Raw genomic sequence first — 252,572 nt, 5'->3', positions numbered from 1 at the left:
GCTGCTTTGGAGCCTCATTCAGCAGCTCCTACACTGCTGGGATGATGATACCGTGACATTTACAATGACACTTGCTCCTATGGGTGTATTTTCCAGAGCCCAGAAGCCAGCACACATGTCCCAGAGACACAGACAGGCTCCTGTGTCACTTGAGCCACGTCTTGACTGCCAGACCTGGTGCAGCCTGGCCCTGTTGAGCCTGGGCATCATTTTGGAGGAGCATCAGCATCATGTCTACGTGCTTGGCTCAGCCCCCACCGTGGCACAACCCCAAACCTGCCAACCCTTTCCCAAATGGCTGGCTTGGCACTGCAGCAGCCTCCCCAGTGTCTCAGCACAGTTTTAGCAGCCCCATCACTCCAAGGCCACAAGTGGGGCTGCTGCTGCCCCTGAGACAGACTCCAGCTCCATGGCTGTTGCTCTCAGCTACAGCCAGAACCATCTTCACCCCCCGTCATGAAAATGACATTTGGAATTAGCCTGGAAATGAAGGCTGGTGTGTACCTGCCCAGGGCTCTGTGGAAGGTACGAGGCTGATGGGAAAGCAAGTACTGAAAAATTACCTTCCTGGCTGGGAAAGCTGAGCAAATTAATTTTAATTGAACATTTTGGCTCACTGGGACTACTTGGTGATGTAGCACGATGAACTGGCCAAATGCTCCCCAGGGACGTGGCAAAGGCCCCCTGGCCTCCTGAAAGGGGCAGAGCAGGTTTGGCCAGACTGAGGTGTGGGGGAAGCATCCCCTCATCCCTCCTGCGTGCACCAGGCACCTTCCAAAACACAGGCTGGCAGTGGTTGGCTCTGACCTTTCCCTGCACCCCAGGTAGTACTGATTTTATTGCCTGAGCCACAGCTGCCCCAGCTCACCCAGCTGCTCCCCTGGGAGTTCCCAGCGATAATGGGAACAAGGAGGGCTGAGGACCCAGCCCCTCGCCCAAAGCCAGAGCTGGGGCTGCTGGCCAGGAGCTCCTGGCAGCCCTGCAAACCATCCACACACCCGTCCCACGCTGTCAGAAGGAAGATCAAGAGCAAACTCTGCAGGGTTAACCAAACTGCCATGTGAGGCTGTGTAAAAGAGGTGGTAAAAGCCATCTTAGCAGCCCATCCGGAATCCACTTATCCCAGATCCTGAGGACTTTGAATTATTCCTTTAGAGATTGCATTAGCAGGACAAGGTCACAATGACCAGTGGCTCCTGCCAGACACTTGCCAGAGGTGGAGTCTGGCAGCCCATCAGGCAGTTAGATAATCAGCCTCCTTAAAAATAATTAAATAACGTCTAGCTTGCCTAAAACCATCATTCTTTAAACACTGTTAAAAAAAATAAAACATATCTATTTATATATATATATATATATATAAAAGGAGCTGCACAGAGTTTGGAGATAGGCAGGGTGAGTTACAGAGCAGTAGTTATTGTTATTGCTGCTGTTATGATTATGCTGTTTGTTATTATCATGCCATCATGGTCATGTTCATGCCACACACAGGGCAGCTCAGGGTCCCCTCCTTCCCCTGCACTTGCACCCTGCCTCCACCCTATGCTGAGACCTCCTGAGGAGCTTCTTCTTCTCCCTCAACCCCTCCTCTGCCCCCCAAAACTGGGGACATGAGCTCACACCACCTGTGGCAGCTGCTGCCACCTCCCCACTGAGCAGTGGCCATACAGGGTGATGAGTTAGTCCCTGATTTTGGAGGCCTTCTCTCTTTGTCCCTGGGAAAAACATCAGTTATTAGAGGTGAAAACCTTTAGCCTCCTGACACAGCGACAGGATGAAGGGAAGCAGGAGGTCTGGCAGTGGTTTCCCCTTGAGCATCACTGCAGAGCTGGAGATGGGGCACTGCTTGCAACAGGCTGACTCCACTTCTCTGCTTTTTTTTTTTTGCCTTTTTTTTTTTTTTTTTGGCCTTTCTTTCCCCCAGCTTTTTTTAAACATGTTTTTGTGGTCACACACTCAGTGTCTGCAGGGCAGTTTCTGCAAGCCCAGCACAGCATACAGAATACTAAATAAAGCAGCATGCAAATCCCATCCCCACATTCGCAGCCCGCAGACATGTAGTGTTTAAAAGGTGCAAGACCCACATCTCTATTTGTTCTTTCACCAGCAGATAGATGGCTGCTCCACATTTGTCTCCAAGCTGTGGGATGCAGCTACTCCACACAGCTCAGCTCATTTCCCTGCCTGCTCTTTCTGCCTGAGCATCACGGAACTGAAGGCAATCCCTGTTATGCTGCTGAAGTATTTCCCTCCTGAAGCAGCCCTGCATTATGGACCCCTGGTCTGGTCTAGCCCCCTAGCAGCATTGCTGTGGGCTGGAGCCATGGCTTTCTTCTCCCTGTGCCTTTCAAAGAGGTGTTACCTCTGCCATGGCTTAAAAAGCAGGGGGTCACCATTTCCTAGCCCAGGCCTTGGTCTACTTTGCTCTCTGCAAGAGCATCTTGAGGTGGTGAGAGGGCAAGGACAGTCCTGTACCCCTCCTCAGTACCCCCAGGGTGTATGGGAGCTGGTGGTTCCTCCGCATGTGAATGACCCTCCATACATTCCCACACCAACCCCACCTGGGCCAGGCAGGAGCACCTTACAACTTACAGAGCTGCCAGCTACCAAAAAGCAACAGCTTTTGGTTAGCTGGGAGCCAGCTGGTGCTGCAGGCAGGAGAGCAGCACCGTGATGAGGACCCTCACCCCTGCCTGCAAGGGTTTTTCCCACATCTCTAACCAAAAAGGTTCCAGTGTGGTTCTTACCTCCAGCTGCAAGGTGTGACCCAGCCTCCTGGCAGAGGGTTTCCATTGCACGGGGCTGGAGCAGCACTGTTATCCCAAGCCCCAGGGAGGTGGGCAGGCAGGCAGGGCAGCAGAGCCTCCAGGATGGCACCAAAATCCTCCCACTGCTGCGATGGTGATACCACCAAAGGCACTTGTCACCCATCCAGAAGGCACGTGGCTCTGTGTTTTTTTGACAGGAAAATACACGAAGATTGAAAAAGGAAAATGTCTGTATTTCTAGATCTATGAGAGATTTCTATTTCTCCAGGCTCCAGCCTGCGTAACTGCCTGGCAGCCCCCACACACCCACAGCTGCCCTGGCTGCCAGGCTCCCTGTGCCTGGCTGGGTGCTGAGGGCAGGCAACCATGGCCCCCTGCCCCACAACTCCCTGGAGTCAAATTGTGTCCCCAGCAATAACCTCAGGGACCAGGACTTTGCACCCTGAGCCCACAGGGCAGACACTGCCCCTCACCTGGGTGCCATGGGGAAGTGAGGCAGGGCTCACCACATATCCCAGCCCTCAGCCCCCAGATGCACCAGGCTTGGAGTGAAGCACCCACGCTGCTGGGCAGCACCAGCCCCTGGCCCTGCCCTTGCTGCAGGCTGGTAAGAGGCAGCAGTTCAGGACAGAGCTCCTGGCCACAGGCACAGAGCAGCTCCCTCACTCATTGCCAGATCAGCATCCACCCACAGACTCAGTCTGACCCTGCCTGCAGTTACCCAGGCCAATCAGCACCCTGGCTCCCCAGCCAGGTAGCATCTCCCTGCTCCTCAGTGCTTGGCCTGGCCTCCCAAGCCATCAGAGTCTACTGGAAGTGCCTTTGACAAGGGCTTCCATGGAGCACTTGGGTTGCAGTGCTGAGCCTGGACTTGCTCAGGTGTGCAGCGAGGTGATGCCCCAGCCCTTTGCTGGGGATTTCATGCCACTGAGGCTGGGGTTGCTGGTGTGGAAGCTTTTCCTCCCTTGCTCTCCGGCTTGACCCTCCTCGCCAGGAGCAGAACAGCAAAGAACTTGCTGGTTGCACGTTTGGCACAGTAAATACCAACCTGCAGCAAGGCAAGACTGCAAGGAAGCAAGAAACACTGTACCTTGGTGGGGTCCTCTGGCGTGGTCGTGGCAGGCTGGGCACAGCCAGGCTGTGACACAGCTGTGACACTGCCATGCTGAAGTGTCCACCCTGGCCATCGTGCTCAGGAGGTGTTTATCACACATGTTGACAGGCAATGGAGGTGATTTGCACCACAGAGCTCTCAACCTGGGCCAAATCCTGGGTTCTTCTGCAGGATTCAGCTCAATGTTAGGATTTACTGATGCCACCATTCTCCTTTCCTCTGTTTTTTGTTGTGTTTTTTTTTCCCTTCAAATGTGAATCCTTCAAATGATTTTCCTTCAAATATGGACAAATACACCAAACACCAGGAATTTTACTGGACAGAGTCCAGATGACAAGTTCCCAGAAAACACTCTCAGCTGCTGAGATTCAACTTCAAGAGACAACATCCAACATTAACCATAAACAACGGGGGCAACCAAGCGTCTGGCAGATCTTGCAGTGACACAAGACGCCTGCGCTCCACAACAAACCCCTGTCACACCACGGGAAAGGTCACCACTTTAACCCACTTCTGGGTGGAATGTACACAAACATCATTCTTCTTAACATCTGTAATTAAACAGCCTCTTGCTTTGCTATCCACCTCGTGTTTATTTTCCCATTTGCTAACATGGTGGATGGCAATATAATACGACACTGAAGGGACACAGGCTGCTGCAGGCAGGCTTGCTACTTCTTGGGTAGTGATCTGCCTGCAGAGAGGTGGGTGGGAAGGGTGGTTGTGCTGCTTGGATCTAGCAGTGATTTTCTTTCTGGATGGGCAGCATCTTGGTGAGCTGAAAGAATAACAAGAAAGAGGACAGCGAAAGCAAAGAGAAACTGCTGGCAGAGATCCCCAAACGTGCTGGCTCTTTGCAAGCAGTTGTTGAGGTCTCTGCTGGGCACCTAGGAAGGAGGAGACAGCCACTAAACCAGGGGCTGGAGGTTAGGTCTGTACTTCTGTTCTGCAAAAGGCTGGTCTTCAGTGTTGGGAATGTGCTGGAGCAACCAGAAGTCTTCTATGTCTCAGTGGCCTCCTAGGAGCATCCAAAATAACCCTGGGTAGTCCCTAACAGGGCCCTACTTCACCAGAGGGTGCTCTCAGGTACCAGCACCAGCTCCCATCCCACCACCTGGTGCCCAGGAGGAAAAACTCCACAGTGGCAAGTTGTTTCTTTTCACCTCTCCAATCTTTTTGGGCTGCAGGGCTGGCACATGCACGGGGAGCCTCACCAGGAGCTGGGCATGATGGCTTTTGTGGGAATGGCATCAGCCCTCAGGAAGGGTTGTGGGACATGGTGCTTCATAGCCCAGAGGCAGGGGCGTGTACTTCAGCTCCTAGCATGTTCTCAGGAAAACAACACCAAGATGTTTATTTTCAAAAGGATACGTTTGACAAAATAAACTATATTTGATTAATACTGACTGCTTTTCTTGGGGTTTTTTTGAAGGCAGTAAATTTGCTGACTGTATAAACATGCCAGAGCTGTTTCATCTGCCTATATCAAAATTCCAGTTACCTCATCTTCAGGGAATGTCCTTCAGCAACATTTTGACAAGCTTATTTAGGAGGTTGTTTGTGGGTTTGGGTTCCAACCCTCCCAACTTAACTTCTTAGTGAGGTCTCCCATGGCCAAGCCACTGGCTGGAGCTGGACAAAACTCACCACTTGTCTTCACACAGAGAGTTTCACCATGTCCCTAGTAGAAAACCCAACTTCCCACACTGAGGACCAGCGAGCATTCTCCAGTGTGATGGTTTCACCTCATTCCCCTGCAGCTGTGGATTTAATGCCCCCGACACCAACATACCTGGGTCCTTGCTAAAGCAAGAAAATCATACAAGAAGGATCTGTGAATCTGCTGACATCCAGCTGAGCCGCCCCCAGCTGTGGAGCTCACACTGGAAAATCCCCAGATGTATTTGAAATGGACACCTGGCTCTGGGGTGTGTGGCACATGATCTGGTAAAGCTTTAGCAGCCTTTGCCAATCATTAAGCTGAGGTGCTGCTGGAAAGGTCAGGGACATTCCCACCGAGATACCCAAGTGTTTGGGAACAAATGATAACTTCTGAGATGCTTTAGCTTAGGTGAGCTAGGCAGCCTGCAGGGCAAGATGTGGCCATGGCTGGCCCCACCACTGAGCTATGTGCTTCCAAGGTTGGAAGGAGGCATCTCAGCAGCACACGTGCCTCCATTTCAAGCCTTTTAAGGTCTTTGTGTGGTTTCCTGTATTTTACTTTGGAGATTTATTCAACATCCCACACCTGGTCCCCGCCAGCAGCCTACACCCCATGCCATTTCTGCCCTAGCACTGCTCCCCCTGCCCCTGCTGCCTCCTCCTGGCTGTGAAGGTCTCACCATGGCCCAGCAGCTGCTGAGAAAACAGGGCAGGAGGCAGCAGGAGGCAGTTGCCCCTTCCCCTCCTGACACAGCAGTCCCCAGCTTGCCATCTCACCAGGACCCTGGCCCCAGCCAAGCACCTTCTGAGGCTGGGGAGCAGCTGGGAGCTGCCCTCTTGGTTGGTGGCACCTCCCTTGTCACACACATAGCTCAGCAGGCACCGCTTGTGGCTCCAAAGCAAATCAAAACACCTGGCAGCAGGGGGTCACACACATCCCCCCCCTGCAAACCTGCAGGGTCACCCTGGTGTCCAGCTGCCACCTTTGCAGACAGGGCTGGTGCTCCCTGCGTCCTCCATACAAACGGGGTTTGGTTTTGGTTGGAAGCCCCGGTGAGTTCAGTCCCACATCCCTGCAGGGCCCCTGCTCCAGAGCACTCGAGGTCTTTGCTCATGGAGATGAGGGAGCAATTCTGAAAAGCTCCCTGAAAACCAAAACTGAGACACTCTAGATTTCACTTCCCAAAACAGCACGAGCCACAAGCACCAGCTGTTTTGAGCAGCTGTGAAGTGCGTTAGATTGTACCATTCCAGCACTAAGCTATTAGTCAATTGATTAATGAACTGGGACTTCCCATCCAACAAAAATATTTTGGTTTTAAATTATAACTTGATGCATGGTTAGTCCAGAAACACATTACACATGCTAAGCACATGTTTGCATCTCATCACCACCCTCAGACACGGGATAAGGTGCTGGCTTTGCCACCTTTTCCAAGCTGCTTGCACACCCACCTGGAGAGGTGGTGGCTTTGTGTGCAGTTTGATGCTGTCACAGGATGTCCATGGTGGTGTCAGGTTCCTGGCCACCCTGCTGCTGCCACCAGAGAGCTGCAAAACCAGCCAGGAAGCGATAAGGTTAAGGCAGGGGGTAAGGGCTCCAACACCTGAGACTGGGAACTTTCCCCAAGGTCACTGGGTCTTTAGCTGCCACCAGCACCAAGCACCGAGCTGGCAAGGCCCTGCTGGGACACGGTGCTGGCAGATGGAGGGTGCCCTGAGGATCCCATGGCTCTGCATGGGGACACTCAGGGATCAGAGTCAGCGTCATCTCGGGACCAACTCCAGGTATCGCCACAGGGCTGGAAATCATCTAGAAAATATTTTTTCCCCTTTCCCGCCTCCCCCCCCCCCCAGAAGCACCTAGATTACACAAATCCCCCCTCTGTTCAGCTGCTTTTCCTGCTGGCAGAACACCAGACTGATATTTACCCTGGCCACATGCCTGGCTGGCTGGACACAGCCACCGGTGGTGCCGGAGCCACATTGCGGCGTTATCACGGTGCTGTGAGAGCAGCCCAGACACTGCCCTGGCACCCACCACCAGCTCAAGCCCCACACCTCCTTGACCCACATAGCTACATTTTCCTGTCTATGTTACATGTACTAGTTAATAATACACAAACTAGTATATAGGATAATAATAAAGAAAACTAGAAAAAATCTCGCCCGAGTGTTGGCGGCTAAACCTGCAAGCCCTGGGACAGGGTGTGGAGCTCCAGGTGCACATGCCCAGGGGAGAGGACAGTGCCCATCTCCTGACAGAGGTGTCCCATCCCATTGCAACACAGGTCACAGTAAGCAGAAGTGGTGCAAAGAGACAAAGAGGGAACAATTATTCCTTATTTCTCATGAAAAGTTGTCCAAATCTGAACACCAGCTTGACTTCACCTTGGTGACCAAGGCATCTCTTGCAAAACCCCTCTCAAAATGTGCACACAAACCCACTGCAGGATAAAATTCAACAGCTTGTTTTCAAGTTACAACGCATGGTTTTATAAACTTGGCAGGTAGCAGGCTCAAAGGCTGTGTTGTTTTTTTTTTGTGATCTCTTATCACAACATAAAGTCTCCAACCCCACAGCTTTGCTAAACATGTGAGTGCAATGAGAAACCAGAGGGGTCTTCTGCTGACCATCATCAGCATCGTGTGCAGTGACATAGGATGGGAAAACCCAGGGAGCTTTGTGAGACACCCAGGAAGGCACAGCCTGCCCCGTGAGAGAAACAAAGCATGCTGGACCCACACTGAAGAGCTGGTGCCAGCATCCCATCCTGCTGCTTATCTAAGGAGTATTTCTGACAGTATTAGAGAACATCCCCATGCTGGTGTCAGCTCTACTTGGCGAGGCAGAGGCAGCTCATCATCTCCAAACAAACCCTGGGTCCTGCTCCCACCCGCAGCGCTCCAGGGGGATGAAAGGAAAATGATCAGAAGGGAAGAAGTGATGGGAATTCAAGTGGCAGTAATCAAATATTCCCTTTGGTGGAAGAGACGCCTGGGCACAGCCAGCTGCGGTGTGGAGAGCAGGGATGATGGGGGGAGCAGGGATGATGGGGGGAGCAGGGACAATGGGGGGAGCAGGGATGATAGGGAGAGCAGGGATGATGGGGGGAGCAGGGACGATGGGGGGAGCAGGGATGATGGGGGGAGCAGGGACGATAGGGGGAGCAGGGACGATGGGGGGAGCAGGGATGATGGGGGGAGCAGGGACAATGGGGGGAGCAAAAAGCAGACGAGTGAAGCAATGCCTCTGCCAGCAACACCAATGGCTCTGCCCCATGTCAGCCTCTGCTCCAGCACCCCTTCCACCTGAGGGCTTCCCAGCAAATGGCAATCCTGAGAGACTGAGCAGAATGCACTCTGGGTTTGTGAACATCTAAAATCCAACTACACATCACACTGGTTCGGGCGCAAACAACCAGCACTTACAGCAATACCACAAGGCACCAGCGCTGCCCAAACACCCCTGGTGCTCACCTCCACGCAGGCAGGACATGAGGGGTCTGAAACACAGAAGAAAGCTCTCCAATCAGGAGCCAGCAGGTCACACCGGGGCTTATCCCAGCTCTGCTCCTCTCCATCAGGTGCAGTGCCTTGGCAGTTGAGCAGTCCCAACTCTCCCTCTGCCACAGCTGCTCGCAAGGCTCCAAATCAGGATCAGCCAAATCATCCCCACTACTTCAAAGTAAGAACAGGCAAAGTTTCCACCCTTCACACCATCTGATTGCACGGTTCAGATTTATCTAATTTCTCCCAAACATAAAGGTGCTTTTAAAAAGGTCTGAGGCACACAAATATTTAAAGCATGTACACGTGAGTGCACACACACACGTACAAGCACACTCTGCAGCTTCGGATACTGCGGATAGTATCGCTCTAATAAAGGCAGCATCTTAAACAGAAACATGTAACCATTCTGGCCAGGAACCAAACCAAACCAAACCCTCCCTGGCCCCTGGCTATCCATTTAATCAGACTAAGCCAAGTCCTTCTGTGGTGCTCCCAAGCTGGGCACTCTTGGCCTTTCCAGGCTGCCCACTCCAGGAATAAGGTAGCGCATCACTTCACACACCCGGGAGGCTGCTTCCAGCACAGCATTTACAGAGCATCTGACCTTTATTTTGGAGATAACTTAAGTAAAGTAACATGCAAAGAAACACTTAAGAGTCTCATCTGCCTCGGGCTCCTGCAAATCCTTTTCTTTTCCTCCCTGGTAGCACAGAGCACTGGACGCCTGTTACTCATCCTGGTAAAGCACGGCGTGTACATCCACGCTGTCTGTCCTTTGGCTGGAGCTGTGTTTGCACATTTCCTGTGGGAAAGGAGGTGCTTTGCTCCTGAAGAATAAAACCATGGCACTGCGTGGGCCACGGGGGTGCTGGAGGGGACCAGCTGCCTGCACTGAAGGGGTCTGCAGGACCTGATGGGGAGATGAGCTGCAAAATCAGCTGCAACTTGCCACGATACAAGTGTGCTTCATGCCCACAGGATCAGCTCTCCATGACCATCCTGGTGCACGACAGTTCCTCTTCCACAGCATCTTTCCTCCTGCCATGTCTGACCTTCTCCGCATCATGTGCTTGGCCAGATTCCTAGGGGTGAGCCTTGAATCTGGAGTAAGTACAAAAACTGTTTGAACTACAGATAAAATCTGTATTAAGTCAACTAGGATCAGGGTCTGATATTTGCTGAAAGTATTTCATAAATTGTAGGTGTTCTGTACCCATGCACATTCAAACAACTCAAGATGAAGTGTGGTCTTCAACTTAACATCAAGGGAGACCTCAGTCTTCAAAAACTGCAGGGAACACAATTTAATAGGAACCTTCTTATATTAAACAGGATTATCTTTAAAAAGCACTGTCATGTATTTACTGGTTTACTATGAACAAATGCTTTTTTAGAGGTTCATTTCTGTGTGAAGATAACCATGTTCTTTTATAAAACTGACTCAAGTCATTTGCCCTGTCTTTGGAAATGTGCATATATTTCAGAAGAGGCTCCAAGTGTCTTCCTCACTACAAAAAACAGTCATGGAGAGACACCAGTGGCACCGCTCATGGCCAGTGGCCCAGCATCAGGAGCAGGAGCGGGGTGAGAGCAGGAGCAGGGCTGGGGTGGGGGGCTGTGCTCCTGGGGTCACTGCTGGGGACCCTGGTGCTGTCTTTGCTTTGCTGATTCAGCAGCTGCTTGTTTGCAGAGACATCGTCCATGTCCAGGTCATATGCCAGCTCTGAAAGCAGAAGGAGAGAGGTGGTTAGTACTGGGTGATGTGTGCCAGCATCCTGACCCATGGCACATCCAGCACTGCAGGCCAGCTTCTGGCAGCTGGGGACAGCTGGGTCCAAGTATGGGTGAAGGCATCATGACAGAAATGGGTGGGCCAGAAGAGCTGAGCAAACATCGTGTCAGTCCTGTAGCCAGCACTGCTCCCAGAGTACTTCCCAGTACATTACACCAAACCTGATGCTTGGAAACACTGAAAAATCAGATCTATAAGGTGCCCCAGTAAGAAAACAAACGAGGTAAGGGGAGCTGGTTTACTGGAGAGCTCCTCCCAAAGACAATCAGCTGAGCTTCAGAGTGGGTGTTTAGCAATGCAAATCATGTCTGCTCCCCAGACACCACAAGGATGCAGGCAGGAGTGAGGAAATCCAGTTACCCTGAACCAGGACAAGGCCTTGCTCACCAAATACCCCCTGGCTGGAGGACCTGAGGAGCTCAGCATTTCTGCAGTTTCATATACGTGTGTGCAAAATATGCTCCCTTCCAGCACTTACAACACATCCATCCCATCCCCTGTCCACCTCATCAAAGCGCCGGAGAGAGAGGAATGTGAGTGGCTCACACACCCCAGGAATGCTGGTGGTGCAACATGGGGACTTAGAGCTGAAGCACATGGGAGCTCCAACCCAAGAAAACATCCACAATACAAGTTTTGATGGTCCTGGCAGAGAAGCATGGTATTATTGGGAGAAAAGCTTGTGGCAACCCATCACTGGCTGCAAAGGACCTGCTGAGAAGTAAGTCACAGTTGCCCTTGTCTCCCTGGAACAGGGCAGAATAAAAATGTCCAAGTAGACAATGTGGAAAGGCAGCAAACCAGCAATTCTCACGGCCAAGAACAAAAAGCAAGAGGTGTCTTGAGATGCCATTAGCCAGATCCAGCTGTTTGTACCTGCCAAGCATCTGGACCAAGTGGGTGCACACAACTGTGGCACGAGGCAATGGGTCCCTTGATCCCCTTCTGCTGCTGCTGCTTCCATCACCTTCTTGGGTCCAGGGTTCTCATCCAGTTGGGAATCAGTTAAGGCTGCTCATCTCACCCCCAGAACCTGGCCCTTGGAAGTGGAGGAAGCTGGTGGTTTCCATCAGAAGAGACCCTGGCTCAAGCCTTTCACAAGCCCTCGTGGATCACCAGCATTCTGACATGTTTGGATCATCCCACCCCACCCCTGAGAGAGAATCCAAGAGGCTGAATAAACACTCTAGCTAAAAAACACCACATCAGTCCAATAAGCACCAGTGCCAAGGCAAACAGGCAGTGTTTCTTCATCAAAACTACCCAAACACTGCCAAACAAAAACATAAGGATGTCAACATGACAAGTGAGTAAGGCCAGGCCATCAAAGAGGGCCAGAATGTCTGAAAGGGAGCAGATACCCCCACACACAAAGGGCCAGGTGCAAGCAAAACCCACCTGGGAAGCTCTGACTTCTCCAGGAGATTCCCACAGATATTGTGATTCCTCTTCTCCACAACTTTCCTGCTTTTCTTCTTAAGAGTACAGATAAGCTGCTGTCCTCCAGAGCAGGAAAAGGTGCCACTCAGAAAGGGATGTGCCAGGAGGCCACCTCTGCCCATCCTGTCCTGCATTCCAAGCACGGAAAGAAAAAGTCCCTCTGGCACAGGGGGGCTCAGGCTCTGGGGCAGTTGGGGAGCAGCCTGGCTGCAGCATCTGATTTCCCCAAGCTCATTTCTGGACAATAAGTGAAGGGATTTGGGGTTAATAAAATCACAGCGGATCATTTCACAGTTGGTTCTTTCACACAAGGCTGGTACCACATCCCAGCAGGGCAATGACAGCCTGTCTCACCGTGTTTGGGAAGGTGTTTCCACACACTCCAAAGACTCCTAAAACCTTTAAGAGGCCCCATGGGCACACAGTGCCATCAGGAACCCATGTGGTTCCAGGCCAGCCATCCACATCAGATCAGCATAGCTTTTGGAGCAGAATATGCTCTTATTGGACATCCTAGCAAAACTAAAAAAAATCCCTAGGAACTGAGTCACTACTCTTGCCTTCAGTCTAGCAATTTGAAAACCAAGGGTGTTTCAGCAAGGTCCTTAACAGCCCAAAGGGCTTTGATGTTCCCAATTAGTCTCATTCTGCAAAGCTGTGATTCCTGAGATCAGAGGTCCTGCAGTCTGCAGTGCAGCAGCTGAATCATGTAGGGAACTTTCAGCCAAGGTGGACCAAAATGATCATTTCAGTCATATCCTTTGGGAATGAAAAGGACATGTTCAAATTCTGGGATTTCACCTGAACTTGACTAATGGTGATTTTTAAACCCAAATGGGAATGGTGATTCTCTCATTCATCCTCCTAAGCCAACTGAAAGAGAAGGGAACAGAAACCCTCTTATCATCAGAGACTTGAGAGCCATTTTCCTAGCCTTGTTAAACTGCTTCAGAAGTTTAGGGCTTGGGTGTGCCATTTGTTTGCACTGTCCCTTCCATCCTTTCCTCCTCTGGGCTTATTTGGGCCAAGCTGTGTTTTTAGGCTTGATGGATTCAGCCATATGTCTTTTATTTTGTATTAATAATGGATCTGTAACTCTTGCAAATCCCTTTCACATAACTTCTGCTAACTTTTGGTACAGAGCAGGAAAGGAAAACAAAAAGTATTAGCCCCTAACAGACCAGAGGCAGCTGATAAGCAGGTTCAGGCAATAACAATGTTAAAAATAAATAGCTGCAATGATAATAATAATATTACAAATCCAGAAATCCAAATTAGCAAGTGTTCTTAAGCAGGTACTTCTTGAGAGGGCTCCATTATGGTTTCCAGCCTTTGTTAGGATCCTTGGCTAGTCCTGGTCACCCCTGCATCCCTGCACCTCCTGCTCCCATGGTCACCAGGAGAGAAGAAACCCCAGCACCAGGGATGGAGCTGCAGGACAGACAGTGAGGAAACAGAAACTAACCTCCCACATCCACCATTTCAGTCAGTTCACCAAAAACTCTGCCTTTGTGTTGCAAAATAACAGAAGAGAAGCTGCTCCTTTGCCTCCCTGCTCCCCAGCCACCTTCTGCATTAAAGGTGTCCACTGTGATCACCCACTTAGTTTGCAGTTTCTGCTACAAAGGGGGGAAACTAGAAAAATCTGTTTCTGTTTATAATCTGGTTGGAGTCCAGAGGGTATTACCAACAATCCACACTAATTATGTATTCAATCTCCACTAATTTTGCCCCATCTTGTCCTCTGGGCTGTGGATTAGATAATCCCCTTAAAATAATAGTCAATCACTAGCTCTGCTTCCCCCCCTGCCTGCAAGCCGAGCGTGCTGGGCTGTTTCCTGGAGTCCTTGTGCAGCTGGTGAAAGGTCTCCAGCCAAACACGAGCTGGTCCTTCTGGAAGCATCTTTTGTAACAAAAGCCCCTCTAACGCAAAGCTGCTGTGCTTTGAATCACAGAACCATTCAGGTTGGAAAAGCCCCTTGGGATCACTGAGTCCAACCATCATCCCTACTCTACAAAGTTCTCCCCTAAACCACATCCACCAACACCACATCCAAACGACCCTTCAACACCTCCAGGGATGGTGACTCCACCACCTCCCTGGGCAGCCTGTTCCAGTGTCTGACCACGCTCTCTGAAGAAATTTTTCCTAATGTCCAGTCTAACCCTGCCCTGGTGCAGCTTGAAGCCATTCCCTCCTGTTCTGTCACTGATCACCTGTGAGAAGAGACCAGGACCAACCTCTCTACAATGACCTTTCAGGTAGTTATAGAGACTGATGAGGTCTCCCCTCAGCCTCCTCTTCCTCAAACTAAACATTCCCAGCTTTCCCATTGCTCCCAGGATGGCAAAAGCTTGAATGGTCTCACAGTATGGGTGACAAACCCTCCCACCAGCTCCACAACACCCACTTCCCGCACCCACAAAATCAAGCAGTGGCTTTTTTCCATGGATTAGAACTAGAATTAGGTGTCTTTGCACAAGCCTGTTGGGCAGGAATAATTAAAAAGCTCTTGCTGAATCACACCAGCTCTGGAGATGGCTACAAAAGACAGCTGAAGTGGGAGGAGATGGTTTGGAGTTGGTATCACAGAACTGTCACAGCTGGAAAAGACCTCTAAGATCACTGTGTCCAACTGCCAACTCCCCTGCCCCAAAATAAAAATAAGTAAAAATAAATCAAAAATTTTAAAATGCCCACTAGAGCATTATAGTAGGTATAATAAGTGTCACAGCAGCTGGCACAGAAGCAGCCAGTAGGACCAGCAGCAGCGCACGCATTCCCACGCCAGATCCACTTCAGCCAACTGCAACACCCCTTTTCACCCCTAAAAGGGCAACATGGTCTTAAGCAAAGAAAGACCTTGTAGCAAATGCCACTCTGGTTAATGACCTCCAAGAGGACAGAGCCTGGCTCCTGTGGGCTGGCTCAGCTGCTGCCCAGAGCCCAAAGCCAGGGAATGTCATCTCAGGCAGGCATCTGGGCTGCCTGCCTGCCCAGCCTGGCAGATGGCTCCAGCCATGGACCTAATATAGTAACGGAGTGGTAAGGGGTGACCATACATGAAAACTGCTTCATGGTGTCATTTGATATCTCTGCTGGTGCCCTGCACAATGGCAGTGGGTGCAAAGGGGATCCCCTCACAGGCAAAATCATCCTCCCCATGCAGCGTGTTCACCAAAGGAGGCTGCTGAGGGGGCTGAAGCACTGGTGGGGACACGGTGATGGGCCTTGTTTCCAAATGATGGAAACTCTGTGCTGTGAAGGGACTAGGGAATGATCATGACCATGTGTGTCCCCTAAGTGCAAAACACATCAGGTAGAAGTGTCAGAGACAAGCAGGGCAGTTTGGCAACCTCCTGCAGATCTCGTGGTCAGTTGTGAACATCTGTCTGTGCATGTCCTTCAGGACTGCTCTAGGAAAGCACACGCTACCATCGCTGACAGGAATTACAGTCCCTGGGGTGCATTGCTGTATTTGATTTGCTTAAGCAGCAAGTTTCATCACTGTGGGGAACAAATCGCCAGGAGATGCAGCAGACTCCAAGGCAAGACTAGATTTCTTAAAGAGAGAGATCTTTGAGTCAAGCCCAAGCCCTTGACTCATTGCAAGGTGAAGTGTAAGAGCCTGTGATCCCACAGACCAGACTGCCTGACCCTGGGTCCCACCTTTCTCCATCTCTACAACAGCAACAACTCCACTCTCTCAGGTGTTTGCACCTGTAGGCTAGAAGAACAGTCCAATTTCATCCCAAACTCTTCCTCCTGGAACACCAAATGCTCCGCTCGCCTCAGCTTCCCCCTGGCTTTAACCAGCTCACACTACAAACACATCTCTCCCTCCACAGAGACAACATCTGAACCCATCCATGGAGTTACGTGGCCCAGCCAGCCACGACTGCACGGATACAGCTGGGATCCCCAACCCTCTGCTTCTCCAGAACACCTCAAAGCTCCACCAAACACCTAGCCGAGCGTGGTTTCATCTCACCAGGGGAGGTTTTGCCCTCTGTCTTATTACCACTAAAATCCTGGAGCACCAACAGGTTTGCCAGTTGCCTTCTTGTGCGAGGAGGGGCAGCAGCCCAGCCGTGGGTGCGGCCGCGCCAGGCTGGAATTAGGGCGCAGCGCCGGGCTGGCCCCGGAGCCTGTGTTGGCACAGCTGAGAGATCACCAAGATGGATGCACAGCATGTGCATGGTCTTGTGCCTCTGCTTTTCCACCTCCTCCGCAGCAATTTAGGAGGTGTGGCTCTTGGCAATACGAGTTTGGGGGGAAAGAAAAAAAAAAAAAAAGAAGAAAAATGCAGCTCAGCATCATCCCGCTGCCGCCGGCGACGTGGCTGAGGGAGCCTGGCATGGCTCAGCAGCCAGGGCTAAAACCAACTGCTGGGCAGAAACCCAAAGGAATTGGGTCTGGGATTGCTGACTTGCAAGCCAAGGCTTCTCCCCTGCTTGCCTCCCTGACACATCCTGGCTGCCCGTGGGCCACCGATGGCCGCAGCCACCTGCAGACCACAGGCACCACCACAAAACCAGCACCGCTTCACAGGAAGCTCCCCCAGGACTGAAGCAATCGGGAGAACAGCAGGCAGGTTGATTTGAGGGTACCAAGTCATCCATCATGGAGAAGTGAGGAAGCTCCAGCTCAGCCCCACGCCAGGGGAGAAACAAGGTGCTGCTCAGGGAGCACGAGGCAGTTGGCTGTGAGCCCTGCAAGCCGGGACACACACCCTGGATCAAGCTCCAGCACTACCACAGAAGTCTCATCCACGGATATCCTCAAGCTTTCAAAGGGGCAAAGGGACAAAATGTGCCCCAAATCCCCCCACATCACATGGAACAGGTAGAGGGGCTGCACTATGACCCCATTGCAATTGACTCCTTCTCCATCACACCTTGGCCACAGGCTGGTGCCAAGGCAGGGCTGTCATTTATGACATGGGTCTATGTTTACTTTGAAAACCTACCCATTAAATTCCTCCTTGCTCCTTGGTGTGCTCTAGATTTACCCCGAAGAGAATCTGGCGTCTGCAATTGCACGAAGCATTTTCCCTTTGGCAGCAAGTGGAAGAGTTTCTGCATCGCACTCGCAGAGCGGAGCCACAAAAACGTGTTGAGCCAAACACACTCATGTAATCTATTAAAAATTAGCACATCTCATTAGCATTATTAATTGGAAGTCCTTGTACTTCGATGGTGAAGCAGCCTGCCCTGATATCCAGCTGTACTGTCCAGAAGAAGAGCTACTACCTAAAGGAACTTAGGAGAAAAGAACTGAGAACTCAAGAGAGCTAAACATGGCCAGACAAAAGCAGCTACAGAGGCAGGAGTCAAGAAAGAAAAAGAAGAAAAGCTGGAAACAGAAGAATATGAATGGAAGTGAAGTGGTTCATGAGGCAGCAATATAGGACTGAGTCAAGCAAAGTTCCTGCAGCTCCCCCACGTTCCCCAGCCCACCCAGATCTGGAGTCACCCTCTCCCTCTTTGGAGACTTTCAAGATCTAAACCCACTAAGCGATCCCTTCTGATCACTCTGTTCCAGTCTGAGACATCTCAGGACAGTCTTGATTTTGGGAGGTAACGTTCAGTGATAGCAGAGCAAAATGAAATGCTTCAGCTCTCCAAGTTCAGGACATTTAGTGACACTCATGTACTAGCAAGACCTGCCAAGACAGTCCTAAGGGGAACAGGATTGGTCCCTGCCTTCCAGCTGCTAAAAGCAGCCCTCAAGGCAGAAGGATATTTCTCAGTGCTTGATCAGAAGACTCACGGTGGTGTTACAGCATCCACAACATCTGACATCTTCCTTTGTGACTCACCACGTGCAGACACCAGACTTGAAGAGGGTCCAGGCCATGGAGAACAGGATTTGTGGCATTCATGCTCCAATTAGGCAACGAGGAACGTGCCTCTTCAATCAGAAGGGACCAGGACTTTGTGCAATGTCTACACTCAGTCAGAAATCCCAGGACATCCATCCTTGCTGTATGCTTTTAAGGAAAAGAAAAACCAAAGGCAGCTGGTGTTTTGCTGCTTGAGCACACAGATAAAGGGCCTAAGCAGCACTGCCAGCCCAGGGGTCAAACTGACAGAAACCCCACCAAGGATACAACTCATCACACCAAGAAAAATGTCTGGAGTGAGATTTTGGGTCATAATCCAAACAATTTGGGTTGGGCACAGATGGACATACTTGCTCAGCCCACAGGTAGAGCAGGCAGGTAGAATCAGGCATGGTGGTGCACAGGCATCTGCTGAGCCTGCCTCTGCTCTTGGAGAAACTCCTGGGGTTTTATGCTCTTACAATGCCTGGGACCACTGGTGTGGATGCAGAGCAAGTTCCTCCTGCCTGTAGCTGGGACAATGTTTGCACGGAGCCCATGTTGATGCCAGAGAGCTGCCAAGGGCAGGGAGCAGAGAGGCTACACCACCCCCCCAGCTTTTTAAATTGCATTAAGCTGCTAAGATAAATAAATCAGCTTGAACATGCAGCCACAAAAGTACCCAGGATGGAGACACAGCTCATGTGAGAGCACCCAGATTGCTCTGGGGACACATCCATTTCATTGCAGTGAAACAAAGAGGTCACAATGCAAGAGACTTCCAAGAGCCAAGTCCATGGATGCCTCCCCCTCCACCCTATCTGTAGCACTCACAGCTCACTCTCAGGAATGTCACAATCACAGTGGAAAATCAAAATAAAAAGGCTACATAATCCAGTTTGTAAATCTCTTGAAAAATACCAAATCCTCTCTAAAACGGATTACGGAGATTAGAGATAAGAGTTTCCTGGAAATCAAGAATTGCATTTCAGCCTCCCTCCTCTCCCACCCTCCCAGAGAAGAGAAAAGAAACAGGCTCATGCCCTGCACCACCTCACCACACTCCTCCCCAGCCATCACCCCAGCCTTGGGGAGCAGCAGCAGCTCCCACCAGCCTCTGAGAACAGCCCAGCTGCTCCTACCTGATTTTGCCCCAAACACTATTTTGGGACGTTCCCTGCTGCCCAGACCTGAGCCTGGGGGGCAACATGCACTGGTGGCAGGAAATCTGCCTGCATCAGGGAGAGGAGGAGATGCCTGCCAGGCTCCTGCACACTTTTTGGTCCCATCCCTGGGACCCTGCAATGTGCTGCTGCTGGTTTGTGAGCTGCAGGAGCTGCACCGGGCCCTGCGGGTGCCCAACAGAGAAATATCCTCTTAAATCAGGCTGGTCTTCTAAAAAGCAAGATTTTTTCACTTGGCTGTGCCAGTGGTGACAACATTATCAGTAGGAGAAAGGCCAAACACGTGCTGGTGATTTAGCAACCCTGTCATTATTATAAACTGTAGTAGTACCTAGAAAGGTTGGACCCAATGATCCTTGAGGTCCCTTCCAACCTGGACTTCTAGGATTCTATGATTATTCTGATAGATTAAAATCAGCATTTTGTTCAATATTTTGACCCAAGTATCCACAGCCAATGGCAGTAGAAGGATTTTCTGTTGGGAATTTTTATTTCAGGAGAGTTTTTGTGTTTCAATTCTTATTTGGAACACCACCAACAAAAAGAGGAGATTGCAATATTAGCATTCCCAGCAGAGCACACATTCAAGTTCCTGACCTGCTGTTGCTCAAGGACTTCTGCAGCTGCAGATGCCTGTTTGGAGCTACAGTTAGGTCACTTGGAGTGATGCTCACAGAATAAGGATCAAAACACTTACAGCTTGATCAAAAGGACATTTTATGAACATTGCAGCCCAAGTTAAGTGCTGATGTGAATACTGGATTTGCCCTTATATTAGCTCAGCTCAGTTCTAAGAAAATTAACACCCTTTTAAATCATGCACTCAGTTCTTATTTGTTTCATGGTTTTGTGCCTTATGGCTTTGAAAACACATCCTCAAACCCTTTCCATCACTCTGGCTGTGTTAGGATCTGGAAATCACCTTCTCCAGAGGAATAAGGGGGGGTTGCTGCTTTGTATTGTTGCTCCACCTGCTCTAACCTGAATTTATCCACCATATATAATTTAATTTTTCCCCCACAAAAGGGGTTAACACAGACACTTTCTTTTCCTAGTAGAAATTACTACCTGTAAACAAACAACTAAAAACTGAAGGACAAGCACCATCAGTGCTCCTTTGAAAAGACATAACAGAAAAAAAAACAAAGCAGGGAAAAATCCAGTCTCTTTTCTGCATTTCACTTGCACATTAGAGGGAAAATGAACTTACCAGTCCAGGACAGGGGATGTCTTATTGGTGCAATACAGCCAGTTAGCTGTTCTTTAGAGATATTCATCTCAAAAGCCAGAACATAAAAAGCATTTCCCCTCACACCCCCCCCACCCCCTTTTTTTTTATTTATTTATCTTTTTAAATTTTTTTTTTGTGCCAGCTCACCTTAGCTGAAAAGCACATTGAGATTGTAATTATGGGAAGGTCTCATCTGGTAGATTTGTAAACTCTGCTATTGGCTTGAATTACTGGAATTAGCAAGGCTAATTTAATGTCACTGTTCAAAATAGCTCTGATTTGGAATTTCTTAATGGCCTTAGGAGAAGGAGTCTTTATGCATACTGCAATCTAGGCTTCATTCTTAGACTAAATTCCTTCTCATAGATTTTGTGAATGCCCTGTTTTGTAGCCAACACAAACTCTGTCCAGTAAAATAATGTAAGGACTCAGAATGAAAAGAGATTAGCTGTTCCCTGCTCCTGTTATTTTAAAGCAGAAATAACTTTGGCTTCTACTGATTCATAGACAAAGCTTGAAATGCAAAGCATGCTCAACTCCAGATTCAGCATGAAAAGGACCTTAAAATATTCCCGAGTGCAAGTAATGGACTTATTAGCAGGATGAAAAGAGGCACTTTTCACAGAATCCCAAGCTCTTTAGTCCTGTCATATCAATAATCTTGCTTAAGAATTTCGTTCTATTTACATTTCTTTCCCTTACAAATGTCCTGCCTGACTCCTATGAAATACAACATTTACACTTTTAAAGTGTTAATTTCTTTCTGTTAAAGCTTGGTGGCAAGTGGTGTAAAAATGTCTGTGGATCACCCAGAGCCTGAGCAGCAGCCTCAGGACAGCGTGTGACCTGGGGCTGTGCTGCACAACCTGCACTTGTACACCTGACAACTGATAAATGAGGAGGTAAATTTAAAAACTTGGTGAAAAGCATCTTCCTTAAATCACGACAGTTACTTTTGCTGGAACTCAACGTACCTGCAAACTGTTCTCTCCTTTAACACCCACAAAAACAAAGTTGACTGTAAGAAAAAAATAAAAAAGCTTTATAGGTATCAGGAAGGAAATCTGCCTTAAGTTACCAAAATTAATTTATTTTCTTTCTTTCTTTCTTTCTTTCTTTCTTTCTTTCTTTCTTTCTTTCTTTCTTTCTTTCTTTCTTTCTTTCTTTCTTTCTTTCTTTCTTTCTTTCTTTCTTTCTTTCTTTCTTTCTTTCTTTCTTTCTTTCTTCTTTCTTTCTTTCTTTCTCTTTCTTCTCTTTCTTTCTTTTCTTTCTTTCTCTTTCTTTCTTCTTTTCTTTCTTTCCTTTCTTTCTCTTCTTTCTTTCTCTTTCTTTCTTTCTTTCTTTCTTTCTTTCTTTCTTTTCTTTCTTTCTTTCTCTTCTTTCTTTTCTTTCTCTCTCTTCTTTCTTTCTTTCTCTTTCTTTCTTTCTCTTTCTTTCTTTCTTTCTCTTCTTTCTTTCTCTTTCTTTCTTTCTCTTCTCTTTCTTTCTTTTCTTTCTTTCTTCTCTTCTTTCTTTTCTTTTCTCTTCTCTTCTTTCTCTTTCTCTTTCTCTTTCTTTCTTTCTCTTTCTTTCTCTCTCTTTCTTTCTTTCTCTTTCTTTCTCTCTCTCTTTCTTTCTTTCTCTCTCTCTTTCTTTCTCTTTCTTTCTTTCTTTCTCTCTCTTTCTTTCTCTTTCTTTCTTTCTTTCTTTCTTTCTTTCTTTCTTTCTTTCTTTCTTTCTTTCTTTCTTTCTTTCTTTCTTTCTTTCTTTCTTTCTTTCTTTCCCCAGTTTGCTTAGTCTTCGCAAGATGGTTTAATTTAAAACCAGCACCAAGCAACTCTTGGTGATTTTCTCCCTTTGTTTGAAGAAAGGGCTGAAAACCAAAGGCATTTCAGGAACAAATAACAAAACTGTGTAGAAATACCAGGAAAGCAGATGGAGATGTCCCCTCTTTATGGAAGGAAGGGATTTTTTTCTTCCCTCAACTCCACATCCCTGTGACAATTTGCACTGGTTAGGGAGCATTAGAGCATGGAGGGGATAGAAGATGTGCTGGGCTACATCTGTCCATGGACCTCCTTGAGACAGCACCAGGAGAGACCCAAAGCCCTCAGAAGGTGGTGACACAATGAGTGGCCATCCTGGGATGGTCACACATGACATGTAGAACCAGCCAGGGATGATTCTCACAGACCCAGCCATGCTGTTTTGCTCTGGAAAGGCAAAGCACAGCCACCGCATGCTGCCTTTCACCCAAGGGTTTCAAAGCACAAGACAGGCATTAATTAGTGCCTCTGCTATGCAGAGATTAATGAAGCACTGAAGCCTCATGATCCTTGAGAGCTGAGTAGAAGCCTGCACTCACTGGTGGCTAAAAGTGAGCTGAGGCTGCAAAGAGGCTTCATGAGCAGTGACGGGCAAACTGGGAAAAAAGCCTCTGAGCACCCTGAGTCCCTCTGCAGCAGTGGCCTCTTCCTCCTGGGATGCTTTTAATTCCTCTGAACACGTCCCAGCAAGTCCCCCTGTGAAAGTAGCCATTTGAGGGTTTTGCTCCAAAAACATTCTTTATGGCAAGTCACTAATCTAGACACACCAGGGAGCAGGGGGGTGAGGAGCAGTCCTGTCCCCCAGCATCTGCTCAGCCTCTAAGGACATCTCAAGAGGTCTCTGACACTAGTGGTCATTTTTCCTAACGATGAACTAGACAGCCCTGATGAGATATCCTGCATTCATGTGCCAAGAAGCAAAAGAAGCTCCTCAAACCATCATTGTTGCTTTCTCATGTGCTGCTGGGCTGCTGTGTCACCCCTCCCCGGGGGGGACAGGCTGCACAAAATGAGCAGGCTGCCTTTTTCTGACCATCTTCCCAGTTCTTCCAGCCTTCAGAGGCACCTCCAGTAGCTCTGCCATGGGAAAGCACCCCAACATGCTCAGGTCCTTCAAGATGCCCCAGAAACAATCCTTGCTGCAGCAGTTGCAACCTTCGCTGGGTCAAACCCACACACCTTGGTCACTCTGGAGGCCTCTGCTGTGATGCTCTAGCAAAGCAGCCAAACCTTCTCAGCCTCCTGATCGCCCCATTTTGCTCACTTCAGGCTTGCTGGGTGCCCCTCCATATTTCCATCTGTCTGGATGACTTGATGTTCTCTTAAAAGCTGGTCAAGGCATTTGTCCAGGACGTGGGAGCCAAGCAGCAGTGAGTTTAGATGAGCAGCCTGCAGCTCCACTAACATCCCCTGCCACTGCTTCTTTAGTAACAAATGCCTGGATGAAATAGGTGAAAAATACATTAAAAAAAAAATGATAGCTGTGCAGCAGAGAGCTGGAAGGCAAGGGGGCATTGCCAGCCCCTGCAGCTAACGAAAAGTCATGGCTGTGCTGCAGCTGCAGCCTGGGAAACCCATTAAGACCACATGGAGCATCAAATGGTATGTGAGGTGGGTGCTGGGCTTGCAGGCACAACGGAGCCCAGCAGAAAGTAGGTCCAAAGAGACCAGAGAAACAAGGGTTTCTCAGCACATGGCTGCTTTTACCTCCCAAAAACTGGGAGGAGCAGGTGGACAAGCACAGCCCTGCACAGCTCCCTGGGGAAGTGCAGAGACACCAGGGGGTTGCACAGCCCTGAACTGCAGGTCAAAGCAGAGGCAGAGAAAGTATCCCCCTGTGCATCCACCCCATCCTGCTGCAGGATGCAGAAGGGGAGATGCCCAGGGAGGGACCCCTTGGAGCAGGGCTTACTATAGGGGCTGCACCTGTTTGCTTTGCTTTAGGGTTAGTGCAATCCCACCAGTCCCCCAGTGCAGGTTTCAACAGGATGGAAGTGACTTAGGAACCCCTGGGCATTCCCCCACAGTGGTCCCAGTTACCCTATATTCCACATTACAGGAGCTGGTTAAGTACTTTTACAGACAGGTTTCTGCTCCTTAATGTATGCAACTGGTCAGGGTTAGTCTTTGCTACGTTAGCAACTGAAACCCCTCTCAAGCCTCGTGCTCCCCAACCCAAGCACAGCAGCTCTTGTCGTTCAACGTTTAGAAGTACCTCCTTGCTCTGTCCTTATTTTTGGATTTAATTTTATCTCTTTGTTGGTACACAGGACCATTTCTCTTTTTTCCACATTTTTTTCTAATGAGTTCTGGCAGTGGGAAGATGTTTGTAAATCACACAAGTATTTGTTTTACTGGAAACATCTGCTTCAACACATTCGTCTCAAAAAAACTTCTCTTTTTTTTTTTTAAATTTATTTTTTTTTAAACAAAGGTATTAAGCTGCAATGTAAATTGGGCACATCTGTTTATGAGTCACTGCAAGAGCACTGCCTCCAATGCACCAGAGCACACAGATCTCCAGGGGCCTGATCCAGCAGAAATTGGAAACTTACAGCTCGCTCTGCTCCCCCTTCCGGCACCGCTTTTCCAAGAGTACTGCTGCCTGATTTAATAAATTAAGGCCACTAAATATGAAAGAGCTATTCAGCATCTGCTAACAGCATTAAGTGTCTGGCCCAGTGGACACTTAAGTATCAGAAAGATACTTAAGCTGGTGCCCAAGTCCACGAGCACCTGAGGACTGAGCTCAGGGGAATTACTTGTGGCTGAGGCCTCCAGACTGCACCTACCTCTGCCGTGGTGTGCTACCATCTCTGCTGCCTTCAGCTGCTCAGTGCTGCTGTTGAAAACATTCAGAGAAGCAAAGTAGAAGGAAAGGCATCAGCTGAACCTCCAAGACCAAAACCTGGCCTGGACCACGTTGCTCCAAGCCCCATCCAACCTGGCCTTGAGCACTTCCAGGGATGGGGCTTCCACAATCTCCCCAGGCAACCTGTGCCTGTGCCTCACCACCCTGACACTGGATAACTAACCTAAATGTCCCCTCTTCCAGTTTAAAACCATCAACCTTGTCCTATCACTACAAGCCCTTGTAAAAAGCCCCACCCCAGCTCTCCTGTGTGCCATTCAGATACTGGAAAGTCACTACGAGGTCTCCTTGGAGCCTTTTCTTCTCCAGGCTAAACAATCTAAACTCTCTCAGCCTGCCTTGGTAGCAGAGCTGCTCCAGCCCTCTGAGTGTCTTCATGGCCTCCTCTGGACCTTGAGCCTCATTTAGTCTTTGCCAAGGAAATAAAGCTACAAGTGCCAGGAAGGGAAATGGAAGATGACAGCACATCAGATGCTTCCTGCCAAGAGACTCAGGAGCACCAGTGGGGAAGCTGCCCCTACAGGGAAGGAAGAGGAGAGTGTTTGGGGTATAAATACATTCTTCCACATTCTCTGTGCTTCCCTTAGCAGCTGATTTAAGTGGACAAGAGAAGAGACATTGCAGGCTCTGGTCTGCCATGACTTTGGGGAGCACACAACTTTTGTTTATTTACCTTTTACTGGAACGACCTGCACGGAACCAGAAGAGGATGAATGAAGGTACCAAAGCTGCAGAACAGCCAGCAGAGAGTTACCAGAGGATATTACTCAGACTCTGATAATAACCACCAGCTCCCACCTGCCAACTGCAGTCTGCCTAACACAAAGAAGTCCGAAAACAGGCTGCAGCAGATGTCTGCCTCACCATGCAGGAAGCTTCTCCAGTATCCATGGGACACAAGCAATTCCAAAATAGCTTTGATTCCAACAATTTTACAGAGACTCAAGATACTGAATTAAAACAGGAAGGGGGGGTGGAAAGGAAGAAGGAGGATGTGTATCACGTTGCAGTTGTAATTTACATTTTAGAAATCCTGCCGGGATTCCTGCGCTGGACTGAGATGGTGATGGATGCCTTGGAAGTCTGTCCAGCTGCTAAACCCAACACAGTCCACAGCAAGCAGGACCACAGCAGCTGGCACAGGAGCCAGCAGTACCTGCCACCCTTGTACACACGTCCCTGCACGTCATGGCATGTAACCATGCAAGGGAGCAGCCGGGCAAGGGATGCAGCTGCACCCTGGGCAGGCAGCAGTGCATGGGGTCCTTCAGCATCCAGCAACTGGTCAGCCCCAAGGCAGCACTTTGGGTGCTGGTTTCCAGCTGCTCAGAGATGGGATCTGCAGAAAGTGCCCTCAGAGGAAGGATGGTGTGGGAAAGGAAGGGCACTGCTGGGTTTGCATTCAAGATGTGCTCTGGGCGCAGACCCAGCCTCCCATGGGAGGAAAGGGTACAGCACCATCCCAGGTCCCATGGGAAGCAAAGAGCAAAAGAAAAGCAGGAACAGACAGGAAGATGCTGTTGAGAGCCCCAAATACCATCGAAGACGTTTTCTGAAACAACAGAAGCTGGTCAAAAAGCCAGATTTCCATTCCCACAGAAAATGGGGAATGCGCTACCGCTCCAAAGCAGAACAAAGGCAAAACACGTCCAAGTTTTCTATGTTTAAAAAAAAAAAAGGGACAAGTTGACTTGGGGAGGCCAAAACATACCACTCCAACAAAGTCCAATCACTGCATTTGGATTTCATTTTTTCCTGTGGTATAATTAAAAATGTAATCTTGAGCAGACTTTTAGACAAGAAGCTGCTCTGGAGTGAAAGCTGACAGCACTGCCTGGCAGCACGGGCAAGCAGGCTGCTGCTGCTGCTGCATTTCCCTGCTGCAGGAGCAGAGAAAGATGATTCAATTTATTCCCCAAACAAAAAAAAACAAACCCAAACTTATCCAAAACCCCAGCATGCTTCATCACATCCCAGCTCCACCAGAGAGGCATTTTCCAACACCACATCTGAAAGCTTCCGGCCTGCCCTAAAAGCGACATGAGGGGAAGTTAAATTTTAGGGGTTGAGATGCTTTTGCCCCAAGTGAGATGCACCACAGACCCAGAAAAGCTGTCCAGGGCAGCAAACTCTAGAAGCACTCGGCTGCTGGAAATGTGTTGATGTGGAAGAAAATCATCTGGGCTCCCCTTAGGGCCAGGGATGGGTGGTGGGGGCAGAGCACAGCCCGCCCGGCAGCGGCCGCGTGGGAGGGAGGACACCTCCCGTGCACAGCTCATCCCTTCCCACCACGCGAGGGGCCAGGGATCTGCTGGAGCTCCACCTGGGAATTGGGGGAGCCAGTGCTTGGCTGGACACACCTGGTTCAGTTCATGTTACTCCTGGTGTCAGCCCTGGCAGATGTGCACGCACAGGTCAGGGCTAATGCACACCAGTCCGAGAGAGCTCCTGCCTGATGGATGAGGAACCCCCCGTTCCTGGAGCATTTCAACCAGCAGGGTTGACTCACTAACCACTCGTGTCTTGGTAATACACCAACTGATGAGTGATTTGCAGCCCAGACTGAAGCACAGACTATTTTCACTTGCAAAGCAAGGGGTGGGAGAAGAGGGAAAGCAAGGAGGATTAAAAGCAATGAGTCCAGAGAGATTTCTCTGGAGAAGCATCCCTTACCTTGCTTCCAGTATGTTTCTGGCAAGGACTAAAAAGACAGGCTGCTTTCTGGGCAGGTTTTCCTTCTGCTGGAGACCATCAGCCACCAGCACAAGGCTCATGCAGGAGGCCAGCACAGTCTCTCCATTGATTTAATTTTGAGACCCTCATCTCAGACAATGCCTTTTGTTCTACCCAGGCTACACCCCATGACTTTCCAAGGAGCATCACTGTTTGGAAAGATTCAGACATCTTCCAGATGCTTAAGTCACAGCTTCATTTAATCAGGGGGCATTGGTTCATAAATACACATGCTCTTATTTATGGGAAGATGTAAAAAAATAATTTTTAAGACTGCAATGCTCCCATCTGCAGCAAGTAGGAACCTGTTGGGTCCCAAGTAAGGAGATCACTGCCACGTAGGCTCTCACTCAACCACATCTAAGTAAACACCAGCTCCTCAGAGCCAGCAGCTGCTGCCACAATGCAATGCTGCAACTTGCACTGCTAGGTCATTACTACAATATCCTTTATCAAAACAAACACATTTGTTCAGATTTGAGGAGGGGAACTGAGAGGTCAGGATTTTTAAGGCAGTCTGGAGAATTTTGGCATTTCCCATCGTCTTCCCTTTAGGGCTCAAAAGTGCTCTGAAAGTTGCACCCAAAAGTTTTCCAGTAAGTGGTGGCTTCCATGGCCCACCTGAAACATCATCTGCCTTCCTGGACATTTCTCAGGGCAAAAGGATTGACACCAATGCAGCAGCCACAGCTGAGAGCCCAGGACCCTCTCCTAGACCCTTTCAATGAGACAGGACCACCTGGCCCAACGTTAATTGTGTTGCAGGTTTTCACACCGTTGTATTTCCCCGAGGTGCCTTCTGGGCAGACAAATGTCAAGCTCACGTCGAGCCAAGTGTGCTTCATAGTCCCTGATGGACCTCAGTCCCATGAACCTTCCTCCTGTTCAGTCCTTGCCACTGCCCATGGCCAAATCCCCAGCATCACAGCAGCCTGTGCTGAAGGATCCCAGGCTGGCTGAGCCCAGCCCTGTGTTGGCTGGTGGCTCTGGTTTCTGAGTGCCACCATGCTGAAGGACTGTAGCACTAGCTCAGCTATCGGGCTGCTCCCCTTTGGTGGTGCCCAGGTGGTTAGAGATGTCTGAAGAATAAGCAGATATGACAAATTGCAGCGCAATCCCAAGGACTGAGAGCTAGTAACAGGCATTCAGCCCCCACCTGTCTTCACTCTGCATCAGGGCTAAAGACAAGGCAGTGAGGTACACTGACCCAGCAGATCACAAGGAAGGGACGGCTGGGCCAGCCTGTCCTAGATGGCAGAGGAGACAAGGCAGCCCTTCTCTGTGTGGGACACATCCCCATTTCTGAGACCAGGAGCCACAGCAGCCACGGGGCAAGAGAGGAATGGCCCAGCCCTGGGGCCACAGAACATCCCCAGGATATTTGACAGCCAAGTGCCAGCACACCAGCCAGGACACACACATGGGCCAGCAGGGCTGGGACACCCTCCGGGGCTGCAGCCCTCTCCCCAGCACAGGGCTGTGTCCTACAGCCTCATTGATTACATCCCCGTAATCACTCTTATCAGCTTACCTGTAATAAGGCATCAGCAAAAGCCAAGCCACTCATGAAAGGGGCACCCTCTCCCATGTGAAAAATCAATCAACACCTTATATTGTTATCAGGCTCACAGACAAACCTCTCTTTGTACAACAAACTGCCCAGATATGATGCCCTGACTATCAGATTAAGGTTATCTTGTAGGTCCATTAGCAAGTGGCACCTGGTCTGCTTCTGTCTGAAATACTCCTTGATTGTCATCCCTTAAAAGGAAATCCAGTTAAACTATTTTGTCTCTCCACCACAACAAAAACAAACAAACAAAAAAAAGGGGGGCACAAAAAGAAAAGCAACTTTGTATCTGAGTCAGGAATTGTTTTTCCCAGCTTTGGAAGAATTCACACGCTTTTAGCTACAGAAAAACAGATTAATCATCCTTTAAAGATAAATATGACTATCACTATTGCAACTGGGCAGATTTTTGCATACTTGAAATTGTTTTGATCCGTTCAGTCATGTAAAATGCTGCACTTGGTAACAATTTAAAGATACATTAGCTCCCAAATTACACTGTTGAAAAGTATCTCCTTAGATATTCTGTCATAATACAAACTGTTTTTCAGACGTGCAACCCAAACAGAGGGTAAGGCTTTTGCCAGCAGACTGGCATGGAAAACAGCTGGGATTGATGGATATGCAGTCAGGGATCCACAAAGACTTCTGGGCATTTGTACAGTGTAGGAGTCGAAGCATCATCTCATCTGACCTTCACTGTGTCTCCAGCCCTTGAACATCATCCAGCCACCAAACACTGAGCCCAAGAACCAGCCTCATCTGCTCTAACCTGGGCTTCCCAAAGAAGGATTTAGGCCAATGTCTGCTCACATGAAGAATGTGATGCATGTGATTTATGGATATGAGGATGCCAGGGACTGACATGCCCTTCACTGGTTCTGCTTAAAAAAACCCTGGTACATCACTCTTTGCTTTGGGTCGGAATGGACCAAGGCAGTGAAAGTCAGCTCCTAAAAATACCAGATACAAATTGCTCAGGCAGACTTAGATCTGCAGCCTGTGAGCACAACACTAAAAAAGTAAAAAAAAAAAAAAAAAAGAAGAAAAATTGAAACCAGAGAACAGAAGCAAGGGATTAATCTATCCAGTAGATTTACTTGCTGATTTTGTAAATGCTTTTGCATACATGTAGCTTTTCTCAAAGTGCAAACTTAGCCTGATGGATGAATTTCTAGTTCTTCAGTTGTGGAATTACTGTTTCTTTGGAGGAACTCTCAGCACAAAAGTTACAAGAACCCTTCCAAATGTATACATGGTGTACAACGTGAGGGCTGGAAGAGTCACAGCAGCACAGCCAGACCAAGGCTATAAACAAACCCAGCTCTGAAAGTCACCAATCATTTTCCCAGACTGTCAATTAACAAAATCATTTTTGCTGACGTCAAAAGTGAATTAATGAACTTGCCACTCAATTAGAGTCTCAGCCAACTACTACATGTGACTCCCTTTCCATCTTCTAGCTTGTATTTGAACACTGACATAGAATTCTTGACTTGCAACCAAATCTTTAAAAGGAGAAATTTCAACAAACACAAACACTTGAACAGAAAAGCAATAATCAAGCCATAGAGCTGCTTTAGTTGGTATGATTCCAGCTCTTCCATCCGGATAATCTAGCTGACATTTGGCTTCGTCATTTCTTTTTGCCCTGGGACAGGATGAATGTCTTGTAAAGCAGTATGCTTCTGCTGCCCGTGCTGCAGTCAAGCATCCAAGAGCACCCTCTTTGGGAAGGAAGGAAGGAAGGAAGGAAGGAAGGAAGGAAGGAAGGAAGGAAGGAAGGAAGGAAGGAAGGAAGGAAGGAAGGAAGGAAGGAAGGAAGGAAGGAAGGAAGGAAGGAAGGAAGGAAGGAAGGAAGGAAGGAAGGAAGGAAGGAAGGAAGGAAGGAAGGAAGGAAGGAAGGAAGGAAGGAAGGAAGGAAGGAAGGAAGGAAGGAAGGAAGGAAGGAAGGAAGGAAGGAAGGAAGGAAGGAAGGAAGGAAGGAAGGAAGGAAGGAAGGAAGGAAGGAAGGAAGGAAGGAAGGAAGGAAGGAAGGAAGGAAGGAAGGAAGGAAGGAAGGAAGGAAGGAAGGAAGGAAGGAAGGAAGGAAGGAAGGAAGGAAGGAAGGAAGGAAGGAAGGAAGGAAGGAAGGAAGGAAGGAAGGAAGGAAGGAAGGAAGGAAGGAAGGAAGGAAGGAAGGAAGGAAGGAAGGAAGTTGCCGCTGCAAAAATGACAATTAAAAGTCTTAAAGCTTTTAGCAGAACAGAAAACAGGGTCAGGATTCTGTGTCCAACTGCCACGGCTCAGCCTGCTGTGTGAGCCAAGGACAGGGCACCTCTGCTGAGGGCTGGGCTGAGCCAGGCACAACAAATATTGATATGGCACACATGGTCTTTTCAGCAGGGCCATCCAAGCCCGCAGGCTGGGGAGCAGGAGGGGACAGCAGCCAGGTGGCCCTGCGCTGCCAGCAGCACCCAGGCCGATGGGGACAGTGACACCTGCAGTAACTCAACCAGGTGTTTGAAAGCGTCTCTCTCAGCAGACAGATGAGCATCCCAAGACCCAGCACTACCTGGAGCAGAGCCTACCAGCAGATGCTACCTCAGGTATGGGCTCCCTGAAGGCATTTTCAGAGATGCAACCACTGTGATAAAGGATGAGACATGATCTTGTAAATGTTTTGACCATTGCTGCTCTGCCTCCCAGCACAAGCACAGAGTGAGCCCCAGCGTGAGCCCTGGCAGATGTCACACTCCCAGGTTGGGAACATCCCCTTTTCCAACAAGAATATCCACTTCTGAGGAAACTTTCCCACAGGAATAGGCTGCAGGAGCCAGGAGGGGTGCACCCAAAGCGACCCTGCCTGGCTTCCAGCACTGCCACCCTCGGCCCAGCCGGAGCAGCAGAGGGGCAGGGTGCAGGGAAGCTCAGGGCTTCCCTGGGGGCTGGAACTACTAACTCTCTCTCCCTTAGAAACGTCCAAGGGAGAGCAAAAAGGCAGAACTGCAGGCAATGCAGCAGGAGCCACCAGGCAAGGGAGCTGTTTTACCCATGCAAACTTGCAGAGCCATCTTTATATATCTTTATTGCACACATCTATTCTTACATATCTCATGGGATGAGGCCAACTTCCCTTCCCAGAACAAACTATTTCTACTTAATTCTGCCAAATCCATCTGTTCCCAAGACAACTTTTGTTACTGCCTAACACAGATATTTTGGAAGGGTAAATCTTCCCCTTGTCCTCTTACCTCCCCCCCCTCCGGTTCCTGGATCACTGAGAACATCCCCTGGGTGGTGCTCCAGTCACTAAAAGGGATTTTTTTCCTCCCAGCAAAGCCTGTGAGTTGCCCGCATCATCCCTGCATAGCTGAGCTGGACCACAACACCTTTGCAAAGCCCCACAACAGCTTGCCCCTCTCCCAGCACCTACTAAAGCCATCCCCCTAGCACAGGAGCCTCTCCAGCACCCATATTTTATTTTCAGGCTTCCTGGCAACAAGCTCCTTGGTGGTTATAAGAGGCATCTCCAGTGAGAAGGCTGGAGGTGAGCTAATTAGTGGGTGACTGGAAGGACAGCAAAGCACCAGCCACTCTGGGCTCTGTTTGCTTTGGGTGTCTGATGCAGGACGACAGATCCCAGCAGGGTGTGAGCACACATTTGCTTTGTAGAGCCTGGAAAACATTTGTCCTGACTCGTCATTTGGGGGGAAAAAAAAAAGACTATAATTTATTCAGAAGCCTGATTTGCCATTGGTGTGGCATAAATGTGTGTGTGTGTGTGTGTGTGTACACAGCTCTATTTTTAGAGCAGCACGGCCAGGGTGCTGGCTCCACAGTTACTCCATTGACAAACAGGATGAGCTCTTCTCTGAGCTGGGAGGTTTTCAGTCCTCCCCCTTATTGTAAACATTATCTGCCTTCAAACTCCTTAATGTGTTGCAGATGTGACAAACAATAAAAGACCTATCATTAAAAAAAGCCTGCCATCTCAGTGTTTCCCACTGGGGCAACATAATAATGAATTTATTAGCATATAGTGCTCACCAGCATATGTTTATAGTCACTCACAAACTTTTGACTTGACAGTTTACAAGTATGTTTAAATCATTAAAGTTTAAGTTGACTGTCCAGTTATTACAGGCTCATTATAAATAGGAAACAAAGGTTACATTTTATACAACAGGCAATAAATCAAAACTACTCTGTATTTGAGACTGGCTTTTTTTTTTTTTTTCTTCCCCTTTTTAGTCCTTTGGTTTTGTCTCTATGTTTTCAAGACCTTCTGAGGGGACATGTCAGTGAGGCCAGCACTGAGCAGCTGCTTGCAGTTAGCCAGCAGGACCAGCAGCACCCACAACAGCAAGCAGGAGAAACTCCAACCTCATCCAAGAGATGCAAAGACCTTGGAGCTGGCAAACTCTGCCAACTTTTTCACTCAAGCAACAGCCAAACCCAGCACCAGGTCCAGGCACTCAGCTCTCCTCCTCCTCAAGTCCTTCTGCAGGGCTTGGGAAACCCTCCTGTAGGGTTGGAGTTCTGCCACCTCAGGGCAAAAGAAATTTGCTCCTGAGCTGAACAAAGGCTCTAAGAAAAGGAAAGTAAAGCACCCAAGCTTTGTGTTCCCTGACTGCCAACCTCTGAGGATTGACAGAGACACTTAGACACCCCGAGAAGGGGTTTTGGGTTTGAACCCACTGCCATGACACTTCCCCCCAGCCATCCAGCTGCGTTCCTGCCTTAACACTGCAGAGCACCCAGCACGGGATAAAACCAGAGTCAGCAACTCAACCCCAGTCCTTTCTGCCCCTATTACAGGGCAACCACCTTGGGAAGGAGAGAGATAAAGCCATGCTAAACGTAAAAGTTCATTTTGCAAAGTATTTCCAGATTTCAAAGCCTGGCTTCTTTTCAAATCGGCACGCTAACCTAACATTTAGGATTGGTGGGGAGGGGGGGATGCGGAATGTGGAATGGTTTCTGGGCCCTTTTATTTCAGGCTATGTACATGTGATATGATGGGGGAAAAAATAATTGAAAAATACCCTTTCAAAGTAAAAAGAAATATCATTCTCAAAAATGTTGAAAGTGAGTATTTCCACACCATCAGCAACTTTTCCTGGGCTTGTTTCCAGCATAAGACTCGAACGCAGTCACAGTTTATATCCAATACCAACCAAATAGGATTCTCTCACTGTCAGATCAGCTTTGCCTTTCCATTCTAAAGCAGCACACACACACACACACACACACAGAGGAGGTGGGGGGAAAAAGAGCATTATGGCATGGGCAAGTGAGGAAGAACCAGAAACTTGGCCACCAAGAAAGCACAGCTGGTGTCCTCCAAGGTCAGGCCGTGCCCAAAAGCTGTGTTGGACAAACCTCACACACTCAGCAACCTGAAAGACTTAACATGCCAGGAACACCATGCCCCAAAGCCACTGCTGCTTGGAAGTTAATATTTACCCATGCTGTGGCAAAGGGAGCAGCCAACACCCTCCAGCAGAGCAGCACAGGGAGGACAATCCTCTTTCCTGCTCCGTGTTCACACACCGCAGTGACAAGAGAGGACTAAATTGCTAGACAGGCAGGTTGTTGGGGAGATCAATACAGTGATTAAACTAGCCTAGAGAGACAGAAAAAGGCAGTAAGGATTATATACCTGGCTTCAGAGATCCCTGATGATATTATAGGGAAGGCTATAAGAGGAAATTAGAAACACTTAAAAAAAAGCATGAGGGTGTGACACAAAGATCACAGAAAATGAAACACGTATCTCTGCTCAGGACCATGAGGATCACCTGTATTTCCTTAATGTACATTTTGATATTTAGTTCTTGGATGAAAGAAAGGACATTTTATCCCTCTCTGAATTCTCTATTTCTCTTTCAGACCTTAAGGGACTTTAAAAAGCCTTTAGCCAATATCTGAATATATGTATTTTATAAATTTTACATAATGTGTCAATAATCTTTGATATGAAACTGGTGTTTAATATTTCACTCTCACTTCATTAAGGATATTTTAATTATCCCAGACCAATGGAAGGGAATTTATAAACATCTGTGCTTTGTTTAAGGGCCCAAATTTGCCTCTTAAACTTCAAAGCTGTAAAGCTGATTTTATCCAGGTTCAGTTGTCTGGTCTCTCAAAGAGCAGCTCATAGCACTGGAACCAGCATTAATTGGGCCAAGGCTCCAGCCTGCAAACCCCTGCCCAGCTCCTCCACGGTGGACACCACCTTCAACAGCCTGGTCTCACTCATGCAGCAAAACAGATGATGCTGCTGAGCTTCACGGAGCCGGGAGTGGGAAGACCAGAGGGTCACAGGGGGAAGGCACACATTGATGGCATTTGCAGCTGCCCAAGTCACAACCAGTCCTTTGCTTTCCCCTTCTGATGGGTGACCAGGGACTAATACCAGAGCTTGGGAACACTAGGAGTGTCCCAGGGCTGTTTTCAAGGCAACCAAAGACATGACTTGTACCAGCAAGGAGTGCAGTTTTAGGCTCCTGAGTACCTACATCACTGCTGAAAAATGAGCCTACGTTATTTGTAAAAAACTACCATGGGTCTCTAAACCCTAGACCAGGAAGAACCAGTATTTGCTGCAGCCAAACCATCCTTACTGACTTTCTGATGTCCTCGAGAAAGCAGAAAAGCTCACCTCTTAGCGCGTGCGTGTGGGCAGTGGTGGGAAGGAGAGAAGAGAGGGATTCTGTGACCTACGGCAGGTTTGCAACCTGTCTCAAATCCCCTCCCACGAGTTGTCCTCCACACATCCCTGCAAAACTGACCTGGAAAAGCAGCAGCATTACTGCTCCAGCTGCTGCCCCTGCTGGCACCAAGGCCAGCTGGCACGGTGCTGAGCATCAGCAGCCTCTGAACACTGGTGGTGCCACCACCAAGACCTACGACCTCCACAGAGGGACAGTCACATCATCCTCATCACCTGCTAAGAAGCGCAGCTGGTTCCTCACGCGCAGCTCTCCATCCCCAGAGCCTCTGCCACAATCATCTTCATCGTCACAGTCTCCGCTCTCCTCCCCTTCCTCCGGGGTTTTGCCTGGAGCTTTTCGGTGGGGCAAAGCCATCCCTTTGAGCAGCTGAAAGACATGAGGTGCCACAGTCATTCAACAGCATCCCTCCACCCTCCCTACTCCATCCATGCTCACGGGGAGATCGGGTGGCAAGAGGGGGACAGGGCTCAGCGGAGCCAGGACAGCGGGACAAGACCCCATCGTGATCCTCGTGCCAAAGCATTGACAAGCTCAGTTCATTTGTGGGCAAAGCTGCACACAAAACCTCAATGGAAGAGACAAAGGGAGGTGGAAAAAACACATTGGTTAACTCTGCCCTCTGGGCATTGCATGAGCTGGGGCACATCTACAGAGATTCCAATGTCACCAAAGCTCTGGAGTCGGCTACAAAACATGTGTCCCAAGTTATGCCAGATGAGGCACAAACCAGCAGCAAGAGGAAACGTTGTTCAGGGTTTCTCACTGCTTCCAGGGACTACCTCCCACCTGAGAAGTAATAAAAAGGAAATGGCAGGTGCCTTGGGTGCCACCCCCCAGAAATAACTTCCAAATCTCACTCCTCACGCTTGGATTGCAGAGGGTGGTAGCTGATGCTTTGGGGACAGCCAAGAAACACAACAAAAGGATCTTTTAAAGGATGTTTCAAAGCTGAGTCTCACCTAATGGTGGCAGGTTGCACATCCCTGAGCCAGCACCTGGAATAACTCAGCTGAGCTCTCAGGACTGGTCTCCAGACACAGGTGGGAGCTCCCCACCCTGCCCCTTAGTAGCACACTGAGGGATTAAGCACATTTTCAGCTCTCAGCTTCCTCTTCCCACTGACTTCTCTGATTTTGCCCTTGCTGAAGGCAGCCAGCTCTTTCATCAGAAACCCAGATCCACTTGGAAAAAGCGTGAGTCAGCCGATTAATATATGCTGAAAATTTCTATCACAACCACTCTGCTGTTAAAAGCCTTCTTGAAATTAATCTCAGCACTAAAAAAAAACAAACACAACAAAACACATAAAGAATGAAAAGGATAAGTAATAGAGAAAATATTTCAAAATTGGAGCTTTCCACATACTTCAGGGGGTTAGTTAGTTCCATCTATTGCAGCAATGTGCGTGCCTTTCAAGGCATTTTTTAATATCTGGAATCTAGGTTATATTTTTAAACTATTAAGCTAGCCTTAGAAAACAGTTTCTAAAATATTTAAGCCACTGAAGTTTATACAGCCTTGGAGGAATGCTCTCAGCATCTGGCTGGCTCTGTCCACGGCAATGTCCACATACCTTAGTATTTATGTTAGAGGAGCAGAATGTAATGAAAAACAAATGGCTCAACATGAGACCCTTTCGGGTTCCCTGCCTGTGTCTGGTGGGGAGAAGCAAGGAGACAAACCTCTCCTTGGCACGTGCAAATCCTGCCCGGCCTGACAGCCCTGTCCCCACACCCAGGGAGGAAGCAAACCACAGCTCATCTCCCTGAAACTCCGGGGCTGCCTTTTCGTGGCCTTCAACAGGCTTTGGCTCAGACCAGTTATGTTCACTCTTCAGGAACACTGTTTGATTTAGACATTTACAGGCCTTCCCCAGAAGGCTGTGGAACCACAAGCCAACAACAAAAACAGTGACAAAAAAGGCAAATGCAGCACTGGGGGTAGCACGGGGAGGACCTTGCACAGGAACCAAACACTGACCACTCCAGTCTTTACACCAACACTTGTATTTCTCTCCTCCACACACAGCCCAGAGCTGACAGCTCAGCACACAGTGTCTCAGCTTGAGGCATATTTTTGGGATATTTTCAGATTTAACAAGTTCAAGGGGGGTGAGGGAGAAATCAGGATTTTCAAACTGTGTGCTTTCAAACTTTAAAATTACTGAGCATGTCTGGTATGACTAATTTTCCTTGGCATGCCACAAATGAGCAACTTAATTTCTCCACCTGTGTAGCCACAATAAAACAGGAACTTCCTGAGAAATATCACACGGATCCCAACTTTAGATGGAGCAAACGTGACATCCCTGAGCCTTGCTGCCCCTTCCTTTTCCAGGACAAAAGCTCTGTCCCTGGCCACTTGCTCCTCATGTGCTGAATACCACAAGGATGTTCTATGTGTCAAATTTTGCAGCTGGCTCTGGGAGAAATGAAGCTGGTGAAACAAAACCTACTGGCACCATTAGCAGGAGACCTGGCATGGGGTGGAAATCCCACCTCTCTATGTTGGTGCATCCAGACCTGGGAGTGCTGTGAGATGCCTCAGCTTTGGCTGGAGCAGTGGCCACAGTCCCACTTGCCAACCATCACACAACATCCACAATGGTCTGCACACTTTATGAAGCTGCATTTGGTGAACTGAACATAAATTCCCCATCCTTAAATAGCAAACAGAGCTGACTGTACCCTAACATTACAGTTTATTCATGTCCTATGGTTTGAAGCCCGTGGTAAGAGGCAGGAAAATACAGAGTCTAGCAATTGCTAAAGTGGTATGTAACAGTCAGACAGCTTTAACTTCATCACAATTCATCCAGCTCTAAGAGTTTACAGTCCTATCTACTCTTCTTTGCTAAACCATAATGGCAAAAATACACCCTAATGTACCCAACACAAACTAGAGCACTCATTGTGGGAGCCCGTGTGCACGCACAGACCTCCGAGGTGTCTCCAGGGCCTTCATCTCCCATCTGCACAACCACCAGAGGACCATCAAATTGTTTCAGCTGTAAAAGACCACCATGGCAGGAAACACGTGGGCCTTTGCTCCTGACTACAAGCTCCACTGGCTCAGATGTGCATCAGTTTTATTTCCAGTCTTATCCCTTCCAAAGCGTGCCCCTCCAGAGGGGCAGGGTGGGCGGCTGCTGGGTCATCGGCATGAGGGATGCTGGGCAGCCCAGCTGGGCTCCAGCCACCTGGTTGTTGTTTGCCTTGTCCCATGGCCCCCCTACAGCTTAAAAACCAAGCCAGGTGGGAATGGTGCACTGAGTCTTTCTGCAAGGAAAGCTCCCCAGGGCATCCCAGGATGATTTACACAATTATTCATAACCGTGCAGTGACCAGACAAAAACAGATGCAGCAACGTAGGGTAATGACTCAGCTGGATTTGGACAGGCCACTGTATGTTGAAATCTTTATAACTCCTCATTTTTACAACCACTTTACTCAGAGCTCACCGTCCCACCAGCCCACTGAGCCACCTGGTCTTGTTTTTCCAATTTGAACATAAACAGTGAGAGCTGCAACATACTTTTTATCATTAATCTCCTGTCTCTGCAAAGAAATCAGCATTGTTCCTTGGACTGTAGTTTAATAGCTGTTTTCTCCTTTTGGAAACTATGCCCACAATATTGCAAATATCTATTTGAGCAATATCCAAAAATTTGCCCACATTGAGGTAAAATATCACCATTGAGCTACAAGCACTGTGCTCCTTTAGGGCAGAAATCATCACTTTCAACATACTTCCAAAATATGTAAAGAGAACAGCCAGATTATTAAGGGGTAGAGAAGACTTGTAGAAAACCTTTTAATTCCTTCATGAGTTTAGGGGAGAATTCTGATTGATATTTGTGATCTTTTGGTGGACAGAGCTGTCATTTAATTTAGCTTGCATGACTGAAAGAATTTAATAAAAGTGTTCCACAGAGTTTTGCTGAAATTCTTTGCATGTTTTTAGTAAGCCTCTGGAATATGATCAAACCTAAAAAGCTGGAGAGGCTAGAGACTGAACTTGCAGCTAAAATAATATTCAGGATTGTAATACATGCTTAATAATCAAGTATTCACATCTAGCAAAACAATAAAATAAAACTGCCTTAGTGCAGAAACTCCTCTGGATCCCCAGCCATGCATCCAGGTACTTCTTGGCATCACAAAGGGAAACCTGAAAAAGTTGGACCCAGCAGCAAAAACCAGCCCCTGGCTCTGCTAGAAACCCTTCAAAACTCGGCCAAACCCACCAGTTCAGGACTGTCTACAAAAGTTAGGATGTCTTTCTTTGGTGAGAAAGAATTTTGATGGAGCCAAGGTGTTATTTCCCCTCATATCATGCAAGCCACCCACTTCCACCACACACTTTCGGGTACCCAACACAGATGCTGCTGCTGTATTTCCCACACAATTCCCAAGATTCCCAACAGGTCAGGTTTTTCTATTTTAAATTCCAGCCCACGGGAAACAGTTTTTTGAGGGGAGAAAAACTAGATCTTATGGCCAATTGTGACTTTGAAATCTGCAATGGTGCATAATTTATGAGTGGCTTTTAAATCCAGGCAGCATCATGGGAAACGTGCAGACTTTCACACGATCCTGTTGCCTGTTAACAGCTCATTACTATGTACAAAAGTATATTCCCATTATGAAATACAGCTGGGGTTGTTTTGCTTACAAAGGTCATTATCTGATCACAAGCAAAAATTGGGAAAAGGAACCCATTTTAAAAGGCTGAAGTTGTGGACTTCTTGAAAACTCATGTGTTTTGAATTTTGTGGCCTGATCATACACAAGCATGCAGCAGCAGAATCGATTCTCTCCACTTCCTCTGCTTATTAGCCCTGGAAATAGCATGGAAAAAATTCTCTTTTATTAGCAAATACTTTCTTTATTATTTAACCAACCCTTGTCATGGGATCCACGGGTGCCCTTCACTCCACTTTACTATTTCCCAGCTCCATTCTCTCTATCCTTTCTGTAGACAAGGGTGTTGGTGGGACAAGAGTGTGTGCAAGCAGAAACTCAAGATAACATCAACATCTTCACTTGCCTCTTTCCAAGCTCCAGAGAGCTTTCTCCCTCTTGGGTGGCAACAGAATGCAATGCAACTATAGAAGAACTCAGTGTTCCCTGGCACCAGGCACCTAAAGCCATTTAAAAACAAGGATATTTAAAACTTTAAAAATATCTCTCAATGCCAGGATTTGTACTTCTGTCTTGAGAGAGCCAGCACGTGTGTGCACAGGCAGGCATGGCTGCCCTTCTGACCACAACATTAGCCCATGGACAGAAGAGCCCACTTTGGCAGGAGGACACTCAAATTGTGGTTTCCTTACGGCCCTTCCAGTCCATGCACTTTGGCAGCACAGACATGGCAGAGGAGAAGCCTGTTCCCAGTTGTGCTCCTGTTTCAAGCTCAGCACAGCAAGATGCTAATCAAATAGTAATAAAGTGGACACAGGCTTTAGAGCTGGAAAAGTGACTTTTCAATGCTTGGAAAAACAAGTCTGCCATGTCAGCTCTTTTATCAGCTGCCCTAAAAGCAAATTCTGCACATCCTTGTGCTACCTGCTTGGAGTTGTCTCAGGTTTTGTACTGCTGAAGCTGTACTTGGCAGACCAAGCTCCAGGCAGCACCTCCTGCCTGGTCTGGGCAAGGTGGGCAAAGGATGCCTCTGGGATGGCCTCTCCATGCACCCCTCTTGGGGTCACTCCTGCTTTGGGGCTCCACACCAACCCATGGCAACAGGTGCCAAAAGGGGTGAACCATAGGTCTGAGTTTATACAGTGCCTCTTCAGCCATAAAAATGTTTTAGTCCTTATTCTAGCACTCAAAATACCATCTCCTGGAACAGAACAAATCCCTACCATGAATCTCTAGGGTCTACCAGCATGACAGGACCCCCTCCTTTACTTTCTTGCAGGCTGCAGAGGAGATGCTCTCAGCTGCCAGTAAACCAGTTTTCCTGGTCACTCTCCTGCTAGCACAAAGAAGCTGGTGACAGCAGTGAATTATTGGCCAAAGGGTGGCCCTACTTTATGGATCATCAGCTTAATTCCAGATTAGCTATCAAAACTGACAACATCCCTGTGGGTAAAGCAAGACAGATAAAGACCCCTAAGTGCTGGCAGTAATTAAAATGAGTCCACACTGGACAGTAAATCTCTTTCAGCAGCAGAAGGGGCTGGCAAGCTGTTATGGACTGCTCTGGTTTGGTGACAGCAGGCTGATGCCCAGGACAAGATGCTCCCGTGGACATGGAGGTGAAGCCATCACTGGCACCACAGCAGGCAGAGGGACACGCTCTCTCCCAGGCAGGAGAGGTGTCACTTCCCCATCCCCAACAAATGCTCATTCATCACAGGCAAAAAAAGAGATTACCCAGGCTTTAGGATCAGCCCATTCAGCTTATATCCAGTTCCTTCCACCCTGCAGCTACTTATGGCTGGGTTTTGTGTGGCAGTAGGAAGGAACAGCACAGTGTGGGTGCTGAGCAGGGCCGTGGGGTCCAGGCCAGCCTGCTGGGGACCTGGGCAGTCCCACCTGCTTCTGGCTCATCCCTGGAGCCCTGCATCAATGTCAATGCTGGAGAAATGCTGCTTTTCTCTTTGTAAGCTGCTACAGCTTCTTTTCCTCCCTTGTATTTCTGAGACTAAACTATCACTGGTCCCTCAGCATCCATCCCTCCCTACACCCTTCCTTCCACCTCCATCAATTACAAACATTCCTCAAAGTCCAAAGCCCAATTATTAAAACAGTAATTGAACACACGATTGGACCAGGTGCCTTCAGCACCTTGTTGGACTCTGCCTGGACCTTTTCCTGCCAGGATCAGACAGACTCCTGTGAGTTGCCACTGCTCTAGAAGTGACACAAGGAATGCAGCTGTTTAATGCAAACACCCCCTTCCAGCTCTTCTCTGTTTTGCTTGGGCTGACCTGCATTGTTTCCTCTGTCTCTACTAGAGCCCCCATCACTGCTCCAGATTTGGTCCTATTTGTGCCAGAGCACTTCCCGAGGACGTTTTGTTTGGAGTACAACCTGGGAAACTATTTGTGCTTACACCTGTACCTTGATAAAGGGGAGTACAACACCGTGCTACTCCTGTTGGTGGGCCTTTGAACCTGCATCAGGAAAAAAGCTGGTACTTCAGGACCACTTGGGCTTTCAGACTGCCTGGAAGAATGAAACAAGGAAAGAAAGTCACCAAGAGAGCCTCAGAGAGATAAACACCCATGTGTGCTGAGGGTGGTACAGGCATTGCAGAAACGATCCCCTCCTCACTATCTGCAAGAGCTCTGCTTGGAATCCTTCCCACATTGGTTCTTCACTGCTATCATCTCTCTGCTCTTTCCCCCAATTAAACTTCTCAGTCTCCTACCAGCAGCCCCAGCTGCCTTCCCCTCTCATTTTCCCCCAGTCTGTGTCACTAGACAGGAGAACTTGGACCAATTTCTCCACCTGCCAAGCAGCCACCCCTCAGGGGGTTGGCGACTGAGCCAAGAAAGCGTGGGAGCCTACATGGGCCAGGACCCATCACTGCTATTATCCATATTTTCCATATTTTGTTGAGTTATGTTGGAGCAGAACCCTGCTCTGCCATCCAAACACTGCTCAGGAAGGCCCAAAAAACACATCACCAGAAGACAAAACATGAGACAACAAGCAAAGTGGGAACAAGAAGACAACATGTGCCGAGGCAGAGCAATCAACCACCTCATCACCACCACATCCTTCAGGTATCTGAGCAGAGACAGCCTGGAAGGAAGATGTCCTAGATGCAAGAGCACCCAGGAGCACAGGTAGGTATCATAGCACCTTAAGCCATCTGCTAAAAGAGCCCCACGTGGCTGTAGAGTTGGGACCACTGTGTCCAAGGCAGGGCATGCAGGAGCAAGGGGGTCCCTGCAGCCCCCTCGGTGCCCAATGGCCAGCCCAGTAATCTTGGAGGAGCTGGGAGATTTCCTCTTGGCTCAGGCTGCAGCACACGTGGCTGCTCTCTGGCTGTCAGCAATGTCTGCTGGGGCCGCCTGCAAGACAAACATCTCTTCCTTGGCACCAGGTAGGAAACAGCAAGCTGAGAGCTGTGCTGGAAGGATTTTCTTCCCCCCTTCTCCTTCTGCCACACAAATGAGACACAAGTCTCTGTACCAGACACTTCTCCTTTCTCTTAAAAGCTCCCAGTGGGAAGGGACTTCTCAAATAGTGCATTTTTGTGCACAGTGGTGTCTTATACAGAGGTTTCCACCAGAACATCAGCCCCTCTCCCCCTGGCTGCATCCTGCCCCCCCAGGGGCTGCTCTTTCCAGCTTTACTTTTGCACTCACTTCACCCCAAGGCACTGGAAGCCCAAGAAGGAACTGCCAGCAGCTCTGCTGAGCATCCCCAGCTCCACTGAGCTCTCACAGGCAAGTGAAAAACTGCCTCATGAGCCAGTTACCTCCTATCAGACAAGACAGCCTAAGTCCAGGGCTAATGACCAAGCTGCTGGTTTCAGCAGAGACTTAAACCAAGCAGGAGGAACAGGACACCATGACAACCCCCCCCCCCCCCAAAACCTGTTAGCTAGGCTGGAGTGAGCAGCCAGTCTGCCCTCCCTGGGACTCACTGGCCATGACACTGAGGCAAGTGTTGCCTATCTGATGTGCTCCTGGGGAGCTGGGGGTTCAGTGGCCTCCAGGGTCCCCGTGGCCACTTCTGCCCCCTCACAGCCACCACCCCATCCTGCACAGAGAGCAGAGCAGGGGCTCCACAGGAAGGAGGGGCTGGTGCTGCAGGAAGGTGTCCAGCTGGAGCAGGGAGCCTCGAGCCCCAGACCCCACTGCCACAAGCATTTATGCCCTTCACATTAAACAGACATTTGGCTGAGACAAAGCAGACCCTGGGTGATCCCAGGAACAGGGTGTCTCCAGCCTCTGTGGTCCCTAATTAACATCTGATGGCTGGGCTGGCTCCTGGCAAGACCACAACTCTCCTCTGCATTCAGAGCGTGGCTGCTGTGTGCTAAAACCCAAAGAAGAGAAAACTTCACAGACACAGCTTTTCCAGTGTCAACATTGGCACCTGCCTCCTAGGATGGGTGTACAAACAAGAGGAGGCAACATCCAGGCTCCAGCATGGGCACTGCTGCTACACTGGGGTGCAACTCATCACCAATACTGGATGCATCAACAGACACAGACCCCACAAGGCTCAGACCTCCAGAGCTGCAGGCAAGAGAAGCTCTGCCCAGGGTGGTTCTCCCACACAGCTGCACAGCCACCAGTCGAGCAACTGAAGCAACTCAGCATTTAAATGAGTTTCAAAGGTGGTGACTTTACACCCTCCCCCAGCGAGACCCAACACTCGCAGAGGAAGCCCCGAAATGCACCCACACGAGCCTTACCCTCAGCATTCAGGAGTGTGTGTGCTGCACAGAAAGGTCAGTAACCTCCTTCCCCACTGGTAGGTGGGAGGCATTCGAGGGGTCCTGCCAAAAATAAGAAGTCATTTCCTGCCCGTCACGGTATGTCTTGCTGGCTCAGACACACATCCTCAGACAGCTGCGTCCCCGCTCCCCGTGCTTCACAAGACAGCATCTTCCTACACGTGTCCTCAGAACTGCCAGTCAAGCACATTTTCTGCTTTTAAGAATCATTCCCTTGCAATAAAGAATCGTCGAGTCATTAAGGTTGGAAGGGACCCTAAAGATCATCCAGTTCCAACCCCCCTGCCATGAGCAGGGAACCACTAGACCAGGCTGTACAAAACCTCGTCCAACCTGGCCTTAAAAACCTCCAGGGATGGGGCATCAACAACCTCCCTGGGCAACCCATCCCAGTTCCTCACCACCCTTAGGGTGAAGAATTTCTTCCTAATATCTATCCTAAATCTCCCCTCTCTCAGTTTAAAACCATTACCCCTTGTCCTATCACTATCTTCTCTGATGAAAAACCCCTCCCCAGCTTTCCTGTAGGCCCCCTTCAAGTACTGGAAGGTGCTATAAGGTCTCCTTGGAGCCTTCTCTTCTCCAGGCTGAACAGCCCCAACTTTCTCAGCCTGTCTTCACAGCAGAGCTGCTCCAGGCCCTCGATCATCTTGGTTGCCCTTCTCTGGATCCTCCCCAACAGGTCTGTAACTTATGCTGGGGGCACCAGAACTGTATATATAACTAGCTGAGCAAGGCTGCCAGGCCAGAGGCAATAAATGGCACTGCGACCTAAACTTCCCTGTTTGCTGTGAGTTCTTCATGCTGCCAGGGCCCTCTCTCACAGCACGTGCTGCAGCAGCCAGAGCACTAACAGTCAGCCTGGCCTTTGCAGTTATTTACGTGTCAAAACCAAGATAAGAAGTTTAACGAGCAACAGCACTAACTGAGAGAGCCCTCCTGAGCCTTGAAGGTTATTCACACCTGCCCCAAGGCAGACAGGTCAAAGCAGTCTCACTGCCTGGGACAGGGTTTGCCAGCACAGAGACCTGCCTAATTACAAACATCTGCTCCATCAGCAGGTGTAACAAAAGGAGTGAGATCACAAATTATTCATTACTGAAAACGTACAAAACCCCTTGCACCTTCTGACACCAGCACAGCTTGGCTGGAAGCTGCAGCAGTCTTTGCTGGCTGCTACCTCCATGGAAGTGGGATAGAATATCAAGGGAGGTGTCAGGAGCGTAGAATCATAGAATGTGGTTTTTTGCTTGCAAAAGACCTTTCAGATCATCAAGCCCAACCGTTAAGCCAGCACTGCCAAGGCCACCCCTAACCCGTGTCCCTCAGCACCACATCTAAACAGGGACCACCCTTTCCCAGAACAGGATTGCTGGGTGAGGTGTAGATCCCATGCCCCTTCTACTTCAGACCAGGAAAGCTCTGGTGACATTTGTTGCAAGAACAAAACAGTTGGGACCAGAAGATGAACTGCTTCAGTCAGCTAACATCTTTCTGCACACAGCAGTGAGACACCTTACACTCCTTTTTCCATCAGGAGGATGCCAAACCAGTGAGTTTTAATCTACTGATTAAATTACCAGCCTGAGTCACAGCACAATTAATGAGGCCCAGAATAACTGTAATTAACTGTTAATTTGGTATCAACGGCCCCCCTTACACCATGTTTTGCTGCACAAGGACTCCTCCAGGTTTGTCTCCTCCACAACAGGATAAACTCCAGAGCTGGTACAGGATATCTGGTGTTTGTTTTAAGGCACTGCTGTGCATCAGCTGCATGTTTTGGACACAAAACCAAATGAATCCCTTTCAAAGATAGTTTTTCCCCAGCTGATTTCCACTGCATTGTTTGGAGGCTGGTCCCTGCAGGACACACCTGAGGCACCTGTCTCCCCACTGGAGCTGAAGCCACAGGAGCAATGTTGAATCCCTCTCATGCATAAGATCACAGCAACCAGGGAAATTCGTGGAAGGAGGATGATAAAATGCTATTTATGTTACAAGCACATGAACAAGGTTATGAACACCCAACAATAAACTGGTGTGGAGACCAGCCAAAACTGCCACCCATCCAAGCTCAGCCACAGCAGCTTTCCTGGTCTTGCTGAGAAAAGCAAAGAGCTGGATTCACCACCAGGGACAGCTTTGCTGCTCCTATAGTCTCAGCTGAGCTAACTACGTGTTCAATACGAGATAAGTGGTGAAACACCATGAATAAATAAGCAAGCCCTGGAAGCCAAGTGGGATTATCAAAAAGAAACCACAGGTGAGATGTTCCTTTTACATACTGAGAAAGGAGATACAGGGCTTCACACAGGAACATACCTTTCCTAGTCCTCTCCTGCATGTTCCTGAAATTCACTGCCAGGGGAAAGACAAACGAAACAAGGAGGGAAAAGGCAACAGTGAATCTGTTCTCAACAAATAGCAGCTCTGCAATCTCCTTACTTACAAAAAAAATATAAATGTGGGGATGGATCAGAGGACTTGGGTACTCCACCAAAAATCCTACAATGAATTATTTTCTCCAAAAACTGGCTGATGTGAAAACTTTGGATAGTGATGGGTATTTTGGCCCTACCTTCAATAACTCTTAGCTGGCTTTACTCAGCACACAGGAGACGCTCGGGCCCTCAGAACAGCCCCAAGCTTTGGTTTCACAGATCAGCACCAGAAATGTGCCTATTTACCAGCCTTTCCTCACTGGAAATGGGAAATACCTCACTGGAAATGGGAAATGCCTCACATTCCACAGCAAATATAACTGCACAGGCAGTAAAAGCTTGAGCCTCACCATCACGGCCCTCACGCTCCCTCCTCGTGCAAGACCACAGGAAAAACAGGCGAGAAACTTCAGCCAACACAACCCAGATTGTAGGTCTGTTTAAAAACACACATGCAAACACACCGGGTCCAACTAATCTCGAGCTGTTAAAGAAAACCCATTTGGGGTGACCTGTGGGTGCAGTGTTCCCACAACAAGCTGATAAAGCCGGGGCCTTTGCAGATAAGGACTCAGCGGGCGAAGCTGGCGCAGGCAAACGCCAGCTCTTGCTAAGATGGCAAGGAGGGGTTTGGGTTTAAAAAGCAGTCAGATGCCTTCAGACTTAATTATGTTCTCATTACAGAGTGTGACACTTCCCCTGATTTAACTCACCTGGCAAAAACCTGTAATTGCTGCTTGCATATGGAGTCAGAGAGCATTTACCCGGCTCGTTAACGAGAGCCGAGACGCGGTTCAAAAGCAGGATGGAGCTGGACTTTAAATACCAGGCCTAGACTCGGTGGAGCTAGAGATTATTTTCTGTAGTAAAAGAAGAATTAGCTGATCCCTTCCAAAATGGATTTGTCATTAAAATAAAAATCTTCTGCCATTTAATTTAATAACCTTAGTAAGAAATAACTCCAATGTCTGGTCGCTTTCAACAACATGTGGTTTCAATATCTTAATTGTTACAAACTGTTTAATAACGTTCAGCAAAAGGCGTGTCCAAGTAATTATTGTGTTTATTAACATTGCTTTTGAGGACTTGATAAATTATATTACACATAGACAGCACTTAAGACATAGTAGTGTTAACTTATTAAATTTAAAAGTGGAAAATTAGCCAAAAGCAACTTGTTTCGGTGCAATTTAAAAATTGTATTTTCAAGCGATAAGCGCCGTGCATCCCATTATTTAACAATCTGGCAGTTTGTGCATTTTTCTAATTATTATGCTGCTTCAGCTGGCTAGGGAATTAACATACAGTGGGAATAATAAACCTCACAAACCCTAGCAGGCCACAGAGAGATGTGATTCCACCAAATCTGTCAAAGTCACGGATTCTTCTGAAGGGAAAATATACTTCTGAGAACTCCTCAGCTCCCCAGGGTCTCCCATAATAAACTCAATAGTTTTCCCTGCTTGGAGCCTCCCAAGACAGAGTCTGGTGAGGCAGCCCCCTGGGACCCCGTGTCTCCTCTGGGAGCATCTGCAGATGTTCTGAGCTTCCCTAGACATGGGGAGCAACACCACGCCACCCAGACAGCCTGTTCCAGGTTCTCCATGTGCCCTGAACAAGGTCCAGGTCCAACCCTTTCCTCCACCAGACCTCGTCCCCCTGTGGTGGGGTTAAGCCCCCCTTCACCATCCCCAATACTCCTCCATACTCTCTCTTTTGACCACAGGGGCTGAGAGAGGCACAAGGACATTGTGCTGTTCCCAGGCCTATCTTGTTTACATTTGATTCAATCAAGTGGTGGCCTTTTGGCCTCCCTCCAAATTAACTCCTGGGTGACCTCTGCCGTGGCCTCTCCCAGCAGCCAGCCTGCAGGGAAGCAGCCCATTAAACCTACAAACAAATATAGGACATACTGGTTGATCAAACCAGCTTCAAACGCAGCTCTGTGAACACCAGGGCATGAATTTTTGCAAACTTCTACTCTTATTTTGTCTTTGGTCATTCGCACCTCTGGGCCTGCTGCTGGTTTTTTTTCCACCCCTTTTTCCTTCCAGCTAGAGCTCTGTGTTTTACTGCCTCATAAAACTTCTAAATTTTTTTCTCATCCTCCTGTAAACCCCGTGAAGAGCAACACGAGGTGATTTCACACGGGGCTTTTGCCACAGGACTTGGGTCTTTACACTGAGCACGTGAAGAAAGGCAGTGAGATCCTGCTTGGGGGGTGGGGACCAGCTGTAATGCTCCAAGAAATTCTGTGTTCCCCTCATTTCCAAGGAAATAAATCAAAGTGGGTTTCTCAGGGTCTGTGAAAGCATATTGCCTGGATTCTGATCCCCAGAGGGGTTTGGGTTGGGGTTGGTTTTTTTTCAAGAGCTTATATGATAGTTAGATTTCTGGCTAGAGAGTGTGCAGTGTGATAAAAACACAGTCCCTGCACGGGGCAATAAATTACAGATTGTTTGATGTGGAAACCAAAGAACTGTCAAACTCCAGTATATCTGAAATATTCTAAATGAGCCCTTAACTCCAGCGTCTGGAAATGTACAATATGTTTCCAGGCCCTTCAGTCTTGTAAAGCTCTATCTCCCCCAGTGAAGTTTCCTTTTATGGATTTTATTCTTCATTTTTGGTGGGTTTTCTTCCTCCTTTTCTTTCAGTATTACACTCTTCCTCCTAGAGATGGTCCTGTGATAAACACCAGGATTTATCTAAGCATAAAAGGGGACCAGAACTGGGCACTGCAGAGAGCCCACAGTCAGTTGGGGACCAAGAGGGACACGAAGAAGGACCAAGAGCATCACATCAGCTGATCTGGTACCTGCAGGTCCCATCCCTGCTGCATCCTCACACCAGCATCACTCAGGTCTGCTTTCCAGAGCCTTTCTTGGGAGGAGGTTTCAATAGAAGGTCACCACCATGTCCAAGAGCCTGGGATGTGGGACATGAGACACCACAGGTTCCACCTCCATGCATATCTGTTAAAATTTGAAACTCATCCCCATCTGTCAGCTACCTAAAATGTCCCTGTGGTGGGAGGAAAACTGAGGGACCAGAGGAAATAGCTCACCTTGCACGTGACATTTGCCTGGAGATGCTACCAAGTCACAAAAAAACTGAGCAAAACCTCGTGCTGACACAGAATAACCTTTCAATTTCACTCGAGTTTCACATGTGGGATGAGTGAAAACCCCTCCAGCTAGAAACAGAGCCCGTCCACTCTGGGAAATAAAAGTTAGGAACCAATTCCAACTCATTTTCCTGAAGGTGACCCTTGGCCTCCCAGCTGAGATAACAATGCTAATATTTATGGATGGGCTGTTCATGCCTCTGGGCACACAGCAAAAATAACTCAAATCAAAACTTGGTAGACATCTAACAGAACTGAAAAAAAAATAAAAATAAATAAATCATAATAAACCTTCATTTCCAATATGGCAATAAAGAACCTTCTCACTCACCAACACATGAAAAATAGCACCACCCACAGTCACACATTGGGGTGAAACCAAAATGGTTTGGAGTCTTGAGGGGATGAGCAGGGATTCATCCAGAAAGGACTGGCCTGAGACATCACACTACTCAGGCAGTGAGCTTTACTCATTCATTTTAGAAATGAATATCCATTCATTCATTCTTTTCAGAAACAAACAAATTTAGAAATGAACTCATTTGAGAAAAGGTGCTTTTAAGGAACCAAACTAACACAATCTGGCAAACTTTTACTATCCCTTTTCTGTGGGTCAAGTCTGCTATACTCCTTTCAGTTCCTGGGGATGTTGTTCTCATGAGCAAACACCATTCTCATTTCAACCTGCAAAAATTTGATGAGACTTTCTCATATACTCCTGCACGCTTACCCAGATGCAGTTTGAGAAGACACGAACTAATTTCCACACGCTACACATTCACCAAAGCCAGGCAAGCTCAAAAATCTGGTGTAGTGCTGAAAGAACACACATTTTTCAGCAGCCTGAGCAGCCTGGAATGAATCGAAGCCAAGTCGTCAGCAAATTACAGACATTAGCAAAAAAATCTACAAGTAAAAGTAAAAGCTGTGGAACTCTTAACAAAAAACCTGCACCAACTAGCATGGCTCCTGAATCCACCCACAGCCACAAAATCCATGCTGCATCTCTGACACAAGACGTGAGGAGGAATTCAGGATTTGGTGCTAGATTCACAGTTTCCTGGTCAGCACGTGGGGAATCCAGCTCACAGCTCTGAGCGCGACAGACACACAAAACGATGCTCTTTTCTCCCAAAGATTCTGGGTGTTTGAAAAGCCTTAAACTCCACTGTTGGCTTGAGCTTGGTGGATCAGGAGATATTCACCCCTGCCCAGCCAGGGAGTCCCCACCGCTTCCCAGATCTGAAGCCAACACCTGAAAAACAAAACTGTAATTCATCCAGAGCTGCTCCTTCAACATTTCCTGTTCTTTGGCTCTCAAGACGCCTTCCAGATGTAAAGGAGAGCACAAAACTTCAATAGGCCAAGAAAATAAGTGTGATGGTGAGCTATGACACCCCAAATCCCAAATTTCAGTGACCTCCACAGTGACTCTCCCAGTATATTACCATGGACTAATGACCCTCCACAGGATTAGCTGGGTTCATAACTAATCTTCACAAATCACTTCGTATTTTCTCCTGATCCTAATCTCAATCTCCTTCTTTCTCAAACACATCTTTACAAGGGGGCTTGAGGTTTTTCCAGGTTCTTCCTTTACGCTGTTTAAGCCAAAACAACCCGCCTGCCCTGCACATCACTTTCCAACCCAATCTTGCAAGCCAAGGAGGGGAAGAGCTTGAAGAGATCATGGCCAAGCTGCCCACATTCACTCCTTTATCACTATTTTTCCCAGAGCTGCAGCTCACACAGACACTGCTGCAAACAGCTGAGCTCAGCCTGGAGATGTTTACCCAGGGTCTCTTGCTCTGCTCCTCAGCAGCCTGAACTGTTCAGCAAAGACCTAACATGACCCAGTCTGGCAGCCAGCATTTCACAACCACTTGATGTCAGCAGTTTCAAGCACACTAATAACCATGGTTTGTTCACTGCGACTTTCTCACCGTGAACGGCAAAATATCATGATCACCTGCAGGTTGAAGCCTGCCCTCCGCCCCATTGAGCAGGGAAGCTGGTGATGCTATTTCACCCCCTTCCCCCCTTTTAGTAATGATGGGCTGTTGGCAGATGGCACAGCTCGGAGTGGGGAGGCAGAGCTGGGCTGTGCTGCCACTGCCCATGTCAGCTCCCGCATACTGGGGTGCTCCTCAAAATCCCTCTCTGCATCCCGCTCCCAGACAGCAGCTAACGAGGTGTGGGTGCAGGGGAAGGAGTAGGGGTCAGCCCGGGAACTGCTGTGAAAACAGTCCCTGGCAGTCAGGAGAGCAGGAAAGCAGAGGTTAGCAGAAAAGTCGCTAAGCCAGCAAGTCCAGGCAGAGCAGAGAGGCCCTCCCAGCCCACCCGGCCAGCAAGCAAAGCTGGGCTTAACCCTGGGAACACACTGCTGCCCACAGCATCATGCCAGAGCAACCTGGAACAAGGTCCTCTCTGGTAAGAGCTCTCCTGGGAGACACCAGGCAGCTCAGCTGTATGAACAGACAGCATTACTGCCTATTTGTCTTGCAAGGTCCCAGTGCTGTGTTTCTCTGAAAAGTACAGAGTTCCAAGCTACTGGTCTACTGGAAAATATCCCACTACCAGTTACTCAGTGATACAGAGAGGAGAGCAGAGTCCAGAGCCAGAGCCCAGCCCGGCTGGCCTGCAGAAGGCTGCAGAAGAGCTCTAGAAGGTTAACAGTGACAAGCTGAACACCATGCAGAGGTGCCACCTAATCCCTTGGCAGCAGTGGGGCTTCTTCACGGACCTAGCCTAGCCTGGCATGATGGGTAGAGACAAGATACTGCTTGTCCTGGTAAGGATGCCAGGTGTGAGACTGTGGGAAGGAAGTTCCCTCCCCAGCAGAAAGGGTCTCATCCAGCTCTGCCATTTCCCCATTCAATGATATCTTGCCCCAGTAGTGACTGGGAGCAGATGAACAGGGAGGGAACTACAGCAGAGGAACAAGTGACCCTCTCTGGCAGCCACATGTGATGCCAGCAATGCCAAAGGGGACTCTTCCAATCAGAGGGGACATCAGGCATGTAGCACATAGACCCCTGCCAGCACCTAGTGCTTGGAGGCACCATCCTTCTGGGTCCTTCTTAGTCCTCCATCACGTGGGGGATGGATGTCCACCAGAAGCACATAGCAGAGGTGCATCCATGCATCCTGCCAGGCTCAGGCTGAGCCCCAAAGAGCTGCAGCACGTGTGCCCTGCGGCTCCTGCTGCACTCAGGGAGCACCAGGGCTGTGTGCATCCAGCAGGACCTGCCACACCTGCCCCATCAGCCTGGCACTGCATGGGGCTGAGGTGGCACTGACTCCACAGGCAGCTGCCAAAGGTAGAGGTGCCCCAGGTTGTCTGGCTGAGCCCAAGGAAAGTGTGGGGGAGGCCAGACTGATTTGGAAACCTCCCACTCTGGAGCCATCCCTGCTGCAACAAACCTGGTTGATGTGTTTCAGCTTGTCAATAATCTGGTTGATCACTGGCTCAGGACCTTTCATCTTCAGCTCATGGTTGCCAGGCTGAGCTTTTGCTCCATTCCTTGTGATTTGGGGACTGTACCTGTGAGAGTGAGAACAGAGGAGACCACAATGTGATGGGCTAATATAGAGGACACCTTTAAAGTTCAGTACAAGCAAAAGAAACCCCAAGAAAAGCACCAGTCCTTTCCAAAACAGAGAGCACAAAACAGTTAATAAGGACAAAGAAAAGGCAGAAGATTCCCATAAATATTTCTGCTCTGCCTTTCCAAAGCAGCAGGATGATGTACTTGTATCACTTGAGGACAATGAAGTCCTTTCCAGTCCATTAGTAACCAAGGAAGATGTTAAACAATATACAACAGGGATAAATATTCTCACATAACTTGCACCCAAGAGTCCCAAAAAAGCTGGCTCAGAAATCCTGGCTTGCTCATGTTTGTTTAAAATAAATCTTGGCAGACCACAGAGACTCCAGTACAAGAGCAGTACTGTTGTGCCCACAGCCAAAAAAAAAATGAGTGGGATGACCCAGTTAACTGCAAGCTGATTAGCATAACATCAACCCCCTTGCAAAATAATGACTATCACTGATGTGTGATTTCAATAATAAAGAATTAAAGCATCAGAATATAATTAATGCTGCCAACACTGCTAATGGAAAATAGGTGTTGTCAAACAATCCTGATTTCAGTCTTTGATGAGATCCAGCCTTGGGGATCAAAGAAACTGCTTAGACAGAATGTATCTTGACTTGGGTGGGTGCTGGGCTCTGCACCACACGATAGCCCCACTTAGAAGAGCACTGTGCAAGTCAGTGAAGCACCTGTAGTAAAGCAGATTAAGAGCCAGTGGAGAGATCTCCAGATGCAGGACCCTCCCTGAGCAGCCACCTGCAGAGCAGGATGGCCAACCCTGTGCTCAGCTTTTTCATCAGTGATTAGGAAAGATACAGATATTCCCCACTGCAAAGCTTGTGGAGTGGCAAAGTTTATCAGGGTGCTAAAACTGAGGAGAAGAGGGATGGAGAGTTTGCCTTTGGAGGAAGGTGTTTCTACACTCATAGCTGGGTAACAGCTCCTGATGCTTGGGGTGTGAGAGAAGAGCTTCTGCACCAACCTCCAACTCAGCTGCAGGACCAGAGTAAGTGTCTGCCACCACGGGCTGCTGGCAGCCACAGCAGTGGCACAGAGCACTCTGGTGCCTTCTGGAGCTGTGGGTTCTTGGTATATTGATCAAAGCCCCAGTGATGGGCCGTGGCACTCTGCAAGCACAAGACAAGTCCTCATCTCCAAGAACTGCCAGCCCAAGCACAGGCACAGCCAACGGAAGAGAGATCACCAAGAGGACACCAAGCATCCACCTGCTTTCCTGGGTCTCTCGTTTTCCTGGGCTGTGAGTCCACATGATGAACACTCCTTTCAGCAATTCATCTCCTACATATCGTGTCCTTACCCGACTCCCAGCACCAGCCCTGGTGCCTGCCTCCCTGCCCCACTCATCCTTCATCCCCAAGCTGCCAGGTGAGCTCAGGTGATGACAGTCAGCCCATTTCACAGAGACTCTGGGGAGGAAATGGGAATTCAGCAGGGTTTAAAGAAGGGATGGTGGCACCAGCTCAGAGAGGATGCTTTGCCGGGGGAAAAAGCAGAAGGCACAGGGACATTCAGCCACCACAGCTTTTGGGGCACACAGAGCATTTTGGGGATACACAGGGGGTTGGTCCCACTCCATCTCTAAAATTAGGAATGAAACCAAACCAGACAAACAGGGATAAAACGACAACTCCAGATTTTTACTGGTGCAGCAGGAATCTGCCCCTGACCTGCAGTATTCACACCATTTACAAAGCAGCACCGAGGCTGATTTCCACTCACAGACACTTTTCCCCATGCTGGGGCCTCCTATTAGGACTCAACATTTAGCAAAACCCACTTTTTTTTCAACCAAACACAAACTCAGCTGGACCAAACACAGCTCGACCTGAGGTGCTATAGCTCCTAATTCAGAAAAGCACTCCCCCGTGCAATGAAGAGGCTGGTTGTAGGCTGAAAGCTCAGTGACTGGTGGCACAGGAGCCAAAGAGTGGCCAGGCTGGATCCCAGCCTGCAGCAGCCCTCGTCCAGGAGCAGGTCTGGCTTTCCAGCACTGATGGCCAGTGGGACCACAAGCTCCGAGCACCATCTCGTGGGCAGATGCTGCTGCTGCCGCAAGCACAGACCTGCCTGGCTCTGCAAATCCTCGGGCTCCAGTTCTTGCAGGGGGAAAAAGCATCAGGAGCAGTGAACCATTAAACCTGCTGCTTATTTGTCACACACACACACTTCATGCCACCACATCAACCTGACAAACACATCTGGTGACTGAACATAAACATCCACAGGACACATGACTGATGAGATGTCAAAGAAATCACCATTTTTGGTGTCACTGTAGATTTAATTTAAAACACTGATGGAACTTTAAAGTATATTGCTGAAAACTCTCCTGTGGTTTAAGGGATTTAACTAGCAGGATAAATCTCCCACAGGTTTCAGCAAGAGGAGAACCAAACCCATTTGGTACATACCTAAATTAATACAATCTCTCTCCTAGTTTTATACAAAGGAACTCATCAGCTTGGGTTTGAGCAGGGAAAGACCCTTCTGAAATCCACACGAGGACTGCCAGAGAGGATTTCTGTGTGCAGTGTGGTACAGGAGGAGGAACACAGCTATGGCAGAGCACCATGAGACTGAAATGTCCATGTCCAAAGACTGAAATTGTTCTCTAGGTGGGAGCCCCTGACGTGACCTCACTGACTGCAGCAGAGCAGCGAGGATGTCAGACCACCTTCTCCAGCAGGACAAGGCTACCAGAGAAGGAAGCAAACCTGGAAGCATTCTCAGAGGGATCTCTCCCTAAACCATTGGTGCTGGAGGAGCAGAGTGCCACTGCCTGGTGCTTCCCCTCTGGCCAGCTACAAGGGTTTGTAAAAAGCACAAAATGAACCATTTGCATCATTACACAAGTCATCTGAAGCAGCAAGGCAGAGGGCTCTGCAAGCTGCACATCTTTGAGCCCGGATCATGAAGCAGCAGATGCACTGGGACATGCAACCTCTGAAGAGCCAGAGAGGAGCCCCTGCACGGGTTGGGGGCTTCAGGACACGCTGGCTCTGCAATGCAGAGCTGAGACCTCCCAGTATGCTCGGGTGGGAGGGGAACCCCAACTCCCTCTGGGGTAGGAGAAGGACCCCAGCTCCCCCTTGTCTCTGCCCCCTCTCTGCCCACACAGCAGGGCCAGGCTGGCAAGCATTCAGGCATGCGGGCTGCAGCCAAACAAAGGGTTAAAGGCTTTGAAATGTAGCTTCAGTGAGGGATGGACATTCCTGAAATGCCAGAAAAGCTGGAAGAGGCAGCTGGCTCCCCTCCCTGCAGCCTGGGCCAAGCAGCCAGGCCTTAATATGGCAGAAAGATGCCTTTGCAGACCCCATGGAGCTGGAGGACAGAGGGGCTCCCAGGGCAGTCCCCACACAGGATCCCCTGCATCCCACTGAACTGCTGCTGGGCTGGTGGGCTCACAAATCCCACTGCAAAGCAAAGCCAAAGCATCACCTTCCTCCCATGTTCTCCAGCCACACCTCAAAGGAGGAATCTCAAAGCAACCTTGAGCTGCTTTCAACATATGCCAATAAACTGACCCCTTCTGCAGGACACTTGTGCCACTCAGTGAAACCCACCACATACCTCTCCCGTGGTGATATCAGCATTGAACAGCAAATATTCACAGCGGTTCAAGTCCACCCCGTGGTCCCAGCAGGTCCTGGCACCAAGGGGATATCAGTGTTGCAACACGAGCAGGGTCTGGCTTCCACTTCATAGGCAAAGCCCAAAATACCTTCCTCTTTGACGTGTGTCCATGCCAGCCAGCAGCATCTCCTCGCCTGGGCTCCCTAGGTGAGGGCTCTTGCTGGGGACATGGTATTTTCCATAGACAAATGTCACATTGTAAAATGTGCTGATAAGCAGCCCTCACTAAAAACAACTTTCAAGACAACCACCTGATGACCTGAGGTCTTCTGGGAGGACAGCTCAGCCCCTTCCTGCTCCTTTTCACCCACCAGCAATAAATGCTGAAGTATGCAATTATTTTAAAATGAAGGGACTTTCCCATTTTTCCTCTGCACCATCAACAAATGTCTCCTGTGAAAGTTTGCTCCTTCCAGTCCAAATGCAGCTCCTTCCAGGCTTTCGTTTCAGAGCAAGGAAGGCAGGACAACAAATTCAATTTAAATCTGTGGCAATGAATGCAGAAATGTGTGTTCAAGTCCCTTGGCCACACCAGGCCTAGAGATGAGTTACTGCAATGCCTGACGTGATTTAGAGAAACTAATCCTGTGAGTCAAACATAAAGAATTACACCTTTTAGAAAAAGGAAAGTAAGTTTTCCATTCAAACACCAATTAATTTATGCCTGCCTTCCAGCTGCAAAGTATTTATTCAAGTGCAGCTCCACAATTTAACCAGCTTGATATCCCTTGCAGGCTCTTCTGCTGTCTCTGCTCACTGAATCATACTTGTTTGGGGGAGCAGATGGAGGACAAACACAACAATCTGCTGCAAAACAGGACTATAGTATAAGAGAAGAGGTTTCATTGCACAGGACTTCACTGAGCTTGAGGGAGTGGGATCTCCTGCACCTGCAGTCCCCTGAAGCTGCTCTGCATTTCAAGATAATGGCTTCCTACAGGCCATGTGGGCTGTTGACACCAAGTCCTCACCACAGAGGTGACAAAAAGATATGAAAAAGGGAAGACAGGAAAGAAAGCTCTCTTCCCCAGACTCCTGATAGGAACCCAAGTCTTATGTCTAGCTGGTCTTCATGGGTCAGTAATGGTGGGTGCAGTGGTGCCCACATTTTACTCTCTCTGGCCCAGCTGCCTTTTGGTTTTGTGTGACCACCTTAGTGTCACATCAGAGATGCAAACAGCAGGAGCCAAAAGGCTGGAAGAGCTGGTCCGACCCACCCATCCCACCCTGCAGTGAGGGAGTAACTCCTGGGTGAGCCCATAAGAGGTGACAACTTCTTTCCCTGATAGTTTCCTCTCTAACTAGACACTGTCCAGAGACACCTGGTCAACCACACCAATTGCCCCAGCCCAGCCATGGGCTGGGTGTGAGCTGCAGGCCAGCCAAGTGCAGGTCCACCCCAGCTATCCTCTTCCACATGGGGTGCATGGTCCCACCATCCCTTGACCTTGTGCAGACACCTGTTAAATGAGGGTGCAGGTGGCAGGAGAGAACTGGGGTGTATGGCTCCTGGGTGCTTTGCCAGCTTGCAAACTTGGCATCCTTGCAGAGCTTGCAATGCCACAGGCAATTTACACCAGCAGCTGCTCTGAACAAGCTTCTTCAAAAGCAACCAGGAAGATCCAAAGCTCTCAGTGGGCAACGTTCTCACCTAAATAAAAACAAGAGGTTTTCTGCTGGATTTCCAAATATCCATCCCCTTGCAGCCTGGTCCCACTACCACAAAAGCCCTCTGAAATCCTGCTGTATTAGTTCCCTGCCCAAGGAAAGTGCTGCCTCTTCCCACCCACCCTACACAACTTGCTGCAGGCAGCAAGCACACTGCAGGTACTAAATGTGAAGTCTCACCAGGTTTTGGAAGATGGGACTTTAGGAACAGCAACAACTGTAATATATTAGTAGCAAAACAAAGGGAGTTTGAAGTGCAAAGGGACAGGCTGGAGTTTCCTTCCATTCTTACTTCAGTGAATAAAGTTCAAGACAAATAGATATGGAAAAATTGGTTAAACCTGAGACCAAGCAGCAGGCTTAATATAGGAAGATTCATGATCCTCATTTCTGAAATACTCTGGAAACAATTATGGCCCCTCAATAACCCACTGCATTTGCCTACTATCCTTTCATTATAGCTTAACATTTGCTACAAAGCTGTGTTTTATGGGCCTGAAAAGTTATACTGCCTCCCTCTTTGGGGACTGCATTGTACCAGATATTTTGCAAGACTGCCAGAAATAACCAAGCCCTTCATGAACTAGAGGGTTATTGCTGGCATGGAATTTCCTTTGTTCCAATTACAGAATCTCATTTTTCTCTCTTGCTTCCAATTGTGCTTTCATTGTTTATGATTTGTGTGATTAAAACAAACCACAGCCCATTGGCGAGAGCAAGGAAACCCGAGACTTCTAGCTTGAAGAGGAGAATCTGGCAAGGTGCTAAGAAGATATTAATTTGGAATTGGTATAAAGAGAATCAGAGTTAGGCAGGTGATTTAGATTAATGTACAAGTTTGTCCTGAGAAAATTGCAAGTGGCAGTATCTAACACTAATGCCTAATGGGTTTACAAGTTCTGCAGTGGGCAAATGTTGCTGTCATTCTACTCAGAACAGCTTGAAAAGAATATACTGGTGTAAGCAGATTATTAAACTCTGAGAATCTAGATTTTAATAGGCTTTTAGTATTAAATGCTGCAAAACCATGATACTACATGTAAGGTTTAAATCACCTTTAGTTTCAGACTCTTAACTCCCTTAGAAACTGAGATGAGTTCAATATCTCAGCACCCACTGAAGTCTTTAAATGAGCTAATTATTCAGTCAGAACTTCAGTAATAACTATCACCCTCTGGTTTTTCTCTACATTGGATGGAGATAAGGATAGGAGAGTCTGGACAACATCTTCTCACCCAAGGCAAGAGACTTGGAAGTTGCTCTTCCAGGCTTGATCCAATGTGTTATAAGAAAAGGGCTTGGAACAACTAGCAAATTTCATGGTGACAGAGAGGTGAGAAAACAGAGAAACCAGCAGGGCTCCTCTAACTTAAATAACATTCAGGTCCTGCATTAAAGATGTGTGAGTTTAATGGCCACAAGCCCCCCAGGAACATCACCAAAGCCCACACGTGCCCACACGGATGCTCATTCCAAGCTCACTAACACAGCAACACCCAAGCAGCTTTATCCATCATCTGCTTGGCCCCAGACATGGAAACACATGGAAACACGGCACCTACCCAACCATCCCTCTCCCCTTCAGCAGCTTCAGTGGGTGTTTTTTAACCTGTTCCTGGGGTGGGCACCTCGTATTGCTATGGGAATTCCAAGGTGCATCCACAGAAGCCCAAGCAGCCATTCCACAGGGACAAAGGAGGTCTTAGATCTTCCTGTTGCTGTCCCAGGAACTCGAGGGAACCTCAGGTACCCACATTCAGGCAACTCAACCCTGCCTTGAGGTGAAACATATCCAGCTACAACAACCAAGTGCAGCAGGTTAAGTGCAAAGCTTGAGCATCTCCTCCTGGCCAGCCAGCTGAACTTTCAGTCAGAAAGAACTGATTTACAAAAGCCAATATTCAACAAAGCAAGAGGAAAACATTAAGATATAAAATATATTTTACATGCAGAAAACCTAGAAAATCAGACCCTTCTTTCTGGCAGCTTATGTGCATGGGACAAGTACCAGGTCAGCATCCTGACATTAATGCTACAGATGTGAAAAAAAACCAAACCCAAACAACACAAAAACAAACACCAAGTTTCTTGTACAAAGTGTTAAGTTGGAGTTTGATCACCAACTAGTGCACATTGGTCCAGCAGGAGGATTGCTGTAGCCACACCAGGAAACACTCCAGCCCAGAAAGTCCATTCTCAGAGCAGCTTGGGAAAGAGCTGTGAGCAGCTGCTTGGCTCCCTCTTGGGGAAAGCACTGAAGAGAGAAACTGGTGGTTTGAGATACTCAAGCACCATTACCTTCAATGCTCTGGATTTTCAGGAATCCAAGCCTCTGACAGAGATGCCATGTGGGAAGCACAGGCACGTGAAGCAACATCATTGATTTTAGAGCTGATTTTAGCTGCACATTTGCATCCATTTGAAATGTATTCTGCAAAGGGGTCCTGGGAGAGAAGCACCCCAGACCAGCATCTTAGTTCAGCTGGATTTAGCTGTATGTCATCAGCAGAAACAACACCCTGTACAATCCCCTCCCTGCCACATCCCACCTCTGTGACCTGCCACATTGTGCCACCAACACCACAGCACTGGACCTAGGGTGACATCTCTGCCTGGGATGACACACTGGCATTCTCAGCAGAAAGCTGGGGAAGACTATCATTTAAAGTCATATTTAATCTGCAATTAACTCTAAATTTACAGCTGGGGGGGATCTGGGCTCAGCACCTTTCCATTGCTGATTGAATCTTTCTTTTTTCCTCCAATTGTTCCTTTCACTCAGGGATGGAAACTCAGGATTTTCCACAAATCCACACAGATAGAGGACACATTTTTCCTTAGGCACAATCAGCACCTTTTATTAAAGTGTGTGATCTGAGACACTTTTTTTCAAAATATAGCTTGATGCTATTCTGGTCCCTTCAGTGTTTAAGGTCAGGACTGCAAGTAGAAGCTAATTACCACCTGAGGTTACTGATCAAGAAGTCATAATTAATATCTCGACTTTTCACCAATTCCTGATTTTATGTCTATTTCTTCCCTTATGCAAAAGACTTAGTAGCAAAGGATGCTTTGCAAAAAAGGGTGATTAGAGGAGATTTATGTATAATTACACCCCACCACCCTCCCTACATTTCCAAGTTCTATTTCCACATTCTCTAACATTCCTGAGGGGCATTTATTGCAAGATGAAAAAATATCTCCATTTCTATTAACTCTTCCTTCCCCTTTAAGCTACTGATCATGTCCTTGCCAGTCTCCACTAACCACACAGTTACTGCCAAGGACATCCTCAGAACCAGTGAGCGGGGCTGGGAAGAGCAGCAGGGTGGGCTCCACCCAGAGAGGACAGCCAGGGCTCTGTTGCAGGAAGGTGGTCAGATGGCAGCAGTGGTCCCACCAAAGCACAGCCATCCTGACCTCCTCCAGCACAGAGCCATGGCCAAGGAGAAACCCAACAAGGTGGTCTTCCTTGTCACTCCATGCATGGGGCAGGGGGTGCCAGCTATGTTATCCTGCCACCCACTGCATGGAGCCACGTTGGAGACATCCCCACCACTTGGCAGTGCCTGGTGGCAATTGTCCCCATTGCCACGCTGGAGGAGGTATCCCCAGCACCGTGGTGCACCTTCCCATGGGAGCAGAGCTGACTGAGCTGCTGCCCTCTGGGCTCAGCACCACCAACCCAGCCCAACCCAACCCAGTCACGGCTGCAGGGTTTTCACAGCAGAGTGCAGACAACTCAGTGAAGGCAGGACACAACCACTCCCCCTCCTGCAGACTTTACACACCCATCTGAGCTGCAGCACAGGTGGGCATCAGCTCTATGAAAGGTTTCTTAAGGGAACAAGCAGTGTCCCAGCCACAGACCACCTGGGAGAGGAAGGGAAACACGATTCACCTCTCCACGACTTCTTGTCCATTCCAGCAAAGAGTGTCATTCTGAACAGCAGAGCTGTGGTTGCAGATGTACTCTGGTAAGCTGCTGTAAAAACTGCTGTGGGACTTCAGCTTCATAATTAGTTCCCTGGAAGAAAAGGGGGGGAGGGGAGGGAAAATGGTGCTCAGTTGAAAGAGGAAAAGAAGATGGGGTTGGTGCATTTTAAGCAGTGAAGGTAGCCACACAAATAGAAGAAAGCAGCAGGACAAATAAGGAAGCATTAGTTTGATTTCTGACCACAAGCAGGATTTTGCATCATTCCCTGATGTTATTTGGTCAAGGGTTGAATCTGTGTTTATTAGGGCAAACCACTGGTGACAGGAGGGATGTGGGGGCAGCAGAACCTCAGCCCAACCATGCAGCACAACAAACCAGACACAGGAAAGGTGCTGCTGGCTCAGGCTGTGCACACATGGGGTGCATCTGAGCAGCAAGTGCTCAGGCTGCCAGCATTCTGCTCTGCTCTGCTCAAGGCAATGGAGGCCCTTCAGCAAAGGACAACCTTGTCACTTTGTCTGCCTGACATTGACCATCCAACACCCCTGCAAGGGCAGGTGTCATTTTTGGGGACAGTCCAGAGCAGGCACCCTCAGCACAGGCCTGCACAGGTGGGCGATGCTGGGTTTCCTGCTGCACTGCCAAAAATACACCATTTCAAGACATACACTGAACTGCCCTGGGGTCAAAACCTGCATTCAAAGGGGCAGGTTTGCGAGGTGGCTCTGCCCCGGGAAAGCAGGAGGAGCCACAGGAGCAGTGCTTGTCCCAGACAGAGGGGATGCGAATCAGGCTGCATCCCCTTCCCCTCTGCCCTCCCCTCCCCAGCACCAGGGACCTCTGTCCCCAGCAGGTCCCCTGTAGCAGTGGTCCAGCAGTGCCAGGACACAGGCTGACCCCAGGGACAGCTGCCAGGAGGGGACAGGGGCTGTGGGAGTGGGATGTGCCCGTCCTCCCAGCCCAGCCTGTCCCCTCAGGGGCACCCAGCAGCTGTCTCTGGGAAACACTGGCAGATTTAACCAGGTGAAGTATGATAAAAGTATGATAACATGGATAGCAGGGATTGCAGGAGGTAAGACTTGGCCTCAAGGTCTCCTGGCTTGGATTCAGCACGTTTCCTTCCCTGGCAAAGGGTTATTTCTTGGCCTCTTTCCTCCTCGGACTGAATGATGAGGGACCAGGGGTGGTCCCAGTGGTGGGACTTCCGTGCCAGGCAGAGCAGGGCCGGGCTGCAGAGGGGCTGCCCAGCTCCCTCCGTCCCTCTTCGCTGGGGGATTGCGTGGGATTCCCTCTCCAGCCGAAGCCCCCGGCTGCCAGCTGGGGGCAGGCGAAACCAGGGGAAGGCTCCTCAGCGCCCGCGAAGGCAGCAGCCTGAGCTGCTCTGCCCCCTGAGCTGCTCTGCCCCCTGAGCCCACCTCCCAGCAGGGGCAGAGGGAGGCAGCACGGCGGGCAGTGCCAGCGGCACCGGCACCTCCCCCGCTTTGGAAACGCTCCGTAAGAGATCGTTCAGGTTCCCCAGCTGCTAGAAAAGACTGCGCAAAGTGAAGTTCCTCCCCCTTCCCTACACACGGTGTTACCCGCATCTCAGGCTAAAGCACCTGTTTCCACCTACATACATCTGGGGCTACCTGCGGCACCCCAGCAGTGCTCAGGAAACCCAGACCAGGTGTTTGGTGTATGAACCTGCTGCCTGATGCATTGCAAACAAAAAGGAAAAAAAAGAAAAAGCAAAACAAAATTAAAAGCAAGAGGCAGTTTTACACATTAAATAACAAAACAGATGCATTAAGCGAGAAGGCACATGTAGACACCTCAGAGCCAGCCATAGATCTCCTCTAATGTTCAGAGTCAAAAGCAGCTGCAGATTTATGGGTAAGGGAAATAAAGAGCTTTTTCATCTACTTCCACAGGACCATCCCATACAGCCACTGCTCCTGCAGCCCATCCCCATGCTCAGCCCCAGCATTCTCACCTTCTCCTGCTTGCCAAAGTTTCTTCTTGCTCAGCGTGAGTCAGCTGCAGGGGCTTCTTGTCAACAAAAAGGTCTTCAGGGTAATGAGCTGATCGATACTGCCTCTGCTGAGCGTGGCCACATAATCGGCTGAGCTGGAAAACACAAACACAGCAGCATGAGGAAACACTGGGGCCAGCAATGCTGCAGGAAAAGAGCTGAGATGCACGCTGGCCCCTGCACGTGAGCTGGTCACTCATTGCCCTCATCCCCATCTCTCCCATAGCTCACGGAAACAAACCCCTGCCCTGCGAGTCCAACCCTGCTCTTGTATGAATGTCCCCTGTGGGAGGGAAGGCAGGAAACTTCAGGCAAGACTTTTGGGCATCAAAGCACGATAGTCAAAATCCCTGAGCTGCAGGAATGACCAGCAGAGCTCCCTGTGCTGGGTTAAACTCCTCCTGGTAGGAGGGGGATTGAGGTGCTCCCCACTCCTTCCTTGCTGGGAGCCACAGCATCTCTGGACACTGTGCTCCACTGCCCCAGCCAGGGCTGTAGGTAACACCCCCCTCCAAAGGTAAATCTTGAAAGGCCAGTTCTGCATCTCCAGGCAGCTCAGCATCCACAGGGCCTGAGCTGCAGGTGCCCAGGGATGAGCCTCATGCACGTCATTACTAATTAAAAAAAAACAGGGCCTAAAATAAAGCATTATGGCAACAGCCCAGTCATACCATGGGAGGTCTTGATTAACAGGGCTTTGTTAATGACACAAATTAGCTCATTAGCACACAGATGATTCGGTAACCGGCTGTAGCAGCAAGGGAAGGAATCCAAAAAGCCTCATTAAGCTCTCCTGTGCAGCCAGTGTCCCCAGACTCAGCCAGCAGTCCAGTCTGGGGGTAGATCTGCTGCCCCCTCCTTCTCTGGGAGACCACCAAGCTCCAGCTGTTCCCCCATGGACCAGATGCCAGTGGGAAACTCACTTTTTGAGCCACCCCATGCTATTCTGCAGGATTTGCCCACACTGAGGGGTGAAGGGGAGCTTGGCCAACTGTCAGGGACCACAAAGGCTCCACAGCTACCTCCAACCCCTCTTTCATCGAGCTTCATCCCACCACCTGCATCAAGGCTCAGGACCAGCCACGTACCCATAAAATGCCTGTTCCCTGCAGCACCTCATTTATCTTCATGCCACATGAACCAAGCAGCCAGCTAAACTCTGCATTAGCCACACACCAGAGGCTAAAAGCCCACCCGCCACCCAAGGCTACAAGCATCTGATGTGTAAAGAGAAGAGATTAATTCTGTTCTATTACATCCTGTATTTGAGTGGGCAAATAAATTAGTAATGTCACCTTTTTCATTATCAGGAGCAGCACAGTTTGTTTGCTCAGGCTGCCATACAAGGCAGAGGAAAAGAGAAGCCTCCTGGGAGCTGGGCATTGCCACTTCTGGTTCTCAGTGTGGTGGGAAGAGATGCTCTCACCAGCCCCTTCTGCACCTGCAGTTGCCTCTGCCAAAGAGGCTCCTCCTGCAGCTGCCAGGGGAGCAGTTTCTGCAGCATCTTACCTGTTTCTTTTTTCTCTGTTGCCCACCCTTGGCTCAGTTTCCTCTTCACTTTGCCAAAGCCAAATCCTGCAGGAGAATGTATCTCTGCTCCCTCCCTAAATTACGTGGCAGGCTTAACAAACAGAGGGAGGAAGGCAGTAAGAAAAACACCATGTTTTGGATCATTTCCTTTGCCTTATTGGTTTTCCTTTAGCACCCATGAAATCCCTCAGGGCAGGCAGCCAGCACTAGAAGGAAAACATGGGGCAGCAGGAGACCTGTACAAAGGCATTTGGGACACCTGAGACCCCACCACTGCAGAAAATTGATCTGCACATCCCATGTTCCTCTGTGCTGGCTGGTGCCACTGTCGCTGCTACAGGCAGGCTGGTAGAAGAGCAGGATGCACAGGGATTTGCAGACCTCACACCCCAGAGCTGCCCTCCAAGCCCACGTGGAGGCCAGAGATGAAACCTGCCACAAAACTGCCTCAGGAAAACACCAGGTCTGCAAACACAGCAGGACAGAGGGCACAGGACAAGCAGTGGCTGCACCCACGCTCAGCACAGGCACATAAAAGAGAGAAGCAAGGAACAGGTTGGATATTTTAAGCTGCCACTTGCAATGACTCCCTTTGATTCTTCCCAGTTCTGTGAAAAGCCCCCCCTTCCCTTTCCAAAGCCTGCCTTTCAGCTGGCCAAGCCTCCTGAACCCCGAGAGAAGAGCAAGCCCAGGATCAAGGCTTTTTTACCCCAAGGATGCTGAGACACGGAACACGAGGGGAGGGCCAGAGCGACAGCACCAAGAGTGGCACTTCCAGCACTTCCAGCAGCAAAGCTGCTGCATCTCCCACCGGCACCAGAGGGATCCCAGCCCCTCTGCTCCCAGCTCCACCAGTTACAGTCTTGCAGCCCTGCTCTGCACCCAGGTACCACAGGCTCCTGCAAGGGATGGAGCCACAAACAGGATCTTGCTAGCCCTGGCACGGGACAGCAGATGAAATCTTCACGGATAAGAGCTGCGAAGTCTGAGCAGTGCATCCAAATTTTTACTAATTTATTCATTCAAGATCCAAGCAACCTTTTCAAGGAAAATAAAACGAAATAAATAAAAACCACCCTTCTGCCCATCTCACAAAGTCACAGAGGAATTATTGTCACATTTTAGCCAAACAAAAACCCAGCTGAGATTTTAGCTTTAAATGAAGTGAGAGAATGCACAAGTAACAGATTGCCTGCTCATTTGCAGGGGCAGCATCGTGTGCGCTTTTGGGGGAAAGAGGAGGATTTCACAAACCATCTGCCAAAGTCTGCTGGGCCACAAGCAGTCCTAGGACAACAGCTCAGAAATCCTGTTTCCATCTTCCCCCCTTTTTGCATCCCTGCTGCCAGCTCAGGAACACATGAACCCAGTTTCCCCAATCTCTTCCTAATCTCTGCTATTTTAAAGCAAACTATACATATATAATTATTTTTTTTTAAGTTCAGAAAATGCCACTGTAGGGCAGTTGGAGAAAGGATAACATGAGCCTCAGATCTTGGGAAGGTAAAAAAGGTGAGATGCTTCAGTTTTCCAGGCACCGCTTCCTTTGGCAGGAGCAGCGGAGCCAGAGCAGCCAGATCCCTGGCAAGGTGGGATGCCCGCAAGAGGGAGAGCAAAAGGAAGGCAGCATATCTACCTGTGTGTGTTAAACTAGTCTCGAGTGACAGTGGGAATGTGTGCTTGCCTCCTGCCACACGACTGCAAACGTGAAATTCAAAGCAAATCAGCAGGATGGAACTGCTGGCTCTTCTCCTCGGGCTCCGGGCGCAACCGGCGGGATCGTAAATAGACACGAGTCCTTATCTAAAGTACATTCAGTGCAAGAGCTGTGCAGCCTCTTATTTTATGTCTCACACACGGTCCCAGACCAGGCAACAGCTTGTAACATCATGCCACAAAAAATGAATGAGTAAATCAAATGGCAGTGTAGTTTCTAGGGGGTTGGGTTTTTGTTTGGTTTTAGGAGACTCTGCCAGTCCGCCAGAAAAACGGCTGCAAGGAGACACAAAGCAAGGAAAATCTTCCCAAAGTGCTGAATTTTTACAGTCCCCCAAAGCCATCAAAACTTTAACAGCTGAATCTAAATCTCCCTGCCCCAGCTCATTAACAAACTCACTAATTACCTGATTTCATTAGCCACCTCCATGCGAGCGTGACCCAAGCCACGAGGGGAACACTTTGCCTCCCACCAACCACTACCCACCGCCCCATTTCTTTATTCCATTGGCAGGATGAGCAGTGCCCACCAGTCAGGCAGAGCTCTTGGGGACCCCACGAATCCTTAGGACCCACCAGCTGTCAACAGTCCTCACCCTGGGGGGGAAGCAGCAGGTTCCTGACACCCCCAGGAACCACATGCTACGGAAAGGCTCTGCTTCAGGGGGAACATTGATTTGAGAGGAGCAGAGGGACAGGGCTAATGGAGCAGCACTCTCAGCCCACTTTAACACTGCCCTTTTAATCTAGGGTAAGAGGTGCTGGAGGACTGCTGGGAACCTGTTTATGGCTGCAGGGAAATGATGCACCACGAACGGCTGGGGACCAGATGCACCACCAGGGCTACCTCAGTCAACTGTAAGGGTGCAGAGCACTACACTGCTCCAACATTTGTGCCCACAGAAAGCGGGACCACTGGGCTAAGGCAAAATTATTTCCAAATAAAGGGCAGTGAGCACTATATCAGTCAGGTTCTGTGCAAAGCATCACAGCCTCAGTGTAGCTGATGGGAGCAAAGTCCCCACGGGCACCCCCAGCCCAGTCACAGCTCACAGCACCAGGGCCACCAGTTGGACCCACTCCACCACTCAGCACCAGGCAAAATCCTCTTGCTTTGCACATCAGCAAGCAAATCCAGGTGGGGAAAGACTGAAAAGCAGCACACGTGTGATCCTCAGTGCCAATCTGAGCACCACTTCTAAGAGTAAGAGTGTTTCAAACGTAATTTTCAAGAAGATATTTAAAAAGCTAATCAGCTTCCCCTTGGAAGACAACAGAGTGCATGAGACACTCCTGCATACCTGCTGCTTGCTGTGCCTGACCTTTACTTAAACTTTATATGGAGTTTCCATTTGTCTTTGCTGGGAGCTCCTCTGCTTATAGATTCCTTCTCCAAGAAGACACAGTTGTGTTTTATTCCTCAAGGGGATGGCCTGATTTTTGAAGATTTCCTCCCGCAATCTCCTCTGCTCTCTGGAGCTCATGTATGTCATTTTATACCTATTCCTGAGTTTCCTTTGGGAGAAGCTGCACATTAGGCTAAGAAGCAATTAACTATTATAATTGATTCAAACACAGCCTCTGAAAGGGTGATTTGGCACAGGATGCACACGAGAGACACCCACAGAGCTCAGACTGTGCTGCCTTTGGAGGAACCAACTGCTGCCCACAAATCCCTGCACGTCATTCAGTGACAGAGCCCAGTTTGACCAGTAAGGCTCAGTAACACAGCTGCCTGCACTGGTGCTGCCTCCCCAGTTCTTTTTCACAACCTACTCTGAACTTCACACGTATTATTAGCATTATAAACAGGGCACAAATGTGCTCTTTATCTTCAAACTCACCATAAAAGTGAACCTGAAGCCTGTTACTCAAGCTCTGCTATAGAAATCTGCTTAATTAAATTCTAAAGGGCTTAAACCAAAACTGCACTTTGCCATGATGTGGGACAGAACATAAACTTTTTAATAGTAGTAACCAAGCACATTTACCATTTCTACAGGTGTAATAAAAATGCTAATGTATGTTAATGTTTAGTTTGTGGTTAATGTTTTGTCTTGTTAATTTCCCCAGGGCTTTTATTACTGATTTAAATCTGCCACACTACCCCAGTGATTGCATCGCCTTCCCAACTGCAGCAGGCTCAAAGGAAGGCTGATTAACACCAGAGAAGAAACATTTAGCTGAGGACACTCTTCCTCTATGCTTGTAATCATTATACACACTTTGTCAGGAAGATAGGAAAGAAACTATTTCCCCACTCCCTCACTCCTCTCCCAGCGGAAAATACGATTATGGGCATCAAAAGGAATTTACCAGCCTTTATTTTAGGAAGCGCATCGTTATTAACCAAGTAATGATGGTTCTTCTGGTTCCAGGCACTCGAGCAGAAGGAACAAACTGTGTATGATAACACAGATGTCTTTCCATGCACATTTCACTGAAATTCCTCATTAATGGAGTACTAAATGTTATTAATCAGCTCCAGAGCATTCGGATTTCCATTTTTTCAGCCAGCACCTTGCAGGGATTACGTAAGAGACAACGTCCCAACTCGTCATGGGGAGCAGCAGGATTCCCAGGAAGTGACCTGCTCTCCATGCCAAGGAGAGGAGTGTTTAATAATGCATTGCCTCTAAATAATGCAATGCTATCATGTGTAAACCGCACACAAACCCTCACGCCTAGAGCAGCAGAGCTCCTGTCACACCAGCGCCCGCGGTGACGCCCAACACGTGCTGCAAACATGCACTACAAATGCTCAGGGACCCCTGCAGCTACCAGGCCAGGTTACACTGAAGACCATCACCATTTGGTTTGAAGACCAGGTCTTCAAACTCCTGCCACAACAAGGAGGCGTTAAGGAGACATTTCCAGAAGGAAATATAATTTCATTTTTATATCCCATCCCTCATGTAGAGCATCAACAGGCACTTTGCAGAGGCTCAGCATTACAGCAGGAACATGAGGCACAGGGAAGACTGATGGGTGTCCTCCCTGGCCTCATTTCTTGTCTGCAAAGACAGCTCCGACCACCTAGAGAAAAATGAGAGAGGGCTCAAGACTTGAAGGAAGAGGAGGCAACAACACGGCTGCTCCCATGGACCCCAGATGCTGCCCAAGACGTGCACCATGCCATGGGGCAACCTGAGGACTAACTGGGAAGGTGATGGTTCCTCAGGGCAAAGAGCAGGATGTGTCCCCACACAGCCACATGTCATGATGTGACAGAGATGGGACAAGAGCTGGCAGGTCTGTCACATCCCATGGTCACACAGCCACTCCTCCCTTGGTGCTAATTGCTGAAGCTGGATGATTCCTCACCTGCACTTTCCCTTGCTCCAACAGGGGTCAAACAGCTTAAATCAGCCAGAGACCACCACTGCATTTCCATCAAAGCATGCCACCTTGTCCCCAGAAGGACCTGATGCTCTGTGTCCCACAAACATGCCACAGCATCTGAGGCACCTCCACACCGTGTCCCACCACATCCCAGCTCCTGCACCGACCCAGCTTCTCCCAGTGCCAGATGCCCTTTCCCTCAAAGGAACCGTGACCTCAGCTTGAGTCGAGCCCTTTCAAACCTACATGAAGTAATGCAAACAAGATGTTTCTGCTTTCTGGCATCCCCTGCATGCAGCATTTAATCCACCAGAGAAAGCTGCTTTGTGTTCCAGCAAAAGGCTCTTTATTGTTATTTATAGGTAGAGAGGAAGTCAGACTAAATGACCACAGTTGTTCCTTCTGCCTTTATAATCCACGACACATAATTAAAGCACAACTTTTCAAGTCAGCCTTTCCTTTCAGCATTTTGTTAATTCTGTATTTAACACAAAATCTGGTGTTTCAGTTCTGATGGTTGGACCTTTGGGCAGCAAACTGCAGGACTGGCAGCTGGTGCCCCAGCCAGGCCTCAGACCCAGCCAAGACACTGGAAGAGGCAAGGAAAAAAACATCTGCTTAATTTTCAGCACATGTTTAGGCAGTTTTCCCAAGTGGAACCACTTCCTGGAACTGGACCCTGCAGCATCCTAATGCAGCCATGAAGTTTTTAAGCTAGATCTGTGCAATATGATGTTTCTTAGACAACCAAATTAAGGCTTTATTCTTGGAAAGAGAAGTCATCCTTGCCTGAAAGGTGACAACAGAGAAGAAGGGAAGATGTGGGTGGAAAATCCAGACAAGCATGTTAGACTGACCAAAGCCAGGTTCAGGAGCAAAATGTGGCAGTACCTGGAGCTCATCTTCTGGCGAAGCCCCAAGCCCCTGACATGGGAGGGGGCATGGCTGAGACTCCCCCCACTCTGCCCTCACACTTTTGGGACTCTGATTCCTCAAGGAGCCTGAAAGTATTCCCAACTCAACCAGCTGATTTCAAAATTAGCACTGAAACTACCAGCTCACTAAAAATTGGGACCCAAAGTAACAACAAAGCTGATTTCTGCTGAGGACACAAAATACACTGCAGCTGTACATCTGTGCATTGCACAATACTAGAACACTTCCCCATTTGATGGTGAAGGCCCCTAGAAGACCCTCTTGTTGCAGGCAATTAAACCTGCCCCATCCCAACAGACCGAGAAGCAAAGCAAAGAACTGGCTTGAAGGAGCAGCGGTTTCTACCAAGACCTTTAAATATTAAAAACATTCACTTTTTGCACATCTACCTGTTGCAGAGTGCCAGGAATGGAAAGAAAACCCACCTTTGAGAGCACCAAGTGCCAGGCGGGCTGCAAACTGTGGCCACAAGAACCAGCAGGGAGCAAAGCCAGGCAGGACAACAGCTCCAGGCAAGTGCCTTGTGCCTGTTCCTTTCCTTCCCTGAGTTCACTGGTTTCCTTCACAGATTTCTGCAGGTTTAATTCTCGTGCTGTGTTTGTGCCTACGGTGCTACAGAAAGGAGCAATCCCAGAGAAATAAATTCCTAGCAGTTTAATTTAGAGAGGAAAAACAGATACCTGCCATCAGGCTGGAGCATAAGGCAGCGACCCAGAGACAGGGCCTGTAATAGGTTATTTAACAGCAGCCCTGTCAGTTCAGGTTGCAAATGTGGTCAATACTAGTGGCCCAACTTCCTCACTTCCCAGCAGCCACGAGCAGAGTTTCAATTATTCTTTGAGAAATACATCATTAAATAATTTAAAAGTTAGTGTATGACTTTTTCCTTCTTTTATTTTATTTTGAACCAGACTGAGTCAGTTTTGGCAGTATAAAGCCACTCTAATGTGTCAGCTAGCAATTAGCTACTGTACACTGTTTATTCTTTAATATAATCTTTGGATAGAAGGGCAATATTCTTAGAAACGCAGCATTAACTTGCTCCTCAATGACTTTAATATGGCTCTCTTAAAATTACTGCTCATAAAACCTCAAGGAAGAAAAATCTACTGATGATATTCCATCTCCTTAATTAGCTCTTTCTCTCTCTCTATCAGCAATCCAATAGCAAGTGTAATATTTATATAAAATACAGCACACAAGGCTTACTGCTACCTCTGCTCTAACTGGTGACATCAAAATAAACAGGTAAAAAGCAACATGTTTTGCAACCTACACAGACCACAATCACAGGTATACACAGCTTTGCAGATTTATACTTCAATAAATGCTTGTACCAAAACCACCCAGTAGGTTTTTATGCCACCAATGGTATTTTTCCACTATAAAATGCCCTCCTCCCTTCCTGTGCTGAATGGAAAACCCTTCCAACCCCAAAGGGCTTGGTACTCATCATTCCTCCCCACTCACCCATCCCTTACAAAGGGCTGTAACCCAACTTATTTCAACCTCCCCATAGGAATGACCCTCCCCAGCCACCTTTTGCTCCCTCCATCCACCTTTCTCCTCCAGAAGACTAATTTCCACTAAAACAACCAGGCTGGAGGCACCAAAGCTCAAACCATTTCAGCAGTTTTTAAGCTGCTGAGTATCTTCAGCAGAGTAATTACAGGCATTTGTTTTCCAGCTAAGCCCATAGCAACCCCCCAGCCCATTTTCCACCCCCTGGAAAGGGGTGCAAGAGGCTCTCCCCATGGCAGGGCCACGGGCTTCCCCAGGCAAAGCCTCAAATAAAAGCATAATAATTGTTATTAACCGAGACTGGTAAAAACATCTCAGTACAGCACAGATTAGCTGGTAAAATTAATCCACTCAAAGCCAAAAAAGGGCTCAGAAAGGCCCTGTGTTCTTTTGTTGTTGTTGTTCCCATTGGTTTTTTTCCTCAGTTTTGAAGCAACCAGATTCATATTATTATTTTTTTCCCTGACAGTCAGTCCTTTCCTAATCCAATTAAAGGTCAGCACCAAGATAATTTACCCAAAACACAGCAGACAAAGTAAAAAGACTCCCATTTGATTTTTGCTCATGATAAAGAAATTAAATTTTTCCCATAGACCCATCAGGCTTATTGAAAATGTAAATCACTATTGTCTATAAAGATATAAATATCTTCAGGGCTTTTCCTGAGACTTTGTTGTAACACATCTTGTTTTTACATGTACCGTGGTTAGAGCAATTGAATTAGAGAATGATTTACAGCATTAGGTTAGCTTCTGCTTGATTGAGAATATCTTTATAATGGAAATCAGGGTGCACTTTTAACCTCGTTACAACTCTGTATTACATTTCTGATTAATTTATTAATGTGACTCATTCAACAATAGGCCGTCGGCAGGGAGAAATGAAATTAATTCAACTTTATCCCACCACCTGTATTAGCATTGTCAAACTGAGGGCTAGAATTAGATTAGGAAGGGCAGATTCCAATAAATTGATATGCAACAACTCCAAAATGAGACGGGGGAGCATGAAGAGTCACTGAAAAAAAAGTGGATTCAATATTTTTTAATGCGTTTTTTTGCATCTTCTTTGCTTTCCACTCACCTTGCAACCTGTGAACTGAACATTTTCAGAACTCACTGAAAAGAAAAAGTCTCTCCAGGCAGAATGTTACTGAAGTGCTTTCTGTCTCCTTCCCAACAATGGGAATTGCATGGAGCAAGGCTCAGAGGTGGCCTGGACATTTTTCAGCATCTGCCAGGCAAACCCTTTTGGGCACATCTGCTCTGAGCTACCGGTGACATTTTGCTGGTTGGAGCCACCCCAGTATCACCTCATGTGGATCCCACTGTCCTCAAGAGCCCTCTAATCCCTGCTTTTCAGGCTGTCCCTCAGGAAGAAGACAGAGGATTGATGATTTAAATACCACCACAGGCAGCTGGGATATCTACAGAAATACCTGCTTCCCAGTGCTCTGGAGAGCAGCAGCATAAAGTTTATTTGTCCAGTGATACAGAATCAATATGTGCAATCCAAGAGTTAATAAGCTTTAGAAAGACATAACTCAGAGCACACCAGTGACTCCCAAATTATCCTCACTACCTTCTCCAGATCAGTGCCTTAGAGCATCTTCTCCACCACCACTGATCGTGCGGGAGAGAATTTGGTGTGAGAATTGATTATATTAGGAAGACACACCTCTATCAAGAATCTGTAAATTTTGCAGCTGCTGGTCTGTTTTTTCTTCCTTTTTAAACAGAAATAACTCTGCCAAAGTAGCTGCAGGCTATGGGCACAGCTTTCTGCAGCCAGCCTGCCCTGGCTCAGTTGAGGCTTTGAAAGAGTAATGCAGTTAGCAGCAAACTTCCCCCTCCCAGGGCAGAATCTGTGCCCTCAGGGGTTTATTAGGGGGGAATACAACAAGTAGGGATGGAAAAGGCCACAGGTTCATTTTGCAGCAACCTGAAGAGGCCGAGAGGGCTGCTGGAGTGCTCTGCCAGCAGCAAGGGGTGCATTGCTGCAGTGGGCAGCTGGCAAACCTCCCTCAATTGTTACTTGTCATTTATGGTTTTTTTCCCAGCTAAATGTATTTGCAGATGGCATCTTTCATGCCTGGTACTTCCAAGCCACTTTACAGTAAGATGTAAAAACGATATAATTCATAGCACCACACACAGGGAGTGAATTCAAAATGAAGCAAAAATACTCCTTGCAAGCAAAAATTACTCACCCTCTCCAGCACAAAACAAAAATGCCTCTGCTCTGCCCGGGCAGCTCTGGGCACCGTTTCTGCTTTGCTTTTAAGTTTCTGGTTTGTTCTTGGCTCATTCATCAGCTTTGCTAATGGGAGAGTTAGTTCTAGTTTTAGGGCAGCAACACTCACGGGGGTTACTGTCACTGGAAGTAAACTCAGCGTGGTTAAGATGAAGGATGCCCGGTGAATGACCCCAGATGGAGGTCTTGGTGGAAACTGCAGTTATGGATAATGAGGCCAAAAGAGGGTTTAGCATAAAAAAACATGAAGAGATGGATATTGGTGAGCAAGGGTCTGGCATTGCAAAGCTGCGGGTCTCAGCAAGGATTAAATTCTTCAGGAAAGGAAAGGGGCCAGAATAGATTGTGCTAATAAGGCATCTGTGTTATTAGAAGTGGCAGGAGGCTGGAGCCACCTGGGTGGCCAGCAAGGGAGCCATGTCCACAGGGTTGGTATTTAGGGAATTTTATCTCTCTGATAAAATGTGCAGCCAATTTTGAGAGAGAACCCCAAAGGCAGCTCCTCACTTCCCCAGTAAGTGTCCAGGGCAACAGCTTGTCTGGAGCAATGGTCTGGACCAAGCTAAGTAAGAAGAAAGGCCACTCATGCCATGGGCACAACTTCTCTTCAGGCTTGCCTGAAGTCAGGTGGGTCAGCCCAGTCCTAAAAGGCTCCTGGTTGTCTCACACACCAGCTCCCAGCAGCCATCAGGTAAAGTTAAATCTGGATTTCAGCAAGGATCCTGAGCATGAGCCTGGTTTAGCTCTGAAGGAGGTTCAGCTGTAAAGCTCACCTGCAAATACATCCCCAGCGAAGGGTCTTGTGCCCCAGTCCCCCATGGACGCAGGGGCAGCTCCTCCCCAGCCAGCACCTTTTCTATGGCCCCTGAAGCAGCAGAAGCCTCAAGACACCCAGAGGGAATTTCTTGTTGCTGTGATCTTTGGTCCAGCCTGAAACTCATTTTTTCCCACTTAAATCCCATCTACTTCAAGACCTTGCATTATGTCCTTGACCATTACAATTAATTATTGAATGAGACCACTTGGAATTTCAAAGCCCAGAGCCCACAGAACAGGCACCTCCACAATACCCCCTCCTGCAATACTCAGTCTGCTTTGGATGCCAGATGATCACCACCTCCCTCCTCTCCTATATCCCAAAGCATCCCGTGTCCAGCTGTCAAATACAGCTGTGATGGGAGCCAGGAAAAAATGGAGAGAGACGAGAAACAAAGATGCTTTGTGCAGTGAAGAAACTGCATCATATGGCCAAGCTGTGTACTGTTGCTTCCAACTGTTAAGACCATAACCCTGCACCACTGCCTCTGGTGGCTCTTTGTCCTGATGTCAGGGCATCTCAGAGTCAAGTGTCTCCTTAAAAGCTTGGGAGTCAGTTGCACAACAACAAAGCTGCTCCTCCACTAAAACAAGGAACCAGCCAAGCCACAGGACATACAAACTGGTACTAGTAATTAACCTGCACAAGATCTCTAGGTTTGTTCTGACTTCAGCTGGGAAAAGATGCAAGACACCCTGCCATGTGTGACCTGCGTTCATCTCGCTCGTGCTGCAGCCAACAACATGATCTGAGGTGAGATCAAGCCAAGCTCAGCAGGTGCCGTATGATACACCCGCCCATAAAATGCAACAGCCTTAAAAAGCTCTTTTTAAGCAGCAGAGAAGCAGGGATGAAGTTGCCACCAGCTGAGTGATCTGCCTTTGACCGGAGTCAGCTAAAAGATTCGTGTGAGCTTCAGCACAAAGCTGGGCTGGGCATCAAACGTGCTCCCCCTGCTGCTGTGTGTGTGCAGGGAGGAGGGGGCACAGTTAGCAGCTACCTTCTGCTTCTAATTAAAGAGAAGCATCACTGCAAGTTCCACTGAAATGGCACAACACGCCAGAGGCTAGAACACATCCAGTTAAAAGGACGGAGGGAGAGCAAGAAAGGAGAGAACAATATAAAAGTTTACAAATAGAAGCAAAACCAAGTGCTATTTTAAATTAAACTTGTGTTGATATTCAATGCCACCCCCTCTGGCTTTGCAGAGGCAGGTTTGATCATCCCTGGCCACATCTACTGCTTCCACCTGGCAGCTCTGCACAACCCTGCACACTCCCCAGCACAGTCCTACAACACTCACTCCACTTCGGCTAGGCCTAATTCCATGATAAATTGACCCAAAGTCTCACCAAGCCATCAGGGTGAGCAGGAGGGGAGACCAGCATGCCACTTTGCCCATGCTAGACCACAGCAGAAAAAGGGCAAGGCTGGCCAATGACCATGACAATGTGCTACCCATGTCCCGTAGACAGCAGAGCTCTCATTAGCAGTGAGTTAATTAAGTATGTGATGCCAATAACCTTCCTCCCCAGGGCAGACAGGAGGTAAAAATTTCCCTAGGCTGAGAATAGCCTCAGAGCTTCACTCCCTTAGAGAGGCAAGCAGTGGTCAAGAGCATTCATGCCAAAGTCACTTCTGAAAATGAGCTGCAGACCCTTAATTTGAGGCTGTGTATTTGAACATGAAACCAAAGACTGAAGACCAGCAGCAGCGTGCCAAAGTCACTGGATCAAAACTGTTGATGCTGGGTTGCAAAACCACAGGCATGAATAATTTTTGCTCTTTTCCTTTCAGCACCAGCCAAGCTGTCAACAACAGGAGGATTTCTAGATCCAAATCAAGGCCTCAGAGCTCGGCGCCTCGCCGTGCGCTTCCCCAGCTATCCGAACATCTTTAATATCTGAAACCTCTTCAGACAACTAATGGTAATACTCCCAAGGTATTTTCACAGGAAGAGAAATGTTGCTGATACTGTCCTGGGTGCTCAGGTTTATTTTCTTCCTGAAGTGGGAACAGATGCTGGCTTTAACATGCCTTATCAGGCACGTTACACTCCCTATCATAAAATGGTTAACAGAAGTACACGATAAACACACCTTGGGAGAGCAACGAGTGGGTCTGAGCTTACTGAAAATCAAAACCTCACCCGTATTTCCAGCTTGAAGTGAAAAATGGAGCTAGCTACCAGCAAGCATTAGAGAACAGCCTGAGGATTAAACTTGGCCGATAAAGGGACTGAAAATACAGCAGCTGAACATCCAGGCAACCACGCTGCGAGCAACGCCGAGGGAAAGCAACCCGCATTAAAAGTACAAAGAAACTGATCTCAGCACCTAGAAGGGAAAGACTTCTTGAACAGCTCTGTCATTTCAAAGCTTTCCTCACAAGTCTCTTGCCAGCTCTAGCACTGAAAGAAATCCATTAGCAGATAGGAAAACTCACCAGAGCTCACTGCTGCTGCAACCCACTAAGCAAAGCAGCTTCCAGCCAGTTCCCAGCTGGGTCGACTCCAAAGGCAGCTCCTGGGCACTCAGAGAATCATCCTGGTTGAAAGGGACCTTGAAGATCATCAAGTCTAACCGTAACCTAAATCCCCCTACCATAATATAATTTACCTGTTCAGTGCTTAAATCATGTCACTAAGCACTATACCTGTATTTCTTTTAAACACTTCCAGGGGTGGTGACTCCATCACCTCCCTGGGCAGCCTGTTCCACTGTCCAACCACGCTTTGGGTAAAGAAATTCTTTCTAATATCCAGCCTAAACCTCCCCTGGTGCAGCTTCAGGCCATTTCCTCTCGTCCTGTCATTATTCACTTGGGAGAAGAGCCCAACTCCCACCTCCCTACAACCTCCTCTCAGGGAGCTGTAGAGAGCAATGAGGTCTCCCTTCAGCCTGCTCTTCTTCAAACTAAACAATCCCAATTCCCTCAGCCTCTCCTCATAGGCCTTATTATAGGACTCATAACAGCCATGCTGACCAACACACTGAATCACTGTGGGTGGTGACAGGTGACATTTTCATGCTTGGGTGACAGAAGTCCCTTTGCATACCTATTCTTGAGTTTCATCCCTGTGCACCTCGGGTACTGCAAATTTCAGCACCGATTTGCAGCAGAGTGGTGCTGCTTCTCTCTGTGGTGCTATAAGCAATCCAAGGAGCCGGTTATCTTTTCAGCATGCTCGTGGTCTCCCTGCCATGATTCCCCAAAAAACCAAGGGCAAATGAGGGTCCAGTTTACCCGACTCAGTCCCTCCCTGGGGCTATCCCTGCAGCTCCCCGTGGCCAGCATCAGAGCTGTGCTCCCAGCCAGCGCTCCGCATGCACTGCATGGGATGAGAGCTCCAGCTCTGGGACAAAACCAAACACAAGCCACACTGTGGCTTCACCTTCCCAGCAGCTCTGCAGCAGGGCTATACACCCTAGCCAGCCCAGCCCTCAGCAGGCTTGTGAAGGTGTCTGAAGAGAAGTAAAGCAGCAGGGATCTACTCACAGTGCAAGCACATGGAGAAATAAATGTGCCCTGCTCCCCCAGGGCACAGGTGTCCTTCCTCGCATCGCTCCCCCCTCATCACCTCAGCCAAGGTCTGGCTACCTTCATTTTGCAATTTAACAGGATTTGCCAGAAACTCAGCCATCACTTCTGAGCAAAGCAAAATGCTCTTTCCGTTCTAGGCAGGACTCTGGTGACAGAGCTGCACACCTCCACCAGCTGCAAGGGGAGCAGCAGGGGCTCCATCAGCCCATGTCTTTGTAGAGAATCATAGAATGGTTTGGGTCTGAAGGGACCTTAAAGATCTTCTAAATCCAACCTAGATCATCTAGATCTTTGCATTTCTGCCTAGAGACACAGATGCCCAGGCTGGGGCACATCTGCCTGGCAATCCTGTACTGGCTGAAGTATCTCCATATGCTTTTTTGGTGGTGGGTTGCTGGTGGTTTTCATCATGTATTTTTTTCAATGAGACTTGTAAGACTAATCTTGAATTCCTCTGTGAACAGTTCTCATTTCCCAGATTCCATCCTGTCACAGACACACCAGCTCCACAGGATCTTCTGTGCCCAACCATAATTATTCTAACACAAACAAGTCTTGCCTAGCAGGGAGTCCAGCTGTGCAGGGCAGGGATCAGCCACCGCAGCTCCGCGTCCAGACGGAGAGGCACCACACCACAGCTAAAGGGCAGAAGTCCTGCCACCTCCTCTGAAGGGTGGGGAGGGGACACATCTCCTGCTGGGTATGCAGGAGGAAGTAGCTAACACAGCCAAACCCCAAACCTTTTTCTCTGGTCACTCAGGCCATCAGTGCATCCACCTCCTCGCTCCCAGGACCTGGCTAGAGCCTCATCCCAACCCACCCACCTCTTTGGGTTGGTGTCTCTCTGTGCTGTGAGTTGCCTGTTGGCTCCCACTCTGTCGGAATGGATTCAAAATCCTGATAAGTTAATTGGAAGGGGAAAAAACATTTTTAAAAAACCATTTACATAGACAAATTAACAGCCTCTGTCAAATCAACTTCACCTTCACCTCAACTCTGCAACCTTTACAAACAAATGTACAGTGCTAGCTTAAGGCAGGGAACCCAGAGAAGATCAACTATTAGCAATATATGACCCCCAGACCTATTGTCTCTCTTGTACTTTCAACAGCAGAGAAAGCATTAACTTCAAGAGGTGTTGGAGTTGAATATTTTATAACATTGACTTGTACTGCACCTTTCCAATTGTCTTTGTGGCAGAAAGCATGAAAAGACTTAGGAAAATCACTCTTCCCTACATTCATGATTAAAATATCAACAAGAGGTGGCTGTACTAGGCACATTTTCAACCAGGGAAAAAGCAGCAGACAGGGAAATTAATAGCACATAGATACAGTCCTAGAGAGAATTTTTTTTCTCCAATCTGCCCTGAGACTCCTTGATAAAGTATTTTAATACTGGATTGTATGGGTGAAGTTTTTAAACAGACAAATTACGGGAATAATAAAGCTTTAACACACACCATTAACTGTTAAAGCAAGGCTTGAGATGGAAGCTGCCTCCTGCCATAACTCTACTGCAGTCCCTCTTCTGCATTGCTCTTTACTTCCCAGGAACAACACCAGCTCCAAGGCTTAGGTTTAAATGCATGCCTGGGGGTGCACAGTTCCCCAGAGCAGATTAACACCAGCATGACTGCATCTTGGGGACTGCAGAGCTCCTGAGAAACATACCTGGTGCTCAGGTGCACATGCTCTGTTTAGCCAGCTCTGCTGCAAGCTCTAAAATGGGCCCAGCTCCCCATGCAAATGTCCCAACACAGCCTGGGGGTGGGTGTTGAGGGGAGACAGAAGAGCAGCCTCATGGAGTAAGGATCACAGAATCATTCTGGTTGGAAAAGACCTTGAAGATCATCGAGTCCAACCATAACCTAACTCTACCAACCATTAACCCAAGAACCTCAAAGACCAGGAGGAAAAACTACTGCTGCACAAGTGCTAGCAATGCCATGAAAAACCAAAGCAGCCTAAAGGACAGGCAAGGGCAGTGTTGTTATTCAAGCTGTCATCACCACGGGCATGGAAGACGAGTTTTCCCTAATTCCAGCAGTTTTTAATGACAATTAAATAACCTGTCATTATCCTTAATAACATACAGGTGAATTGAACTTTTCCTACAGAAGCAGTGGTGGCCAACGTCAGCAAGAAAAGAGGCTGATAACAGAAGCCAGTGAGAGAGCAAAGCCTCACATCTTCAAAGACAAATCCTACAGCATTTTATATTTTGCTATGACAATGGTGTCTGAAAACAACCATATTTACAGGATAACAGTAAATACAACTGTTTGCTTCTAGGTATATTCTTTGAAACTCAATATGGGCTGATAAGTTTAACAGAGAAACTTTCTTTCCATTAAAAAAAAAATAATAAATGTATTCTACCACTCAGGGGCAGAAATATTTACCCCAGATCCCAGATGCAAATCAACTAGAGTCAGGCCATCTGCAGTACTGTAGTTCAGACTGTTAACACTTCCACTGCTGCCTTTTTCCTCTCCTGACCAGCTCATACATCCATTTGTAAAAAAAAATAAAATAATAATAATAAAAAAATTGTTCAGGGCTCAGGTTTGATGTAAGAGCTTTACCTGAAATAAGCTTTCAAAACCCAGTGGCCATTCTCTTTTAGTGACAATTGCCAGGTAATTAGCTTGCTTGACTTGGATTTTTCTTTTTCTCCTATAACTCAAAAATGTCTCTAGAGCAAATAAAAGAATCACTCAAGTATTAAATAATCAAGAGGAGTTAGGTTTAAACAAGTACCTAACTATATATGGCATTAATTAATTCAAACAGCTCTGTCAAGTAGGAAAGCACTGAATGTTTTTGCAATGCTCAGTGGGTTTTTTTATTTGTTTTAAAGGAAGTCAGTGTATGATCTGGTTTGGCAGAGGATGGGCAGATGATGGCTCTACTGCTATGGCTTGTGTTGGCTTTGGTGGCACTCCATCTATTTGTCCTCCACAAACACATTCTCTGTAGAAAGACAGATGTCCCAATATTTGATAATGTAACTGACAGTCATGTTCCTCCTCTGTACATGTGGGCATCTGCAAGAAGTGTATTTTTATTGCTGTGCCAATAAAATAAGGTTATGGGAGGATATTTATCCCTTCAGGATCGTACAGCAGTGCAGTGTGTGCTCACAAAACCTGGCGTGCAGCCTGTAAGGGCTTCTGTCCTGCCTTAGCACCACAAGCGTGGCAGGTTTGCTAGTGCAAAACATGGTTTTGCCCACAGCTCAATATGTCAACTGATCTTTCAAGATCAAATGGGCTCACACGACAAGTAGAAGTAACTTTTGTTTCTTACCGCCTTGGAAATGCCAACGGGGCTTAGGGTTGAGCTGAGTTTTCTCTCTTTTATAGGTAAGTATCACCTGTAAGATGAACCCTCCGTCTCACCTGACCTCAAGCTAAACCTACAGTTACATCTCTGCTCCTTTGCTGTTCCAGAGAGGGTCAGCAGATTCTGGCTGATGGGAGAACCTGCCCTCGTTCCACGGCAGCAGAAGTCAAGCCTAGCAGAGCTGCTGCTCCCAGATCCCATCAGCTGGAGCCTCCCTGCTGTCCTGGGGCACAGGGCACACTTGGGAGGCTGCTTTAAAACAGGGATTTTCTGCAGAAAAGGACCAAGGCAGGCAGGTTGAAAGCCGGTGTCCTGCACTGCAACCTGCAGCCCACGAGTCCTGTCACATCCATCTGCACTGGCAACCAACACCTAAACCCAGCCCTCAGCCACAGCCTCCTCCTGAAACACAGGGGTAATCCAAGATTGGTCCCTAAATCCCTTCTGAGCAACAAGGAGAGCTTGCACCACAGGTGCTAAACTACCCAGGGGGTGTGAAGCCCGCCAGGTGCCACCACGTTCTTGCACAGCCTGCGTGTGTGCAGTGACATGTCTGGGGCCATGGCCCAGCAGAGATGGCACATGGAACAGCAGAGAGGAGTGCTGCTGGCTGAATGCCACACAGCTCAAAATTCACAAGCTGATACATTTCCAAAGCCCCCCACTCCTCCCCCCTCAAGAAAGATAAGAGTTAGTTACAGTGCAAATGCTACAGCGACCTACATAAACACAGTCCTTTTGTAACCAGGAGTCAAGAATGACAGGAACAAGCAGCTAACAGGGAAACGGTGGCAGATTTTAATCACTGTTGGCTTGAAGCAAACTCTAGCAACATTCCCACACCTTTGGCCCCATCCCCAACCCTGCCCTACCTGCACGGAGCAGCTCAATTGCATCTCAAGAAAAATCTCCCCTGCAAAACAAGTGTTGTATTACCCTGCCCATCCGTCCTTGGTGTGCAGAGGAGCAGGATTTTCTGAACAAGAAAGCCTCAGTTCCTTGGGAAGCTCAGAAATACACACCATGTGTTTCTAAAGAGTCAGGTCACTCCTAATAAATAAGAAATAACCTCATCCCTGGGATTAAAGGTGGCCCCAAACTGGAATGAGCTACTAGAAGAGGGAAAACCAGATCTCCTTTAGTAAACCAAGCACCTCCCCCAGGCATTTCTGTGGAGGTACATCTTAGTGCTGTTAAAGGAGACAAGGGGACACCGGGGGAGCAGGACCAGCCTTTCAGAGCTACCCAAGGCAAGCACAGCACCCGGGGAGTACTGAAGAAGCTGGGATGCCTCAGCTCCCAGCCTCACACCCCAGCTGATGACTCCAGCCCCTTCCGCTCTGACCAACCCACGAAGAGGCTCCAGCCCTTAGCTGGTAGCCCAGGCCACACAGCCACCAGTTTCCAATGCTGCCAAAAGTTTTAAAAATTATAGAACTGGAGGGGGGAGAAGGAAGGAAGGAGCTGGCAGCTGGAGCATTTGGAGACTGTTGGCGGGAGGACAAGGGTAGGTTGGCTTCAAGAGGCAGAGCTGGTGGTGCCCAAGCAAGCCCTGCTGTGGCAGCGAGGCAGGGGAGGTGCAGAACTCACGGCTGTGGAGAGCTTCCCTTCATTCTTCTGCACGTAGACAATGGCCTCCCGCACCTGGGAGAAGAGGCTCAGGAGGACGTGTTCCATGTCATAGATGCCGTGCATGCCCTTGGTCAGCCCCTCCAGCGACCCGATGTACTCCCGCCAGTGGTGGTCGACCTCCAGGGCGCCCGCCAAGCATCCCTGCATCACCAGGGTGCAGGAGGTGGCACAGGGCTTGGCCAGGAGCAGGCCCTGGCAGTGTGAGCAGTACCACAGCTTCAGCAGCGCCCGGCCGCAGTCCTTGCTGAACTTCAAGTGGTCAGTGGTGTTGATCACCTCGATCCCCAAGTTGAGTGCCTGCAGAAAGGCCCGTGTGGCCTGCAGAGACTTGGACACCTGAGTCATCATCATCTTGGGGTAGTTCCCAAAGGCTTTGAGGTCTCTCCTGGCTGCCCGCAGACATTCGGTCATTTCCAGGGAGGGATCGGGGAAGCCGGGGTTAATCAAGTGAGAGTAAACCAAAGGGAACAAACTGTCAAAAAATTCATTTATCATGTCATTCACACTGATGTCAGAGCCCAATATGTACAGCGAGACGTCGGTAAAAAGTTCTCCAACAAACTTCAGAGCTCTGGGCCCCATGCTCTTGTAGTGGGTCCTAAACATGCTGTTGGTGAAGTTCCTCGCGTGCCGGACGACGATCTCAAAGGCTTCTGCAAAACAGATCAGAAAAAAAGGAGTTATTAAGAGATGATGAGCTGAGGAGCAGGGAGGATCACGTTATGCCACATTTCTGCTGCAAAAGCTGGTCCCATCCTGCCTACTTGGGGTCACCTGCCTGCTGGCAGCTGCGCCTGCTGCAGAACTTCCCAGCGTCAGCAGTTCTCAGGGCAGATGCATAAATTCTGTACACACAAGCTGCATTTCAAAATGGCAAAAACTACAATCTGGTTAACATTTCAGCTTTTAAAGAAAATATTGATTCAAGGAAAGGGCCAGACTGCAATTTCTTTCTCTCCTTCTTTCATATTGATTTGAAATTAACAGGAATTCTATCTGAAGACTTAATTTAAGGCAGAGACAAATGTCTGACAAACTGTACAATGTTTAAAATCAGGAAGCAGTAAATGCTGACATTCCATTATGAAAAGGAAAATATTTATGGGAGTTTAATCACAGAGGATATTCAGACCTGACCCCCCCAGCACCCACCCTGCACTAAGTGTCCTCAAAGCCATTTGAAAAGCCCCAGCAGTGCTGTATCTTTCCCAAATGCATCAGGCTCCCTTCAGCTGCACATCCAGCCTTTCTTCTGCCCTGGGCACAAGCTGCCCCGTGGTCCAAAGTGATGCTGAGAGCTGGCAACCACTCTCACTCACATTAGGTTGTGCTAAACTGCACTGTGAAGCTCAAGTTTTACACCATCAAATCGCCAGGACAAGAATGGGTGCATGTTTCCATCTCCCCCTTCAAAGACTTGAGGACTTTCTGCCCATGCCCTCTCATGGGGTGAGCAGAAGAGCCTCTAGCAGCACAACCACAGCATGGTTATTCCCTTCATTACAGCTCTCCTCACCAAGAGGCTTCCAAAATATCCATACCTTGGTACCTAAAGGCAACATCCCTCCACAGAACCCAGTTTGAAAGTTAAAGCATTAGAAGGGGAGGCCACCAGTGCAAACTAAAGTCTTTTCCTTCAGCCAGCTCTCTCTACCAGCCTGCATCCCACCCTCCAGGGTAATATTCATAAAATGCTAAAAATAATGAACAGCCTCTCAGTTCATAGGTCACCAACACCCCGTGATGTAACTGCTCTCAACCATGTCACTCTGGAAACACAAATCCAGACCCAATTTGCATGAAAATTATTCTCGTTCAATAATTAAAGCGACTGTTTAATTTTTAAAACAGTGTTATTTTTTCCCATTTGTTAGGGCTGGGATGCAGCTGAGCATGGCCTGATGCCTCTCCAGGGCGTTTAGTATCAACACTGGCACAAGCACTGTCAGACCTTGCTGTTTGCCCCACGTAACCTCTTGTGCTACTCAAGAGCTTTTGGGACCATCACATCTCCAGGGCTTCCCAGGTGCACCCTAAGCAGGTACACCTGCAGGGCCAGGGACCTGCTGCCCCCACACCAGCACACAGAAAGCTATGGTGTGAGCAGGACCAAAGCAAAAATGACCAATATACTTTAGCCAACTTTGTCTCCATCCCACCTGGTGTCTGCACACCTCCCAGCTGGGCCACTGGAGCATTTTGGCCAGAGGTCCTGACACCTTCACCAGGACTGGAGCAACCATCTGTGTTCCCAGATGAGACCAATCCTTCCTGACACCACAGTCTGAGGGATGCAGCAGAGCAAGGACACTGAGCCCCTCTCTCCATGCCTCCCTGCCCTCGACAGCAGGCATCTCCACACCCAAACACACCATTGCAAAGCTCTCCAGGCACAGCAGCTCATCCCACACAGAGCAGGCCAAACGTGGGGACTCTGCAAGCACAGCAAATTCTGGTTGCGCTCCTACGAAAAGTTTTAAAACAAAAAAAGTCTCTTTAAATAGGGCAGTGGGATTATAAAACCTTTTTTTTATTATTTTTCCTTCCTTCCTTATCCTCAAGAGCACCAGAAAAGCTTTTTCCTCCAAGAGCACAAAGCACTTTTTTGGGCCAGTGTTTTTTTGACAGCACTGCAGACGATGCCAGGATTTTCACGCTGTGCCTCACGATTCGCCTTTAACCTCTTCTCGGTTAGTTCCCTTAGAAAAAGTCCTCCTTCTTTCCTTTTCCTGCTCCTCTGTGCTGTGCAAGTTACCAGCAGATCCAAGAGACTCTTTACTGATTAGAAAAATATTCCAAGCTCCTGTGCAAGCCTCCTATGGTGAGAAATGCTTCAGAAAGGAACTGAGAACAGTGGTGTATCAGAAGAGCATGCACACACAGTCCCTCTGCTTTAAAGATCATGACATGCACATAATTCTTATCATAATAACTGGCTAAGAGTGTCTATTTTATGGGCCTTGAAGCCTTTGCATATATCCATTAGAGAGAACAACAGGAACTATAAAAGCACACAAACCCTCCTGCTGCCCTATGAATAGATGCAAGAAATAATAAAACTTCATTAAAAAAAAAACCTGAGTCTCACACATCCAAAGTCTCTCACACCCAACTCTCCTTAATAGTTACTTATTCTGAAATATTCCTCACAAAGGGCTGGCTGCAAGAATGTCAAAGCCCTGGCTGCCAGCAGAAGTGACCCATGGTCAGGCTCTGAGCGCTTCAAAGAGGAGGAAACTTTATGGGTCAGTCCCATGTGCTCCCACGAGAGATCCTCACAGGGAAACAGAAGGGACACCTTATTACAGAAGCAGCACAGGCTGCTGCTTGCTCAGAAAATCCCGCAGCCTGGATTTGCTGCTGGTAGCATCCACCCTGCTCACAACATGGCATTACTGAAGCTCCTGTTGCTGCAGGACAATTGAATCTCTTCTTTTCTTCTATTTATTTCAAGGACGCTTAAAAAAATAATCACAATTTAAGGCTGGTTTGAAGTTCTAGCTGAACAGAGTAAATATAAAGTGTAGCACCAGATTTGCTCCCAGCTGGCAAAGGTGCTGCATGGCAGAGCCAGCTCACATCTCACTGTCTCCATCACCATAGCTGTGCACACACAGCAGAACCCCATCATGTCATCTGGTTATTTATCTGCTCATTGTCTGATACGATTAGTAAGGAAAAAAGCCCACAACCAAAACCCTACCAAAACAAGAAACAGCAACAAAAAACACCACTAAAAAAACCACTTTTGCATGCACTGAAATGCGAAGAGCCCTGATCCACAAGTCTGACTTGGGGAGACAACAGCCCGAGCTGCCGTGGGCCACCACACTGGAAAGGCAGCCCTACCTGGGTAGCTCTTCAGCACATTTCATCAGCAAGTACCTAAAAAGGTGCTGAACACAGACACAAATTGTACTCCAAAATCATTGCAGTCAGCACAGGGACAAAACCTGGGAGCAACTGAACCACAGTGCTCTGTCCTGGGATGGATGGGAAGAAGCATGCCAGGTGAAACATCACCAGCAGAGCACTGTACCTGCTGCACAGACACCTGGTGACTCCCTCTGTCGAGTATATCAGGGCTCCCAAAGGGTGGGTGAAAGCTGAGACTCTACTTCAGACCACAGTTGTCAAGCACCAGTTGAGAAGTACGGGCTATTAGTTATTTTTCCAGCAGGACTCTGGCTGAAGCACCTGGAGAGGAATTCCTGCCTGGTTCCAGCGGTCAGGAGAGGACTCAGCAGCTTTCACAGTGCAAAAGCTCCCCAAAACACACCCCAGGGAGAGCTGCGCGGCCGCTGCAAACGGGCAATTAGGGAGAAGAAAATAAATTGTAAACGAGCATAACAGCGCCCTGAGCAGGGAGTGCTGGCAGGAGAAGGGAATCGCTGTGTCCTCGGTTTAGATAATAAGAGTCTGGTGCTCGGTGGAAACGCTGCAGCTACTTCAGAGGGGCTGATGCCGGCCCGGAGGAGCTCCGGAGGAGCCCACCGGCTCCCCCCGGCTGCAGGAGGCTCCCCCCGGCTGCAGGAGGCTCCAGCCCAGGCTGGGGCACGAAGGCTTCATTTTAGAGACTCCGTGACGCAGTGAGCCATTCCCACCGAGCATCCTCCTGCAGGCGAGAGCCCAAACCTCGCAGGACTCCTCCGAACTGTAAAACACAGAAGAAACTGGGTTTTGTTCAGCAGAAACCTCCCTGGAGCTCAGCACGGGTCCCTGGCATCCAGCTGGGTGCCTCTCCCGGCAGGTTGTGCTTCAGCGCGCCTTGCCCGGGACGCTGCTGCCTGGAAGCGCCCTGGGCTGAAGGCTGCCGCCCCACACACCCATCCCTGTCCTGCTCTGCGTACAAAAACACACTTTGAACACTTTTTGGGTGCGAATGTGCCCCTTCTCCTTCAGTAAATCTCTTCTGTTGGTGTGAGAGCTCCAGGGCAGCAAGGGCACCAGTTGGCACAGCCCCGAGGGGCAGGAGCCATAGGCCTTCACGTCTGAGTGAGCTCTAAAGGAAATATCTCTTTAATATCTCCAATGAATCAGACAACTTCAGACTCATTGCAACAGCCTGTGCTCCTAAAAGACGCACAAAAGAGCTCACCAAGGGAGAAACAACTGTTTGCAGTAAGGGCCTGGCTGCCACAGGCACTACTGCCGAGATGAGCCGCGTGTCATTTCTCAAACAGCAGGTAATATTTATTTACAAACTTGGAAAGGGTTTGCCATATATCGAGCAGAAAGGAAACAAAACCCAAGAGCTTTTCCCCTGGCAGCAACAAGAGCAGACTCCAGATTTGTTCTGTTATGATTTACACTACACTGCAAGTTTTTAACAACATTATCTGGAGACAAAAGCTCTTCTAAGCAGCATAATTACTTTTGTCTGTGACATTATAAAACCCATCAGATGGTGCCACTGCTGCTCTTACAGGGTTTGTTTCTCCAAGCACATTTGGGTTTAGAGCTTAAGAAATTCTTCTTGGTTTTTGTTCTTTTTCCCCAACTATGACACAGACTTTTGAATTACTTTTACAGTATTGTCACTAAAAAAATTATGGACTTGAGCTCCTGAGCTTATGAGATTAGCTTCAATGCATTAGTAATAAAAATAAGAATGATTCAGTTATTCTCTGTTCCGAATTTTAAGCCACCAGTGTCTGCACTTCCTACCTTGGCTCCACCACCACCAGATCAAGAGAGGAAAGGTCTCTGTCCAGCCTTTAAATGAGAGGGGGGCTTCCTCCAGCTCCCTGCCCACCACCCTTGCTCCCACGGGAGCCAGGTTTGAAGTCTCCCAGGCCAGTGCTGCTCACCCTCCAAAGCCAAATCTTTATGGTCTTGTCAGAAAAGCATCTTCTCCTAATTATCTGTGCCTATCAAAACTCCAAGCTCTAAAGCCATTTACTTTTAATTGTTCAGCTTATCTAGTGCCCTGGCATTTTCAAAGACACTCCCTGAAGTTTCTAATAAAAATACTGTATGGTAGCATCTCATTACACCCACTCAAAATGCCCCAAAATGCTCTCCTGTTATATTTTAGGTAGCAGTGTGACTGTTGGGCAATTAGTCACACTGTGGTTCACACATTTATTATTTATATCCCATGCACAAAAATTTAGTTAACGCAGACAGCAGAGCCCACCAACACCCAGAAGCAAGGAGACAAGAAATGCTGGTGTCCACAGCTTCCAGCCTTCAAGCAGCCTCTTCTGGTGGTCCATGCCTGGATCAGACCCTGCCTGGAGGGAGCTGAGTGCAGTGCTCCCTATCCTGAGCAGGCATCCTCATCTCACCACAGCAAAACCAGGGTTAGGGTTGCTGGAGGGGAGCACTGGAAAGCAGTTTTTCTTTTGAGGGGCACAGGAATGCCTTGGAAGATCCCTGGAGAACCTGAGGAGCACCCACTTCCATGCAGGAAGCCCACACTAAGCGAGATCTTCAAATAAATAAATCTCACAGCAAATACCTCTCCAAAAATTACTCTGCAGTGAAATCTCTTCAGGGGCTTCATGCTTGAACACGTGGCTGTGTCTCTTTTGATTAGTGATGGGTTGCACGTCTATTGTGCAATTTGTTTTCCTGAGCACCAAGAAATATTCTGCTTTGTGCCATGACAGATGTCTGAATGCTTAAGAGATTCCTGAAAATTTAATAAAGACAACGTTAAAAATGCAAACAGTCAGGGCTGGCACGAGTGGTGGATGAACATGGTTCTTTATCAAAACCAAGGGGAATGGAAGGAATAAGGGCCCAGAGAAGAAGGCTCAAACTGGGCCCTGGGAGCCCAAGTAGGAAGAGCAGAGAGAGAGAGAAGGATGTAAGAGCCTTCTGCAGCAAAAGGTGGCTCAGTTGTGCTGCTGACCTGTAAGACCAAAGAAAGATAAAACTCTCCCCATGCACACCAGGTCCCCACCCTCGTGCTGAAGCCCACGTGAGGGTTTGAGGGTTCAGGTGTCCAGGCTCCTCTCCATCACTGGGCACCAGCAAAGGGATGCAGTAGGGCTACTGGGAAGAGGCATGGCAGAGCTCAAATGCAGGAATGCCCAAGGATGGAGGGAAGAGAGCACCTTGGAGTGCATCAGACAGCTCCCACCGCTGCTGTGGGGTGAACGTTGCTCCTGCAGAGGTGATTTACTGCAAAGGAAATGGTGGGTTTATCCTCATCCAGTGCTCTCCAAGACAGCTGGGAGTTTGCAAGAGAGAGAGAGCGGGGAACAAACTGCTGCTCCACAGAGCAGGGACCGCTGGGGTCAGGGTGGTCTCACCCCAAGCCAGCCTGGTGGGAAGGCAGCAGGGGCTGGCGGGGCTTGCTGTCAGTGGTGAGGAGCTCACTTGCAGCCACATGCAGAAACATCTACGCTCCAAGTATTCCATATTTTCCCTTCTCCCTCTAAAGAGGACAAGTTAATTAAACCAATCCCACAGAACAGAAAAAGAGATGCCTGAAAAGAGCACTACCAGGCCTTTGTTGTAATTATTATCAAGGACATGCCCAGAACTAGTGTCACATCACTGGGGAACCTTCTAGCCCAAATATTTACACTCAGCACTTCTGTTCCCTCTTCCCTCTCCAATTGCTGTGGTGATGCCAGTCTCCATCTATAGCTCTTACTCTGAGCCAGCAGAGATATCCCAGACCCAGGCATGTTACCACTGCAAAGCCATATCTGGGGTTGGTTTGCTTTTATTTTTAAATGCTGAGTGCACTCCTAAAACAGAGAGACAAGGAAACCAAGCACTTGGTCAGACCCTGCCCCCAGCCCCCCAATCATGTTTTACTAATTAAAAGGTCAAACCTCCACGTAATGGGCTTGTAAAGATATCCCAAAAAGCACGCCTCAATGACAAGCCACATTTCAAGCAGAGGGCAAGTGATTACCTACAGTCCCTCCCAAATTTACAAGCCAAACATTCCTAAAGCCCAGGACATCACTATGTGTAGTTCCTCCATTTCTTTTAAACTAAAAGTTACAAGCAATTTCAGAAAAAAAAAATGCATGCCTAGCAAATTCCTTTATTCAACAGAATAAATGTAGATAAAACAAGCCACTAGGTCAAGTTGAGCTTGTATTTAAAAATCAAAAAAATAAGTCTTTGGAAGTGGATTGGTCTCAGTAACTTTAGAGCAAGGCAGATCTGAAAGTAGTTTTCCAGGCTCCCTTTCATTCCCGAGGGCTTTTATCAGCCTGTTAAGTCTCTAACAATGGAGAGCAGACTATTTATTTAAGAAGCAAATTCCTTCTTTTATAATCTCCCTTGGCCGAATTCTCTTTAAAGTTATCTCAACTGTCTGATGAAAAGCAAATGGTAGAAGATCAGTTCTTGATCCCTATAGTAACACTAAGGACTTGTGCTTATTTAAAGGCACTTGTTGACCATTTTAAAGTCACTCCAGCTTCTTTATTTGGGATTTCAGCTTCCTATCTGTGCTGGCAGAACTCGGGAAAGGCTCAGTAACATACAGCAACCAACATCACTGCAACTATCTTCCCCTGAGGAGCAGCTGTTTCCAAGACACAGAACAGTGCCCAGGCTCTCAAAAGCAATTTAGTGATTTTTAAGCTGATTTTATCTCAAGACACCTCAGAGAAAGGCAAGGGCTTCCAAAATGGAAATAAGACCATAGATCATCTCAGCAGCACAAGTGCAATCAGCCCTTCCTGGCAGCATCCAGCTCACTGGGTGCCTGCAGAATAATTCAGCAGCATCTTGCTGGAACACAGAGCAGGAGACACAACCCCTGTCCCATCTGAGATGCCACAGGGACACACAGGACACCGCACCAGCACCACTGCACCAGGGATCAGGACAGCCCAGGCACATGGACCTCAGACACTGTCTTCACCCATAGAAGAGAGACCTATCCAAGGCCACAGTTTTTAGACTTTGGACTTTCCAAAAACTGGACTCCTTTCCTCTGTGGTATCTTCAGCAGAGTCCTCAAAAAGCCTGCCTGTTTTGTTAGCTGTTTGGGGTATTTTTTGTTTTGGGGGGAGGGCAGTTTGGTGGAGGTTTTTGGGTTGGTTTGATTTTGGTTTTTAAGTAGTTCCATGGGAAGGTCCCTGCCCAAGGAAGAAGCAGAATGTGAAACGTCACGTCCCGGCGGCACCAGTTTGGCCCCTGGCTGGGCCATCCCCAGCATCACTCATGGTTCCTGCTTCCCTCTTGTCCTGGCTCAAAGCCCCGTTTTGATTAACACTTTTTTTAAAAGGAAGATGGTTTAGTGCCTCCTTTCTCCCTCCTGTGAGAGTGAGGCAGCTGCTGTAATGGGAGCACAGGATGATAATTTGACTTTCAAGAGCAAACCTCACAGCCACTCCTGCCAGGAATCGATCGGAGGCTCCACTACCCACCCCAGATGGGCTTTCCTTCAAGAACATGAATAATCCTCTGCAAAGTAATGGCACTATTCATCTCCTGAAAGTTCCTCACAGACTGAAACCCCTTGCTGAACAGGGCCACGTGTTCGGCCGCGTTCCCCGTAAATTAAAATTCAGCTTGTTCCTTTTCTGCAGAGCAACACAGAGAGCATCAGTCGATACATTTACCAAAAGTTTTATGGCAGCTGGTTTTCTCAGTAGTAGAACAACCACTGCTCAGACATGGTTTAACACATAATCTCCAGATCAATATAACTTTTGATTTATAAATAATGCTAACAAAAGGAGCAAGGACAAATATGCTCGGGGAAAAAGCAAACACTTTCTCTGACAGCTTCTTTCAGTGTCATCCTCAAAAATAAGACCCCGTATTTCTAAGGCTGTGTGTGGGAACCAACACAGAATATATTATCTAGAGAAGTTCAAGATTCATCTTCATCATTACAATGTTCCAACTCATCTGTTCTTCAACTCTCAGCGTGTAAGTACATGACCCTCTTGGTGGCATTTGCTAAGTATTAACTTCTCTTCACTCCAAAATAATTTTTTCCAAAGGAAAGTTACCACCCAGAGACACCTCCCTTCTGGACACTTCCACACAAGGCATTTCCTTGCAGTCAATATTGGGTTTATTATGGAACCTCTCCTAGGTATGAAAAACACAGGTCAGAGAGGATTATAAACCCTATCACCTGACAATCTTTCACAACAAATAGGTTGCAACAGATATGCTGGAAAATCTATTAACTTACTGTAAATCTATGTAAGTTGGGAATTCATGCCTTGCAGAATTTTACCATTAGTCCTCAGAATTAGTTTATTGCTGGAGAGAGGAAGCAGAGCCCAGGAGGGTCATTTCAAAGAGGTACTGCACCGTGGCCTGTCTAAAAAGGGCTCCAACCCAGGTATTGAGTGTGTTAGAGTCTTTCAGTATGTGTTTCTGTGCTTCCCCCTGCAGAAATGCTCTGATGAATAAGTAAAGGCATAGCTTTTTTCTAAACCTTCACATTGCTTCTCCTCCCTTCCATAATCTCCTCTTGCAGTGGAAGCACCAACATATTTGAGAGGTTACAACAATGTCTGTACAATTATTCAGCTGCTTTGAGAATCATCACCTGAGGGATTTTTGCATCCACTGAGAAAAATCAGGGGGGAAAGAGCTCAGGTCCAAATACAGAGATTGCTGGTCCAAAGGCAGCCCCCTTCCCTGCCCCAAGCCCACCACTGTTCCTGCCAGGAAGAATGTTTTCCCTTGAAAAGCTCTTCTTCACTGACTTCTTGTCAAGAATAAAAACATTCATTTCCTGTGAAGTCTGAACTTCACTGACTGGCTGAGGCATATCAGAGGTGGATCCTTCTTGATAAGAGAGTTATAGGAGTTTTTACAGCCTCTAGAGAGGGCAAGAAGACCCAGCCCCTGCTCCACTATCTGAATAGATCATTTGTTGTTTGTCCTCTGGTGGCACTGGTGAAGGAGAACTCATGGCCTGGCAGTACCCACCACAGCTCTGCCACAGCCTCCCAGACCAGCTACATTAAAGGGATGGAGAGCAAAAAAGGAATTAAGCTTTGGCAGCCCAGACTTATGCCCACATTCCCAGTGTCTCTCTGGAAGTCAACACAACCTTGGTATTTTGATCTGACCTATGGGGTAGAAGACATCTCAGAACAGGGTTCAGACCTCCCTCACTAGAGTCATAGCCATGTTGGAGCAGCATGCAGCACCATGGCATGGAGAAGAGCCTTGGAAAGAGAGAAGGGGAGACCTGTGTGCTGTGTCTAGCACGAGGAAAAACTTGGCTCTCAATATGGATGAGGAATGGTGAGCATCCTCTTTACTGACAGTATCCCATCTTTATATCAAAATATATTCTTCTGAATTAAGCAAATAGCATTCTCCTACATATGTCCTTGCTTCAGTTTTCAGCTTTTCTTACAAGACCTAAGGACCTTGGAAGTTCTTTTGCCCAAGGACCTTCCTGAAGGTGCCCCAGAACAGCCTCCCCTGAGCTGGGAGATAAAGGCCAAAGCAGCAGGGCAGTTTTGTCCCAGCTGATGGGACACCCCTTCACCTACAGATGCCCTGATCTCCCTTTGGTGACACCTGCACCCTTGCTCCATCAGCTGACAGAGGGACCTTTGCATGCAGGGGGAAGAGCTGGGGCCAGCGAAGGAGCAAAGATGCTCTAAGACATCCCCTACAAGAGCCTTTCAGGAGAATACCCTTGCTGATGACCACGGTGCAGCTCACGGCTGCCCTCCCCACGTGCTTTTCCATTACAAAACACTTCAGATTCCCTTTATTTGCAGGGAGAGAGAGGGAGAGCAAGTGACCAAACCTGAGAGCCTGAGGGGCACAGCGAGGGGCTGCTCTGCACGCTCAGCAGGCCAAGGCAAAGGCAGAGTGGAAGTGCTGCCAGGGAGCAGATGGGATGGAGCTGCTCTGCTGCTGCCACCTCCCCCAGACACGATCCATTCGCCGTGACGGACTTTGGAGATGCTCCTCCTGACTTCCAGAGGCAGCAGCTCCAAGCAGCTCCACAAAGACACGGGTCCAGCCTCCCTGCAAAGCACAGAGTCAGGCCCAGAGGACTCTTTTGTCCCCTACACCCAGCAAGAGCCTGCACTGCTACTGCTGAGCCTGGGGTTGCACTGCAAACCTCCCTCCTCTTTCTGTTACCAATTTGATGGCACTTCCCATGCCCCAAAAAAGCGAAACTGCAATAAAAGCCCAGTGACACCAAAGCTCGTGATGGAACAGGCAGTTCCTGCCCAGCATGGCTGTGCTGGGAGCACGTTAAGAGCTGCCTGCAGCAACAAGACACTTAAGTTTGCAAAGATGCAGCTCTCTGCTAACTCCCCCCAGACACCAGAACCCACCCTCAGCCCAGACAAAGAGCCCATGGACGCCAGGACTGCAGAATCTCCCCATAAACACTTTCATTTTAAGCCAGTTTAACTGGAAAAAGGTCAAGACCAGTAACAGCACAACATGTGTTATCGGTTAAACAAAGTTAGCAGCTATCAGTTAAACAAAGACCACTTAGACACAAACCAAATCAAAGATCCCCTCTGTTTCTGGCACCCAGATGAATCTCTAATACCCTACAAAGCCCCTGTGTGTTACGTGCAGTCTCCATGAAGTCTGCACTGTTGGTTTTTGTAATTGCACATTAATGAATTAACCATCCAGGTGAATAGACTGCAACCTAAAAACATGGGTAACAACATAACTTGAAGTGTCATCTGCAGCTCTGCTGCCCAGAGCAGCTGCTGGGTTTCTGATTTCTCATCGTCAAGTACAATGTAAATTATTGTCCAGTTTTTATAGATGGCCAGTTCTCCCCAGGAAGCTCAGAGATACCTACTAAACACATCTCTAATGAGAAGGCTGGGTCTTTGCATGCTGAATGTGTACATACCATGTCACCTCAGGTATATAAACACAGCCAGGGTTCAAACTGGTCTGTTCTCCTCTCCAATAAGTGATATTTGTAGCAAAATTTAACCTTTGACAAAGGCTGAATCTATTCCCAGCTGCTGGAATTGCTTTCCTATCTTGCACAATCTGTTGTTTTCCTGAAGCTCCAGTTTGGACGGAGAGGATTACATCAAGGCCTCAGTTTACAATTAAAAATCAAAACAATCCAACCCTTGCTGCTGTGGGGAAAAAAAAAAAACAACCAACCAAGCTTGAAATTGTGACCTGTAGTGCTGGAAGACAACAAAAGCAAATTAAGGAAAACCTCACAATGTATCATTTTTCAAACTGAACCAGTTTTAATGCCCATCACATTGTTCTTCGGGCTTTAATCATGATGTTGTAATGCCTGGAGGTTCTGGGAACTGCAAACCACACACTCCCACTCCAATGGGACAGAAAAACATCTTGCAAATTTCAGCTTGCCTATGAAGACCCTCATGTTTCATCCTAATCTTTATTTCCCCAATAAAACAAAAACGTACCAAAAGTCTCCCAAAGACATTGCAGCATATGAGGAAGTGCCACAAAATCCTCAGACTTCTTTTTCTCCCCTTTTCTTTCCAGAACATCAGGGTAGCCCCACCAGGATTTGGGGGAGTCCCAGCCTTTACCCTTCTGTATTAACAAAACCAACCAGTTTTAAAACACAGGGCTCTTACCCTTCCCCATTTCCTAGGTGAACAGGCCATTTATCCCCCGGATCTAAGAAGAAGCAAAAGATGGGATTTCAAATAGCCCCAAACCACAAATGATTCCTCCCAGATGCAGCACTGAAAATTTGGAAGCATTTTCCCTGCAGGCTGAGCAGGGCTGGAGCCAGGAGGACACAGCCCCCGAGAAGTCTGGGGCTGCCCACCCTCCCCGACAGCCAAATGGCAGTGTTCACCTCCAGAGCTAGGAAAGGAAAATGAAGGAGAAAAAGCTAATTTGCTTTGCTCCTGGATTAATTATCAGCTGCAGCTCCTGTCCTAAAGAAAGTGTTTCTGCTGGCCTAAGTGGTGTGAAAGTGATGAAAACGTGGACAGGAAGGAAAAAAAAGAAAGCTACCAATGGCAGGTTGGTATTTAGCAACACCAGCAGATTAAAAAGGGGGTAAAAAAAAAAAAGAATTGGAGGAAATGTTAAGGGTTTCTCTCTGAGCTTTGCTACTTCACCTTTTCTGCTGTCAAATCTGAAGTTAAAGCTGAAAATCCCTCACGTGTGCAGACTCCACAGCACCAACCTGCTACACTACCTTGTCATTCCCAAGAAAACACCCCAAGCAGGGAGACAGAGCAGAACAAGCCCAGGAATTCCTCACATGGAATATAGAAGATAGCAACTCACTTTTGCACATCAAAACTAAACAAATAACCTCTTTCATGAAGAGAGGGGTCAGTGACACCCACTGTAGAGGGTGGTCGTTTCTAAAGGCACCTTGAGGTGGGTTTAGTTGCACACAGTTCTCCAGTGTTGGGGTTGGACTAGATGATCTTTCGAGGTCCCTTCCAACCACTATGATTCTATGATTCTATGATTCAGTGTTGGTAGGAGGCAAAAAGGGTCTGGCTTAGACCAGCCAGGCAAAAGTCCTGGTGGGGGGTGGAGGTGAGGGCAGCAGCCACCCTAACCCACCTGCAAAGTGGTCTCAGCCAGGGTATTAGGTAGGTAAACAGACAGATACCAGAAAAAGTGTCTTCACTGGAAGGGTAATTAAGCACTCGAACAGGCTGCCCAGGGAGGTGGTTGAGTTTCCATCCCTGGAGATGAGTAAGAGACTCATAGATGTGGTGCTTAGAAGCATGGTTTAAGCATTGGATTGGGTAGAGTTAGGTTAATGGTTGGTAGAGTGAGATTATGGTTGGACTCCATGATCTTAAAGGTCTTTCCAACCAAAATGATGGATTCTGTGGGATGGGGAGCACATCCCCAACACCTGCATCTCCCTGCAGCCTGGAGAAGAAGCCTTGCCCTGGGGCTCCTGCAGCACCCAGAGACCTCAGAGCCACCACCAGCCAGGGAAAAGCTTGTTTCACCAGAGGACTTCATTTGAGGGTTTTCTTTGTGCTTATGCTGCCTAAGAGGGTGGATGGTGAAGACTGAAATTACTTGCAAGTTTATTTGCGTGTTGGTGTTTTTTTTAAACCATGCAAGCACACCGAGCATCACTTCTGTTCTGCACTGCTTTTTGTGAAAGGGGACTGGGAGTCCCCACAGCTCATTCCTTAGCACATGCATCTGCTCTCAAAGGTTTTCTCTCCATGGAGAAAGTGGACTAAACATTAACATCAAGTAGGTAGCAGGAAAAAGGCAAACTTGCAGGTACTAAATTGCTCCCCAGCCCTCACATTTCTGTGCAAACCTACTCCTGCAACATTCCAGCCCGGGTCTGAAAGTTTAAAACCCTGTCTGCAGAGAGAATTAGGCTGGATTTATTGCAAACACCTCCTCTGGACTCTTGTAAAGCAATCTGAGAGCACCTAATGGATTTAGGATTTAGTTAAATTGGTGCAACACAGTAAAGAGATTAAGAGCATGGTCAATCACAAGTGATTGAGTTAGTGCATCCTTAAAACGCTACCAGCCATCAGCAGGGTCCAAGAGTAAGAACCAAGCAGGAAAAGAGGGGATCAGAAATGAAGGGCAGAGGTTGGTGTTTCCTCTAGCAGAGCCTGGGGATAATCCCTAAGGAGCTGCACGGGGCATCTGGCATGGCAGGGATGCAGAGCTGCCCTTGCCCCCCTGCTAGCCAGCACCCACCCTCTGGCCTGAACCCCCAGCCCACCCAATCCATCCCTTGGGAATGCTGTGGAGAAGTTTCTCCTCATGTTGAGGTGGAACCTCCTGTGTTGTCACTTGGTGCCGTTTCCCCTCATCCTATCACAGGCACCACTGAACAGAGACTGGCCCATTCCTGACCCCACCCTTCAGGTATTTGTAGACATTAATAAGGTCCTCTCTCAGTCTTCTTTTCGCAAGACTGAACAGCCCCAGGTCTCTCAGCCTTTCCTCATATGACAGATGTTCCAGTCCCTTCATCATCCCTGTAGCCTCCGTTGGACTCTTTCCAGTATATCCCTGTCCCTCTTGAACTGGTGAGCCCAGGACTGGACACAACACTCCAGATGTGGTCTCATGAGGGCAGAGTAGAGGGGGAGGAGAACCTCCCTTGTATCCAAATATTTCAGCTGTTGGAATGACATAATAACAGCCGAGCTTAGTGCCTCATTTTGTACCAAACTTTGTGAGCCTTCCAGGCATTTACACCCCCAGCCCTTCCCTTACTGTAAAATCTTTTTTATTGACAATTCAATCATGTCAGGTTTGGAGCAGCAGACGCACTGATTTGATCAGCTACCGTTGCATTTACAATAGAGAAATGACAGCACCAGATCTGGCCCGTGTCACAAGCAGCTGCCTTCTATCGATTGATATTCCACTAGCAAGGAAGAAAAATTGCAGCACAATGTAGTGGGAGACTCTCAGATCAATACCAATTTTTTTTCTTAATGACACGAAGGCCAAGATAAGGACAGCATAAGTCAAAGCCAGACAGATCAAATTTGCCCGATATCCCTTTCAATTACTGAGGTGCACAGGCAGGGAGACGTAACATTAAAGCTGAGGGGAACGTTCTCAAAATGCTTGAACATTACAACGGGTTGACAAGGTTGCCTAACATCCCCACCATCCCTGGGAATCATGATGGAGAACCTGAGGCTGCTCCATCTCACCGTGCTGCCTTGCCAGCCCCTGGTGCCTGCAGGCTGAGGCTCCCTAGAGCAAGACCAGCTCCCCTGCCACGAGGCCAGGGACACTGGTCTGCACTAACAAAGTCACCAACAGCTGTGGTTGCTGACATTTGCTCCACAGCCACAGCTTCAGTGGTGCCCAGGTGCAGCAGGGTGCTGGGGCAGGCTCCCTAGCCTGGGAAGCACCACCAATGCAAATAAAAGGATGGGGCACAAAAAGCAGCAAATAACCCTTGAGTTTTCCTCCTAGCTCTTCTCTTCAGGTCTAACCCTTCTGGGATGGCCTAGGGACAGTGATGATGGCACTCAGGGCCACCCCCCCAGCCCTCAACAGATAATGCACCTCCCCACAGGCCAGGAAGGGACAACTCTGTGGGATAACTCACCACCAAAGCCAACTTGCTGCCAGGACAGCTCTCTGCTGGACACCTCTCCATGGAGCAGCAGATGACACAGGGCTGTGCCACTCCTCATCTGCTGATTCCCAGAGAGTTGTCCCCGCAGAGGGCTGTCCTGACATGGAGACATCCACAGTGAAATGTCCCACAGAGACTTGTCCCAGACTCCCCCACAGGCATCACCCCAAGGTGACCCAACAGGAGGGAGTGCAGAAAATGTTCTTGTTGAGTTCCTGCCCCTGGCTCTGCACCAACCAGCCTGACCCCCCATGCCCTAAGGGACCACCTGTCCAGGCTGGCAGCAGCAGAACCCGTGGAGGAGGTGCTCCCAGCCAGGCAGGCACCAGCTCCTCAGGCACACTTCCAGCACTGCAGGAAGCACAGGCTTTGGGATTTGGGCTCTTTAAGATAATGTGTCTCACTTTTAAGGTCTAAGCCATCAATAACAGAAGACTCCTAACTATTCCAGTAGTGCCAACATTTCATAAATTCAGTTGTCGCTTAATGAGAAGTTATGAACGAGCTCTTTCTTCATTAACTCTTCTACAAGACACAGGAACAGAAACTTCCCAGCCTAAACCCTCCAAACTGACACAGCTTCAATTCTCATTCTTAATTGGCAGCTGGAAAGCAGGGCTGTCATGATTTATTCCTCTTCTGTACTCCAAGTTTCGATAATTACAAGTTCTGCGTGGCTCATGATTAATCTATTTGCACTGCAGGAATTACAAACCCAAACACATTTCCAAGATGAAAATTCATGTGTTAGCTCAAGTTCAGGCAGAGAGACAGTGAAAGGGCTGACAAAGGACAGACTGGCCTGAGGCTGCAGGCAAAACTACTGAGGTCTTCCCTAAAATCTAGCTGGGGAGATTTAAAAACAATCATAAAAAGGCAGTTTAAACTTTTCTCACTTCTTTTCTGAAGGCAGAAAGAGCAAAAACACTTAGATAATTATTAATTTATATGACCTTGATGTGCACACATCCCTCTTTGCTTTAAAATGCATCCAGAGCAGCTGCTGCAAAAGCACCATCCAACCCAGGTGTGCACACACGCCCTTAGCAGCACAGCACGTTCTTAAGAAGGCAAGTTGGATGGAAATGGAGTTACTCTGGCTGATTATTCCCATAAAATTAAGCTGGTGCAGACTTGTGGGTGTTGTGAGCTTGCTCACAGCACTGACCACTGCAGGGAGACAGGACCAGGTCCTGGCCATGGAGTCCAGCAGTGACCAGTCCTGGGGGATGTGGGTGACAGGGCCAGGACCCCCAGCGAGGGCTGGGGGACAGACCACTGGCTGTGCTGACAGCTGCTGCACTGGGGCACGACAGACCTGGTGCTCCCACTGCAGGGAATCCCCACCCAAGCACAGCAGGACAGGGCAAGCCCAGGATTCCACAGCTCAGCATGGCCATCACCACTCTGCTCCTTGTCCTGTTCCACATGTCGCTGCGTCCCACACTGACATTTTCCAAAGAAAGATGGGAAATGGGGACTGGCTTCAGCAAGCACCAACTTCCTTCCCCAGAAGGGGAACCCCAGAAATCCAGGGATGAGCCACTTCCCTAAGTTCTCTGCCCCACCAGGGATCACAGGTCCCCATTTCCAACTTCTTACAGAGATCAATTTCCCTATAAAGTTCTTAGCATCTGGGCTAACACTGGGGGTTTTCCTCCTCCTCATTTCAAGATCATTACAATTCATCTTATAAATCTGAGTGTCCTTTTAGTGCAAATACTCTAGAAAACAAATAAATAAATGCAGTGGTGAAGCTTTTCATTTGGCAGTGGCCACATTCCAAAAAAGTAACTGGAAAACATTCCTATCACTCTGAAAAACAAACACTGATTTTCAATCATGGAAAAGGACAAGGCCATTTCCAATTCTGCTGAGAGATTACTTCTTTGGAATAAATATTTATTGATAGCTATATCCCACCTACTTAGTGATTTACATTTTTTTTTTAAATATGTACATTTTAAAATGGGTTTACTTTCTCCTCCATCATAAAAAATGCAGGCTCCATTTCTCATTCATGAGGGTTTCATTTTTAATCCGCCACCTCAGACAGGTCTGCTCTGCATTTGTGGCGAGGACAGGCAAGAGACAAATAAAACTTTACTTTCAGAAGAAGGATTGGAAAAAATGAAATAAACTCTGAGGCTTCCCACGGTGTTTGCCTCAGAGAATCCCACAAGTCCTTGTGGCACGAGATGCAATTTGATGTTCACACCAGGTCCTTGAAGCTCATTGTTCCCAGGGCACATTAACTTGACATTTAGAAATATTGTGTTTGAAAGCCATTTGAACGTTCAGAAGTTCCTGGCTATTCCCAGTCTGCAGAGCAGCAACAGAAACAAAGGGGACAATTACTCCCCTGTCAAAAAAAAACCCAAACCCTCCAGTAAAATCCCTCCCTGGAAAATGGCAAAACCTATCCCATGGATGTGGCAGGAGCAGCGACCTGTGGCAAATGCTGTGGCTGCACCAGTGCTCTGTTGGTCAGATGTTCTGGCAGGAATTGAGGGTGAGGACAGATGGCTCTTTCCTGGGACGTGGGGTACACCTTGCTTTCAGAATCACAGAATGGGAGAGGTTGGAAGGGACCTCTGGAGAACATCTACTCCAGCCGCCCTGCTAGAGCACAATCACCTGCAGGTGATCACACAGGATGGTGTCCAGATGAGTTTTGAAAGGCACAGAATTGTCATGGTTGGAAAGGGTCTCTGAGGGCACAGAGTCCAACCAGCAGCACAAAAAAACCCTGAAGCAGACACAACCAACCACCCTTTTTGCCTTCAGAAATGAATGTTTTGCAGTCTTGCAGGAGGGACACCAGGGTGATTTTATCACATCTCCAAAAAGAAATGCCCAGGGCTCATAAGCTGCTAAGAGAAATGCTGGAAACTTGCCTCGGCAGGGATCTCTTCCTCATCTCTCCACAAAGAGCTCATGGATGGAATGGCAGCCAGCAGTGTGGTACAGAGAGGTCTTTAATACCCTTCTGGCTGCAAAAGGGACCTCTGAGCAGATAAGCTAATAGCTCCCTGTCCAGCACTGAACTGCTGCAGGGCAACCCAGCTGGAGGGGCAGGGGCTGCCCTCCATCCTGCAGCTGGTAGGAGGACAACAGGAATGGGGCAGAAGATCAGAGCAGCCCAGAGGCTGCTCAAGAGCACCCCAGGGGCTGAGCAGAGTGGGATCAAAGCAGCAAGCCAGCAGTCATTAGCAAGTTACTGTTCTCAGTGGGGCAATATCTTTTTCATTTTGCAAAAGAACCATTTCTGAACTCTATGTCTTGGAAGATGCCCAAGGAGATACTGAAGAAACTGAATTAACAATCCTGAATTAAAAGTCCTGCAGTCCTTCCTCTCTGAAGGTCACAAGAAGACGTGCTCTGCAGCACTTCTGTCCCCCAGCTGTACCCACACTCTGTCCCCAGCCCTGGGACACCTTCAGGAGGGGCATCAGGAACTTTTAGATGAGGGTTATTAATTTCTGCCTTGTAGTCCCAACTAACAACTGGACCCAAAGGGCCCAGCAAAGCGAGGAGCCCACGCTCTGCTAAGCCCACCCAGCTGTGCCTGGGGAGAGGGGACATTCTTCCCTTTGCAGAACAAGACATCAACAGCCTTGACTCCTTTCCCCACACACCACTCTGCTCACTGCTGGTTTAACAGCACGACTCTTAGTTCAGGCACATGCATGAGGAGTGAAACAGATACTGAGTGCAGAGAGGTGGTATTTACTTATGGAGATCATTTTTGCAGCTGATGGACCAGAACCATTCCCACTGAGTGCTCTAATGCTAGAATTCTGACAGAGCAGGCATTTTCCTGATTTTCCTACAGTTCCTCTGAATCCTAAGCAGATGGGTTTGCTGGATGGTTAGTCACCCAGATCTGCCACAGTAGAAGCAACAGGAATTGTAATTCAGCCCAAACCCCCACTTTGCCCTTTATAGGGCTCCTTTCAACAGACCCCCAGGATTCAGCTCTGATACTGACAGGCAAGTGATGCAAGGAAAAATAGCTGTCCCAGACAGCCACAGAGAAAAGTTATGCAGAAAGAAAACATGCTTTCTTCATTAAAAATATGCACAAAATAGGAGCACAACTCATTCAGTCCAATAAACCCCATGTTTATTACAGCTACACAGCTACCTGTACATTCCCACTGACGGATCCTCTCCAAGGTATTTCCACACTTAGATTTGCTCTCCAATTAGGAACCAAAGGATTTAGGGCTAAAGCAGAAGTCTGGCTGTCAGCTTTGCCCCTGTGCTCTCCACTACCAGATTCAGAGACGTTTGTTCTTACTGAGCTTAACAATGAACAGACTAGCTGTGATTGCCCAGACCTCATCATCTGCTCTTTGCTGTGTACAAACACCCAAAACCACCCTCTGGGGGAACATGCTAATGTCTGTCATTCAGCTGGGAAGAAAGGGGACCTCAAATATTACGAAGGATGAACAACCCTGGTTCTTTGGGAGGGGGGGCTGAAGTTGTTGACTGACAAACAGCCGGCTGCAGAAATGCAAACTTATCAAGATGAAATGTGTAATTGCACACACACAGGAAAGCACATATGGGGCATTCCAGCCCAGCCAGCCATCTGCAGGAACAGAATATTTTAATTTCACTCAGAAAAAAAAGGGGGCAAAGGGGCATTTTATCATTTCCCTCCTCTAATTTTTGTCTCTTGCATCTATTTTTACTAACACTTCCACGACAGACAATGCACACGCTGGTTTGCAAAGCTTTCTCCCTCTTATCTTACTGAAATGAAGCACTTTTAAAAGGGGAGCTGTGATTTTGGGCCAGCACAGCCCTATAACCACCGAGCAGCACAGCAGAAAAGCTGTGAAGCAAAGAATAAGCAACAACTTTTAGACAAATATTCTATTCTAACCTCATGATGAGTGGGGCAGAATCTCACTTCCCAGTAGTTGCTATTCAAGCAAGCCCAATGTAGACAGCTCTGTGATGCAAAAAATAAGGGGAGGAAGAGGATGATGTTGGCTGATCTAGCTGACATCTGGCTAGCAATCCAGCAAGCAACAGCTGCCTTGTTCTGTGAAGAGCTGTAGCCCAAATTACAGGTGTAACAATGTCAGCATTAAGTGTTATTTGAGTATAAATACAGGCAAAGTTTGATGCAACTTTCCTGAGAATTATTTCACTTTAAAGTAACTTTCTCCTCTTACACTTCCTACCCTAACTAACCTCAATGCTCCAGAGAGATCCAATTCCATTTCATACCCACTAGTCAGAAAAATTCCAGACAGACTTCAGCAAAGCTGGAGTAATTAAGCAGCCTTCTCAGGAAGCCTGACTTCATAGAACAAGCAGCAAAGCAAGTGCTTGCAGTCTCTGTTAAAATGAGTAATGACTATCCAAAGAGAAAATGTGCCCAGGATTGCTGATTCCTTCCTCCACCTACACCAGCCCCGTGGCCCCTGGCAGGCTGTGCTATTGGGATTTTCTTACCTTTTTTAGTTCTTTTTATGTGATACCTCAGTTAAAATGTAGCCACAGTGAGTCTCTTCAGTATGTGAAGTGCAAGCATCTGTCAGAGTGACAGCAGAAGCAGTGTAACCCCCTTTGGTCTGGATAAACCAAGCTCCAAAGCACGTGCCTCCTGGCTGTGATGTGCCAGTGCTGAGCCCAGAGCCAGCCACCCTGCCAGGAGCTGGTGAGAGTGCTTGGAGGGACACGTGGTGATACAAAACCAGCCACCTCTCCACTCTCCAAACCTCTGAATGGTTTGGGTTGAAAGGGACCTTAAAGATCATCCACTTCCAACCCCCTGCACGGGCAGGGACACCTCCCAGCAGCCCAGGCTGCTCCAAGCCCCATCCAACCTGCCCTTCAACACTGCCAGGGATGGGGCAGCCACAGCTTCCCTGGGCAGCCTGGGCCAGGGTCTCACCACCCTCACAGTGAAGAGTTTCCTCCTAATGCCTAACCTAAATCTCTTTTCAAGCTTTAATTCATTACCCCTCATCCTCTCACTACAAGCCCTTGTAAACAGCCCTCCCCAGCTTTCCTGTAGCCCCTTCAGGCACTGGAAGGCCACCATGAGGTCTCCCTGGATCCTCCTCCAGGCTGAACAGCCCCAACTCTCTCAGCCTGTTTTCATAGGGGAGCTGCTCCAGCCCTTGGATCATCTGCATGGCCATGCTTCTTGTGCCGCAGCCCAGGACACATCCCATGGCACAGAGGAATCTGGCAACAGGCTCAGCAAGCTGTGATGGAGAGGCAGAGGAGAGTCTGGGACCTTTCTGGGATCAGACCCCCCAGCAGTGTGCCCCTCACCCCCAGCACACACAGCAGGTGCTCCCCAAGGCAGCAAAGGGACAACCAGGGCTGGTTGGAGCCTCACTCAGGGGTGACAAGATCAATGCAAATGGAAAGGGGGGGCAGAGCAGCTCAGAGGAGAGCTGGGTCTGGGACAGACACATTGGTTTGCAGCAGAGGGTTTATCATCACCAAAGCCTGGGCTCACTCTGTGTAAAAAAAAGAAAAGCCATTAGGCTAAAAATCAAGACCATTTAATAAAAACAAGGCAAAATCATTTTACCTGCCCCCTGACATGGCAGACTGTAAGCCAAGACTGGGCTGAATTTTCCAGCCCCTTCCTGCACTTGCCCAGGCTAAACATTTTTTGGGGAAAAAAACCCCAAAACACCCCTCCTCCCTCATTCATTGTGTAAAACTGGGAACAAGGACTTTCTTGGAACAGGACACTAAGTGCTGTAAGAAAGCTGCTCTTAACCAAAAAGCTCTGAGTGTCCAAATGGAATTAAATCATCTTTTTAACAGCTAAACTCGCAACAGCACCTGACCTCAGGAACCATTCCCTCATTTCAGGAGAAATGCACAAACTTCTGTGCCACTGCAGGCTGGGGAAAGCTTCAGGGCTGTCAGGAGGCCAGCTGGGACTTGGAACACAATCCTCATTTTAAGCCATGGGAATGATGAGCTTTGCTAAACCCTGACCTTGACAGCCACTGTGTGTTCATAACGGATTTTATCGAAATGTCATTTAATCCCCTGTAATTATCACAGCATTCAACAGCACCCAACCAGTTGCCATGTTTATTTACAGCCCCCAGTAGTTAGTTACTAGAGAACACCTATTTCTTTGACCCTTCAAAATGGATGAACAACCACACCTCCCATCTTCCTGCAAACCAGGGTAAAAGAGGGAGGGGATGGGAATTCCAGCAACCAAAGCCTCAGACCACCAAAAAGAAGTGTTACATCAATCAGAGAATTTCTATCATACACTTGTCTACATCCTTTAACTTAAAATCCTTTGTTTTCATTGCTTGCTGGTGCTTGCTAAGGGCCACCCAGGGCCCCACTGGAGGACAGATATGGGACAGCTGCCTGAACAAGGAGATGGATTGTCCATGTTTTACTTCCACCACACCACTTCCTTTCCCCCATAAGATATATATATACATATATATTTTAACATATCCCTTGCTATACAACCAAATGAGACAAATCAAGTTGCTCTTGGCTTCTTTGTCAGTTTTCCCCAGCAAAACACAAATATGCAGGAAACACAACTCCTTGCATGGATTTTGTGCTGTGCCAGGGGGCACCACAAATCCAGGTTTCTCTGCTGGCTGTGATCAAAGCCTCTCCAGTGACAAGCCAAGACAAACCTCCAGACCCAGAGCTGTTCCTCAACAGCCAACCTGGAGCTGGGAGCAGAAATGAGCTGCAAGGCAGTTCAGTCTGAGATGAAGACAAGGAGCAGTGTTGGGAAGTTGAGTGGGTTTTTGAGTTACTGTTAAGCACACTGTGCTAAAAAGTGAGACAAGTATGAACACATATATTTTGATCATTAATTACACAGAAGATGAGAAGTTTTATCTTCAGAAGGGAGAGCTACAGGAAAATTAATGCATCACATAGAAACAGGCTCAGATCAAAAAGAGGTTTACAGACAAACTAGACAGTTCAGTGCAGCTAAGTGTAGAGTAATGATGACTTTGATGAGTCTTTATCACACATGTCTCTGTGTCAACGGCTGCAAGAAATAACAAACACAAGAGGAAGGCTCCACTGACACTTGTCTACATCATTACTGAAGGCTGAGAAACTGAAAACACAAACATCCCCCTGCTGAGAACAAGCAGGAGGAGAGGAGGCTGCATCTGAAGAAACTCTGGGTGATCCCAAGATAGGAAATTAACTCCTCAGAGCAGACAACATTTGAATGTTCACACGTCAAATATCACACACACTTTTGCATTCGTCATGCACGTTGAAGGCTTTGCTCACTGGAAGGTGGTTCAGTTGCAGAGATTCATCACATTTAATGTCAGAATGAAGCTTAATATTTCACAGTTATGTGCAGCTGGACATGTCTATACCCCCTATGCCCTAAATCATTTTTGTTAACTTGTGCATTTTGCATGTTGCATCCGGTAATCATTTCAAGCTGGTTCTGTTGGCTTAACTGGTGCCCCCTGTAAACTTACTGAGCCATGTTAATTCAGTGAGTTGAACAGAGAAGACCATGCACATGACTGGCACGGGTTAAATCAATAGCAAATCACCCCTTCATATGCACCCTGCAAGCCTGGGCATGGATCAGAATCCTGAGAGAAGACGTATTTGAAAGCAGCAACACTAACAGAGAGAAAGACCATTCTGGGGAGAGGGAGCCAAATGCAGGAGGCAGACACTGCATGAAAGAAAGCTGGATACAACAGGAAAAGCCCTGAGACTCGTGGAGTTGTGCTGGGGCTGTGCCCTGGGCAGCAGCCCTAACCTGGAAACTGCAAGCCCTGCCCTGAGAAGGCAGATTCCTTCCTCTCCTCCCTGGCAAAGCACAGCAAGGAGCAGGTTGGAGCACACATACTTCCACCTCCTGGGAAATGCCAGCACAAAGCCCAACAGCTGTATCTGCTGACCAACCTGCAGCAGCGTGTGGCTCTTGGAATGAGGATGCTCATCTATCAGCCCAACTACTGCCCAGCAGCCCCTGGGGACCTCGTCATTCCATGCAGGAAGCCACTGGAGCATCCTGGCTGTGCTCCCGGGGATCACTCCTCTTGCAAAACAAGGCAGAAATGTCAGGGTGTAAAAATCCACCTCAATACAGACAACACCTTGGGGCCTTGGAAATAAAAGCTTGTTATTAGAAAGCTGGCACATGAGCCATGACAATGCAAAGCCTGCACTGCCTGCACACACTGAAGGCTGCTTGCTGGGATGCTGGGTTTTTTTCCTTGCAGGGGAGCAAAAAAACCAAAAATTTAAAATCAATATAAATTCTCTATAGCTTCTCCAAACACTCATTGCTCATCCACAGAACTAGGTGATCTGAGCCAAAGAACCAGTCCTGGTCCTTGTGCTAAACAAGGTGGGCTGGCAAACACAGACCCCAGACCAAGTGCCCCCCCTGCTCCCTGCCTCCAGGAACTCTGCTCCACTGCAGGCCAGGGACTGGGAACAGCTGAAGATCCAGGGCATGAACTCAGGTACCACCAGCCTCGTGCAAAAGCAACAGGGTTGAGGTTTAAAAAAAACCAAGCATCAAACTACCAGGATAGGAGCCCCCACGGCTGCGTTTCGTGGATGGGAACCCAGAGAAATCCATCAGCAGAGGAGTGAGATGAGCACTAAAGGGAGCATCCAAAAGCCCAGCAGAGTCAGGGACAGTGTTAACTCTCACATTCAGAAATACTCTGCAATTTATTACATGACAATTCCCCCACACCCCCCTGACAGCACAGCCACAAGGAGGAGGCCAGGCATGCTCTGCCTCCTTGGTCTGACTGTTACTCTGGTGGAAAATGTTGTTGCATTCAAGTCTTGGGGTGGCTTTGTGTGCAATACCAGTAGTTGTCTAAGGTAATTGTTACTTGTCACACAAATTACATCTAAACAGCAGCAACCTGGCGTTTACCAGAGACACACACACACCCCAGGAGATACACAGAAGCACAAGTACATGACACAGGGAAGTGGTACCTGTTACTTGACCTACCCTGTACTCACCTGCAAACATTAACACCTCGGTCACAACTCATTTGTCTTCCTTACTGCCCAGTTACACTGGACAAACAAAAAATGACCTCGTGTTATGCTAATCTAATCAATATTCCATGCAAGGCAGACACAAGCTCAGATGGTCTGTCCATATGCAAATTGGGAAGAAAAAGCAGAGCTCCCCTTGACACACAGCCTGGCATCAGCAAGACACTCCATAGGCAGGGAATTTGCAGTAAATTGCACATTTAACTTCCATGTTATGGGAAGTGGTTTCCCTTAGTTCTCCCAACAGTCACCTCCTGCTATTAATGACCACAAGCAATGCAGTGACCCTTATAATGTCTGATTTCACAGCAAATATTTTAATTTCTGAAGGTGAAATGCAAGACGTGCTCTCCTATAACACTTATCTTTATGGCTCTCTTAATTCTTTAGAATTTATAGTCTGCACTAAAAGCACACAGAACATAATTGAAATAGATTTTCCAAGATATATCTGGATTATTTTAACCTACCTTTCCTTGTTAGACATTTATATTACCTTATTCTAACTTAGAAAAAAAGTATTTTCACACTAAGAGCTTCAGCAGCAGCTTTTAAACTTTAAAAAAAAGGGCTTTTTTTTTTTTTTAATATGTTTATACTGGCAAAGATTTTCAGAAATCAGGACTTGAGGGAAGGTTTTGCAGCCTCAATATATTCCTATTTCATACAAATGGATCAGTCCCTCAAAGGCATTAACACTTCCTCAAATTTATATCTCAAAACAAAATGTGCCATTTCAGGGACATGAGGAAGGTGAAGGTGACTTTGTGATGAGAATCTCCAGCCCATGGAGAACAACTGTGGTCTGAGTCAGCCCTGAGGAGAAGAAAATAGCATCTTCCCAAAGTTTTCCTGCTTAGAGGACCCCCACTGTGCTCTGGGACAGACACACACCTCCAGGCTGGAGACCCAACATGGACAAGTGCTCAGCAGAAATGATAGGGCCAATTTCAGCTCGTTGCTAGAGGTAGAAGGGGATCCAGAAATTCCCCCCCAGGTCCCTCCACCCTGTTACACTGCATCTGTCAGCCAGGGACAGGGCATCAGCAGGACTGGTTTTGCAGCCCACCCAACTTCCCTGCTTTTTGTTGTTTTGTGGGGGGGGGGTGTTTTTTTTTCCTGCAGAAAAATAAAAAAAGAGACCAAAAAAAGGACAGTTTGAAGAATGATTCCACCACCACCCCCCCCCCCCCAAGTGTTATCACTGCAGCAATAGGCACATATGGGACCTCAATGAGAGCTCAGCTCTGATTTATGTTTGATATTTCATTTAATTGAATTTTGCAAGAAAACTGTTTTCATTATTGAGAAATGGACCTCCCATCATGCAAGGAGGGGGTGGGAATCAAATGCTTAAACTCTGCCTCATTTAGCAGTGACACTTTGGGAATGAACAATAGCTTTACACATAATTTGCTTGTTTGGCTGCCACAGATATGAATTGTCAGGGCATTTTGGAACAAAAGAAATGACACGTCAAAGCAAATCTATGGTTTAGCTAATCAAAATGCCATGTTTTTAATGTTCGGGTGGGTTTACACTGAGAGGCAGCACTTACCAGGAAGCATATCAATTGACAGGAAATCTAAGTGGATTGCAGACAAAATCAGGCTTTTCAGGTACATGAAATTTATTTCCCTTTGCACTCCATCAACAACTAAACCACCCTCCCCCCAAAGAAAACAAACCAAAACAAAAACCCAGATCAACACATCAAAAAACGTTCCCTCTGCTTCTTTTGAGCAATGAAAACATGAAAGCCACTTCAAGCACTTCAGCTCACAAAGCTGGCTCAGGGGGCTGCATTTCTCTGAATGACAGGGTTGGTCACAACACTTTGGAAACAGCCCTTGCTAGACCAGGCACGCTCCTTCCCAGTCTTCCCACTAAGCTTTATCCAGCTACTGGTTTTCAGCTTCCAGAGTTCAGAGTGATGTCATGATAGGGAATGGGAATGTCGAGTTCATCTGCAAAGCTTTCACTGACTTTCTGCAGGCAGGCTGGGGAGGAGGGGTGAGAGGGGTTGAGTTTGGTGTCTCTAACATATACATGTTATACATGCTCTGGCAGGGGATGGGACTTGATCTCCAGAGGTCCCTTCCAACCCCTACCAGTTCATTATTCTATAGGGACTCTTCATCTGTGAGCAGGTAAAGACATGTACAAGGACACTGCAGCAGAGGGTTACTTAGTTATGGGGGGAAAAAAATAAATCATTAAGGCATCAGGCACAAAATGCTCGTTTTGTGGGTCTCTTGCAGGACTTCTGCTGCTTGCAGGCAGCTTCTTGCAGCCCCTTGGCACAGATCTCATCGTGTCCTGTTCCCCCCTCAGACCTCCCTGCTCTTGCCTGTGCTGAAGTTACAGTGAAACTTGCCAGAGCAAAACCTTGTTTTGCAGGCACCACAGCTCAGTGTGCTTAGCTGCTCACAGCACAATACCTGCCTGGGGAAGCTTAGCATTATCTCTTCAGAGTTAAACCTCATTCCTTTATCATCCATTGCCAAAACAGTCCCCAGGTTGCAAAGAAAACACTCCAAGAGGAGGAGGCTTCTGCAGCAGTCTGTGTCTCCTGCTCCTCTGTGCTTGGGGGATGAAGTCCATTGCCAGAGTTGTGTCTTTGCAACACAAACGTGTTTCAGAGCAGGTAAAATCCCACTAAGCCCACTGAAAACGTTGGGCTGGTTGTGACTCTCCCCCCTGTGCTCTACAGACCTGCAGACAAACTTCCTGAAAAGACAGCAGCTCTCTTCTAGTCTGCCATAGCATGGAAAGCTGCTCCATCCTAGAGGCACAAAGAAAACGCCACAAAAGGTCGTACCCAGACTTTTGAAGAACTTGAGGAGCTGGGTTTCACAGGCCATTAATGAGCTGGAAGCCTAAGTGATTAACCAGGACTCAGGGAGGCACAGCTGGGGCCCATCTCTGCAGAGGAAGGAGCAGCATTAACCATTTGCTATGAGGAAAGCAAACTGTGCTGGCGGGTCCCAAAGTCATCCTCCTACCAGGCTCCCAACTGATTCTTTATTCCACATGAAAAAAAGCATGAAAACAATTCAGTTCCATGAAGTCCCTGCACAGGACAGGCTTTTGCACTGGCACCCAGGATTTCTGCTCCAGAGCAGGAACATCACCAGGAACCAGAGAATCATCCTGGTTGGAAGGGATTGTGAAGATCAAGTCCAACCATAACCTCAATCCCCCTGCCATAACCTCATCTACCCGTTCAGTGCTTAAATCATGTCACTAAGCACTGTATCTGTATTTCTTTTAAACACTTCCAGGGATGGTGACTCCACCACCTCCCTGGGCAGCCTGTTCCACTGTCCAACCACTCTTTGGGTAAAGAAATTCTTTCTAACATCCAGTCTAAACCTCCCCTGGTGCAGCTTCAGGCCATTTCCTCTCACCCCATCTCTCCCCAGTCCAGGGAGCAGTGGATGTGCAAGGAAAGCTGCAGAATGAAGCTTTAGAAGAGAGCAGCTGCCTACAGAAGAGACACTTCTTGTCTGGCTCTAAAGGTCAGGGTGTTTTCTCCAGAAGGACTGTGCTCTGGGTCACTGCATCCTCGATTCAGCAGCAATAATTTACGGTAGCCTAGACCCACAGAGAGCAAAGTAACTTAATGACCAGGAATGTCTTGCTGATCCTGCAAAAGAGAACTCTGAGGGCTCCATGTGCCCGTCACCACCTGAGCACTGAGCTCTCACAGCACTTGCTGCTGATTTCCTGAGAGATTCAACTCCTGTTGCATTTCTAGTAGAGTGGCTGCGCTGGCAAACACTGAAGTGCAAGACAAACACCAACACCTAAAATAAAACGTAGATGTTGCTACATGTAGTGCTGTGATGTCAGCTGGGTTTGAAAATAAAAGCTACCAGCAGCTATGTGTACAGGTGTCTTGTGTCTCCAACTCCCCAGGAAGCTGTCCTTCAGCAATCTGACTCCAGATGACCACCTACTTTATGATCCCTTCAAGTGACAGCTAGAAAGCAGCATCTAACACTTCAGGGCTTTACCCTGGATGTAGCTGCAAGAAGACACATTAATACCATCCTTAACTGCAACTGTGAAGCAAAGAACCTTTTAAATGTTGCTTCTCACCAGTTTGACTAGCCAACATTGCTAGGAGAAAACCACCTCTAAAGCCCCTGCAGCCAGTGGTCAAACAGAGGACATGCTGCTGAGGGGGTAGCTCTTGGGTTTTGTACTTTGAAGAAAGGCAGAGGACTGAGAAAAGCTCTGCTCTCTGCTCCACCAGAGCACTCCTGCCCCAACCCCACCCTGCCTGGTTTCCCAGTATCCAAACCAGGCACCTCTGCCTGCAGCATCATCCCTGCAAACAGAGCACTGAGCCGGTGGGGACACAAACCAGGACTTCAGCTGCAGTGTAAAATACAGGTTTCACACTCCTGCCATGTATAAATATTTGCAGCATTCCATGATTTACCCTGGGTACATGGGAAGAAGGGCAAAACACCACGTACACTTCACTGGGGCTCTTCATCTCCTGCTTTAAATTACTAGCTCTCTATTACTGGGAACTACACCTGATTTTATTTTTTTTTTAATTTTAAACCTGTCTCCCATAGAAGTAGTTAAGTAACAAAGACACTCCTGAAAGTCCCTGTATAGCTGTGATACAGTCACATTTCCTAGATTGGAAGGGGCTCTGGATGAAAGATTGCCACCTCCTAAAACAGTGAAGCATTGCTACTTTTGGAAACATTATTAGACTCTTTAGTTCTTTATTAGCAGAACCATTGAGATTTATAGTCTCCAGAAAAGGGTTGTTCAATCAACGAGGAGCAACTGAAGTGAAAAAGAACATTAATGTTACCACTGAGGCAATTATGGTAACATGATCACAATTCCTATGCATCTTTAATTTTTTTGCCAGCACAACAGATTCTCTAACGCGTGGATCCTTGTTTCACTAAGATAATAAGATTTGTAATAATAATATGAGGTGGGTGAAACAGAATCCAGTCTCTTAACACTTGAGCATTGCTTTCCCTCGGGGGATATCAGGATACAAAATGGAGTTTCCAGCAAAGTGCTCGTAACCTCAGAAGCCAGTGCACCTATTAAACACTTAGTGGGGCTCCAGCAGAAAGACAATCCCAGAGACAAGAGTCTCCAAGGAGATAAAAATCTCAGCCCCACTCTCAGGAGCAGAATGCTGGTTTAGTTCCGTTTCATGTCTTATCTGCCTGGAAATCCAAACAGGCAAGAGAATTTCATTGCCCTCTGGGAAGCAGAGCAGTGAATCCCCAGTCCCACCGGGCTCCAAGCAAGGCCATCTTGGGCAGGTGGGGAAACTGGTTCTCTGGGGCCAGTTCTCCAAGGGTCTTGCTTTCCTTTGGCAGTCTTGAAACGTAGACTCAAAGAGATGGGAATGCCTTGATCTGGGAAACCCATCTAAACTACTGCTCCAAGATTTTGTGGGTGTCTTTTTTAACTTCTCCTTTTTGGGGGAAAGAAGGGAGCAGGCACCAAGGAAACAAGTTGTTCTAACTACAACAAAAAAGAGGATTATTAAGGAGATTTCTATTAATGGAACAAAGTCTACTGCACTGTAACTGCTACTTTATTGAAATATCAGATCCTATCAGGATACCTGTTGTCTCCACTCATCTCCTAATCACAGCTTATCTGAGGACTATGGAAGAGGGGGTCACAGACCTTAGTCCTACCACACCACAGATTTTTCTGACAAACTAAAACTTAGAAGATTCTTTCCTTAATAGTTCAGTGGGTTGTAGAAGGGGCCCAGTCTTGTCAAGAAGAGCCAGACACCAGTTGCAGCAGAGAGGAACGTCTGCTGTGCACAGCCAGAGGCACAGGGCTGCAAGCTACATGGTCAGTCTGAATTTCAGAGCAATATAAAAGAGAGGGGGAAAGTGGTTCCCTTCCAGGCTCAGTGCTGAGCTCTGGATGGAGATATTGAGAGAGGAGAAAAATCATCTCAAAGCACAACTTGCTCATTATGCTTAGGGCTTTAGAGTGAACCTGGCTGCTTTCTTGCATCGGGGAAGCAGCAGCTTCGCAGACCCCCCCACACCCCCCACCCAACACAGTCCTGCCCCCCTGCCTCTTCAGGTCCCCTCTTTGACAGCCAGCTTTTTGCCACATGCAGCCCTCTAGCATGCTGTTCTTGTATAGAGCCACGTGCTCCCCTTAAAACTCACCCCCATGTCCTGGCTTCTGTTTTGGCTCCCAAAGGAAGCAACAGTTGGAGGGAGGACATCTCTGTGCAACCCCCTGACTGCAGAGGTATCTCATCATTCCTACCTGCTGCCAGAGGGAATCATGCTATAAGGCAAAAAGGAAACATGAGGAGGGTGCACAAAGCTCAGCCCTTCCCATGGAAACCCTGCTGGATGCCCTGTGGAAAAGCCCAGCTCTGTTCATGAACCAGAACTCAGGCAAGGGCAGCTCTGCAGACCTCCTCAGTCACAGGAGCTGGAAGATGACAGCTTGGGTTTATGAAAAATGGAGGCTGTGACATTTGTTTTTTTGCTGAAGCAGATGTTTTTAGCTAACAGGCATTTTTCTGTCCAGCTCTCAAATTGATTTTTTCCTGGATTCTCTACCCAGTGCCACTGTTGCTGTGTGAAACACTAAAAATATTTACAAAGGCATCAAAATTTACTCTGGGTAGGACTTTGGCAAGCGGGGCAGGGAGGCTGAAAGAAAGCAATTCTAAATGTGGAGAAGAAGCTGTCTCCCTTCACTGCACCCAAAGAAACAGAGCGACTGGAGGATCAGCTCTAGAGTTGAACAAGATGAATGACACCTACAGCAAGGCCCATAAAAACACCAATAAAAAGTTGCCATAAGGGAAATCCCCAGCTCAACACCCCTCCAGCAAGGTAAGCATTATAAACTCACTCCTAACATGGATATCAGTTTATTTTTTCAGGTGCAAACTAAATACTAAACTAGGGAGGGAGGAGAAGCAGCACCCAAATTAAACTCCACTTGTTAGGTAAATGGTCTTGCTTGTTGATGGAATTAGTTGCACAATTTACATCAACATAATCTGGCCTTAAACAACAAAATGAACAGCCAGAGCCAGTGCTCCCCCTTCCCTGAGGGCTGCAGCAGCAGCTTCTCTGCAAACCCCTTTCTCAGACCCTCCAAGAAGAGGTTCCTGTCTCAGCACCTGTCAGAGACTGTGTTTGATTTTACTTTGCACCAATGCAAAGAGGTTCTAAATATTCTGGAAGTAAAATCACCATAAAACATGAAAGTGCTTATGAGGCATTTCCCTGTTCCCTTCCTCTGACAAGCAACCAGCTGATTTCCCAGCCAGCTGTCAGTCTGAACCACTGCTTACCTCATTTCACAGGAAAGCAAAAAAAGTCCTACAGGAAAATAAGAAAAAAAAAAAGAGAGAGAGAGAGAGTTGTGGTGTAGAGTACTCTGCAAAATTGCTTTTATCAACATGACAATCCAAAATCTGTGTTCATCACTGACCTGTCAAGGAAAGATACCTGTTCAGCTTTCAGATAAGCACCCAAGAGCTGGGAGCTGCTAAGCAAGTAGCCAGAGACCAACCCAAAGCTTCCAACTCTGCAAAGCTCAGGCAAGAATGACCATGCTGCTCTGGAAAACCACCAGCTACAGCTCATTCCCCTACCACACTCCCTGGAGGTACCTGCACAGGCTCTTACCCTCCAGCTGACCCAAGGGGACACACCAGACCCACCCTGTCCTCATCCCTGACCATGCACCAGCCCCACAGCTGCTCTCAGCTGGTGCAGAGGCTCTCCAGCAGCCCATCTGGAGACCCCAGGTCATTCTGAGGCATTTCATACTTCCTTTCTCAACTGCTGCCAGGCAGAGATGTTTAACAAGCCCTTGAGTCAGTCCTACACCTCCACTACTGGTGGTTCTCCCCCCAGAAAATGCAGTTGACCACGTGCTGCTCAAGTGAAACCCTGTAGAAAGAGCCTTGGACAAGTCCTCAGGCAGCTGGGTGCTCTATTACTGGGCTGAAGGAGGCAGCTGGAAAATCCACACTTTCCGTGCCTTTGGCCAGCCCCTCTCCATTCCTCACAGCCAGTTTTGCAGCAGCACTGGGCAGCTGAGGTGTCCTGAGGTCCCTGGGGTTCCAGCCCCCCAGCACGACCCACCTGCTGTTTCCTGAGCTGGTCCCCTTAATCTGATTGACTCCTCCATCCACACTGCACTTCTTAACACCCCTCAATCTGCTCTGCTGCCTCACTTGTTAAATTGCTATTAAGTGATTAAAACAAGACCCCTGCCTGCTCCCCAGGCATGACCAAGATGCCTTCAACTGCTTTTTAAAATTTTAATTGATTTAGCCACTGCAATCACATTACACAACCCTTATAGTAACTGTTCATTCACCTTTGGTTTTAAATAATTGGCAGGGCTCTGCAACAGCAAGGACGTTGTGTTGGAGTTGGTGAGGTTTGTTGAACAGCACAAGGGAGGATGCAGAGCTGCTTGTAGCTGCACACGGTGACAGAAGAAGGGACAGATGGGTACAAGGGGCTTGGCCATTGAAGCTGTGCAAAAGGACTACACAGCTGGTGGAAGAGCAGTCAGCCCTACCAGAAGGGCAAGCAGTACCTCCAGCAGAGGTCAGAAGCTCGTGGTCATCCTCCTGTCCAGCAGGACCCCCAGGTCCCTTTCTCCTACCCTGCTCTCCAGCAGGTCAGCCTCCAACCTGTACTGGTCCATGGGGTTGTTCTTCCCCAGGTGCAAGACTCTACACTTGCCCTTGTTGGATTTCATCAAGTTTCTCCCTGCCCAACTCTCCAGCCTGTCCAGGTCTCACTGAAGGGCAGCACAGCCTTCTGGTGTGGCAGCCACACCTCCCAGTTTAGTGTCATCAGCAAACTTGCTGAGGTTACTCTGTTCCCTCATCCAGGTGTTGATGAAAATACTGAACAGCACTGGTCCCAGTACTGACCCCTGAGGGACCCCACTAGTCACAGACCTCCAACTAGATTCTGTCCCATTGACCACAACTCTCTCCTTCCTTTCAACCAGTTCTGATCCACCTCACTACCTGACCATCAAGACCACAAGCTGCTAGAAGGGTCCAGTTGCACCTCTGTGTGTCATTACTGGGGTCACAGTGGGTGACCATACCCTCTGTAGAGCTGTCAGCTCCTTCCCTAAGCAAGTCAAGAGAGACCACAAAATCATCACAGGAGGCAGAGAAAGCAAAACCTCCAGCCTGACCCGTGCAGCAGCAAGCACTGAAACAAGTCAGATGGCTGAAAACAAATGCAGGAACCCATTCCCACACAGCATCCTCTGCATGCTTTGAGACTACAGAACACCACACACGACTACATAAATATGTGGATGGACAATTCTAGGCAGAATTCAGCCCAATAAAACAGCCACCCTTATGCTAGAGCGGTCTAAAAGCTTCTTAAAAACCTGACATAATACTCTGCCAGACAGCACCATCATGCATAAAAAATACATTTAGGAAGGATGGGGCAACTGCATTTTGAAGAGGCAAGTATGACTTAGCCTAAAATGTCACTACTAGTAGGAAAATAAACTAAGGACACTTCATTTTATGCCATGAAGCATTTCCAAATATCTGGGTGACACCACAGTGCTCAGTAACAGACTGCTGGCTTTCCCATATCATTTGTTTAATAAGGCAGCTGAGCACATTAAAAAGACAAAAGGGAGCTTTTACATTCTGATCATTTACATTTTATCTATATTAACAATCAAAAGCATCATAAGCAGTGAAGGAACTGTTTGCAGATATCATTTTAATGACATGCATCCTTTTAAGTGGATCCAGTGCTCCTCGTATCATCAGAAGCAGGGGGAAAATTAACAGAATATTAATGGCCAAGCAAACTCCAAGTACAATAACTCTTCCTTTTTTCTGTTCATGTTACCAGCACAAATTCTATCTCCATTTCTTCTTCAGGACCATTTGAAGAGACAACATGGACATTTTAATGTACTGCCTGAGTGCTTTTCTCCCGTGCTCTGCCACACCTGAAGGGCTACCAGAGACGTGGGCAAACCTACTCATTTGTGTCTTCAAGTTCTTCCTTCCCACCATTTTTTTGCTGGGATGCTGACACCACAGCTCCTCACATGCTCATTATTACAGCCATTTCTTTGCATTCCTTTTTTTGTCAGTACTCAGCTGCTGCCACCTCTTTGATACTTGGATTGCAAACCCCAGAAAGCAGCAAGATCAGACACAGCAGCACCACTGTCCTGTACAGGGGCTGTAAGAACAGCCATATCTGTATTTATCAGCCAGTGCTACATCATTGTCCTTTAGGTGGACAGCTTGTCCCTAATCCTAGATTTCAGCAAGAACCCACATTGTTATATCCTTATTCCTAAACTGAGGCTCCCTGATGATCCCTTCCTTCCAAGGGACAAAAAGAAAACCAGTACTGAAGATGTCAGACAGGATCAACAGGACAGCTCTTTGGTGTTTTGCCTCCCTTTGTACTTTCTCCTAAACTAGATTTCTGAAAACTTTGAAGAGCACGCATGCCCAAAACCCAGCTGGTTTCCCTCTCCCAGTACCTCCACAGACTCCAAGAAGAGCAGAGCAGGAGCAGCTCTGTACCTGGAGGAGCCATGTGCTGCAGAGGAGCAGAGCACATCATCGTTAACTGTAATTGTAGGAAAGACTAATTTCTGAAGCAGATAAACTCAGCTGTATAAATTAGCTCTATCCAGTACATGCACAGAAGGTAATGCCTTCTGAAGAGCTGGCGTTGTTCCCTGATAACCAACACTTAACTAGGTCTTTTTGCCTTCATGCCTTCCTTTCCCCCCCACATCCGTGCCCCCCGTTAGTGGCTTTGTCCTCCGCCAAAAGCCCAGCGCAGAGGGGAAGTGCCAACAGAATTAATTTTTCAGTAAAAGCTAAGTTGTTGTTTTCTCAGAAACATTTCACACTTGAGAAAACGTCAGACATGTCAGAGTCCATAAGCAGGAACAGAAGTCAGAGATCTGCTTCCCTGCTAATGCTGCCTGACCTCCCCAGCCACCTCGCTGCGGGAGCAGGAGCCGGGCAGAGGAGCCAGCAGCCACCCCTGGGGAGGGGGTGGATGGAAGGAGTAGCCACCAGCAGCTTAGGAAAACAAACAGATTTAAAATCAAGGCAGCACAGGACCAAGTGCCTCTGTCCTGGGAGCAGGCTGAAAAGCTGGATGCTTTTCTGGAGAAGTGGAAGGACTCGAGACCCTCAGTCCCCGGTCCAGTCTTAAATTCCTTCTCCAGCATCTCTGCATGAAGAGGTGGCAACCCAAAATTATAATTGTCTGTGGGGAGGGTGGAAGAAAAGTGCTGTGTTGACTCTACTTGTCTTCAGAGGGATCCCTTAAAGCCTCCCCTCAATGCATCACCCAAGACAAGGCAGCGTGTCATCTTCAGAAATAACATGTAGGAGTTCTGTTTTCTGTCCCCGCTCACCCTTGAGCTCAGCTGCTGCTGTTTTACTGTGACCTCAGTTCCCGTATGTTCACAATCACTCCTGCTGGAGCCTTCCAGCACATCGCAGTGAGTTATGTGCACTTCCAGACCCCTGAAAAAACACAAGAGGAGATACATCTCTGCTTTCCCAGGAGAGCCTTGGCAGAAAGGGTCAGACACAGGGGGCACTGGCCGTGGGAGACACCAACCCCACTTCCACAGGAGTTTTACAGCCCTGAAGATCTAAGGGCTGAGGTCACCACCTTTACCTAAGGTTAAAAAGACTTCATCTTTTTGTGTAGCTAAGGGCTGGTTTTAGCACCAAATCCTGGCATTAACAGAGCAGATCAGCTCCAACCCAGAGTAACTCAAAGAGCATAGCTCTGGTGCAACTTAAAAATGAGGTTTTGCTCCAGCCTGCTGGTAGCACTTCCACCTTTTATTGCCCCATGAACTACGATCAGCAGTGTCCCTCACAGAATTGAGCAGCATTTCATCCACAAAAAGGTGGATGAAGCTTGACTTGGGCTACTGTAGCATCTTCTCTGCAGCTCCTGCCACCTAGAACAGGCTCAACTCTTGTTACAGACAAAACAGCATCTTTTTGTTTCTTCTCTTGTTCTATTCCTCCTCCTCTGCCCTGAGCACATTAAGGAACATTTTCTGGTACATTCAGTGTTTAGAATCAAGTCCTTGTACAGGCGCAGCCCATAAACTAAGTTCTTCTGCTGGATTAGTCCCCAAAGAGCTTAAAAAATGGTACTGAAATGCCTCCCATGCAAGAATATCCATAAAGACTTTGATTTGCTCACACTGACTCCTGCAGCACTGCAAACAGGAATCAAAGAGGCAGAGCCACTGAGAGGCTCAGAGCAAAGCTCTTCCTCACAAATGCATCAGTGATAAACTCAAACTTATGAAAGCCTTCCTCATGAACCAGATTTGTTCTGTTCATCTGTGACAGAGTGATTACAGGAAGAGTAAAACAGCAACAGGGACACTCGAGGTTTCAGGTATTACTCCCCCAGAGCTGGTTGTTAGAAGGTGACACATTCCTGAAGTCCTATGTACAGAGGATAAAAAGCCCTCTCACATTCTGCCAGCAAACCCACTTGAACTCCAGCTTTTGAGTCCCTTCCAAGTCTCTGAATGAAGGATCACACTTCAGAGCAGCACAATAGCTTTCTGCAACAGGCATTTAGATTAAATATTGTAACTGATGAGAGGCAGAGCTGGTAGCCCTGTGCATTACAGTGGCCTAATGCTTCTGATCTTTAGACCCTATTCCTACTTACCTATAATTTTGCCAAGCTCTCACCATCTGGACTGCAACTCCACATGCCTTTTTTGTCTGCCTCGGGCAGATTTTTATTTCAGCCAAAACGGTTCAACTGCTCCTGAGAATAAGGCAGAGCAGGAAGATTGATCTTTTTTTTTTTTCTTGCCTACAGTAAGAATATCCTGCTGACCTTTTCTTTAATTAAAGCATTTCCTAGACTTTGAAGCAGAACTTGACTTTTGACAGGATTTTGTGAAAGTTTGTATAAACATCCACTTTTTTGGTCACAGTTTGGGGGTGAGGTTGAGTTTGGGGTTTTTGCTCTCTCTGCAACCACGTACCCAGATCAAACTCACTTGGGAGGGAAGGAGCAGAGAGTAAGAGCTGAGATCCTTTTGGCTTTCAACTCGAAAACCTCCTGCTTTTTAAAAGAGAGCCCAGCTCTTGGTGCATGATTGCCCCTTTCTGTTAACTTAAAGGCAGAGCTGAAGTACTTGGAAGTTGGACACTGCTCCTTCAGCTCCTTGCTTTGCCAGCTCCAGAAGTGGAAAGCTGTGGAGTGCACAAACCCAAGACCCACATCTTGAATATTTATTGCCACACTGCAGTGAAATCAGTGGAAAAAAGGTCTTAATTAGGCTCCTGAATTTTAGGTTTTCTATCTGTAGAAGGAACATGCTACTACTCAGCCTTGACCATCATGAAGCAGCATGAAAATAAAGTATTCACATGCAACTGAACATTTTGAAGAATTCTGTCCTTAAGTGTCATTTGAAAGTATTAAGGACAGGAGTCAAAGAACAGGGAGAAAGAAAATGGCTTATTAAGGGGCATTCTTTCAGTGCCCTTACACAAGAAGCAGCTTGTGGGAAAACACATGATGCTCTAATTAAAGGATGCGTTCTACTGCACAGCACACAGGAAAGCAAACTGAGGTTGCAGAGGTTGCCTGGCTTCTTCATCATCTTCATAAACTTCACCACCCTCAATAACTCTTGTGGTGTACTTTTCTGAATGGAGTTTTGCAATCTAGCTGCTGGTGTGAGACAAATCCCAGAGAATCCATGTGCATCTGAAAAGATTCTTTTCTCCCAGCTCTGTCTCTCCAAGATGCACTTCTAGATCAAATATTTACTTGCTAGTGAGTCTAATTATTTTTCATGCTTATGTCACATTGAAGCACCACATGCTGGAGAAATAAATGGTTTCCAACCTCCCCCCCAGTTCCAAGACTCCCTTCTCATATAATGTGAAGCATTTGCTTTCATTTAATGCTAGTGATGCTGTGCACTTTACACAGCACCTTCAAGGTAAAAATATATGCAACCCAGTAAAAAAAATTATACTGGCCATTAGTTCAAGTAGATTCTGAACCACTTCCCTTCGAAATTGAACCATTTCCTCAAATGTCAAATCCAATGTTTATTCTTTGCTGGCAGCAAAATGCTACAGACGGGATTACTAATATCATTTCCAGGCTGTTATCTAAACAAACAACCTATGAACAAAGCAACAGAGGGGGGGGAAGCAGCTTATCACCTCCAGCTTTAAAGCTGCTGCAAATTCCAACAGGCAAGTGCCATCTCTCAGCAAACACAGATGAGAAGAACCACTCTGTACAGCAACACACCTTTAATCTTTCTTCAGAAATCACAAAGTTCATTCCTAAGGACAACAAAGGCTACATCAGCACATCTGCCCTTCAAGGCAGACCTTTTCTCTCTTCTCAAGATTTCCCAGGGAAACACAGACATTTCTTACAATGCTGCATCCCACACTTGCAGGACCTGTGTGCGTTCCCCTCTGTGCCAGCCCAAGGACACGGATGCATCTCAGCCCATCTTGGGTCCCATCCCCAGGGGGTTGCTGCCACAGGAACCCAGCACAGCTGGGCAGATGTCAACCAACGGCAAGCCAGGAGCAGTGCTGGGCTGCTCCTAGATGCAAACACCTGAAAAAGCTCCCAGTGTTCAGCCCCCAGCACATCCCACCAGCCCAGAGGCCACTCATCTTTCCTCCTGCTGTCCCCCTTGTTTCCCCAGAGGGCAAAGCCCCACGCACAGGTCACCTACCAGCTATGTCACCTTCCTGCAGGACCACAGGCAAGACAAACCATCTCCTCCCCTAACCTCACCTAAAATCAGCTTGCTGCCTAGTCCTGGGACAACCTGAGGCCAGTCCCACATGCTGCTCATGGGCAGCTGTGGCAGCAGTTTGGCAGAGCTCCTGAGGTGCCCCCACGCAAGAACCGCCCTGCAATCAGATCCTCTGCCAACCAGCCCATCCAGGTCTTCTGCAAAGAGAGGGAGGACCACCATTTATCACCCTGTTCTCCTCAAGAGGCTGAGCAGATGACCAGCACCCAGCATTGGGCTCTTGCTATTCCCTCAGATTAAAAAAAATAATAATAATAAAGTGCTTTCAAGGCTTCTTACTGGTGCAGTAAGAGCAGGAGCCAGGTCCTCCTTTGAGTAAAGACTTCCATCATGAGAAATGCTGTGCAAGAGATTCAGTATTCTCTTGGTAATTTTTCTCCTAAGACTTTATATTTAAATTTTTCTTTAAAATATCTTTTCTATGCAAGAGGGGCCTTAGCTGCAGAACCATTCCCCAGCTGTGCATCCCAGCCCTGCTTCTACCCAGCTGAGGGGGACAGTGCTCTACATCATGTAGGAAAAGCCTTTTTGGGCCATCTCAAAAACCTCCATCCAGCTCTCACTAAGTACATCATAATTCCCAAAGGTGTCATAAGAAGGTCAATCACAGCTGAGCAGCCAGACACAAGACCCAGCACTCCCCAGACAAACAGTGGCATAAATAACAATCTTAAAAGCCTTGTTCAGGGGGAAGTTGTGCACCTAAAGCAGCTGGTGAAGATTTCTCTGGGACTAATGGTAGTTCTCACCCTGTCATGATCTGGGCTGGAATACTCTGCTGAAGGACCAGGGATACTATTTTCTTCCATTTAAACAACTATTTGGAATTCATGAGCTAATATTTAGAACAGTTGACAGCCCACTCACAGGGGAGACACAAACAGATTGAAATAACTCTGTAATTAAAAGGCAGTAAAAGCATGTGTCACTTCAAAGTAATTCCTCAGAAATTCAGTAGCAATTTGATTTTACTTTTTTAATGAGGTAGATTCCAGAGAATGCATTGAACTGATTAACCTTCACATTCTTTCCTCCCTTTTTAGTGTAAGCCAATCTCTACATGGATTCCTGGGCCTATTCAATTTCCCCTCCCTAAAAAGAGGAACATTGTTTTCCCTGCAATCATAACAGGAATTTGACCAATACAAACATGCTGCATTACTGCAATCTGTTACTCTCCAATTTTCTCCAAAAAGGAGTGAATTCCAAAGCTGGGAACTGTAATCCTAGAGGCAGCCTCACTGTTCTGCACTGCTTTTCAAATTGTTTCTTTTTGACAATCATGGATTTTCTGACTTGAAGGTGACAAATTTGGGAAGAGCTGATCAGCAACAGAATGTCTTCATAATGGATCTGCACTGCTCTTTCTTTTGCCTTGTCTCAGAGGGGTGGGTTTTTTTAATCTCCACTTTCTCACTGACAGGTTTGTGTGATTATTGTTTCCAAGTACATGTCCAGATGAGGTTTTTTGCCAATTAAGATTTTTTTCATGTGAGCAGATTAAATATGCAGTGCTTCCTGCATTTCATCTGCCACAGAAGATGCATTGATTCCTAGATCCATTCCTTCACTTCCTTTCCCACGTGGGAGCTTTCACTCATCTCCTGTGCAGCACCACCTGCCTCCTGCAAACCCAGTTGTCCCACTCTGACCCACCCGTGTTCCATGGGACAAAAAGGTCCACCCAGCACCACATCCAAAGCATGCCAAGGCAGCCAGCAGGAGTGCAGGATGCAACAGTTACAGGTTCAATCTAACCACTGCTAAATTCAGCATCCCAAGTTATGTAGCTCATTGCATAAATACAGACTCACTGAATGGTTTGGGTTAGAAGGGACCTTAAAGATCATCTAGATCCAACCCCCTGCATGGGCAGGGACACCTCCCACCAGCCCAGGTTGCTCCAAGCCCCATCCAACCTGCCCTTCAGCACTGCCAGGGATGGGGCAGCCACAGCTTCCCTGGGCAACCTGGGCCAGGGTCTCACCACCCTCATAGGCACAAATTTCTTCCCAATATCTCACAAATCTCTCTTTATTCAGCTTGAAACCATTCCCCCTGGTCCTATCCCTACATGCTCTTGTAAAAAGTCTCTCTCCAGCTTTCACATAGATACAGAGCAGGACAGGATCACTTAGAATCATAGAATCATCCTGGTTGGAAGGGACCTTGAAGATCATCAAGTCCAACCATAACCTCAGTCCCCCTGCCATAACCTCATCTACCTGTTCAGTGCTCAAATCATGTCACTAAGCACTATATCTGTATTTCTTTTAAACACTTCCAGGGATGGTGACTCCACCACCTCCCTGGGCAGCCTGTTCCACTGCCCAACCACTCTTTGCGTAAAGAAATTCTTTCTAATATCCAGCTTAAATGTCTGCTTGCTGGGGAAACTTAGGGTCTGACTTCATGGGCAGTCCACCAGTGTCTCCATGGTGTGGATGACCAGACTGTTTTCCTGTGTCTTTTTAGTGCAAGACCTGAGCATGCCAAGGTATCACCATCCCACCAACACCACAACAGCAGAGGGATGGGTGGAAAAAAACCATGTCATTTCACCATGCTGGTCACCAATTTCTATTTTGTAGCAGTTTTGGACTCATCTACAATGCAAAGCAAAGCTGAGAACATTTTTGGCCATGCTGCAACTAACTCTGTAATTCCTCTTGGGCCAACAGGGATCGATTTTGGCTCCAGCCAAGCACCCCCTGCAGCAGCACTCAGGTTGCACAGGAGCATCCATCAGCTGCAGTTCCACTGAGAATTCTGGGTCAAGCTTAAAAGAAAAGGTTTTCCCTTTGTGAGAAGAAAAACCTGTTGGGCCCATGTTTATCAGACAGCCAGAAAAGTTTAATCTTCTTATTGGCTTTAAAAAAATAAAAACACCATCAAGAAGGCAACAAGACCAGGCAGTAACTCTTGCATTGCTGCTCTCAGCTGGGGAGAGGATTCCCAACCTTGGGCACTAGAGAGACAAAAGTCAGCCCTTCCCAAACTTCCATACACATTGAGCCTCTTTCCAAGTTCCAACAACAGAAGCAACAGAAGATCCAAGAAGCTGCCAAAACAAAACTCACCTCAGAGAAACATCCATGCAGCAAACAATGAGTTTTGCACCCAGAGCAACATCCACCTACAATTTTAGAACATTTCAAGGATAAAGCCTAAAGCCTGAGAACTTTGGGCTGTTGGTGCCTCCAAGGGTTACACAGGCTTCAACATACAGCACAGTCCAAGGGGCACTGCCAGCTCTACACGTTGTGCACAAAGCTCTCCTCTGCCCTCACTATTTGAGTGGGGTTTTTCACAGATTAATAGACTTTCACAGTAAAATGGAAGATTATAAATTGCTAAAATTGATTTCACATCAGCAGTGAAGCCAGAGTGAGTAACACACCTGAGGTGACCCAGTCTGCTTGAGGGAACATGAAACCACAACACATTGACAGTTTAATTGGCTCAGCAAGAGCCCATTTCCCTCAGATGAGATGTGCCATTGGCCAGTTTATCCTTGTGTCTTATTGGTGCTTTAAAAGTAAAAGTAGATGACAATCTAGCAAAATTATTTCTTTAGAGACAGTCCCTGCTGTTTTTGCTGGGTGCTGCCTTCTCTCCCCCTTTCCTCACCAGTCAATGCAAACTCTGGTTTGAATTTTAAACACTGCACTGTGAGAATGTCTGTTTCTCCTTTCAGGCCAAGAGATGGAAGATGCCACCCTGCCCATTTCTGAATGGGAATTACAAAGGAAATAAAAGTATAGATACACAACAGCACCAGGAAGCTCTATATATACCCCATTCAAGGGTAACATGACATTTATATCATCCTACTGAAAGTTAAAGATGTAATTTGACTGCTTTATAGCATTAGGAGGCATTTTAAGAATGTCAGTACTTGAACTATCAAAAGATGATAACTTTCAGCCAAAAGGTAATTACAGAACACAGCCCACCTGTAGAAGCAAGAGGCTGGAAGGCAGACAGGAGCCTCACCCCATGGTACCTCCCAACCCACACTCCAACAGGGACAGGAGGCAAAGGATGGTGTGTGTCCAGCACAGGTTTAGAGCAGGGGGAACAGAGGCAGCAGCACCAGGCTGCACAGCACAGGGACATGGAGGAGCTGCAGGAGACACCTGGGGCATCTCAGCAAGGCCACCAGGCTTCTGCAGAGGCACCACCCCACCCAAAAGGTCCACGTCTCCTCCAGAGGCACAGAACCACGGACACGAGAGGACGTGGGTGCAGCATCTGGCTGGCCCTGCCCAGGGCTGCCTGTGGGCAATGCCTCCCTGAGCCCCCCAGGAGCACCAGCCCCTTCACAGCAGGAAAGCAGCTGGGAGGAGACAGGAGCTGAAGAAAAGCTCGTGGGTATCCAGGAATTCTTCTGCATGCTGAATTGGGGACCATTAAGCCCAAACACCAAGCACAATGTTTAAGAACTGCTGAAGCAGCATGCAGGCAGTTCCAAAAGAGGCCCCTATTAACCTCCAAGCCTCATTTCACTGGTGAGGAGAAGGGCATCAGCAGTGTTTAATTGCAGGGGGAAATCAAAGAGAGGCAGGACACAGGGAAGGGACCTCGACCCCACACAACTCCCCATGGCTGCACCCTTCAAGGCACAAAGGCCCCAAAAGCAGGGGCTGGGATATCTCCCACTGCACACACTTCACCCCACCCTCCCTCCCCCTCCATGGATGTGCCAAGGAGTCACTGCTAGACCTCCACCAAGGGCACGATGGAGCTTCTTCCTACAGCAGCCAGTCTAGGGACACTCAGCACAGGAACCTCACAGGGACCCCCTCCACATGGAAGCACAGACAGGAGCACGAGGGGCCATCAGTGTGCGTGTGCCCTGCAGAACTCCAGTGGGAGTGCAGGGAAGCAGCAGCTAAAGCCACCCAGCACCCCACTGCAAGGAGACACCCCAAGCTCTCCATCAGCTGGGAGCAAGGGCTGTGCCAAGCTGTCGAAGCCATGCCAGCATTTTGGAAGGTCATGGGAAATGTGACCACTCTGGTATAGACTGAATCAGGGGCGAGGGAGTCATCCCCAGGCAACAGAAGAGCCAGGTATCTCCAGCTCCAGCACCATGAAGAACACTGAAAAGCTCCTCCCGGGCACAAACCCATCGAGCACACCCAGAACCTGGGTCCTGCACACCAACACCCTGCTGGCATCTCAACTCCAGGCAGTGAGAGGATGAAACAAAACTAAACCCAAACACCTCCCCAGCTCTCCCTTCCCAGCAGCGAGCGCGGTCACGCTGGGCTCCCAGGCCCCGCTTTATGTGGCTCGGGAGGGCAGTTTCATGCCCTAACTCCTGCATGATGGATTTTACAATTTGTTAAAGAAACTCATCAATCCTCAGCAGTCATTTTTAATGCCCAGAGCCTCCACAAACTCCTGCCTTTTGCTGATCCCCCAATTTCAAATAATTTGAAACTGCTGCTGCTATTACAGCCCTGCTCCTAACGCTGAGCATTATAGCCCACTCCTGACTTCCAGCTTCGTCTGCCAGTGTAATAAACAGATTAACTGTGATTTATGAACAATAAGCTCTGGTTATTTGAAAGGAAACATTAGCTCCCTAGACCAGTTCTGACAACCAGAGATCTCTCATTATGCAGACAGCTCTTTCCACCTACCTGTAATCATTGGTTTAGAGCATCATTATCAACCTGGAAAATGTATCACCAGAGTTTTCTACTGAAAAATTTGTGCATTCAAAGCATCTGGCAGGACCCTCTGCCAAAGGTAGAATACCAGCCTGAATTGGCCCAGTGGGACAATTCCTATTTTAAATACACATTAATAAAAAATATATTAAAACAACAACATAACAAGAAGCTTGCAGAGAGAGCTGCCACTGTGGAGACAGGTGCACCAGGGAGGGATGCAGTGAGACTTTAGCTAACAGCAGACTAATTAGAAACAGGAATTATAAGAGGATACAAAGATTTGTGGTGCTTATGTACTTGCAAAGTCTAATGAGAGCTTTAATGTTTTCTTCCAAAACCAAATTTATTCTTTGAGTCCACTCTAAAACATCAGCTTAATACTTTACAGGCCCACAAGCAGGAGTTCACATTTCCACATGCACGTTCCACAGCACACCTCTTGGGCTGAGCACCCCACCCACCACTTTTGACTACTGCTAATAACCTTTTTTTTACATGTATTTGGTTAATCATCACCACTTTTTTCCTGCATAACCCTGCCCAGGGACCCAAACCTGCACGCTGGTTAGAGACCCAAACCCATGTACACTCATGCTGTGGCCCCCCCAGGCCCGTCTCCCCTCTACAGGGACAGCTCCACTCCATAACCTCCCAACTCTCAGCACCTCTCACCTTCACTGCTTCACACATTCAGATACAGTCATTACATTTTCAAGCTAGAGATTTCCCCCTCCTTGCCCCACATTGTTCCTTCCTCCCCCTCAGCCTGCCAGCAACAGGTCTGCAGCACAGCCTGCTGCCCAAGCCCACCCACCAAGGCTCTTCCTACTACCCGCATCTGGAAGACCCTCCTGCACTGTCAGACTTAAATGGCTTAAAATCACGGGAGTATTAAACTGTTCCAAACAGTAAGACAGGAGCTCAGCTCAGCAGTGCTGGTATCAGCAGCCCCTTCCGGGTGATTAACGTGCAGTCATTAACTGGGGATCAATATTGGACTGACCCTGTTTAGTATCTTCATAAGTGATCTGGATGTTGGGATCAAGAGCCCCCTGATGAAGTTTGTAGGTGAAATCAAGCTGAGTGGGGAAGCAGACACTCCAGAAGGGAGAGCCACCCTCCAGAGGGACCTGGACAGGCTGGAACAGTGGGCTAATAACAGCCTTGTGAAGCTCAATAGGGACACGTGTAAGGACTTTAATTTGGGAAAACATAACCCAGGAGTGCAGCAGAGACTGGGATCCACCTGGCTGGATGTTAGCTCTATGGAAAGAAACCTGGGAAGGACTGGGAAGGCTGCCATATGAGGAAAGGCTGAAAGGACTGGGTTGGTTCAGCCTGGAGAAAAGAAGGCTCAGGGGAGACTTCATTGCCAGTACTTAAAAGGTGGCTACCAAGAAGATAGACACTCCCTATTTACAAGGAGTCACATGGAAAAGACAAGGGGTAGTGGGTGCAAGTTGCTCCTGGGGAGATCCTGAATGGACATAAGAAAATGTTTCACTATGAGAACAATTGGGGCACTGTAATAATCTCCCCGGGGAAGTGGTGAAATCCAACACTGGACACTTAAAACCCAGCTTGGCAGGATGCTGGGCCACCTCATCTAAACCATGTTCCTACCTAGAAAGGTTGGACCAGATGATTCTAGAGGTCCTTTCCAACCTGGCATTCTCGGATTCTGTAGTTCAGCAGCTCCCACCACACAGCCCATCTTGTCTCACCTAATTGATGCCACAAGTCTGGAATCTTGAGTCTTGGATTTTCCCGTGCAAGGCACGACTAGTAAAGATAAAAGTTTTTATACACTTAAACCTCTTTAATAGAATAAAAGAAATCTCAGCTCCCTCACCTTGACTCTAAAGTTACAACAGCAGCTTGTGACAAATGAAAAGCCTTGAAGGATTTGGAATAAGAAACTTGGAGAGACAATTGCTAATCTTTTATCTTCCAGACTTCAAGCAGAATCAAGTTCTTCAAAGAAAACCCAATAAAGCCCAGGCATTTTCATCATAACAAAATAAATAATTCAGTCACCCTTTAGAGGACTCCAACATTAGGATCAGCTGTTTGATATATTTGTGGCTTAGGCTCCTCTAAACTGATTAAAGATAACCTGATAGAAGTTTGCAATGTCAAAACCGCCTTCACTCCTGGCAGATATGAATGGAGAGTGTCAATAACTGTAAATAACCAAAAGGGCTGCATTTATGCCTGGCTGCAGGATTTACAGCCTTCAGAGCCACTGGTAGGACTGAGAGTTCCAGCTCTGCCTTTATCCCAGCACTGCACAAGGGGGGAGATGACTCGACATCCTCCTCACACCACCCACGCTGCCAGAACTACCGGGAGCTCAGCTCCAGAGGGGAGAAAAATGGGATTCTCCCAGGAGCAAGGGAACACCATGCAGGTACAGCCAGGCTTAGCTGTGTTGATTTATCACAGTCTTCCTAGGAACTGCTCTGAAACACACATCCCTAAAGCCCCTCAAATCTCCACAGCATCCACACGCTCCCCTTAGGTGCCCAGCAGAGCTCCTTCTGTCTCCCAGCTGCCATTTGCAGAAGGTTAAGGTCCATTGCCTTGGAGAGGGAACAGAGAAGGTCTTCATTTAAACCTCCAGGCTTTCACCAAGGGGAACTCAACTGCAGCAGCCCAGCCAGTTTTCCAGCTCAGGTCATTGCACTCCTGCCTCCCCAAGTATCCCCCACATTTCCAACCAAGTCCCAGCAGCTCTGCAGCCCATGGGAGCTGTTTGGGAAGTGGGTGGAAGCAAGCCCTGCACCCACACAAGTGGTGGGATGTCTAGATTCAGGTCAGAAACAGACACATGACGTATCTGGAGGTTTACCCCACTGCTGGCTTCAGAGGTCTCACCATCACTGCCAGGAGAGGTTAGAGCAGCCGCCAAGATGCTCCCACAGCCTGGTGTTGGCACCACACAGAGAGGCCACACCAGGACGTGGATAACGTCAACAGCAGAGGCTGCAGGAGGACACCAGCAGATCCTGCCCAGAGCTTGTTTGAGCAATCACTGACAGCAACAGCAGCAGCTCACCCAGGAGCACATGCAGCACTCCTGCAGCAGCAGCCCCCAGCTCTCCCATTCCTGTGCTTCACACCTGCTGGGGGGGAGATCACCAGCAGGTCCTACACACAGCAACAGATGTAGATGCTCCTCTACCCCTGGCGGATCCTTCTGTGCTTAATTGTGCTGCAGCCTCTCCACTTTTTAAAACAAAGTGTATTTTCCCTTGGTGGAGTGTACCATGAAAGCACCAGCAGCTGCTGAAGCTTTAATTTCCTGTTACCCCCCGTGTGACACAGTCAATATCCAGGACAAGAAATTAAGTGATCACTCAAAAGCAAATTCCCAAACTTCAGAAGCAGGCAGCAACAGACTGATGAACATGCACAGAACCCAGCCCCAGGGAGCAAAGCTCTTCAGTGGGGGAAGGAGGGAAAGAACCAAGAACCACCCTGGTGTTTTCCTGTTCAGGTTTACCTGTCATGAAGCTGAGATGTTCAGGTGGAATATTTATGATGTCAGTAGAGTTTAAGGGCTTGGGATTTTTCCCCTGTTGTTTTAGCAGGTGGTGGCAGGGCCAGAAACCCCCCAGCAAAAAGACCTAAGGTCAGGAGAAAGAGAGGGGAGAGAGCACCCTGCAGGCAGGGCTCCTGCTGTTTGCCACAGCAGGTTAGTGGCACTTCCTGACCAGTGAGCTTGGACAAGAACCACAGCCCAGCACTAACCATTACTAGCAAAAAGACAAACCAGCAGGTTTGGAAGCAACGTGGCTCAGTGAAGCTTCACCTCGTGCAAAGGAGGTGCTGTCAGGAGAGAACCTGAACCAGGAGCTGCACACAGGCAGATACCAGCAGGGACAGGCCAAACGAAAGAGAAACTGCCCCCCCCCCCAGAAAGAAATTCTAGAGTAAGATTTAACTGCAGCTGAGGCAGCTACAATCCATTTCAACACTGTCAAATGCAGCAAGTTTCCAAAGGATTCAATCACTACTTAAATCATCTTCGTAATTTAAAAAAAAATGCCTGTAAGATAAGACCAGGAGCTAATTATGCCATTTAAATTTAGTGAAGGGAGAATTCTCTTTTTGCTGGGATTTTTCCTTCTTAACTGCAATAAAGAAAAAGCCCAAGGGTCTAAAATTAATAATCTAATAAACTTTGCTAAGTGAACATTGTAACAGATAGGCCTGGATGAGATTTTCTGTAAATGCCAGACAATTTCCCTTGATCTTTATCAGCAGAGACACTGCTCTGGCTTCAGCAAGAAGAAATTAAATTTGGTGCAAAATAACAACATCTGGGTGAGACTGTGTTTGTCAAACTAGCAATGCCAGGCTGAGAATATTAAAATTAACTCAGAAGGGTTTCACATTTGTGTTTCCATACCAACATATTAGCCCGCTCCAGAGAGCAGTGCAACTACCCTCCCTCAGTGCAGGATCCCCAGCTGGTGCCAGGGCCAAACCCAACCCGAGACACACAGCAGGGCAGCAGCAAGTTTCCTGCAACCAGCACATACCTCAACATAGAATCATAGAATTATTTTGATTGGAAAAGATCTTAAAGATCTTCCAGTCCACCCATGAACCAGCACTGCCAAGCCCACCACTAACCCATGTCCCTCAGCACCACATCTACATGTCTCCTAAACACCTCCAGGATATGGCTGGAAGACATTTTTTTGTGAAAGGGAAGAGACTAAAGTCCTGAGTTATTTTTAAACACTAATTTAGACTCAGAAACATAACAATTCCTACATTATATCACACCTGTAAATTTCAGTCTACTTAATTTTGTGTTTAGCTTGAACAACAGAGTGGTCAGCAGCAGAGATGTTGGAGAACAAACCACCTGTGGGACAATATGCAAGGAATTCTCACATCAATAACTCACTTGTTGTTAATTTAATGTAACTGCCAGCCTGCTGTTTGTTTGTTGTGGCTGGTGAGACTCAGTGTATGTTCCTGAGCCTGGTCTGTGGTCTCTTCTGGTTTTATTTATTAGCCAAACCACACTCTCTTAAACTGATTATTTTGTGCTGCTGTATGGTAAAGTCACTTTGGACAGTTTATTATATTAATAGGTAGTGTATTTGTTGCTGGTTTTAACTTCAGCATGGCAATGTGGGGGGAGGCAAACAACATCCTGGGGGGTTGATTTGAGCCTTCAGACCCCAGCACCAGATCCCTTGGTGATGTCCTGAGACAGAAGCTTGTCCCCTACCATGAGCAGTGGGGAGATGTGTTCCAGTACTTAAAGGGTGGCTCCAAGAAGATGGAGACTCTCTATTTGCAAGGAGTCCCATGGAAAAGGCAAGAGGTCATGGACACAAGTTGCTCCTGAGGAGACTCCACTTGGACACAAGAGGTAAATTTTTCACCATGAGGACAGTCAAACAATGGAATAATTTCCCAAGAGAAGTGGTGGATTCCCCCACATTGGACAGTTTTAAGTCTCACCTTGGCAGGGTGCTGAGCCACCTCATATAAACTACAGTAGTACCTAGAAAGGTTGGATCAGATGATCCTTGAGGTCCCTTCCAACCTGGCATTCTAGGAATCTATGACACAAGAAGTCAAACCACTGTGCTGGGTCCAAGCACAATTTCTAGACCTGGAGCAGCCTCTGGCACTGCAACCATCAAAATACTCTTAAACAAGCAGCAAAAGATCCATCAATTTTAAAATGTGGCTCTTCTACAGACTTGGAGACTAAATTTAAGATAAGAAAAGTTAAAGGATTTTCAAAGTCTCATGAATTGTCCTTCCAAGTCCAAAACCCTTTATACAAGGTAATTAAAGTGAGCTCCTCAATGGTTCCAGCTAGGAATTCCTCTTCTATAATGGGGTTGGCAAAAGATTTTTTAAATTATTCATGATATTTTATAAGCAGAAACAGTCATGAGTTATTCAATTAAATGCTTTTTCTTCCCCACCATCAAGAATAATGGCAATTCAGCACACCAAGGCTTTTCAGAGTTCCAGCAGCTCCAAAACCCCTGCACAGGAAAAGGGCTCTCGTGGCCACGATGGAAATCATGGTCTTAAAACAGGGAGGAAAAAAAAATAAAAATCAGAGGAAGGGATTCAGCTTTCTCCAGAAGAGGCAGGAAGTTCAGAGCTTAGAGCACCAGAGCTTGCTACACTATGCACAGGCTGTAGTGACACAGAGTGTCAGTCACACACACAACAAACACTCTGATGTTATTTTTTGTCAGATGGTAGGGGAGGAGATAAACACTTTGTATTCCAGCCAGGTTGTTCACCATTTCTGCAGCTAGTCCCCATTTCCAATGCCTAGGAAACCAATCCCTTATTAGTTTTACTCCATTCTCCTTAGCAGAATTGGAACTTAATGGTCACTGCATTAAGAAGCATGGGAGAAAAAAATGCTGTTACCTCCACAGCAATTTATTTGATCTTACATTGAGAAAAACAACACATTAAACTTAATCAGTCAGTTGTGGACCAGCACAGAGCTTTGCCATGATCCCACAGGCTTCAGCCAGCTTTGGGTCTTGCTATTAGGCAGGCAGGAGCAAAAACAAATCAATTATTCTGAAAAAAATATCTGCATGAAGGAAAAAAAAATGATGCTTGACTGCTCATCCCTTCTTTTTTAAATATAGGCAAAAATGCCCTTAATACAGAATGATGGAACCTGAATAAGAAAACACTCAACAAGCAAGCACTCCTTTCACTGCACATTAACCATGGACAGAGTATGTTTCGCCTGGATAAAGGCCCTAAAGAAAAAAGTGCAGATTTAAGTGACACAAACTAGTCCATACCCACAGTAGAAAGTATCTGTCAAAGGCCAGTTTTGCTAACAAGACAACACATCACATCATCATCAGGAAAATGAGAGAGCTGCCAGCACAGCACTCATGGCATCAGGCCACCAGGCACCCCAAAACCCCACAGAGAGCACCAGGGACCCTACTTGTGAGCAAGGCAGCCTCTGCCCACCCTCACATGGAGATACTGATGTTCTTCTGCAGTGGACAGCAATGACCAAGGCACAAGTTTTGGTCAGATGCCCACCAAGCATCACACTGGGTTTGCACCCAGTGGTTCTTGGGACTGGCAGGATCACACAAGATGGTACTTGCACAGAGAGTTTGATTCTTGGGGAAATGGGTTTTTAATTTATTTTTAAATCTGCACTTGAAGAGGTTTAGTCTTCAACTTCACATTTGCTGTTTCAGCTACAGGAACATTTAAGGGCAATCCCTGCAGAGCTGCTGTGTAGCAAATCAGGTGTATCATTGATCATAAAAAGCACAGATAATATACACAAACTTATGAAAAGAAGTGAACAGAAAGCCTCCAGCCACCTGGGTTCTGATTGCCAGGTGGTGAGGAGGAGGAGCAGAAGAGCCTCCTCCTCCCACCCCATGCCTGGACCACCCCAGTGCTCACCTTGGAAGACAGCAGCGTTCTGGATGACGAGGAACTTTAGCTCCATGCTGGCAGACTGCAGCAGCTGCTCCATGTTCAGACGGGCTGTTGCCTGGTACTTCTCCTCCATCTTCCTCGAGCAGCACGTGGAGCCCTTTGGGATACATACTTGCAGATCAGACCCTGGAGAGGAGACACAAGCAGGGCAGAAAAAGTGCATGAGGAGTCGGAATGGCTGGGAGCAGAAGCAAACTCCATGCGCTGGTATCGCTGCAATTACCCTCTGGGCAGAGTGAGGACGTTTCTGGAATTTGTCCTGAGCAAGCAGCTTGGCCAAAGGAGAAGCCTGCTAAGGCAGAGGCAGGATTGCTGAGCAGCAGCCCCCAGAGCTGTGCTCCTGCCTCAGCTCCCACACCAGCCACCCAGGGCTGGTGCCCAGCAGAGCATCGCCCTGCTGGCTCCTGCACAGCCACCACACCTGGGCAGCCACAGGACAGGGAGTGGGAGATGGGAAAAGGAGCCAGCATTGAAGCTGTGGATTTGCAGCAAGGGGAGCAAGGAGCACAGCTCAGCACACAGGACGTGCCTGGAATTTGCATAAAGACTTCAAGCTAGCTTAAAACAAACAACAACTGCATTATTTGCCTGCCACCTCCATCCTTTTGCATCCACAGCAATAACAGTAACAACAGGAGGGCAGAACAATAACAGTGTATTTTTTTTAATGCAGACTTCTAAGTTGTGCAAGCCTCCTGAGTCCTCCCACAGTTTTCACCATCCCATCCTTTCTCCAAAGCTTCATGGCTTCCTTTGGACAAGTTCCACTGCAGAGGGCAGGTCCTGAGACCTGCACTGAGCACTGAAAGAGGGAAGGAAGTGCTTTTCAGCAGCAGATGTCCCACTGCATGGGCAGCACCTCCACCCATCCAACCAGGAAGGTACAAAAGCCAAGGAACAAAGGCCAGAGGAACATCACCTGCTCTGGCATCTCAAGATAAAGCTTGAAGCACTGGTCAGTGATGCAAGACTGTTTTTTACATTCCCTAAATGTTCCCAAAGCACGTACTTCTGGAAGTAGCAGGCAATTTTAAGGAAAGTATTTTTAGATAAAAATTGATAAATACATCTAGAAAAAAAATATATTCATCTTTTGGGTTCAGACATCAGGAGAAGATGGAGCAGAAGAGCTGGAAGCAGCAACAGAAAGTCTCATTCTGATCACCCTTCCATGGCAAACCATGACCCCACAAACACAAGCAGAGCAAGACACTCATATCAAAGCAAACAGCCCTTGTCATGCAAAACTCATCTAATCTGCTGCTGCTGTTTGCTACAGAGGGTTTTTCCCTGTAATAAAAGCAAGTTTGGTAATAAACATCTTAGTTCTGCAAGGATTACTCCTCCTTCCATGTTCCTCTCTTCTCACCTTCTTCAGAGTCTTGCCACATCCACTCTCTCACTAATTACTAGAAAGTGTCAAAAGTCACATTTGTGAGTGTACTCTACAAGAAGAGGATTCATATTAATTCAGTTCAATCGTGTACCTGCTGGAGAAGAGTCACGCACACCACTGAGGGCAAGGCAGCTGTCAGGGCTGGGGAGCAGTGACAACAGAAACCCACCTCCCTCCTCCCTGCCCCATCCCTTCTGCTGGCACAGCCTGGGGAAAACAACTCAAAACACTTCACCTGCAACCTGCACTTCAGGCACTGAAAGGAGATTTCATCGATGCGAGTCCTGCTGTTGCTGCAAAACAACACACGGCAAAGGGGGAGAAAGAGCCTTAGCTCAAGGCTGGACCCAGATCATCATCCTGGCTCCATCTCCACCTGCTGACTCACTTTCCCCTTCTGCAAAGCAGGATGGCAGCACAAATTCCTTCATCAAGCCCTCCAACTGCCAGCAAGCCATCACCATCAAGCCAGCACCACTGGCATCTAAAGATCTCAGCAGCTCGTGAACTCACCCTCTCCAGAGGAGCAACAGGTATTTCAGGCATCAAAATTCAACAGGGACCATAAAGCCACAGAACAAGACACTGCATTAACAAGAGGAGCAGTTTTATAACAGCAAGTTAAAGAGCTTTTTTTAAGTCAGCTCCAGGTCCATTTGCAGCACAAAAAGGCTTAGCATGATCCCTTTAACACTGCTGTGCAGCCACACACTTCTTGGTAACACAAAGCTGAGTTCCTCCTACATTTATCATACTAGGAAATGTTTCAAATTAACAAAAAAAAAAACCTTCCATGATTAATGGCAATTCCAATCTAGAAAATCTGAGAGCTGGCAATTAAAAGATCTGTGGAAGTTCAAGTCAGGGATAGGAAGCAGCAAGGTCATCTGCTCAAGTCCCATCCTTCTTTTTAGCAATTAAGCAAATTTCTCCCATTAAATGGATTTTTATTTTTGTGAAGTGAAAAGGCAGACACGTGCTGCAGCAGAGCCATCACAGAGGAGGAGGAAAAAGCCTGAAGATTAACTCTGACAGCTTAAAACACTTTACAGAGGTAGCTAACCAACATGGGTGATCAGAAATGCCATGGTAAATGCAACAGGTCAGAACAGGCTTTTATCAGCAACCAGGAACAAGGTCCATCTTGGTACAGGGAGTTGCTACAGGGGGCAAGGGGATGGGGCCTGACTCCCACCTGCCAGCTCTTTGCTGCACGTGGCTTTGCCAGAGGTTGAGCACACTCAGACAGACCCATCTCTAGGTCCCAAGAGTAAGGAAAGGAGGTTTTGCTGCCCAGGATCCCAGTCCCCCGAGAGCCATTTACTCACCAGTGGAACGGGGACTGCGCTTTCTGACCTCCCAATACTCTTGGGGTTTATTCATGTCATACCTTGGAAGACCCTCTTCTGCACTCATGCTGCAGCACCACCCAAGAGACCCAGGTCCAGCAGCCCAGAGCTAGGAGCTGTGCCAGCCATGCATGTTCCAGGAGCACAGCGGATGCAGGGACACAAACACCTGGAAACACCACAAGCCTACAGAGCTGACACTAGCATGAAATAAACTGCCACTCGTTTCTGGCTCCATAAATGCCATGGAAATGGTCCTATGAATCATTAGATCCTACACTCCCACACCTCCCAACTCACCCTCTAAGCATTTTATCTAATAGACCCCCCACCCCCCAGTGATAGCTCTGACTTTGAAGATAGCAAAGTCCATTCCACTGCCTAATGGCCCTTACTGTTAAGACATTTTATCTCCCAGCCTACCCTCCCCTTTTTCTTAAAGTTTCAAGCCATTACCTCGTAATTCCAGCCCCAGCCCTTGTAAACAACCTCCTCCTTTGCTACAGAACATTACAAATTCATTTTCAAAAAGGAAGGGTCCCACAAATGACTCCATCATCTTCGTTAAATTGCATTTGGATGCTCACGTACCAATGTAGGCAAGATTAGTGATACTGATGTGATGCTGGGCACGGGACACTGATCCCCTGACACCCACCTCCCATGGGTGAGGAGGAGCTGGATGCAGACACCAGGCACCCTCAGAGCACTGGGCCATTTATGCCATCTTGGGGAGCAGCAGTGTAAATGCTCCAATAATTTTGCATTCACTTGTAGCTGACAGAACTCATCTCTCCAGCTGCAGTGACTCCAGCAGCACCCCTGCCTCTTCCTCCTCCTTCTGACAGAGGGAATTTGTACTGAAGTCAGTGAATTTAAAGCATTAAATTTTACTTTGATGTACAATTATTCCCACTGATAGGTGGTTAGTACAGCAGAAGTGAAAATAATTTCAGTGGATTAAATGACAAAAAAGCCCCTCTGAGATCACCTGCAGGCAGGTGTGAACTCCTTCCTGAGGCTGAAGGACTGTATTTTGATTTTAATCACCCCAGGATAGCTCCAGCCCTGCCAGCAGATCCAGGCAGGCAAGCCATGCACATAAACCTGCCCACCCAGATCCAACAGCAGCTTAACCCAGATTAACATTCCCCCCAATTTTATCCTAGGCTTTGCCAAAATAAGAACCTGGCCCTGGTTAATGTTCCTGCAGCCTCCTCCCCCTTCTGTGGTCTGGAGATGTCAGAGGGTTTCCTGCCTCCCTCTTAGCTCACCCATTGTTAATGTTACCCATAAGAAAGCTGCTGCCTTGTGTTCATTTTCTTTCTCTAATTGTTTCACAGTCAACACCAAGCTTGAAGCAGGGAAAAAAAAAAAAAAAAGCAGTGATTCAACCTCTAAATGTAGTAGATTTTCTCCCAGCTATTTCAATACTCCTTTTTATTAAAAACCTTTTAAACTATGTGACATGGGGATCATGCATCTGTCGCCAGCTTTTAATGCTCAGCATTTGGGGGGAAAAGGAAATGCAACTGCTCAAAACCCACATTAAGTGCTGATGTTTTTAAAACCTAATTATGGAGATATAAATTATAAACCAACCTCGTTCAATAGGTGATTAAAGTTGGAGCAGTATTGGTACTACATGGGATATTTATTACTGCTTCATTATCCTTTTCTATTCCATCTTGTGTTTCACAAGGCCATCTGACTCTGGATTCCTTCCCAAGTCTTGCAACATTGGCCAGATGATTGCCATGCAAATACAACCCTCTATACCACCCCATCTTTTAAAAGAAGAAGTTACAGAGCAAATAGAGATGTTTTACAGAGTCAGGTTTTTCTCCTGACAAATGCATCAACAATGCTGTCATCAAAAATATGGAGTTAATTTGTGGGCACCCACTCAACCATACTCATTTGTTACAGTCACACCCACCCACCCTATGGCCATTCCAAAGACTGGGAAAAACACCATTCTGGGTGTTGTTAAATTTAACCCCTGTGGGGATGGGGGGAAATTAATGAGCTCACTATAAAACCACTGCCTGGGGAGGTTACTAAATTTTAGGGTTCTGCTCCTGCTCTCTTAACTATCAAGAGAGCAACTTGCAGGCCTGAAATAATTAAGAACAGAAAACTCAATTATCTAGTAAACTAAGATCTTAAGCCTCCATGCTAAGCTAAATGGAAAGGCTGCAAGGGGAGGAAAATCATTAGTCCCACTTGGGGAAAAACAGAGTAAAAGGGCAAGAGTACAAAGGGAGTCAGCTCACAAGCAAAGGTGCCTTGAAAAAGGTTGACACGCTCAGCCAGCCAGTTGTTGAGCTTTACACCTCAACTCCAGAAGCAAAAGGTTAATCTCCTCAATTTTTTGAGGGTGAATCTATATTTGCTTCCAACAAAGGGAATGAACAAAAAGTTGGAAGCTGCATTCTGCTGGGGGAGGAGGAAAACAGACCTGCTGGCAGATATCTCTGCTGAGAGAAATGTTCTTCAGCTTTCCTACAGCCCAGGGCAGAGACACCCATCCCCTCTCTCCCCAGCTTGGCAAGGCAACAACTTGTCCCTTCCCCTCTTCCCACATGCACCAACCCAATTGCTTGGAGTGTCACCACAAACACAAAGAAACCCGAATGGCAAAGAGGAGAGAAAAACAGACCTGAAAAAAAAAAATATGGAAATTCAAGTTCCTGTTTGTACATGAGAAATTATGCAGAGAGAAGACAAAAGGAAGAAGCAAACCAAGACAGGCAGCATCAGAACAAGAGAATTTAGCTATTAATGACTGTGAAGCTACCCCAGCAGGCTGGCTCACAAGCTGGCATTAAGTCTCAACTTGAGGAAGCCTCAGAAGAGCCCCCTCCCATCACCCTGCACTCCTCTCAGGCACAACTCGTCTAGCTGAGTGGAGCTGTTGGCATGAATTACATCCTCACACCCCTCCCAACAGTCAGCCACAGCTGACAGGAGTTAGGTCGTGCTGCTCCCCACCTCCAAGCATGCCAAAGCATGCTCTGAAGCTGCAAAAAACCTGGTCCTCAGGCTGCAGGACCAGAGGAGACCAAGTTCCTGCTCCCTGCCTGATGCATGCCTGCAGCTAGAATTACTCCCAGAACATTAATGCTGCTCATGAAACAGCACGATATTTCCTTCACATTTATCAGAATTGCCTTTTTTTTAATTAAAGAGTACCAGCCTGCTGTGGCTGGGCTCCTCTGTGGGAGCTCTGTGACACTGTTCCCACAGCCCATGCACCACTGGTCCAGCAAAAAGGAGCCACGGGACATTTCTCCTGCCTGTGTTGCAACTTGCCAGCATTTCCTCTACTTGTGCCTTCAGCCACAACTGCTCATCATACAAAAATGTAGCTTCTAGAAGTCACTGCTTTCAGTTTGTGTCCAAAAAAAGAAAAAAAAAAAACAACCCACCCAAAACCAACAAAACCTCCACATTTTAAATAATGGTTGAAACCCTCAATTTTCTCCAGAGTGATATGATCTACAGGCAAAGGTTCTCTGAATTGATTCTGCTGTGATTTGTGGCCAGGAACTCAAAAACTTTTTCTTTTTTAATTGACAGATGTATGAAAGGAAGAAAAGCAATAACCAGAAGCCTGGAAAATAGTCCTTGAATGATGTTCCTCTATTACAGAGATTTATGCAGCTGCTAGGAGGGGAAGGGAAGGCTCTGAAGTGTAATTACTACACAGAGTCGTGTAAGATGGGTCAGATCCAAGGTATAAGCAAGTAGTCATTGCTTTAATTATGATCAAGTTTATGTACTTAGGCAAATGTAAAATCCACTTTCCATTTGATATGTGGGAGCTTTATCATCATAACAAGCTGGAAGCATTCACTGGGAACATCAGCCCTGTTACGAGCTATCGATCCAGCAACCCACAGGCTCTGCAGAGAGGCAAAGGGCTCCTCACTGACCATCATGGATGCAGGCAGGGGCTCCCAGAGGAGCAAGAGCACAACTGAGCAACTCCAGCACCCTGAACCCTGCTGGGAAAGGAAGGTTCCCAGGCAAAGGCACCCACTGCAAGCACGGCCCAGGCAGCACCACTGTGCCTGCAGCTGGGATGGAGGCCACTGGTTTCTGGGGAAAGGACTGACCACATTGCAGCACAGAGACCCCAGCAGCCCCCCACCACTCCGAGCACAGCCTACAGGGACCCACCAGGAGCACCCCAGCTCCTGCCCCTCAGCACCTCTCCCTATAAAAATGCACTCCAAGAAAGTTACTCAGGGCTCAAAGCAAACATTTCACTGACTTTCACAGAAGCAAGGGCAGACGTTTCTTTGATTACAAACAAGCAAAAGAATTTGTCAGTGCAGGTGTGGTAAGAGCAGCTCTTCCCCTTCTTGCAAGACATTCCCAGCACAACCTCCATACTGACCAGGAGAGCTGTGGGATGGAGAGAGAAGAGATGCTGCTCCTGCAGCTGCTCTGAAGGGGCATTAAGAGTAAAAATTGGAATCTTTTAGCAAAACAGAGTAAAATATTGGAAGGGCATGTAAGGATAGGAGGGGGCAGGGGAGGTACTCTCTGAGCAGGACTTCCAACTAAACTCTCCTAGATCTCACAGCTGGTGGTAAGCCGAGGCATTGCTACAGTCCTACAGACCAAAGGACCTGGGATTTGCACCTGCAAACACAGCACCTTGCAGTCCCAACCCTGGGCGCCCCTTTTCTCCCCTCCCTCTCCTGAGCTGCAGCAGATCCTTGCTGAAGCCATTCCCGTGTTTCTGGCCGGTGCCACAGGGAATGCCAGTCACCAAACTCAGCACATCAGTATTAAACGCAGGCAGGGCTGGCGATGAGCTCATTGCACCTCCCCTGGCACGTTTGCCTCTTTTTCTCTTCCTTTTCATACTTTGATCACCAGCCTTTCAGGGCAGGCTGAAAAGCTTCTCCGCTGCATATTTAACCCAACAGCAGCACCCGAGCTCTCCAGGCAGCACCAAACAAGTTCCCAAAACCCTCCGTTTGTGCACACACACACACACTGGAAGTGCCCAACCACCCGCCTTGGAGGAGCCGACTCTCCCGACTTACCAAAAAGCCGCAAAAAAAGGCCTTTAAAAGGCCGGGAATTAAATTATTCCACATTTTCAAATAGGAAGGGAGCACGTACACCGCAAGCAGGATGCGGGTGGGGAGGTTTGGTGCAGTACCTGTGCTGCTCACCGCACAGCTCAGGAACATCTCGCCCAGGGCAAGTGACAGCCTCCCGCACAAGAGCCCGCAGGGCACACAGCCCCGGGCCCCGCAGGGCACACAGCCCCGGCCCCGCAGGGCACACAGCCCCGGGCCCCGCAGGGCACACAGCCCCGGGCCCCGCAGGGCACACAGCCCGGGGCCCCGCAGGGCACACAGCCCGGGGCCCCGCAGGGCACACAGCCCGGGGCCCCGCAGGGCACACAGCCCGGGGCCCCGCAGGGCACACAGCCCCGGCCCCGCAGGGCACACAGCCCGGGGCCCCGCAGGGCACACAGCCCCGGGCCCCGCAGGGCACACAGCCCCGGGCCCGCAGAGCTGCCTGTTGCCGGCTCCGATGCCTGGAGCTCGGGCAGCCCCGCAGCTCAGGCCGGGGGTCCGGCTGCTCTCAGAGCAGTTTCCCCTCAGCTGCCGGCCCCGCTCCCCGCACCACTGCTGGGCACACGGGCTGTTAGAGAAAGCAGCTCTGGCCACCCCAGGACCGGCGGGGACCGAGCGGTGCGTGACACCCCGCGCCCTGCCCCGCACCCGAGCCCGGTAGAGGCGTGCGGGGGCGGCCGGTTCGGCGGGGCAGCACTGCCCGGCAGCCCCAGCTCGCCCCGGAGCCACCTCTGGGTAAAACACTGCCCAGAGCAACAAGAGAGAGCGGAAAAAAGCCCCGCTCGTCCAGACTCCTGTTCCCGGGAGGCCCCGGGTTAGCCCAGCCCCGGGGCTCCCGGCCACCAGGGCGGGCAGCCCTGCACCCCGCGCCCGGGGACGAGCAGCTCCCCGGCTCCGCAGGGTCCCGCAGCCGCACACCAGCCCACCCCCGCACCCCTTTAGCCCCACACCCGAGCCACCCGGCAACCCCTCCAGAGCCTCGGCGAGCCCCGGGGGAGAGCAGCGGCAGGTCGGGGGGGGGTCTCACCTGGCACGGGGCTCTCGGGCACCCACTTGGCTCCGGGCTGCAGCGCTTGGAAGGAGGCTCGGACCGGGCGGCAAGCAGCTTCCCCCGCCGGCTGGGCCAGCCCCGGGGCACCGAGCAGCACCAGCAGCAGCACCCACAGCAGCAGCAGCACCGCGGCGCCGCTGCCCGACATCCTCCCGGGGCGCTGCCCTACACCCCACCGGCAGGCAGCCCCCCGCTGCCGGGGCCGTGCTGCGGAGCCCGGAGGAGCTCAGCTCAGCTCAGCCCAGCCCAGCCCAGCCCAGCCCAGCTCAGCTCAGCTCAGCCCCGCGCCTCGCGTGGGAGCGGCGGGACCGGCCCCGCGCCCCGCCCCGTGGCCGCCTCCCCCCGCCGCTTCCCGGGAAACTTGCCCCGCGCCCCGCCCCGCCCGGGCCCCGGGAGCAGCAGCACCTGCGGGGGTGCGGGGGGAGGCCGCAGCTGCTGCTGCTCCGGAGGTTTTGCACTCAGAGACCTTCAAGTCCCGTCATCATCCTTCCCCAGCCCCGTGGGATTCCCTCCAGGTGATCCCTGTCTCTCAAGAAATAAGGAAGATCAAGCTCCAGGTGTGGTCTCATCAGGGCAGAGCAGAGGGGGAGGAGAACCTCCCTCAACCTGCTGGACACAGTTTTCTTACTGCAACCCAGGAGACCACTGGCCCTCTTTGGGGGGTGCAGGGTCCTGGGACAGCTCCAAAGCCCTGGACAAGCCCAGGGGTGCCCGCTGGTCTGGGGTGCCTCTAAGTGAGCACTGGACAAACCACCTGAGGTGTCACACTGGAAACAGGCAGCCATGCATGGGCAAGTCATACTGCTCCACCAAGACCATTTCCCCATCAGTTTCAAGCTGAAGCCCCCAGAGGGTCCCACAGGCCTGGCCAAACCCTGCATCCCCTGGCCCTGGGGGACACAGGGGACCTCACTGCTGCACCACTGAGCCCAGATGTGTCCTACCAGCAAAAAAACCCTAAACCCAGCAGTGTGTGCTCAGCTGGAAGGGGCCCAGGCTGCTCAGTGCTCAGCAAGCAGCTGTGCAAAGTGGGCCAGGGGAGGCTTTGGTTAAAAAATCAAGGGCCACGTCCAAGAAGTTGCCAAAACGATACTTGTCCAGGCTCCCTCCTCACCCCCCACCTGCAAAATGCTGCTTGTGCAGAGAAAAATAAAACACACAAGTTGAAGCAGAAGAAGGGGGGGGGGCGAGAAAACCAATCTATTTAATATTTCTGGTGCAAATACAGGATGAAATTACAGTTAATGGCTCACTAGCAGCTCCTTCTCATTCTGAAATTTTGAAAGGGGATGAAAAATGAAAGTCCAACCTGTGTGTTTGTTCTAAGTAAATGCCTGCCAGGGAGAAACGGAGAAAATATATTATGGATATGAGGCTAATAAGTTGGAATGTGCAACATGTCTCGTTGTTAATGGGTGGTTGGAGCCTGTTGCTGTCCACAGACTGTGCTATTTATTATCCGCTTATTGTGTCTCGTAAGCACGGCTGTCAAAACTCCCATTAACCAGGCAGCAAAAAATCCCTCTTTGCAGGAATTCAGAGGAATCTGGACATTTCATTTTCCTCACAGGCACAGGTGCAAGTTCCCCTGATTTCAGCAGGGGCTCGGTGATGGGGCTGAGGATCCACCCTCGCACTTTCGCTTCTCCCGGTTCCTTCCGTGAAATGCCCTCACACGTGTCCCAGCTCACATGAGCTGCCTCACACTGGATAGCTAAGGAATCTTTTCTGCATCTCCATTGATTCATTGATGGATTTGTTCTGTTCATGCCACAGTTTGGGTTTGGGGAGCAGTGTTGCTCTAGGTCAGGAGTCAATTGGACCAAACCACGGAACATCCCAGCTGGTACTGGAAGCACTCCACGCTATTGCAATCTGTATGATGTTTATGGTTGGAATTCCAGCTGTCTAAAGGGCATTCAAGCACCTCCTGTGTTCATCTTCAGACCTGCCATGTTTCATTTAAGCACAGGAGGTTGTTACTTCTCCAGGTAAGCACACAGAGACTTTCAAGCATGTCATTATAGCCAAGAATTACATTCAGAGCCAAATTGGTGGCATTGAGGTATCTCTGCTAAGACAAGGGAGTGCTTTGAAATTTCAAACCAAATTAGAAAACGACATTACTGCTCTTTACTCGATCTGGCTGCACAGTGGGCACTGTCATTATCTTGACAATGACTCTTTGCAAAGATAAAGTTTATTTATCAACAAGAAGTTATGGCAGAAACAAGTTAAAGCTTGTGGAAATGTACAACAAAACCAAGTGTCAGCCCTTGCTTTCAGTCACTATTTTAGGTTATACCCAAAGTCCACTGGAAGGAAAAAAAGAGCTCACAGTTTAACTGAAGACCTTCTCTAATGGAGGAAGTCATTTTCACTCATTTTCCTCAGTTTTCACTCTGGCATTACTAACTTTCCATGAGGTAATAAGTCCAAGGACGTAGCTGGATGGAGATGAATTCCATCCCATCTGTGGACCAACAGTATTGTTAAGCCCTGTAGACCCTCAACTCCATAGAATGCTCTCTACCCCATGCCTGCAGCAGCATTCCCCAGGTGACTCTCTCACCTGAATCAGGGCTGCAACAGCCCAAAGAAAGTCTGAAGCTGTGTTCCTCAGCACCGCGTGTTCATGCAACTCACCCTTTTAATCTATAAGGGTGGCAAGCACAGGTTTGTCCTGGAGGAGAAAGCAGACAACTTGCTCCAAGATCAGAGGCAAAGTCACTGGGTTAGCTGGCTGCCAGCAGATGCTGCAAGAGCCAAGTCGTTGCCTCATATTCAGAATGATAATTTCCCTTGTTACAACCGCTCGCACCGTAAAAATTTCACTTAATCATCTACCTGCCTCAAGCCTGTCATCATGAGAGACAGGATCGTGTGTAGCTGATGTTATCAAAAGCTCTTATGAAGTCCTCCACTGGGAAAACTCTCAATCAATTAAAACACCAAGGAGAGATGTAGGAGAGGGATTTGTGCTCCTCAGTAGACACTCACCAGGCTACCAACACATTGCACTTACTCTTGCAGAGTCGAAGAGATGGATGAGCTCCATGGGGACAAGGTCAGCTGAGCCTGGGCTATAGCAGAGGAAATCACCATGAGGCAGGGAGAACATGAAAAACATGGAGCATCTGTTTGCACATCTGTGTGTTTTCAGCACATACCTGGCAGCCCACATGGGCATGTTTAGCCTGGCTTTCCCAGCCCTGCTGTGATCATCCCATGGTGCTGCCCATGGCCCAGCTGCATCACCTGAGACCTCACATGTCCCGCTGAAACCAGGAGCTGCAGGCAATTATGACTTCTCCCTTTTAAACTGACCATTTCCATCTTCTTGTGCATCTTGCAGAAGTTGCATTTTCAGGCTTTCATAACCATTTGTGGAGGAGGAGAAGGGAGAAGCTCTTGACTATATAACAGTACTCGCAGGTTGTCTGATGGAAAAAAGAAAGTGCATTTACCACGAGGCACTGGGAGAAATGATGGATTGCCAGGCAGCAGACATTCCTCCCCTCTTTGGCAGGATATTGTATTCCATGTGCCATACAGGGACGCTGATAGATCCATAAAGCATTAGCCTTTTCCTCACCCCAAAAAGCAGTGGCTGATAAATCACTAGCTCTCTGGAGTTTGTTTGCAGCAGATCACAGAGCAGAAGCAGCGAAGCCTTCAGAGAGATGCATCACTTACAGACACTGCAGGTGCCAATAGAGCTGTACATCAAGAACACCCAGGCACACCACTTGACCTATCCAAAAATGAGATAGTTCAGAACTGGAACTTTTTTTTACAAGTATATACCAGTTTCAGCCACATTCACATCAGAAATGCCTCCCAGAGCCACGGGAAATCTCTGCACTTCAGTCCTGGGGACTACTCCCTCTTTTACAGAGGGATTGAAAAGCCTGATCTCCCACTACAGGACAGAACACTTTCTGAAATTGCAGAATACTTCACCGAGCGAAATCCCAGCCAGATCCAAACCTTTCCAAACCAGTTCTTAACTGTGGAAAGGAGGCAGGTTTTGCAGAGGGCAGGTGTATTTGTAGCTGGCTGTCCAGTTGTCTCAAGATCTTTGCATTGTTTGCAGAACTACAAACGCGCAAACCCAGCGGATGTGGCTCAAAAGCTCTTCCACACACCCCATGTCTCTGGAGGACCCAACGCACAGCCTAGAAGGATGAAACACACACTGTGTCAGAGCTTGGGGTGTGCTGGTCATGGGTGGTGGCCATCAGGGAAGAAGGATGCTCATAGCACTCCTCACCACTGCCCGGTTCCCATCTCTTCCCCAGCTCACAGGGACTGGGGCCCAGTGCTGGCAGAGCCATCCACAGGGCTCCTGAGCACCAGAGGTTTGCTGGAGCCACAGCTCTACAGAAGGAATCAGAGCAGAAGAGATGGGAGGAAACGATTCACCGTGCACTGCTGCCTCTGCTGGGAGCACAGGGCAGACATTTTTCAAGCTGATATTTTCATTTATCATCTCCCAGTGATTAATCAACTGAAGAGACACCACTGGAGACAGCCTAGAAGGGATCAGCCCAGAGCATTCACCTATGAAAATAAAGCACTGCTGACAATAACCAACCCAGGGCTGTCACATCATGTGCATCCTCCCTATGGGGGGAGCTGCGATGGAAAATTACAGGGAACTGCTGTCACCCAGCCCTGCACAGGGCAAGCAGGCTGGCAGCTTTGGAGCAAGCAGGAGAGGCACTTTGGATCCTACTCCAGAGAGATGCTGCCCTCCTGGCTCCCCTGCACCAGCACAGGCTCCAGGGCACAGAGCGAACTCTGGAAGCAGCTGAAGCCACAGTAGATGTGGTGCACAGAGCATGGTCTAAGCACAAAGCAAGGATCTTTGCAGACCAGGAGGCCCAAGTAAGAGTCATGTGGTTGCCCATGCTGATGAGGTCCTGCTGTGCAATGCAGGGAGCACAGAAGTTTTGAGGTGGGACTTACAGAAGCACCAACAGAAGTTGTTATTCCATATAAATATTAAGAAGAAATTCTTCACCATGAGGGTAGGAAGGCACTGGAATAGGTTGCCAAGGAAGGTTGTTGATGCCCTCTCCCTGGAGGTGTTCAAGGGCAGGTTGGATGAGGCTTGTGCAGCCTGGTCTGGTGGGAGGTGTCCCTGCCCATGGCAGGGGGGTTGGAACCTGGTGATCTTTGAGGTCCCTTCCAACTTTAACCATTGTATGATTCTGTATACATTTCTCCCACTCCAAAGGAGGCCACAAGGTATCCAGGTGCCTTTCAAGGAGTGCTCTTTTTCCTGTGCAGAGACACCACAGTAAAACTTGATTTATGCCTTATCAAATTATTTTAATGCCTAACATTATATGCAAAAACTCTGTGAAGAGATTTAATAGAGGAGTGTTTCTGCTCAGCTTATGCAGAATCTGTCTCCAATTACATGGTAATGAGGCTCTTCCAAAGGCATTGGAAGAGTTAGACTGCTCCTCAAACAGCACTTTGCAGGTGAAGGAGTGGATGGGTGACTTAGTGGCAACTTTTATACCCAATAATTCAAGAAACTCCTGCCCCTCACCAACAGCGATCAAGAGTCAGTTGCTGGAGCCAGAGGATTTGGAGCAGCTCCAGCAAAGGAGGAGACCTTCAAACACAGCAATGTGAGCAGCATGAAGAACCTCCATCAACAACAGGGTGGCCTGGGGCCAGTGATGGGCTGCTGCAGCATCCAGCCACCCATGGACAACATCTCTTGTTATTTGTGGTGTTCCCTCCAGCACCTTCTTCCTCCCCCTCTCCCTTTCAGGCTTCCCACTCTCTTCTTTCTCATTAAGGAAAGCTCACAGCACACGATGGCAAGGAGGAAAAACTGCAAACCAAACCAGCTTGTGTTTTTACAGCCACTTGCTCTGAGTTCCCACCAGACCAGTGGGCTTGATGTGAGCCTCCTCCTGCAGCCAGGGAGGAGGTGTCACCTTCCCTGGCTGCACGAGGGGCTGGCAGTGGGGCACAGCACCGATCTGCCCCCCTGCTGCAGGCACCTGCTGCTCCCAAGGGACTCTCTCAACCTGTTTGGGCTTTTACTGCTGCAGGTCTCCCAGCACAGACATCATGTCTGTGCCAAGCATGGCCAGCTGTGTCCAGAGCCCTTCCATGCCCAGGAGGTGAGGGTCCCACCAGCCATCAGCTGTCCCATGTCATCAGCAACACCCTTGTCCTTTGGTCCTGCTCCAGCCCATCACATTGAGAGACCATGACCTTGCACGAATCAAGTTTCTTCATGGCTTAATCCTGCTCCTCCTGGCTGGTCAGTCTTGGAGCTCAGCACACATCAGGATTCTCACTATTAGCATCCTCACTTGCATCTTCGAGGACATTAATAGACCCCAGAGGGCTTTGCTATTAAGATTGCATCCCTCATGCATAAGCCAAATCATCTAATAAAAAAAACCCACACAAAACCACAACAGTAAGATTTAACATTTGCACATTTGAAGGCATTTCCCAAACAACAACTAATTATCTTGCTGGACGCTCAGGGAGGTTTCAGAGGAAATGTCACCCTGGTGGAGGAGGACAGGATAGAGAGAAGGGGTTTTTATAGAAGGAGCCTCACTAGACATCCACATTTGTCTCATTTCCAATCAGTTGGAATAATGAACCACCTTACATAAAGAGATTTATTTTGTTTTTAAATGCTAAATCATTCCTGCACGCAGCACATAAATGTCAGGCCTCTCAAACAGCTCTTTGGGGGTTTGGGGTTTTGTTTGTATTATTACTATTAAACATCCAGCAGAAACTGAGAAGCAGACAAGTGTGAAGCAGAGAGAGTTACTCCTGACTCCCCCAGTCCTTTAAATTAAACTGAAACCCACACCTGAGCTCTGGGTGCCTCAAGTAGAAATTCTCCCTAAATGGAGAAATCTCTGTGTGTTTTGAGGGCAGGATGGGGAGAGCAAGCTGCTCCTTTTGGTGGCTCTGCTGTAGGGCAGAGGTTTGCCATCAACTCAGAGGTTAGTGCAATTAAGTCAAAACCCCACTTTAATGAAGAAGGAACAGAACTCTGGGGTTGTTAAATTCAGCCTCATAGCACCAGCGGGGTGGGGGACCTGCCTGGGCAGCACTTGGAGCTGGCACTGCCCCAGTGCAGGACCAAGAGCCTTGAAACATGGGGGACAGGAGCTGGTGGGAGAGGGGCACTGCTTGGTGGGCATCTTCAGAGGAACAGGATCACAGAATCACAGCATGGTGGGGGTTGAAATGGACCTCTGGAAACTATCTAGTCCAGCTTCCCTGCTAGAGCAGGTCGCACAGGACAGTGTCCTGGGCAGGTTCTGAATGTCTCCAGAGAAGGAGACTCCACCACCTCTCTAGGCAGCCTGTTCCAGTGCTCTGTTACCCTCACAGTAAACAAGATTCTTCGTCATGTTCAGGTGGGGTTTCCTGCTTTCCAGTTTGTGCCATTACCCCTTTTCCTGTCACTGGGCACCACTGGGAAGAGTCTGGCCCCATCCTCCTGACACCCCCTGGAGATATTTATAAGCACTGATAAAACATCCCCTCTCAGTTTTCTCTTCTCCAGGCTGAAAGGCCCAGGGCAGTGTTGGGATCCAGAGTCCAGCAGCTCCACCTCAAATGCCTTCAGACCCACCGACCTTGGAAGCTCCTTCCTTGCCTTGCTCCCACACCTCTGCACTCACAACATGGGGATAATGGGTCTTCTCTGCTTTGCTGGGGTAGCGAGGAGATAAATTCCTAAGCACCCTGAGGAGGACCAGCAGTTGCAGCACTGAGGTCACCCTCACACCTCCCTGGACCACAGCCCAAATGGACTGTGCGTGACACGTCCCTGCATCGTCCTGGGATTAGCATTGATTAAATACCACAGAGAAACTGCTTCATTGAGCAACTCCTGACAATTATGAAGATGGTTGGGTTCATACCTTGGAAAAGGGCTCTGACAACAGCTGCCAAGAAGAAAGCAGCTCATTCCCTCTGGCTGAGCTGAGGCACCAGAAAGAAGTCTCCGAGGTCCTGAGAACATGAAGATGCCGTCTTCATTTCCAAATGGATTTCCACATTTATTAGCTATTCCTGATAGAAATGTAGAAGTAAGACAGATCCAATTAGTTCACCTAATAGTCTTGGGTGATGAGATTGGCCTAACCATCTGAGTGCAGGATTTTGCACAAATGAAAGAGCATTCCCATAAAATTGAAAATGTAATTTAGCAATTTGGAAAGAAAATCGACCATCTTTTGAGAAAACTAATAGCTTTTTACTGTGTAATATAACCTCACCTTTCTAGTGTGGAAAAAACATATAAAGCATTAAAAACACAACCATACGACTAAATGCAATGACAATAAAACCTCCTCAAATTATTTCTTATTACCCATCTTGGTTCATTCTCAGACTCTCTACTATTCTGGCTGATAATCTCAACAACTCCTCTCACAGCTGAAAGCAGCACACTCCCCACAAGCTGACACCCCCACCCAAAAAAAGGGACATTTTCTGCTTTATCATTTAAAAGGCAGCCCCGGGGTCCAAATCATGGCATGTGTGAACTGGCCAAGCTGCAAGTGACTTCATGGCACTGTTGGGCTGAGATCAGTCAAGAAGGTTTGTCTCTTTTCTGGGAGTATTTGTAATCATCTGAGGCCTTGTATGGGGGAGATGTTAATCCATAATCTCCAAGATCAGAGGCACTGGATGGACTATCTGCTCTCCTGCACAGCACAGGTTCAAATTGCCTCCTGTGGCATCTGCCCCTTGCCCATCCCTAGTGGCCTGGAGGCACCTGGATCCAATCTGAAGATACTGAGAGATGGAGAAACCAGGTTCTGCCTGTCCACTCCCTTCCCCCAGATCCCCCTGCTTCACAACACAGCCCTCCTTCCTCTGTTGCCAATCTGTGGCTTCAGCCACTCTTCTCCTGCCCCTCTGCACCTGGGGCTTCTCTCCAGAAAGGAGCAGGATGCAAAGAGCAGATCCCCCTGGCAGAAAACATTGCCTCCCAGGCTGTCAAACCACGGGCTCTGCACAGCCCACAGCAGCTGAAGCCATCAACATCACCTGGACCTCTGCTCCCCCTGCAGCTTTGTCACCACTGGGGCCACACGAAGCCACCCAGCAGAGCTTCTCTATCACCAGCATGGTGACACCAGGGGCTGAACAGTCAGAGCAGGTTGTGGGATGGAGATAAGAAACCCCCTCCATGCCACCTCCCTGCTGTCTCTCCCCACATCACTCACCACCACTTACTCCTCAGCCAGGCAGCAGGACAAGACCCCCTGGAAAAATATTCCCCAGCTGAGCAAGCATCTGAGAAGATCCTTAGCAGCTGAGCAGTGGCATGCACATTGCCTTGGTGATGCAGGGAGGGACTTACCTGACCCCTCCACTGAAAGCAAAGTGCTCCAACAGCCACCAAGAGCACAGGAAGTGGTTTCAGGGACAGAGCTGGTGATGAAAACAAGGCGAGCAGCAAGAAGGGCAACATTAAGAGCTGTGCCCGTGTTTCTGCACTGGCTGTTGGATGATGATTTGCTGTAGATAATCAGGTCTCTGTCCTGTTTGGGTCACTCACATCCTCTATCAGCACTTTCTCAAATGCTTCTTCATTTCTGTTTTTTTTGTGTTTTGTTTTTTGTGTTTTTTTTTCCAGGCTGCATCAACAGCAGAAATCCAAAAATTGGTCCCAAAATGTGCATAATTACCCACTTCAGAGAAACCCTACCCCTCTGGCTGCACAGCTTGTCTGGGTTATAGTTTCTGGAGAGGGAATGAATTAACCCAGGCAGCTCTCTAGCACACACATCAACTCACCACAGCCCTTTTACAAACCTGGTTAGAAGTGCTAGCTGAGCAGGCAGCTACAAATACAGCTGCAGTTGCATTTGAACAGTTCAGTGGTAGTTCTGAATGGGGATAACTTGACATTTAATTCTGGGACAATAGGGAAATGTCAACATCTGTTGTGGAAACACAGAATAAGGATTAAATGAACACACTTGCAGCTTTTCAGCCTGTGGTAGTGCAACACCACACCTGGATGCACCTGGACAGATCTGTCCTGAGCCTCGTGGTTTGAGTTAAGGAGAGCAACTGTCTGAGCTGGAGCTCAACAGGATCAGGCCCAGCTCTGGGCAGCTGAGGAAGTAGCTGTAACCACCACGGAGACCTCAGAACATCCCCTACAACTTGCAAGAGCTTTTGTCTGATAAAGCAGAACAGACCAAACCTGGCTCGGTATCTCACTATAGGTCTGAAGCCTTTTAGAAGGACTTATTCCAGGATTCCACATTTTGCTTCCTCTGGTCACAAAGCAGGCTGGGTGTCCTAGCCTAAAACCTGTTGTGAAATTGGTCTGATGTCTTCAAAGTGAAACATCTCCACAAGTGATTGAATCATTGAATTGTTTTGGTGGGAAAAGATCTCTAAAATCATCGAGTCCAACCACTAACCCAGCACTGCCAAGCCCACCACTAAATCGTGTCCCTCAGCACCACATCTACCTGCCTTTTCAATACCTCCAGGGATGACAATTCCACCACTGCCCTGGGCAGCCTGTGCCAGAGCCTGACAACCCATTTGGAGAAGAAATTATTCCTAATATCCAATCTAAACCTCCCCTGGCACAAAAAATTGAGGACATTTCCTCGTGTTCTGTCACTTGTTAATTGGGAGAGGAGACCAAGCCCCACCTCCCTACAACCTCCTTTCAAGGAGCCATAGAAAGTGAGAAGGTCTCCCCTCAGCCTCCTTTTCTCCAGGCTGAACTTCTCCCAGGTTCCCTCAGCTGCTCCTTGTAAGGCTTGTTCTCCAGACCCTTCCCCAGCTCTGCTCAGGGTATGAGGGTGGAGACAAGGTGAGACTCCACCAAAGCTGAGAGAGCAGGTGGGAAGTGAGAGTCTCCCAAGGCTCAGCACAGAGTAGGGGTGATCCTGGCAGGAACTTTACCATTCACAGCTTCTCTTCACCACCACCAAGCAGCCAACAGCCACAGGCAGCCAACAAACTGCCCTTCCCCACTGCTGCTCCCTCTGCTCCTGCCCAGGGCACCCACCACAAAGCCTGCAGCATCCTCCTGTGACACCCCAAGCCTCCTTGCTTTGGGTTTAAGTCCATGAATCTCAAAACCACAAGTATTATTTGCTGCACTGACAAATCCATGTTGCTTTTTTCTTAAAACCATCTATTCCCACTGGGCATTTGCAGTCACTTGCAAGCTACATTTCCATCAAAAAAAAAACAAAAAAGAAGAAAAAAGAAATGAAGGAGAGGAATAAACTCAAGGCAGAGGCAGAAATCTTCCAGAGCACCAAATCCTCTGCAGCTAGCAAACTCTGGTTAACTCTGTCCTCTAAAGCCACTGGAAGCTGTGTTAGCTCACACAGCAGCCAGTGGGTAGAAGCTGGGAGGCAGCACAGCAGCAAATCCCTGGACAACAGCAGGATGAGGCTGCCAAGAGCATCCTGCTCCAGGGGGATGTAGGTGTCAGAGTGGGCAAATGCCACTGACCTGCAGCTGCCATGGCAGCAGCACCATGAGAAAAGGCATTTATTCTGCAGAGCTAATGCCATTAGAGTAAATGGAGTTTGCCCAGAGGAGTAATGAAGCAGGGAGATGGTCACAACAAATGCTGGAGCAGTTCCCTTGGGCAAGGATGATTGTAATGTTGGGGTGGACTTTGTACACAGGCTACAGACACGTTCACCCTCCTCCACTGGAGCCTCTTGGCCTGGGGGCTGAGACCCAGAGGGGCTGCAGTGTCCAGCTCCAGGAGGGATAAAGATGAGCCAGCAGTGGGCCCAGGTGGCCAAGAATGACAACAGTGTCCTTGCTTATATCAGAAGTAGTGTGGCCAGCAGGTCTAGGGAAGTGATTGTCCCCTGCCTGTACCCAACTGGCACTGGTGAGGCTGCACCTCAAGTGCTGTGTTCAGTTCTGGGCTCCCACTACAAGGACACTGAGCTGCTGCAGCATGTCCAAACAAGAGCAATGAAGCTGCTCAAGGGTCTGGAGCACAAGTGTTACAAAGAGCAGCTGAGGAACCTGGGATTGTTTAGCCTGGAGAAAAAGGAGGCTGAGGGGAGACCTTATCACCCAGTACAACTATCTGAAAGGACGGTGTAGGGAGGTGGGTGCTGGTTTCCTCTCCCAAGTAACAAGCAATAGAACAAGAGGAAATGGCCTCAAGTGGTGCCAGGGGAGGTTTAGATTGGATATAAGGAAATATTTCTTCATTGAAAGGGTTGTCAAGCACCAGGACAGGCTGCCCAGGGAAGTGGTTCAGTCACCATTCTGGAGGTATTGAAAGCCATGTAGATGTGGTGCTCAGGGACATGGTTTAGTGGTGGCCTTGGCAGTGCTGGGTTAATGGTTAGACTCGATGACCTTTAAGATCTTTTCCAACCAAAAAAGATTCTCTCATTCTGTGATTATCAGCTGGAGGGGATTTCTCACTATATTTTATTTAGAAATAGCCTGCCCTCAAGTGGTGAACGGAAAACCAAGAGGCTGAGGAGATTGGAACTAAAACTGCCTGGTGAAAGTGCTGCAGCAGGGGACCAGGAACCAGGGGCAGGTGTCCTGTGGGGAAAACCTCTCACCACTCATTCCCTAAGCACACAGCTTTTCCTTGCTCACTTCTGTGCCTATTTCCCTTCCCACCTGCCCAGCACCCACTGCTCTTGCATTCCCAGATAGCCAGGAGAAGTGTCCTGACAGAGCCCAGAGCTGCCAGCACAGGACCAGGGCAGCAGCACCTGCCCCCTGAGCTGCTGAGGACAGTGAGCTGTGGTGCCAGTGAGCTCAGTCCCCACAGCACTGGCTTGGGGGAAGGCTGCACAAAGTCCAGACAAGCCCTGAGCAGAGGCAGAGCACTGCAGCTCCAGGATCTGAAATGAGGAAAAGCCCCATTTGCATTCAGTTTATGGGCAGAATAGTAAGTAGTTGTTCGTTTTTTTTCTTGAACAGCTCTGGTAACACTGTCCCCGTGGGTGCAGGCTTGGCTCAGAAAGGCAAACACACTCATGTCATGTACACGGGTTTCTGGGCAGCCTCAGCTTATCATGACAGGGGATAAAATCAACATGCATCCAGAATGAGTAGAACCAGACAGAGTTACAGATCCAAGACAGCCACCTCTTCCCCTCCCACCCAACTCTTGTTTTAAAATCAGCAATGTGAATGAATCCCCCAAATCAGCACTGAGACAGCCAGCCGTGACACGCAAGCCCAGGCTGTGGCATCCAGGAGCACTTTGGCAGCAGGGGCAGTGGCTGAAGGTGCAGCTGGTGATGCTGGTGGGGCCAGGAGGGGAAGGTGGTTCCCAGCCAGCCCCACTGCCTGGCCACAGCCCAGGGCTCAGACATCCTCCCTTGACATGCAAACAGGACAGATCACGGCAGCTCCTGCCCAAAACCCAGTGAGACAACATCCCTGCAGGTCACACCAGCAGCCCCAGCAGCCCCTCCACGGGGCACAAGCAAAGTGGGTCTGGTTCTGATCACCAAGAGCTTCTTAACAGCAGGAACAGGCAGAACAGGATCCCGCAGCAGGACGCTGAAGCAAAGCAAATCCTGCCCAACCCAGGTGCAAAGCTCCTAACCCCAGGACCTGCTCCCACCAAGACAGGAGGGTCCCCAAGGTCTTGCCCCCTCCCTCCCAGCCGTGCTGGTGCCCAGCCGAGCATCCCAGGCTGGCACACAGCCACAGGGACAGAGTCTCCTCACATTTTCCCCAATTCCACTCGCTCTCCCGCCTGCAAAGCTCCTCAGGCACAGTCAGCACAACCGAGCTCCAACAACTCGTCCCCATCTCACCGCGCAGCTCCGAAGCCTCCAGCGGACGGACGCCGGCTGGTCCCCGTCCGCGACAAAACGAGGAGGGAAGTGCAGCGGTGAGTCTAGATGGCGCTCATGTATCTTTTTTCCCGCCTGAGAAAGCGAAAAGCAGCCGAGTTTCACCCAAACTCCCGCTTCCCACCCCGCCTTCTGGAGGCAGCGGGTCCAACGGGCGATGCTTCCCGCGGGCAGAGCAGCCGCCCCGCGGGTTTCAGCCCACCGAGCAGGATGCTCACGCAGGTCTAAAGCAACATCTCGGCAGTTCAGAGACCTGCTAATCCCCTTCTCCCTCCGACGAGCTGGCAGGCAGCGGCCCGCCTGCGCTACCCCCCAGCCTGCCCGAGAGAGACACCTCTGCCGGCAGCCCCGCAGCCCTGCCCGCGCTCCAGCAGAGGCTCGAATTCCGCTTTATCTGCTTGTCAGCACCTCCTAAAACAAGCCAGGCCCACGTTTTAGTCGGAGGGTCGGGCATAACTGAGCAAAGGGCATTTTTGGTATATAAAAATACTCCTCAGCAGGTCAGGCCAGCACGGGGCTGTGCCAACCCACGGCCGCGGGAACGCAGCGCGGCTTTGCTGCCCTTGCTGGGCTCGTGGAACTGCACAGGCGGGTGGCAATGGGAAGCAACACCCCTTCCCCACTGCTTGCCAGTGGGAGCCCCACACTCTGCTGGCACAGTCCTAACCTCGTTAGTTTCTCAAGTTACTGTCTTGAAGCGTGGAGCCTCCTCAAAGCAGAGGAGGAGCAGGCACCTCACACCCCGCTCTGTCCCGTGTCATGACAGGGAGAACTAAGACATTTTCCATCAAGCAACCAAGCTCTATCAATATGCTGCTCTTGGGTTGAAGGAGAGGGCTCACACACTGCATGCTGCAGCTCTAAGGCTGGTTTACAAGGTTCTACTCATCATCTTCATCATCAACGTTCTGGTTTAGTAGAAATTGCTCCTTCTCTAAGCAAAAAAGATTTGGGCTTCTGCATAAGCTGAAAGAGAAAACAAAGACTAAATTCTTCTACCATCTTTGTATCCTTAGATTTTTTTTTTCATCATTCGTACCAGAAAAAAATCTGACAATATGGAAAACCTTTTTTAAGACAAAAAAAAAAGAAAAAAAAAAAAAAATAGAAGGGGAGGAATAAAAGAAAAATGAAAAAGAGAAAAGCTCCATCAGCCCATCCCACAGCCAGCTTCCCCAGGGAGCAGCTCTGGGAACATCTTTGGGAACAGCAATGGACAGGGAGCACCAGCAGGACAAACCTCCCATCTCCTGGGATGGCACTTCCCCATCAATCCCCAATTCCTTCCACATCCCAGCTGGAAAGCTGAAAACTCAGTTACAAGCAACATCAGTTTGGAGCTTCGATGCTAAGCAACACAGAGGGGGTATCCAGCTTTGGAGGAGGGAAGGGGCTGTGCTTTTAGGGCAGGAAGATCTTAATTTTATTTTCATTGCTGCAATGAAGCTGTGAGCAGGCAGGGTGGCCAGCAAAGAGCAGTCTTTGAAGTCCCAAGAGATTTGTTACTTCTTTCAAGTTTTCAGTCTGTCCTGCCAGCTCCTTGCTGTTGCTGCAGGGCATCTACCAGGGAACCAGGTTTGGTGCCTTCACCACCAGGATGGCACTTTGCACTAAAGTGCCCATTTCCGTTTAAAAAAAACCCAAACCAAAAAAAACCAAACCAAACCAATTTACTCCAGCTCCCTACCACCAGAGTAACAGAAGGGTAGTTTTCTATATGATTTGGCTTAAATACATGTATACAAAGTATGTAAAACCAGCATTGCTGATTTTCCCTCTGGTCCACTGCAGCAATTCCCTTCATTTTATAACATTGTTTAGCAAATGCAAGGTAACTTGTACAGTCAACACTTTCAGTGTGAAAGGTACTAAGCCCAGGAACTGGTGACTCTGTCCCAGCTGCAGCAGCCAGCATCCTGACTGCAGGATGGTAACTCCCATCAACAGGCAGATGTAAAAAGCCAAAAATCATGAAGTGTGTGGTTCTGGTCATCATTGCAGGGGATAGAGATGGGAGAGAAATGCACCCAGGGAGGAGACCAAGGATGGAGACCTTAGGAGGGAGATGTTACAGCTCTCCTACAGCTACCTGAAAGAGCTGTCCCCCCTCGCAGGGAGCTGGAGACAAACTCCCCAGCTCCCAAAACACAGCCCTGCTCTGCAGGACCCCCCAGCACAGAGCTCTGCACACCCCTCTGCATCCATCTTCACAGAGTTCCAAAACACCCAAACCCACCGTTCTTAGGCTGGTTTGCTTTGAGTTTGGGTTTTTTTGGTGGTGTTTTCCTGAGCTTTTTCAGTCCTCCTGGGGCACCACCTGATTACACAAGGCATCCAAAAGCTCACATAGCTTGGCTATCTTCCAAAATACCTCCCAAATGATGTTCTGGGCTCAAGAAAAGGCAATTCTGCTGCACTGCTACTATAAAGACGGGTCATTTGTGACTTCAAGAGTCAGGTTCAGCATTATTAAACCTTTGAAAATGTAAGTCATGACACAGGGATCCAGGCAGTGTAAAACACCTGAGCTAGTTCACAACTGCAGGAACGTTCAGCCTGCTTCCAAATTTCAGTGCTTTGAGCAAAGTCAGTTAATTCCTCACAAACCACCCAAACTGCAAACCACAGGCTCATCACTTGGAACAGACCGTGTAGATACTCACCAGAAAAGCAAACACCTACACTGTTAATGGATAGCTTTCACTCAAAGGTCAAACAACAATCCCCCTCAAACACACACTCCATCTGCCCCTGAAGCTCTCAGTCACCCACTAACAGCTCAGGCTGGGCAGGATGGTTTTGGGGTACCCATCCCAAGCTCTGGCCCTACCACACTGCTCAGAAGCCCTCACTAGTAAGACATCCCAGGATGACATTGGCACTTTGAACCACCAAATCCACTCCAGTACCCAGCCCATCAACACACACCCGGTTCACCCCAAAACACACCAGTCAGACCCCACACAAGAACTGGGTAGAGCTCCAGTGTTCCCACTACAAAGCCAGGGCTGGAGCATCTCCCAAGAGCACATTAACATGGCAGCAAACTTGGGTTTCATTCACAGCTCAAACACATCCCAACACCTTCCACTCAGCTGGGATTTGATGAACTACAGAAGTCACAGTTAGCACAGACTCCCTCTTTTCCTCACTAGAAACAAGTAGTGCAGCCAGAAAGGCTCTACACTTGGGGAACACCTTTGCCTTTCGTTTGTGCAGGGATTTGAGGTCCAGATTACAGCTCTCAAAAGCACAAGGAAGATTACAACCCAGAACTCAGCCTCAGATTAGATTCTGGGGCAGAAAATCAGCCAGAGCCACCAGCTGTAGGGAATCCCAGAGGAGCTCTGCAATTGTACTAAGCAAGGACTGCTCTGCTTGGTGGGTTTTCTTCCTGCTGTGCACAACCACCCCCCTGGACCAGGTCTGGGCATGGGATCCTGGGGACAGGATTGCATCAGGAACCCACCATGGTATTGGCCCAGCTGCAGGAACCACCATGAGCCACAGCAGCAAAACAAGCCCTCTACATCTCAAAATGCTGTAGCTGGGGGAAGGAGGGGGTTGTGAACTCACTGGTGCTGCCATTTAACTGGACCACATCGATTTGTACTGAGGCAAATGCAGCGACCACAAACTGCAGCTCTGGAGCAAGCCCCACAACAGCTCTGCCAAACAACGTGCATGGCAGCATCACCATTTTAAGAGGGCAAACTAGAAATGAGCCCAGCTGAAGCCTGAGCATTCAAGCAACCCTCTCCCTAAGCCACTGAGGTTCCCCATAGCGCATAGGCCACCCAAAAAAACCAACCCAACCCCCCCTTAAAAAAGAACCCAAAGGTTTTACACCCTACAGCAATGCAGCAGCAGTCCCAGCAACACAGCTCCCCCAGCACCACTTGCACACCCCCAAGCAGCTCAGCTCAGGTTCAGCTCCCTCCTTTGCCCAACAGCATCCAGACCCCAGCACCCAACAGTGCAGCACAACATCCCAGGCTTGTGCAGCAGAGCCTCAGCTCCTGCTCCCACAGCACAGGTCACACCATTCTGCCAGCCTTTGAAGCTGGGACAAACCAAGGTCTGCCCCCTGCCAGGGGCAGGAGTTCACTACAAGCTGCAGCTCCACTCCTGACTTCAAGGCTCAGTGAGTCAAAGAGCTAAGGAAAAAAAAAAAAAAAAAAAAAAAGGGAGCTTGAGGACATCCTTCCCCTGGCCTGGGGGAGAAACATCCCTCTTCCCAGCAAAGAGCCTCGTTGAAGCAGCAGCAGCAAGAGGAGGTTTGTAGCAGATCCACCTTCCTAAAAATCAAGGGGGAGGAGGTTGCTGGAGGAGCCAGGACAAGGCTGTAACCCAGAAACCAGCACAAGAGGGTCTCCCCTATCTTTCTTACTTGTCCACTGCAGCCACACTTTAGACAGAAATATTATTAAACACGGGTTTTTAAATCTTTTTTTTTTTATTTTTAACTCCACCACCATCATTTACATTTTATTGCAGAAGCAAACGCCCAAGACGTCATTCCCGGGACTGCTGCAACCATTCCAGGGGCTTGGGTCTTTTTGTCTTAAATGGTAAACAAACCTTAGTATCTGGAGAAGTTTTACTCTCTTTCCCATCCCTTCAAGCTGCAAAGGCAACCAGCAAAAGCCACCAGACCCATCCCTACAGACTCTGCTGGGAGAGCTGACGACGGACTGACCCGTCAGCGATGAAGGTCTTGCGGTTTACAGATGGATACCGTGCAATTTTTCTCCTGCTAAACTAATCAAAATTGCATCGTGATCCACCCGACAACAGCAAAACAAAGCTCACCAGACTGGCACGTTTTGGGGCAGCACAACCTGAAGACAAGTCCTCCTTTCCTCCACAGGCCGGGACAAGTGCAATACTCTACATACAGCTACAAGTAATGCAACAAATCCCCACCCATGGAGAAACCAGCGCAAGGCATCTTCAGATCTTCCGTGGAAAAATGGGGGGGGAGAGGGGAGGAGAAAGGTTTCAAACCCCATTATTTTACCAGTTTCACCACCACCACAGTCAGTTTTGCATGGATTTGCACAGCAATTTTAGTAAGCTGGGATGCAAACCTGCAAAACTGACTGTAATCAGCACCATCTTCTCCAGAAACTGCCACTAGCTAGGATGCACTTTATCTAGCAGTACTGTAAGTGCCCACATTACAGTAGGTCCAATTCCAAGCTACCTGCACTATGAGCACTTTGATACTGCTAGGACAAAACTACTTCCCAAGCAATGGCTTCAAGGCAAAAAAAAAAAAAAAGCAGCTTTAACTAAGAAGGCAGGAGCTGAGCTAAAGGCAGATGGATGAACGTGGGGTGTTTTTGGATGTGCAGACAGCAGCTTGTGCCAGAAGGAGCATTTAGGGCAGTAGATTCTACGCTACTTCACTAACTGCACTAGATGCACCTTAACACAAGAACCATTTGTAAAGCAGTTCTAAGGCAGCACAACCACCACCCTGGTCACAGCTGTGCCCTGTGACTGTCACCGAATTGCCACAGTAATGCCAGAAGTGCTTATACTGCAGTAGATCCTAAACTCTACCTGCACTGTAAGCACTTTTGCACAACTCAAGGCCCATCACCAGAGAGAAACTCTTCCACTTAAAAGGTGTTCTTGTTTCAGCACAGCTGAAGCATCACGGGAGCATCTTGACCAAAGCACAGGAGCCAGCAGTACCTGCCAAGAGAGAAGACTTCACATTAATGTTGCATAAAACACACATGGACTTGCCACTCAACCTAGCAGAAATTCACTTATTAAAGCGCAGAGGCAGAAACGGGCTGTGAGTTTTGAGAAGGCAGTTTCACCGAGATGGCACCAAACAAGGAAGACTCTGCAGCTAATTTTCACTTAGATTAAGGTGAAAATGGCCTCCTCCCCGGTTCTTACTGGCAGTTAAAAGGCACCGTAACAGGAATCAAAACATCCCGGTTTCCTGCTCTCGCGCCTTTGGTGCATTACTGCAGCATGTGAGACATTTTACTTGACCTTTCTCCTCCCGGAGCTCTACCGAGTATCTTGCATCACCCAACCACCAAACATCCCCCCCCCCCCCAACCTCCCCAGCAGCCTAAGAAAAGTTCTGACACATGATCCCGCACCCTCCGCACCAGATAATGGAGTGTCTGTCCTCCAGATGATGCCACTAACTGCAGAGCAGCACAAAAGCCACGGACCCTCCTCGTAAGAGGAAGGCGGGGGGAAAGGGCGGGGGGGGGGGGGAAGGGGATAAGTATTAAGAAATTTAAATTTCCCTCCGGAGCTACGCTGCCAAGACCCGGCCGTACAAGCCTCTGGGGGCGGGAAGGCTTTTGCAGGGGGATGCCCCAGCAGAGCAGATGCTCGGGGGTCCCCCCCACCCGTGGCTCTTCAAGAAGCTGAGCCGCTCCGGGTGTTTCTGGCCTGAGGGTTCGGCCAAGGGGGCCTCCCCATCCCCGCCGGGACATTATCTCCCCCCGCGGCGGTGCTGCCCGCCCTTATCTCCCCCGCGCTGACCATCTGGGCGGGGGGCGGGCGGGGAGGGGGGGGATTACTCGGTCGCGCTCGCCACGTGCACGAAGCCCCCCCCCCCCCCGACCCATCCCGCAGCCTTCTCCGGGGGTTCAACCGGAGCATCCCCGGGGGAACCGGCGATTCCAGAACGGGCTCTCACCGCCCGGGCACACCGACACCCCCCAACCCCCTCCCCCAAAAAAAAGAAAAAGGGCTCGCTCACCCACCCACCCACCGAAGGGGTGCGGGGGCGCCCCCGCCACGTGCTGCCCGCCCCGTCCGGGGGTCGCGCGCTGCCGCGGCGGAGGCGGCGATGGCAGCGCAAGAACAAAGCACGGTGGGAAATGCAGTCCTCCATTCAAAGCCCCAAAAACGCGCCAACCCGCCCGCCAACACCCCCCCCCCCCCCCGGCACAGCCCCCCCCCACTCCGCCCCGCCGCCGGGAGCGGCCCAAGCCCCCCCCCCACCCCAGCCCACCCCGCCACACACACACACACACCGGGGAAGGGGAGCGGCGGGCCCAGCTCAGAAGTTGCACCGAAAGCGGCTCCGCGCGGCGGCCCCTTTGTCCAGACCCGACGGGGCAGCCCGGCCGCCCCGCTCCCACCACCGCCCCCTCCGCACCCCCCGGCCCCGCTCCCCCCCAGCCCCGCGCCCCCCGCCCCGCGCCCGCCTCCCCCCCCCCGGCCTTGCCTGGGCGCGGACCGCGCCGCCCCGACGGCGGCTGCCCGGAGCGCGTGGTCCGGGCTCGCTCCCGCCCGCCCCCTCCGCGCGCCCGCCCGCCCGCCGCGGGAGCGCGCGCAGCCGCCCGCCCGCCGCCCGGCCCCGCACTACAAGCCCCAGCGCGCCCCGCGCCTCGCGCATGCGCGCCCCCGACACCACCACCCCCCCCCCCCCCTTTCCCCACCCCCCCGCCGCCATGTGCTCGCCGAGCGAGCCCCCTCCCCCCACGCACCGGCCACGCGGGGGCGGCGCGCGAAACACCCACCACCCCCCCCCCCCGCACACACACACCGGGTGTGTCGCGGGGAAGCGCGGGGGGCAGCACGCGGGGACCCCCCCAGCCTCCTCTGACCAACCCCCCCCCCCCCCGCAAGCCACAGCGCCCGCCCGGGGAGCCCCAAGTTTCGGCTTTCCCGCTGCGGCCCCGTCCATTGTTGGTGCGGCGGGAGCCGGCGGACGTGCGGGGGCTGAGGGGGAAGCGGGGTGCGGGCAGCACCCGGGCGCGGGGAGCAGCGTGGGAGCCGCCGGGCCCGGGCGGGGGGGGAAACAGGGAGAGCCCCGCGCACTCCTACAGGTGGGTGGCGGCCGCACGCAACCCCGCAAAGCGCTGCCCCCGCGCACACCCACCCCTGTTCCACCCCGCACACGCACCCCCCGGGACAGGGGGTCGGGGCTGCCCCCCCGCCCCCCGGTGCTGCCCGGGAGAGATTGCGGCGGGTGGCGGGAGCCGTGCGAGAGCGGTGCGGGGTGGGGGGGGGGGCGCAAAAGAAAGGGGGAAAAAACCCAACAAAACAACAATAAAGGGGGGAAAAAAATAAAGCAATTTAAAACGTGCAAAGGCGGGGAGCAGCCCCCGGCCCGCGCCGGCTGCGGGGGAGGGAAACAAAAAAGAAGCGCGAAGGAAAAGGGAAGAAAAAGGAAAGATAAACACGTTACCTTTGAGCCCGAGCAAAGCCCTGGAATAAAAAGGGTTTTACGAAAGTGGCGCGAAGACAATATCATGTGATCCCGACCCAGGGCGGCTCCTTCCCGCACCGACCAGCCAAAAAAAGAGAGAGGAATAAAGGGGGGAAAAAAGTACATCCGCTCCCCACGCCATTAGCATAATTAATTGTGTCCTGCAGCTGCAGCCGCAGCTCCGCGGCCAATGGCAGCCACCGGCCTCCTCTTCCTCCCGCCCGGGGAGGACGGTGATGGCCGGAGACCTCGGCGAGAGGCTGGGGCGGGCAGTGCGTGGCCGGGGCAGGGGGCTGCGAGCCCGGCCGGAGAGCTTTTTTTTGGGGGGCAGAAGAGTGGGGCTTTCGGGGGGCGTTGGGGGCTGGGGGGTGCGGCTGGAGGCGGCCCGCCCGCAGCCCGGCGCGCCCGGGAGCCGCTCCCTGCCCCTCGGCCCCCGCAGCCCCCGCTGTGCGGCCACGGGGGGAAAGGAGTGACCGTTTCGGGGTGAAAAGCCCCAAAATGATGTGGTGGCGGCGGGCTTGGCCCGGCCTAGCTTGGCCAACACTGCGGCAGGCCCAGCCCGTGGGGACGCCCCACTGCTGGCAGCCCCCCGTTTTGCCCCCCATCTCCTTCCTACACCGGAACCCCCCCGAAGTGCACCCCCCCCGGGGGTCTGTACACCTGGATCCCCCCACCGAGGTGCGCCCCGAGGGGTCTCGCTTATACCAGCAACCCCCTGAGTTGCACCCCGAGGGGGCTGACCAGAGCCTGGGGGGCTTTGGGGGTCGTGCCGGGCGCCCCGGTGGGGTGGGCAGGCCGGGGGGAGCGTGGTCAGCCTGCCTTGGCGGGCAGCCCTCTCAGGAATGCTAAAAATGTGCTAATTGTGCCCTGCCAGCGGCCGCGGGTCCTCAAGGATTAGGAGTAATCATCTTTGGGGGGAAAAAAAAACAACAAAACAACAACAACAACAAAATAAATGATGAAGTAAAAGCGATCGATCAGGAGGAGTTTTGCCTCGTTTCCCCTTCGGCCGCTCCGGCAAAAAAAAACAAAACATAATAATAAAAAAATACCCGGAGCCTCATTTAACCCTGATCATTGGTATCTAAAGTTAGAACAAAAAGGTCCCCATGGAAACCAGGGAGTAATCTATCAGTATTACGTTCGTTACACAACGAGAAAAGGGCTTTTGTCCCGCCTGTATTTACTACTGTTTAATTTCTTCTTTTTTTTTTTTCATTTTTTTTTCAAGTTCTGCAGCCAAGTCCTTTCAGGTCGGCCGGGCGCGCGTTGCCGCGCTGCCCCGCTTCTCCTGCCTGCGTGAGGCCTACAACAAAGCCACCATGTCAGGGCTCTCCCGGAGCAGGGCGGGAGGGCTCTCCACAGGCAGACCCACTTGAGAGGCTGCTCTCTTGCTTGTCCCCGAAAAACGCCGCTTGTTTTCTTCGCTCCCCGCCGAAAAGCTGGACGCGGGTCGCTCCCTGCGGACGTGGCCTTGCGGCGGTTCCGACAGATGTCGAGTTGGATTTGGAGCTGCCTCCCGATTTGGAGCTGGAGCTGGGGGGTTTCGTGTAATGGAGGACGCAGGAAAATTCGAAATTTAAATTTTCTCTCCGTGAGGCAAAGTTACCTTTCTGAAGCCCTGAGCTGCGAACGCTGGAGCAGAGCAAAACGCTCAAGGTTAAAGGCGGTAATTTAGCATGGGTGTGTAAATTTGTTGCCAGGTCCAGTGAATTGCAACAAGCCATGAAAAACACAGGAGTGTCCCAGCAACTCCTGTAGGCACCACGGGAGAAGAAACATTCCCAAACAAAAAGATACTTCATTTCTAACTCTGTAAAACAATGCTTTTAAAAACTAGTAGCAAAAAAAAAAAGCACTAAATGTGACACAGTGCTAGAAAACTTTATATAAGTAAATAATAATATGCTTTGCCTTGTTTTTTATTATTTCATATGAAAAGTTGCATAATAAGTGTTATTGAAATAATATAGGAAAAAAAGGTATGTGAAAAAAAGCGTAGCAGCTTTTACTCAACACATTCTGCAAATCAAGGATCTCTTTTCTGTCAGTTCAGAAATAAATTAGTCTTTCAAAAAAGAGAGGCTGAAGATGGTGAAATAAGTCTACATGAAGTGTTGCACAGATAAGATTAAGTGGTATTTTTACATCCTCCTGCTGACCTTTGACTTGTGTTTTTGTGTATCTTGGAAGGGAGTCTTGGGGTCTGCAACTGCATCAGTTGCTAAAAAAAGCAATAGTCAAAGAAAAAAGGGATTTATGGATTGTCTGACTGTACAACACGTTGCTCACTGGGGTTTTGCTCCAGGTTAGGAGGAGCTGTGTGGAAGAAGGTGCAACCCCCGTGCAGAGTCACAAAGAAAAGATATTTTCCTGAAAGGCACTTTCAGAATTTATAGTGAAGTTAACCAGCAGATTTTATTTTATTTTATTTTATTTTTCTGTAATGGAATCGTGGGAATCTGAGAAGGGATTTCTGTTCCCTTCACTGCACTTCTCAGTGCTGCAAATAATTCTAATCTCTCTCTTCTTGGTTACTGCTTCATTCATACTCTTCACAACCACATTCAAGGATTTCCTTGGACTGTCTCCCCCACTTCTGTTTCCTCCAAGAATCAAAACCACGTTCTGACCTTTATCATGCTGAAGAAAGTGCAGGGAATTGTGCTGAACTGTCCAGATGCATAGAAGAAAATAAATTAAAACCAGAAACAAGTCAGAGGGATATATCTTTGTGGAAGAGTAAATCATTTTTCAAAGCCAACTATCCGAAGATGCTGTGTGCAGATATTTCTGTCATATTGATAGAATTTAACTTATTTCTCAAAACTCTGGGAGTAGTTGAAAGTTTTAAGAAGTTCTTCTCTTAAACTTGCAGAAGAGCAGCATGAAATCAGTGTCCAAACTCCTATTTTATAGCCACACCTGGAGTCATTCAGACATCATATTTCATACATTAGGAAGAAAATGTTCAGAGAGATCAGGTCATCTTAAAAAGAAATAAAAAATACAAAGGGATATTGAAGAGAAAATACTTCAGTTGTTCATGATGGAGTTATCCCCTGATCCTGCAGAGGCTGCTGAGTTTCTGTCAATGCTCAGACAGTCACAATCTTGGCAAATCTTTGCAGGAGAGAAGTTGCTGGAAGATCCATCTTCATTTCTTTCCTGGACACTCTGGGTTGTTCATACGGTTACATTACCTGGCATTTGCTTCTAAACTTTGTTTTAAAGCCTTCAGCTGAAAAATATGTACAATGAAAATCATTGTCCTCTTTTGAGGACAGAATCAGAAGAAATACTTTGATATTGCAATTCATATTTTTTTTTCCTCAGTGTCAATGAAAAATTTAAGTAAAAATCAGTTTTCTGAACAGTTTGCACTTCCCTGTGAAAAAATATGGATAGTAGGGGTTTATTAAAAAAAAAAAATTCACACTTTTGTCACTGTATTAGTGAAACAGATTTGAAACTGGTGTTCTCCTAAATTTCTATTTATTTTAATTATTTCATATAGAAAAATAGGATACAGATAAACTATGTTACTCTGAATTATTGTTATGTGAGCTATGGTTATAAAAACACTAAACCCTCTCCTAACTAAGACCAATCTACAGCTAAAACAAGAAACAAGTATATGCTAATGGCATGGGCTTCATAGCTAATTTTAATATATTTTTTACAATATTGATTGCTGTGCAAAATCTGCTGTGTCTCTGATGTGCTGTAAAGGGCTGGCACATCCCAGGGTCTCAAACCTGTCTTTTTAAAAGCTCTTTGACACTTTGTTTTAAACATGTTTAGAAAACAAAATGTAGATGTAAAGAGCCAAAACTCTCTCTAGTATTTATTTTGGTGGTTTGGTGGCTGCACAAACATGCTACATTCTGTATTTAGCTTTCTAATCCTTTTCATTTGTTTTGTACTTACTTCCTAGCAGGCTGAAATCAAATTTCTGGGCAGCTCTATAAGTTTTGAGTCTGTAAGTTGGTTCCACTTTCATTAGCATCATGGGAAGTTAAATGAACTCATTTCCTTCACAGCACTGAGTTTTTAATCTGTTTCTTTCTGCTTTCAGGTGGGCTAGATCCTGACATCTGGATGTAAGTTGTCTAGTTGGAGGGGCAGTCACTGGATGACCCACATTGCATCTGCAGGAGGGGGCCCTCTATGAAGCTGACCTTCTCTATTCAGAGTGCTTCCCATATTAACCTGCTTAGCTACAGGGTTTGCACCTTTCTCATGTCAAAATCAATCCTTTGAAGGCAGTTTAGAGTGCACAGCCATACCTTTTCCCTTTCAGATGCTCTAGATAGGCTGCCTAGTGAGAAACATCTCCAGACACTCCCTGTGTCCTTCTGCCATTTTCAGAAGATCAGGGCTTATACCTGCCCAGATTCCTTCTTTAGTATCTCTGTGCTTTGAGATTTGCCTTTCTCATCAGGAGGTTTTGGTTGTACATTTCTCTGCCTCACTTCAGTATCAACATAAATATCCATCCCACAGACAGATTTCCCATTTTGCCAGATGTTACTGGTATTTAGATGAGATTTCTTCTGTGTATAAACATCATGACAATTCATGTATCCCTGCATATTAAACATGAAGTGCAGTTTTCTATTTTGTAACAGTGCACAACTTCCTCTTTTGTGAAACTGCTTAATAGACTTTATTTCTCCACAGCTGGCAATCAGAATACATTGGGAGTTGTTTAGATTTTGTATAAATCTTAATTTTTTGGATAAGCCACATCTCTAAGTATCTGCTTAGGCCCTTAAAACTGGGTAAATAACTTAAATGGGGGGGGGGAGTATGTTCGCAAACCATGAAAGCTCTTGAGGAGCAGTAATGTTTCCATCACAGCAGGTTACAAGGGCAGGCTACATCACAGATCTGGTCCTACAGATGTGCCAGGGACATGCTGGGTAAATGGGACACGAGTGGTCCTGCTGGTCCTTCAGCCCAGTGTGCAAGGGCAGGGACACCTTTGGTCCTGGCATCCCTTTGTGTTCACACACTTCACTTCTCCTTCAAGTCAGTGGAGCAAAATAAGACTTGTTTAAACTCCTTCACTGTGCCTAAACTTCAGAGTACGCTCGAGTCATTTCTAGATGAGATAGCTCCTTCCAAAATACACTTCCCTTACACCATGTGACGTTTTGGAAATGAGTCAATAGATTGCTGTTTGACTGCAGGTTACAGACACAATTCACATCTGGTTGAGCTCTCTGACTCCAGCAGGCAGTGCACATTGCCTGCACTCTCCTCTGCAACCTATGGAGATACCAGTGTTTGATGCAAAGACCTGAGGAGACCCAGAGACCCAGAGCTTGTCCTCATGTTCCTGTTGTGTCACATGCTCTGTGTGTTGCTCTCTGTCCAAATGTTCCTTCTCAGGTAAAGGGACACATTTACCTTCCCCCTCCTGATCAGCTTCTCTACACACCAGAAAGCCAAGCAGACACTGGATTTTGGGAATGGTTTCTGCTAAGTAGCTCCTCAGCAGAGGCAGAGGTGTGAGTGTTTGGACATGGGAAAGCCTGGCAGTGCATACACACAAACCCTGTCACCAGGCACAGCCAGGAAAACAGCCGGAACTTTTTTCCCGACGTTGAATTCCTACTGTCTCATACAAAAGGAAATGCTGTTAATTCATTGCTATTAACCTTCATTAAACTACTTTATGGAGCGACTGCTAACCAGTAGTTTAGCACAGCTTGGGATGTGCATTCTTAAAGGATGATCCTGTTATGCCAAGCCCAAAACGTTCTGCTAGGAAAGAAGAACAGGACAGGAGGTAAACAAGTCTTAGCATGAAGAAGAACGTGTAATTTATCTCAGCGTAGTGGGAAAATGTGTTTTCTTTGGGAACCTGAGCTTTCCTTGGGAAAATGTGCTTGCTTTGAGTAGTAAAGTCCACAGCCCCAGCCCAGCCTGGAAGTAAAGCTGATGATGGACACGGGCTGGAGTTCACTTACAAAGATGGTCTTTTTTGGCAAAAAGACTTTCCTTCCTAGGAGGGAAGCTCCTCTCTGCGTCCGAGCGCTGTAACCAAATGTTTAACCGGGGAAAGGGTGGAATTCCCCCTCCAGATCCTGTCCCAGCTGCGAAAATCTCCCGAGAGCGGCTTTTCCCCGCCGCCCGCAGCAGCCGGTGTGGCTCTGCCCCCAGGCTGCCAGCAGGTTGAAGTACAGCGCTCGGCGACAAGCAGCTCCCGACCCCCGGCTGACATCCACCCGCTTTGATAGCAGAGGGCGAGGGGCTCTGGGGGTGAAACCAGGGGCTGAGAAGCCCCCCAGCCGGCAGCGCGGGGGCCAAAGGAGCCGGGAGAGCGGCTGGAGCTGCCGGTAACCGGGATGCGCGGCTGGAGCGCCCAGCACCAGATCCAGGATCCAGAGGCACCCAGGATCCCGCACCACAAGCCAAAGCTTCTCTGCAGAACTAATAAGATCGGCTCCCAGCCCTGTGTGCTGCCGGGGCCACCTCCGCTGTGCTAGCAACAGAGACCCGGTCCTGCCCCGTCGGATCCCTCCCGGCAAAGTCCTTTTCTGTAGCTCCAATTTGTTAGCTCTGGGAAGACACTCCCCTCCCCGCGTTTGCATAGATTCCCTCCTCCTGCATAAACGAACCTATCAAATCTATTTTAAAAGCTTTGCTTCTGCAGTGTAACTTCATTAACCCAAACAGAGTCTGGCACTGATGTGGATGAGAGGTGTTTTCCCCTCTAAATCGTGGATCTCAGGACACCGAGTTCTGTGAATGCTGGAGACCTGTGCAGCTCATCACATTCAATGATTTTCTGGCTAAACACGAGCCATATGCAACCAGCTGGGGGAAACTTGCAGTTTACATCACAGAGTTGTCAGCTTTGCAAAAAGGAGTGAAAACAGTCAGAGGAGTGAGATTCAGCCCTTGAAACAGACTCGTCATATTGTAACTTTAATCACGTTCCCTTCTGGTTTGGTTGGGCTTTTTTTTTTCTTTTTCTTTTTTTTTTTTTTTGCAAGGCTAAAAGTTAAAATTACAGCCAATGTGTAGAATTTCTTGCAGGCAGTAACTCTTCAGAATTCGCACTAAACTGAGCTAATAAATAAGTCATCTAGTTGCCAAGTCTGCCTATTACACATGCCCTTTAGTTAACTCTTCAAGAAAAATCATACATTATTTCCCTTAGGTTTTCATGGAAATTATGGGCCAGTTCTGCAAATGCCAACACATGCAAGTAGCTTGATTTATGTGAATGAAGTTACTTGTGCATGCAAATATTTGCAGTGTGAGACTTAAAGGATATATCAACTAAAAATACTGATGTGGAGAACTTCCCCTGTACAGTTAATTCTTGCTAGCAACAAGGATGGAATTTGAAAACAAAACTGTCTTTAGTGCCAAGTAAAATGGTGACAGATTTGGTGAGTTCTGCCTCCTATAGGGATTCAGATAGAAAAAGGTGAGTTTAATACCAGAGGTGGGATGCAATCTAAACAGACATTCTGCAAACAACTTCATCATCATAGACAAACTGAATTTTTTTCCCAAAATGCTACCTTCTGATATTTCAATCTATCACAAGTATCTGAAGAGAAAGAAGTCCAACATGAGCAACAGAAAAATTAAGGCTTGCTACAGAACTGGAAAGCAAAAAGTGTTTCTGATTTGTTTCTGAAAGCTTCAAAACAGGTTAGTTGAAAAATAAATAAATGGAAAAAATGCAAAAATGCACCAAACTTAAGGGCAGACAGGCAGAAAGCAACCAGCGTGCTGGGGTTTCTTTGGGACCAGCAGATGTTCTCCTGTAAAGAAGTATTTAAAAGATGACGGCAGCAATCATCAGCAAGGCTGAAACCAGATCTGTCAGTAAGAAGAGACCTGGAGGACTTTTATGAGCCCTGCACAGGAGTGAAAGTCTGGCTGAAAAAATGTCTTATGAAAAGCCAGCTCTGGGCAACCTCAGCTCAGAAATGCTTCTGAGGGACCTTGTGACAAGGCACTGGGTCGTGACCCAGGTCTTGAACAGCCTGGGTTAAGAGATGTCTATTTTCGTTGGGGCTTTGTTTACCATGGACTTAGACATTTTGTATTATTAAGAATCTGTGGCTTATGAGGACATTCTCTTTATCTCACCAGTCCTTTTTGATGGAAATGCCTGAATTTTCTTGGAAACAGGGATTTTACTGCGGATTCTTGGTGCCCCTTGGAGAGGCTTATTTTCCTGGACAATAGTTTTCCTTAGTGTCACTACCCTTTTGATTTCCCAATAGTCACAGGCTCTCCAGGGTCGTGCAAAGTGCATCCTTTTGTTATAATGGACCCAAAATTTTGTATAAAAAAGGCTGCAAAAAGATCTTGGTTTAGTGTTTTGGAGTATATTTTCCTCCATGTATCTCTGCTTTAGAATTTGGCTGCTCTGCTTTAAAATACTGTGTAATTTGGAAGGTAAAAGGTTTAAAGCCAAGTTACAAGAGTATTCTCAGTATATATATTTAATTTGCCACATGTTTCCATGTAAAACTGAAATGCAGATTCTGAAGCAGGATTTTCTACATGATCCTCTGGGTGATTTAAGCATTCAAAGTACCAGAGACATTGTACCCTACACATACTGTGATGTGAAGCACTAAAACAATATGCCTTTCTATTTTGTTTATTTTTATTCAGGTTGACATTTCCTTTCCCTTCTAAATTCCTCATGGAGATAGGTCCTGTTCTCTCACATTCCTCCCAAGGAGTGCTGCACTAAAAACATGCTGATGACTGCCATGGGGCTTGTGGCATCACTGCATTTTGTGCTGGTGCTTTGCTTGCCTGGAAGATACATAGTTCCTCTCCATACTGACCAGAAAGCCCAAAACTTTATGAAAACTGAAGATTCAGGGGGAAAAATATGAAATCTAACATGAAGTTTTCCCTCTTCGCAATCTCTCTTCAACCTCTGCAACATCCAGTTTTGATTACATGGGATAAAATATGTCAATCTTGGAGTGTTGCAGTCTTTGCACTTTTTGTGATGAGACTACACAGAATTCCACAGAAATTTATTCTCTGCTTTTGAAGAAATACACGAAACATCTTCACAAAACTTGTTTGAAAACAGGACTAGGAATGAGCACAGTTTGTCTTCCAAGTGTTGCCGGCAGCCTGAGGTGCCTCAGGGCTCAAGGGGTCACTTGTAGGTTTGGGCTTTTCCCAAAGTTTTTAGCACCAGCTTTTGTTGTGCTGCTTCTTCCAGCTTTTGCCTCATCACTTTCAAAACTATCGGATAATTTTTTTCTCACTATAAAATCTCCAACGGAAAATCATCATTTAAAAAAAAAATAAAATCACCTGCATCAGCAACTTTAAAATTACTGCTTTCAGGATAATTTCATTGTCTTTTTGAAAAGTGGTTATTTTACATGTTTCTGTAGGGATGAGCAACAGTTGCAGCATAAAATATTTCAGTGTTCTTAGCATTGTTCCCCACAAAGAAATTCTGAACATCATTTTAATTGTTGTATCATAAAATTTAAAATAATCTTCGTAGGAAAAAAATAACAACTTCTCCACTTTCCTGGTATAAACTGTTCAAACCTTTTCAACTGTTTCGTTTTGCTTTTATCCAAATAAGCTTTTCTTCTCTAAGATCTCCAAGACAAAATGAGGGGGAAAAAATAGAGAAAAAAATGAGGAAAATCAGTTCATTTCACCTTTTTACAAGTTGTATCTGAGCATTTTCTTTGCCTGAGCTAGCACAGCACTTCAATTTAGCAAATATCTGAGTAATGGACACAAACAGAAGTGTTTTAACTGCAGCTTTTACCTGCCCACATTTTTATTAACTGATTTTATGACAAGAATATTTAATTAGAATGGTTTCCATAAATGACCAGGGAATGCCCTGACACAAAGCTTGTTCTTCTCAATGGCATTTTTTTCTCTTCACTGGTTTCAAGTCAAGTCAGAAAAAGACTTTGACAACAAGAACTTTTTTTAAATGTTGTGAACAAATATATGACACAAGAGACTGTTTTCAGACCCTGTAACATGAGGTTCAGACAAAATTGTATTTATCTATATTCTTTATTTGCTGTTTTTCCATGTTTTGCAGTTTTTCAGTGGGGAAAAAAATAATAATAAAAAAAAATTAAATAAGAGACTACCCTCTTCAATAGCAGCTTGGCTGAATTAAGAATTTAGGACCAGGTTGATTTTTTTCTTTGTCTTTTTATTTGAAATGTTTTTGGGTCAAAGCAGAGCTGATTCTCTAAAGAAGCTTTTAGGAGCTGCTGGTCTAGGAATGGCAGAGTTAGAAGGCAACAGATTCACTAAATCCTCCAGTCCTGACAAATCAAGTTCTTTTCCCATCTGCTCCTATTTGCTGGAGTCACTTTTTAAATCTCCCTCCCTGATTCCCACAGAGCAGGCTGAAGGATTTCATTACCTCAGACTCACAGCTTCAGTTTGTAAAGAGATGATGAATTCTTCAAATCTTCTATTTCACATGGTGGGTTGTTTTTTTTTTTTAGAAGAATATGGAATTTTCTTAGAAACCAGGATTCCTTTTTCATTTAGATCTTTTCTTGAGCTTTGGATGATGCAAGCCATGGGCACAAACAGCTGCACAAAGGAAACTGGGATTTTATTGTGCATTCCTGGTGCCCCTTGAAGAGCTTATTTTTGTGGACAATAGTTTTCCTTCGTGTCACCACCCTTTTGATTTCCCAGTGGTCACAGGGTTCCAGGGTCGGGAAAAGTGCATCCTTTTGTTCCTTCTAGCCTAAAATTCAGTTTAAAAAGGCAGTTAAAAGACTCTGAAGTTGGTGAAGGCATAAAGGATATTTTGTGCAGCAGAACTTAAGTTGCATGCTTTCTGAAATCACAGCTGCAATGAAAGAGAGCAGGTACCATTAAACACATTGTTAGAATATCCAAACATTCAGAAAAAAACTATTCATAAAGTCACAGAATTAATCCCAGAATATCTCCTATGCATTCATGTTGATTCATGTTGATCAAACAACAAAAATCCAACATTATTTTAATATCTACGTGTAATTAGAAATTGTTTAATTAATTTTCTAGTGTCTTTTTAAAAGGGCTTTACTACATTTTTGTAATTTGGTTGAGAAATGCTAACAAATTATTATCTACTCTTTCAGTTAAACCATGGTTCTTAAGGACTTGTTACTCTTTCTGAAAGACTAATGAAAACTAATTTTCTATTAAGACATATAATAGGCAATCTTGGGATTTGTTTATTTATTTATTTAAGAAACAAGCACATTCCTTGAATAAGCAGGCTTCATTTTTTAAATAAAAATTGATGTTAAGCACTGGAGCCTGTGGTGCCAGACTCCTTTGTGCTTTGGGAGCAGGGCTGCTCACATCCTTGAAAGAGAGAAAATGAGTTATTTCCCAAAGTGAAGTGTTCCATGAAAAGTGTGCTATCCCTGAGGAAGTGGTGGTCTGTTTAGTTTCCTAAGGAAAAAAAAAAAAAATTTTAAAAAAAATATATAAATTCTGGGTGCAAAACCTGAAACAGTCAAATTTGGAAAAGCTCAGTGGCACTAGTCAGTGGATTGCCACTGGCATCTTCCCTTTCCAGCCAAATTCCCACTAGGCAGGCAGAGGTTCCTTTCAGCCCTTTTGGATTTTATTTTTGTTGTTGTTTTTTATTGGCTTTGTTGTTGTTGTTGTTTTCCAAAAAGAGTCCCTGGAGATGAAGACGTTTTGCCTAGAGAAAGAGCAGGGTGCTTCCCAGCATAGGCACTGCAGTTTGTTCATGCATGGGTTGTTTACTGAAGTGTGGACCAAAACTTCCTAAATCTGCCCTGAAAATCAAGAGGAGAGAGTATTTTTCGAGATACTTTATGGATCTCCTCCCTCCCCTCTCAGATAATCCAGCCCTGTGTTCTCAAGGTGCAAGGTGAATTTTTCTAAGAGCAAAAGGAGGGGAAATGGAAATACAAAAAGAGACCCTGTTCATTCTTATTGTTCAGCTGTCTTGTTAGCTTGGAAATTGAAGGTATTTCTTATTGACCAGAATTCAATTAAAACAATTTCTCAATGCTCAAAGATTGGCTGTATCTGATGCCAGGCTGGTGAGTCTCTGCCAGGTTGCATGGGCAGAGACACCTCCCACTAGAGCAGGTTGCTCCAAGCCCCATCCAACCTGGCACCAAAAAATTCTTTTTAGATCATGCAGGACAGATGTCCTGCTCCGTCTCACAGACCTGCACAAGGGGCATTTATGTGATATGTCTCCCAAATGTGGAGCTCCACAGTTACTGTCCCATTGAGGTCTCTCTGGCACGCCAGCTTGGCAGAGTCAGGTGGGTGCAGGGGGCAGTTCCCCCTATGCCCAGGTCAGTGCTGGAGCAGGAGAGCAGTGCCAAGGGTGCTCCTTCCTGCCCCTCGTGCTCACACAGGTACAGGGCTAGTTGGCTCATCCTGCTGCCTTGTTACAAAACCACACACCTCCAAAATGCCATTTTTTTTGTGGATCAGTGAGTAAAACTGGCTGACTTCAGCATAAAGCAACGGCTGGAGTCTGAGCAAGGAAGGACGCAGAAAAGCTCAGCTAAGGATGGTGGGAGGAAGCTAGCAATGATCCTTTGGCTTCCATGATACTGCACCCTTGATGTGGCTGAAAACTCAGCCCTTCAGTATCTAGCTAAATGCAAAATTGTTGTTAGGTTTCAGTTTGTGTATCTGCTGCATTGGAAGCCAACATGCTTGTGGTAAGATACTGCAGAGTATGTCATGGCTAATCTTATCCATTGGTATCGTGGTCAGAAATCCTATCTTTCCCAAGTCTGGAGCTGAGTTTTGGGATACACAGTTGGAATGATTAATAGTTTAGCATTATAATGGATAAATATAGTATTTACATTTTCTTTCCTTCCTTCCTCACTTCCTTTCTTCCTTCTCCTGTCTTTCGTTTGTTTGGGTTTTTTCCCCTCTTTCTTCCTGTCTTGTGTGCTTTCTTCTTTCCCCCCCTCCTTTTTTTTTTCTTTTAATGCAACTGCATTTTTGTCTCTAACCTGCTGCAGGAATGTACCACTCTTGCAAACTGCCTTGAGATAAGCCCAGCTCCTCACTACAGAATAGCTGCAGATTTCTGTTACAAGCACTTCTGGTGCACATCAGTCCTGCTCTAGGGCAACGTTAGGTGAAGTTGCCATTCTCTTAAGATTAATAAGATCCTTGCTTTATGGCTCCTTTCCAGATAAATTTAGTCACTGACCCCAGCATAGTGCTGAGCTCTAAGACAGAGATACCTGCTTGTTGGAATCTGGACTGAAACAACTGCACTACTGTCTAATAACTGCTGGATCAGGCAGATCCAAATCCCCCAGAGGAGGAAGACAGATTCCATGATTATTAATCCTCAGTCAACCAAGACAGAAATTCAGGACTTGAAACTGCCTTCAATTTACACTGACCCTCCACTGTCAGTGAGAAGTTTGCATGGAAACCAAAATAGGAGAGATCCTTTCTGCAGCACTCATATTTCAGTTTATTCATGTTCATAGAACATAGAAGAACCTCAACATACAATAAAGCATCTCTGAACTCATTGCTGTCCAACAGTTTGATTTTGGTTAAGTGAAACATTAATGCTGTTTGTTCAGTTTTTACCTTTCCTCACCCACGAATACAAAGCCTGTGTCAAAAATCTCACTCACATCTAGTTTATACTATTTGTAATAGGTATACAATTTTAAGTTATACTTAGATTATCCAACAGATAAACATTTACCACAATCCTCTCTCAATATATTTCACTGCATGCAGTTATTCTTCTGGGATTTTAATGTAAATCCAGATAAAAAATGTTCTTTTTAACATCTTTTCACTTCAGCAATCACAGGGCTATGAAACATACCTGAACAAATAACTCTGAGTAAATAGGATAATAATGTACTCCAAAATTTCCACTCCTGCAGGTTTTGATTCATGTCCTGATTTAGTTTTTAGGGGCGTGCATTTGGAGATACCCCTGAAGTTCCTGCAGAAGCTTGTTTCCCTAGCAAAACCGACATGATTCTGTGTAATTATGTCTCTGCTCAGTTTGTATGCAAAGAATGGGCTATGACTGGAATATCAGGAATCTTGCAGGTCAGGATTAAAGGGCAGTTGTCAGGGTTACCAGAGGCAGCATATATTGCCTGTCTATACTATGTATAGCTTTCTAGTCATTCAGCATAATAAGGTCTGACACTTCCACAGCTCTTAAATTTAGTGCCTCAATCTCAGCAGTGTTTCCTATATTCAGATCCCAGAGCAAATGTTGAAACAAAGCATGTACCTTTGAAGAGTATGAGCAGTGAGGAGATTCACTGAAGAACGGAGTTTACCACGAATATAGTTTGTAATCCTCAGTCCATAAATGCAAACATTTCAAACATGGGTCCTATAAAACTTTAAAAAATGTTTTGCTTTGAAGCATGAAATATACACATTTATTTGTTGTTGTTTATTGTTGTTGTTTTTAATTGTGGCTTGAAAATGTTTCTTCCAACAAACTAGCATCATACCAACAGCTTTTACCAACAGCTAAAATACTTCTGAGCTCCTGTGTAGTTTAGTTAGTGTGTTGTAACATGGCTCAGACCCTTATTTATAGGGAATAAAACCACCTCGGTGTGTTTCCCACTGCAGCCTTGTGTGAGAGCTGCTACAGAAAGGGATTCCAAGCTTTAAACCTTTCTACAAGAAAAATAATCAGCATCCACATCAAAGCAAAATATCTTTCTTAAACTTCTTTATTTTTATTTTTTTCCCCCCTGTGATAGGAAACAATCCTTTGGAATGGAGAGTAAACCCTGGGAGGAGTTACTTTCTCCTTGTTTCAGGACTTTTTTTCGCCAAGCCAATCAATCTGAATCACTGATGTTTGAAAAATTGCCTAGAGAGCAAAGAGAGTGAAAAAAAACCCTCTCCAACACGGCAATTACAAACAGACCAGAGGGAGAAGGGTTCAAAAGGAAAAGAACGTGTTCCCAAACTCGTTGTTCAAGGATATGAACCTAAGTGAGTAGGTGCAAAGATAAACATTTTAAAGGAGGAAACAGAAGGGGATTCTGCCTGCTGTGGGGCTGCTGATTTGGTTGTTGGAGCTGAAGGAAGCTAGCAGGGAACAGAGGGTCATTGTGCCTGGAATCCAAAGGCATCCGCGGCTTTGCGAGGAGAAGCGCTCGGGAGCAGCCGGGAGCTGAACGGCGGGCGTGGAAAGCAGGGCAGGAGCTTGGAGCGCCGAGCAGGAGCGGGTGACCCCGGGGAAACAACGAAAATCAGGGGAAAACAAGAGAGATCCGCTGCGAAACTCCCCCGTTCCAGCAGAGTCAAGGGCAAGGTTTGGGAAAGATCTCGAGCTTCGAGGTTTAAAACACGGGTGAGGTGAAAAATTAGCGCCTTTCAGATCAAATGCAGAGTGGCGCCAGGCAGGAGAAGCAGCTCTTGACTGCAACTGCAAAGATTTGCAACCAGAGTGTGAGCGAAGCTGAAACAGCAACCGGGGCTCGGAAATAAAGCTTTTGGCTTGAGGGGAGGTGGATTGCACCGGTCCTCGGGAAAAGAAGGAGCCAACTGGAAGGCGCTGAAAGAGAACTAAATGTTGAGAAGCTCTAGCATGCCTGGAACGCGAAAGCTTTAGAAACACTTCAGGGGCAGGGGGCGGGGGGTCCAGCCCTTCCGTGCTGCTCTGGGTGCCTGCGGGGGGGATATTTCCTCCGACACACAAGCGGGAGGCAACTCTGCGAGCGGCGGGGCGAGGGTGAAGAGAACCCGCAGCCCCTGCTGCCGCCGCTCCCGCCGTGCTGTGCCTCCGGGAGCCCGGACACCCGGGGCAGCTTCCACCGGGCGCGGCGGTGCCGGCGGCAGCGGGGCGGGGCGGCGGGCGGGACCTGAGCTGCCCGGAGGGGACACCCCGGGCCCGGCCCACCGGTCCCGCCCCGGGCCCGGCCACCGGCACCGGCACCGCCCCCGAGGGAGTTCCCCGGGGCCGCGGTCCGGGCTCCGCATGGAGCGGTCCGGGGACAGGGTTCGGTAAACGCTCGGAGGTCTGCGGAACGGGATTGTAGCCGCGCCTTGAAAACTAGGGGGGAAAGCTCCGTCTGAGGAGGACGTGGTGTCTGTGCTGGAGCGGGTCCAGAGGAGGTCAGGAAGATGGTCAGAGGGCTAGAGGTCCTCTGCTCTGGAGACAGGCTGGGAGAGTTGGGGTGTTCAGCCTGGAGAAGAGAAGGCTCCAGGGAGACCTTAGAGCAGCTTCCAGTGCCTGAAGGGGCTGCAGGAAAGCTGGGGAGGGGCTTGGGACAAGGGCAGGGAGGGAGAGGACAAGGGGAATGGACAAAAACTGGAAGATGGGAGATTGACATGAGACATCAGGAAGAAATTCTTCACCATGAGGGTGGTGAGACCCTGGCCCAGGTTGCCCAGGGAAGCTGTGGCTGCCCCATCCCTGGCAGTGTTGAAGGGCAGGTTGGATGGGGCTTGGAGCAGGCTGGGCTGGTGGGAGGTGTCCCTGCCCATGCAGGGGGGTTGAGACTGGGTGATCTTTAAGGTTCCTTCCAGCCCAAACCGTGCTATCAAAGGCATTTGGGTGCAGCCTGGGGTCACTCCAGCAGCAGGCTTTTTCCATAATAAAAAGGCACCCAGACCACCCTCGGCTGTATTGCTGGGCTGAAAGTTTAGTTTTTAACTTCAAACATCCCAGAAATGCACTGCCAGGTCTGGTGGATGGAGCACCTCTAGGTGCTGCTACAAAGTGACGAGACATGGTGTCCAGAACTGTTCTAAAGTGACCAGATGAGGTGTCCAGAACTGTTACAAAGCAACCAGGCAAAGTGTCCAGAGCTGCTAGGGTATTTCTGACCACAGCAGTAACCTTCACCAGGTTTTTGCCAACAGTCTCCCTGCAGGTGTCCTTGTGAGGACAGCTCTGTGGAGTTACCCATAGCAGGATGGACCTGATCACTCTTGGCCAATTCATCCAACCACCCCAAGCTTAGTGATCCCAGAGTCATGTGCTTGACTTGGCTTCCCCTCCTCCCTTGCTCTCTGTGAAGACATGAACAGTTTAAAGCCTACCAGGGCACTGAGAGCCTCAGCAATTCCTATTTACATGGGGGGCAAAGAGGGGTGGGATGCATTTAAAAATGACTCAGTTCAAAGGTAGTGGCTGGTCTTTGCCTGTCTGTCAGATCTGAGAGGAGTGAGTGGATTTTCATGGAGGAATTTCATGGAAATTAAATCTCCTCTGGAGTGATCCATTCAGCTCCTAAAGCTTCAGCCCAGTTTTGTATCCTGGATGAATGCCCTGCTGAATAGCTTGGTGGGGATGCAAAAAGCCACCTTAAACTAGGGATTTTTTTCTTGCTAAATTGACTTCAAAGTAGTAATTAAACAATAGCTAGCTTTAAAAAAAAAAAAAATCAAGTTATACGAAACTATAGGACAAAAATTCCCTAAAACTCAAGGCTGTGTTTTAGGGGAGGGGGGCAGGGGGATGGGATGTTCAGACTGGCAAAGCAAGTGGGAAGAGGCAAATTGAGAGAACCAAAAAAGGGTGAAAGAAAGTAAAATTAATTGCATAGATTCATTTTTTTTGCTGTTGTTTTTTATGGCTGTACTACAGAGGAGTCTGAATAAGTGGAGGCAGGAGCAGAGACTACTGAATTGTTCGGTGTATTTTAAGCAGAAGCATCCAGTTCTGAGGGTGAAGCAGCTTTCTATGGCCTTTGTCCTGTCTTGTGTTTGTGACTTGTCCTCTCCAGGCTGCTCTGCACAGAGCTGAGCTGTGCACAGCTCAGCATTCATTTCCCCTTTCGGAAAGCAAAGCCCTGCTTGTGGCCAAGGGCATCCTTTCTGCCACTCTTCTCCCTCTTCCTCTGCCTCACACACCCACAGTCACAACTGCATTCCTGTCTCTCTGTTGATGACTTAGAAGCACGTTTGGTTTGAAGCTGAAACAAATGGAAACTCCTCTCCTGCCTGACTTCTGTGCTGAGCACTGCCTGAGTCTCCCCTGCCTCCCCAGCATCTGCTGATTTCAGTCTCAGGGCCCTTGCTACCACACAGACCGTTTCCCAGTGTTACACCCCCTTCCATCATGCCTTGTTCTGCAAGGAGAAGCCTGAACATTTAGAACCTAATTTAATGAGAAACCTCTTCAGAATGATTGGTTTGGGGGCTTTCCTGGCCGGTTTAAATGCCAGGAAATGTCACCAAACCAGCTTTACAGAAAAGTGAGATAAACACAAATTTGGCCCTACCACAGTTGCTAGATTTGTACACTGTTCAAGGCAAGGCTTGCTATTTTACAGTGAAATGTCCAACACTGCACTTCATCTCATAAAGAGAGGGTTTTCATACTCCCAGAGTATCAATGAGAATTCATGCTCAGGTTCAGTCCCTGGAAGCATGGCACTGTACAGCAGCAGAGAATCTGATCCATGGGTCTTTAAAACACTGTCCATCAATTGAAACCATGTTAAATGGTACTAGAGGTTATTCCTTTATAGTCTTATTAAAGCTTACTGCAGTCCTTAGGCTAGATTATCAAGCTTATATAGTCCCAATGTCCCAAATGTTGTAGTTAGTGTGATAGTTACTGCTAGAAGAAAGCTCATAAAATATAATTTGCAATTGTTACATTGCTTTTCAAATACACTTCACAGTTTATTTGCACTGAGAATTGCTTTTCATTTTTTAAACGTGAATTTAATGGGTTGCTGGTAATACAGTGTAGTGTTCCTGTGAAGTGATGAGCTAAAAATGGCCAAGAATTGTTTGATGCCAGCTGTAAAATCCTGGTGAGTTTCAGCCCACACACAGACACCCTTATTGTTAGAATCCTCTGCTGTACCTCTGTCAGAGGGCTGGTTTTCTGCCAGGCAGCAGTTCATATGATAACTAAATTTCGTCCTCTACTAGACAATACAGAAGTATGAAGGCAAAATGCATTTGACAACTCCTAGTGAGTAGTGAAATGGGAAACCACTCTGGGCAACCCTCAGGTGCACCTGGGCTGTTGGTCAGGTATTTAAGGGCAGCCCACAAGGGCTGTCAGTAGTGTTGATGTAACTTGCTGGGAAGTCCACAGTTTTGGGGCAGAAAAGCAGAGCCAGTGTTTAATTTACAGCTTTTCTACCTAGTCTTTACACTGCCATTCAAAGGACAACGTTGCTGGAGTGTGAAGTAATCGAGAGCCAAGCAGGGTGATTTCTATCAGCTAAGCTGGAAGCTGAGAGCATCTGGGACAGGATCTGGCAGCAGTCAGTCACGTCCTGTTGTGTGAGATACAGGGGGGTGCTGATCATGGGTATTTTCTGAATAATCCAGCATCTCACCTTCCTGATGGGGAGAGCTTCATGCTCTCAGAAAGCTCCCTTGTGTCACCAGGTGGATTCCCAACCAACAGACTGTCCTGGGTCATAAACAAAAATTGCTCTATTCTCCTTTTAAAAATACCCCCCCAAAATGCCTTCCCCAACTATGTCAATCCCAGCTAGGACTGTGTTGCCAGTGGAAGAGTGCCCTCCCTAAGCACACGGTCATGCCCTGGCTCAGGCAGTAGCACTGACCTGAAACCAGTCAGGTCAGGTTGCTGGGCAGGTTGCAAACACAAAACTTCCCCCTCACCATCACCCTCCCAGTTACTAAAGATAGAGATGATCGCACAGCTGTATCCCCTCTGGGGGCCAGAGGATCTAAAATTGTTGTGGTAAAGGACATAAACTATACACATGCAACATTCAAGTCCCAAATCATACACACAGAGCATCTGCCTCTTTTGAGGGAGCTTGATCAAACCCAGGGCCTGTTCTCTGCATGTCTTCACTCTGAACATCCTCCTAAGGCCCATGTTTTACACACAGTTTGCAGGTTAACTTGCCTGGTGTGGATACTCCCAGAGGACAGTCCTCAAAGCCATTGCTGGCACTGAGAAGGCACGGATGCTCAACACATTAAGAGGTGAACAGTATTTGGTCATCCAGAAGTTTAGGAACTGCTGGTCTAAGAGATCTTTATTGTCTGACTGTGAGGACCATGTGTTCAAGGCCAGGTTGGATGAGGCTTGTGCAGCCTGGTCTGGTGGGAGGTGTCCCTGCTCACGGCAGGGAGGTTGGAACCTGATGATCTTTAATGTCCCTTCCAACCCTCACCCTTCTATGATTCTATGATTCTATATTCTGGATAGTTGTAGCACTTCAAAAAACACAAGGGTGTATTAAACCTATAGCTGTGAAATCCTTTTCTAGATGACAAACTGAGGTCTACAGTCTGAGACTTATTTTTAAGGAAGTACTGATGATTTTAACAATATCTTGAATACAAATGAGGAGAAGATGTTTTCCATAAGCCACAGATGGTTGAAACAATAGCTCTGACAATAGCTCCAAGAACCGTCCAGTGCTTTTGACTGATTTCATGCAGAAACCTAAAGATGGTTATTTAAATGACAGTACCATCAGCTATTTCTGTGTTAGTATGTTTTTAGCAGAAAAAAAACCCTTGTTAAAATACTGGAACCTAAATGGTTCTAATGTCCTTCACTGATCTTAAAATTTATCTTACCTCTGGCCTCAACGGCTTGAATGTTTCGGTTACTGATTTTAACCACAAACATCTGTTTTGTATCTAAACCAAGAGTGCAGTCTGAATTAACTACCTCATAAATCAAAGCAAGTATGATTTGTATTAATCCTCTTCAGATTTGTTTGATATTTAAATTTTATTTCTTTTGGAAAGAAAATGAAACCAAATAAAATGTTCTTGATATTAGCAGAGAAGTCCACCTGGTTAAGCCATCTGAAGAGCATCCATGTTTAATGTGGTTCTCTCCTTTTTCAAAAAGAAGACTCTGAACAATGATTCATTGTTTCACATCTCATAAATGATGTAAAACTCTCACTGCTTGTTGGCATTTTATCTTTGCAATTGTAACATAACCGATTCAGAATGCTCATCTCCTTTTAAGAATCAGGTTGTGAATCAGGAGCAGGACTGAGTTAGTTGTATAATTCTTAACTCCACAAGACACCATAATGCAGGTAAAAAATCCAGATGTAGATTTCTATCCATGCAGCTGAAAATGTTACATCTTAAATATTTGTATGACAGCAGCTAGGGGCCCTAGGAAATATCAGTGTGCTTTTATGCTGTATGAGCCCAAAGAAAGAAACAGCTCCTGCTCCTAAGTCTTTGCCATCCACATGGAAAGGACAGAGGGAAAAAAAGCAGTGAGATGAAGGGACATGCTTGTTGAAGAGAAGTGACTTGTAGCATGAGACCCTAATTATGGGTACAACATATCATACAAATCCTCCAGATGTATCTTTTTTCAGTCACCACAGAAAGACAAACCTGGAGTTAGGGCAGGGAAAAGCACCTCTTCACGTGCTGACATGTGCCAGGGCTTTGTCCCAGAGCAGGAGGAGAGCAGTATGAACATGGCAGGTGGAAAACACATCCATTGAGGTGACTGAACACTGGAATAGCATCCTCATGGCTTCATCCTGTAGTGCTCACTGTAACAGCTCACAGAACTAACCCTCTGCTGTTCTGGAGCTCTGTTAAAAGCAGCATGCTTTGAACCCCCTTAACATGAGCTGAGTGAGCAAGGAACCTCTGTATTTTGCAGTCCTGGAAGATGAAAGAACCAGTTCAGGACTGTCAATGCTGCACCTTACACATATCTTTGTGCTAAAATAATCAGTGGTCATATAATTAAGGTTTCCATCACTCTTGGCAACATTTGTTCTTTCGGAGGCGATTTATGGGGCTTGTTTTGTTTCACTTTAGGTTTGAAGCCTGGAACTTTTGTGGCTGCTTTCAGGATGAAAGAATCCAAGATGAACAACCTTGTACAAGACCAAGCAAATGCAATTAAATATCTAACACATATTGGCTGAGAATTATTCCAGAGCTGAAATTGAGCTGCTGCTGTACAGTAAAAGAGGGAAGAAACTTGTTTGCCTGTGGTGTTCTGGTGTAGAGCTCAAAGCTTGCTGGACACAAGTTCCCTTAGCACAAGCCTTTGATGTCCATGTTTGACTATCAAGTAAGACACACAGTCAGCATAACTCATTATCATTTTAAAATTACATTTGAATGGCCATTAATAAAATTATGAGAACGTTTTCTTTTCCTGTCCCGTTAAGCCAAAAATTGAAGTATCTGCAGGATGCCAAGCAATTCAGTATTTCTCTATTCCCAGGACATTTTCCATTCATTATCAGTTTTCTTGGTTTATTTTGACTTCTCTGCTGAGTCCTTGCAATCAATTTTTTGTGGATCTCCTTATAGCAAAGCTGACAGTGCTTGCCTTGAAATCCTGTCCAGTGAACGTGCTGCCTTTGTTTGCAAGGTTTAAAGCACTGTCCAAATAAAGAATATGAGGGTTGTTTGAGCAAATAGCTGGGGTTGGGGCTGAGCTGTTGAGCTCTCTTGGAAGCTGTCAGCACTGAAGAAATGTTCTGGGTCTCACCTGGGTTTATTTCAGTAACATCTTGTACCTAAAACCAGGCTGCAGAAAGGGTAAGATGTGACTGACTGTACTTGTTTTGATTGTACTTAAATCATGTAGGAGAAATACAGCAGGTAAAGAGGGTGTGGGGTTTTGTGTTATTTTGTTTTTGTGGATTCAACCTGTTTCTAAAATGCCTTTTCTTCAATAGCTCCACCCAGTATAGTCTTATAGACCTTACATAATGTTTGGGTTGTTTGTTGTTTTTTTTTTGTTTTAATCAGGGACTACTGGGTGGGAAATAAATGAGGTTTTATTTCCCATCATTTTAACTAAAAAAAAAAAAAAAAAAAAAAGGGAGAGCTGCATACACTGAAGTCAGTGTAAAATGTACTCCTCAACAGCTGGGCTATAGAAAATGGAAGAAAACTGATCATGTCTTTGAGGAAAAGATGAATGGTTTCTATATAGTCTGAGGTCTATAAGGCAAGTGGATTAATGCTGTGTCTGTGAGCAAATTACAAGCTCCATTTTGTAACTTCAGTCCTTTTAGATTCTTGATTATGACATTTCCAGTTCTCTTTGAAATGGAAGAAAATAAATACTTGAGTTAGTGGGTGATGAGCTCGCCGAGCACAAGGCACTGAGAGGTTCTGTGAGCTCCTGTGGTGGTTAATGTCCCCTGGGCAACAAGGTCACAATATTTTAGCATAAAGTTAGAATCTCCTTGTGTTGTTATTTGCCCACTGCAACCAACTGGCTAGCCCTAACCTGGCATTAGGAGTTAAAACCAAATCTGCTGCATGTGACCATGATTCATGGGCTCTTTGTCTGTAAAACATCCCAATGATAAAGCATGAAGCCAGGTGGACATGCTGCTTCTAAATCTCACTGATTCTTTAGCCCCGCTGAGCATCTCAGTGAAACTGAGTAGGTAAAAATTCAGTGTTCCAGTGAGGTACAGCATGCCCAGAGTGCTCTGAAATGCTGTGCTGTGAGAGAATAAAGCAACTGGCTATGCTAAGTTTAAGTTTCATCAAGAAGAAAGGAAAATACACTTGTGCTTGGAAAATTATAAATATCACTATCTGAGCATGCAGACAAAATGTTGCCTGCACCTCCTTCAGCCACTCCACACCTTTGGTTCTCAGCCTTTTGCTAGAGCACAAAACCAGGAGTGTTCTCCATGGAAAGACTTCCTGCCCAGCCCTGCAAGTGCCTGGGCTGTACAGCAACATGCTGCAGAGCATATATTCCAACAAGAGCCAAAGCAAAGAACTATCACCATTATATTTACTGCTTTCAAATGTTACCCTCTAAAGCTCCTTGTGGCAAAGGAGGACAAAAATATTGTCACAGGGAAACAAATATAATTGTCTTGGGGAGGAAGGAAAATCATTGGAAGAAGTTTTTTTCAGGAAAAATACCAAAGCAATTGTCTTTGTGGCTTCCCCCCCCCCCCAGTAGCTGATCTTCAAGAAACATTCACTGAAAGTAAAAATCAAGGAACACCAAAGATAAGGGAGAGGTTTTCCTCAAGAATTATCCAGGTTTTCTGGAACTAAATAGAGAGACAGTTTTTTGTTTATGAAGTGCAAAATAAAAAAAGAACCAAATAACAAGATGGCAGAATCATTTTTGTAGGGGTAGGTGTGTAAGTCATCTATATGTAATGATGTAAAAGGGCAGCATGTTGAATATTTAAATGTGTATTGGCATTGGAGTTCTAGTGCAATGCAGATTGGGTCAACACATTCCATAGAATGGCAACTTTGTGGCAAAAAGAAGTGCAATTTTTGTTACTCATTGTGTTTCAGAAAAAACAGGCAATCTCCAGGAATTTTATTATTGCCTCACATTTTCCTATTTAGTTATTATAGCAATTATAGCTAATTTTTATTTTATTTTTTTTTTTTAAACCAAACCTAAGTGTTTTTAAATGTTTTAGCCACAGGAAAAGGGATTTATCAGTTCAATCCATGCTTACACCAGTAGGACACTCAGCTGCAACTTTTCTCCTAACACTAAGCACAGTATCAGTGTTTTAAAAGTATCGCTCCTCTGGAATTACAACAAACCAGTCCAGAGAAAGCAGTTGTGCTGATGCAGCCAGGTGCAATACAGTTTTTTTCAACTCAGAACAGTTCCTCCTGTCAGGAATGGTGCTTCTCTGTGCTGAAACAGGTTGTGTGTGTGTGTATGAGTGTCCTCTGTGCATCTGTTAAGCTGCAGTATGCGCATACAGCTCAGCCCACTCTTAATTTTTGCTGACGTTTTTTTCACCTTGTATCAGTTCAAAGTGACAACCCCTTTTCTGTAAGTATATTGAATTATTTTGCTGCAGTGGCAAAACAAAAAAAAACACTTAGGAGTTCCTCTGACTGTGAAACGGATGCACCCACTAAGCTCTTTCTATCCATCCTTCCCAAGGACTCTTTGGGAGCAAGATCTTTGTAGTCATGAAAGCAACTTGGAGAAACTAGTTTCAAAATGGTACCTCTCTCTGTTTCTGCCATGTGGTGTTAGTAAAGGGGCAAGAAGCATAAGACTAGAGCTGTTGTGGAAACCAGTCCAGTGACAATTTGCCAAGCAATGACAGTTCTGCCTTTCACCTGAGGCTGTGCTTTCAGCATGTGCTATCCAGCAGGGATTTGCACTGATCCCTGTTGGATCCAGCAGTTTCTTGTCCTTATCACCCCTTTACTTTAGCTTCTCTCCACACTTGCCTTTCTTTCTCAGTTAGTTTCTTGTCAGTTCAGTCCTACCTCTAATTAAGCTGCCATTCCCCCACCCCTTCCCAGACACAAATACCTGGGAAGCCTGTTTGGCTGTGGCTGTCCTCTGTGGCTTACATCCTTTCCCTCCTTGCTGGTCCATAATCCCTCTGGCTGCAGCCTTGCTCTGCTGCCTCAGCACCTTTAGCACAACTGGGCCTGATGTTGGTGGTCCAAAGCCCTGCTCTTCCAGCCGTGACCAAGGAGCTGCAGCTGGAGCCCGAGTTTCTCTTCCCCGCACAGTGTAAGCCTGAGGACAGTGTGTGCTCCCAGCTGGGCAGCCAAGGGAGCCGTGACTCTTCTTGCTTCCTCCCCAGACAATTCCTTCCCCATTCCCCTGCAGAAAGGCACCAGGGAGTACTGGTTGACAACTGGTTGAACATGAGCCAGCAGTGTGCCCAGGTGGCCCTGGAGGCCAATGGCATCCTGGCTTGTACGAGGAATGTCGTGTGGCCAGCAGGAGCAGGGATGGGATTCTCCCCCTGTACTCAGCCCTGGGGAGGCCTCACCCCCAGACCTGTGTCCAGTTCTGGGCCCCTCACTTCAAGAAGGATATTGAGGTGCTGGAGCGGGTCCAGAGGAGAGTAACGAGGCTGGTGAAGGGACTAGAGGGAAAGTTATGAGGAAAGGGTGAGGGATCTGGGGCTGTTTAGCCTGGAGGAGACTCAGGGGAGACCTTCTCACTCTCTACAACCACCTGAAGGGAGGTTGGAGTCAGGTGGGGTCGGGCTCTTCTCCCAGGCGACCAGTGACAGGACGAGAGGGCCCGGCCTGAAGCTGAGCCAGGGGAGGCTTAGCTTGGTTAATAGGAAGCAATTCCTCATGGAAAGGGTGATCAGACATTGGCGTGGACTGCCCAGGGGAGCGGTGGAGTCGCCATTCCTGGCACCATTTCCTCATTTCAGGAAAGACTGGATGTGTCATTTAGTGCCACGGCCCAGCCGATGTGGTGGTGTTAGGTCGTAGGTTGGACTTGAAGATCTCAGGTCTTTTCCAGCCTCAGGGATTCTGTGACTCTAAATGTGACAGCCGGGCAGGGCTGCTGCCAGGCACACCTCCCTGGGCAACGCGAGGCCAGCGGTGCCACCTCCTGCCACCCTGCCCCTCGCCACTGCCAGCCCCCCGGAACCAGGGAATGACAGGTTGGAAGGGACCCTGAGCATCGTCTGGTCCAACCTTTCTAGGTAGGAACACAGCTCAGCACCTCGCCGAGCTGAGCCTTGAGGGCGCCCAGTGCTGGGGAGCCCTCCGCTGCCCTGGGGACATCATTCTGATGTCCAGCTGTTCTCACAGCGAAAAAGTTTGTTCTGGTGTCCAACTGGGATCTCTCCGGGAGTGACTTGCCCTCGTTACCCTTCGCCTTTTCCGCTCTCACCCCACGAACCCTCCTCTTTACCCCTTGTAAAGAGTCTCCACCTTCTCCCTGGCCGTCCCTTAGGGACCGAGACACGGCAACGCGCCCTCCCCGGACCCGTTATGTGTGTGTTGGCTCCGTCAGCGGGGCACGAGTGCCCGGCCCCAGCTGGTGTCACACCTGGGGCTGGGGGGGGTCCCGGGGCTGGGGGGGTCCCGGGGCTGGGGGGCTCCCGGGGCCCCCTCAGGGCAGCGCCCCCCCCCCCCCCCCCGCGCGCGCTGCCGCAGCGCCGCCTCCCGCCTCGCGGCTCCCCGCGCATGCGCAGACGCCCAGCCGCGCGCCCGCCCTGGCCGGCCACAACCGCGCCTGCGCGCAGCCCCGGCGGGCAGCCCCGCCCCGCCCAACGGCCGCGGGGGAGCCGCGCGCATGCGCGGAGCTGCCCGCCCCGCGTGTGTGTCGTGTGTGTGTGTTCCCCCCCCCCCCCCCCCGTTTCCGCGTCCCGGCTCCCTCGCCCCGGGCCCGGCGGGGAAGCGGCGCGGGCGGCGCGCGCCTGCGCAGGAGGCCGGCAGGCCCCGCGCGCCCCCCCCCCCCCCCCGCCGCGCCGCCCCGCGCGCCCGCTGGGCGCCGCCCCGCAGCGTGGCGCCGTCGCGGCCCGAGCGCGCCGTGCGTGCGTGCGTGCGTGCGTGCGTCCGCCCGCTCGTGCGTGCGTGCGTGCGTGCGCTGAGCGGCGGCGGCGGCGGCGGCGGCGTCCCCTGCCCCGAATGAAAGGGACGGTCCCGGCGAGCGAGCGGCCGTGAGCGACCGGCGGCGACGGGGCGGGTGTGCCCTGAGCCGCGCCTCTCCCCGGCGCCCCACCCGCCGCACGGGTGAGTGACCGACCCACCGGCCGACCCAGCGCCCGGCTGCCTCGTTTGCCCGCCCGACGCCTCTTTGCCGCGCACCGGGGGCAGGCACGGCGACCCCCGGCCCGCCCGCCCGCAGCCCCCGCTCGCCGAGCGTGCCGTGCCCGCCTGCCGCCCGTCCCGGGCCCCAGCCAGCCGCCTGCCCCGCCAGGGGCGCAGCTCCCGGCGCCGCCGCTCCCGGGGCGCCCCCCGGGCCGGTGCCCGCCCCCTCCCCTCCCGAGCCCGCGGCAGCCGCTCGCCCCGCCCGCCTCGGCCCGCGCCCTCCTTCCCGGGAGGACCCGCCCCCCCCTTGTCTCCGATTCCCGTTTCCCCCCAAAATTTGGCGAGGAGCGCGGCGGGGGATCGCCCTCCCCGGCGCCCCGCGTCCCGCCGAGCCCCCCGGTAGGCCCGCTTGCGGGCAGGGCTCGGGCCCCGCCGCCCGCTGTGGCCGGGCCCTGCGGGGACGTCGCGGCCCTCCCGCTCCGGAGCCAGCTGCGCCGTGCCCCTCGGCCCCCGGGGAGGCGAGCGCTGCGGTGCCGTTATCGGCCCATCTCCCGCTGCCCGGGGAGCCTGTAAACTTTGGTGAAGCCCGGGCTGCGCTGCCTGCCAGACCTTCCTGACCGCGGGCTCCTCCAGGCATTTCTCGGTTACCTGCTCTAGCCTTATTGTTTAGACTTCCCAGGGCTGGGCCTCCCCCCTTCCTCCCGCCTTTGCCCCCTCTCTGGCTGCTCGTGTTGTTAAGGCAGGGGCACGGAGAAGTTCCTGGCTCACTTTTGGCAGTGGCTGTTCCGTGCTGTGTGAGCAGAGCTCTTGGATAACGATTTCCACGGGGCTTGTGACTTTGAGTTCTCAACTAGACACCTCCAGGATGCTTCTCCCCAGCTTTACCCCCTCTGCTTCTACAGAATAATGCCCCCCACAAGGGGTGATTATCCCCACAAATGAGGGAGTTCCTCGAGCAGTTAATGCAGTTTCTCTCCTGAGCATCTTGAGAAGATAAACACAATTATTTCTCTGTAGCTTTTCCTGCGAGTCCCAAGCACTTCTACGTGCTTAATGAAATTTTACACATCTCGTGGGTTTTCCTGGGGTGTCTAAAATTTTCTGCATGGACAAATTTGAATCCTAATTTTTGAAAATATAATTTAGTAACCATAGGGGCTGCGCAGCAAAACCAACTTTACATGAGAAAGTGAAGCATGTAGGTCACTGTCCTTGGGGGGAAACACGAGTGGGGCCTTCACTCCTGCAAACAGCAGCTCTTGAAGCATGTTTGGACAATAAATAGGGATTAGAATCCAGGTTACTTTCCGTTCTGCAGTGCTGAACAGTGTCTCCCACTCCTTCTTTGCCTGAGAGTCATTGAACTTGCACTCTCCTTGTACGAGTGGGAAGCTGTTGTCCAGACGTCAGTGAAGCAGGGTGCAAACCATCTGGGTTTGTAAAACCCTGCCTTCAAGGTAAAATAAAGGTGCTGCTGTTGGGGGAGGCACCGTGTGAATGCCTTCCTGGGCAGTAAGAAACTGGAATGCAAATGAACCCCAATGTTTGACTGAAGCATCACGGGATGAATTTCTTCTTCTGTGATTTTTGGGTAGATGTAACTTTTCAATTTTTTAGACTGAGCCTGTGGAAAGCATGTCTACATGCAGTTATGTTTTGTAGTGCCCGTGTTCCATTCTGGGAGAGATTGTGCATAATCTAGGCAGCGGTTCCACGGGACATCACATTCTGTGATCCAGTCTGTAAGACGAAGCTGACGAGCAAGATTCTGTCACCAGTTTATTTAAATATACTTATTTTATAAGTCTTACAAATTGTTTAGCTTTTTAAACACGGAAACCAGAAATATGGAGCTGGTTTTAAGCTGCTTGCTTTTTCTTCTTCCAGTGAAGTGTAGCTTGATACTTGGCAAACTGGATTAGTTGCTTTTGGGTGATTTAACTCAAGAGATGAAAACAGAATGTGGAGTGTTTGTGTTCAGAATTCTGGGTGTGGGGTACAGCTGTGTAACTTGATTCTTATTTTTCAGAAAATGAGTATTTTGTAATTTCTTTGGATAACAAGTGCATTTTGGCACAAAGAAAAGTGATCTCGGGGTAGTGTTTTTTCACCTTGATGAGAAAGCAAATGTAATTTAGGGAGGAGGGGTCTGCAGATGAAATGCTTCTGAAATATTTCTCATTCTCAGGTTGTTGTTGTTGTTGTTTTTTTCCTGCAGTCTTTAGAAATGTGTAAATAGAATTAAAAATGCCCAGTGATACAGAAAATACCAATGCAAGGAACACGGGATTGGAAAGAAAACTTTTTAGTTATTCTTTTCAAATGCTTTCAGAATAATTTAATCTGATGGTGAAAAGAATGTGAGTTTCCTTTCTGGTGTATCCTGGTACTTTTTGATCTGTTTGCGTTTTGGATCATTTTTCAAGTGTTACATTATTTATAATTGAATAAGTATTCAAAAACATATTCTTGGCTATTTTTTATTTTTATTTTTTTTTTAAATATTGGCATTATTTTAACTTCACTGTGAGTCTTAAAAAAATCTAATTTATGCAAAAGTACTTCAAGAAGTTGGGTCATGTCAGGTTCTAGTAGGGACCAGCCTCCTGGTGTCTGTTAGTGCACTGGGAGGCATAAAGTTGTGAGAACAGTCTTTATCATCTGCTTTCTTGGTGGAGAGTTACTGTTCTTCTAAATTAAAGATGATGAGAGCCACTTAATAAATTTTTATGTGTCCTATAAATTATTTGCATTTTCTGAAAGATGACATTGCTTGTTAAATTGAAGGATAGCTATTTTTATAGTAGTAATTCTGATTCCTGTAAATCAGTAGAACCCGTGCATGTGTTCAAGGAAATCCCTGATCTACCTTTTAAGAACTGCTGTAATTGCTGTCAATACAGTGATAATATAATCTGAATATAAAATGAAACGGGTAGACCCAAATGGATGTGTGTGCATATCAAATTATTTATACCAAAGCAATGATTTTAAATGATGTGGTTAATATATTCCTAACCCATCACTGTGTGATTTATGTTGAGCTATTGAATGTGACCAAAGAACATGAAATCTGATATTGTTTCCTACTCGTCTTTTATAGGTCTTTTTCCTGTTTCCGAATATCATAAAGTTAAAAAAAAAACATTTATAAAATGCCACATTTTAATATCTCTGTGTCTTTCCTCCATAAGCCATTCCTTCTTTCTGCTCAGAAGGGATTACAGAACAGTCTTGGTTTGTTTTTTTCCTTACAAGAATACAGTGTAGTGATTCTTTTGTGTTGAACACTTCAGAACTCTCCATCACCACTGCAAAAGGGTGTGACTAGTTGATCCAGATTGGCACATTTTTTTTGTGCAAATCAGCAAGATCTGAGGTCTGTGCATTCTTGTGATGAGTGTGTGTCCCCGGCGAGTAAACTGCTTTCCAGGGAGAAGAGGAAGCAAATGGAGCTGCTGGTAAAGCGAGGGCAGGACAGACACCTCCTGATGCAACAGTTAACTCTGAAAATCTGTCCGAACAGCAGAGTGAGAAGCTAAAAGGATCGTCTTTTAGTGACACGGCAGAGTCATGAGGTGGCTCTGCTTTCGGTTAGGAAGCAGTGCGTGGGCCCGGGGGGTCTGACAGCCCCCCATCTCACACCCAGCCCCACGCTTCCATCCAGACCAGATGGATTGCAACTCTGCTGCCACTTTGCATCTGTTTGGGTTGGTTTGGGTTTTTTTTTTTCCAACAGAAATGCCGAACTGTACGGTGGCTTTTCTTATTTAGATGAGTCTGGTGTAGACAAAGGCTGAGGAGGGTTGTTCCTGTTGCCGGTGGGGCCAATTCTGACAGGCTCGCATCTCCAAAGTAAAAAGCTGTAACCAAGGCTGTTTGAAGAGGATGGTGTCTTCTTTCTGGAGAGATGTAGAGACAAGTGAACACATACTGCTTCCTACTAGGCCAACAAAAGCACTTCTTAGGCATTCTCACTTTTGAACTTGCACTGTCTGCCTGATAAAGGGTTTGGGACCTCAGTGTTATATTTTAAAATGCTGGTAACACATGAAAAGTTTGTCATTCGTGTGGAGTTTAAGTTGAAGTTACTTTTCTTAGGTGAGAAGAGCAGCTCTCACACACTTACTGAAAACCAGGGTGGAACTGCTAAATTAACTGTGTGGCTTGAAAAGGTTTCCCTCGCAGCAGGGTAGTCACAGAGCCTTCTAAAATTTAGCTCTGTGATTAGCCACAGTGTATCTGTGAAACACCTAAAATGGTAACGTTTTATCTTATCTCTACCCTCATCTAAGAGGAGTTAACTCATCTGCAGCTTTGTGAGCTTTGATACTCAAATCCCCTTCTGGATGCTGTGCCGGACTCTTTGGGGTTTTCTTTGCTGCTGCTTTTGAAGAAGTTCACTAGCATGAATTTTCTTGCATGCACAGGTAGTTCATTTTCCTTCACTGTAACAAATAAGAATGGGATGAAAGAGTTGCAGTCACTTTTCCCTCTTCTGGTGGCTGTACTTGCACTTTCCATTTATTTCTTCTTTTCCCCATAAGTTTTATATTAGTATCCAAAGTTTTATAGTCATGGTCAAACTTTTTTTTTTTTTTTTTCTGGTCAAAGAACTAATCTGTCTTGCTGGTACAATGTCATAAAAAGTTGGCAAAATGCTGCCTCTCTTGGGTGCATGTTTATTTGGATATATTGCAGTAGTGTGAAGAAAAGGGTAAAAAGGAACTGATGGTTTTCAAGCAACCAACATTATATGGATAAAACTAAATTAAATTGCCTTTTCTTGGTGTTAACAACCTGATTGCACCTTTTTTTCTGTAGCATTGAGAGGATTGAAGTGGCATTCTAAGTCATTAAAAATCATGACAACCTCAGTTGGACAGAAAAAAGTCTCTTCAAGACAAAGGAAGTGTGGTTTTTGTAGATCCAATAAAGATAATGAATGTGGACAGTTACTGATGTCAGAAAACCAGAAGGTGGCAGCACATCACAAATGTATGGTAAGTAACCCACAGGAAAAGGAGAAGGAATGTAGTGAGCTATAAAAGACTACAAACAAATGAAGAACTCAACCAGCTGTGGCATTGGCACACATGATTAATCACTGTAATTTGAAATGTTTGTGTGTTTGATGTATGTAAGTGTTCTATATCACTCATATTCTTAGAGCTTAAAAAATAAGTTTTGTTTTTATAATTTTAGCTGTTCTCATCTGCACTGGTATCTTCACACACTGATAATGAGAGTCTTGGTGGATTCTCTATTGAAGATATTCAGAAAGAAATAAAGAGAGGCACAAAACTGGTAAGTCTCTTATTTTTGGTGCTTGGAAATGGAAGATGGTGTTTTCTTACCTTATATAAAGTTTAGCATGAAGTTATTCAATATATTATTTATATATTTTGTTGGTTTGGTTTTTTTAAGTGCTTTGTGTGAGCTCTAAGGTAATGGACAACTTAGAGAAGAAGATGTTGAAGTAAAATTTGTCTCAGGTTTAGGAAAATAAAAAACCTGCAGCAGATATGATTATACTTATATTGAAATGAAATTTAAGTATCAGTTAACCAACCCTTGTATGGTCCTTAGGAAAGGATAAAAATAGTTTATTTCATTCAGGTTGTTTTAGGAATTGTATCTTAATCATGGAAGTATTAAAAAAATTAATCCAGCATTATTATTTTTACAGTCACTTTTTTCTCATTGGCAAATGTAGAGGGTTGTAGCAGCTCTGCAGTTCTTTCCAAGTAAAACTGAAAACTCCTTTACAGAATGTGCCTGATTTTCCCTTTGATGGGCTGCCTATAAACAACAGCATTTCCTGAATTTATGTTTCTAATCCAGTAATTTCAGTTTAATATTTTCTGATAGATTTCAGAATGAAATCTATGTTCTAGGGACCTGATGAGAGTGTTATTGTGCCTTTACCAGCATTTGGCTTTGCTGCCAAAATCTGGTTTTAACTACTAAAGGTACTTTAATTGCTTTTTTTGGTACTGGTTTAAGAGATGATTCAATTAATATAGGCATTTTATGAAGTACGTGGGTACAGCAGTGATTACAGCTCAACCAAATTCATGCAGATGGAGCAGCAATGAGTATTGGTTTTTATTTCCCAAAAAGATAATTCAGAGACTTTCCTCAAAATATTTTTCACAAATGATCAATACACTCCTCACATGAAAAATGCTCAGCTTAGTTACTTAAAGCACTTAGGTATTCACCAGTTCTTGGACCACTAAGAGTAGCCTGAAGTATTATTACAGAACTATGGTTGTATAATAATAGTGCTTTATTTCATCCAGTGTTTCCTTTGAATCTTTTCCAATGCAGGGAACTTTTATTTGCTCTAATTAGCTGAAACATAAAGAAATATCTATGAAAAAGTGGTCTGGGTTTTGCTAAGGAATTTCCAAAGAACCTGGTAGTAAATGGAAGTACAGATCACAAAGAAAACTTTTGGATTCTTGAGTCTCTTAAATGCTTTTTGAAGGTTATTTCTTTGTGTGTCATGGGTGGTTTCTGTCTTTCTGCTGCTGAATCTCTTTCTGCTCTTTCACTGATGCCACAGCTGGTTGTGGATTCCCCCTCCCTAGAGGTGTTCATGGCCAGGCTGGATGAGGGCTTGTGCAGCCTGGTCCAGTGGGAGGTGTCCCTGCCCATGCAGGAATTTTGGAAGCTGATGATCTTTAAGGTCCCTTCCAACCTTAACCCTTCTATGATTCTACTCTATGTATTCCTGGAGCTTGCCAGCTCTACCTGTCAGGCACTTCTTTCAGCTTTTTGCTGAAAAGCTGGGTCTGGTTGACCTGGTAGATTCATAGTCCTGAGTTGTTTCCTATTTGGAGAGAATTTACAGGATAATTTTAGATCTTAGGTGCCTCATTTGTCTCGGTAGCTGTCAGAAAACTACAGCTCTGAATTCCTCTCCAGAGGAATCTTTCTCCCTTGGCTTGCAGAGGAAGCTTAAAGCTAAATGTTTGTGTTAGCCCAAATGCCCCTCTAAGGTCTGCTTTCTGTTCTAGCCTGTTCTTTGATGTGGGAATACACTGAGCAAAAATATCTCAGCATGGTGCCCTGGGTTGGGTAATTATATTGGTAGCTTGGTCTGGATTTGTCTGCTGACATGTCTGAGGTAGCTGCCCTCCCTCAGGAGGTGCTGCTGCTGCTCAGGGATGCACCAAAAACTGAGGCCTGGTCATCACCAAAGTACCTTTCTGATGGTAATATATTTCTGTCTAAGTTTGTAGGTTCAAACCTTAAGAACCCAGTCCTATAAACTTGTGAAGTCTAAACATGTGGGTGTACAAGGCACATGTATTATTATTACTGTTTATTATTATTATCATCATCATTATTATTATTATTGTTTTGTTTTATTTTTATTATGATTATTATCATCTTTATTAACATTACTATAATTGTTATTCCTCATATAGCTTGGGAATTAATTAATCTGTTGATAGTGACCATTTGGACAGCAGGATTTGTCCCAATGGAATGAATATTATATTACTGTCAGGAAACACAGACCAATAAATCAATATAAAAATTCCTGTGGTTTGTTCTCTTCGTGCATTGTGGTGTTCATAAAAAGAAAGTTTTCTTTTAGTCATTTCTGGCTTTCAAAATACTGAAGTCCTGAGTAAAATTGATTGGATGGGTATAAATTCAACATAGGCTTTTAAAAAGAGCTTTGGTCAGCCATTCTTATGTATTAAACCATAATATCTAATATATTTATGAGATAAAATACCCATACAAATTAGATAACAACTATGAAGCAGTATATAACTGCACCATTTTGGAGCTTGCAGAGGAGTAAATGGAGATGATCCAAGACTTTGACATTTTTACTGTTCAGCTAACTTTGTAAAAACTGAAAAGCAGGATGGTGATACATAACTTTGGTGGCATATTTATTTGGCATATTTGGGGCTAACAAGAAGAACTTGGCTAGTGCAGTGGACAGAAAGTGTATTCCACAAAGATAGATGTAGGGAGTATCTGACATTGCACACTTAGACTTAGGGATTTGGAATGATTTGTAACTTTTTGGAGGCATGGGTAAACATGCAGGATACAAACCAAAAGCTCTTGTCTTGGGAGGGGAGTTAATTGGGAAATTCTGACCTTTTGGGGCAAAATTATGTCAGTACGAAGTAGTACAGAGAAAAATATCAATAACATTGTGATACAATCAATTACTTCCTTTCCTGACACAGTATAAGGAGGGCAGTGAACAATTAAGAAGCATGAGAATTGGTGTATCCTAAACAATAATGAGTCTGATAGGAGAAAAATTATTGGGAAAGAAGACTAAAGCAACACGTTCCCATTTAACCTTTTCTACAAAATAAGTATGAAGATCAAAATTTGCTCTAATTGAAATAAATTCACTGTTTTTAACAAATATTTCACTTAATTCAGTTTATAAGGTAAATTTCCAGGTCAACAGTGTTTCTGACTGCAGGATTCACTGCCAAATGGGTGTCTTGTTGTTTGGTTTTTTTTAATCCTACCTTCACAATGTAATTCAGAATCTAACAGGTACAATTTATGCTTTGAACTTCTCTGTTGATACAAACAGGCCATCCTGGGGAGTGGGATGTTTAGCTGAATAGCTGTGTCACTTTCATCCAGCAGGGTTCCACAAAAGTAAATTACTTCTTCATTGAATTGGTAATTGACAAATGCTGGTTATTGTACAGTTGCATAATTGCAATAAATTTCTCCCTTGATTTTAAAACAAATTCTGAAAAAACCACCAGAGAGCAGGAAGAGCGATGCCAAGTGCAACCAGGAGTGGTAACTGGATTATTTTTGAACTCAGAAATACTAATCCAACAGCAACATGAATTCTGCTTTCTTTTTTTCTTTACAGATGTGCTCTTTATGCCATTGTCCTGGAGCCACCATTGGCTGTGATGTGAAAACATGTCACAAGACATATCACTACTACTGTGCTCTGCATGATAAAGCTCAGATAAGAGAGAAACCCTCACAAGGCATTTACATGTAACTATTCTCTATTTGCTCTGTTTACTTTTGTATTTATATTTCACATTCTTTGTTCTTTTTTTTTAAAAAAAAACAAACAAGAAAGCCAAACAAAAAGCCCCCACTTTGGAATCTAAGCAAAACTGTTGCCAAAAATAAATAAATTCTAATTATGATTGTGGCATCTGAAATAGTGATGTGCTAGAAAAGCATATTTGCACTGCAAGATTTGTGTATGAGTGAGTCTTACAAGTGGGAGAAAAATGTACTGGCATTTAAATTTAAAAGATGAGTAAATAATCTGTGAATCGTGACTGACTTGACAGTTTTCAACTACTTTGTTTATAGGATTTTATGTCGAAAACACAAGAAAACTACGCATAACTCTGAAGGTAAAATTATTCCATATAAATTTTTCCCATTGTAGAAAAATACTTGGTTAAATTTAATTTTTTTTCTGGAGAATAGAAATGTTTTCAGTAAAAATTAGGTCTCCATTTTATTTTTTTTTTTGAGAAACAATGAGTTCGGAAGCCCATCTGATTTCTGTATTTTCTTGAAAAATTATTGGTTGAGGTGGAGAAAATCCCAAGAGAGACATTTTGGGATTGTTTGAAAGATTTGATGTCCTGTTGAAACAAAGTTTGGGTGAAGTAGTGCATTCCCTTCTGGGAAGAAGCTGGCTTATATTTGTACTTAAATATTCACAATATTAAATGTCAAAATTAATACTTTTTCAGGTAACAGCTGATTTTGGCTATTGCTAATGTTCTTAAATATCCACCATTTTTTTAAACTATTAAATAGAGTTGAACTCTTCAAGTAAGAAGGACCCAGTAGTAAATGAAAAGGTTGGTGATCAGATCACTTATATTTCATTCTGATAAACAAAAATACCTGTTTGGATACATTCATAAAACTGTGCATCTCTGCAGGAGAGAGTAGAGAAATGTCTGAGGGGTGATAATGCCACAAATGAAGATAAATTGTGTGGTCTGTTAAAATTCCAGGTTTTTTTCCCTTTTCCTTTTTTCTGCTATATCTGAATTGGGTAGGCAAGCAGTTGTTAGTTTACTTTTTGCATTACTTTCAACTGAAGCGTCATCAGATTTAACTAATAAGGAGTACATGACTTTATTTACTGAAGATCAAATTTCATAAATTACTTCAGCCTTTTTTCTGCCAAATGGATTTTTAAGGTAATATGCAACTTTTAATGCCATGAGTAATAGATATATTAATTAATGGTAAGGTTCGGATGTTAGTTCAGTGTTCAGAAAGATATCAGAGGCAGTAGAAAATCCCAAATGAAAACTGTTAAATTTTTTTAGTCTATTTACATAATTATTGTCATGTATGTATGAAGCTCTCCGATTTTGCTGTTAGTAGGTTTAAACAAAAAAAGCAATATACATGTGAGACTAATTCTCCAAAGAGACAGGGCCACGTTATCTTGTAGTTTGGAACTTTGTTTCTTTGTTTTGGGGGTTGTTTTGCTTGCTAGCAGAAACAGAGTATGAAAGACATTTGAATCTAGAGCGATTAATCTCTTGAACCGATATTTAAGCATAATCTTTTACATTGATTCACAAATGGCCCTGTGTTTGACATCTGTTGAAAAATGCCTCCAATTCTGCATGGAGCCCAGTGCCAGTGGATGACTCTCTCTGCTTGGAATTCCGTGCAGGATCTGAACTTTTCTTTAGGGGTTTTCAGAAAGCATCATCTCCAGTTATATACCAATGGTATTTTGCTAGAGTGAAAACTAATTCCCTTTAGAAGACAGAAATATACAGGGTGGTTTTCAGAGTTTAAGGAGGGACTCTGGAGGGTTTGTTTCTTAGTATTTAAACGCTGAAGTTTTGCTTAGTGAAGTGATAATTGGATTATCTTGCATGGGGGGATTTATATGTATTTTGTTGGTTTATTTCTTGAGGAAAATGTCATGATCCAAGAGGAATTTAAATATGAAAGAATGGTGGTGTGTGAAACCAGAAAAGACTTGCAGAGTAGAGTGAATAGACTAGCTAGGGATACTAGATGCTAACACAGCTCTTTTTTTTTTTCTCTCTTGTTTTTGTTTCATTTTTGTGAATCCTTCCTCTCAGCAGTGTTTTTGTAACAGAACAGTTAAAGCTCCTCTGTGGTTATGTCAGTAGAGGTGCACAGAGGCACTAAAACCGAGTCCTTTATCATTGAAATGTATTGCTCCTGCTCTGGGATGCTGGTGTGGTTTTGGTTTTTTTCCTTGGTCATTGTAGAACATCTGGGATTTTATCCTTTGTTCTCTCTATCCAGATTTAATTGTTGCAGTCCAAATATTTTTATTGTGTCACTTCTATTAGTGGATGTTGGAACAGTTTTTAGGAGTGTTTGTTTTGATGAAGTCCAGTTTATTTTCTGTAGGCAGTAGTGCTGGGTAATGAGATTTTTTCCTTCCCTTTCCTAGAAAACAGATGCTTTGGGATTCATATTTGTTCAAGGCTGAGATCTGGCTAGTGTGCCTTTTGTTAGAAGTTCTAGTTTGAAAATAAAATCTGTTAACCATTTAATAACAAAATTTCTTGAGGCTGCATGGAAATATGGTTGGAATTAAGTTACCCATTTAAAACATAATAAACAGGACCTCTTAGATCTGATTTATTACTGCCATGAAGTTCAAGTGGTGCGAGAATTCATCAGACTAAGCATCTCTCATCAAGACAAAATTAATGAGCAATGGGAGTTAATTTTCCTTTCATTGACAGGAGCTGCTGAACTACCTTTTGTTTTCTTTCAATACATAAAAATATGAAATGTGGCAGGGAAGAGTTGTGCTCTTCAATTCATTATCTGTTTCAGCTGCTTATTGGATTGGTCCAATTTATGTATATGGCCAAGCCTTCAGGTGACATAGAAGAGGAAAATGGTATCTCCTCTATTTCCTTTGTGTATATATATATTTCAGAGTGATTCTTCTGTGCTGAGACCCCAGTAACTGGGGAAGGGACAGAACAGTGAGGTGCTCTCACTTTTGGCTCTGAGCTGTGGCTGTGAGGTCAACAAATCTCAAGAGCAAACCAAGTTACTGAAAGCTTTGTGTGTATATTTTTGTCTTGCTTGCAAAATAATCGAAGCTGAACTTCAGGTCATAGTTTAATACACAATTTAGGCAAGTGGTCTTAAGTTTTCAGTACCTAAGAGGTTACAGGAATTGTTGCCAGTGCTTTTGAGCTGTCCCAGCTAACTGTTAGCTGAATTACTGTTGAGTTTGATACAACTGCAATTATTCTTTTTGAAGAATAGAGTATTGTTGGACTAAGGTTTTGGAACTGTTTGTTGGAATTTATAGCAATGCACTGGAAATAATTTTAGAGAAATTAAAAATCTGGTATCTTTCAGTTCCCTGCAGGTGGGGCTGCCTAGGCCCCTGTGATAGATGTAAAGCAATTGAGCTCATCAGGAATAGTTTAATATAAACTAAGATAAGAATAGAATTTCATTCTTCTGTTGCATAGTAGTAAAACAGAATAATGAAGACACTTGTGTGACTATTGTTAATGTTTAGAACAGATGCCTGTGGGCATCTGTGGGGTCAAAAAAGAAAGTGTCCATAATTCCTATTGTAGCGTTACTCAAAGCCTCAGGGAATTATGTTTCCACCATGGAAATAAGGACATTCCCTGCCTCAGCATCATTTTCATGTTACTCTTAAGATCACTCATGAAATCTATGCTTCTCATACTGCTCAGTAAGTTGAGTCAGGATAATCTTCCCTGTGAGACCTACTTAGAGATGCTGCAATCTCTATCAAACCAAGGACTTTTTCCAAGCACTGTGAAAACCAGAGGCTGGCGGGAAAACCATCTGAAGCGTTTTGGCGTTATAGTTTGGATACATTCTGACTCATCCTTGGATTCTTTGATCAGTGTTTGCTCCTGGCTGGGTTTTCTGTGGAGCTGTTCCCAGCAGGTGTGGCTGCAGGCAGGCAGCAGAGTTTCTGTGGCTTTGCAGTTCAGAGTCACTTCCCTTCTGCTGCTGGATGGTGACAAGTTGTTCCGAGGCACTGCTCCCTCGCCCTCTTCTTGTCTCTCTCAAGGAGCATGTGTGGCATCTAATGTGGACCTTGTGTGTGTGTTGACATGATAATTCTCCTTCCTACCTAGGCAGGACATTATACAAGTAGTCAAGTCAGCTAACTCACTCTTCACAGGTTTATCATACCAGTTGTCACAAGCTTTCTGAAGATGCAGATGAGTGTGTTGTGTCTCTGCAGTCTTTGCCAAGTTTGCTTGGAAAAGCATTTAAATTGTATGTTTATGAAGGACTTTTTTTTCCACTTCCTGTGTTAAATGTACTTCATTAAAGAAATCATCTGAGGTACTTCATAACATAGATACTCTTTGGTCAAAACCAGCTTTTGGATAAGTCACCAGTTCCTTAAGGTACTCATGAAAAACATATTAGTGATGGGACCTACAAGGTAATTTTTTTCTTTTCCTTTCCACTCTTACTTTCTCCAGCTTAGATATGTTTCATGTAACTTGATCTTTTTCCATTAAAAAAAAAAAACAACACAACAAAACAACTAAAAATTACATTCAACATTTTGATTGTTAATTTCACATCATTTGCTGATAAAAGCTACTATCATTTCACGATCAGCTTTTCTGATCCTGTATTTGCTTGCAGGGTTTTTTATTCAGATCTCTGATTTTTATTAATGCTTATAGATACATTCACATTTTTGTTACTGATCAATGGCACAACAAGGTTTTCCAGGTTTTTTGACATCCTTTTCAATTTCAAATAAATATGTTGCCACATATGGTTCGTTGGGTTTCAGCCGTATTTTAAGGACATCTTTAACATGCTAAAGTACATTTTTCGTTCTCTGTTATGTTCCGTCTCTCTTCTAAAAATCTACAAAGGTTGATTTTGTTCTTTGTAATTTTTAGAGTTTCTCTTTTATCCCAAAAGCACTGTAAAACTTGAAATATACGTGTGATTTCAGATTTAGATAACAACATGTCTAAGCCACTTCCACATTCTGCATTTTGACTTCTTTTTAGATGCAGCCCTACTTGCAAATATATTTTGCCAGTCAGTTTTCTTTATCATCTTCCTCATACAGGCTTAGCCCCCTTCTCCTCTGGCTCACTTAGGCAATTGTTTAAGTTAATGTAGGAGGTGGATACACAGAGCAGTGTTAGCCTTTATTGTACACATCCTCTTTTTATTTCTTCTTTCACAACCTTTAAATCACTTAATTCTTTTATGACTTGGCTTTAACCTAGCTTTTGGAAAAGGGTGATTCCATGCATATTTCAAGCTGATGCAATGCAGAACAGATCAGTGATGTCTCAGCCTCTTCTCTGCCAAGCCTTGTTTAAAACAGCAAAACATCTTGATCCTTTTGCCTTCTAGTTGTGATCAAAGGAGAATTTTTAGATGTCTCCCTGAAGCTGAGTCTCCCTGTTAGCAGTTTATGTAACACAGCATTTTGCAAGTCTTCTTTCTGTGGTACTTTGTACTGCTCATGGATTTCTAAAATGCAATTTGGGGGCTTGTTGCTGCTCATCTTTCATCTGAATTTATAATACTGTGTTCTCAGGTGCGTTTGAAAATGTCGAATGTTTCCTCTTGCTTCCTACCCCAACCTCTCCTTCTCAGACCCTGTTGTCTTTTGAGTTTTTTTTTTTTTCAGATACAGCATTTAGGAACTTCTGAAGGAAGCTCCTAAGATACTCACTCTGAAGACTTTAGATATATTCATTATTGTGGTGATTTTAAAAATCAAGGCAGTAATGGGATATGGGATGGGGGGCAGTCGACAAAAATCTAGGGAATCTCAGGGGATTCAGAACAGGGCTGATATCCATGATAAAACATCGTCTGGTCAGGGAGGAGTTGAACAACTGTTTGTGTTTTCCTTAGTTCAAGCTGACATGAGAAGTTGGAAACACCCAACCATCAGATGCCAGGGAAACAGGGTAAGCTGGCAGTGGGCTTGAGGGGAGGGATAGAGCACCAACCAAATTGTATATGGAACAGACCATCCGAGGCAGGTGTATTTTAAAGCCGGTTGCAGTCTCTTCCTGTACTGTTATGCTAGCTCATAGTGCTGTAAAAATGAGAGGAACTCTTTAATGTTTTGAGGTGTCAGTCTTGCAGGTAGATGTGGTAAAGCAGATCCTCACATTGGGGTGGTAGTAATCTGTAGGTCCAGTGGGAGACCTAAATCTGCAAGGAATTTTATTTTAGAGAAGGGGTCATGTGGCATCTGGATTTCAGTGAACTCTACACTTCCTTGGAGGTACTCCTGTTGAGCACAGAAATGGGTTCTCCTTGGAGGAAAGCTGTGCAGTCTTGAGGTTTTGAAACATTCTAATAGATTTAGACTGAAAAATAGCTCTTAAGAACTTCCTCTGTAAGGAAGCCGTGACCTTTCTTATAAAAGGTTGGCTTTCATAACGTGTGCTCGGTGGTTAAACATTATTATTCACTTCCAGTTTTGAAAGTATGACTGCAGAGAGCTCAGGATGGGCTTGAATGTGATTTAGAAAACAAGGGTGAACTAAGAGATGGAAAACATTATTATGGTCTGCAGAATTGGTAAGGAGCTTTGGAATAAATAAGGAATGTTGGTGAGCAGTATGACTAGTTTCCTTCATTAAATACAGTAGGGAAATCAATGGAATGATTGTGAAAGAAATATTTTTTACTTCTTACGCATGTTATTTAAAGGGTCACAAATTCAATAGTCATGTTTTTATGAGACTTTTTTTTTCCAGAATGACCACCTGTGGTTTCTGAAATCTGTGAAAGTAGAAACAAAGATTCACAAATTTCTTTTAATACATTGATGAAGAGTTCTTATGATGAGGGTCAATATAAGAGAGAATTCTTGTCTTGGAAAGAGGATTTCAGGTTGTAATATTTGCTATATAGAGTCTGAGAGGCCCAACGTCTAAAATGTATAATATTGGTAAATGAAAAATAATGTGAGATGGTAAATTCTGAGAAGAAAATGTTACTTCATTAGTTGTCATAATGTGTTTTATTTTTTAAGAGTGAAAGAATTTGTGCTTTTGTCATTTCATTAGAAAATAATAGTGTATATATATTGAAGCCTAGGCTTGTTGTAGTAGATAGACTGATGTGTGTTAGTAGCAACTTGGGAATATCTGTATCTGCTGAATAATCTGTCAATTTGAGACAGATTAATTTGCAGATTTGTAATAATTTATTCTCAAATTGTTGCCTCTTTCTAACCATACAACAGAGTAAAGCTTTGGGGGAATTACGTTTCAGAGTCACCAGTTGTGATGCCTTTGGATTCGTTTTCTGTCCTTTTATTAATAAATGTGCCAGAACCTGCAGCTTTCTCAGGGATCAGCCTTGATACCTCAGGGACAAACAAAGCTTCATAGTGCATGGTTGTGTGCAAGGCCTTGGGCCAGTAGTTAGTTGTCTTCTGTTCCAAGTTGATGGCTGTGGGGTATGTTCAAGTCTTTGACTTCAAACTCTTGTGCAGATCAGTCCTTGCTAATCATGAAAGAGAAACATGATTTGATTTTTACGGGATAATAGGTAAGAAAGATGAGTTCTGGCAGAGCAGCATTTAGTCTCAAGATAAGATCACAGAACTATAGAAGATACCTTGTCTGGATACTAAGACCATGATACAATGGTGATAAGTGCCATAGCAATGCCATAAGAAGAATAAGAATACCACAACCACCACAGTTTAGTGGCCCGTTATCGTATAAAGTAGATGTTGCAAAGTTTTCACCATGAGGACAGTCCAACATTGGAATAGCCTCCTAAGGGAAGTGGTGGGTTCCCCCACACTGGACACTTCTAAGTCTCAGCTTGACAGGGTGCTGAGCCATCTCATATCAACTATAGTAGCACCTACAAAGGTTGGAGCAGATGATCCTTGAGGTCCCTTCCAACCTGACATTCCATGATTCTATGATTCAAACCTTCTGATTAGGATTTCTTTACATTTGGGGCCTCATAGTCATGTTTGTAGTTTGGATTTTGAGGAGCAAGTTCTTCAGCTCTATGTGTGTGTGTTTCTTCAAAACAAGTCTGCTGAAATATCTTTGCAGTTTGAGCAGGGGTGGGTGTTACATATTGAAAGAAGAAAGAAAGATGCTTCTATGAGCAGCTGATGACCAGGAAGGTTGTCAGTGACTGAATAAGGCTGGTTATTCAATATCAGATGTAAATTAACTAGATCATACTGGAAGCAATTTTAAATTTGAAGTATTGATCTGTATTAACTGTAGAGCTTTGAGTGATCAAAAGGCCAGTCTGCTAGAATATGGGACTACAGTTCTGTGCAGCATTCAGCAGCTGAGCTGACATTTTCAAAGCAACTTGTCAGACCTCTGGTATATCTGCATTAAAAATATACATTCTTCCATTCTTAGTGTTCTATAAATACTGTATCTGGGATATTGTCAGCGTGGATGATTTTCTGTGAACTGGTGGCTGTTTTATCTGTAGATATAAAAATACAAAAAATACACAGTAACTAAAATGAAATGTTAGGTTTGTTTCATGGAGACAAAATACTCTTCAGTCTTAAAATGATGTTAGTACCAAGAGGGGTGAATTTTTTTCTGAAGTCAAAAAGCATCAATTAATAAAGCAAGGAAAGAGGTGTTATTTAGAAACATTGACATCATATCAAGGGCATTTTACACTCAAGTCATGCTTCTTGAAAAAAAATAATTAAAAGCTTGGAAACATTCCCTGGTTTCAGTTGTAGTCTAAATAAGTCTTATTTTCAGTTGAGGTGAATTTATGTATCTGAGGCCACATTTTGGGTCTGGAAGTAGAAGCTGTAAGAAATACTAAACCTTCATATGTTATAAAGGAGCAAAGCTGTGTGATATGTATAAAGAAGCAAGTAATATTTTCAGGATCTGCAGTTTCATGATTGTAATAAATGGAAAAAATGGCTGGTTTTGTTTCTGACCAAAATACAGAAAATACAGGTTGTTTTTTCTTGTCTGTGGTTTTTGGTTATCTGGGTTTTTTTGTTCTTTGTTTTTTTGTTGGTTGGTTGATGTAAAACTTTTGAGAATGTTATTTGATGATGTTTTCTAACTTCTAAAGCAGATTTAGAAGAAAATATCAATGAACACGAGTTGGAGCCTTCACCTCCCAAAGGAAAAAGGAGGGGTCGTAAGGGAAAGCCAAGAAAAACTAATTTAAAAGGGCAATCAGAAGACACTAGATCTACGTCCTCACATGGCACAGATGAAATAGAAAGCAGTTCCTATGTAAGCAGTAAATATGCTAAACTTCTTAGAAGAGAGAATTGCATATTTCTTCTCTGCAAATATAATGTTGTCTGAAAATCTGTATTTGTCTGAGCCTCCAGCTGGTGGCCACAGGCTTTTAAAATTACAACCTTATTTGTAACCCAGCAGTATATTTTAGTAAAATGTTTTTCTTTCAGAGAGACAGGTCTCCCCACAGAAGCAGCCCCAGTGATACAAAACCTAAATGTGGATTCTGTCATGCAGGTGAAGAAGAAAATGAAGCTAGAGGAAAGCTTCATATATTTAATGCCAAAAAGGCTGCAGCACACTATAAGTGCATGGTGAGTAACAGTGCTGTTGTTAACTAGTCTGTTATGTGAATTGTGTCTGAATTGCTGTTTTAGATTTTAATACAGTACCCTCACATGTAATTATACATGAGTATTGTCTGTGTGCTGATGATCTCTTTAAGCACTGAAGTGTTGCAAAGTGAGCAATTCATTTATTTTCACTGCAGGCAATATGGATACAAGTTGGCTACGTGCTAAGAGACAGAATTAGCTCAGGGAGACTCTTTAGCTTATTAAAAATGCTCCCTTAGCATCTCAATGCATACACAATATTTAAAAACAGAAAACAGTTTTAGCTAAAAGAATCCACTCCAAAATAAAGTACCTCTACTTCACATACTTCACAGGCATTCAGACAAAAGCTGGGAAGGATCCATGAACCTCATTGTTTTTCTGACCATTGGATTCAGGCTATGAGTCTATAGTGGAACAGAGAAGTTGTAGAAAAGCTTTGCCTATAGAAGTGTCAGCCTGAAAAGAATCTGCTCATTTCAGTGAACATGAGCAGGTCATAGAATGAATCATAGAATGGTGAAGGTTGGAAGGGACCTTAAAGATCATCAGGTTCCAACCTCCTTGCTGTGAGCAGGGACACCTCCCACTAGACCAGGTGGGGTTATCTGTCACAAAACTTCTAGGAATAAGGCAGGACTTGGAGTAACAGGCCTCAGTGCTTCCTGTTGGGCCTCAGTGCTTCCTGTTGGACCTCAGCATGAGTAAATCATCCAGGCAATCTGTCTTCTTAGACAAAGCCTCACTAAACAGAGGGCTGGGGGGGCAGCTGCCTCAAGGCTAATTCTTTGCTGCTTTGTGTACCTGAGCATCAGTTTTAAGACAGTTTAAACTGAATATACCAGAATTATGATAGTGGAGATGGTTACTTATGTGCTCCATTGTCATCCCTCAGGGCTTTTCAGGTGTGTTGGCATCAGCTGTATCATGAAGCTGAATTATATAGATGTCACAGGGAAGGAAATGGAATATTCCTAAAAAAATTAGGGATGTAATTGCTAATATTGCCCATTTATTACTTTGTGTTTCCATCATGTCATTATTTCTTGTCTGCTCCTTTGTCTTTTAAAATACATTTATCCAAGGCAACCGGTATAATTAAAGCAGTCAGGTGCATATCAGAGGGAATACTCATCATACTAATTACTCAGCATGTTTTTTTTCCTAGCTTGTTGGTAAACCACATGCTGTCTGAGGTAATGGAAGGACTTGTTCAGTACTTGTTCCTGCACCTAAAAAAATTTCTAATCATGTTGGTGACCTAACATTATTTTGACTTGCTTGTTTTACAGTTGTTCTCTTCTGGCACTGTCCAGCTAACAACAACTTCAAGGGCAGAGTTTGGTGATTTTGATATAAAAACTGTACTTCAAGAAATCAAGAGAGGAAAAAGAATGGTATGTATCTGCAGAATGTGGTGAATGTGTTACTAATGCTGCTAAGGTGTATGTAGCTCTGTCCCCTTCCTTTTGTGAAATAATCTTTTCCATCTGCTGAACACAACATTTAAATGTATTTTTACCTGGGGGACAGGTAGCCAGATAGGAATAACCTTAAAAACTACTGTTGTTTGGGCATGTGGTGTTTAGGACTCTTTCTGACAATGTACATAGTCAATTTTAATTAAACTTCCTTTAACTGAGAGAGCTACAGGTTTGCATCCTGTGTTACTAAAAGCACACCGTGTAAAACTACAAATAAACTTAGGGAACATGTTCTTGCAGTGACATGTTTTCAACTGTTTTGATGTTTTAATAGAAAAATGTATTCAGGCCTCAGAGATGAAGATGCTGGTAAAATGTCACATTGTATGTTATTAACATTCAGGGTATTTTTAAAGTCCTAAGAAATGTATAGGGACGGGAGGAGAAAACAAACCATTCCTAACAATATTGTTCCTTGAAAAAAATAATTCAAGATTCTTCATCTATTTAACTTCAGTGGCAATAAAATGATCATGGAAATGCAGTAATATGTGCAATCATGTAGCAATTTTCAATGCAATGGACAAGTATATCCCATTGTTCATATTTTAATAGGTTAGTATGATATAGTTTCTGTTTTACAATGTCTTTGATGAACTGATCATGGGAAGGATGACCTGCCAGAGCCATTGCTGTGCTCCAAAGTGGTAGCCAGAACTATGAGGGACACTAAACTGAATACTGAGAGGCAAGGGACTGAAAGGCTGAATGAACAGTGCCATTCTCTTCTTTCTCCTGCACAGAAATGTACACTTTGCAGCCAGCCTGGTGCTACTATTGGGTGTGAAATTAAAGCCTGCATAAAAACATACCATTACCACTGTGGAGTAGAAGACAAAGCTAAATACATTGAGAATATGTCACGAGGAATTTATAAGTAAGGACTTCTGTGATTCTTCAGTTTATCATGAAAGTGAAGATATTTATTTCATGGTGCTTTTTCTGCCTAGCTTGTCCAGTATGTTATTAAAAAAGGGAATATTGTTTTATTTTAAATGGTAGTTTTAAGTAATTTTTGGCTTTGCAAAATATTCCAGTTACTCTGCTAACTTAAAATTCCTGTAGTATTATAATGCAAAATGAGGATATTGATTGATTTGTATGATATTTTCCTCGATTAATCTGTAAATTATATTGAGGAAACCCTGGATCATTTATGTCCTTATTTCTTCACACTGGTATGTTTTGTAGCCTGTTTGTGGTTTTTGGACCCTGTAACTTTGTCCTTGCTGGTGGAACTGCTGGTGTTTGCAGCTGAGTTGCCAGCGTGGCTGTGCCCACAAGAGGGCATTCTCTGAGCAGTGGAGCACCAGTTCTTCAAAACTCCTTTTGTTGGCTTGTCCTCAACCTTGTTTTCTTTCTCAGTTTAACTGATGCTTGACTGAAAACCGAGAATGAGTTAACAGGGTCAGCAAGTGGCTCATACCGAGGGGTCTGGGCTTGGTGGGTATTTTAAGTAAAATCCTCACTGGTGGTTTTTCTTTTCATTTTTTACTTGTGCTAGACTCTATTGTAAAAACCATAGTGGAAATGATGAAAGAGATGAAGAGGATGAAGAAAGAGAAAGCAAAAGCCGTGGCAAATCAGGCACTGACCATAATGACATTCCTCAGCAGCAGCTCAATGGAAACTAGGTATGGAAGTTACTCCTGACAGATCTGTTCCCGAGACGGAAACGCAATATCCATTTCATGTAGTTTATTGCAGTGAAGTATTTATATCTAGTGTATGCAGATAAGTACTTTTTATTGGCATACTGTAGAGGAATGGGGAGGTTTTGTTGCTTTTTAAATCCAGCTGACTTTGTAACAGTGGAAGAAGGGAGGCCCTCATTTCTGTTGCTAAATATAGATGTCATGTCAGAGCTGCTAAATGCTTTTCCGTACGATTTTAAATTTACTATTGTTTTCATCATTTTTTAAACAGGTTCAAGGGACAGAGTTATAGAACTGGGAATGGCTAAGACATCATAACTACTAATTCTTTTAAATTGTTTTCTAAAATCAGAAAAGGGTAGTAACTTCTTACTACCCAGCTCTGTTAGAAATTTCATTGAACTGCCTGAAACGTTCATGTGTGTGAGCCTTCAGTAAGTGGCAGAGTTTTACATGTCAATATTATGTAGTTTGTAGTCTGCAGTGTCTGGAAAAAAAATGAAACACTATATAAATGATATGTAATATGTACAGTGTCAAAAGTTAAGGCAGACATTGAAATGAAGTAAGATCTATATTTCTGGACTGAATAAAAACCTTAAGATTTGGAATGTGTAAGTCGTTTAGTGGATTCATGCAAGGAGGGAAGGTCTTAGCTAGTTTAATTAACAACGTGGACAAGCTGGTGGTGGCAACAAGCTGGTACTTTGTGAATTTTGCATTTTCTTCATACACAAGTGACGGAGGCGATCCATGGGAAAGCTGCTCTCTGGTTTTGCTGGGAAAGCTGCTCTCTGGTTTTGCTTGCAAAGCACACAGCAGAAAAGGACTCTGTGTGCACCGAAGCACGCTTGAACATTTCAGGTTGTTCCTGTTGGGATTGCTCATTCCGCCCGGCATTGTTGGCGGGAGATTTACTTGAGCAGCTGTTGGTTCTGAGCTGTGAGCTTTAGAACTCCTGCCAAAGGGCTGTAGTTCATTCTTTCCCCAACCACCCACCTCTCTCTGTGTCCCTGATTTACCAAGAACACTTCACTAAGTGTGATTAAAACCTTGCTATAGAAACGTTTGGACGCTGCAGCCCAATCTCTGTATAACTTCAGAGAGTTACAACTCTTAACTCACGATGGAATTTTAGCCACCATACCTGACGTCCATACCTCAAGTGTTCTGTGGTCTGTGGAACACTTCATGTTTTGTCCAGAATATGCATCAAGGTCCCATATTCTGTAAGAAGAATGAGGAAACAACCTTTATTATTTTTTTTTTTGCTAGATTGGTATTTATTTTTTAATCTTATGACCACTATATGAGAAACTTTGCTTATCATCCTTATTGTTTTAGTGATAATTTTTTTGTCTTTCTGTCAAGTCAACAATCATGTCATGGAATTCTACTTGCTAGAGTTTGATATTCCTTTAGGGAATAATCAGATCTAGGCTATACCAAACCTAACAGATCAGTCCTCTGACTGTTTTCAAAACACCTTGTCATTTCTAGTGGCTACTAGCCTCTTCAATTGGTCTGTTAAAGCACATTCTCAGACTTGCTGAAATAAAACCAAAAAGCTGAATCTAGTCCACATGTTTGTCTGTTGCTGTCGCATCACCTTCTTGTTTGTTTAGGGTTTTGATTGTTTCACTCTGAACTCTCTACCAAACTTCTGGATTTGAAGGAAGGATACAAGCAAAATACAGTGATTTGACTATAAACTGCTACAGTTCTTCTGTGATTGGTATTGCAAACACAGTTAATTTGTAACATGAGTTTCTGTAGCATTTTTTTACTTGTATTTTTAAAAGATTGAACGTATGTCCTTTGTCTTCTTAAGCATTCCCTTAATGTCTTGAGGGACTCAATTACTGTATATTGGAGTTTCTAACATTTTACCTGTTAGAATTCAACCACTTCTGTTTGCTCTCCTGGAGAATAATGCCATTTTGGAAAGAAATATTGCTGTGTACAGAAAATACTCAGTTATTGCTCTAAACGTGATGCCATTGATCATTTTTATTTTGTATTTGTAACTTTCAAAATTAAAAGCCTGACTTGAATTGCAATGACAGATCGGTTATTGAAATTGTCTATCCAGGTGTTTTGTTTCTCCTAGAGTACGAGCATTTTTCAGCCACTCAGAACAGCTTTAGAATGCAAAATAACATCCTTCAGTGTTTTAAAGTTCCTAGGTTTGTGCCTCAGACATGGCCCTCCCATGGAAAAATGGCACTTTGTTTGCAGCTACTGTATTTTAACCAAGGTTGCATGGGGTAGATCTGCCAGCATATTGATTGTATTTGAGACTGAGCTCTTAATTCTTAGTGTGCCAGTTGCTTAGTATCCTATTCAGTCCAATAATTCACCTGTTATGAAATAAATCACCCCATTCCATGCCTCAGAGAACCAGAGCAGCACTTCACCTTCTGGTGGTGGCAGAAAACTAGGTGGCTGGTTTCCCTGACCTCTTTGTGCTGAGATGGCCTGACTAAACTGTCATTGATTCAGAATTCATGGAAACTAAGTCAAAAGCAATTTATTTTTTTTTTTCCAGACAAGCCTTTTAATTTGTCAGAACTGACTTCAACTCATGTATGCTGGGTAAAAGTGCCTTACAATGTAAAAATTGTATTTATATGTTCCCAAGTAGCATCACCTGCTGGGGAGTGATTCTGTCGTGGTGTTAATATTTAGAAGAAATGTACCTCAGCAGTGTATTTACTGTACATCTCTTACATCCTTAATTGTAGTTTTAAAAAGCATGACAATGTATGATAGTATACAACATTTACATCCTTTTTTAAAGACAAAATACTGCCATTACTGTCTTTTTATGTGTATTTTAGCTTGGAATTTCAGACAGTCTGTCTGAAATTTTTTTTGTTTTTGTTTTGGGTTGTTGGCTTTTTTTTTTTTTTTTTTTGTAAAGCAATGTAATCCTTGCAAGCATTTATTGGAGATTATTCTGGAGCATCTACTGCCTTCCCAGAAATATTAGAAGTAATGAAAAGTGCTCTATAGGTGAAATAGGTATGGTTAAATTAGCTAGTTAAATTAATGCAGTCTATTTGTTACTGAGGTTTTTCTTTAATAGGCACCTTTGCTTTCATCTCACAATCAGAGAACTCATGAACTTAACAAAACTTGTCTTATGAAACTGGTTTCACTTTATTTAATTTTTTACCTGTTGTTTTTGGGTTTTTTTTTGGCCTTTGGGCATTTCTTTTGCTCACAAGAGCAGTGTGTGCTGTTTAAGACACCTGGAACCCTCTGAAAAGGGAGGTTTCTCCCCAGTTTGGTGTATCTCGACATGAACAGATCTCCCCAGCTCACTGTATCTCTGTTAACAGATCTGCCATTGTGCTATACCAGGGAAGGACTGGACCAAGGAAGGAGACAGGCATCAGAAGGTTAATGTTCAGATAACTTGAGGGAACAGCTGAGGTGATGCCAGAGTCTCAAGGAGTGATCCAACAGTAGCAGTGAACTGTGCTGTCACTCCCTATTAGGGCAGGGTGAAAGGCTGGTTCAGCGCAGCTAAGCTGGGATGAAGGAGATCAGTGATCAAAAGATCTGCTCCTTCAGCAGGTGTTGATCCACAGGAGGTTCTGTGGTAGTTACACCTGCACTCCACAAAGTCTGGTCTTCAGGGGCAAAAAGCTGTGCTGATCTAGAATGGCATGATTATACTGGATCTGGCCCTAAAATGTGGTATCAAGGAAGACAGCCTATATGAAAAATAACTTCATGCTCAACCAGAGTGAAAGAGCAAGAGGTGATCATCTATCTGAAATATCAGGTGATATGCAGTGCATTCCAAAAACATGGTTGGACTTGATGATCTTCAAGGTCCCTTCCAACCAGGATGATTCCACAATTCTACATTAATATGCTGAATCAGATTGACAAGAAAATTAATCCTCATTAGGTGAAATGAATCTTAAGAGAAATAAAAATACATTATAGCAACTAGTAACTCTCCTTCCACGTCACCAGAAAGAGATCCCACTGCATTAGAGATGGAGATGAACAAACAGAACACAGCTCTTGGTTTAGGTACTTGTTGAAGCAGTTTCTGTACATGCACACGTATGCACACTGATTAGTCAGCAGTGACATCTCAACCCTGAAAGGATCCTGGAGAACTGTTGCTTGTCAAAAAGCCCTCAGGTTAGGCTAACATTTGCAGCTTTTGCTCTAGCATACATTTGCATTAGGTGTAAAGACAAGGAATGTATGAAAGAAGGTTAAATGCATTCCTATCTGCAATGTTATGTATATTTTGTTCCTGTTATATTGGCTTTACTTCCAAAGTTGTAGTTTGCAGTATTAGTTTCTTTTTATTGGTATCCTTGCATATATATATTCAATAAATGAGTTATGAATTTCATCTTTGCATATCTGTCCTTTTTCTGAAAGTATAACTTTAAAACTGGCATTTCATGCAGAAATGCAGCATGTCCTACTGAGGTAACAGGCCCATGAAGATCTTGCCAGGAGGGAAGTGAGAACGCACACACGGGATGCTGCTTGCCCAGTGCTGACTCCATCTCTCTGCATTCTTCCTGGCTTGGTGCCATGGGTGAGCTGCTGTGCATTTGCCACAAGCTCCTAATGTGAACTAATTCCTTTCTTTTTTCCTCTTTTTCAAGAACAAATTAACTTAGACTGAGTTCACAAGGGAGTGCAGAGTGTAATACAGTTACACTGCAGAAGAGGAACTGTCCAGAGTGCGCTTGAGAACCAAATAAATGTTGTGTAAGAGATTAACAAACAAAAGAAAACAGAAAATGTTGGATTTGCCCACAGGCATGACTGCCTAGAGTGAGACAGCAGCACCTTTCAGTGTGCCACAGTTATCAAGGAGTATAATGGGAAAACTGTAGGATGAAGGGTACTATCAGCCTGGTGACATACACTCTTTTTTTTTTTTTCCTGAAAACAACTATATGCTTTGATGTCATCATCTTAAACAAGGAGTGAAATTCATGAGCATAGTAAGTCATGACTGTGACCTGAATCAGCACAGTCAGCACACACTTGTGTGTGCCAGGAAAATATTGTCATGCATCAACTTCAAATAGGAGCTGCCAAATGATCAGATCTTTTTGATGAAGTGTAATTATTGATCCTGTGATTCCACAGCCATCTTTGCAAAGGTTTTCTAAAGAAGTTAGTTCTGTTATCAAAGTTGATGTTGGGAGTGATTCTACCACATGGCCTTTGATGCCATGGAAATGTTTGTTTGCTGTATGTTTTCTGTGTTTTAATTCAGTCAGCTGGGATATTTTGAAGGAAGTACAGGATATTGTCGAGGAGCCTTCTCTGTTCGTGGATGTCACTTCTCATGGGAATAGCAGGTCACTGGAATCTTGGAACAATAGAGGAGGGACCCACAGACAGAGGAGCAAAAGACTCTCATTGTCCTTGTGTAGTGGGACGTTAGGGCAGAGCAGAGGGTACCCCAGGGCTCTCGTGCCCTCTCTCAGGCTCCACTTACTCGGCCATGTGTAAGAGATTGCAGCACAGTAGTTACCCTCATGCCTGGATCAGATACCCCATGTGGGAAACCACTTCCAAGCACTGGAGACAAAAGGGAGATGCTGGAAACTCAGCTTGTCTCTCTTCTGCTTCCACCCTTCATGTTGTGAGCTTGGGGTCAATGGCTAAAAATGGAAAACTGATGGAACAGAAAAACCATCTGTGAGCATCTAGAAGAAAGTAAGATCAAATTGTGTCAAACTAATGTTATTTCTACACTAAAGTAAGAAGCTTCTTGAGCAGAGAAGCAGTGGGCACAGCTCAGAGTGACTCTTTTGACTTTCTGTAAGAAAGGAGGGGAGTGGGGCCTGGCACCAATTTAGAAGTGAGGTTATGAAACCCGTTAGGAAAACCCTACTCAGAACCATTATGCATCATTCACAGTCTGAGTGCAAGGATGTGTGGAGTGGGATTCTCTACAGTTCTGCTCTTATTTGAAGTTACTTGGTATTCTCATTAACAATTTGGATCACATATGCTGGTTAAATTGAAGGGAGCATGAGACCTGAGCTAACTACTGACCAGGTAGCAGATAATTACAATGCAAAACTAACTTGATAATTTCAAAAGCATTAAAATGGGATTCAGTAAATCCAGCAATGGATTTGACAGATGCAGGTCTATGCACTTCAGCAGAAGCAACAATCAGCTGAACAAACACAGGATGGGACAGGACAGGCTGCTAGGGTAGCAGTTGTACAGAAAAGCTCTCTTGGGGTTACAGCCAGTCACCAGCTGAACATGATTCAACAGCATCCTGTTCCTGCAAAAAAAAATGTCGGTTTGGAATGTATGAACAGGAATGTGGTCTGTAAGATACATTATGGGGTCCTCCTTCCTCGTGTGATGGTAGGAGGCCTTTCTTGAACATGGTAGCCAGCTGTAGGCACCACACTTTATGGAAATGTGGAGCAGCTGGAGATAACCCAGAGAAAAGCAATGAGAGGGATGACAGGATGGAAGACTGAGCTTGTGCCAAAGTGGTGGGAGAGATATGTTTTCAAATCCTTAAGAGGTAGCTACAAATAAGGAGGAAATAAGCACTTTCCCTCAGTGCTGCAGGTAAGGTTAAGAAAAACAGATTACATTGCAGCAGGAGACGTTTAGCTTAGACACCAGAATGGGCAGTGGGCCTTGACAGCAGGGAGAGTTAAACTCTGGAATATCTTTCCTAGGCAGGTTGTGGAACTGCTGGAATTGGAGAAGGGAAAAGTTAGGGGGCCTTTTTTGGGGCTGGTGCCAACGTAGGTTGCCTGATGTCCCTCCCAGCTTCTAGTTCATAGGCTGCTCTCCTGTATTTTCACACAGAGGTATTTTCCAAGGGCCCTGGAGAAGTGTTCTGGAGCAAAACACTGCCCTGGCAGAGCTGAGCTTGACCTCAAGGCTCACAGCCACATGTTTCCTTTCACATCTTTTCTTCTAAAATAAGCACTTGTGGTAGAACTGCAATCCCTGGGGAGGCTGGCAGCTCTGGTGGAGTGACCCACAGCTGTGTGGCTCCTACAGGCTTCCCAGCACCATCCAGCCTCAGGCACCCTCCACATTCCCATTTCAGTTCTGGGGAGTACTTGAACACTCCCAACTTTTTGAGTGAATGGGTCCCACAACTTGAATGTACATTTCTGTTGTGTAGGAATAAGGGAAGTGACACCAGGATTTTATGTGTGGGATGAGCACACACAGCTCCTTGATGCTTCTTAACTGTGTGTGCACTGGGATGATGCAGGGTTTGGAGTGACTGATCTCTGACCCAATCTTTACAGAATTATCATGGCAGGAATCTTAAACTTTTATCTGAATTTTTGCCAGAGACTGTCTCTTACTTTCATTAAACTGAGTTCTCTGCTCCTGTTTTTATTAAAACAACATTCCAGACGAGAACAACCAGGACTAGTCCTGCCCTGCTCTTCATTCCCTGGAGAGACCTGCAGGTTGCTTGACACACAGGTTCAATATCCCATTTCACACTGCTGGCCAAAAAAATGCCCTGTCCCTGTGCAAAGCCTCCCCTCCAGCTCCTGCCTGCCGGGGGAGGGTGTTGCAGAGCCTTGGGGCAGGAGGAGGAGCATACACACTCCCTGACCCTACACCAAAACCAGGCTGATGCTGTGCAAGCAGCTCCACTGGGAACTTCCTCCTGGCACCCAGCCCTGCAGCTGCCAGGGAGATTTAAGCCTCGATACTTCCAAACCAAGTTAAACAAAGGCAGCAACGCTTTTAATCTTGCTACTCCCTGCTGTGTTGTATCAATTTTAGCTTCTTCCAGAGTGCAGGTAGCTTCCTCAGGATCTAAGTTCAATTTCTTTTTTCATTGAAGCCATGGTTCAGACTGATGGTGGCAGCCCCTGAGGTCTGCAAAGTTCAAAGCAGGGAGGAGGCCTTTAATCTAAACCCCAAATACTCAGGTGGCACGTCCAAACAGAGCTTTCCTGCAAAGTCAGAACTGCAGTAGCTGGGCTGGAAAAGGATTTTTAACTCTCCAAATTGCTGTTAACTAAAAGTCCTTGAACCCTGGCGTGATGGTACAAAATTGGAAAGGCAGATCCTTAAATGAGACTAGTTTAAAAAGAATAAACAGCAGACATGAGAGTGAATGACCAAAGTGCTTCATTCAGGCATTGAAGCCTACAAGATACTTGGTTTTGCCATATTTTCCAGTGATTTTTACCTACTTTCTAGTGCCAACATTTTGCCCTAAAATAAATAATGTCACATTTTTCTGTATATTTTTACTACGAAGACTGATGTTTCAGTTTAAGTATCAAGCTTCCCTGTTCTTTGTTCCAATGGCTGATATTGATTAGACCTAACAGGGCTCACATTTACCTTTATAATGATTTCTGATTTGTACCAGGAATGTTTTCCGAGGCAGTAATTAAATCTATGGACAATTTTCAGCTGTTTCACAGGAATCACTGAAAATGCAGTAATTTTGCATAGCTGGTTTTTCCCTCTCCATTTTGTACTGTTGAATACTCTGCTTTTCTTTGCATCCTCTGCATCCAATTATCTGATTTGTGCAGCAATTAAACAGGAGATCAGTGTCATTGTACTTCACATTCTTTTTAAACTCATCAATAGCAGGACCACACTAGTCTGTAAGTTTGTAATTTAAGATGAGCTTGGCAAGGGTTCAAAGAAACAGGAGCTCTAGTCTGTCTCACTTCCCCTTGGAAAGCATTTCTGATCCTGCCAAACAATATTTACACCAGAAGGGAACTGAGTTTTGGAAAACTTTTCCAGACTGAGGAAACCCAAGCAACCTGAAACTTAGATAAGCCTTGGTGAATTTAAAAACTTGATGCTATCACTGTGTAAAACTTGTATTATCCCATCAGGTATCACAGATTTACAATCCAAGGTGTGGATTTCAGCTAACAGATAAAGAGCAGAGCTTAGGCAAAAACATATATTTTTTCAGCACAGTTGTATTGTCATCTCTATTGAGCACTTTATGATACTTTGAATTTCTGCAATTATAGGCACACATGCTCTGTTCTGCAATTAACTGAACATACTGTTTGCGAAATAGAGCCAGTGTCTGGAGCCAGAGAGGTTCAAAAAGCATCAAGCTTATTTCTTTTTCTGGGACCTCCAGCTTTCTAGCTGTCTGGAGAGTGGGTTCAGGTAAGGTCCTGTTTTCTCTGTGCCAGAAGAAAGGTTGTTTTCTCCCCTTGCTGTGGGGCCTGGCAGTCCTTTTAAGAACAATTCTCCCATGTCCCATCCCTGTCTCATGGGGTTTTTCAAGGACAGATTTCATTGAAAGGGTTTTCCACTGGGTCAAGCAGGATTCTGGGAGGGTGACAGACAGTACACAGGAATTCTAGCTCCTTGCTGCCTAGTCATTTATCTTGGGACCCTATAAATGTACTTATTTCCCCTCTTAAATATAAACTGAGTTCTAAAAGCTCTGTTGTTCTGAACTACCTGACTGTCCTCACCGGGCATCTCATCCAGTCTCACCCCCTTAACCCAAACCCAGATCCAGGACCTGGTGTTTGTTGCTCTTAGAACACTGTTTAGTATTTGAGGATCTGAATGACAATTTTGTCACCTTATACCATACAACTCAGGATGTCTTGCAAAGGGGAGAGGGGAGTCCTGACGTGCAGTTCCCTCCCAGCCCGCTGTGTGCTTCTCGTCTCCGCTTCCCTTGTAATCTGCCCAGAGAAGATTTCTGAGATACTTGAGCAGCTGCCAGGCTCTGCATGAGGGGCAGGGCCTTGGCATGTGTGCTCTGCCACCTGATGCCCAGTCTGCATTGAGCTTGTGCCAGCTGGACCTGCCAGTCTCAGCCAGCACAGCCCTCCAACAGCCCCTTATCTGATGGGGTTGCTGCCTTCTGGCCTGTTGCTGGTCTTCCTCATTCTTCTCCCCGTTGCTGACACAGCCTTACCCCCTCCTGTTGCCTTCTCTCCAGTTTCTGTTCTCACACAACAGCCTGTTGGTGCAGTTTTTCCATGCTGGTATCAACAGGTTCCAGATGTTTTTATTATTTTTTTAAACACTGAGTCTGGCTCACCTGTGTGTAGCTGTACAGACAGCTCTTCTGAGACATGCAGCTCAGTTAAGTCTTCTACAGATGTTCAGAAATGCTTTGTGGGGTTTGCAGGCAAGTCCTGCACTCAGGTTTCTGATGAAAGCAGATGAACCTGTTCACTCCTCAGAAAGCAAGAGGAAGGGAGGGGGAACCCCACTTCTCTCCCTCACTGCCCCTTCCCTGATGTGAAGACCTCACAGCACCAGCCACCTGCATTTGGCATCATCAAGGTTTGTACAAATGAGCTTTCAGTTCAGTTCTCCTGGGCTGAAGTCCTGCTGGAGGTCCCCTTGGTTTCTGGCTAGCACACTTTAATCTAGGCATTGACTGGAAAGACAGAGGATGTGTCTAAAGAAGTTGTTATTAAAATAAGCTGTTGGACTTCACCCAGAGCACTTCCCATGCACAGCCCATCTCCCAGAAGTACTTTTATGCTTGTGTAGTCCTAGGAGTTTGCTGCACGTGCATCTTGCATTGTGGACATCTGTCCACTCCTGTGCTCCCTGAGACCATTTGAGTTCAAGTAGGCAGCAGACTGAGGTTGTTGCCACCAGTCACATTAATTTTGGTGGGGTTTGCACTGAAGTGTGTCACAAACAAGCTTCTGGGTCACCCAGGTACCTTGTTGATGAACGTGCTGCTGCATGAGAGGAGCAGGAGAGTTCTTACTGGCAATGAGAAAATGCACTTCTCACTAATGCTGCTTGGGGAAGGAAAGAATCTGATTTTAATAACTGATCTTGGCTCTGCTCTTCCTTCTGCTTTGCTTTTGGGAGGGACTGCTGGGGACCCCAGGTGGCTGCTTCATTGTGACAAGAGCAATGCGTGCAGCCAAAGGAGATGGGTGGGAGGAGGAAAGGAGATCAGCCTGGGCTTTGTGGTGTCCTTGCACCAGGCTTTGTGGTCCATGTGACAGCATCTCTAATGAAAGGTGGTGGTTCCCCTGGTGTGGCAGCAGGGATGCTGCAGCCAGTGGTTGGTCTAACAGCTCTGAAGGCTGCTCTGCAGCAAGCCCAGAGCTGTTGTCATGTTAAAAACAAACTCCTCTTTTTTTACCTTTTGCTGTGTGCAAAGTCAGCAACTCATTGGGCCTCACAGTTCAGTGAGTCGAGCTGAGCTCAAAAAACAGCTGCTGCAAACAAAAATCCAGACAAATACGTTCCTGGCAGTGACACTGCTCAGGCTTCAACCTTGTGTCAGGACAGGTTCAAACAAAACCAGTGTCCTTGGGGTGGGTCTCTGGATTCCAGGTGTGCCTTCCACCCTGTCTGTGTCACAGCTCTCCCATGCCTGGGGAGCAAGTTCCTTGGAAAGGGAGAAGAGGAGCAAGCCCCAGACCTCAGAGCTGTTGGAGTGGAAGGTGGGCACCCTATGTTTTCAGTCACAGGCTTGGCCAACTCCAAGTCTTGGGTATCCCTCAGGTCACAGGGCCCCATGGCACAGGGCTGTGCCAGCTGCTCTGCTTCAGGGACAGGCTCTGCCTTTGCTTTCTGCCATTTTAAGATAATCCTTGTTTAAATTTCTGCAGGCCCTTAGGCTGGCTGGACCTGGGCAGTGTGCTGGCACCCAGTAAATCCCATCAGGCAGGACTTTGGTGTGTAGGTCCAAGCAGAGCCAAGTGCCAGGCTCCCTGCTGAGTTGGGACAGACACTGTCTGCTCCTGCATTGGCACTGCTGGGATCATCACTCTGGATGGATATTTGCAAACAAAAGCCACCAAATGCCACAAATACCAGCCCAAAGTGAGGCCTTGTCTGCAGCAACCTGAGGCAGCAGTATCTTGTTGGTACTTAGTGAAAAGCCAACCTGAGGGTTTTGTAGTAATTGTGTAATTCCTGTGACTTGGGACCATTCCTTGCACTACTGAACCATGAGCAACATGTCTGTGAATTCTCCACCCCCTTGAAAGCATTTTTCCTACAGAAGTTGTCAGAGGCAAAGATGTACACAAAAAAGGAAGTTACCTGCAGCTCCAGAGAAGCAGCACATTGGGTTAGAGGTTTCCCTTCTTTTCATCCAGATAAGTAAATGGTCATTTAGTAGCTGAGCACACTCATCTTCTCGGAATTCCCAGTCTTGAAACCAGTAAGTAGCTAGACACCACTTGCCAAAATCCATGGAGACTTGTCACCACTGAGGATCACTTTGATGATTAATTTCTGCAAAAGTCAACAAGATAAAGAACAGGGATAACGTTGTTTAAAAAGGTATTTTGCAACAAACACCACCTATTCCCTGTTTCTTAGGAAGGGTGTGTCACTTTTTACATGTTGTTTTGGTACATCTGCCATTTCAAATGAAGCTAGAAAAATAACTTTAGGCTATTTAAATTACTAGTCAGAGTGGAGGGACTTCTCTGTAGCCATGATGAAGATGGGATGCTTGCATGCCAACTTCATGTTTTGGTGAATGCTGTAGATATCCTCTAATGAGATACTGCTTTTTTGCTGGTGTTTATCTCAGGATGGGGTTAATAGGCCTTGAATCCTTCAGGGTTTTTTTCCCATTCTGTCTGCACAGACTAATGTCTGGTCACAAGTGAATCCTGCTGGTCTCAGCTGTTGATCTGCTGAAAAATCTTTGTGATCTTTGCTTTTCTAGGAGGCTTGTCTTGTGAAAAAAACCAACACAAACATAACAACAAAACACACAAAAAAAACCAGCAGCTAAATTCTGCTAATTCCCTGTGACTCACCCAGCAGCAAATGCAAAGGAGAGGAAAAAATGGGGGGAAGAAAGGGGATTGGTGAGTGGGTGGTGACCTGAAGATCTGACTCAGGACACACTGTTTCAAGTGTTCCCAAAGGATGAAAAATCAGTAACTCCAGGTACCCCCCCACTGGGGGCTACCTTACCAAGCTAGGTTTGAAAAAGTCTGTTAATAAAGTTACATACAACTGGTGCTGGCAGGGCATGGGTCACGGAGATATGCCTGACTGGCAATGGGGGACATTGATGAAATGAAATCAGGAATCTGCTCAGAGACAAAATATATTTATGACATTGTTTTTGCCTTCTAAAAAGCTATGCATACCAAAGAAATCAGAAGATTGGCTCTACCACCTTATGCATCATCTAGCCAGAAAAAGTGCAGCTCCCAGAGACCTCTGAGCAGGCTTGTTTGGGTTTTTTTTTAATTTCACCCTGCCCTGCAAACCTTAGTGTCTCCTGTACCAGCAAGAACAAAACTGGTCATCTACTAAATCTGCTGCTGATCTCAGCTAACTGACTTCCTGTAATATCAGCAAATATTTCTGCTTTTGTAAATCTGTTCTTCCCTCCATGATGGGGTGCCAGAGGGACCAGGCATGCTTTGGATCTCTGAATGTGCTGGTTGGCAGGAGGATCAGAGAAACTGCTCATCCAGAAGGGCAAAACAGGACTAATGCTTTTGTCTACTCAGGAGAAATGGCACAGAAGTCAAGCCAACCACTTTTGCATGCAATCTGAAAGGGGCTGCTGGGTGCTGCTTTTAATGTTAAAAAGAGCAGTATCAGTCATTAATGAGAAAGGTCTTCAGTGACTAAAAAGCAGATCCTGAAATGTTTCTTTGGTTGAATGGTCCCTCAACAGATACTGCCCACTCGTGTCAGGCTCTCTCTGAACTTGAGAGGGCAGCTGCTGCTCTTCCCAGCCTGCTGGCAAGAGGCTGCTTGTGCCAGGATCCTGACATTAGGTAGCTGCAGGGTGTGTTTCCTCCTGCTGCCTGAGGCAATTTGATAAAGGCTCCTTTCTCCCACTGCAGAGTTAACCCACCCAGCAGCTGAACACCTAGCTGCAACAATACCCACATTTGCTTAGTTAAAAATTGCTTACATTGTTTTTTTCATGCAAAGAAATGCTTAATGTTTTATTTTTTATTTTCTGAGCCAGCAGTAATAATGCTGGATGAATATCACGAGCTGATTACTACAGCTTTTTATGAATAAAGTTATTTTTACGACTCATTATCCTTTTTATTTTTCAACACTAAATAGTTATGCAGCATAAAATAAAACTTGGAGTCCACCCCTTAAGGGGCGAAAGCCTTTAGCTGATACATTATTGTTTAAGCTGGAATATAAGAAACAACAAATTTCCATTTGTACTTTTGCATTGACCTTAACTCCTGACCTTCAGGAAAAGCTGACACCGTTGGATTTTTTCCCCACTTTGAGACCATTGGAGTTATCCAGGTATTTCCATGCTTCCTTACTATTTTACTTCATGATCAATTTTTTCCCTCAGACTATTACAGACACAGACAGCATCTGGAGGCACAGCTCAGCCTCACCTTCCATCGAATGGAGATGCACTTAAATAAATGCACTTAAGTGCAGTTTCTACCCACCCTGTGTGGGGAGGTGACAGGGGTGCAGGGGATCCCTTTCACTTGTGTGTGGGAAAGTGGCACCTGCCTCTTTCCTTGGTGAAAAGTCATTCCTGACTCAGGCCTACTTTTAAAGCATATCAGTTCCCTGCTCTGCCAGATACGGAGCAGCAGGGTTCCCTGCACTGTGGCAGACCCACGGCTGGGTGCTAGCTGTGACAAAATTCATGCTGCCAAGGGCAGTGGAGGACAAAAATCCCACAATATGCTCAGATAGTTGTGCACCCAGGGACCTGAGCCCTGCGAGTGAGCAACTGGAGCCCTGCAGCATGAGATCTGGTTATCACAACTGTCCTGACACGGAGCTGCCTGCCTTGATAGCTGCCAAGGTCACAGCAGGTGGCACTGCCCTGCCCAGGCCCTGAGGGCTGGCAGTGCCCCAGCACCCCTGGGGATGGTCTGGTGGGTATTTAGAGTCAGAAAATCATGAAGGTTGGAAGGGACCCTGAAGATCATCCAGTTCCAACCCCCCTGCCACGAGCAGGGAACCCTGCCACTAGACCCAGTTGCACAAAACCAGGCCTTAAAAACCTCCAGGGATGGGGACAGAATCATAGAATCACTAAGGTTTAGTAATTTAGGTGCATTTTCCTCATGTTCTCACCTACCTGTGGCGGGGGGGGGGGGAAGCTGAAATTCCTCTGTGTGGGGAGAAAGAGGCTCCACCAAATCTTCAGAGGAAGACCCCGAGTGGTGCAGACAGTCCTTTTTCTTTCCTCCTTCAAGGTGCGTGAAGCAGCGGTGGAGGACAGGCCTGCCTGGGTGATGGAGGAGCCTGGGCAGCACCCGGCAGGAGAGGGGTGTCCCCACTGTGCGTGGGGGCTCTGTCCGTGGAGCCCCTCCAAGGACAGGGACACCAGTGGGAAGCGCGTCCCCCGACCTTGATTCGGGGGTGACAGCCATTACACACAGCGTCCCCCTCGGGGGTAGCAGCGATCTCCTCAGGGAGCGTGAGGGGAGAGGGGACATCCCCACACAGCCCTGGGGAGGGGGAGATGAGGGGACATCCCCACACAGCCCTGGGGAGGGGGAGATGAGGGGACATCCCCACGCAGCCCTGGGGAGGGGGAGATGAGGGGACATCCCCACGCAGCCCTGGGGAGGGGGAGATGAGGGGACATCCCCACACAGCCCTGGGGAGGGGGAGATGAGGGGACATCCCCACATAGCCCTGGGGAGGGGGAGATGAGGGGACATCCCCACGCAGCCCTGGGGAGGGGGAGATGAGGGGACATCCCCACGCAGCCCTGGGGAGGGGGAGATGAGGGGACATCCCCACACAGCCCTGGGGAGAGAGGTGAAAACCCCTTAGCCCCAGAGATGGCAGCCGGGGGACACCTGCACCCTGCTAGGGACAGCCCTGAGGAGGGAAGGGCGCCCGAGATGGCAGGGAGACAACCCCGGCCAGGAGAGAAGCCCTGTGCCGGGGGAGCACTGCCCGGTGCCGCCGGGGCCGAGGGCCCCTCTCCCCAGCTCCGAGCAGGCGGCGGGGCCGGGCCCGGCCCAGCCCGGGGCCCGCCAGCGCGGCCATGTTGAGGGCGGGGAGCGCGGAGGCGGCGCCGGGGCCGCTGCGGGGCTGGGCCCTCCCGCCCGCCGCCCGCCGCTCCTCCTCGCCGCCCGCAGCCGCCGCCGGCGGGCCGCCCCGCTCCATGGAGACCCCCAGCCCCTGCATCGTGGTGAGTGCGGCCCCCCCAGGCGCTGCCGAGGCCTCTTCCCCGCCGGGAAGCCTGCCCGGGCCGGGGGCTGCCGGGCGCCTGACGGGCTGTCTCCCGCCATCCCGGCTGAGGGAAGGGGGGTCCGGTCTGGGGATCTGTGAGGGAACGGGGGGTGTGTGTGTGTGTGTGTGTGTGTGAGTGAGTGTGTCCCCGTGTGTGTGTCCCCGTGTGTGTCCGTGTCCGCTCGGCGGCAGCAGCCGCCGCCCCGCCGAGTCACCTTGCGGGGAACCCCGGCCTCCCGCCGCCGCGGCTCCGTGCCCGGGCCGGGCCGGGGCTGCCGCTCACGGGTGGGCGCCCGGGGAGGGCTCCGAGCCGGGCAGGGCGGCGGGGAAACCCTCCCCAGCAGCGCGGAGCCCGGCGCGGCACAACTTCCTATTCCTGTTGCTTTCCGAAGCGGGCCCGGGCGGCACCGGCTTCTTAGCGAGAGCCGGGAGGGCGCTGGAATTAACCACCTTGCGGTGTATTTTTAGAGGAAGAACATCCATGGGGGGGGTTAAAATGTATTCATTTATTTTAACCGTTCGTTTGTTTGTTTGTTTGATCACGGCTGTATCTGCTAAGGCTCCTGCATGCTCCTTTTCACGCGTTATTTGTTTCTAAAGCTGGTGCCGGGCGCTCCTGGGATCCATGTGGTGTCTTAGGGCTGAGAGCTGTGCTGGCCACAAGGCTGCGACGGTAAATCCCTGCAGTCAGGAACAAAAAAAAAAAGAAGAAAAGCCCGATACAAGCTGTAGGAAGGGCCCCTTCCCTGCCAAGTGCAGAAAGGAAGGTTTAGGAGGCGTGAGATGATGGCTCTGAACCACAGCAAGACACCAGGGGGTTTGGGAGGGACCTGCCTCATTGCTTAAAATACCAGCTTGCACGATCCCTGATCAGGGACTCGATGCACCAGCCAGCAGCATGGTTAGCTCGTAGAGAGTCTTTTCTGCATGGCAGCTTGAAATACTTGTGAAATTCCCCACGTGAAATACTCATAAGGGGTTAGACAACACAATAGCATGTAAGCAGTTAGCTGAGCACAGGCCAAGGAAGTGCTTCCTTGGGCACCAAAATAAGACTGTGCCCTGCTAGGGCAGTGGTTGCCAAATGGATCCTGAAAATGCCTGCCGTAGTGAGCTGTCAGTGATAAGCTTTGGGTTTCCAGCTGAAATTCTTGACTTCATTTTACAGAAAGTAGCATTCTGCTGCAAAACCAGAGAGTGAAGTAATTAACAGATTGTCATTTTCAAGTGGCAGTAGGGTTAAGGTTCAGGTAAGGCTGTTCTTGATGCTGTTGGGACAATATGCCCTTAGCCTGAGCAGTGTCTGGTATAAATACATACACGTGGTGATCCATTGTCCTGATTAATATACACTTGCTAATACTGCAGGCTGTTTTACAGAGGAATTTTGTTATTATTCAGTGTTGTGGATGGCAAAACCTCTGCTTGCTTAATTGCAGATGCAGGTTTTACACTACAGTAGGAAAATCAAAGGTGTTAAAAAGCTCATTGATTTTTTTATTATTTTTTTTTGCATGTAATGAAGAGATTAAGTGAGGTGCAGTAGCTTCAGTTTCCCACTCTCCAATGTAGGAGAATGCTATTAGGACTTAATTTCTTCCCCACATTGTGTTGTGCAGCAGCTCGTGTGGTATTTCAAGCAACTCTTGTGAACTGTAAGTTCTGGTAGATTACACTTTACACCGTGTTCAGTGTGACTGATGTTTTCTGGAGAGGGAAAGAGAGGTGATCCCGGTGAGCGTAACGGGTTTGATAGCTTACTGAATAAAGCAAAGGACTTGTAGTTTCTTACTAACTACAGACTTTCTGTAAGGCTTTGTAGAAACCTCACCTTATTTCCTTTTCAGATTGGTGATGATGAGCAAGGCTACGACCTGGACTTGTTCTGCATACCTAAACATTATGCAGATGATTTGGAAAAAGTCTATATTCCTCATGGGCTCATCATGGACAGGTTTGTTTGACTTCAGACAGTACACTGCTCCAGCTGCTTCCATGACACTGGAATAAACAATCTTCCAGTGATAGTTTTGCTGCCTGGTAACTGTCTAAATAGATTACATTTAATTAGAGACTAAGAAGTACAAGTGCTAATTAACTCTTTTCTTGTTTGGCTTCTAAGTGTTTGTACATTTGCAGTTATGCTGTTGTTAGGAATTTAGTCATAATTCTCAAGCAAAGTGTTGTGGTATGTTACAATCTACAACATTCTTTTCAGTGTTTCTTTATATTTTACCTTCTTAAAACCTAATTAAAAGATCTTATTTGTAGTGCCAGTCAGTCTGGGAACAACTCTAGTCTCTCAAATTTCCCTAGGATATGAATAAAATTAAATTATTAATCACATCATCTTAGACTTCCTCGTGTTGATATGGTAGGAAAGTCATACCCAACTTTCTCCCTTCTGGGAACAACATTGGCCTCTGCAAATATCAGTCTGTCCCTTCTGTGGTTGCTGAAATCTGTGATGTGCCGTGAAGTTTTATCTTGTGAATTCACCCAGATTTGTTGTGGTGCTCTTTGCTTAGACATAATAAAGATTCCTACAAAGTGTGGCGGTGGTTTTGGTTTTTTTTTTTTAAATATTGCAAAAACTTTTTGCTGGAAGTCTGTATATGGAAAAAATGGGCATTCATTAATTGACATAAAGTTTATAATGGCAGACTTTCTCTGAGAAGCCTGCTGTCAGCTGGCACACCATAAATACATACCATGCTTTCTAAAATGAATGACAAGATAAATTTAGAAACAATGATTGCGGAAAAACAGTGCAGTGTTCTCTGCCTCGCTGGCATGGTGTTTTGCAGCTGGGACAAACTTCTGGCATTCTCTTTATTTTACAATTTGAGAATTTTCTTGCTCCTCAGCTAACAAAGGCTACAGGTGGTTTTTTTTGTTGTGTCAGCTCAGATTGCTCTTTGCGTGGAAGCTGACCTTCTCTTTGAAGGAGAAAACACACCTTCCTGTCCCATATCCAAGGGTGGAACAGCTTCAGGGTGTTAAGATTTGCTCTGGCTGAGTGTGACATATGCAAACAAAGGTTTTTTGGCAGTGCTGCTGTTAGATTAACCTTGGGAAGCAGAACTTTGTTGACCAATAATGTGTAAAAGTGACTGGAGTGCTAGGCAAATATTTCCAAGCAAAGTGTGTTTCCAAGTTTGGTGCATGTGTTTGCTGCCCTGAGTATAAAATGCTGCTGCTCTAGTGAGCAAATGCAATGAGTTGTGACAGCTGACTCTTCCTTGGTTTTGTACAGGACAGAGAGACTGGCACGAGAGATTATGAAGGGCATGGGAGGACACCACATTGTAGCACTCTGTGTGCTCAAGGGTGGCTATAAATTTTTTGCTGATTTATTAGACTACATCAAAGCACTGAACAGAAACAGTGACAAATCCATCCCCATGACTGTGGACTTCATTCGGTTGAAGAGTTACTGTGTAAGTATCTGCAGCACTGTGCAGTTTTTATGTGAATTTCACTAATTTCAGGTTATTAGCAGAGGTGGTTTAATATCGTCACTGCCAGAATGTGCTAATATTGAACAAATTATTAAGGGAATTAAGAGTCACAAGCTAATTTCCTCTTTCTCTGCCTTACTATGTATGTTCTGGTTTCTTTTTCATCTTGATGTCTGCACAGCACAGTAAAATCCTTATGCAGAGCAGAGAGACCCTTTCTGTGTCCTTTCCTCTCTGCCCACTACCTCATCTCTAAAGCTGTGGCTTTAGAATAATACAGATGATTCTTCTGCAACTGTGGTTACAAACATTTAATTCTAGGAATTATTATGTGGCTTAGATGTCATTCTTTGTATAGGAAGACTGAAAGCTGCAAAAACTGTTATACTTCAATTCCCTTTCTCATCTTTTGTTTGGCTTAACCAAGCAATAAACAAAATTAGTTGTATTTTGCCTTGAGGAAATACTAGATTCATAAATCTAGATTTTTGATCAGTGGCCACAGAATATGGCCCTTCCTTTTCAAGAACAGACATTGGGTTTACATTTTTGGAAAATAATTCACTTTTGTTCTGATCAGTAGGATTTCAAACTGAACATTCTGTAACATGAGCTAACATGTACTTTTTCTAGAAGGAAGCAGAAGGTTATGTTCTGCAGGTCAAAGGAAGAAGCAGATGTATGTTAGGACTGCATGCTTTTCCTGACTTTCTGACAGCCTAGTCTTGTGTTTTCAGCATGGTGTTTATATAATTTGCTCCATAAGACCATCTGTAGCATGGAAATAATTCCATTTTTTGCTTTTGCTTTAGAGTGTTTGAATAAATAGTTTCATAAAGTTATGCTGTTAGTTCTGTCTCAGCAACTTTGCATTCAAGTCAGCAGTACCAGGCTACTTGTCATGGTTGGTAGATGAGTGCCTATTCCCCTACAAAAAAACCTAGAGATGACTAAATTGGAAACTCAGTATCATCCTTCATTTCATGAAACTGTGAAACCAGAGGTGGAGTTACTTGCAGACTTTGTGCTCTCAGAGAACTCCGTAAGTTCATGGTTGCTGTCGAGTGGTCTGTTAACATTACATGGTGAAGCCCAGAGCTTGTGGGGCTTTGGTGAAGTCCATCTGCAGGAGGAGCAGCCCAGGCTGCTCCAGGCATACACAGGGCTGGCCCTCCAGGGGTCACCTGGAAACCAGAGGCACCTCTGCTGAACACCAGGCTGTGCTCTGTAAAGGGAAAGCAAGGCTGTGCTGAAAGGTTGGTGCCAGCCCTTGTTATGTCTCGCAAGGCACTCTCTGCTACAAGGCACTGTATTTAAATCAGAGGGCAAGAGCTATTTAACAACCCTTCTTTCTGCTCCCCACCAAAGATTCAAGCTCCTTCCACTTTTCTGCTTAACCACTAAGCCACCATGTGCCCATATATTCTGGCTGTAAAAGCCACAACAGAAAGCTGAATGTCTAATTCAGGATAATATATAAAAGAGTAGGAAATTATTACTCCCACTTGGTTGGTTTTTTTTTCGGTGAGGAGATTGTGTGTCTTTGCTTTCTTCAAGAAACACTTCCAATAACTTACTCATCTTGTTTAAAAAACAGTATAGAGACTTCACCCTTCACTCTTTCCACTTTCTGACTCACTTGGAAAAAACTATGGGAGAAATGGTTTGAAACACCTGAAAAAAACCCTCTGTTAAAAAGCAAGGCTGCCTTATTACATGCATGTTTTCTTTGGTCACACGGGTGTGTCAGGCATGCTTTGTTTCCTTTATTTACTACAACTGCTTTTGTTTATTGCTCCCCAAAATGACAGTTCCTTGATATGAATAGGGGAGTGAGCAGGAGATTCAGTTTTATGGAAATTAAAAGCCTGTTTTTGTAGTAGAGTAGTTGGAGAGAAGCAGAGGAATTTAGACAGAAAGCTGTCTAAGCAGAATGTTTTCCTTGAGGTGTTGGCTCCAGGGTTTTTGGTTTTGTCAGCCAATTCTATAAAAGAATGTTTTCTTGTTCTAGATGAGTGAGGAGCTCTTGTTACTTGATGCCTCCACTACCATATTTACGAGCATTTCATTTCTGTGGGCTCTCTTAGGTGGTTATTAATATCCAGACTGGTGTCCTTTAGATTGCGTAACTTCACAGACTGGACAAGATTGCCCTAGCAGAAAAATGTGTGTAGCAGATTGACCAGGTCTGCCATTATGAGTAGTGTCAGGATACTAAATCTCCTCAGTGGTTTTTATCTGTGCTTACTAGATGGAGGGGTCTACGTTTACTGATGTGAAAACCATCACAAGCTGTAATGGAGAGTTGAAAGTGGAGTTAGTTCTCTTGTCTCTGCCTTTGGATGGGATTACTAGATCATGCTGTCTGCCTTTACAGACTGGATAAAAGATGTTAAAAATACCCTTGTTGCATAAACAAAGCAGCTGAACTGGTGTAATGGATCTGAAATGGAAGTGAGATTCTATTCTTGTTTCAAATCGATCATTTGATATTTACAAGTGTATGGGTTGGGGTGTTTTTGTGTTTTGCAATGCAAAGTTCCTACTGTTCTGCACCCAAAAATAATTCTCTAGGAGTACTGACATGATCAAGCTGTGATTAAGCTTTGCTTCTAACTCCAGCTTTCTGAGTTCCCACAGGTGAATTTTAATGATCTGGCAAGCTGGTAAGATAGTGTTTGTGAACAGACCCAGATCTCAGTACTCTTGACAAATTGTGTATTTTGTGTGTGCCACGAGAATGGCTTTTCCCCAGTCTCCTGCATTTAAGCTTGGAAATGTGCAAATGTTGCTTATGTAGCCATGAAGGGCAGCCAAAAGACAATGAATGTGTTGGACTGTCAGTTGGGAAAATAGGGCTTGTCAGAGGAGCCCATGGTAAGCTCTGGTTAGGCTGGTCACAGCAGTACTTTGGAAGGTCTCTGTTAACCAAGTCTTATAGCAAATACTGTAAGGAACATTAAATATCTTTTTAAAAGGTGATCTTGGAGTCTCTGGAGTCAGGAGTTACAATCTTATAAAGCATTATTGTTTCCCAGCAGTGACAATGGGGAGGCAGTGAAAACATTTAAACCTTTGTATTAAATCACGAAGCATTAAAGTTCTACCAGGCCTGAAATCAGAAATAATGCTCCTGAATATAATTAAAACATTGCTTAATAATTAATCAAAGGTCTTTCCAATGGAAATCTGGTTGCAACCAGTGTCAGAAGTTCTTTAGCTGTTTTTTTTTTTTTTAATCCTTTAATGGCCCAGGGACTCATAGGAATGCAGGTTTATATGCCAGGGATGTTTTGTATTAAAAAGTGTAGCAATTTGTATGTTTTTTGGTGGGAAGGAGCAGGAAAGTTTCTGTAGGTGAGACTGAGTTTTCTCTGCTGGTCATCATACTTCAATATGCATAATCCAAAGGTTTACAGTAACCTTCAGTTTTGTGGTGATCTCATTTGAGTAGAGCGTGTTGCTGTGTAGCCATACAGATCATCTGGAACCTGATCTGTGCATATACCAAGGAGAATGAGTCTCATCTCTGCACACAATTGTAATGGAACAAACACCTGTAACATCTTTCTCCATGGTTGTTTTCTGAGAAACTCTGTTTTTTTACACCCTGCTGTGGAAGGAGGAAGAGATCCCTAGTAGTTTATTAATAGATAAGAGAGAATCCTGCAACATAAATAAGAAAAAGCTTCAAGAAGCTGTCAGTTAAGATAATTTTTTAAGATAAGCTGAACACAGGAAATGCCCTTCAGCTTATGAACACAGTGCTAAACTGGATCATATTTTTGTGGTTGATCTTGCCAGTATCTCAGGCATTCAATAGCAGTGTGTTTATCTGCTGGGTCAGGCAGCAGTTATTGTGGACATCTTTGTTTCTGAACTTTTTCAGCACAAGGACATTGATGCTATTTGGTCTCGTTGTTGTTTGCACTGTTAGAGAAGCACTGAAGCAGTTGGCTACCTGTAAAAAATTCATGTTCCTTATAGTACAGAACACAGCACTTCAGTGTAGCTCAGAGTGGTGTAACTAAGACTAATCTTTTCTTTGAAACACACGGAGTAAAACTGAAAAGATTCTTTCCTTAATAATTTGTTTGGGTTTTTTTATGTTGTGTCATAGGAATATGAAAAGGGAAGTGTCTGTTAGTCTTATCATCTGCTTTCACATGCCTAGAGCTGCCATCACTTCTTTGTCCTAGACCATTGACACCACTGTTGAAAGGATTTTGGTACATTTTCTCTTTACTGCCATCCCCTGTTACTCACTGTGTACTTGGTGTGTGGCTCTTTAAATCATTTGTTTCCCCTTTTTTGTGATAACATTTTTATTTCTTGCCTACACTCCATGACTGTCCATCTTCTCACGGCTGTGAAAGCAGGAAGCTGTGCAGGGCTGTCTCTCCATTCCCTTGTGGTTCCTCTTTGCATCTGTCATCTCTGGGGTTTGGGAGGGAACTGCTGTTACCCTGCATGTCTGCAAGCTGCAGCAGCAAAAGAATACCAGTTTTCTAAGATATGTGGTTGGGAGCTACAAGAATAAAGTTTGATAAGCAGTAATAATCTTGGCCTGAAATGATTAAATTGTAGGACAATCTGTCAGTGATACAATAATTGCATATCACATCTCATCTGAGCTGTGAGGGACTGTCAAGGTTTCAAGTTTAAAATGTAAATTACCAGCTATATAGCAGCACGCAGCTTGGAAACTGAAGTGCTTTTTGTCTTTCTTCCATACCTGTTGGGAATGCATAGCAAGTCCTATCTTTTTAAATATATATCTGTATATAATGGTCACAGATGAGAAAATCATAGAGTGCCAGGTTGGAAGGGACCTCAAGGATCAACTGGTCCAACTTTTCTAGGTGCTACTATAGCTGATATGAGATGGGTCAGCAGCCTGTCAAGCTGAGACTTAAAACTGTCCAATGTGGGGGAATCCACCACTTCCCTTGGGAGACTATTCCAGTGTTTGTCTGTCCTCAGAGTGAAAAATTTACCACGTGTCCAACTGGCATGTCCCCAGGAGCAACTTCTACCCATGACCCCTTGTCTTTTCCATGTGACTCCTTGTCACCTTGAGAGAAGGTGTCTGCATTTATTCAGATCTCTTCTCAAACAGTCTTTAATCTGAAATAGCATCTTTGAATTTGATCACTTTTAATTCCTTAGTTAATAGAGAGATGCTGCTTGTGTGTTTCTGAAAGCTTTAACACTCCCAGGCTAAGTACTTGACAGTTTTGGTATTTACCAGGAAAAAAATGGCATTAATTCTGGTAGTGCTAATGCTCACCCTTCTTCTCTTATTAGAATGATCAGTCAACTGGAGATATAAAAGTCATTGGTGGGGATGACCTCTCAACCTTGACTGGAAAGGTATGGCTCTTTGCATGTTTAAAAACAAACCAACAGAATTACTAAAGAACCCACGTGGTTTTAAGGCTGCTCTTTTAATGTGTGAAGATTGTAGAGCTTTTAAAAATGAAAACTGAACAGTATCATTTTACTATTCACCACTGTAAACTGGGAGGGTGGATCAGCCCCTCCAAAGCCATCAGTTTGGTCTGAACTTCACAAAGTTAAGTATCACTGAGTTTCAGGAGGTTTGTTTTTATGCAGTGCCTAAAAAGAAGAATCTTGTGTGGGTTGTTGTTTTCAAACTGGCATTATTTATGTGCTGTGTTGGCATTTCCCTTACCTAGTGATGGGCATTCAGGCTGTCCAGAAATGTAACCTGCCTCTCTATAGTATGACACTTTGATTTAGAAGAATACTAATTATGTAGACTCTGTTGAGGTCTCTTTTTGCATATATCTAGAATTAGCAGAGTCTAGAGAATTTGAAGATCACTTTGTACTAAGAATGAGACTTTGAGGAGAGTCTCATTGCCAGCTGATTGGTCTTACAGCATCAGAAGTGTTAACTGCATATGTAAACATACATAAATGGTGCTACAAATGACATTAACTGCAATGACAATAAGTTATAAAGATTTATATATGTAAGAAATGGGATATTCTGTAGATATTAATGGATTTTTCTTTCTCTTTTTTTTGTCTTCCCACCAGAATGTGTTGATTGTAGAAGTAAGTATTACTGTTTCACTTTGAAGTTCTCATGTGTGACTGGAAAGAGAGTTTTAAGAGAAGTTGTTCATAAGCCAGAAAACCTGCAGTTTCTGGTTTCAGGGCCTCCAGCTTCCAATTCCAGGCCTAAATTTTGCGAGTGGGCTCTGAATTGGAAATGATCTGTGCTTTGCATTCTCAAATTGCATTCAACTGCCACATTTGTCAAGGAAAGTGTCCATGTGAAATGGTTTGCATTTGCTTTCACTTTTCATGGGAAAATAAGCTGGAACCAGGACGTTACTGCTTCTGTGCTATCTACCTCCTTCACTTCAAACAGACCTGATTTCAGGCCAGGGTGAGGAGTGTCTAGAGACAGTGTGATTATTTCAGCCCAATTAAGGAGTCCATTCCTGATGCCTCAATTCTAAGCCTTATATTCTATTTTCTGTGTGCAGTGGGTGGGATTAAAATGGTGTGGCATTTTAGTGGTTTTGAGTATAGACACTAGAACTGCACCCAGATAGTCCCAGTGCAATTTGTTCAGCTGGTTCTTGGGTCTGTAATGTACATTACACTCCTTTTTCTGTAGTTGCAATAATGGGTTGTTCTGACTCTTTCCCCTACTTCCATTTCTTTCTGTTGTGTACATTTGTCTGCCTCTAACTGAGGCCAGCAGCAGGACTAATGTCACCCTTATCATATTCAAATTAAACTTTGTTTGTCTGATAGCTGCAAGGAGCACAAGCCATAAAATCTCCAAGAGGAGCCCAGAAGTTCATAGTTCAGTGGCTGCTTTCAAAGCCACAGTTGTCCCCAACAATTAAGAGCTATTGTTAATGTGTGTGATCACTTTACTGAACATCCCTGTGTAAGCACAACGTGGTGTCACATCTCACCTGTATTTCATTACTAGCAGTATTTTGGCATCTTTTCATGCTTTTACAGATGAGCAATTTCTGTGGCAGAAACTTGAAAATGCTACCCTGACATGTTGACTGTTCTTTCTTACATGAGATTTTTGTTTTCAGGATATAATTGATACTGGTAAAACAATGAAAACGTTGCTGTCTCTGCTTAAGCAGTACAACCCAAAGATGGTGAAAGTAGCCAGGTAAATTTTTAATTACTATTATTTGTGTTGTATTTCACCTTCACACAGTGTAAAAAAAAAATAAATCTTAATTGCTGGAAGGATTTCAGTGCTTCAGAAGGGGGGGGCTTCTGCATGTCTGGTACATGTCTTTGCCTTAGCATATTATGGTGAGCTTGGTGGGGTTTTACCACTGAAGTCCAGCTCAGGTTTAGAGGTATATGGAAGAATTTAAATCTTTTGGGCTTAAAAGAAATACCCTCCCACATTGGCAGAGGTATTTTCAACACAAGTTTTGTTCATAAATTTTATTAGACATAGGTATAAAAAGCAGTCAGTGGTTGCCATGTGTATTTACTATCTATCCAAGCATGTTTCTTTCTGCTTGAGCAATCTGCAACTTCAGGTGCTGTACCTGTGCAATGGAGACCTTTTTTTTTTTTTTTTTTTTTTAGTTTGCCTTGTTTAATTTGATAATTAAATTAGTTTGCACACAAACATGGTTGTTTGTGTAGTGTGCATAGTGCAGCTGAGCTTTAGAGGTCATTCTGTGAGAGCCATCCAGCCATATGCTGTTCCAGGCTTTTCTGCTTAGTCACATCTTCAATCAGTTTCAAAACATTTTATAACTAAATAACTCAGGAGTAACTAGAAATGCAGGGCATACTATTATAGCATTAACCAATACCAGCATTCTTCCTGCCTCTTTTTCAGTTGCATCTTTTGCCCTGCTGTGCTGGGGTGGTGTGTTTTACAATAAAAGCACAACGATTGCTGGGGATTAGAGATAAAGCAGAGCTGTGTGTAATATCTAAGCAGCTGTGTTGCCATAACAATGTCAAAGCAGTTGTTAGACGTAGGAGAGCAGCTCTTCTTGCTGATAATCTGGAGATGACCTGCTGAAGGTGAGGTTGTTGAGGATTTCTCCCTGGCCCAATTTGAAATATTTGTCACTGAGTGGTGCCCTAACACTAGCACGTCACATCATTTGTCTAATAGTGTGAGCAAAATCCAATTTCCTATTGTTTAAACCTTTTGCTGTAATTTGGGCCTGCCAAAGACCTGAGCAGGTAAATGGGATCATTCTAGGTACTCTTAAGTGTTCTTAGTAACTTCACTTGCCTCTCCTCTTTTTAATTGTCAGAAAGAAAATGTAAACAGTTGTTGCAGGGAGATGTGAATGAATGCTGATATGATTTGGAGGCTGCTTTGATCAAATCCTATACCAGTTCTCAAAAATTAGGTCTCCAGTAACTGTCTAAAATAGAAACTGTGACTTTTGACAAATGAAGCCCCACCTTCAGGAGTGCTCTGGGAGGAAAGGAGGTCTGTGCTTTGCTTTTACGTTCAGCCCTCGACCTTTTCCTCCCAGAGTCTCTGTATGGCAAAGACAACTGTCAGGCCTGTGGGGTTGTCTTCTATGATGTAGAAGTCCTCAACTGAATAATCATAGAATCATAGAATGGTTTGGGTTGGAAGGGACCTTATAGACCATCTATTTCCAGCCCTCCTACACGGGTAGGGTCACTTCCCACTAGACACCTCCCACTAGATGCTCCAAGCTCCATCCTACCTGGCCTTGAACACTTCCAGGGATGGGGCCTCCACAGAGAATCAGACTAGCAAGGCACTTCTCTCTACTACAATACCCCCAACTCTCTTATCTCAATACTTTTTACACTTCTGACTATTAATACTCATAATACTAATGCTTTTGAAAACAGCTCCCTTGGTTTGGCCAGATCCCGAGTTGTTGCCTCTTTCCCTGCAAGCCAAATTGTACCTGAAGTTCCTATCCCACATAAAACCCCCTGAAGTCACTTTTCACACTGAAAATCTCTCCAGATCAGTATCTCCTTGCCTCTTTTCCTGCAGACCTGTGAGTTGTCCTTTAGGCTGTGAGCCATTCATCACCCTAGGAAGTTACTTTGTCATTAGCATCAGCTAAACCGGCAAATAAAACAATAATTTAAATTACATGTAGTTATGCTTTCAGATGTGCATGTTTAGGCCAAGTTCAGCTTGTCTGCCATCAAAACAGGCTCATATATTTGTACCCAGAGCTTTTCCATGTCTCAGTTTGTTTTTTCTGACAGTTTGCTGGTAAAAAGGACTCCTCGGAGTGTGGGATATCGGCCAGACTGTAAGTGACTTTTTGACAAACATGATTGATTTTTAAAAGTATGTCAATGTATTGTGTACCCTTGGTCTAGGTCCAATCCAGATAAGTTTTCACTGATGATTTTTGATAAATTTGGCTCTTATTTAGAGAATTTAAATATTTGGAATGTATTTTGACAGAGTTGATCTGGATTTGGTCTGCTCCTTTTTTTTTTCCTTAACTTGTTGTAATGTTTTACTGCACGAGAAGTTGGACTTTGATGTTTTGGTGCAGGTTACACCCTTTTCATGTGCAAATTGGCCCATCTTGTGTGTAGTGCAAGCTGCTGGATTCACCTCTTACATTTTTGGGAGTCATTTGGATGTCTAAACTTAGCCACCTCGTGCCATTTGGATGACCCTGGGAATGCAGGAGAACCACACGGGGCAGCAGGTCTGATAAAAGTGACAGGTCAAATGCCTGAATTGGCACAAAACAGTTACATTTGTCTAGGCTTCTGAGTTTTACTCCCTTCTTGTCTTCTCTTGCCTGTCCCAAGACCCTAAAGAAAGGAATAGCATCCAGACCAGAGAGTGGTACCAGAGTGCTGGCTCCTCCTGCCTTGGGAGGGGCTGTGTGTTTTAGCCCTGTTCCAGAGGTTAAATTCCAGTTAATCTGGAGCATGTGCTTTCTCTAGGGAAGTGGAGTGAATTCAGCAGAATTGCACCTTCTTATTCCTCCTTTCCAAGGTTGTGCAATGTTCTGGAAGTGACATTTTTCAGTGCCTTAAAAGCTTCACAGGGGTGTTCCCCTCAGTCAGGGCCACCCCTCATTCCTGGGATCTCATTATAGGCTTAGCTGGGCTCCTGGGCTGCCTTCTGAGCACGGTGCAGCAGATGACTTGTCCATCTGTCCACAGAGACAACCTGTTTGGTGCAGGACACGTGAGCTCTGGACAAGAGACAACAAGGCAGCAATAGCTGGGCCTCCATTTTATCCCCATGTTGCGAGGCCAAGTAGATGCTGATTGTTGTCTTAATGTTCAAAAAAATGCACCCAGCCTTTCCTTTGAATTACATGATTTATCTCCATATTTTCCTTACAGAGCCTCGTTGTAGCCAGGGAGAAAAAACCCACCCAGCTTTCCTGTGCTCAGGAGTCTTTCCTTTCAGCATGAGGGGAGAAAGTGCCATTTGGCCTTTTTTTTTTAATTATTGCTTTATATTTTATATCATTTTATATTTTTGCTCGTTTTCTAGTGTGTTGGGCTGACCCTCCTTGACCACCCACACCCTGCCCTGCTGAAGCTGCTCTGTGGAGTAGCTGATGTGCTCTTTTTAGGCAGCATTCTTTTGAATGACACTGGGAGGGTGACTTACCCTGTGCTCACCAGCCCCACTGCTTGGGCACTGCCACACCAAGCAAGTGGGACATGCTGGGAAGTGTCAGCTCCTTTTTTCTGTGTGTTTACAAAGTTGCAGGAAATTTTCAAGGAATTTCACATTTTGATAACAACACCTTTCTATAGATTGAAGTGCTTCCTTTCATTTCTTGCAGGCTGCTTGCTAGCACCTTGCTGCTGTGTGGGAACCTGTACATCTGTTTCATCTTGCTTTAGTTGATGAAATAAATCAACTAAGTAAGCTAAACATTTTCAAATAGAT

At 46.8% G+C, this 252,572-nt stretch overlaps 3 protein-coding genes across 6 annotated transcripts in view; 2 read left to right on the top strand and 1 right to left on the bottom strand.

Annotated features, from left to right (window-relative positions):
• Window positions 1-9,631: 9,631 nt before the first annotated feature.
• On the bottom strand, window positions 9,632-150,899 carry GPC3 (glypican 3). The gene is made up of 8 exons (XM_051630195.1): window positions 150,728-150,899; window positions 141,815-141,976; window positions 86,693-87,387; window positions 66,059-66,192; window positions 64,051-64,176; window positions 54,652-54,772; window positions 36,444-36,597; window positions 9,632-10,780 (listed from the first exon to the last, which is right to left on the bottom strand). Exons 1-8 carry the CDS (start codon window positions 150,897-150,899, stop codon window positions 10,605-10,607), a joined length of 1,740 nt encoding a protein of 579 aa, XP_051486155.1. The 3' UTR covers window positions 9,632-10,604.
• A 49,010-nt stretch (window positions 150,900-199,909) lies between these two features.
• PHF6 (PHD finger protein 6) lies at window positions 199,910-226,414 on the top strand. 4 transcript variants are annotated; one of them, XM_051630173.1, is made up of 11 exons: window positions 200,087-200,251; window positions 205,094-205,272; window positions 205,475-205,576; window positions 209,154-209,287; window positions 209,618-209,661; window positions 218,381-218,547; window positions 218,727-218,870; window positions 220,184-220,288; window positions 221,119-221,252; window positions 221,880-222,009; window positions 222,302-226,414. In XM_051630173.1, the coding sequence occupies exons 2-10, from the start codon at window positions 205,135-205,137 to the stop codon at window positions 222,007-222,009; spliced, it is 1,098 nt and encodes a 365-aa protein (XP_051486133.1). In that variant the 5' UTR covers window positions 200,087-200,251; window positions 205,094-205,134; the 3' UTR covers window positions 222,302-226,414. The 4 variants fall into 4 exon arrangements, with proteins under 4 accessions (XP_051486136.1, XP_051486134.1, XP_051486133.1 ...); XM_051630176.1 differs by having other exon boundaries at window positions 199,910-200,251; window positions 218,384-218,547; window positions 221,880-226,414; XM_051630174.1 differs by having other exon boundaries at window positions 199,910-200,251; window positions 221,880-226,414.
• Window positions 226,415-238,040: 11,626 nt separating this feature from the next.
• HPRT1 (hypoxanthine phosphoribosyltransferase 1) overlaps window positions 238,041-252,572 on the top strand; it is a 16,303-nt gene continuing 1,771 nt past the window's right edge. The window contains exons 1-7 of the mRNA XM_051630209.1: window positions 238,041-238,150; window positions 240,039-240,145; window positions 241,448-241,631; window positions 246,960-247,025; window positions 247,718-247,735; window positions 248,746-248,828; window positions 250,904-250,950. Of these exons, the coding sequence (XP_051486169.1) occupies window positions 238,124-238,150; window positions 240,039-240,145; window positions 241,448-241,631; window positions 246,960-247,025; window positions 247,718-247,735; window positions 248,746-248,828; window positions 250,904-250,950 (532 nt within the window). The 5' untranslated portion in view covers window positions 238,041-238,123. The remainder of the gene's footprint in view (window positions 238,151-240,038; window positions 240,146-241,447; window positions 241,632-246,959; window positions 247,026-247,717; window positions 247,736-248,745; window positions 248,829-250,903; window positions 250,951-252,572) is intronic.

The sequence above is a fragment of the Apus apus genome, chromosome 12, assembly GCF_020740795.1.
Source record: "Apus apus isolate bApuApu2 chromosome 12, bApuApu2.pri.cur, whole genome shotgun sequence".
Lineage (NCBI taxonomy): Eukaryota > Metazoa > Chordata > Aves > Apodiformes > Apodidae > Apus > Apus apus.
The sequence above is the reverse complement of the archived record's forward strand: the minus strand, read 5'-3'. Positions and strand labels throughout refer to the sequence as shown.

Excerpts from the sequence above, each read along its gene's own strand:
- PHF6 (XM_051630174.1), top strand. The coding sequence starts at position 205,135 with ATGACAACCTCAGTTGGACAGAAAAAAGTCTCTTCAAGACAAAGGAAG. Across the intron at positions 220,289-221,118 it reads TCAAGAGAGGAAAAAGAATG|AAATGTACACTTTGCAGCCA; the intron begins GTATGTATCTGC and ends TCTCCTGCACAG. Across the intron at positions 221,253-221,879 it reads ATGTCACGAGGAATTTATAA|ACTCTATTGTAAAAACCATA; the intron begins GTAAGGACTTCT and ends TACTTGTGCTAG.
- GPC3 (XM_051630195.1), bottom strand. The coding sequence starts at position 150,899 with ATGTCGGGCAGCGGCGCCGCGGTGCTGCTGCTGCTGTGGGTGCTGCTG. Across the intron at positions 54,773-64,050 it reads GGACAAGAAGTCGTGGAGAG|GTACAGTCCCCAAATCACAA; the intron begins GTGAATCGTGTT and ends TCACTCTCACAG. Across the intron at positions 36,598-54,651 it reads AGCTGAAACACATCAACCAG|CTGCTCAAAGGGATGGCTTT; the intron begins GTTTGTTGCAGC and ends CATGTCTTTCAG.